The 281,161-nt window shown below is 55.0% G+C and overlaps 6 protein-coding genes across 8 annotated transcripts; 2 read left to right on the top strand and 4 right to left on the bottom strand.

Moving 5' to 3' along the window:
* The first annotated feature begins 12,572 nt into the window (after positions 1-12,572).
* Positions 12,573-58,119, top strand: ENTPD2 (ectonucleoside triphosphate diphosphohydrolase 2). The gene is made up of 9 exons (XM_073313981.1): positions 12,573-12,880; positions 39,138-39,255; positions 44,663-44,813; positions 46,215-46,374; positions 47,845-48,072; positions 49,221-49,490; positions 49,871-49,990; positions 52,128-52,262; positions 54,368-58,119. Exons 1-9 carry the CDS (start codon positions 12,764-12,766, stop codon positions 54,569-54,571), a joined length of 1,503 nt encoding a protein of 500 aa, XP_073170082.1. The 5' UTR covers positions 12,573-12,763; the 3' UTR covers positions 54,572-58,119.
* Positions 58,120-62,976: 4,857 nt separating this feature from the next.
* TMEM141 (transmembrane protein 141) lies at positions 62,977-67,878 on the bottom strand. The gene is made up of 5 exons (XM_073314534.1): positions 67,506-67,878; positions 66,660-66,726; positions 64,664-64,747; positions 64,088-64,195; positions 62,977-63,318 (listed from the first exon to the last, which is right to left on the bottom strand). Exons 1-5 carry the CDS (start codon positions 67,557-67,559, stop codon positions 63,239-63,241), a joined length of 393 nt encoding a protein of 130 aa, XP_073170635.1. The 5' UTR covers positions 67,560-67,878; the 3' UTR covers positions 62,977-63,238.
* Positions 67,575-92,967, bottom strand: LOC140899379 (uncharacterized). Its single transcript, XM_073314810.1, has 15 exons — positions 92,582-92,967; positions 85,648-85,831; positions 84,638-84,869; positions 83,135-83,229; positions 80,693-80,889; positions 80,066-80,144; positions 78,876-79,054; positions 76,118-76,825; positions 75,070-75,136; positions 74,267-74,410; positions 72,315-72,481; positions 71,170-71,233; positions 70,298-70,482; positions 68,339-68,634; positions 67,575-67,789 (listed from the first exon to the last, which is right to left on the bottom strand). The coding sequence occupies exons 2-15, from the start codon at positions 85,705-85,707 to the stop codon at positions 67,575-67,577; spliced, it is 2,688 nt and encodes an 895-aa protein (XP_073170911.1). The 5' UTR covers positions 85,708-85,831; positions 92,582-92,967.
* PAXX (PAXX non-homologous end joining factor) lies at positions 92,122-97,880 on the top strand. Its single transcript, XM_073314190.1, is given in 9 exon segments — positions 92,122-92,321; positions 93,991-94,051; positions 95,281-95,330; positions 95,432-95,622; positions 96,557-96,628; positions 97,319-97,412; positions 97,639-97,652; positions 97,655-97,777; positions 97,780-97,880. Coding segments are annotated over 9 exon segments (789 nt in total). The 5' UTR covers positions 92,122-92,223; the 3' UTR covers positions 97,866-97,880.
* Positions 97,881-99,899: 2,019 nt separating this feature from the next.
* On the bottom strand, positions 99,900-116,351 carry CLIC3 (chloride intracellular channel 3). The gene is made up of 6 exons (XM_073314809.1): positions 116,316-116,351; positions 103,667-103,776; positions 102,804-102,929; positions 102,305-102,411; positions 101,360-101,535; positions 99,900-100,092 (listed from the first exon to the last, which is right to left on the bottom strand). Exons 1-6 carry the CDS (start codon positions 116,349-116,351, stop codon positions 99,931-99,933), a joined length of 717 nt encoding a protein of 238 aa, XP_073170910.1. The 3' UTR covers positions 99,900-99,930.
* A 5,400-nt stretch (positions 116,352-121,751) lies between these two features.
* On the bottom strand, positions 121,752-261,751 carry ABCA2 (ATP binding cassette subfamily A member 2). Of its 3 annotated transcripts, none has more exons than XM_073313792.1 (49): positions 261,421-261,751; positions 203,770-203,863; positions 197,870-197,981; positions 196,324-196,490; positions 194,457-194,584; positions 193,188-193,292; positions 190,950-191,135; positions 190,346-190,564; positions 187,519-187,841; positions 185,486-185,645; positions 183,952-184,080; positions 183,125-183,292; positions 182,380-182,476; positions 181,096-181,269; positions 180,879-180,981; positions 180,363-180,477; positions 173,654-173,844; positions 171,832-171,982; positions 170,693-170,897; positions 170,193-170,357; positions 168,707-168,887; positions 167,828-168,040; positions 167,058-167,254; positions 165,040-165,222; positions 162,450-162,634; positions 161,244-161,364; positions 159,785-160,075; positions 155,573-155,791; positions 155,081-155,183; positions 154,036-154,364; positions 152,436-152,649; positions 150,970-151,075; positions 150,258-150,369; positions 149,580-149,640; positions 148,864-149,038; positions 146,269-146,384; positions 144,884-145,031; positions 144,411-144,534; positions 141,216-141,348; positions 140,358-140,475; positions 139,630-139,808; positions 139,001-139,142; positions 137,646-137,780; positions 134,039-134,142; positions 133,476-133,568; positions 132,350-132,452; positions 131,199-131,336; positions 130,514-130,720; positions 121,752-129,784 (listed from the first exon to the last, which is right to left on the bottom strand). In XM_073313792.1, exons 1-49 carry the CDS (start codon positions 261,484-261,486, stop codon positions 129,749-129,751), a joined length of 7,524 nt encoding a protein of 2,507 aa, XP_073169893.1. In that variant the 5' UTR covers positions 261,487-261,751; the 3' UTR covers positions 121,752-129,748. The 3 variants fall into 3 exon arrangements, with proteins under 3 accessions (XP_073169893.1, XP_073169894.1, XP_073169895.1); XM_073313793.1 differs by having other exon boundaries at positions 159,866-160,075; XM_073313794.1 differs by lacking the exon at positions 190,950-191,135.
* Positions 261,752-281,161: the final 19,410 nt, after the last annotated feature.

Here is a 281,161-nt window from a genome sequence, read left to right as displayed (position 1 = left end):
ACTTTGGCTCCAGAAAGACTGAGATGAACATTCGCAGGAGGGATGGCCATAGCCATGCAGAAGTGATGTGACAGCTGCTCAGTCTGCACCTACAGAAGGAAACCCGGGGCAGAAGACAGGGCCCCATTCCAGCAGATAGAGATCAGAGTGCTGTGGAGTTGGTATCACTGGGCCACGTGAAGGTGGAACCAAGCCAGAGTGATGCATCTTACGTCATGACCACGGTGGATCACTACACCAAATTCCTGGTCACCGTGCCCCTCAGGGTGATCACAGCCAGAACACACGCAGTAGCCATCTGGTGCTACTTTGTCCAGCCCTACAGCTACCCCACCAAGGTGCTTATGGACTGCCCTGCAAGTCACAGATGTTCAAGGAACTGGGCTCTCCATCTGGCAGGAACAAGCTAAGGACGACAGCCTACTGACCACAAGGCAATGGCCTCTGCCAGCGAGCCAGCCAGATGCTGCTGAGGACCCTGGCAGAGACACGGCAGAGAGACTGGCCTTCCTACCAACCAGAGCTGACCTACATGTATAACAAAACGGCATACACAAAGAACAACCCCTACTTCCTGATGTTTGGCGGGCATGGCCAGCTGCCAATAGACATGACCCTGAGCATCTGCCTGGGGACCCCCCCAAGATCCATGGGCCCCAGAATGGGTCCATGAGGCAGGCTGGATTGTAGCTACTAACATGAGCCAAACCTGAGACAGACAGAAGTGGAGCTATGACAGACATGCTGGTGCCAGGCCATTGGTGCTGGGGGACCAGGCTCTACTCAAGCAGCCGAGGTGTTCCAAACTGGACACGGCCTTGGGCCCCGAACTATACATTGTCTGTGGGAACCCGTACTTCAAATGGTCAGTGTACAAGATCCGAGCAGAGTCTGCGGCTAGGCCGGAGAGGGTGGGATCCACCGGAACATGGCCAGGCCTTGCCACATTGAGCCTGAGCCAATGGAATGAGGTGGGGGAGGAGATCCTAGTCCTAGGAGCCAGGAGGCAGAGTCATAAGGGGTCATTGGGCCCCCATTAGTAGGGTGGCTCACATTTGAGGGAGCCCCACCAGAAGCAACTGACCCTGGTCCTAGCCCCAAGGCAGGGAGAAGCAGAGCAGAGAGGTAGGAGCATCCAGAGAAGAGGCACCTGAGCCTGACCCTGGGGCAAGGGGGCACAGAGCGATGGAGCCAAATAGGAGAATCTCCTATCCAACTGATACAGCAGAACACCTGGTGTGCCCAATCCCTGGGGACAGGTGTGCTTATGTGGCGGGTGGTGTAGAGCCCCTCCCCCCTTTCCCTTCCTTTCTCCCACATCTTCCCCGACATGTGATTACATGAGAGTCTGAACAATCATTTAAAACAAAACAAGATTCTAGCCCTTGTGACTGCAGAAAAAAACTGGCAAGTGAGGTTCATGTTTATTTGCCGTCTGTTTTAACTCCGCAATGGTTTTTCAGTTTACAGTTCTGCGGTGGAGAGAGACTGAAATTACACTGATCTACGGGGAGAAAAACTTGCATGGATCCTAGCAGAATCAGGAGCAGCTCAATTTACCTCCAATGGATCCTCTGTCTGACTGCTTCTGATATTGAGCCTGGAGTCTCATTTCCTCTCAGAGGACAAATAAAATAAAAGGAGTGTCACCCCTCCCTCAAGGATCTGGGTTCAGTATATTCACTGGGGTTTCACTGTAATGCATAGACACTCCGCAGTGTTTATCAGCTGGGCTGACTCCATCAGGTAGTTTAGCCAGCCCAAAGTCAGTTCTTGTTTCTTAAAAAATGAGGCCATGTGTGTGTGTAATAGGGTCCTTGGTGGCCTAGAGGTTAGTGCCCACCCAGTAGTGGGGGCAGTGGTAGGGGAGCCTTGGCCTGACATCTCCACTGTGCTTTGACCCAGGTCCTAGGAGGGTCAGCAGTGCGTGGCCTCTGAGGGGGCCCTCTGAGTTACTGGCCCTAGGTCACTTCCTACCACTGCTTTCCTTTCTCAGCTTCTGGTCCAGATAAGACAAAAGAAAAAGAAACCAAACCGTCAGCCCCAAATGGGCTCAACATATAGTCCTATTCCCTCAAGGAGGCTTCTCCGGCCCCCTTGTCAGGAGCTTTCAGGATAGGTCTGTCTCCCTTCCCAGCCTCTCCCTTCTGAGCTGGGCTGGTCCCTGTTCAACCTTGTCTCCAACTGGCACATGCTCTGCAGGGCTAGTGGGGCCCAGTACTGTCATTTAACACTTTCCAGCCCAGTGTGGGGGTTGTATATATCGGCTGGAGGATGTTTTTGAAACCTCAGCGCACAATCTTGCAATCAGAGTCATGCCCATTTAAGAGTCTGACCAGGCTGATCTGGCTGTAGAACTCGAGCAGTAATATGAAAAGACATATTTTCTTTTCAAGCTGGGCAAAAGCTCTTTAAGAAAAAAGAATTGCCTTGCAGTGTGGGAAAGCCAACCACAAGAGTGTTGTGCTTGATGATTACCTGTTCTGTTCTTTCCCTCTGAAGCACCTGGCAGTCAGGCATGTCAGAAGACAGGATCCTGGGCTAGATGGACCATTGGTCTGACCCAGTCTGGCCGTTCTTATGCTAGTGCACAGGAGATAGGACTGGGATTTTCAAAAGAGCCTAAGGGGTTTGGGTGCCCATATCCCATTGAAGTGCACTGGGAGTTCAGTGCCTAAAACCCTTGGGCTGTTTTGGAAATCCCAGCCCAGGATGTGAAGTCGATGGGTCTAGTTTCACACTCCAAACCGAATGAAATAAACAAAGAACATCAACAGTCAACATGAAAACTCTGTCACAATGAGTTCCAGCTGTTTTACTAGTAACAGGGACAAGGGTGTTTTCTCAGCAAGGATAGGGTTTCTGCCTTAAGCCTTTTTCATCTGTTGGTTATCTGAGAGTTTTATGTTCTCCATTTCTCCCCTGTAATTATATTAGTTCCCTCCCCAACATACATGGAAGTTCCCTTTGTTCTTTTTCTTCTGTGCCCACTTCTCTCTTCTCAGAGATCTTCCTGGTTCATACTGTCCACATTTCTCTCTGTTTTTAATTTTTTTCCTGCACTCTAATTATATACAATTTCATTATTGAATCATGTAGTGTATAATGACATCTGATTTTCCTCCTGAGGTTCAGTGGATGTTCATGTTCTCGGACTGAATTTCAGGGCCATTGGGCCACAGAAAATAAATGAGTCCAGTTGTAGAATTCAAGACTGGTATCAGATTCCAGCAGTCTGGGGGCCTGAGCCAAAGCCCACTGATGTCACTGGGGCTTGAATCAGCTTCTGGGTGCATTGTTGTAAGTTGCAACCACTGATAAAAATAATCGGTACTTTAAAAGGGCCAGTTTCACAAAGCTGAAAGCAATTATGAGTGAAATCCGCTGGGAGGAAGAACTGAATCAGACAAAAGTGAATGATAATTGGGCATTGTTCAAGAACACTTTACTAGATACCCAAAGAGCCACAATCCCACAGCTAAGGAAAAAGACTATATTGGTTAAAAAAAACACGACATGATTTAGAGGGCAAGTGAAGGCAGCTATGGAAAATTAAAAAATGATATACTGTATAACAAATGGTAGAAAGGGGAAGTTGGTCCTGCTTTGAGCAGGGGGTTGGACTAGATGACCTCCTGAGGTCCCTTCCAACCCTGATATTCTATGATTCTATGATAATAAATATAAATCAGAAGCTAGGAATTGTAGAAACTTGATAAGAGAAGCAAAGGGACACAAGAAGAAATCTATGGCCCACAGAGTTAAGGACAATAAGAAGGAGATTTTTAAAATATATCAGGAACAAAAAGAATCCCGTCAATTGTATTGATCATTAATAGATGGAAGTGGTAGAATTATCAATAGTAATGCAGAAAAATGCAGAATGGCTTCATGTCTAGTTGGCAGCCAGTATCAAGTGGAGTGCCCCAAGGGTCGGTCCTGGGGCCGGTTTTGTTCAATATCTTCATTAATGATCTGGAGGATGGCATGGATTGCACTCTCAGCAAGTTTTCAGATGACACTAAACTGGGAGGAGTGGTAGATACGCTGGAGGGTAGGGATAGGATACAGAGGGCCCTAGACAAATTAGAGGATTGGGCCAAAAGAAATCTGATGAGGTTCAACAAGCACAAGTGTAGAATCCTGCACTTAGGATGGAAGAATCCCATGCACCGCTACGGACTAGGGACTGAGTGGCTAGGCAGCAGTTCTGCAGAAAAGGACCTAGGGGTTACAGTGGATGAGAAGGTGGATATGGGTCAATGGTGTGCCCTTGTTGCCAAGAAGGCTAACGGCATTTTGAGCTGTATAAGTAGGAGCATTGCCAGCAGATCAAGGGATGTGATCGTTCCCCTCTATTCAGCATTGGTGAGGCTTCATCTGGAGTACTGTGTCCAGTTTTGGGCCCCACACTACAAGAAGGATGTGGAAAAATTGGAAAGAGTCCAGTGAAGGGCAACAAAAATGATTAGGGGACTGGAGCACATGACTTATAAGGAGAGGCTGCGGGAACTGGGATTGTTTAGCCTGCGGAAGAAAAGAATGAGGGGGGTTTTGATAGCTGCTTTCAACTACCTGAAAGGGGGTTCCAAAGAGGATGGCTCTAGACTGTTCTCAGTGGTAGAAGAGGACAGGACAAGGAGTAATGGTCTCAAGTTTCAGCGGGGGAGGTTTAGGTTGGATTTTAGGAAAAACTTTTTCACTAGGAGGGTGGTGAAACACTGGAATGGGTTACCTAGGGAGGTGGTGGAATCTCCTTCCTTAGAGGTTTTTAAGGTCAGGCTTGAGAAAGCCCTGGCTGGGATGATTTAGTTGGGGATTGGTCCTGCTTTGAGCAGGGGGTTGGACTAGATGACCTCCTGAGGTCCCTTCTAACCCTGATATTCTATGATTCTATGAAAAAGCAGAAGTGTTCAATAAATATTTCTGTTCTGTATTTGGGGTAAAAAAACAGATGCTTGATGCTAATGCTGACACTCTTTCCGTTCCAGTGGTAACTCAGAAGGATGTTAAATAGCAGCTACTAAAGTCAAACATTTTAAGAGATATCTTGAATCCAAGAGTTTTAAATGTGAAGCAGTGACTCTGAAAAAGGTTTGGAGGTCATGGTGGATAGTCCACTGAACATGATCTCCCAATGCAATGCTGTGGCTAATGGGATCATGGGATGCAAAAACAAGGGAATCTCAAGTCGGAGTAGAGAGGTAATTTTACCTCTGTATTTGGCACGGGTGCATCTGCTGCTGGAATCCTATGTCCAGTTCTGATGTCCACTCTTCAAGAGGGATGTAGATAAATTGGAGAAGGTCCAGAGGAGAGCCATGAGAATGATTGAAGAACTAAAAACTTGCCTTATAGTGACAGACATACAAAGCTCAATCTATTTAGTTGAACAAAGTGAAGGCAAAGGGGTGACTTGAATACAGTCTATAAGTACCTAGCTGGGTAATAAATATTTAATAATGGGGCTCTTCAACCGAGAAGAGAAAGCTCTAACACGATCCAGTTGAAGTTGAAGCTGGACAAATTCGGACCTGAAATAAGGCATACATTTTAAACAGAGGGAGTAATTAACCATTGGAACAACTTATCAATTTTCCATCACTGACCATTTTAAAATCAAGATTAGAGGTTTTTCTAACAGATCTGATCTAGGAATTATTTGGGGGCAGTTCTACAGCCTGGCTATGCAGGAGGTCAGACTGATCACAGTGGTCCCTTCTGGCCTTGGAATCTATGAATCCACGCAAAACAGCATTTGCCCTTGCAAGGATACTCCCTGTCAATGCCCCAGCTGGGTGCAGAGTTCCCCAGTGCAGCAATCTCTCTCTGTGCAGTTCAGAAATGAAGGCAAACCTGTTATTGTTCCTGTTCTCTCGCTACACCGGTTCCAATCAGGGACTCCAATGCTGGTTTTCGGATGCAGAGGTACAGCACAAGCCTATGCACCAGTTAAGTGCACTTACGGGGTGACTAGGCCTTGGGAGTCTATATGGTGCCTAGGTCTTATGCTGGCTCCTCTGCAGAGGGGAGAATTTCCCCCATGGGGAGGACTGAGATAGAAAACAGTGGCATTATCCTTCATCCCACGTACAGTGCTGAAGATGGGCTCCTTCTCCCACCACATTCAGTCTCCTTCAACGTTGTCATGAAATGCACTCCCAACTACATGCATGCAACATCAGTCCATTGCTATGAGATTGAGACTCAAGTCCTTATGCTGCGCCCATCTCCCTGGTATCTGAACACCACTTTGTCAGCCCAGTGACTTTGCTGTGAGAGAAAATGGGACCGTGAAAGAGAAATGCCCTTGTTTACAATCAGTTTGCAGGCAGTGATGGAAGCCACGTGGAAGGAATTTATGGTTAAATAGGGTGCTGGGTACTTGGCATGGTGCTGCCATGTGCAAAATCTTTACTGAGTCAAGGAAAGAGCCGCTGTCTTGCAGGGTGAAGCTGGGTTTTGAATTGACCAGGATACACTTCTTTAGCAATCAAACTGCCAAGTAGGAAGTACTAGGGCTAGGATTTAGCAGGGTGCTCAGATGCTGTGATGATGGGCATGGTATAATAGCTAGAGTTGGGCAACAAATGTTTTGGTGGAAAACAGCCTTGGTGACACCGAACCTTTTGGCAAATTTGTGTCAGTTTCACTGAATTGTTTGTGTTGAAAAACAAACAGATTCTGACATTTTCAAAACCATTTCAATTTTTCAGTTTGAAAGGACTTTTTGTTGCAAAATTTTCCTTCAATTTTATTATTTAAAAAGCACTCAGAATATAAATTAAACATTTAATTTGGGATCAAACAAATTTTTCCATTCAGCCCAAAATGAATGTTTTCCTTTACGATTTGTTGAAAAGTTTTAAAATTCAGTTCAATGTGAAACCATTTTTTTTTCAATTTTTTGGAATTGTCAGAAAACCAAACTAAATAAATAATAATAATCATAAAAAAAATCTGTTATTTGAACCTGTATAAAAATAGAACAGGTTTCAGAGTAGCAGCCGTGTTAGTCTGTATTCGCAAAAAGAACAGAAGGACTTGTGGCACCTTAGAGACTAACCAATTTATTTGAGATGAAGTGAGCTGTAGCTCACGAAAGCTTATGCGCAAATAGGTTTGTTAGTCTCAAAAATAGAACAGATGCACTTAAGTATGTCAGTAGATATAAGTATATGCTGCTTTGCTGGACTGGAACCTAAGTGCATAGATGGCACAATGATGGACATGGCAGGAACCTTGGTAGAGTTACAAATGCATAGGGCAGATAGCCTAGCAAAATATGGGAAGTTTTAGCCATGGCCTAAAAAACAATCCATTCTGCAAGTTCTTGGAGTGAAGTGAGAACTGGGTTGGAAGCTCTCTTCTTTCTCATATTTTTCTCCCTGCTGACATTTTATATTTATTATTTTGCTCTAGTTCTTCTTTCTACACATGTAAGCTTTTAAAATGGTCTGATTTGGAGCCAGGTGATGTAACCTTTGCCTTTGCTTGTAATGTGCTTAGTGAAAACACACAAGATTATTCCCTTGTGGACTTAATAAAAATATTCAAAATATATACAGAAAGCCTCTATTGAAATCGACCTCCTACTCCCTTTGGCTATATTAAGGAATAGTAAAAGGACACTATCCAGAAATAAATAATATTTAGAAACACTTGTCTTCAGCTGTGTTACAACCTCCTCCAGGAATATTAAAAATGTAACTTTAAAAAAACATTTACTCCACTTTTCCTCATGTAGGTGGTTTATTGGTCGTTCATGACACACCTGCTTTGCTGTCCCTCCAAACCCATCTCTCTAGAGTCAGCGGTAGCTGAATGGGGCCCCAAGCCAATCCACCCCATGCAAATGCGCTCATGGCACGGATAGTTTCCCGCCATTTTTGTCCAAAAAGTCCCAGATTCCAAGGCCAGAAGGGACCACTGTGATCATCTAGTCTGACCTCCTGTAGAACACAGGCCAGAGACCTGCCCCAAAATAATTCCTAGAGAAGAGCTTTTAGAAAAACATCCAGTCTTGATTTAAAAGTTGCCAGTGATGGAGAATCCATCCCAACCCTTGGTAAACTGTCCCAGCAGTTAATTACCCTCAATGTTGAAAATTTACACCTTATTCCCCATCAGAATTTGTCCAGCTTCAACTTCCAACCATTGGATCGTGATCAAGTAACCCCTTCACCTTCTCTTCGTTAAGCTAATAAAAGCTATTGTTTAAATACTTACCCAAGACTCTGGAATTGGATATCTCGGACCAGGTGGGTAACAGGTCGAACCCGCAAAGGAGCACTTTTGCTTGAGAAGGGAAAGACTCAGTAGTGCTCAACCATATCAAGTCAAATGCTTCACAGGATTCTAAGTACATTACATCAGCACTATTACCTTTAGCAGCCAAACTTGTCATCTCATCAAAAAAAGATATCAAGTTGGTTTGACAGGATCTATTTTCCATAAACCCATGTTGATTAGTATAAATTACATTATGCTCCTTTAATTCTTTATTAATCAAGTTCCTTATCAGCCACTCCATTATCTTGCCTGGGATTGATGTCAGATTGACAGGCCTGTAATGACCCATGTTGTCCAGTTTACCCTTTTTAAATATTGGCACAATGTTAGCTTTCTTTCAATCGTTTGGAACTTCCCCAGTATTCTAAGACATCTTACAGATCAACATTAAGGCTCCAGTGACGCCCTGAGCCAGTTCTTTTAAAACTCTTGGGTGCAAGTTATCCAGACCTGCTGATTTACAAATATCTGACTTTAGCAGCTGCTGTTTAACATCCTCCTAAGTTATGATTGGAATGGAATGTCATCATCATCATGTAATATGACTATATCATCTTTTTTCCCCACGCTTCTGATTTATATCAGTTACTATCCACTTCTCCATTCTATTTGTTGTCTTTTTTTTTTTTTAAATTTTCCATAGCTGCCTTTCACTTCCCCACCTGACCAGGTTGGTTTTTAACCAGTACGTCCTCTGTCCTCGATTGTGGCTTGTATCTCCTGTTTCCTCCTTCCCTGTAGCAGATTCTGGCATTCTTTGACACGGGACCCCTTACCCATGTGTTATCCACACACTCAAGGGCACCCTACCTTTACCCTTCTGTGGGCTCATGGCGTAACCTGGTTAATTTAGGCATCCCTGCCCCTTTCCCAGTTCCTAGTGCTCTAGGCGAAATGCACCTACCCTTCCTAGGGCTCAGCACCACCCATACCCAATTTCTAGTGCTCAGTGCATAATGTTCTACACATCTGCAGGGCCTTTTACCAGTGAAAGAGCCTTACCCAATAATATCCTTAACATCTATTTATTAACAGTTACCAGAACAGAATACTCATGCTAAGCATACAACGCTGAGTACTCCCAATAAGGCAGACAAACTTTTCCTGGTGGTCAGTCAGGATCAGGTCATCTGGGGTTATCAAACAAAATTTTCTTTAAATATCTTAAGATCTATTTCTTTATCTGGTGATGGCGGGTACTATTAGGGCAGGAGTGCCTTCTTAACAGCTCAATATTTCATTATTTTGGTCTAATTTAGAGGGAACCTGAGTATATGACTTTCTGCTCATAGCTGCTACTGTCCTAATGTGGCTGCAGAGTACGGCCTCAGACCTTACACATGGATCAAAAACCTATGGGCCTGTGGACCCCCAATCCCATCCAGCCTGGACCTACAGAGGCATAGAGGTGCAGATGTTGTGAAGGCCAAGACTATAACAGGGTTCAAAAAAGAACTCGATGCATTCATGGAGGATAGGTCCATCAATGGCTATTAGCCAGGATGGGCAGCGATGGTGTCCCTTGCCTCTGTTTGCCAGAAGCTGGGAATCGGCAACAGGGGTGGATCACTTGATGATTCCCTGTTCTGTTCATTCCCTCTGGGGCACCTGGCACTGGTCACTATTGGAAGACAGGATCCTGGGCTAGATGGATTAGTCTGACCCAGGATGGCCGTTCTTATAGTCTTATAGACCCTTCCTTAACTCACCTCTTTCTAGGTGTCTCCCAGGCCGGGTACTTCTGTCTCCTCCCCTGACGCTCGCCAGGGCTCAGTAGCCTGCACCCTCACTCCTCCCTGCTGCCTCAAAATCAATGCCGTGCACCCACCTCTGACGCGGCACGGGGGTGAAGATGGGGCCCTGCGGGTGCAGCCACACTGGTGACCTGTTCCTAGGGATGGCTCTGCCTTTTGAGGCCCCAGCATTGCCACCCCATGAGGTTCACCTTGTGCTGCCTGGCAGTGGACCCCTCCCGGGAGGCTCACAGCAGATGCACAGGTGAATTGACTGACCCGCGCTGCTCTAAAAGCCCAAGTGCTAGGGCTGTTCAGCAGCCAGTGGAACCCAGGAAATGGACAGGGGGTAAGAATGGCCATATTGGGTCAGACCGATGGCCCACCTAGCCCAGTGTCCTGTCTCCGAAAGCCAATACCAGAGCTCAGGGGGAGTGTATAGAACAAGGCAGTTGGAAAGGTTCACCCCGTCTTCCTCTCCCAGCTTCAAGTTTGAAGCAAGGCTCCACCAATCCCTTCGGTCCTACCCCTCTGGAAACTGACCCCATGCTCAGAAAGGGGTGGCCCTGCTACCCCCTGGGCAGGCACCTTCGCCCACTCCAGTCCATTAGTGTAGGATAGTGTAGAATCCCTTCTCAAGCGGGTGCGGAAGGGGTAACTCCAACCCCACATTTGTCAGATGGTAAGTAGTCACTGGAGCTAGAAATGTCATTCCCAGCTTGGGTGACATACACTCTAACCCAGGGGTGGGCAAACTTTTTGGACCGAGGGGTCACATCTGGGTGGGGAAATTGCATGCAGGGCCATGAATGTAGGGCTTGGGAAGGGGGTTGGGGTGTGGGAGGGGGTGCGGTGTGCAGGAAGGGGCTCTGGGCAGGAGGTTGGGGTGCAGGAGGGGTGTGGCAGGAGGTTGGGGGCTCAGGGCAGGGGGTTGAGGTGCACGAGGAGTGCAGCAGGGTGCTCAGGGAAGGGGGTTGGGGTGCAGGAGGGGTTCGGGTTGCGGGCTCCGGCCCGCGTCACTTACCTTGAGCAGCTCTGGGGTGACAGCGGCGCTCTCCCTGCCTGCCTGCCCTGGCCCCACACTGCTCCCGGAAGCAGCACCACGTCCCTATAGCCCCTGGGGGAGAGGGGGCAGAGGGCTTGGCGCGCTGCCCCAGCCTGCGTGTACCTCCCCTGAAGCTCCCATTGGCTGCAGTTCCCCGTTCCCGGCCAATGGGAGCTGCGGGGGGCGGTGCCTGCAGGCAAGGGCAGAGCGCGGAGCCCTCTGTCCCAGCACCCCCAGGGGCCACAGGGACATGGTGCCAGCCGCTTCCGGGAGTGGCGCGGGCCCTGCGGTGCCAAGGGGGTGACAATCCTGCAGGCCGGATCCAAAGTCCTGATGGGCCGGATCCGGCCTGCGGGCCATAGTTTGCCCACCCCTGTCCTAACCCTAACCCTAGTGCACTGAAAACAGCAGTGTAGCAGCCCCAGCACCATCCGAGAACACACCCATCCAAGGCGCTAGGCACATACTCAGGGTGGCTACTAACCTCTCCAGTTGGCTGCGGTGGCTATGTGTCTATTTCTAGAGAACTAGCTGGGTCAGAACCAGCATGGGAACACATACCTGAGCTGGAAATGACACGTCCAGCTCCACGGTAGAGGTACCCTAGCAGAACGCAGTGCATGGCTTGCCAAGTCGGGCAGGAAGCACACAGGGTATGTCTCGGTAGGGAAGCCACTCATCCACTATTAAACTGGACAGTCTTTTTGAGAGGGTCGTACCCTGTCCAGTACTGGGACAAAACTGGGGGTGGTTTTGTCCGGTATCAGAGGGGGGTACACCATTGTGAAGAGCACGCTGCTCTCCCGCTGCTGCCCCGGTTACTTGGCATACATGTCACACTGGCAGGGGTGGGCCTGCGGTGTCCTTGCCAGCACTGGAATGGCTGGTACTCAGGCAACGTGTGACCGCCCTGTGTCTACACTGCGAACAAGGGGCTATCTACACAGCATTTTGGAGCAAGCGTGGGAGTAGCCTCCCAGTCCAGGCTGGGCGAGTGGGGCTTGCGCTAAGGAAAAGAGCTGCGTAGACAGTGCTTGAAATGAGGCTAGGACGGGGGAGGGGGGGACGATTGGGTTTCACAACCCACAGTCAAAGCGCTGTCCACACAAGCCCCCTGCCCCACATCTCGCCACCTAGGCTGGGGGCTCGCTCCTGCGCTGTGTGGACCTCCCCCCAAAGGGGTGCTCTTAAGGCAGGTTAAAGTTTGCAGCGAAGGCAGAGCCGGGGGGGGGCCTGGAACTGGGGCTGGCGGCTGCAGAGGCCAACCCCCGGCTGCCCCACGCAGGCTCAGCCTGGGACGAGAGAGCCAAGAAGGGCGGCTGGCTGCCCCAGCGCAGCGCCCCCACTGCCTGCAGAGCCCAGCGGGGCGCGGGGCCCTGCTCTGGGCAGCTGGGAGACCAAAGGGGAGCGAGCGAGCGCCCGGCGCCCACCTGGCCCGGCCCCAGCCCCGGGGCGCAGCGCGCAGGGCCCGGCGCAGCAGCAGCCCCGGCAGCCGCCGTGTCTCGGCCCCAGCGGGAGGAGGAGCCACGGGCCCATCACCTGCGCCCCCTCGCACGGCTCCTGGCCCGTCTCAGCGCCCGGGCAGCGCGCCAGGAAGCAGGAGGAAGCCCCGCCTGCTCATGCAGCCGCCCCGGCCCCGGCCCCGGCCCCGGCCCCAGCCCAGCCGGCTCCAGTCCTGCGGGGACCGCACACCATGGCCAGGAAGGCGATCGCGGTGCTGCTGCTGCTGCTGCTGTGCGGGATCGGCATCGTGGGCATCCTGCTGCTGTGCTTGCCCACCAAGGACCTGCGGGAGCCGCCGGGCTTCAAGGTGAGCGGGGGCCACCCAGAGCGTGGGGAGCACAGGGGCGCCCGGAGCCAGGCACAGCCGGAGCCCCGGGCCAGGCAGAGCCCGGGCGCCCGCAGCTCCCGAGATGCTGGCTCAGGGATCCCAGCGCCGAGGAGCCGTCCTGTCCCCCCCGCTGCAGCCGGGTGAACTCGGAGGCTCAGCTCCCTGGCAGGACAGCGAGCCCCCGCGTAACGCTGAGCTCAGGGCTGCTGGGCCGGTCCCTGCAAGCGCCCTTCCTTGCGAATAGTTTTATTTTCTCATTCAAAAAAATACACGGCTGGAAAACCGTAGCGGGTTGAGATGCAGTTCTCCGCTCTAGGAGCAGCTCTCAGGGCTCGCTTGTCCCCGAGCTGAGCGCCCACTGTTGTGGTGAAGCCAGTGGGACCTGTGGACTTCGCCAGCCCCTGGGCAGAGCCAGCCCCTGTCTGAAAGAAAAATGTCTGCAGAAAATTTTGATTTTTTTTCCCCCAGCAAAATTTTCAAAAGAAGCTGAAACCCCTCCCAAAATTTGACCCACACCCAGAGTCATGTTTTTTGGCCAAAATCTTTTGAGTTGGGGATTTTTGAGTTTTTCAATTAAAAATCTAAATTTTCCGCAGAAAGCAGATCCTGCCCGTGAAAAATGTGTATTAGTCGAAAACCCCAATGTTCCCTGAAAAAACAGGTTTCTTGGAAAACTTTTGATCCGCCCAAGACTGATTTTACTATGTTGCCTTTTGTGAAGATTTGATAACTAAGATCCATACAGCTCTTAAGAGAGGCAAGGGTAGCACACTGCCAGCCGTGGATTTTAGAACTAGTCATTTCCTAGTCATCATTATTACCCCTTTGACAACGTGGTGCTTGTGTTTACCAATCCAGCCTCCCATCAGACATGTGCAAACACATAATGGGCCAGAGTCTCAGCTGGTGTAAATCATGCTAATGCCACCGAAAGGAAGAGATGCTGATTTACACCTGGCCTATATTCACTGTACTTTATGTAGTTTTGAATGACTAATGTCTCCTGCAGTTGATTCCTCACTGGGGGCCTTTTCTCTTTAACAAACTGCATTAATAATGATCAATATTTTATTCTGTAGCTAGGGTTTTGGGGAACTTTTCCTGAGGTTTCCCCAGCGTTAGTGGCTTTTGAGTTTCTGAGCACTGCTGTTGTTTTGGTGTTGCTGGGGGATCATGAATTTGCTTTTCAGACCTGCTCCTACTTTCCTTGTGCACCTCCCAAAGCCAAGGGAATTAGAGTGCCCAGGGAATGCAGGATCCGGTCTATGCCGGGTCATGCTTGTTCTAGGAAGGGCTCCACTTTCCTTGAGGCATGATGACTAAAGCAGGGCTTTAGAAAAACAAAACTGAGAGTCAAGGCTTTGTGCTGTCCCTGGATAGAACAAGCACATCAGGATCCACTGGACAGTAAGAGGCACAGATGATAAACTCTCTTTGTTCCTCTCTTGCTTTATGATTCCTACAGGCCCCCTTTTCTTTTTTTCCCTCAAGTTGTGCACAGCAGGCAGGGCTGCTCTGCTCAAAGGATGAAGCATGTATGGGTGTTTGGTTACTGGGATACAGAGCATTTATAAATACACAGGGCTAGAGAGAAGGAAAAGAAATGAAGAAACTCCCTGAATCAGACTTACTGCTAGATAAAACCTCCCCCAAGTCTTCTGTGAGGGCTGATCAGCTGGGCAATAAAACCTGTGTATGGAATATTCTAGGAGCTTTAACAAAGTTAACGGGCCTGATTCTGATCTCACTTATCCCCATGTAAATTGGAAAGGACTGAAGTTAGATAGGTATGGGGGGGGGAGGATTGGGCCCAGCTGACCTGGCTTGCACCACCTCAGGGGAGCCTTAAAGGGTGACAGTTCCAGTCTCTAATCTCCCCTTCCTAGGAAAGAAGTGGGGGAAAGGGAGTGAACAAGCATGGTCCTGTTCTCCCTGCCCTAGAACAGAGAAGAAATGTTGGCAGCAGGGAGCATGAGCTTTGTCTTGCCCTCCCCCTGTGGAAGAAGTGGGATGATCCCCCAAAGTCAGGGTGGGGCTCTGTAGGACTCTGCTGCCGCTGGATATGGCGCTTGCCCCAGACGTTGGGAATGGAGGGAGAGTCTGAAGGAGCCCAACCCATTCATCTGCCTCCCTCTACCCCCAGCCCGCTCTCTCTGTCCTGCCCCCCAACCCTGCGGAACTGGAACCCGGCAGGGTCCTTACAGCAGGGCCTCCATACAATGTGTGGGGCGGTGGGGGCATGCAGAACACGCCTGCCCACTCCACCTGGCCCCAGCCGCAGGCTGTCTTCAGCAGGTGGACACAGGCTCATGGAACAAAATTATGTTTGTTTCTTAATGCTCCTTGCCAGCTTGCTGCAAAGAGGAAAGACAGTAAATATGGGAACTAGAGCCCTGCAATTATCCAGCTTGTTAAAGTGGGTGGTAGTTCCTGGGATATTCCTGCTGATGTTGCTCGCCCTGTTTTACAAGGCATGAGCCCTGCCTCCAGGAGGCCACAGTAGTAGGCTGCATTAACTAAGTAAGGCCCAGCTGCTTTACTCCGGTGCAGCTCCCATTGACTGTGAGGGGAGTTTCATGTGCATGAATGACACCAGATTGGAGTCCTTAAGGGTACGTTTACACTGCAATAGAAGACCCACTGCAGCCACAGCTGGCCCAGGTCAGCTGACTGGGGCTCGCAGCTGTAAAGTTGCAGGGTAGACATTCAGGCTTGGGCTGGCACCTGGGATCCTCCCCCTCAAGAGGTCCTGGAGCCCAGACTCCAGCCCAAGCCCAAACATCTACTCTGCCTGAGCCGGCTGACTGGGTGCTGAGACTGGGTTTTTTATCGCAGGGGAGACTACTGTGAGTTGAGGCTTTTCTCCACGAACCACATGTATGGGTCTGAACCTACCTTCTAAACTGGGGCTCTGCCCCCGTTGAAATCAGTCAGGAGTGCTGCATCAGGCCCGGGGTCTGTTGCCAGCTAGCATCAAGCAATTTCCCTGACTGGTGCAGAGAGCGATAATTTGCTATGAGAACCGTATTGCAAAACCTGGCAGTTGCCTCCCTGAGCAGGACGGGCGCAGTTAGTCCATTGCACCATCCTCTGGATAAAGAGCATCCTGAGCCTGCTTTCCAGGGCATCCTCCCTGGAATTGCACCAGCACCAACCCTGCTCCGTGGCTGCAGCCCCAGGGCTTTCCGCTGGAGGCTGCTGGACTCTCACTAGCCTGCTGTGATTTCCCAGCGATTCTCCTCTCTAGCCTGCCCCCTCAAGGCAGCTTTTGAAACCTTTAAAGGTGCTGGTCAGGAGCGGTTGGCACATGGTGAACCTGAGCCATCAGCCTGGCTCCAGTCTCCAGGCTGGACCTTCTGTGTCACTTGCTTTGCCTGTTACTGCTGGGCCCTTGTTAGTGTCGGCCCAGTTGAATTTACTGGCAGATTTGGAGAGTTCTCAGCAGCTATGGGATTAAAGTGCAGGTCACGTGGGAATTACATAAATGTCCAGCTCTGTTGCCTTCTCTTCCAGCCTGAAACTCTGCTTGGAATTCAGCTGCCACAAATAGTAACCCTAAAAATATCCCAAACTGTGTTTATTTCCCTACCCAAGGGCCTGATCCAATGAGGAGCACCCTAGATTCTCTTGGGTGGGTGGTGGCTGCTCGTTACCTAGAAGAACTGAGTTCTAATGCCCCATGCCGTCTCCTTTTTTATTTTTTTTTCTCTACTAGAATTCTGTAGGTCTTCTCCAAGTGGCCTTATAAAAAACCAGGCCAGCTAGTTCTCTCTTAGCAACTCCAGGGAGAGCTCTTGGAATGACCCCGTGATAAATGAGCAGGGAGGAGAGCATGCATGGATTTCCAGAAGGGACTGTAGCAGAGCCCTTCCAGCATCCTGCTACAGTCCCTTCTGGAAATCCATGCATGCTCTCCTCCCTGCTCATTTATCACGGGGTCATTCCAAGAGCTCTCCCTGGAGCTGCTAAGAGAGAACTAGCTGGCCTGGTTTTTTATAAGGCCACTTGGAGAAGACCTACAGAATTCTAGTAGAGAAAAAAAAATAAAAAAGGAGACGGCATGGGGCATTAGAACTCAGTTCTTCTAGGTAACGAGCAGCCACCACCCACCCAAGAGAATCTAGGGTGCTCCTCATTGGATCAGGCCCTTGGGTAGGGAAATAAACACAGTTCGGGATATTTTTAGGGTTACTATTTGTGGCAGCTGAATTCCAAGCAGAGTTTCAGGCTGGAAGAGAAGGCAACAGAGGTGAGGAGGCATGGGAGCCAAGCTCTGGGATAGCGGCAAAGAGTCCTGTGGCACCTTATAGACTAACAGACGTATTGGAGCATGAGCTTTCATGGGTGAATACGCACTTCGTCGGATGCATGTGGAAATTTCCAGAGGCAGGTATAAATATGCAAGCTCTGGGATGCGTGTGTCTCCCTGAGCTAGGGCTGGCCCCTAGCGGTATGCTGAGTTATGCTATGAAGTGGTGAGAACTGGAACAGCCCAAGAGAGAATTGGCCTGGGGAAATGGCTCTGACCTTGGTCTCTCTGGATCCTGTGCCCCTGGGAGGCGAAGGTGCAGGTTGGACCCAGCATTTGGCATGAGGGACCATGTGTCTCATCATCCCAACTCCACTTCGGACAAACTTAAGGCGGGAGGTCGGGGGAAGGAAGGAGAGAGCTGCATGTGGCAGGGAGCCCAGAGATGAACTTTGCAGCAATCTAGCCGGCAGTGCCAATGCTCAGCTTACCTTGCTCAGCCAATGCTCTGGGTGCTGGCCAGGGAAGCACTAAGAGATTGAGAGAATGCCAGGAAACTCAGCCGAACCTGTTGAAATCCTCCACATCTGCTCCTTTTTCAAGCGGCCAGGCCTGGCGGCTCTGTGGGACATGCTGTGCCCTGGGCTGTGAGTCTGCAGTGACGGTATCAAGCCATCAACAGGGATGCTAGCCTCAGTTTCCTGGCTTCTGGGTCAAGCGGCACTTTCCCTTTGCCTGGAGATTTCACCCTGCGTGTTACCAGCTGCTTCAGAGGCTGCAGTGCCTCCATGAGCCTCTTTGGCCGAGCCTCAGGGGCTCTGTGTCCCTCAGCCTCCCCCCGTCACCACACTGCAGCGGGAATCGACCGCGCGCCCCCAAACCTCAGCGCTCTGAGCCCTGCTGCCCTTTCCCAGGAGCAGTGCTTGGGTCCCGTCCGCAGAAATTGGGGTTCCTCTGCTAGCCGTGCAGGAGCTTCGCGCCCCTATTAGCGCAGCATTTGCCGCCTCTCCAGTGTGGTTCGTGAGGGAAGCTGCAACAACAGGCCCTGCGTCTCTCTGGGCTTTCCCCACTGCTGCTCAGTGACGGCCTGGCACGGTGCTAAGGAGAGCTGCGCCCAAATGCGGCACTGGGTCAGTGATGGGGAGAGTCCATCTTCCACAAGCAGCAAGGGTTGGGCCCCTTCCACCATGGAAATCTGTTCCTGTCTGCACCCTCCAGCTGCTGCCTGGTGCCTTTTACCTGCCCTTTGCAGAGGGGAAGGGAAGCTGGCAGCCAGCTGGCTAAGGCTGATGTTTCCACTGGGACAGCTGAGCTGGGCTGGTCCTGGAGGAGGCTGCTAAGTGACACAGGAAAAGAAGCTCTGAAACGTCCCGTGTGTCATGCAGAAACCTTGCTGTGGTTGAGTATTCCAGTGCTGTGCGTGCATAGCCCCAGGAATTCCTACACTGGCACATCTACATCACTCCGAGATGTGAATTTTTCACACCCCTGAGCAATGCAGTTAAGCTGACCGAACTCCCGATGTACACAGCGCTTGGTCAACAGGAGAATTCTCCCATCGAGCTAGCTACCACCCCTCCGGGAGGTGGATTCCTATGTTGATGGCAGAACCCCTCCTGTGCCATCGTGGTGAGCCATACCCTCAGTGTACAGCTTACATTTGTGGGTGGGAGTGTGGTCTAGTGGTTAGAATACAGCACTGGGAGGCAGGACACCCCTCTGCTGCCTGCATGTGACTTTGGATAAGGTCACTTCCCCACTCTGTGCCTCAATTTCCCACTGTGTAGTGGATGTACTTGTGCTCTGTGAGAGCGCTTTGAGATCATCCGGGGGCAAGTGCTACCTAAGGGCAGAGTGTTATCAATGGAGGGCATTGTAACGTTGTCATTCACAAATAGGCTGGCAGCAGGGCAGAGGCCTGAGTGCCGGGCTGCTTGTCAGCTGCTTAGGGTGAGGGTGGAGGAATGTTGGCTGCAGGTGGCAGGAAGGAGATAGGTGAGGTTGTGAAAGGGGAATTGATGATTGGAGCATAGATTAGATATGGAATGATGGAACTGCTTATCTCCTTGCCTTTTATGGCTTGCCTTACAGTCAGGCAACCTTGACTCAAAGTGAAAGGAGTATTGCAAATGGCAAGTTAAACTTTCTGTACTCTTTCGAAGGCGCGCTGTAATTAGACATTCCTAATTAATGGCAGTGTTAAGCAACCATCCTGGATCCAGTTGCTCAGACAAAATGAAAAAAACAGGAGGGACTTAAGGCGTGTCTACATTTGCCATTTAAAGCGGAAAAAGTCCCTTTTTTGCGCAAATACCGTGGGAGCGTCTGCACTTGCCAATAACTTTTTGTGGTGAAACTCAGAAGTTTCACTGCAGAAAGAAAATCACTTCCATGAGAGGCACACACTGTTACTGTTGTTTTTGCAGTGATGTGCAAGGGAAGACACATTCTTCCTGTTTACAGAGCCTTTAGCCTCCTGAGGGTATCCCACAGTGCCTAGGTGACCACTCTGGCCAGCAGCCAGGTAAACAAACGTCCCCCACTTCCCCTGTAAAGCCCTGGGAACTTTGAAACTCCCCTGCCTGTTGTCTTGGCAAGTGCTCACATATCATCTGGCCAGGTGACAATGGCTGCTCCGTGAGCAAACGATCCCCTGCTTGGAGCTATGCTGAGGTACTGGAGCTGATCAGTATTTGGGGGAGGAGGCTTTGCAGGGACCCAGGATGCCCCGTGATCACACGCCCCCTTCCCCCAAGGCCTATCGTCAAAATAGAGAGAGCTGCACTGTGGGATAGCTGCCCTTAGTGCGCTGCTCTCATCGGGGATGGAAGTGCTGCAAATGTGAACGCTCTCTGAGGCCTGTGGAAGTGGGTGAGTACACAAACCAGTGCTTTTCTTTCACCGGCTCACTGTCTCTGCAAATGTAGACATAGCCTTAGGGCTGGCTTTTCAGAAGAGCTCAGGGAGGGATTTTCCAGGGCTCAGCAGCACCCAACCTGCACCAAGCACTCTGAGCTCTTTTGGAAATCTGATCTCAGCTGTACATGGGGGCTTTGTGCTCTTCTGAACACCTGGCCACTACGGAACTTCCCTTGAACAATAGAACTGATCCTTCCCACAGCCAGAACCCATCAGTCACAATAGCCTATCCACATAGCTACCATATCCCCACCCCATCAATCTTCCTGCTCCTCACATCTCTATGAGAATGGATGGGCCTGTGAGGTTCACAGCCCCAGGTCCTGGCAGACCAAAGGGAGAGTGAGCCCCAAAGCAGAGTCCTTCACAGAAAACATCTGGTGAACTTAAATGAAAAAGAACCAGTGTCTGGCCCAAGTGAGCCCTTAATAAGGCTGGCAGGGCAGGGCAAAGCTGGAATCTGCACTGGAATGACTGTCAGCTCTCTGGAGCAGGGACTGTCTTTGCTCCCTCTTTGATCTTCAAAGACTCGATCCTAAGACCAAGACACTGGAGAGGCTTCTTGTTGAGGCACTTTTTGCAGATGACTGTGCCTTGATGGCCCATAGACAAGACGACCTTCTGGTCATCGCTGATAGATTTTCTGAAGCATCCCAGCTCTTTGGCCTCACCATCAGTCTCGGGAAGACCGAGGTCTTGTTCCAACCAGCACCTCATTCCAATGCCCCAGTGCCAGCCATCTTCATCCAAGGCACAGACCTGAAAAATGTGGATCAGTTCAAGTATTTGGGCAGCACCGTCTCAAGTGACAGTTCCCTTGATCAGGAAATCTCCAGAATTAGTAAAGCCAGCCAGGTCCTCGGCTGACTTCGAACAAAAGTTCTTAACCAACACAACATCTGTCTCTCCACCGAATTGAAGATCTAAAGTGCAGTGGTTCTAACATCTCTCCTGTATGGATCTGAGACGTGGACTCTTTATAGATGTCACAGTAAACAGCTTGAGCAATTTCACATATGCTCCCTCCGCTCAATAATGAGCATTCGCTGGTAGGACAGAGTGACCGATATTAAGGTCCTTGAGAGAACAAACACAACCAGCATTGAGGAAATGTTACTGAGAGCACAACTTAGGTAGATCTTGTTTGGGGAGCTGAATCAGGGCAAAAGAAAGAAGAGTCATCCATATGAGCGCTTCAAAGATAATCTGAAGAGGAGTCTCCAGTGGGTTGGCATCAATACCAAAGAACTTGAGCAAATGGCTCAAAACAGGACTCGCTGGCTGCCTCTGACAGGATCAGCATGTGACAAGTTTGAGTGGGAGCAACGAAATTATGTCCAGGCTGCACGTGAAAGGTGACATAAAGCTGCATCATCAAACATCGTAGATACAGATTTCCCATGCCCTCAGTGCAGCCGACTCTGTGCATCATATGCGTAGCCATATATGAGAATTGCGACAATATCATCAGCGATGGACTACCAATATATATGTACAGCGCCCGGCACCGTGGGGTCCTGGGCTGTGACGAGGGCTCCTAAGTGCTATGGTAAAGCACTGATAATTATTGCAGGGACTATTGATGCAAATGTGCAGTCTGCTGCGAGTTTGCTATAGGTACTTGCTGGGGGTGCAGCCGAGGCTGAGGGTGCCCTGGATTACTCTCTGAGGAGTGCAGTGTGTGTTTGTGAGTCTGGGGTGGGAGGAGGGGGAGAAGGTGGGCCTTGTTAACCTCAGACACAGACTACTCTTGCCTGGCTTCTTTACAGGTTAAATCTTATGCCCCTTCCCCGCCTTTAATCTTGGGGTGATCATGGTGCTCTGTGAGTGAGGGGGATCATTCTAGCTAGATCCAGGCACAATGAGTCAGCAGGATTAAGGGGCACCAGTAGAGCTGGGGGTAGGGGCATCCAGGGCTGGGATAGCGGGTTGGGATTGAGGGGCACCAGCAGGGCTGTGAGTGGGGGTGCTGAGGGCTCGGAGAGCAGGGAGCTGTGGGTTGGGATTGAGAGGCACCATCAGAGCTGGGGAGGCGGGGGAAGGGAGCCCAGGACTGGGTTTGCAGGGGCTGCAGGTCGGGATTCAGGGGCACCGGCAGAGCTGGAGTGGGGGAGTCCAGGACTGGGATAGCAGGGAGCTGTGCGTTGGGACTAGGGTAGCCAGCCCTCCTGGTTTCACCAGGAGTCTCCTGGAATCGGACTCTATCTCCTGGAGGCTACTGAAGCCAAACTGGGAGATTTTAGGCGCTGAAAGTCCAGTGGGGCTAAAGCAGGTTCCCTACCTGCCCTGGCCCCGCACTGCTCCCAGAAGCGGCTGGCGTGTCCCTGCGGTCCATGGGGGTGGGATCAGGGGGACTCCGTGTGCTGCCCCCACCCCCAGAGCAGAATCCGCAGCTTCCATTGGCCGGGAACTACAGCCAGTGGGAGCTGCGGGGACAGTATCTGCGGGTGTGGGCAGCGCTTCCCTGATCGCCCCCCAGGGGCCGTGCCTCAGCCTAGCCACTTCTGAGAGCGGCGCAGGGCCAGGACAGGTAGGGAGCCTGCCTTAGCCCTGCTGCCCCACTGCCCGGGAGCTGCCTGAGGTAAGTGCCTCCTGGCCAGAGCCCACACCCCCTCCTGCACCCAAACTCCCTACAAGAGCCCGCACCCCCTCCTGCACTCCAACCCCCAGCCCTAAGCCCCCTCCTGCACCCAAACTCCCTACAAGAGCCCGCACCCCCTCCTACACCCCAACCCCTGTCCCAACCCAGTGAAAGTGAGTGAGGGTGGGAGGAGAGCGAGAGACGGAGGGAGGAGGGATGGAGTGAGCAGGACAGGGCCTCAGGGAAGGGGCAGGGCAGGGAGTGGGGCCAGGGTGATTGGGCTTGTGTGGTTAGACAGTTGGAAACCCTAGTCAGGACTGAACCCACTACTCTCGGAGTACCCCTGGTGCAGGGGGCAGAAGAGGGCATGGCCAAGGCATTCCCCTGCCCCAGCTATTCCCCAGTGGTGTGAGGCCTACAGGGGCCATTGTCATCTGGGTGCAAGTTGGGCAGAGCTCAGGGATGCCCTAATGTGTGTCAGGGCTGACCCGACCCCATGCCCAGCATTTTCCCACCGCTGACATTTCACCCTGACTTCGCTCTTCATCATCCTTTTATCTTTGTGATTGACCTCGACTGCAGTCATTGAACAGTTCAAGCCTTAGTAGAACAGTACCCCGGCTGGCCTTTGTTGTTGCTGGCTCCTTGGCCCCCTGTAGACACCTCATGAGAGCGACTCTCCACCCATCCCCTCCTGTTGGCGTTACACTGCCATCTCCTGCTTGATGCCCTACTGGAGACTTGGCACAGCATCGCTGGAAGCAGAGCGTCGGCACGCTCAGGCCCTATGTACGCACAGCAGCCGCCCCAGGTGTTCTGCACCTCCTGCTGTGAGATCTTGGTGGGCTGGGCCCCCTACGATGGTCTCGCCCCAATGTGGTTGGGAAGTCAAGAGTGTCGCTATGCTATTGAAAAGTACCCAGCCCCCAACTCCGAGCAAGCATACCCTGGACAGCCACCCTGGAAAGACGTGTGGGTGCATCATGGTCCTGTTCCATGGGACCTCAGCATCAGGGTAGGCATGATTAAACCATGGAGTGAAAGAGGAAGGTGGGGGAGGGAAATCTCTGAGCTGATGTGTTTGTGAACTGGCCTCAGAGCTGGGCCCACTGACACACACAAGCAGGGAATCAAAGGACAATGTTGCAGGAGAAAGCGGCTTATTAAAGAAAAACTAGGTCAGAGCTTAACCTGATTTGAATTCTGTCTTCGTATTCCTACTGGAGACATAACACTTTCTCCCACCAGCTGACGGGCATTCAGGGCCAACTGGTAGAAGAGCTTGTGTAAAAATGGACTTAGCCCTGGGAAAGGTACAGCACCCCAGGAAGAGCAGAGAAGGTGCAGGGTGGACAGCAGCAACGCCTGTCTCCTCCCCTCCAGGTTGCCCCAACAGTGAGACGGCAGGAGAGTTCATTCTCCATGCCTATCCAACCTGTGCCCTTCTGCTGTGAGTTTGCTGTGTGGTATGGGGCTGTGTCCAACCTTGGGCCTGGACTGAGACATGGAGCTTGTCCAAAGTTAAATGATGCACTGGCTCTTAAGTGTCTGAAACACTAAACGTCAAACTGAAAGGCCTCCAATTGTCACCGTGCCCTGGAGTGACACACAGGCAACCTGGTGAGGGATGAGGATCTGACCAGAGCTTCCTCAGCAGTCAGGCTTAGGCTAGGGAACTCCCTTCTGTCACAGGTGCCAACTTTTGTCAGCACCGGTGGGTTCTTGCGCCCCCCCACCCCGCCCTGCCCCAGCTCCACCCCTCCCTGCCCCTATTGGAACCCTCCCCAAATCCCCGCCCCGGCTCCGCCTCCTCCCACAAGTGCATCGCATTCCCCTTCCTCCTCCCTCCCTCCCAGGCTTGCCGTGTGAAACAGGTGTTTCGCAGCGCAAGCGCTGGGAGGGATGGGGGAGAAGCAGGACCCAGCGGCGCGCTCAGGGGAGGAGGCGGAGCAGAGGCGGAGGTGAGCTGGGGTGGGGCGGGGAGCTGCTGGTGGGTGCAGAGCACCCACCAATTTTTCCCTGTGGGTGCTCCAGCCCCGGAGCACCCACGGAGTCGGCGCCGATGCCTTCTGTTAGAGCTGAGAATGATCAGGGGTTTTGCCCCTTCCAGAGGAAAGTGGAAATCTCCCTACTTCAGCTTGGCCGCAGCAAAGACCCTGGTGAGGGGGGGACGGTGAAGGTGGAGGGGACAGATTTCAGGGTGGAGAGAGGAAACTAGACTACGTGTGAGCCTCTCAGTGGTGATGGCATAGGTTTTGGAACTAGGGTGTTGCCACACCCCCTGGCTTGAATTAGTTTCCATCATACACAGGGTTTCCAGTTTGGTTCGATGGCTCTCAGCACCCCGACTATACGAATTGTTCCAGCTCCGCTGGCCGGTGGTGATGGTTTTATTAGGTGCTGAGGTGCTCTGGTGGTGATCACAGTGTAAGTGCTTAGACAGCTCCATTCTGAAGACCCTCAAGCGTCAACCTGCTGCCTACAGCAGCCCCCCAACAGCCTGGTGGGGCTGAGCGAGGGAGTGTGGATACGTGGGGTTAGGGCTGCAAGCCTGTCTCTCAAATGTCCCTCTTCTCTAGGGACGTCACTCACGTTTCATCCCCAAATTCCCAGTGTCTCCCCTTCTCATCGGTTATTGACAATTGTTCACATCAGAAATGAAGAATTCATCATTCATAAGGCCAGACAGGACCCGTACGAGACTTCCAGGGCCCAGACTGTCGCCCCGTGACACCCGCATTGACCCAAACAGCTTGTGTCTGCGCTGCAGTGTAACTCTGAGCTAGACAGCCAGGCTTCATTGAAAGGAGAATGTCCCATGTTGCAATGGTTAATTACCATTCCTGTTTAAAACTGTGGCTCTCAATGCCAGTTTGCTTAACTTCAGTCCTGCCAGGGAGGTCACAGAGCGCCGGTTACCCTGCAGGAAGGAATCCCACGGCATTTTTAAAATTCCTGCCCAAATAATGCTTGTGCATCCCTCATTTGGGGTCACACGCTGCACCCCGCATTTGGGCCTGCACTGGCTGAGGGACAGGTGCCTGATTTCTGTCTAAGTGACTCGCACCGGGTATCTAGGCCCTTAATCTGCTCTGATCTTCAGGCCAGGCGGAGATGGGGGCAGCCATCAGATGGTCTGTGTGCCCCCGACATGTACACAATTGGGGGAGCAGAACTCCAGCTTAAAGCATGTTTGTGCAATGAGAGGCTGGCGGGCTTGCCTGGGGGCAGCAGACGGTGTTGGGAACCTGTTCTGCCAGCGTCTGATGGGAAAGGCCATCACCAAGCACTAGCCAATGAGAGAGCAAATGGGTCTCCATAAAGCTCTTTGCCGGTGTGCCCAGCGGCTCAACAGCAAAGCCTCCATCCTACAGCATCAGCAGTTGGCCTCACTGGGGTGGAAGTAGAAGAATGTGGCTAGTGTACTCTTCTTGAGCTCCAAGGTGATGGGTTCAAATCCTGATTAGGTCACAAGTGAGTTTGGTGAGCTCAGAGCCCCCAGTGGGTATCTGGCCTTTTATTAACTGTCTCTGCCCACGCAAAGGTGTCCTTGGGGATGCTGGGTTCATGTAAACCCAGCCACTTCATGGGAGAGGAACGATTCAGCCTAGGACAGCGAAGAGTTAACAGAACACCAGCTAGCGGAAGCACCTTTGAACCCCCCAAATATGGAAGTTGCTGAGTGGAAAACCAAGACACTGGCCCTGGGTTTGACCAAGTTTAAATTTAGCTCTGCTGGATCTATCAGTTGATTTCATTTCCCCTCTCTCTGCAGGGGTGAGGTGAGGCTTGCAACAGTCTAGTAACCTCTGATTGTTTGCTCATCGGTGACATGCTTCAGCGTGTGCTGCACTGGGATCCCGACCCTCGCTCTCAGGACAAGCTCCCTTGTGGTCCTTCTGAGACTCAGGAACTGGTCTGAAGGATGCCTAGTCTAGGAGTCCTATAGAGTCCTCAGTATTAGGACCAGCCTTGTGGGTTTGTGTGTGAATCTGCCCTGCAGGCTCCGTTCCCTATGGCTGGGACGTGCTGCTGGCAGGTCATTAGGAAGCAGGAATCCCAGCCTGGACATCTTCCTCCTTCAGCCTTGTCATTATGCCTCTTGCCACCACCCCAGCTCCCCCAGAGAATTGATCCCGAGTGAATGAGATGGGAGGGAGCCCTATGCCCAGGACGGAGCATCAGGAAACCTGGGGACTAGACCTGGCTCTACCGCAAACTCGCAAGTCATTTCCCTTCTCCGTGCCTCAGTTTCCCCACCTGGAACTTGGGGAGAACTCATCCCTGGTCCAACGGGGCGCTGTGCAGGTTAATGTTTGTAGGGCCCCATAGCTCGATAAAAGACTCCAGCAATGCATGCAGGCAAGTCAGACCTCATTATTAAACCCCCTCCCCACCGCTCTGCCTTGGCCTCTTGCTGTGACGCCCCTGACATTCTGGTTCTAGGTTTCTGAGAGGAGACTCTTGGGCCATCTGTTAGTCTCTTAAAATGGGGCATCCTAACTAGGTTTCACTCATGACCTCACCAGGTTTCCAGAGGGGAAAGCCTAATGCACTAACCCACTGTACTTGTCTCGCTGCCCGGCAGGGGCCCTATTCATCAGTCCAGTTGGGTACAGTTTGCCAGCAGGGACGGAGATCTGTACATATTTGGTTCGTTTTCCTCTCCAGAGGGCTCTTTCTGTAGCTGGACCTCAAACCTGGCAGCTGCCCTCCAGATCTGTATGTTTATCTCTACTATGCCCATCCCCCACAGTACATGCCTGTCTCCCTTAGGGTTACTGTCTCCATCCCTGGGATGGATTATGGCTGGAAGGTTACAGCAAATCGGTGGTTTTAAGTCCCAGCTTAGCTGCTCCAGAAGCTCATTCTACAGCTGGCACTTTCCTCTGAAAGCATCCCACCTTTGATTCTCGTGAGTATCACCCGAAACTGCACCCCGAAGGATGCAGCTGTCTCAGAGGGTCATAGATAGGAGTTGCAATATCTGGTGTGGCTGGGTCCTGCGCTACCGCGGGACTTGACAATCAAGACCAAGGCCTTGCAGTGGAACCGGGTGCCAGGCATTGTGGCAGGTGAGCAATAAGGTATGCCAAGCTGGCAATTTGGGGAATACGGCTCACCTTGCACAGAAGGTAGTGTGGCTGTAACTGCCTGCCATTCAGTGGTTACTGGCCTGAATCCTAGTGGCACAGGAGTTAAGGGGAATGCTGCTGGTTACATCTGTCCTGTCCTACTGTCCCATCTCCATTGCAGATGTGCTGTGTCTGGGCGCCACATTGCTCTTGATGTCCTCTCCTGCTGTATTATAACCCCCGTTTGATCTTGCCTGTTTGCCTGGGTGCAAACTGTGTCCTGCACGGTGTATTTCACAAAGCAGACATGGGGACAGCACCTTGGCTAGCAGAACTTGGAATAATTCCGCCAATACAGCCGTTCCAGGATGGAGACCCTAGGCAGGTGGCTTTGATCTGTGTTTTAAGGCTGGGTGGCCGGCTGATGGGAGATAGGAGTGCTCCTTCCACATCGCCACACATGGCAGCCTGCTGGGAAATGCTAAACACCATTCTCCTTCCCTGCGGTGTGCGATGAGGGGAGAGGCTGGTTCTGGGCTGCTGGCTGATGTGAGCTCTACGGTGGGAATGGCTAGGAAATGGAGATCCTTGGGGCACTGTTTACAGTAGGACTGGGCTATGTGTCTGTGCTCTGTAACTCCAGGGAAGCAGTCTATAAACAGGCGGAGACAGGGGCTGGGATTTCATCTATTAATATCAGCTGTGCTGGCATTGTGGTTCGTTCTTGTGCATCACTTTCTCCAGTCAAGGCTCTGTCCTGGGGCAGGTTGGGAGAGGAGGCTGAGGCGGTGAAGCCCCTTTGAGTAGCTCACGCAGTGTGTACCCCAGCTCTGACTCGCCTCAGCTCGGCCCACGGGCCGTGCTCTTTGATCCCTGTGCTGGGGTTTTATCTTAGCCCTCAGAGTTCTGCAAGGTATCTTCTTGCACTGGCAGAGCAGGAGGGTGTATAGTACAGGCAGGAGCTGGCTGGCTTCCCTGCACACTTGTCAGTGCATCCCAGCACAGACCCGGGGCACCCCTGGCTACTGCACCCTGAGGACTCCCACACATCTTTTCCAACCTGCTATAGAGCTGTTTTCCCTGTCCTGTGGCTCTCGCTAACCGGTTCTCATTTCTTTCCCACCTCCACTCCCCGCTGCTCTCTGCATTCTCTGCTGCCCTCTCCTTTGTGTCTCACTTCTTTTTTCACCCCAGGTGCTGCTCCTCAGATTTTCCCGTCCCCATGGCCCATCTTCTGGCCGCTTCACCAACTTTTCACACAGCTTTACTTCTCTCTCCCCTCCAGTCCCCGCCACCCTCACACTGCTCTGCCTGATGGCTTGGCCAGGCAGGTTAAGTACTTACTATGACCTAGTGCAGGGGTCAGCAACCTGTGGCATGAGTGCCAAAGCCGGCATGCGAGCTGATTTTTCGTGGCACTCTGCTGCCAGCCAGGGTCCCGGCCGCTGGCCCTGCTCAGCCTGCTGCCGGCCTGGATGGACGGAACCCCAGACCGTCTGCGGGCTGGGCAGGGCCGGCGCCGGCCGCCAGGACCCCAGTTGGCAGGGGCCGGTGGACAGAACCCCAGACCGGCTATGGGCTGAGCGGCTCAGCGGGCTGCTGGTCTAGGGTTCTGTCTGCCAGCCCCGCTCAGCCCGCAGCCGGCCCAGGGTTCTGTCGGGGGGGGGCCCTGTAAATGTAAAATGTATTACTGGCAGGCGAAACCTTAAACTAATGAAGACTTGGCATGCCACTTCTCAAAGGTGGCTGACCCATGCCAGCCCCGTGAGTGCTCGGCTCCTCGTGCTGGTGCAGGTTCGTAGGTTGCCGGACCAAACCAAGCAAGAGAGCCAGGCCAACCCTGGAGTTTCCAGTTTGCTGACGATTCTGGAAAAATTGCAAGTTATATTTATTTATGGCTGAACAAAGCTCTTCATCCTCCCCCAGCGAACGTTTCACTGTGAGCATGAGCATTTTAAACATTTTTTTTTAATAAAACGGAAGGAAATATAAAAAAAAACCCAAAATGTTTTGAACATATAAAAATGAAACATTTTGATTTTTTTTCCCAGTGTCTTTTTTGGGTCATGGTTTTTTACCGAAGCAATTCGGCAAACTGCCACGAGTTCTTGGGAGTGTCAATATAGTCGAACCTGCATTTTTTTTTTTTTTTCCCCCTGAAAAAAAGATTTTCGCTGAAAAATTTCGCCCAGCTCTACCCATCCGGGCCTTCTCCAGCCTGCCCCACCCCCACCTCTACACGTGCCCTCTGACACATCCCTGTCTGTTTGCAGTTTTCTCTGTGGCTGTCCCAGAAGCACAGAGCATTGTTCTTGTAAAAGAACCCCCTTCCAGGTATGCTTGTAAGACATCAAAGCCCCAGATGGAGAGATCCTGGCCATGAATGCCTCGAGCAAAATCCTTACACACAGGGCACTTGTGGGAAAGGGCGTTGGGACCAAGGAAACCTATTCTGTGAAGTGCCTTGCATTTATCTGAATGGAAGCTCTCTTGGACAGACCTACAAAGACTGTCTAATCTCACAGTGGCTTTGATGAGGCATCAAGAGCTGATCTGTCATTTAAACCAGCAACTGCACACCCCGTAGCTGAGGTCTCGCCAATCAGATACTCTGACCAGGCAGTTCTACTCTGGGCTAAATCCTTTAGTCTTTAGTGCAGCAAATCTTCTGTAGATTTAAAGGAGAGATTTGCATGATTAAGGACCATGGAATTTGGCTCTAGGTAAAGATTGCTCCTATTCACTCAATGGACTTACTCCCCCTGTGTATTCAGACCTAGATCTGGGGACTTTGATGGCTAAAGTAAGTTTTTGCTGCATTTTGCTCCTGTTTTCCCAAGGAGGGGAGCATAGCTCAAGGCAGGGAGCTGGATTATGCTAGCTCACACATCATTAAACAATTATCTGTGTCACGAATGCAGAATCTTTGATTTAGGAGAAGGCAGTTGGGAGTCCGCTGACTAATCCTCTCATCCCCATCCTACCTAGTGAGTGTACCTGTGTACAACTTCCTGAATCACTACTTAAAGCCACAATAACATTGTATCCTTCTCTAACACCTTTTAGCCAAGGAGCTAACAAAAGCACCCAACCTACAGTGAATGTACCCCCACCCCCATGTATGTTACCAGCCCTTAAGGGAACAACAGGGGAGGTCTCTCAGGTTAGAGCACCCTACCCTTATGTCTCCCTCCATATGCCTTGTAAAAATGGTAGCCTAGCAACTGAGTGGCTGCTCTCAGGGAAGCGTTTGTAGTGATTCCAGATCCAAGGGGGTCCAGTGGCTGGAAGTTCCACTGGACCACCTTGTTTTAAATGGATTGAGTCACACATGGGGTTGATGCTCTTTGTGAGTCCATCTGGTTTCATAGAATCATAGAATATCAGGGTTGAGTTTGTCCCAGTGGCGCCTCCTAGTTCTTGTGAGATGCTTGCAGGTCCCAGGCCCACAATCGCTTTGGACCCTCAGAATATCCCAGGGTTGGGTAAGAGCACAAAAGCCCCATGTGCAGTCATAGTGTTGCACAGCAACGGGCCAATGCCGCGCTGTGACCAGGGGGCACTTTGTGGCCACACAAATAGGAGACACGGAAAAAAACTGACAACCCTGAGGTGGTTCTTGCATCAACAAAGCGGTGGAGCAGACCTTGCCAGCCCTGCTCCTTACACGAAAACGTCCTGTCCCAGAGGCATTGCCGGGGATGTGGGCCCCACGCATCACAGACTCGTAACAGGTCTCCTGTGAAGCCAATGGCCTGTGGGGGTGGGAGGAACCAGCTGGTTTTGACATATATATTTTGAAATCAGTTTCTCAATTGAGAGTAATTCTGGCAATGCAGAACACTGCGTTCATTGTCTGTAGTGGCACTCTCTGTGTTTACATCTGGGCCCATCAAGTGGTCACAGATGGCTTACTTCAGTCATTTGGCAACCTCGGAGTCCAAGTTCCCAGCACTTGTAACGCACGGTTCCCATTGTTCCAAGGGAGCAGGGCTCGTGGGGTTGATCCAAGACAGGGCATTCCCCATACTCTGCGTGGAGCACACACCCTTAAAGACCTGCCATGCTCTCCAACTCACCACCCAGCCTAGCTCTTAGTTAAATCAACCTTTAGCTGTGCAACTTGATGTCGTAAGGGGGAGACTTCCTGCTCAGCTTCCTGTGTCAGTGGAGATAAGGATGGCCTCATGGTGAAGCAATGGGTCTGGGTGTGGGGAGACCTGGGAGCTATTGTTGGCTCTGATGCTGAGTTACCCTGTGATCATGGGGAAGTCACTGCATCATTGTGCTTCAGTTTCCCCATCTGTAAAGTGGGGGTAATGTCACTTACCTCCCCACCGGGGAGCTGTGAAATACAGTGAATGTTTGTAATGCGGTTGAGGCTCCTCAGAGGGCAGGTGGTGGAGAAGGGCAGCTGCTGCTGATTGCCAAAGGAGTCTGGCAGCCAGGTTTATCCCCTGTTAATTACATGTCTAGCACGCGCCTTCCAGGCAGAGGATTTTCCATGGTGGGACCCACTGGTCAGATTCAGGCAGTAACTTGCATGGAAATAACCATAGCTTGGCAGCCTACCCAGCCCTCTCCATGACAGGAGTTCGTAGCCCTGTATCTCGCAGTGGTGATGCCCAGGAAAAGCACAGGCTGGGTGGGACGGGGTAACCCTGTTCTCTAAGGTGGCAGGACTGATTCAGGGCTGCAGAATTCCCTGCCCCGTTCCCATTGCAAGGGATCCAGGAAAGACAGTGGATGGGTATTTTTCTTGGGATGTGAGTGTCTGCTTCATAAAATGGGCAGTAACAGTGCTTCAAAGCTGCCCAGAGTCTGGATAACTGCAGATTGTGGGAGATCCCTGCAGTGCAGCATAGGGGGCCAGAATAACATGTCACACCTGGAGCCCAGCTTCCTTTCTAGTTACTGTGCAGGGAAGCAAACTGATTCAGGGCAGTTTGCTTTGGAAAGCGAGAGAGCTTTGTTCAAGACTGTGGTTCTCAACTAGGATACGTGTACCTCTGGGGGTACTCAGAGGTCTTCCAGGGGTACATCAACTCCTCTAGAGATTTGCCTAGTTTTACAATGGGCTACAGAAAAAGCACTAGTGAAGTCAGTACAAACTAAAATTTCACACAGACAATGACTTGTTTATACTGCACTATAGACTATACACTGAAAAGTAAGTACAATATTTATATTCCAGTTGATTTATTTTATAATTATAAGGTAAAAGTGAGACAGTCAGCCGTTATTCAGTAACAGTGGGCTGTGACACTTTTGTGTATTTTTATGTCTGATTTTGTAAGAAAGGAGTTTTTAAGTGAGGTGAAACTTGGGGATCCGCAAGCCAAATCAGACTCCTGAAAGGGGTACAGTTGTCTGGAAAGATTGAGAGCTGCTTGTCTAGCACATGTGTTTTCTATGTAACTTATTCAGGCTGTTTATCTCCAGGAGTGGGAAAGTTCTGCTGACAGGTTTGTGCTCTTGGGATGCTGTCCCCATATGTTTATTCTTTGTATTACTGTAGTGACCTATCAGGCCCAGCCATGGAGCAGGACCCCATTGTGCCGGACACTGTACAGACAGAACCAAAGGCAGAGGTGAAAGTAAGCCGGTACGCCCCGGTACAGTGTACTGGCAAGAGTCGGTGCGCCGTACCGGGGTGGATCAGCTTCTCCAGGAGCAATTTAAAGGGCCTGGGGCTCCCAGCAGTGGCTGGAGCCCCCAGCCCTTTAAATTGCTGCCAGAACCCCGCTGCCGGAGCCCTGGAGTAGCGGCGGCGGGGCTGGGGCGGCGATTTAAAGGGCCCGGGGCGGTAGCGGCAGCCGAGCCCTGGGCCCTTTAAACCGTCCCCGGAGGCCTGCCGCCACTTCCCCGGGGCTCCAGCAGGCTCCGGGGACGATTTAAAGGGCCCGGGACGGTAGTGGCAGCCGGAGCCCAGTCCCCGGAGCGCTGCTGCCGGAGCCCTGGGGAAGCAGCGGCTGGGCTCCGGGGACGATATAAAGGGCCCAGGGCTCTGGCCGCCACTATCACTCAGGGCCCTTTAAACTGTTGCCAGAGCCCCCGGCTGCCGCTGTTACCCTGGGGAGGGGGAAGGAGGCGCTTGCCGGTACAGGGTGGGCCGGGGCTGGCGCTGACCTCCCCCAGCCCCATCCCTTCCGCCCGAGGCCCCGCCCCTTCCGGGGGCCAGAGCCGGCCCCAGCCCAGCCCCGTACTGGTAAGTCTCTAGACTTACTTTCACCCCTAACCAAAGGACAGTCCCTGTCCCAAGGAGCTTACAATCTAAGTATAAGACAAGAGACAACAGATGGATACAGACGGAAGGGGGAGTACAAAGAAATAATGAGACAATACTGGTAGCAGGATGAGCTATAAACATTCCCTCTTGCACAGCTGGGGCTAGTTCCTTCTTTGTGTCATACCACTATTTTACAACACATTTAGAACATGTTAATTTAAGAAAATATTTCCAGGTAGTGCCACTGTGATGAAACAATCTGACACCGTATCTTCGATCCATGAGCGGCCAATTCTCTCTGAATTTCTCCGGCATTTGTTACTTTCTGGTGTACTTAATCTCGGAACAACAGTGCCCTCTTCCCTAGCACTCAGCAGACTGGCTCCCTGGGCATATTTGATTAACTTAAGAACGGCCATACTGGGTCAGATCAATGCTCCATCTAGCCTAGTACCCTGTCTTTCGACAGTGGCCAATGCCAAGTGCCCCAGCGGGAATGAACCAAACAGGTAACCATCAAGTGATCCATCCCCTATTGCCCGTTGCCAGCTTCTGGCAAACAGAGGCTAGGGACACCTTCTCTACCCATCCTGGCTAATAGCCACTGATGGACCTATCCTCTATGAACTTATCTAGTTCTTTTTTGAACCCTATTATAGTCTTGGCCTTCACAACATCCTCTGGCAAAGAGTTCCACAGGTTGACTGTGTGTTGAGTAAAGAAATACTTCCTTTTGTTTGTTTTAAACCTGCTGCCTATTAATTTCATTGGGAGACCCCTAGTTCTTGTGTTATGAGGAGCAAATAACACTCCCTTATTTACTTTCTCCGCACCTGTCATGATTTTATACACCTCTATCATATCCTCCCTGAGTCATCTCTTTTCCAAGCTGAAAAGTCCCAGTCTTATTAATCTCTCCTCATACGGAAGCCGTTCCATACCCCTGATCGTTTTTGTTGCCCTTTTCTGAACCTTTTCCAATTCCAATGTATCTTTTTTGAGGCAGGATGACCAGATCTGCACACAGGATTCAAGATGTGGGCGTACCAGATGTGGTCTCCCCATCTCAAAAAAGATATATTGGAATTGGAAACAGCTTGTTTTACAGAGCCCAGCACTGCGATACGCTCCAGTGAACAAGCCTGCACTGGCTGGGGTTAGGCCATCATCCATGTCTACCCATCAGCTCTGGGGTTACTTGCTCTGGCAATGGGTGTATTATACCAGGGAGGTTAGGAAAGTACTGGGAGCTAATGTTACCTCATAGTTGGAGCACCAGCTGGGGATTTCAAACATGGGTTCTGTTCCTGGCTCTGTCATTGGCCAGCTGGATAACATTGGGCAGGTCACTTCACCTATCCCGTGCCTCAGTTTCCCCTCTGTACCATGGGGATTATGACACTGCTCTCCTGAGTATAGGAGCTTTGAGATCTATTGGTGAAAAACACTGTTGAAGAGCTGGGTACTAGAGTGGGGCCCTTCCCTTGGAGAATGGGGGAAGGGCGGGTGTTGGCATAAATTCGGGCCCCATCCTGGCATAGGGGACGCCGCGTTAGCCAGAAGGTTGCTTGGCCATGGTTCCTCCCAGCTCGTGCTGTGCAGCCCAGCCCAGCCACTTATCTCTGTCTTAGCCAGCATTTTCTAGCCTAGGGCCTTACCCAGGAGCGGGGTTCCCTTTGGCCTGGGGGGATAAAGGCAGGGATTCCATTGGCAGAGCCTGTGCAAGGACCCATCTGTGTGTGTGGGGGGGGTAACGAGGGTTCCCAGGTGGGGGTGTGGGGCTTCCTTGTGGATTGGGGGGGTGAGGATAGTGGTGAAGGATAAGGCCACTAAGCTGCTTCCCTATCTCCCCTCTCCTCCAAAGGTCCCTGCAGCAAAGCTCTGCCTGCTTTCATTTACCGCATCTGTCTCCTCCAGGCCTCGGGCTCTCTCCTGGCCCCTCTCTTCCCCACCCTCACAGGCAGAGCCCAGCACCGCAGCTGTTTCTAAAACCCGAGCTCGGGCCCATCCAGAAAAACACGTCTGAGGCTACTACAAACTCGGCATAGGCAAGGCCGTCAGCATCCGAGTTGGAGACGCAATCCCGGCTCCGAGGGCCCAGGCCCTTTCGTGTTGCCCTGCTGGTCTTTTCTCCCCTCTTGCCCTGGCCCGAGGGAGAGGAACAGACAGGGCCCTGTCTCTCCCTCGCGGCCGCTTGCTTTGTCCATATGTGTCCGGCAGAGCAGGGGTAACCGCAGTGACGGAACAGCAGCTGGGGATTCACGTGTCTTGGTGCCTAGATGGCCCGGTGATGAAAGTACCAGGTGGGCAGCGTGCTCAGACTGCAGCAGGAGGAGGAGCGGGAGGTGGGAAGAATCAGCCAGGGAATGGGGGGAGAAAATAAAACTGGAGAAACTAACTATAGCTCTCCCGCTAGCTCTGGCTGGAGCCTGGGTGCTCAGTGCAGGGGACCGTGCCTGCGCTGGAGAGCACACATCAAAGGAGAAACAGAGCAAAGACTCTGGTCTCCCTATAGAGACTTAAGTGGGGCCCCAGTGTGAATTCCCCAGGACCCCAACGAGACGGTAAAATTTACCCCTGCACAGAGGGCTAGCCTGAGGCCACTTCCCTACAGTAAACCCTTTAATTACCTGCTAGAAAGGATGGCAAACACGCAGTTTAGGGCTCGTCTACATGGGGAACTCAGAAAAATTAATCCAACTTCACTAAAGGTGTGAATTTAAAATGGATTGGTTAAACTGCATTAAGTGCCTGTGTGGACCCTCTGATTCAGAATTAAAGTGGCCTTAATTCAGCTTAGTTTAATTCACTTTGGAAGTGAATTAAGCTAAACTGAATTAAATCAACTTTAATTCTGAATCAGAGCATCCACATGGGGGCTTGCTGCAGTTTAACCAATCCACTTTAAATTCACACTTTAGTTAATTTGGATTAATTTTTCTGGATGTCCCCATGTAGACAAACCCATGTTTAAACCAATGGCCTTAAACAATGCTTAGGCCTCTTATTGGCCTGATGCACAGGGTAAATTCCACCTGTGGTGTTTTAACAGTAAATATGCTCAGAATAAAGTTACTTGGTTGATCAGGGTCGGATACTTATACACGGTTCACCTCTTGAAAGCTAATTCCTAATCGACTGGGCCTAAACCACAATAAGCCTGGTTTAAACCAAAATCGGGGTGTCCACACAGCCTTCTTCAGTCATGAAAAATCACAATTCAATCAGTGCAACTTTCCAGTGTACACAAGCCCAGAGCAGTTTGGTTTTGCACAGGGTTTGGTGGTTTGGTGGCAGGATTTTCGAGCTCGAAGAAAAGCCCAAAGCATAAATTTGACAGAGATGAAATTCAGCCCCATTCTGCAGAGGTGGGTAAGCAGAGCAGTGCACTGGGGATGCCCCGGAACAACAGAAAGCTGAATCTGCTCTGGCTTTCTTTTTTGGGTGCTGTGGAAATCTTGTCTGAGAGGAAAGAGGTGGATCTATTTATAGAAGAATGGCAAATCCATTCATGGGCAAAGAATTAATTAGTGAACTCTCAGTCCTTCTTTGGAGCCAGAGCTGCAGTCCCCACACAGGTCTCTCTTGATCCTTGCAGATGGGAAGCAAGCAGCTCGCCTTGCCTAGAGGAGGGAGGGAGCCCTTTGTAATAAGTAATGAATGGCAAAAGCAAGGCGATTAACCAGGCAGTTTCACTTCTCTGTAATTCCCTGCTAGGAAGGACGTCAAACAGGGTGTGTCTGTCTCAGTGGTAGGGAGAGAAAAGTAAAGGGAAAGAACTCAAAAAGAAGGTTAATGCTGAGAACTGTACAGGAGTTAGGGAAGGATGGGGCTACCATCCAGCTGGGATTAGGAGGGGCCAAACCAATGATCAGAATCCAGATACTTAGAATCATAGAATATCAGGGTTGGAAGGGACCTCAGGAGGTCATCTAGTCCAACCCCCTGCTCAAAGCAGGACCAATCCCCAATTAAATCATCCCAGCCAGGGCTTTGTCAAGCCTGACCTTAAAAACTTCTAAGGAAGGAGATTCTACCACCTCCCTAGGTAACGCATTCCAGTGTTTCACCACCCTCCTAGTGAAAAAGTTTTTCCTAATATCCAACCTAAACCTCCCCCACTGCAACTTGAGACCATTACTCCTTGTCCTGTCCTCTTCTACCACTGAGAATAGTCTAGAACCATCCTCTTTGGAACCCCCTCTCAGGTAGTTGAAAGCAGCTATCAAATCCCCCCTCATTCTTCTCCTCTGCAGACTAAACAATCCCAGTTCCCTCAGCCTCTCCTCATAAGTCATGTGTTCCAGACCCCTAATCATTTTTGTTGCCCTTCGCTGGACTCTCTCCAATTTATCCACATCCTTCTTGTAGTGCGGGGCCCAAAACGGACACAGTACTCCAGATGAGGCCTCACCAATGTCAAATAGAGGGGAACGATCACGTCCCTCGATCTGCTGGCTATGCCCCTACTTATACATCCCAAAATGCCATTGGCCTTCTTGGCAACAAGGGCACACTGTTGACTCACTTGCCTGTGCCCTTATCCTGGGGTCTCACTGGGACTTCATTCTAGGGAATCTTACTTCCCATTCATGCTCCCTCTGCTTCATGTGCACCGGGGTTAGCACCACTGGGAGCCCTAATGTAGGCAAGGCTCTGGCAGCTTCCTGTGTTGTCATCACCCTGTCAGTGAACCTGCTCAGTCAAGGCACTGACTGGCCCCATATGCGCCCCCTCTGCCCCCCGGTTCAGTCAGTGGCAGAGTCCAGAACTCCCGGCCCATACGCTCCATTTGGACCATGATGCCTCAAGCCGAATCTCCAGCCAATCGGCTGCGGTTAGGCAGTGTGCAGGGTCCCCAGAAGAGCTTGTGTCAGTGCACGGTGGGTGCAGAGCTCGTCTGCCTCTGGCCCCACTGTGCTCAGCTTGTCTTTCTGCCGGAAGATGCTCATTGCGTTTCGTGCCCGGGGTGATTCTTGGAAGGGAAATGGCCTTGCAGTCTCTGGCCAATAGGAAACGCAAAGCAGGGCTTCTAGTCTTCCGAATTTCCCTCTAAATGGCTGCACATCAGGCCCTTTGGGAGCATCTTGTGGGACTCGACGGTAGCAGAATTCACGTGCTGCTGCTCCGCACCGGCCTCGGTTCCAGCCTGAGCCTTTCCCCCTCTCTCCCTGTGCACGCAGTATGGAATCGTTCTGGACGCCGGCTCCTCCCACACTGCCATGTTCGTCTACAAGTGGCCTGCGGACAAAGAGAATGACACGGGGATTGTCAGCCAGCACAGCATGTGCGACGTGGAAGGTAGGAGTCAATTAATTGCTTGTGCTACGTCACCTGGCTCTGTAGTGGGCGCTGTCTGGGTACTGTTGGCGACTTCAGACTGGCTGGGCTGGGCCTGCTTCTTGTCTGGCTTACATCAGTGTAACTCCATTGACTTCAGTGCCGTTGCTCCTAATTCTACCCCATGGTGAGAGAAGAATCAGGCTAGTGACTTTTACAAGCCTTGTAATTCACAGTGCCTTCCCTGCCAAACTATAGGTTATTAGGGTTGCCAGGTGCCTGGTTTTGAACCAGAACACCCGGTTGAAAAGAGACCCTGGCAGCTCTGGTCAGCACACCTGACCGGGCCACTAAAAGTCCGGTTGGCCACAGCGGAGTTAAGGCAGACTCCATACGCGGCTCCGTGCGGCTCCCAGGAAGCGGCCGGCATGTCGGCTCCAAGGTGGGGGGGTGGCCAGTAGAGCTCCATGCGCTACCCCCACCGGCAGGCGCCACCCCGAGCGCCGGCTCTGCAGCACCCATTGACCAGGAACGCCATGGCCAATGGGAGCTGCAGAGCCAGTGCTTGGAGCTGTGCCTGCAGGTGGGGCAGCACACACAGCCCCCCTGGCCACCCCTCCACCTAGGAGCCGGACATGCTACCACTTCCCAGGAGCCATGCAGACTTCCTCTGTCCCCAAGAAATGCGGGGGCAGCACTGGTGTAGCTGCTATTTAAGGGGCCACCTGAGGTCAGCACCTTAGTCCCGGAGCCCCCGCGCACCACAGCAGCCAGAACTGCCTGGAGCCCGTACCCCAAACCCCGTCCTGCACACATTCCATCTCCCACATTCAAACTGTTGCAGCTCCTGGCCTTCTCTTAATGCCTGCTTGTGCCTTGCAGAGAAATTGAACGAGGGTAGGGGAGAGCAAGCAATCAAGGGAGTGGGGATGGAGTGAGCAGAGGTCAGGGCCTTGGGGCAGGGGCGGGGAAAGGGTGTTGGGTTTTCCGCAATTAGAAAGTTGGCAACCCTAAAAGATTATTGTGATGAAGAATTAGAGCAGGTGGAATAACCCAACATCTCCAGGGAGTGGGACTGAGTCTGTTTTACTGAAGTGTCTGTGTTGTGCCATGGTTTTCATCTCTACCTTATAAGGTCAAATTCTGGATTTAGTAGATACGGGCTCCATTGATTTCAATGGGGTTACACCCCTTGGGCCACCAGCAAATTGGATGCAGAGCTTACTTGGCCACTGCCTTGTGTCATTGCTTATAGCAGTGCAGAGTGGTAACAGATCAAAAATGACAGCCACAAATGACCACACAAGGTGCAAGACAGGAGAGAATTGGGCCCAGAATTGTACTAGATACACTGGCTGTTATGGAACTATTTGATTTGTTACCCCACCTGGACATAAGGGAGGTGAGAGCAGCGTTCTGGAGAGTGGTTTTAGAGTAGCAGCCATGTTAGTCTGTATCAGCAAAAACCACGAGGAGTCCTTGTGGCACCTTAGAGACTAAAATTTATTTGGGCGTAAGCTTTCATGGGCTAAAACCCACTTCATCAGGTGCATGGAGTGGAAGATACAGTAGCAGGTATGTTTATACATAGTACATGAAAAGATGGGAGTTGCCTTATCAGGTGGGGGAGTCAGTCTAACAAGACAATTTATCAGTAGAATACCAAGGGAGGAAAAATCACTTTTGTAGTGGTAATGAAGGTGGTCCATTTCAAACAGTTGACAAGAAGGTGTGAGTAATAGTAGGGGGAAATTAGTATGGTAAAATTAGGTTTTGTAATGACTTATCCACTCCCAGTCTTTAGTCAGGCCTAATTTGATGGTGTCCAGTTTGCAAATTAATTCCAGTTCTGCAGTTTCATGTTGGAGTCTGTTTTTGAAGTTTTTTTGTTGAAGAATTGCCACTTTTAAGTCTGTTATTGAGTGACCAGGGAGGTTGAAGTGTTCTCCTACTGGTTTTTGAATGTTGTAATTCCTGATGTCAGATTTGTGTCCATTTATTCTTTTGCGTAGAGACTGTCCAGTTTGGCCAATGTACATGGCAGAGGGGCACTGCTGGCACATGATGGCATACATCACATTGGTGGATGTGCATGTGAATGAGCCCCTGATGGTGTGGCTGATGTGGTTAGGTCCTATGATGGTGTCTCTTGAATAGATATGTGGACAGAGTTGGCAATGGGGTTTGTTGCAGGGTTTGGTTCCTGGGTTAGTGTTTTTGTTGTTTGGTGTGTAGTTGCTGGTGAGTATTTGCTTCAGGTTGGGGGGCTGTCTGTAAGCGAGGACTGGACTGTCTCCCAAGGTCTGTGAGAGTAAGGGATCGTCCTTCAGGATAGGTTGTAGATCTTTGATGATGTGTTGGAGAGGTTTTAGTTGGGGACTGTAGGTGACGGCTAGTGGCGTTCTGTTACTTTATTTGTTGGGCTTGTCTTGTAGTAGATGACTTCTGGGTACCCTTCTGGATCTGTCAATCTGTTTCTTAACTTCACCAGGTGGGCTTTGTACTTTTAAGAACACTTGATAGAGATCCTGTAGGTGTTTTCTCTGTCTGAGGCATTAGAGCAAATGCAGTTGTCTTGAGCTTGGCTGCTTAGAGCTTGGCTGTGGACAATGGTAGATGTGGTCTGGATGAAAGCTGGAGGCATGTAGGTAAGTATAGCGGACAGTAGGTTTCTGGTATAGGGTGGTGTTTATGTGACCATTGCTTATTAGCACTGTAGTGTCTAGGAAGTGGATCTCTTGTGTGGACTGGTCCAGGCTGAGGTTGATGGTGGGGTTGAAATTGTTGAAATCCTGGTGGAATTCCTCAAGGGCCTCCTTCCCATGGGTCCAGATGATGAAGATGTCATCAATGTAACGCAAGTAGAGTAGCGGCGTTAGGAGACTAGAGCTGAGGAAGCGTTGTTCTAAGTCAGCCATAAAAATGTTGGCATACTGTTTTGGAGATTGAGGATTTAGGGTGTGGGCTGAGCAGTCCTAACGTCCGAATCTTTGATACAGCCAAAGCCTGGGCAGAAGATTTGAGCTGAGCTTTGTTATGTTGTTGCTAATTTCCTGGAGTTTGGCTTTCATTAACCAAGACGGGGTTTTAGAACACACTGTGGATGGTCTTGGTTTTAAAACAGAATGATAAAGGTACCTGCTCCCAGGGCTGTGTATATGAATGGGGTATACAGGGTTCACCAGCTCTCATTTGGGATGATCCACATAATTCACTCAAGTCTCTGCCATTTGTGAGTCATACAGCAATCCTGGACTCATCCCGTGTAAGTCTTTATGCCAGGCTGCCTTGTGTGCCCTAGCCAAACAGCACCACGCTCCTCGGGTGTTTGTGGCTCTCCCAGACGTGCACGCACCGGCAGAAGCACATGCCCCGTCACACGCTAATGCTGATGCCAGACATTTGGCCCCTCAAACCTTTTCCCCTCCCACTCTGCATTTGAGGAGTGGACTTCAGAACTGCAACGATCATCTCTGAGCCTCACCCATACCACAGCCAAAATCCAGCCTGCATCATTTCCATGCCCATCATCCCAGGATAAGGTTGAAAATATCCCCCACCCCCTCTCTGCGTGGCACTCTGTCCCCTCTAGTAGTGACTGGGCCACATACAGAGATTCATGAGCCTGCAACAGGGCGGTCTGCAGAGCTGGGTCTCTTAGCTCTGGCAGTAGGGTCATGGTTTTAGATCACGAGGTCCCAGGTTCGATTCCCCACACTGTCAACAACCCCCCCCTCCCTCCCGGGTCGTGTCATTACAAACATGCTGCAGTAGCTCTGTGTACTTCAGGCTTGTCAGCTGTGCTTGGCAAAGGATGGGTCCCTCCCCTCAGCTCCCCTTGTGAATGTCGGGACATGGGCCTGGAACATGGCAAACAATTCGGTCAAGTCCTCTCGTCCGTACACCTTCTCTTGGCACTGAGCTGCTGGCAGGGGCTGGGTTGCCCATGCTTTATTAAACCAGGCATTGAACTCAGCCACTCCATCCCCTGCAGCCTGTTCCTGGAGCTCAGCTGAGAGAGAGGCTAGCGTGTGTGTCTGGGGAGCGGGGAGGTAGGTGTGACACCTCTTGTCCAGCACATCTGGGAATCCCAGGGTCAGAATGGCCTGGAGTCCTGTCTGCACTGGACTGTCTAAGTGAGTCTGTAACCACGCGGTGATCCAGCTGCCTGTAGTCCCTGTGTACTCTGCATGGGCCATGTGGTCCAAACCTGCAGCCGGATGGAGCTTTGGTCTGGCCAGGATGGAGGCTGGCACCATTCCCGTCCTGTCCCCGATTAAACTCACAGCTTCCGTACTGCGTAGCTGGGCCTCCTAACCGGGCCTGTGTTACCCAGTCAGCTGGGCCTTCTTTCTCCCAGCCCTCTGTGCAGTAGGATGACCCAGGGTGCATCGCTCCAGGGGCTGCCACTGTGCTTATAACATAGGTGGAGCTGTAGGAGGGACGCTGCTGTATACGGTGCATTTTATCCTATGGCTCCGCTCATGCCAGCCAGAGATCCTCTCCCAGAATCCTCGGGGTGACAGCCACCTTTAAGCATGGCCATTGCTAGCATGGGGCTGAACCCTGCCATGCCATGTGGGACAAGCCCCTGAGCTCTGACTGCCTGGCATAGGGTTGAACTCCTGGGAACGAGAGGGAGGGTGGCTCCCCTTGCTATCTGCCCGAGCCGGGGCTCCCCTGGTTCAGCCTGGCTTTCAGCTGGCGGGGGATTTTGTGTTGGGTGGAGAGCAGAAGTGGCTGTATTGTTTGGACGTTGGAATGGCTAATCCCAGCCCTTGTTATATGTGCCTGGGCGTGACACGATGGGCACAAAATAACCCGACTGAAGTAGAGGATTGTGCCGACGCACCCACAAGCCTGGGTGTGTTTTCCCTTCCCACCTTCTCAGCTGTGTGTGTACAGCTGCAAAAACCCAGCCAAGGCTCCACCACGCCGGCCCTTTGACCAGTCTGGAGAGAACGGAGCTGCCTTACAGTGAGGAAAGCCCCGTGGTCCCCTCCCTAAAAGGAGCTGGCACAGGCTTGGGAAGAGGGCACAACCCCCCCACCCCACCCCGGCTGCTCCTACTGAAGAAAGAGAACAAATGGGATTGGCTGGAGTATGCAAGCCAAGACCACCCATGCTGCGTGCTGTGTTTGCATAAGGCCCATGGTGGGCTCCCCATCCTGGGGGACGTCTTTTGCTCCCCCGCACCATCCCTGCAGGAGGGTTTGGGTCACAGCTGTCGTGCGGGTGGAGGCTAGGGGCGCCTCTTGGGGTGCGCCTCTGCTGGGGCAGCTGGCCGGTTAGAGCCACAGTCGCTCTCCATCCCCGCACTCCCTTCCCGGCCCGGCAGTTGCTGACGCTCAGCACAGCTCCCCAGTTCCTCAGCATGTCCCTGGACCAAGCGGCCAGAGACCAGTGCCCGTTTTCATCTCGCCTGCAGGTGGTGGGATTTCCAGCTATGCCGAGGACCCCCCGGCCGCCGGCAAGAGCCTCAAACAATGTCTCGACCAGGCTGTGAGCGACATCCCCAGGGAAAGGCATCCACTCACCCCCCTCTACCTGGGGGCCACCGCGGGCATGAGGCTGCTGAAGTGAGCTTTTGCTGTCGTCTGCTGTCGAACCCCCTCCCTCTTGCCAGGGCCCGAGCCAGGCCAGGGCTCTGGTCTTTAAAGGGAATGTGCTTGGGTTAAACTCTTCCACCACCCATCTGTGCAGCAGCCCTGTTGCCTGTAGAGGCGCGGCTGAGCACGGGAACATGTGAATTGTCACCCTTGGTCCATCTGGCTCAGCGCCTTGTCTCCAACCGCCCGAGCCCATCAGCTTCCTGAGAGGGGGCAGGGAGCCCCCCAGTGGACATTAATGGCCCATAGGAGAAGTTTCTTCCTGACCCGGGAAGTTACAGGTTGGACCTGCCCTGGTGCAGGAGGGTTTATCATCCCTATAAAAATGTTTTGCTCCAAATATGTCCCTGGGTTTTCTCCTCCATAAAGGTGTGATCCTTTTTCAAATCCTGCAAAGTGCATGTTCTACGTTATTGCAAATGAACCCCAGAGGGGTTAGCTCTGTTGCTATATTGGCTGGAAAGGGTGGTGTGGAGAATAGGCTAGACCAGCACAGGGTCCTCCACCTCTCCTTTTCTGTAAGGGGAAGCTGGGTGGAGTTAGAAGTGCTCCCCTTCCTCATGAGTCCCGCAGCCCTACCTGGGCCCCTGGGTCACCTTGTCCAATGCAGGATAAATATCCTGCATTAGATCTGCACGGATTGGGGAGCCACATGTCCCCACCCAAGCAAGAAGCCCATCTAACCATGGCTCACAGGAAGGAAGGAATGAACCTTCTCTGGCCAATGCAGGCTTATGAATCAATGCTTCTCCCCACCCTGCCCTAACGCAGCAAGGGCGTTGCCCAGTCAGCAATAGTGGAGGTAAGCGTAGAATGCCTGCCAGACGAGCAATGGCAAGACCCTGGCTGGTGCCTGTCTGTAATGCCGGCAGGAGGGAATGACGGCCAAGGCAAGCACTAGTCCGGCTGAGGGGCTCACTCAGTCTTCCATGCTGTCCTGGGGAGAAGAAACTGAACTGAGATTTTGTGGCTCGGGTCCCGCGTGGAAACGTAGAGACCCTCCAGGTCTGTGACTAGTTCAGCCCTGTGCAGCGGGACAGCTCCAGGTCCGGGCACTATTTAAGTCCCACCTAAGCCCCGTGCAGTGGCCGGTTTCACTGTTGAAGGGGGCTCGGGCAGCCTTTCTCCTGGATTGCTGAAGCGATGCTTGCTTGGTCCCTCGTATGCCATAGCTGTGGCATGCCTTAGAATAACCACTGCCTTTCATTGCCCTCTGAGGGAGGGAGGTTGCAGAGCTGTCTCCCTTTGCCCCACGTTCCACGGCCCTGACTGTGCTGGGTGGTTCGGGGAGTGGCTCACGGTTTGACCCCCTTGGTGCAGACATTTGCTTCTCTTCTCTCGCAGTGAAGCATTGCTTTGTGTCTTCTGTAGCCTCACCAACTCGATGGCCTCAGACAGCATCCTCAGCGCAGTGACCTCAACGCTGAAGTCGTACCCCTTTGACTTTCGGGGGGCAAAAATTCTGTCGGGTGAAGACGAGGGGTTGTTTGGCTGGGTCACAGCTAACTATCTCCTGGAGAACTTCATCAAGGTATGCCCAGCAGGACTGGCTTCCTAGGACGGTCCCTTCCAGTGCCCATCGAGGCATGGACTCACCCCATCATTCGCCTGCAAGCCTGTCTGCTCCACATAGGTAGCTGGCATAGCGGGGAAGAGAAAAAGCCCATTTCTCCATGGCTGCCTCATTACCTAGGACCTAGGTTTTCCTCTTTAAAAACAGCTACCTTGTCCCTTGCATAGGCAGAGTGCTGCTGAGAGACTTCCGCTTTGTGGAGACCACTGGGCCAGAGATGTGAAATCACCCCCTCCTCCTGTATTCACTGCACTGAGGTGGGAATGCCAAAGCCCTGTTGAGACCACTTGAAAGGCTAGTGCTATTAAGCAGAGGGTCTGACACATGCTTGCGGTCTGGACCCTTTTTAATGCTGCCTCTTGGAGGTGGGGACACCAGTGCTGGCCCTTCTCCGTAGAGCATCAGGAGAGCTGCGTGTTAGAAGCCTCTGCAAGTGCCAGGTGTTATTAATGTTACCGGCCAATGGCAGCTGTTGTTCAGACGCGCAAACAAGTTGAATGGCTCTACGTGTCGGTCAGATACCACGGTGATGGGCAACCCTCTAAAAACCTAGCTAGGGACGCTGTGGCGCATGGCCTGGGTTTGCTGTATAGAAGTAGCAAATAGCCCAGGTCTCTAGCCAGCCTCGAGGAGAACAGTGGGACCTGATCCTTGCAGTGAACATGAAGGGGCTGGATTTTCCTTCCACCTTCCCGGCATTGGTCTCATTCAGTCCCCAGCAGCGACTGATTCTCTCCAGTGCCCAAGGGAATCTGGAGGCTGCTTTTAACATAGCCCCTGGTGGATCTGCTCACGGAACGTCCATCTTGAACTGGGTAGAAATGCAGAGGTCTCCCTCACCAGTTCAGCAAGGAAAACTGGGATCAGCTTCATGCCCGGAGACTGCTCCATCCATTCTGGAGCTGCAGTTAGGGAGCAGGGGAGTACCCAGCACGTGCTGTTGGCTCAGCCATGGAGGTGCAGTGGAGGCAGAGGGTAGGAACCTGCTGGGATCAAACTGTCCCCCTGCTGCATGCATGCAGCTCCTGCTGCCTTCAACAGGAGCCGACCATGCGCGATTGAGAGGCCTGCAGTGACACGTACGCAGCTACTGGGACTTGCAGAATGCCTTGCCTGGCCCCAGCCTTAGGCAGAATGACCTCTTGGCGTTCTTGTGTCCAAAGGAAGCTACTGACCATGAGCCAGCCCCTCTTCCTTCTCCAGCAGGGACCCTCCTCTGCAAGCTATTGCGCCCCATGGCAGCAGGGTGCTGAGCCCCCTCACCCCAAGAGAGGTCAGTGAGTGTGGACGGTGCTCACACCTCGCTCGACTGTGCCCTACCAGTTTGCGGCTGGCGGGAGCGCTGCCAGAGCGGACGGGCATTCTGCATGGTCTGAGCCACGCAATTAACCATCTCTGTGACTTTGCTTCCGTCCCCCCTCCCCACAGTACGGCTGGATCGGGCAGTGGTTCCGGCCAAAGAGACCCACATTGGGGGCCATGGACTTGGGGGGAGCCTCTACCCAGATCACCTTTGAAACCCAGAAGCGGATCGAGGACCCCCAGAGCGGGGTGACGCTGCGGCTCTACGGACAGATGTACAGGGTGTACACCCACAGCTTCCTGTGCTACGGCAGGGACCAGATCCTCAGGAGGATGTTCTCCAAGGTCATGAAGGTACGGAGGCCTGGCTCTGCCCCAGCGGGCTCTCCTCAATGGCCTGCAGGGCGAGCTCCCAGCATTCATCCCCGCTCCCTCCTCAACCACCAGCCCCCCACGCCATGTTCCCACCCAGGCTGCTACACACAGGGCTCCGGGTTCAGGTCACCAGGTGCTTTGCAAAGAGCAGGGAGGGTGCTTGCCCCGCTCTGGAGCATGTTCTGCTCCTCTCCCCCCGATCCCCCCGTCCCCACAACCTGGAGCAGCAGTAGTGAACGGCAGCTCGTTAGCGGGGAGCCAAGGCTCAGCCTGTTACAACCCATGCTGAGGGGCCTAGAATTCCCGACGGAGCAGGGAGGGCTCAGCCGGGTGCCCCCTATGGGCGCTACAGCGGCATAGCTAGGGTGCCCGAGTGCAGACGCACACGACAGCGACCAGAAGGGCTTTTCCCCTCGCCATGGGAGCGCCACCCCCCTGAGCGATAGGAAATGCTCACGGCTCTGTTATCGCCCTCCCAAGGATGGAGGCTGAGCTCCCTTCACGGGGTTTGAACCTGAGGGCTGAGCTCCCTTCACGGGGTTTGAACCTGGGGGCTGAGCTCCCTTCACGGGGTTTGAACCCGGGGGCTTCGAAAGTCTGGGAATTTCAAACATGCTCTGCAGCCTCCCCCATGCGACTGGTGCTGATGCAGAGCCGGGCACAGTGCACATCACGCACGTTAGTTCAACTCCTTTGGTGCTCTGGAAGGGACCCCTGAGGAAAGCCAGGTCTCCTCCCCGCTGCTCTTTGTTGCCAGCATAGGCTGTGCCAGTTAGGAGTTACTCATCTTCCGGGGCTGAGCTGCCACCTCCCTGCCTTCAGAGACAGCCATGGACACATAGGGTTGGACACTATCTTGTCAGAGCACCATCACTACTGAAACCTTGCAGCCCCTGTGAGGGCGGATCCCCCTGTTTTACGGCTGGGGAAACTGAGGCATGCAGCAGGGACATGATTGGCTCACCGTGATGCACGGTGGATCAGGGGCAGAACTGGGGGGCAGTGTTTCTGAATGCCAGTCCTTGACTCCACCCACTACACCGCACTGCCTGGCCCTAGACCGCCTCATGGCTGTGGTAGCTGCAGACAAAGACAGGCTTGGGTGGTACCTTTTCTTTGCCCAACAGGCTGGCGGCTACAAAACAAATGTGTCCAACCCCTGCTGGCCCAAAGGCTATCAAAGGAACTTCCTGCTCCAAGACGTCTACAACTCTCCCTGCACGGCAGCTGAGAAGCCTGACAGCTACGATCCCCAACGTACCATCGGCATGGATGGATCCGGGGACGCAGCCCAGTGCCGCCTGCACGTGGACAGTCTCTTCAATTTCACCAGCTGCGGCTTCTCCAGCTGCTCCTTCGATGGGGTTTTCCAGCCCGACCTCTCGGGAAACTTCATTGTAAGTGTCCCGAGGTTGCAGGTCTAGTGGGCAGCCGGCAGCCTCTGACTGTTGGTGCTGCCTCCAGGGTATTGTGCATGGGGGCAGCCCAGAGCCCTGGAGCCCGAGTCTCCTACTGAATGCTATGGGAGCCCCTTCTATCCTGCAGCTGGAGGATTAGGCTCCAGGTGCAAGAAGGTTGCTGGAATGGGAATGGGGCCCTGGGTATGCTCAGCGCAGTGGTTAGCAGCAAGAGCGCTGCCCCCTGCGGGTGAGGTGAACATACCCCAAACTCTGCTCCCACATTGAATCAACAAGCCCGGCCTTTGTGTCTGAGCAGGGAAATTGAGGGCTGTGCTAGTGAGCTTCTGCTTTCTCACCTCCTCTCTCCCTGGCATCAGGCCTTCTCTGCCTTCTTCTACACGGTGGATTTTATCCAGACAGTGATGAAGAGACGCGTGGCCTCGCCAGATGATCTTAACGCTGCTGCCGAAGCCATCTGCAGTGCCAGCTGGACCGAGGTGAGTGCCCTGGCAGCAGAGGGCTAGTCTAATGGGTGTCAGACGATCTAGGAGGCCAGCCTGGATTTCCGTGCCCTATAGGCCTGCAGCCAAAATAGCATGGGCTGCGGATCCTGTTATATCTCACAAGCTCCAGGACTCAGGACTGGGCTAGGATGTCTCCAACCCCTTGGTATTGCAGTAGGGCTGCCAACATTGTATTTCAAAAATACAGGACAGATCTCAGATGTCCTCAGTCTCGACTTGAACCTCTGGGGGCAATTCCCTTCCATCCCCACCATGCCCCACAGACTGGCTCCCCGGTGGCCAGGTCCATCCCCTGTCTGTTGGGGTTCACCTGAAGTGGTGGGCCAGGGACCAGCGGCAGCATGGCATGGCTGGACGTGGGCAGCTGGCTGGTGGCTGAGCAGAGAGGCAGCAGGTCCAGATTGCACTGCTCTGCCTCCTTCCCCTGCCACACTGTGGCCAGGCTGACTCGGTGCCTCGTCCTCAACTGGCAGGCCAAGGTCAGATGGGGGAGGAGACCGTGTGTCCCTTCACCCCCACTCAGATGCCTCCACTCCTCCCATCCCCGTGTGTCCATCCACCCCCACTCCTCCCATCCCCATGTGTCCTTGCACCCCCACTACCCGCTGTCCCCACTAGGGTTGCCAACCCTCCCAGTTTCACCGGGAGTCTCCTGGAATCAGGCCCTATCTCCCAGAGGCTACTGATGCCAAACTGGGAGATTTTAGATGCTAAAAGTCCGGCGGCGCAGCAGGGCTAAGGCAGACCAATGGGAGCTGCAGAAACAGAGCCTGCAGGCAGGGGCAGCACATGGGAACCCCCTGCCTCCTCCAGGGGCCACAGGGACATGCACCGACTCCACAGCTCTCATTGGCCAGGGAACTGTGGCCAATGGAGCTGCTGGGGTGGTGCCTGTGGGCTGGGGCAGCACGTGGAGACCCCTGGCCCTGCCACCTAGTAGCCACTGCTAGACAGATGTGCCGGTCACTTTCAGGAGCTGCCCAAGGTAAGTGCCACCCCCCTCACCTCAACCCCCTGCCCCAGCCTACGTCCCGCACCCAAAATCCCTCCCAGAGCCTGACCCCTCACCCCCTCCTACACCCAAACTCCCTCCCAGAGCCCACACCCCCTCCTGCACCTCAACTCCCTCCCTCAGGCTCAGCCCAGAGCCCCTTCCCACACTCCAAACCCCTCAGCTCCACACCTCAAGCCCAGATCCTGCACCCCGTCCCGCTCTCCAACCCCCTGCCCCAGCCTGGTGAAAATGAGTGAGGGTGGGGGAGAGCAAGGGAGTGGGAGGTGGGGCTTCAGAGAAGGGGTGGGGCAGGGGTATGGCCATGGGGAAGGGGCGGGGCAATGGTGTTTGGGTTTTTGCGATTAGACAGTTGGCAACCCTAGTCCCCATGTGGCCCTGCACCCCCACTCAACTCCAGGCTCAGTTTTGTCACCCACCAACTCCTGTGTCCCTGCCCGAGTCTGTCCCCACGACTAGCCCTTATGAACCCATGTGCATGACCCCCCCCCAGCACCCCTGTGTGCCCTGCTCTGTCCATCCGTCCGCCCCCCCAACACACACACACACACATATCCTGTGCCTCCTAACTGGCCTCATGGGCAGGGTGCTGTGAGGAAAGCAGCCTCTGCCCCCTCCATCTCCGCAGCTGTCTGCTCTGGCCCATGAGCCCGCTGCCCTGAGTAATGGTCTCAAGTTGCAGTGTGGGAGGCTTAGGTTGGATGTTAGGAAAACCTTTTTCACTAGGAGGGTGGTGAAGCACTGGAATGGATTACCTAGGGAGGTGGTGGAATCTCCTTCCTTAGAGGTTTTTAAGGTCAGGCTTGACAAAGCCCTGGCTGGGATGATTTAGTTGGGGATTGGTCCTGCTTTGAGCAGGGGGTTGGACTAGATGACCTCCTGAGGTCCCTTCCAACCCTGATATTCTACAATTCGATGATTCTAGGAGGCCACAGCCGCCCCTGGTGGAAGAAGGTTGTAATTGCAGCTTCCCTGCACCTCCCCATCCCAGATCCCCCTCCCTGTGAAGGGTCTATAACTGATTCTGATGGGCCAGAGCAGGGAGGACTCATCTCTTTTCTTTCTGTCCCCTCTTTCTTCCCCGTCCATGGTGGCCAGCTGTGGCTAAAAGCCCCAAAGCAGGAGAAGTGGTTGCCGGATTACTGCACGGTTGCCAACTTTGTTTATCTGCTGATCACCAAGGGCTACCACTTTGATGAGAGCTCTTTCCCCAACATCGCCTTCCAGAAAAAGGTTGGTATTTGGCCCAGATGGGGTCCCGCCATTAGCCAGGCTCTGCCATGCAGCAGCTGTCTGTCTCTCTCATTGTTTGCCAACATATGACATGGGGAAGCCCTAGTCTGATGGGTTTTGCCAGGATCCCTGGAAGGGAAGTGAAGTGAAGTGACCTGGAAGGGAAGTGAGTGAAGGCTTTTCGCAGGGACAGGGATCCTGACGGGTGCCCAGGTCGGACAGTTGCTTTTAGTTGAAATGGATGTTACTTCTGTGAGCTAGAGAAGATGCCTCAGAGGAGGAGAAATGGCCAATGGGACGTTGTGGATGGTTCTCGGAAAACTTCCGTTCAGTGCACAGCAGCAGAAAGGCTGATGGAACGTTCGGGACTGTTAGGAAAGGGATAGAAAATAAGGCAGTAAATATCACAACGCCACCTTATAAAACCATGAATACTGTGTGCAGTTCTGGTCGCCCCATCTCAAAAAGGACATAGTGGAACTGGAAAAGGTTCAAAGAAGGGCAAAAAAGATAATCGGAGGTATGGAACAGCTTCCGTCTGAAGAGAGATTAAAAGGATTAGTGCTGTTCATTTTTGAAAAGAGATGACTAAGGCGGGATAAGATAGAGGTCATGAATGGTGAGAAGAAAATGAATAGAGAAGTGTTATTTACCTTTTTCCACAATACAAAAACCGGGGTCGCCAGATGAAATTAACAGACAACAGGTTTAATACAAACAAGAGGAAGGACTTTATCACACAAGACACTGTTAACCTGTGGAACTCACTGCCAGGGGATGTTGTGATGGCCAAATGTATAACTGGGTTCCAAAAAGAACTAGATAAGTTCACGGAGGATAGGTCCATCAATGGCTAATAGCCAAGATGGTCAGGGATATAGCCCCATGCTTAGGGTGACCCTAACCTCTGACTGCCAGAAGCTGGGGCTAGGTAACAGGCGTGGATCTCTCCAGAATTGCTCTGTTCTGTACACTCCCCCTGAAGCTCTGTGACTGGCCACCGTTGGAGACAGGACACTGGGCTAGATGGACCATGGTCTGATCCAGTAGGGCTGTTCTTATGTTCTTAAACACCTCTTTAGCCTTGGGCGGGGAACAGGCCACATCGTGCTGAACTTCATGCGGCCTTTTCCCAGGGAGAAAATAACTCCTGACTACGGAGGATGTAAACTCAGCCCAGATTTCGATATCAGTTACTCTAGTGTAAAGCAGGAGTGGCTCTGCTGAGATCAGTGGAGTTACACTGGATTTACTCTGGTGTAAAAAAGATCAGGATCTGGCCTGCTGAGCCCAGTTCCTCTGTAAACAGACCACAGGGACGAAGAAAACAGGCAGCACTGCATAGGGAGCAGGGCAGAAGGAGGAGCCCTGCCCAGGAGCAGCACCAGCAGCTCTGTTCCACGTGCTCCCCTTATTCCTCCGGCACCGCCAGGATGGCAGTAGCTGAGCGCTGGGCTGTGCACTGGCCTCCAGACCTGCTTCGTTCGGTTGCCTAAAGGCAGCAGGGTCCTGGGAATGGAGCAAAGGACGGGGACGCCTGGGTTCTATTCACCTCACTGGCTTGCTGAGGGTCAAAGGTCTTCTGGGCCTCCCGTTGCCCCACCTTGGCAATGCAGCTGGGCTTTGCCCACCGTTGTGAAGCCTTCCCAGATCTCAGGATCAGCGAGGGCTAAGAATTGATGATGATGAGAGAGACCAGGAGAGGGTCACTCACAGTAGCAGTGGAGGGAACAGGCAGGGCAATGGGTGATTCCCTTTGCTACTGCAGCTACTCCTAGCCTCTGAGGGTACATCCACACTGCAGCTAGACACCCGCTGCTGGCCCATGCCAGCTGGCTCACGGGGCCTGAGCTAAGAAGCTAACTGTGGTGTAGATGTTTGGGCTCAGGCTGGAGGCCTGGATCTAGGACCTTGCAAGGTGGGAGGGTCCCAGAGCTCAGGCCGGAACGTCTACACTGCAGTGAAACAACCCCTTAGCCCGAGCCCCTTAGCCCAAGTCAGCTGGCAGGGGCCCACCACAGGTGTCTGACTGCAGTGTAGACATACCCTCATGAGGCAATGTTACTAGCAAGTTTCTGAGCTGCTTTGTCTTGCTGTTTTCACAGGCTGGGGACACTTCCATCGGCTGGGCCCTGGGCTACATGCTGAACCTCACCAACATGATCCCGGCTGACGAAGTGGGTTTCCGAAAGGGCACGAACTACAGCTCCTGGGTTGTCCTCATCCTCCTCTTCGTGGCTGTAATCCTGATGGCACTGGTGACAGCATTCTGCCTGCTCCGGTCCGGCAAGCAGCACCGCACCATGTAGGAGGTGGGCGGAAGAGGCCAAGAGACATGGCTCCCTGGAGCTGACATGAGCGCTACTGATCCTGGCAGGTGACCCAACATCCTACATGCTTCAGATGTGAGCGTTTCCTGGAGGCCCTGTCCCTCCCCGCTGCCTGTTTGTAGCCCTGAGGGAAACCAGTCCTGTTGCCTTTCTTTTGTCCCTGATTGGAAGCCGGAGAAGCGGACAGAAGAGGAGAACTGACACCCAGGGAGTTGCATGAGGAGCAAATGTAAATGGTTTCCTAGTGCATCCCCTTTGGTGCATCCTGGAGCAGCGTCAGAGCCTGGATAGCCAGATCCGGGGCATCCTCCTTTGCCTGCCAGCAGACGGAGACCAGACACAAAGTAAACGGACAGCAACAGCCAGCAGGCAACTGGCTCTGTGCAAAGGAAGGGAGGTTTTTATACTCACATCCAAGGGGGTGGGGTTCATGGTGGAGAGGGTTACTTACCTAAGCATCTCTGGAAGGCTTTTCCCTCCAGCCCCCCTACCTGGAGACCTGTCCTATCCCTTCCCGGGAATTTGTGACTTGTGGTCCTGGGTGTTATCCATGGACCTGCACTATCCTCCTTGAGCAAGGACCAAATCACAGCCCCCAGGAAGTCTCTGGGAGTTTGGCCATTGATCTCAGTGCTATTCAGCTCTCCCCAGGCCCGGGAAGCCCCTCCATCTCTGCAGAGCAGTGTTGCCCAGGACAGGCTCTGACAATCTGGGGGGGCTTCCACTCTTAGGACCACAACACAGTGTGTGGCCTCTTTTGTTTGTTTACAATTGGCGCTGCTCCTAGCCAATCCTGCCTGCCGAGGGGGAAGTTTTAAGATTTAGGGTGGGGGTGGAGCCTGAGCAGGTGTGTAATTCAACAGGGGGTGCCCTGGGTACCTTAGGGAGCATTGTAAACCACCCCCCTGGCATGATGGAGAAAATTCTCAGGGCTCCCTCGCACAGCCCTGAGACCTTCTCTGAGCTGCCAGCTAAGACACACCGGGGCAGGGCATGTTGAGACCCAAACCCTCCACCCCCACAGGGCCGGTGCAAGGAGGTTTCACACCCTAGGCGAAACTTCCAGCTTGCGCTGCCCCCCTTCCCCCACCCTGCGGCAGCTCCCCACCGCCGCCCCCTCCCCTCGGCCCGGGGAGCCCCCCCGCGGCAGCTCCCCACCGCCGCCCCCTCCCCTCGGCCCGGGGAGCTGCGTGCAGCAGCTCCCCATCCCAGCTCACCTCCGCTCCGCCTCCTCCCCGAGCACGCCACTGCTTCTCCCGCCTCCCAGGCTTGCGATGCCAAACCAGCTGTTTGGCGCACAAGACTGGGAAGGAGAGAAGCAGAGCGGGGCGGAGCTCAGGGGAGGAGGCGGAGCATAGGTGAGCTGGGGCGGGGAGCGGTTCCCCTGTGCACCCCCCACCCCCCCCGTTACTTGCTGCAGGAGGCCCTCCCCGCACCCCCGTGCCCCAGCTCGCCTCCGTGCCACCGCCCCCAACCACTTGGCGCCCTAGGAGACCGCCTAGTTTGCCTAGTGATTGCACCGGCCCTGCACCCCCAGCCTCATCAGCCTGGGGACAGGGAGGGTCTGTCTTTAGTTCTAGATAAGATCAGACAGGGATTTGTGTGTTTTAATGATCACAAAAACTAACAACGTAACAATGTAAACCCACAGGAGGATTTTAGATGAAACAGCAAATAACCTTTGTTAAAGGGAAGCTACCCCGAGACAGCGGTAGGGTGGTGGAGACTGTATAACACTGAGCTCTTCCAAACGTTTCCTGAGGCAGAGCTCCGAGCTTGCAGCAGAGCTGCTGTGACTGGATGGGATTGCACCCCTTGTAAGGACAACAGGCAGCCTATGCGATAGTTATGCCTTTGGGGAGCTCAGTTGACGGTGTCACCTCTGTCGGGGGTTCTCAAAATATTGTGCGGCTTAGCCAAAGCACAGAGCTGGCACTTCTGTTTCTGAGTGCTGAAATACACACATTTCCAAAGAAGTGGAAGAGAAATTGCTGCTGATAAAATCCAGGTCAATATTTGAAAATTTGAAATGTCAAGACTGTGTAACATTCTCTTATCAGGATGGAAAGATCAGCTCTCTGCAGAGTAAGAGCTTATACTAAATATAATTGCACAGTGGTGAAATTATCACAAACTATAATCCCACTAATAAATTTATATCCTCAGTCTGTTCACTAAGCAGGTTATTTCACTACTCAGATGGTAGGGATGCTGCAGTTTGCCAGTCCAGTTACATGCCAATCAATTTAAGCAACAATGGAAGATCTATTCCAATCAGAACCGCAGGGATGGTGTAGGGAGAGTACACCCAGCAATAACTCTGTGATTACTGTTTGGAAGTTTAGACACTTAGTTACAAAAAATCAGTTTAAACCAAAATGGCCTTCCCCGCTACTCATAACCCAGAGCTAATCATCTCCTCCCTAAGTCCACAAATATTGAACACTCGTACCACAGACTGACCCTCACTCTCTGCGTGACGCAGTTTAATGTTGTTTCGAGTTTCTCCCCAATACACTTAACAAACATGATAGGAACTGCAGCCCAGGGGCCGGATTCCTGCGAATCCCTCTGCTGCTTTACTTTACACACGTTAAACCAGTGACGCTCTGTTGCTCTAAAAAAATTCACTTTCCGCTTCTGTATCCTTTGCCTAAGAAGTCATCGCTTTTTTGTAACCACATCCCAGGACGGGTTTTGGCTTTGACTGCGCTAAAGGGGGGTGCTCGGTCTCTAATTGCTTTAGTCTGCTGGGCAGCACAGGGCCAGTTCAATCAACTTTACAGCAAAGTCTTGAAACAAGTTTTGTGCCTCAGACCTTTTCAGTCACTGGCTGATTTTGATTCCTTCTGTGGCTCACCCCGGCTCAGCCCCATTTCCAGTGAGGAGATGGTGCTGTCCGAGGGCCAGCTCTTTAGCTGCCACTTTTAGCAAGCCAATGAGACAAACGGAGGCAGTTCTCTTGTGATTTGACAACTGGACAGCCGTTGTTCTGGGCGTATCTTCAGGACAAGAGAGTTCTTTACTTGAAACCCCAGTGTGGATTTTTCCAATGTGCAGTTCAGACCCAATGAGATACCTACTAGGGACACCCTGTTTTTACTGACAGTGGGTGTTTTTTAACAAACCTCTTCATTTTCCTCAGGGGCTCTGGCCAGCCGCTGAGATGGCAAGTCCCCACCAATGACTGTCCCCTAACAAACAGGGCCAGCTTTGACTCTGCTCTTCAGACAATCTGGCCGCGTTCCTTGGACGGGTTGTAGACTTGGTCCAGCTCACTCCTCCAGATTACTTTTACAAAGGAGGGGATGACGCTGTGGGTGTCTTTACTCCTCCTTTGTAGACAACCCCATTCTGCAGCACAAACCCACATAGCGGGGCTGGCCATGCAAAGAGAAGTGGAGAACAGGAGGCTTCTCCCTGACCCATGGTAGCCAACGTTGGGTGATTACTTGCCCCTTACTGACTCCATCAGTTTGCCTCTCTTCTGCTCATGAAACTTTTATTAAAACAAGATGGAAATGTTATATTGTGTGTCTGGTTTGGGATTTTTAAAAACCCGGGCCTCCTGCAAACAAGTGTCGACCAGAAAGTTGTCAAGAGACCCTCTTTCTTCTGGAAAGCCCTACTGAGCCAACGAGGGGCAGGTAAATACTTCACTGTTAGTTAAGAGGACGGGGGCAAATTGTCTTCATGGGTTACAGATGGGCCGTCATAAAGGTACCAAACGCCTAGACAGCCCACAGCAGACGTGTGTGTCAGGGCCAGGGAAAGGAGCTCTGAGCCAGGGGGTACAGAGTGGGCAAATGGATGGAGGTGGCTGATGCCCCTGCCATGGGAGTACAAAGGGCATTGTAGCTCCAGGGGAGGGGGTTGTGAAGAGCTAAGTGGCTGCCCAGCTGGCAGAGCGGGACTTGGGCATTGGACCCTCCCTTCTAGGCCATGGAGAGAACAGGAAGTTCTGCATTGCCCTCGCCATGCTCGGAACACTTGCAGCTCGGCATTAAGACAATGAATTTAACCCAAGCTCATGCTTCAGGACTTCAACCAGCCACCTTCAGGGCTCAGGAAGGAATTTCTCCCCCACTGCTCCCCATGCACAAATGGTCAGATGCATGCTGGGGATTTTTCACATTCCTCTGAAGCATCTGGTATGGGCGACAAACAGCTGAGATAACCACCCCTCTGCGGTGGTATAGTGACTCCTCTACTCCAAGAGGCTTGGCTGGCTGCTTGCCCCCATGCGCAGGGTTACACTAATGGCCAGATTTGGGGTCGGGAAGGAATTTTCCACCGGATCAGATTGGCAGGAACCTGGGTAGTGTTTTTCCTTCCTCTGCAGTGTGGAGCAAGGAATCTGTGGGCATCATCACCTGAATCAGTTTCCTGCTATTGCAGGGGCCTCGGTCCTCTCCGCCTGGGGCACATAAGAGTTTAGTATCCTGAGGTTTGGAAAGGGGAGACGATATTTGGCTCTCATTTGGGTCAAACTGAATCTGGAGTGATTCAGCAGTGAGCTGTCTTTTCTCTCGAGTGGGTGATAAACTAGGGCCAAGACAGGGTGAGTGATTTAGCCCAGCTCGTGAGATGCATTAGTGGCAGGGCTAGGACCAGAACCCAGGAGTCCTGCCACTGAGGTGCACTAGACCTTAGGGCTAGAGTGTTGCTGAACAGAGGCTGTAAGAGGAGGGCAGAGCCTGGCTGGAGCAGGAGGCCGATATCGGCGCAGCAGTGAGCATGGCACCAAGGAGCGGAGAGAAGGCAAGAGCAGCCTTGTGAAAAATAACGGGCACAAAATGCAGTGGGGAGGCCTGGTGGGGCAATCACAGATACAGCCCTGCTGGGAAATGGCCCCCTCAGTGCCCTGACGAGGGAGGGTCAGACCCAGACTGCTGTGAATTGGGGAAACTATGACTACGCCCAGTGGGGGAGGAATTGTGAGCCCTGCATCTCTCCCCAGTCCTTCGAGGCTTCTTCCTGGGGGAGCCAGGAACATGGGGGCAAAGGGTCTGCGTGAGCTCCAGAGAGGAGGTCACAGCAGGAACCAAGCACCCATCACGAGGCGAAAGGGGGTGAAATTAACAGGCTGTGAATCCAGAGGCAGGAACTCCAGTCACTGGAATACAGCGCCTCGCATGACGAGGCCAACCTGGCCGCAAGCTGAATGCTGATACTTACAATCCAAACCAGTCAGTTAAACTTTTTGTTAAGCTTGTGAAGTCAAAAAATGCTGTACCCAGGGTGCCGGCGCAGCCTTTCTTTAGCCCTCGACCCTATGTGTTAATGAACCGATCACCTAGCCTGTGTTCTACGGGGCCGTGCCTCATTCAGGGCCCCAATCACCTAGCCTGTGTTCTACGGGGCCGTGCCTCATTCAGGGCCCAGGACAGGCGGCGCTGGCTGAATGGGTTGCTAGTCAGTACCGCTGTTTACCCGCATTGGTCACGGTGTAGCCCCGGGCCTTATTTACTGCACGCCATTCGAACCCGGCACGGCACGCAGGATTGTTAGTTTCCTCAGGGCTGTCTATGCTGCTCTCCTCATAGTTCTAGAGCTCTTCACACAGCATGATTAATTTTTCTTTACAACCCCCCTGTGGGGGGAGGGAAGCGTTAGCCTCCTTTTACACCTGGGGAACTAACACAGAGATTAAAGCACTTTACATGGGCAAAGCATCGCTTCCACTGACTTCACTGGCAGCTGGGAGGGCTCAGCCCTTCTGCAAATAAGACCCCTCTCCCCCTGGTCTCACACTGGGTACCACACAGTAGCCATCTCAGAAAATGTTGGTTTAAGTGACTTGCCCAACATCATACAGGAGCTCTGTGGCACAGGCTTGGCTAGAAGCCAGAGCTCCAGGACAGAGCCCGTCCTGCATCTTCCTGCAGATCCTGACCGTATTCACTAAACACCTTCCAGCCTCTGCAACAAATGCAGCAGGGGTCTCACAGACACTAGCCTCCTCCCTACACAACCCTGATTATTTTCCAGCAGATTCTGTGCACTGAATGAGGCTGGGGTCCTGTGGGGATAAAATAGCATGTGATCATGTGATTAACATCTTTAGCACAACGTGTGCACAAAAGGGAGAGATGTAAGGTTGCATGGCAAACCTTAATTCTGGCATTCCCCAACTTTTTTGAGTGCTTGACTTGCAACCTTCATGTTCTTTCAGCATGGCTGTCACAGGGTGGCTGGCCTCTTTAAGGGAAGTCAGGGCCCTGCTCAGCCCACCTGTAAGTAAGTAACTGCCTAGGTGGCTTGCTGGCTAATGAGCCCCTGTACCTGACAAACTACCACCAAAGGTCAGTTAGAGAGGAGCTCCCAGGGAAAGGAACGTGGAGAAGAGATCTCGCTGCCAGCTGCAGGAGACGCAGCCTGGGTGCTGCTGGGAGGAGAGGTGCAGTCAGCCGGCAGGCCCTGGCTCCAGGGAAGGAATCCACGTGAAGATTGCCTGGCAGGTAAAGGGCTTGGATGAGGAACTGATAGACTCTGCTGCCCTGCTATGAACTCTGGTCTCTTGGATTTCCGTTAACAAATCAGACCCCCAGAAGGGGGCGCTGCTCAATGAATAAAACTCCTGCTGAGCCTATTGACAGCCCGAAGTGGGAAATGAAGGCAGGGCACAGCCACGGCACCATGCCTGGACGGAAGGGGGCGTTGGGGGGATGGCAGGTGCTCTTACCATTGCTTTTGGGCCGTAAAACTGGGATTGCACCAACCACTGTGTGGAAACTAGTTTATCAGGATTGTTCTGAGCCACTTTGAGTTCCACAGTGCAGTTTTCCCTGCAAAGAAGCCCTTCGGTGAGGTTTGTCTATGCTCCACGTTCCCTCCAGGCATGAGACTCCTCCCAAGGGGTGGGGGGTAGAGTTTCTTAAGTGTCACTCTGCCTGCACTGGCGAATGCAGATCATGGAGCCCCTTTACTTGTCTAATCCAGGGGCTCAATTCTGGAGCCCCCGATTCTAACACCAGGTGCCGGGCTCTTGGTGTGGCATGTTGCTGCTATATCCCTCTACCCGCCCTTGTTCCTGGAGTCCACCTGAACATCTTATGCAGGCATCGAAGCGGTAGGTGCAGGCTGCAGGGGCACTGACAGAGCTGGGCACGGGGTGCGGGCACGGGACGGGGGTGGCAGGTCTAAGACGCACTGATGGGGTTCTGGTACGCATGGCAGAGCAATGCTACTGTGCCGTATTTCCACTGGTCCGGTTCTCTCATGGGCCTTCTTCTTTCCCCCTCCCTGGTCTGGGTTTCCAAGAAAGGGAGCCTGGAGGTTGGACCAAGAGCCAGAGGGAAAGGAGCAGCCAAGAGAGCCCAGCAGCCCAGGTTCCTTGCCATTCACCCCTTGTGTAAACTGGGTGGGTCTAGAAGGCAGGGGAGGAAGAGCAGACCCACACTTTTCACTTCAGGACAGGGGAGGAAGGAGCAGTGTGGGCTCAGAGCTGCAGGGGTCCTTCCTCCTCTCTTGTGAAAATGATATCGGCCAGACACCCTCCCCTCTGTGAACTCTCCTGTGGGGCGAAGGAGAGCTGGCCCGGTCGCAGGTGGTGTCCCTGACTGGCTGTCCTTCCCCTGGAGGCAAGAAGACCATGACAATCGGAAGGGTTAGCCCCAGCATAAAGCACCTAGCCTGGGATAATGAGAACAGTGGCTACGACGCAAGAACAGAGCCCAGGAGTTAACAGACCATTACTAAGGTTGCAAAGCACGCCAAAGTTACAGTCGCCTGTTCAACCCAAATCCCCCCCGCCCCCCGAGACCGTCTTTAATCACCTGCTCTCATGCTACAGTTTCCACAGGACCCCTGCCTCCTTCGGTGCCGGGGCTCACTTCAGGAACAGCCAGCCTTCTCCTCGCTGTGCAGTGGCCCTAGGCCTCTTCCTGCACGCTATTCAGACCCTGCTCTGAAGATGAAATGACTAATTCATTTACACAGACAACCTTAGTTCAGGCTTTTCCAAACTTCCAAGCACTTGACTTTGCAACCTGACTATTCTCTCCACGTAGTTCTTGGGTAATATCGATGCAGGGCTCAGGGCGGGGGTCAGATGGCCTGATATGGACCCAGAACTCCCGCTAGTGCAGCGGTAAAGATGGGGGTGTCCTCTCTCCTAGTCAGTGAGGGTACAGGCTATTGATGCTACTGGACGTTTCACGTGAGCACTGAGGGCAGAACAGACCCCCCAGGGCAGGGACAGGCCCAGCAGCGTGACTGGGATCCTCCAGCCCACTCTGGGGGATACCTGCCTCCCTGGGCATTTACATCAGCCTTTCCCCTGCAGTAGCTGCTGCCACCCCCCACACAGTGATTTCACATGCTACCCCCATACCTCCCCCTTCTCTGTACCCCCATACCTCCCCCTCTCCGACCACCCCTAAACTTCACTTTGTCCAAAATGTCCATTTTTAGCTATATATTTGTATTACTTTTCCAACCTTTGCTGCTCACACAAAGTCCGTCTGGGCTTTGCACACCCTACCTCCATCCCACCCTAAATCCTTCCCTGCACTTCCCCGAGCCTCATGAATCGGCAGTGGAGGGGACGTTCCTCGCTCCCCAGGTGTCGCAATGCAGCTCTAGCCCCGGTCACACACAGTACAAGTTGTAAAGGAGTCGGGACGGAGCTCCAGGCTCCCCCAGCTATTCCATGTCGTCTCCATATTTGTTTCTCCTCATCCTCGTTTCTGCATTCTCTGTGGGATCTGGACTGTGGAGATTTTCTGCAACAGATGAGAGAAAGCTATTTAGAACTCAGACCGGCCAGGAACGCTGATAAAAACACCCACCCCCCACGTGGTGTAACTCAGTGAGACAGCACACCAGGCTCTCGGGATCCCCAGCAGAGACACACCCGCACTCAGCAAGCAGTCTAGGGGAATCATTACGGCACCTGCTTTTGGGTGCGTTTCCCTGTGCTCCCTGCTGTCATAGTATCACCTTACAAGGTGATCAGAGACCAGCATGACCCCAGGACACTAATGTAGGGGGGTTCTCAGCCCATTCCATCCCATCCCATCCCCCAGGAGAGGCGCTAGGAATTAACCCGAAACCAGAACCAAACCATCTCTCCCTCCTCAATGAGACAGCCCCTAACTTGGATGAGGACCCGCTCAGACACCCATGGACGTGTCAAAAGCGTGGCAAACACAGGGGGCCTATGGGAGCCATTGCACTGCACTGGCTGCGTGCGCGGCTGCCTCGGGGATGGCGTCTCCAGCAGTTGATCCACAGAGAGGATAAACGACCTCGCGCTGCTGCCAATTAGGGGGATTCTCCTCGAGCGCAAGAGCTGAAGGCCTGGAATTCCAGCCTGGGCTTCGTAGGTGTGTGGGATTTATACAGCGATTTTTGGTTAAACGACAAAGCACAAGATGCTAGTGGAGCCAAGGCAGGACCCTTCAGAACTGGAGATGCAGCCCACGTGAAACCAGCCACACGGAGCCCCAAGTACAGCAGGTAACTGCTGCCTCAGCAGTGAATGCCTCTCACCTTTGGCCACTCCCTGCGGGGACTGCCCTGTCTCCAGGTAGATCCAGAGGTTGGAACACTTCCGGGTCTCTATCCTGGTCACGGCGTAGCTGGCAACTGAACCTGCAACTGAAAGCACCAACAGGCAGGGGTGTTTCCAAGTCCCATGGGAAGCAAAGGTGTCCCAGCAGGTGGGGTCCTGCTCTCTGTAAAGAACAACTGGGGCTGCGTGAAAAGGGCTGTTGGTTTCTGAGTCGCCTTTTGCTCACCCGCGTGAACCAGGAGTGATCCCCGGGAAGTCCACCGGTGTCACTGCAAACATGCTCACTGGTGTGTGTGGGGGGGGGGGGGGGGGAGTGCAGGTGGCCTGAGTCAGTCTGAGCACTTTAAAGGGAAGCAGGGATTTCACTACATCACAGGTGGGAGCGAGGATCCTTCTCTGGTAAGACAGAACTGTGAGTCCTGTTCCTGGCTCTCGTGAACTACAGGCAAACCCCAGGACCTTGGACTGTTAAGAGCGTAACATGCCTGCCCCGCTGATGGAACCCCTGGGGGATGGGGGCTGCCTGAGAGGCCCAGCGCGCATTGAGGACTGACCTACAGACAGCAGCACGTTCCACTGCAGGGGGTAGGGCAGCTTCTTGTTGATCAGCTTCTGAAGAACGAAAGCTGCTCCGATGCCTGTTAATACGAGACCCGCGTGAGTGTGGATGCAGTTACTGCAGCTGACCTCTCTGTTGCAGCTTGCATGCTCCTCCGGGCAGGGGCTGCATCTCCCTCTGGGTTTGGAAGGTGCCCGGCACACAGTGGGCACCACCGCAATCTAACAAATGGCAGTGATAGTGCCTTCCATCCAGAGACCCCAAAGCACAGAACAAGCATTCCTAACACTACAGTACAGGGATCCCTTCAGCCAACACTGAATGCAGCCCCTCCAGGGTAACAATTTAGGACAGGAAGTGAAGAATCATAGAACTGGAAGGGACCTCGAGAGGTCATCTAGTCCACTCCCCTGCACTCATGGCAGGGCTAAGTATTATCTACACCAGTGGTTCTCAACCAGGGGTCCATGGCCCACTGTGGGGCCATGAGCAGGTTTCAGGGGGTCTGCCAAAATAAGCCAGAGAGCAAGGCCAGCGTTAGACTCACTGGTGCCTGGGGCTGATGCCGAAGTCTGAGCCCCACCACCCTGGGTTGAAGCCAAAGCCTGAGCAACTTAGCTTTGCAGGGCCTCCCAGGCACTTGTCCTGCTTGCTACCCCACAATGCCAGCCCTGGCTTTTAATCTACTGGATATGCAGAAAAAGAGTCGTGGCACAGGGGGGCCGTGGAGGTTTTTATAACATGTTGGGGGAAAGGGGGCTCAGAAAGAAAAAGGTTGAGAACCCCTGATCTAGACCATCCCTGACAGGTGTTTGTCTAACCGCTCTTAAAAATCCCCAATGTTGGAGATTCCACAACCTCCCTCGGCAATTTATTCCAGTGCGTAACCACCCTGACAGTTAGGAAGTTTTTCCTAATGTCCAACCTAAACCGCCCTTGCTGCAATTTAAGCCCATTACTTCTTGTCCTGTCCTCAGAGGTTACAGAGAACCATTTTTCTCCTTCCTCCTTGTAACAACCTTTTATGTACTTGAAAACTGTTATCATGTCCCCTCTCTGTCGTCTCTTCTCCAGACTAAACAAACCCAATTTTTTCAATCTTCCCTCACAGATCATGTTTTCTAGACCTTTAATCATTTTTGTTGTTCTTCTCTGGACTTTCTCCAATTTGTCCACATCTTTCCTGACATGTGGCACCCGGAACTGGACACAATACTCCAGCTGAGGCCTAATCAGAGCGGAAGAATTACTTCTTGTCTCTTGCTTACAACACTCCCATTAATACAACACGCTTGCGAATATCAGAGCCAATTGCAGCTGCGGGAAAATGTAGGGGGGCAGGATGCAATAACCCAGCTGAAAGTGGCCAGGTTAATTCCCTGACTACTGCAAAAGTCCCATGGGATGGAAGATAGTTACACATGGATGAGACTTTGCTTTGATTTCTCCTCCACAAGATGGCAGCCCGTAGTGCTAGGCTGGGGCACTGGGGGAGGAGTGTCACTCGCTGAATCACTCCTGCGGTGCCCTGCCTTTCCCACGGACTCTCACCCAGGTACCAACAGCCCCAACCCAGTTTGGCCTATAGCTCTAATGGGAGCATGGCATGAAGTGCGACGCCTGCAGGCTCGGCCCCCGGGGAGGAGTCACACTGAGCATCTGGGCTTTGAACTGGTCCCTCTTGCAGTTCCAGCTAAACCCAGCAAAACTCTGCAGAGTCAGGGGGACAGGGAGGAGGGCAGCCCTTCAGAGAGGAAGATGCCCAGAGCTCTGGCTCAGACCCCAGTGCTCCGGCCGGTCCATTGCTGGGAGCTGGATGAGCTGGGGGGATGCAAATGGGCAGTCTGAGAGCCAACGAGCTGGGGGAGATGGCTGTTCGTGCCCTAGACCCTCAACCTGGCCTCTCCCTCCCCAGGCCCCGTGATGCCCAGTGGCCCCAACAGGTTGTGTCTGCCTGCAGAGCAGCAGGAGGGCCGCCCGCTGCACCCTACCTGTGATAAAGGTCCCGATGCCCTTCATGAACGCGTGGGACTGGCACAGAGCGTATTCCTGCAGCCCCTGGAACAGCAGCAAGGAAAGGGAGTTGGGGGCAGCAGACGAGACGGTGTGAAAAGGACAAACAAGGAAACCCTGGGCTCGAGTCTCCTCCCTCGCTGCGCCGGAACCTGCTTCTCCTTGGGCCCCGCATTGATCCGCCCACGGCGACCCCCAGGTCCCTCTCGCTGAGCGGCCCCGGCACCTGGCTTCCGCCCCAGCCACCTGCCCGGGGAGCTCACCTGTCCCTCCCGGGTGCATCACCCGCCTGCTCGCACCTGCCAGCGGGCGGCTCGGGGTCCGCTAACGTCCCTCAGTGCCTGCAGGGGCAAATCCTGCCCCCGCCCCGCTGCTCACTGCAGGACACCTGCACCCGGCCGTGCCCAGGGCAACGACAGCTGCTCCCGGCCCTACCTCTCGGAGCCGGTCCTGCCCCCGGCCCCTCACCCCACAGCTGCCCTGGCCCCGGGCTCTGCGGACGGCCCGCTCGAGCCCGGGGCTGCTGCCGAGCGGAAGGTCCTGGCCCGGGCTGGGGGCAGCGCACAGCCCCGGTCTGCTCCCCGCGAGCCCCCGGCCACCAGCCCCCTCCGCCGCGGGACCGTGCGCCCTGCCCCGGCCCCTGCCCCTGCCCCGCCGGGCCCCCCCCACCCGAACCCCCAGGGCCGGGGCTGAGCCCCCCCGCCCAGCCCTGCCCTGCCCAGCCCAGCCCGGGCCCCCCCATCCGAACCCCCAGGGCCGGGGCTGAGCCCCCCCGCCCTGCCCAGCCCAGCCCAGCCCAGCCCAGCCCGGGCCCTGCCACCGACCGGGTGTTTCGCAGCCACGGTGTCGTCCACCCGCGACAGCCCCAGGTTCACCATGGCCGCAGAGAGCCCCTAGACCGCGCCCCCGGCTCCCGCCGCGCCCTGCCCGGCCTCCGCCCCGGCTGCCAGCCCGGCTCTTCCTGCTTCCTCCGGCAGCGAGGGAGCGCCCGGCCCGGCCCGGCCCGGCCCGGCGAGCAGCACCATCTGCAGGGCTGGCTGCCCTGGCCACGGCTCTGCCCCGGGGCCGTCCTCCTCTCGCCCACCGGCCCGCCCCGGGGTGCCCCTGGCTGAACCCCAGCGCGGTCCGGTGTGTGTGTCTCTCCACGGGGGTGCATCGCGCGTGTGCACTTGCATGGGGGTTCTGCGTGCGTGCGTGTGCATACGGGGTCTGTGCAGGCTCGTGTGTGTGCCTGGGGGGGGGGGGGTGCATGCATGCCGCTGCGCGCGGGTGGGTGGCTGTGCACGTGCTCCGGAGATCCCCGAGACTACAAAGCGGGATGCACGTAACTGTGCACAGGGGAGGGGTCCCATTGGAGTCCATGGGGCTAGCGGGCTGCTCGTTGTTAAGCGTCTCCGTAAGCCCTTGCAACGACCTGTGTTAGGCTCGGCCTTTGTGGGAGACGTCGCCGTCTACTGGTGTGCGGGGGTGACCCTCTGTTGGCGGGGTACGTTGGGCACGCTCGGTGGGCGAATGTGGAGGTGTGAGGTGTGTGGGTGTGTTTTTGTGCAAGCGTGTTTTTGCGTGTGGTGCCCCCTGGCCCCCGCTCTGTGAATGTGCCCGGTGTCTGCGGCCCGTGAGCGAGCGCATGGGGGCGGGAGGCGAAGCCCCCCAGTACTTCGGGCTGTGGTCACGGGAGGATTATGCATGTGGACCCCGCAGTCCAGAATGGGTGTGAACGCGACGCTCTGCCGGTGAATGGGTGGGGGCGCCCCCTGCTGCGCCCAGTGTTGTTTGTGGTGCTCTCCGCAGGCCGAATCTGTCTCTGGCCTCCTGGGCTGCTCCATAGGTGGCATCTTGCAGCGCGCCTGGTTCCCAGGGATGCGGCTGGTTTTAGTCCTGTTACCCGCATTCCACACACACACCTGGCGCCTCCCCGGTTTCCCTTTTGTTGCTGAAAATGATTTACTGCAGCTAGAACAGGAAGAGCCAGGCACATGCCAGGGCGCAAATCCCACAGCGTTTCCCGTCTCCTGCATAAAAGGTATCTTTTGTGTCCCTCCCTTGGGGTCCCGCTTGGGGGCTTTGTCAGGTGTGGGAGGGCATGGTCAGGGCCTCTGATTCTGTGACGGGGGTGCCTGTGGTGGATGACATGGAGGGGGACCCTCGATGGGTGAGCGGCATGTTTGGTGAATCTTTGCGTGACGCCCTCTCGTGCGTGTGCACGTGTGTGCTGGGGAAGGTGCTGTGCCCTCTGATGGGGAATGAGTTTGCAGGGCACCCTCTCTCGGGTTGTTTGTGCCCAGGGAACATCCCAGTCTCGACGGCAGCAGAGACGGTTTATTCCAAAGCTGTTTAGCTCTAGGGACAATCCCCAGCGAATCGTTTCTGGGGTCTGGATGTGAGTTCTGAGCCTGGCAAACCTCGGGTGTTTGACAAGATGAGAGCTGTGGCTGGTGGCCCTGTGTCAGCACTTTCCCGTGCACCGCAGGCTGGACAGCAGAGACAAGGGGGCCTCTAGGGCCCCCCATTTCTCATCCCTTTTTGCCCCCACCTCCAGGCCCTGTCTGTAGTCTCCTGGCCCTCCTGTCATTGGCCAACGGGGGTCAGAGAGTAACACACCAAGTGTGTGTGTGTTAATCTCCAGCAAGCCACCCTCCGTGGCTGTACCCAGAGCCCCTCCCTGCCCAGGGGTGTGCCAAACATTCACTGTCTCCACTTTCCCTCCAATCTAAAGGTTGTGGGGTCCAGTCCTGCACCAGGGCTTGGGTTCCCTGCAGAGCAGCACCAGGGCAGGCAGCTGGCACAGGTGCCAGCCTTTAGATGAGATGTTGCTCTGCTCTGCCAGTGGGTGTCTGGGGAGACAGTCGAGATCCCAGACACTGTCACGGTGGGCATCAAAGGCCAGGGTGTGTAAAGCCCCTGGGGACCCCTTGGGTAGGCAGAGCCATGAGGTCAGGTCAGTTCTGTATGAGAAATCCAGACTCGAGTGATGATTTCCTGCTCCCCAGGCCTCCGTTAGTGCTGAGTCAGGCCATGGAGATGGCACAGGGCATTACCCAGGACCACAGCTTTTCAGGGCGTGGCCCTGTCAGCACCCACCAGTACAAGCAGCTCCGGCCTCAGTTTCCCATCCAAAGGGCCACGGTTTCTGGAAGGCAAAAACGACTGAATCCACTCGTCTCCACCAGCTCAGCGCTTGGAACAGGGCTATGTCCGGGGGAAGAAGCTGGTCGAGGCAAGCACCGAGAGGCTCCTTCAGTGCAAGGAGGGCTTGGCCTGGTGGCGGTGGCAGTGAGCAGGTCGCTGGTCCCCAAAACGCCTGCTCCTGGCCATAGAGGAGGGGGCTCTATAGCACCCCCTGGAGATGGGCCATGGAATTGCACTGGCACCCAGAGCAGGGTCAGGGCAGTGCTGCGGCAGGGAAGTCAGGGGAGTATGGACATGCCAGCTGGGCTGGAATCCAGCAACAGCCGCAATCCCAGGACATAGGAGCAGGAAAAGCCCACAGACAGTCCAGCCACCTAACACCTTCCACTGCACCCCCTCCCCAGCACAGGACTAATGGCTCCCGTTCCCCTCTCCCATCGGGGGGCCACCGGTTTGCTGTCCCACCTCTTCCCCCTGCCCCATTTACCTGCTTTTCATGGCTGCTTTCCGTTGCAAACTCTTGTCTCCCTGCTGAGGCTGTGGTGCCAGGAGGTGCAGCAGGCCCTGCCCGCATCCTCCTTCTGGGGCTGCTGGAGAGACACAGATGCTCAGTGCTTTTACTGCCATGGGGATTCTCCCTGAGATCTGGAACTCGCCCTTGGCCAAGCCAGCCTGCTCACGGAGTGCAGAGACCCTGGCAGCCATGGGCAGTGCCCAGCTTGAGGCAGGGCCGAGCTCTGATGCTCAGGGCCTCTGCCCTGGGACTGCAGGTGGCTACTGGGAGGCCCTGACCATTTCCTTCAGAACAGAGCCTCCCCCCACCCTGGGCCATAGCCCTGAGAACTGGGAGCTTTGGAGGGTCTGCAGTGAGGGAGGATGGGGGCGTCAAAGGAGCAGAAAAGGGAAGGCAGTGCAGCCTAGCGGTTAGCAGGCTGGACAGGGGCTCAAGGGACCCAGGGTCTATTGCCAGCTCTGCCACTGACCTTCTGGGTGACCTTGGGCAAGTCGCTTCCCCTTTCTGTGCATTAGTTCCTCTTGCCACCCTTTGTCTCTTGAGGCTGTAAGCTTTTGGGGCAGGGACTGTGTCAGTCCAGTGCCCTGAGCTCAGCTGAGACCTCCAGGAGCTCTGGTAGTAACAACACAAAGGGAGGTGGTAAAGCCAGCCGGGATCACTTTGGAAATGCACAACCCCCCAGCAAGGAGAGGAGACAGGAGAGATTCCTTCTTGGCCCACACTGGGGCCTGACAGGGCCCCGGGCTCGGAGACTGCTGGTGCCAGGTGAGGAGTACGACACAGAGTGTTCCCGGGGCCTGAGTCCTAGCTGCACAGGGGAGCACATCCCGAGAGTCACCACTTACCACAGCCTGGGCGAGCAGGTGGTCTCCGAGGAGCGTCCCCTGGGGTGTCTGGCCAGAGGGCCTCCTGCCCATCGCAGGGAGGAGGTTAGCCGGGAAGCTTCGGGGGCCTGCAGGGAATCTGGGCATCAGAGCCCTCCAGGTCCCCTCACGCTCCAACATGCTCAGCCCCCGGCACCTGCCATGCTGTGGGGCCCGCCGGCTGAGCCCTGCCAGCCAATCTGAAAGGCAGAGCAGTGGCAGGCAGGGGTGACCTCTCCCCGAGGGCATGTCTTCCCTTGTGCATTCAGCGTTAAACCCAGCTCCATGCCTGCAGCCATCCCGCTGCTGTGGGCAGAGAACTCTCGTGGGTGCCATTGCAGGGTAGAGGCTGACGTTTCCCTTGTGAGACACGCCCAGGGGCACAGCTGTCTTCTGAGGACTCCGGGGCTGCTCCTCGGCGGGCAGGAGCCGGCTACAGCCCCGGCCAGTCCTGCCCTGGGACGAGAGCGGACACAGCAAAGCCGCGGTCATTCTGTTAGCCGCTTTGGGGCAGAGCCACAACTGGTGTGAAGTGTCATAGCACCATTAGGGGGCGGGGTGCAGGCAGAACTTTGCATCTCAGGGCACTAGTTCAAGGCCTTTGTGTTGTTTGATTTGCAGGCAATGCCTGGGCATTAGCAGGCCAGCGAGTGCACTGAGCTTCTCTGGAGGCCTCGGCTGGCTTGGTTTGCCCAGCACCCAGCCCCACCCGCCACTCCAAAGAGAGCCCTTGGCATTGGAGCCAGCTCCAGAGCTGGGCCCACGCTGGGGGGCAGCCGAGAGGCCCGTGCTGCCGTGGGTGTCCTGGGGGGAGCTCCTGCTGACTGAGCCGGGGGCTGGGAACAGCATGCTGCAGTCACATGCCGAGGGCTGCGTCAGCTCCAGGGGTGTGCCGGGGGCACCAAGCTCCAGGGTGTACCGGGGGACTGGCTCCGGGGGCAGGAGTGCAAAAGTTTATTGCATGCCTAAGGCTGAGCACAACCTAGCCCCTCGGTTCCTAGCTGCCTCCCTGCCCCCCACCCCGTCCCCCCCGTGCTGTGTGGCTCTGGCTCCCGTGCAGGCCAGGGAGCTGCCCGGCGAAGGAGAGCAGGGGCAGGGGGAAGTCGCTCGGCGTGGAGGGCACTCACCTTGTTTGTGGCTTTGGCCTCTGCAGCCCCCGGAGCTGTTGGCTCCCCAATGGAGCCCTGAGCTGCGGATGCCCCAAGCTCTCCAGGACAGGGGGGAGCCGTAGCTCGGCCCTCTGCTGGCCTGAGGCTGCCGGTCTGGGTTTCCTCCGCTCTAGGGAGCGACTGAGCTGAAGGGACATGGGCCACAGCACGCAGACCGGGTGAGCCCTGCCTAGCCGGGGTGCCCGAGAGGGAGGACTGTTGCCAGCTGTTTGAGAGACAAGAAGGAGACACCAGGAAGGCCCTGTGCGGGGCGTATTTGAAAGGGGTTTTACCTCCTGCAATTTCTCTGCCCTGGTGTGGTGCCCGGGGGGCTGCTGGGACTAGCTGGGGCAGGGCCTGGTGGCCCCCTGTGGACTGCAGAGAATTTTTTGCCGCCTGTGATTCCATATGAGCCCTCCCCGCGCATGGCACAGATGTTGTCTGGCCGACCTCTCGCAGCAGGCTGGCCCGTGGTCCCTCGCGGGCTGGGCTCGCTCACTAACCAGTGTCAGTAGCTCCAGCAGCCTGGGAAGCGTGAGCCCATTTCCCAGGGGAGGGAGACACTGAACTCCAGCCCCTCCCTGCATGGCAAGGGGGCTGGGGGGAGGAGTTATTTCTGTGCCACTCGCTGTCAGCTAATGTCAGTAGTGCTGCTGGGGCTTTTCCCCTAGGTCACCTGCACAGACCACTCACATTCAAATATGCACAGGGATGAACCCACACGCATGCACACCACTTGCCTGTACACACACGCACCCACACACGCACCCACACACGCACAGGGATGCACCCACACGCATGCACACCACTCGCCTGTACACACGCATTGTACACACACGCACCCACACACGCACAGGGATGCACCCACACGCATGCACACCACTCGCCTGTACACACGCATTGTACACACACGCACCCACACACGCACAGGGATGCACCCACACACATGCACACCACTCGCCTGTACACACACATTGTACACACACACACGCACAGGGATGCACCCACACGCATGCACACCACTCGCCTGTATACACACATTGTACACACACGCACCCACACACGCACAGGGATGCACCCACACGCATGCACACCACTCGCCTGTACACACACATTGTACACACACACCCACACACATGCACACCACTCGCCTGTACACACATTGTACACACACACACGCACAGGGATGCACCCACACACATGCACACCACTCGCCTGTACACACACATTGTACACACACACAGGGATGCACATGTACTCGGTGTTACGCTGAGAGGTCCTGGTGACTACATTGATCTCAGAGACGGGGGGTGACGCACCGGTCAGGTAACTCAGGCTGAGCTGACCAGAAGCCCCCACCCAGGAGAAGAGGGGGATGCGCCCCTGCCCAGGAGTTGGGCTGAGTGAGGGGCGGGGGGGGCTGGCTGTCTTTGTGTGAAGGAAGGCTGAACACCCAGAAACTGTGAAGAGGCAGAACGGAGAGCAGGGCAGAGGCAAAGGGGAGGGAGGCCAAGCAGCAGCTGGTAAGCACAGGGTGACCTGGAGAGAGAGAGCGAGAGCTTTAGGGGTCTGGTGGCTAAAGAGGCTGCTAAGACACTGCTCCTTTTGTTCTGGGTTCCCCCTGTGTCTGGAGAAGCAGGGCCTTGTGCCTTCCTTGTCACCGTTCATCAGAGAAGTACCCGCCTGGCACCAATTTCTGCTCCCCGGGAAGAGGCCCAGGCCCCCACACGTTGACTAGCTGCTTGGGCTGAAAGAGGGGCAATGTTGCCCACCCCTGCATGCATGCCCGGAGAAGAGCACACATGCAAACACACACACACACGCACAGCAATGCGTGCAGATGCCCACTGGTGCACAGGGATACACACTGAGGGTTGCATGCACACACACATGGGGGGTGCCCCCTGCAGCTGGCCAGATATTGCTGGTACCTCTGGGAAGAGCCGTCTGCTCAGCGCCCCAGGTTCGGCTGAGCTGTTCTCCCCACTGGGCTGAAGTGCAGTTTGCCTGGGGAGGCTCTTTGCATCCGGCGCCCGCTGCTTTGGGTGCCCAGCGTCCCTGGGAAGTGGGGCAGCCTGGTGAGAAGGGAGGCACAAAGGAGGGGTTGGCCTGTCGAGTGGGGGGTTTTCTGTTCATCCTGTTTACACAAGGGAGCTAGGAAAGGTCTCACTCCGCTCCCTGGCCCTGGGGGATTCAGCAGTGATCCCACAGCAGTCACTGGAGGCATCGGGAGAGAGCGGCGTCTCGCCCCAGGGGCTGAGCATGCTCTGGTTTCCCTGGGACCCAAATCCTGCATGGCTGTGTGCTCGTGTCTCTCAGTGAGGCCGGGGTGAACTAGGCCTCTGGCAGCTGGCCAGCAGCCAGAACGGTCCCCCCCATGACAAGAAGCCAAGCTGCCCCAGGACTCTCGTCTCTCTGCCCTGGCACCAGCAAGTCTTAACGCTGTCTGTGCCGAGCGGGCCTTCCTGGCTGGGCATGTCCCTGAACTGGCCTTGGGTCTCGGGGCCAGGGCTTTGGAGGATGGAGCAGAACCCCAGGGATGGTTAATGGACAAGTGTCAGACACCAGCTGCTTATGCCCCAAAGTCCCCTTCCCCACCGGGCACCTGAGCCAAGCCCCCACCCCTGCTGCTTCCAGCGTTGCATCAGGCCTGTGGGGTCTCAGGTTCCTGGCCTGACCTGTTCCCACTGTGTGTGTGTGTGGAGGGGTGCGGGGGGGTGCTGCCCATACCCACCTTGGAGGGGCCGGCAGCTCGAGTCTCCTGGCTTCGCTGTCTGGAGCAGGACAGGGAAGGGTCTCTCCTGGGGGAGGAAGCATGGCAGCTCTCTTAGCGCCGGGCTGTAAAACCACCTCAGGTGGGATGGGGACAGAGATTCAACTAACCCCAGGGGCATGTAAGGGCAGAGCGAAGGGGGCACAGGTGCTGATGCTCTGCCCTCCAGCCATGGCATGGGGTGTGATCCTCCAGCCCATGCTCGGCTCTGACCCTGGAACTGGCAGCAGGCTCCCATGGTCTATGCCCTCTTGGTGGTGCTCAGAGGATCCCCTCATGTCTCTCGTCTGCCCCATCTCCTCCCCTGGTTCCCACCTGCTGATCCCCATGGAAGAGATCCCAGCCAGAGCACCTGCAGTAGCTGCCCAGCCCCAAGCCGTACCTGGGCGTGCCAGGGGGTTTTGCGCTGCTCTTAATCTCCCAGGGTTTACTGGCCCTTCTGCTCAGCAGGAGAGGGGCTCTCGGGGGCCTGGCAGGGGAAGGTTTGAAAGACTCCCCTGTGTTGCCTCTGCCCCTTCCTGGCTCCTGAGGGAATTCCGGAGTCTCGCTGGGAGTGGAGGCTGTGGCAGGCTGCCCACTCCCTGAGGAGGGATAATGGCACCAGAGGGAGCAGGCAACACACAAGAACTCCTTCAAATCCAGGCTCAGGGAACAGTGCTGGAGAACTTCGCTTCAGTCTAGACCAACCAGCTCTGGAAAGGTGTGGGCTCAGCTTGGCTGGCGGGCAAGCCAAGTTTGGGTGTAGGAAAGAGGGGCCGAGGGGGGTGGCACTGTGGAGGCTGCGGTGAACCGGGCCGGGTCTTGGCACAGGCAGGGGCAGAGTCATAGTGGTAGTGCTGAGTAGGGGGCCGAGGGGGGTGGAGATGGAGGTGGTGATGCCAAGAGAGCTAAAAGGGCACCAGGGTGGTGGTGGGTCTAGCCAAGGCAGGGGTGTTTTCAGGGTGACAGTGTTGGGGATAACAGGGGCCCGCCCAAGGGGCACCATGTGGCTGTGACAGTGAGATCTCACCTGCTGACATCGCTGTACTCGTCCCTGGGTGTGCGTTTGGTGACTGGCCGGCTGACACAGCGACCCGCGCTGGTGAGGGCACTGACGGTGCAGGTGTAGGCCGTGTTGGCCCTGAGCCTGCGGGCCATGTAGGAGCGTGCCGTGCCCAGGTACACCACTTCCCCATTCAGGCACAGCTCATAGTTAAAGAAGCGTCCCAGGGGTGCTTTGGGCACGTCCCACGTCACAAAGATCTCACTGCGCCCCAGCACTAGAAGGGTTAACCCCTCCGGGGCATGGCCCCTCAGGGACATGGTCTTGGTGAGCAGCGTGGCCTTCCCTCCCTGGACTTTGCTGGTGCATGCGCAGACGCTGACCCGGTAGCTCGTGGAAGGGGCCAAGCCTCCCACAACACAGCTGAGTTCTGGGGTGGAGCCCACCAGGGCCTCCCCTCTGTACACTGTGTAGTGTTTGATGGGGCCGTTAGGCTCGGCCGGAGGGGCCCAGCTCAATTTTAACTGGGTGGCCGTGCGACCTGTCACGTGGAAGTCCAAGGGGCAACTGGGCACTGGCTCTTCTCTGGTCAGCACCGTAGCATCGCTGTACGGCCCCCGGTCGCCCCTCGCCTCAAGGCAGAGCTGAAAGTGGTATTCCTGGCGTGGCACGCTGCCTGCGAAGGCATAGCTGAGCGCTGGCCCCCGGTACAGCAGGGCATCCCCATCATAGAGCCTGCAGACACAGCAGGAGATAACAGAACCACTTAGCAGAAGTGAACGTGGTGTCTTCTCAGGTCAGCCAAGGCTAGACCCAAAGACATGCTAGCCCAGCAGACAGAGGGCCAGATTCTGCTCTTAGCCACACCGGTCGGGGTAGCTCTATGGGCTTCAGAGAGTTACTGTGGATTTACACCAGTGTGACCAAGAGCCAGATCTGGCACAAAGGATCCATCCTTTATGGCAGTGGGCCACAATCAACCGTGATGGGAACGGGAGTGGACAGTGACGGCCGGGGCATGGTTCTGGTCTCAGTGGCATGGGTGTAAATCAGGAGTAACTCTGCTGAGGTCAGTGAGAGGAGAACCAGGCTTTCAGTGTAAATGGGTTGTAAATAGCACAGGAGGCAAAGCGGTACAACTTGCACCCCACTGGAGACCATGGAGTCAGGGGGTCACATTCAGTTGTATAACCCAAGTGTGACATTACACTCCATATTCTTTGCGAAAATATGCTTATGATATGGATGTGACATAACTGAGATATACTTCATGCAAGATGACTCATGTAAGATATCATTGGAAAGGTTATGATTTACTGAATTTGTATGCATGTATCATTTCTGCATCTAAAGTTAGGAATATGGACTATGTAACAATTACAACTGGGTGTGTATTAGGAAGACGCCCACCAGATGAGCCATGTGGAAGAAACAAGATTGAAGATACTAATCTCTCTCCCTCCTGGGAGGCGTCCTGGGACGTAACTGTGACACTACTAGGTCAGGTGGTCTTGTCACCTGATCCAAAACATTGTCTTGGTCTTCTTGTAACTTTCCACTAAAAGGGAAGGTGGGTCACGTTTGGGAAATAAAGGATTCCTGCCTTATGTAAATCTTATTTAAGGGTGAGGAGAAAGGCAAATGACACTCTCCTCCGTCGCTTACCCAAGAATCATAGAATATCAGGGTTGGAAGAGACCTCAGGAGGTCATCTAGTCCAACCCCCTGCTCAAAGCAGGACCAATCCCCAATTTTTGCCCCAGATCCCTAGATGGTTGTGAACTCATAACCCTGGGTTTAGCAGGCCAATGCTCAAACCACTGAGCTATTCCTCCCCCCATGAAGGAAGACTGCTGAAAGTATCTGGAGGAACAAAGGCCCTAACCTGAAGGGAAGGGCACGGGAGAGTCCAGACTGAGACGGAGGCCAGTCTGTAAGAAGAAATGACTGGAACTCTGAGCTACAGAAACTCTGCATCCTGCCTAATTCAACATTTAGGGGGAGAAATTACATTCTGTAACCTGTTTCTTTAGTGAATCAAGCTTAGTTTGCATGGTTTGATTTTATTTGCTCAGTAATCTCCTTTGCTCTGTTTGTTATCTCTTATACTTACTTAATAGCTACTCTTTCTAGTTAATAAACTTGTTTTCTGTTTATTCTGAAACCCAGTTTATGCAATTCATAATGGGGGGGGGCAGGTAAGAGGCTGTACATACCTTCCACCACATTGAGGAAGGAGGTGGATTTCGTAATATACCTTTGGTTCTGCACTCCAAGAGAGGTGGACACCTGAGTGTTGGGGCAAGTCCCATAAGCTGATTCTTCCCAGAGCTGATCTCAGTGTCTGCGTCATTCTGCAGTTGGGGGTAGCCCTTCCTGTGTGGGTGCTAGAGGAGGCTTAAGAGCCTGGCTCAACAAGACAGGTTAAAGGGGGCTCAGGCTGGCAGAACAGGTGGGCTCAGTGGATTTAAGCACATCAGGTGGCATCTTAAAGGGGGGGGGGGCAACAAGTCACACCAAGCATCACTCCATTGAAGTCTTACTAGTGTAAACCCAATGGAAGCGCCAAATCAGGCCCATAGACCCAGCAGAATAAGTTACCCTAGATCTACAGAGCCACACCTGACAACAGGTCTTGTCTCTAGGGGGTTGTGTAGAGGACAGCCCTAGGGTCATGGTGAGCTCCCCTCCTTCCCATTACACTTTTTATCCCTGCACCCAAGGTCAAAGTCACCCCGCTCTGCTCAGTGCATTCCTAGAGGATGCTGGACTCTCATGCTATCACCTGTAATTGATCTCAAGGCTGCTCTGAGGCCTGAAACTTTCCCAGGTCACCTGGATGGAACCAGAATCCAGAACTTTGGCTTCCGGGGGTGGGGGTTTCGGGAGGCGCCAGAGCTTGGCCAGGGTGCCAGTCACTTCCTCTAGCAGCTCTTGTCCTGCTGTCTCTGAGGCAGCCACTTCCTGTGGAGAGAAAATGCTGCCTTCACTGATACGGGCAGCACCTTGCACCAGTGTGGACAGGTTTCAGAGTAACAGCCGTGTTAGTCTGTATTCGAAAAAAGAAAAGGAGTACTTGTGGCACACACAAGTAGAGCTGGACACAAAATGGAAGGATTCCATAGAAATTTTTTTTTTAACAGAAATTTCAATACCAAAATATTTTGATTTGGAAATGATGCAGTATTGCCTCATGGGAGTTATACTTCAGGAACCTCATACTTTCATTCTCCTCTACAGGCTGAGCTCATTGATCAGACTACATCTCCCATGATGCAACAAGGTCCCCTACTTGGAAGGGGGGTGATGCATTATGGGAGTCCCTTGCTGAGGGGCATTATGGGAGATGCAGTGCAGACAGGGAGTCCAGCCTATTGAGGAGAATAGAAATGTGAGGCAACTGAACTGCAAGTCCCATCAGGCCTTGTGACAGTCTTTCCAAATAAAAATATTTTAGGTTTCTTAATAAAAAATCAGAATTCTCCAGGAAAAGGAGCCACTTCTTACAAGACAATTTTGTTTAGTAGAAAACCCAATTTTCTGTCAAAAAAGAGTTTTGATGGAAAATGTTTGACTGGCCCCGCCTCCCTCCCCCTCCCACAAACTTCCAGGACTTGACTGAAGGAATAGAGCTTGGAGGGGAGTTCAAGGGGGTTGTCAGCAGGCATGGGGGAGGGGCAGTATTGTTTGTGTTTGGACAGCACCTAGCACATTCAGGGTACTCTGGTAAACAAGGGATTCATATTAAGAATTGTTTGATGATACAGTGGGACAGATCTGACCTTGGTGTAAATCTGAAGTGACTCCAGGGACTTGATTCTTATCTCTGTTTCCCCGGTGTAATCTGGAGTAACTCCAGCCAAGTCAATATAGTGACAGTGCTGAGATCTGAAACTGGTGCTCTTGATTTTATCGCTAAGATCAGAATGTGGCCCAGCCTGAGCAGCTGCCCCCTATCGGATGGTAGCAGTGTACCTGCAGAAGGTGTTCCAGGTCTGGGTGCTCTCTGAGTTTCATCACCCCCCTGGGCTGGCTGGCGAGCACATGCAAGGTCCTAGAAAACACGAATGGCTGCTGTTATGGGTCGTGTCCAGCGGGGGGCAGGGGCCAGCCCCATAGATCTGGTGGACAAGCGAAGAGAGAGGGCTCAGCTATGGGCCGAGCCAAAGAATAAACCCCAGAACGGAGAAGGACCATTCACCCTGCGCCCACAGGTCACTCAGGGAGGCGCTGCAGGCTCCAGTGGACGAAATGGGGGAGGCTCACATAAGCGATGGGTGAGTGAGGGCTGAGCGATGCCCCCATCCACCAGCTGGATTCCAGCCTCCCAGTGCCTGGGCCATGGTGCGCTGAAATCAGCTCCCATGGCCTTGCTTGTGTGAGTCCTGTGTCATGGGCTCCCATTGGCTTTGTGTGTGAGCTCTGTGCCAGGCACTCCCAGTGCCCTCTTGTGAGCTCTGCCCCAGGCGCTCCCAGTGCCCTCTTGTGAGCTCTATGCCACAGCTTTGTCCTGCCCCTGCCATTTCTAAGTGATGAGTTCAGACGTCCCTCCGCCCTGCTCTCCTGGGCACCCCTTACAGTGTGCGGGGAAGCGTCACCCACATGGCAGCAAACCAGGAGGACTCCTGCTCCTCGGCGCAAAGCAGGTGGCCCAGCGTATCCAGAGCCCGGGGGAAGGCAGGGCTCTGCAGCACGTGGTCATGCCCCTCCTTGTTGGCAGCCAGGCAGCTGAGAGCAAAGCAGGCGTTCCGGCTCCCTCCTGCCTCCGCGCTGGCCATCATGGACACCAGGGCATGGATCTGGAAAGGAAACGCCTCACCTAGTGCCTGGTCCTCGGGCAGCGGCTGCTGGGGGCTGTGCCCGCCCCTTCCCATGGCTGCCCCTGCGTTGGGTTCCCAGTGGTTGTCCCCTGGACAGCGTGAGCATGGCTGCCTCGTCGTCTCCTAATGTCCAGGGGGGCTGGGCCGGGCCAGAGTGGAGCAGTGCCCAGAACAAACCCAGGCTGCCACTGAAAATGAGTGTTGGGGAAAGTGCTGTTTGCTTGTGCCCAGAGCAGGAAGCTGCAGGGCAACCTGCCCCCTTGATACTCTGCTGCTGTGCCCAGCCGGAGCCGGCCTGGAAGGGGGGCGCTAGCTAACCTCACGCAGTCCGGCCGGAGACTGCCAGCCAGCAAAGCCGGTTTCCTCAGCAGATTTGGGGGTGGAGGCGCATCTCCACTTCCCCCCACCCAATGCATGACCAAAGGGCAAGGGCACGAGGGGAACCACTACTGACCTGGGGCTTCCCAGCAGTTCAGAGGGGAGAGGCTCCCATTCCCAGTCCCCTGTGCTGTGCCCCGGGGGCAGGACCCTGTAACCGCTCTGCATGCTGCTCTCTCAGGTCAAGGGCCACGGACACGGACACTGGGCCTGGGCCCTTACTTTCAGGATAAGTGGCACCCGTGCTGTCCCTACTGAATGTGTGTGAGCTGGAAATGCCCCATGCAGAGCCTCTGGGGCCGCATGGGGAAACCCTCCCAAATCTTCTTGTTGGAAACAATCCCCCTTTCAGAGCATGTGTTGTATAGGCCGAGTTGTCCAGTGGTTAGAACAGGGGCTGGGCATCCTGAGCTCTGACACTGACTCTCTGGGTGACCTTGGATGCAGCACTCCCCTGCTCTGTGCCTCAGTTTCCCCAGCTGTAACACAGGGCTAATGATACTACCCCACCTCACCTGGAGTTGTGGGGCTAAGGAATGCCTGTGAAGTGCTCTGAAATCCTCCAGGGAAGGGCACTGGGGATAAGCAGGGGTTATTGTTATACTGGCTGCAGACCAGCCTGGTGCTGCTGGGGAAGCCAAGTCTGGTGCAGAGCTTGGGCTGTGGATTTGGGAGGGACACTGAATGCCCTGTTACTCTCTGGGGCCCCTTCTGGTTGATTTAAGGAGCAGCTCTGAAGGGCTGCAGAGGGGAGGATCCCTGGGACTCCAAGTCCATCCCCTGCTGCTGCTAGGGTTGCCAACTTTCTAATGGCACAAAACCAAACAACCCTGCCCCGCCCCTTCCCTGAGGCCCCGCCCCTTCACCTGCCCCTTCTCTGAGGCCCCACCCCCGCTCGCTCCATCCCCCCTTTCTCCGTTGCTCCCTCTCCCCCACCCTCACTCACTTTCACCAGGCTGGGGCAGGGGGTTGGGGTGGGGGTGGGGGTAAGGGCTCCGGCTGGGGGTGCAGGCTCTGGGGTGGGGCAAGAGATGAGGGATGTGGGGTGCAGGAGGGGGCTCAGGTCTGGGGCAGGAGGTTGGGGTCTTGGGACCTGCGGGGTGAGGGCTCCGCCAGGGGGTTGGGGTGCAGGAGGGGACTCTGGGCTGGGACGGAGTTGGATGTGGGAGGGGGTTTGGGGTGTGGGGTTCCGGAAGCGCTTATCGCGGCTCCCAGGAAGTGCCAGCCAGATCCCTGCAGCCCCATGGTGCATGGGCGGCCCGGGAGGCTGCGCGCGCTGCCCTCGAGCCTGCAGGTGCTGTCCCCGCAGCTCCCATTGGTCGCAGTTCCTGGCCAATGGGAGCTGCGGAGCTGGCACTAGGGGCAAGGGCAGCACGCGGAGTCTCCCTGGCCGCCCATGTGCCTAGGGGCTGCAAGGACTGGTGGCCACTTCTGGGAGCCGCACGGAGCTAGGGCAGGCAGGGAGCCTGCCTTCGCCCTGGGCCCCCGCTGCGCTGCCAGCTGGACTTTCAACGGCCGACCGGAGCCGCCAGGGTCCCTTTTCGACCGGGCGTTCCAGTCGAAAACCGGACGCCGGGCAACCCTAGCTGCTGCCCTTCCCTGCGAGATGCTGGGTCTGTCCTGCGAAGAGCAGAGGTGGCTGCTATCGGTGTGACGGACAGGTGTCAACCGTGCCCCTTGCTCCTGTGGTGGCATCTCTGTGTTGTTTCTACCATGGACAGGGCTTGTGATAGGGACTCTGGGCCTGCTCCTGGCCCCCCAGCATTCTTGACAATCCCCCCTCCCCTCCCCGGATGCTGGGGGAACAGGTCTCCCCTCCGCCAACCCCGCTTGCCTCTCCTCTTACCATGCTGGGGACTTCAGGGAGGGCAAAGAGCTGCCGCAGGCCGAGGTCCGTGTCACACAGGCGCCCCAGCGCGAAGGCAGCGTTCATGCTGCAGCCTGGAATCCCAGCAGGAAGAAACTCGTCAGGAGCCAGAGGCTCAGAAGTGCTGGGCTCTCATGCGGCCCCCAGGACCGTGGGGGGCGGGGGCGGGACAGTTCTGCTCTGCATGGTTGGGGGTCCCCGACAGGCTGCCTGGTGGAGAACTGGCTGCTTATGCCACTGGTGATGGGGGTGTGGCATGGAGTTCTGGGCCTGGGTTCCCCTACCTACTCCAGCCAGGGGCTTTTGGAGGAGACAGTCTTAAGCCTAGGAGACCATGGGCTGATTAGCCCTGCTAGAGTCAAGGAACTTCTGACTCCCGGCCACCCTGAAGGGGCCAGAGACTACTGAGGACCTGACCAAGTCATAACAAAGACTTGACAAACGCCAAATTAGTGAAAAGAACAGGAGGACTTGTGGCACCTTAGAGACTAACAAATTTATTTGAGCATAAGCTTTCGTGAGCTACAGCTCACTTCAAATTAGTGGTGGTGACAGGGACAAACCAGGTTGGTGTAGCGCCCCCTCTCACCACAAGGAGGTGCTAATAGACAAAGCCCCCCATATTACAGGGGGTGCTGTATTAGGGGGATTTTACCACTTCCTCTTCAGCCTGGAGCCAACACCGCGGTCAGGGGCAGGGCAACCGTCTAGGTCTGCTGCAGAAGATACTTCCTAGGCTCTGGCATTAACTTCCTGCCCAGGTCTCAGTCAAGTGCAGGGTGGACCTGCTGCTTCTCCAGCCCCGGCCACTTCTCACTCCTCCCCTTACAAATCCCTGGGCCCGAGGGACCTGAGATGGGGAAATGTTGCCACGGGGCAACTGCTTTCTGCTTCTGCATGGGCAGGGACCAACCCGTGCAGAGAGGCGCGCCTGAGCCTGGAGTGAGCAGCTCAGACTTCTGGTTTCCGGCTGTCTTGGGGGTTTTGAGGAGTTGGAGCCTTTAAAACATATTCTGAAAAACTGTATCTCAGCCAGGCAGATCCCAGAGACCCCAAGACAAACAGACAGACCCTCAGATAGTGCTACAGACAGATGGGACAGGTGGTGATAGAGAGAACGAGAGATCTTCTCCTTGTCTGTAGATTGTCCCCTTTCCTCCATGATGCTCCCCTGCTTTGGCCCATCCATAATATAGACTATCAAGGTTGGAAGGCACCTCAAGAGGTCATCTAGTCCAAACCCCTGCTCAAAAGCAGGGCCAATCCCCAATTTTTGCCCCAGATCCCTAAATTGCCCCCTCAAGGATTGAACTCACACCTGTGGGTTTAGCAGGCCAATGCTCAAACCACTGAGCTTTCCCTTCCTCATACAATCTGCTATGTTCTCATTGATCCTTTCTCCACCCCCTTTCTGGTCTCCCATGAGCCCTCCCAACCCCTACCTCCACCCCAGGCACCGAGCCCTGGCTCATCCCAACCCACCTGCTTCCTCTGCTCTCAGGGAGGCGATCAGCTGTCTCAGGAGGTGCTGGGAGCGAGGGTGTCCCAGCAGTTTCACGCGGCCCTCCTGGGAGCCAGCGATTCGGGCCAGCCCCAGGGCAGCGTTGCTTGCCGTGCCTTCGTCAGCTGAGGCCAGCAGCCCTCTGAGCTTGTCAACAATCTCGTCAGCTTTCTGGGCTTGGAGCAGCCATTGCCGGCTGGGACCTGTTTCCGCCTCGGGGAGAAAATGGGTGAAAAGATGGGAATCAGGGGAATACCTGATAGCCACAAATGGCAGGTCAGGGTGTGTGCACTCAGGAGGCGGGTGCGGGGGGAGGGGGGGAGGTTATCTGGGGCACAGCCTTCCCTTCCCTACTGCAGCTATCATGAGTCTAATGGAGACAGCACTAGGCTAGGGCTTGGGGGACCTAGGTTTACTCCTGACTCTGCCACAGACTGTGACCTTGGGCAAGTCACTTCCTTGATCTGTGTCTCAGTTTTCCCTCTTGTACAATGGGGAGAATGATCCTGACCTCTTGCGTAAAGCGCTTTGAGATCTACAGATGAGAAGCGCCGTGTAAGAGCTGGGTTTTATGAAAGCAGGAGGGAAGTGAATCCTGTGCACCAGGTTGTATGACTGCCCCTCACGGCTCTCCCTCTCTGAGTGCCAAGGTGCTGCCCCTGCCCTGTCTCCTGGAGCTCAGGCTGCTCTACAAGCCAGTGGTGAGATTGCAAAAGCCAGCCCTGTTCCCTGCAGGCTGGTGCAGCCCATGCCCCATGGGCATTAAAGTAGAGGTGGCTGGCACAGGTGAGGCCTTAGCCAGTCCAGCTGCTCTGGGAGGAGGGGCTGCCTGCACTAATCTCAGCCAGCTGAATCCCTGAATGGGCTGGGCATGGGACTGTTAATGGACGGGAGCCTCATGCAATGGGATGCTCCAAGGAGGGATTCCACCTACGCAAACCTTGGAGCCCCCTGGGATACACCTAGTGCCTAGGGAAAGAGCGTTTCTTACCAGGGAGCCCAGGGTGCCTGCCGCATTCATCACAGCCTCTGGGTCGTCCCAGGTCAGCATGGCGCTCAGGCTATCCAGGAGATCCTCGGAGCCCGAGCCACCCCCTGCCAGTGCCACCAGGCGTGCCGCCCCGCTCTCATTCTCGGCGATGGTGCCCAGGATGTAGGCGACGTTGCTGCACAGCCTGGTACAGGAGAGAGCCAGTCAGGTCTTGGGGCTGTTTCATGTCCCACCCACCTGGCAGAGAGCCAGGGGTGCTGCGAGCCTGGAGCAGAGTGCTGGCAATGAGACCCTGGCACCAACGGCTCCTTGTGCAGCTGTGCTAGGGCTGGGGGCAACCTGGCCTGTCGCGGCAGTTGCAAGCTGCAGCCTGCCCCAAGTGCAGCAATTTGGGTTTGCAGGTTAGGGTTTTATTTGATCTGGTTGGAGGCTTTTAAGCAAATTGGCATATTTTAGGAACGTGTGTGCGTGTTATACCGCGTTCAGCCAAACTCAGCCCCCCTGGAGCCCTGCGCTGCCAGCCGGCACTGGGGGTGTTAGGCCCCAGCAGCCCCCTCTAGCTACAGTTCCCAACGTCCCCGAAGTGGTAAATCCGGCGTATTTTGGGTGCATTCCTTAGCTGGGCCTTGTGGAGTTAGAACTAGAGGCAGAAGCGCCAGGTGGTGATGAAAGGCGACAGACAGCACCAGGTTCGTAGGGAGTGTGAGTGAGTGTGTGTCTCTGTGTGTGTGTGTCTGTGTGGGCTGCAGAAGAATTGGACTGAAACTGAGCAACGCAGCTCAAAATCAGGGTGGAGGAGAGAGAAGGGCAGTTAGGGCCTGATCCTGCAGGGTGCCCTGGGTGGTGCTGAGCACCTGCAATTCCCATTCACTTTCGCTGGAGTGGGGTGCTGGCAGGAAGCGCTGAGCGACCGGTTGATGCTGGTTGCTGTGGAGTAGGGCAGGGAAACCCAGCCTGGAGGGTACAGTCGTGGTGCAGTGCTGAATGCCGGGCTCCCCCGCGCTGAGTTACAGCCGTTACCATGGCTTGCTCCTGAACTTTGGACCTTCTGCAGCAGGCTTATGCGTTCCCAAAACTACAGGAAAGAGGTGCCAGGGCTCCAGCAAGAATGAGACCGTTCCTAGCCCAACATGGCACCCTCTGCACAGCCTACCCTCACATGCGCCATACAGATGAGCTCACGCCCAGCATGCAAACGTAGAATTGCCAGAGCGGCATGCCAGCACGAAAAGCTTGTTAACCTCACCCAGTGACTCCTAGCAGGGAAGGCAGGAGGGGGACAGGAAGCCCATCAGAACCATATACCCATCTCATCTGCCCACTTATCCTGAAGGATCCCAGCCGGCAGGAGTCTGCAGATTGTATAAACTATAGGGCAGCCCATCCAAACAGGGTGGAGGAAGGAGACAGGCAGTGACAGGAAGGGAAGGAGGAAGAGCAATGAAATTCTTCTACCTGTGAAGTTTCAGTACCTGACCATTTCTGGACCCTCCTTGGGAGGCAGGGACAGCTTCCTTAGACTGGCCAAACCGTGGGGCAGAGCTTGTCTGTCTTCTGGGTCTGTACAGCACCTAGCACTGGGGTGGGAGGGGTCTTGATCCATGAGTGGGGGTCCTAGTGCTACCGCAATACAAATACTGTACATAAATAATACTAAGCACTGGAGATCATGAGAAAGACCCATGTTTGGGAGAGCGGGGCACCTTCTTGGGGGGCAGGATCTGTGGAGGATTGGTGCAAATTCTTACCAGGTGCCTTCCGGGCACTCCTGCAGTACGGCAGTGCCCCAGTGCGGTGAGTGCAGCCCCTGCTCTGCAGACAGAGCCACCTCTGGCCACCGAACCAGGCAGGGTGCATAGGCTTGTCTACACTACGGGGGCTTCAGTCGACCTAGCCGTGTCGATGCTGGAGGTCAAGTAGGCATAGCGACAGCACTCAGGACTGAGTGACATTTTTACCGCACACCAGGCCTGTATCGTGCAGCGTGATGGGCTGGCCCGTTTGGGAAAACATCCCCCTTCCACTGTAAAGACAGGCAGGAGCTGGGCTCCTCGTTCGTTACACCCCAGCAGTGCGCTCAGAACAGGGGTGGAGAGGATGCTGCTCAGGGACGAATAATGCCCAGAATCGCACGGGGATTTTAGCCTCAAAACAGTTTGATTTTTGCATGAATAAAACCCATATGGGGCCAAGTTGAGCTCTGTTGTAAGCGGGTGTAACCCACACTGTCTTCAGGGGGAGCTGCCCCTGCTTACGCCAGGGCTGCATTGGAGCCGGCGATGGGTTAGAAAGTAGCTATTTTGTCACTGCCTAAGCCACCTGGTAAATGGGGCAGGCTGCCCCACGTGGTACCTGGGTGCACTGCAAGAGCCCAATGGGATATGGCCCCGCTGCGCTCCAGCTCCCACACAGGCTGCTGCGGGGTCAGGCACGGAGATCAGAGGTCATTAGCCTCGGTGCCAGCACGGTGCCCAGCATTCCCATGCCTCCAGCCTGGAGTCATTATTCTGCCTGTCCCATGGCTGGCCTGGCCTCTGCAGAAATGGCCGGCAGCAGCCTCCAGGAAGGTGAAGGCCGCTAGGTTTAATGCCGTTACCTGACTGGCAGTGATCAGCCGTGAGGAGGGGGAGCTGAGAGCGTTTCCAGCCCGGCTGGGAAGAACAGAGCAGAAAGCTCAGGGAGAATCCAGCTAGTGCAGAGCCAGGCGCTGAGGGTGCCATCCTGCAAGGGCAGCAGCTGCGCCAAACAACTGAGCAGCGGGGTGCAAGGGAGACTAGGGTTCGACAGCTGTTTGGGGCTTTGCCATCGCAACTGCCTGGAGACTGAAACTCAGGCCAGGCCGTGGCTCCGAGAGGCCCAGCCCTAACCAAGTGGCTGGGGGCTGATCCCCTCTCGGTTTGAATGGCAGCGCCACACCCGGGAACAGTGCCTGCCAAACTCAGAGCCTCTTTGCCTTCCTTTGTAGCTGTGCACCGGGTGTAACAGCCTAACCCTAATGGGAGCCATTTATCTTCCCAGGGCCTGTTAAGGGTGTTGGCAACAACCCTGCAAGAGCAAATACCAGACCGGGAGGCGCCCATTGTCCAGTCTCTGTAGGACACAGGGTCTGGAGATTAGAGCACAGGAGAGTGAGGCCCAGATCCTAGGCTTCATTTAGGGGCTGATCCAAAGCTCAGGGAGATCAGGGGAAACTTTCCTTTGATTCCTATGGGTTTTGGGTGAGGGGCTCAAGCGTAGGCTTGACTGTGCTCAGTGAACAGGGCAACGGTTCAATGTCCTCTGTTTAACCGCTCACCCCTGTGTCTTCCACTCCACATCCTCTGTCCCGCCCAGTGCAAGTACCAACATGCTCTCCACACACTGGCGGGTCTGTGGGTTTACTTTAAATTTACACTCCAGTAACTACACACATCTGTGGAGAGCCAGTCCCCCTGCCTTATTCACTATGGACCCCATGCTGCTGGTAACGATGGTTAGTGTTTTCTTCTTAAAGCCCCAACTCCTGGAGTAGGTGAGACTGGCAACTGTCATGTGGTGGGGGGGAAAAGTCTGTTAGCGGTCGCAGAGAGGAGCTTGAAAACATAGCAAACCCCAGCAGGTCAATAAACAGAGCCCAACTGTATTATGTTTAAAGTCCCCTGGATTTAAAGCAATCTCATGAGCTGAATGAGGCAGAGGGCCTGCCGAAAATAGTATGGGCCCATCTGGTTAAAGACTGAACTGAAATGTAGACACAGCAGGGGCAGAGTTAAAGTCACCAGGACAAACTGATCCTCGGCATTTCCTGATGTTTTAGTGCTTCACTCTGCCACCTTCATCCCTTTATGGACTTTTTGTGGGTGGAATTTTCCTGTTTTATTTTTTAAAGGAAAATGATAAAACAATGAATTCCCATCACATGCTGGAGAGAATCATAGAACCATAGGGTTAGAAGGGACCGCAAGGATCATCTAATCTAAACCCCACAGAGCCAAAGACCACTGTGTCCTGCACTGGATGGTCCCTCAGTCAGGGCATCTGAACTGCCCTGCCTCAGTCAATGCATCTATTCATAGACCGCATGGAATGAGGCAGGGTGGATCTGGCTGTGCCAGGCTAGGAGGGTCCAGTCTGGGTCCATCTCTAGTTAGAAGCAGCCGCCATAGAAGTGGATGGTGTGAGAGAGCAGGGGAGTCATAGATAAGCACACCACGTCACACGGGTATCCCCTCTAAGCCGTACAAGGGGAATAGTCCCACACTCACTCACCTCACTTCAGGAGCAGCCAGGAGTCTACAAAGAGCCCCCAGATACTCTTCACACTCAGCATCTCCCAAGAAAACCTCCAGCATGCCTTCTCTGTCCTTGTGAAGATCAGCCACTAGGCCTTGGACAGCCTGCAGCACCTGCTGGGGGTCTGGGGAAAGCAGCAGGGGGAAGGGGCTGCACATCTCAGCAGCGTCCTCAGTAGGAACCAGACCAGGAGCAAACTTCCCAAGAAGCCTCCTCCCTTCCGCCTGCCAGTATCTAGAGGAGCCACCAGAGATGTCTAGTCAGGCAGCTGCAAAGATTCATCCAGGCAGGTGGCTGAAAGGACAGAACTGCTACCAGGAGCTACAGTGATCTTCCTCCTTGGAAAAGACATGGGAGCAAACATGGCCAAGAGAGCGGTCACTCCCAACTCCTTTCTTCCAGATCTCGCTCCAGCTCACTGCAGTCTCCAAAGGAAAAGATAAACCTGCCCTGGCACCTCCGTTGGGTAGGAAACATCAAGCGGAGGTTCAGCAACCCCACAGCCACTTGCCCCCAGGTCTGTTCTTTCCCCTGCCCCTTCCCCCAGCTGTTTCTCTCTTTAGCACTAGGAGGGTCAGGAAGCAGCAGTCACAGAGTCACAAGCAGGAAAGGGAAAGTGCAAACCCAGGAGTTTGCTTCGTGTTAAGTTTTTCCTAGTGCCTTGCCTGCTCCTTGCTCCTTTCAGCCTGGCTCCCTGCAGCCAATGCCCACTGCCAGTGTGTGAACACATCTCATGGACTGTGGCATTCCGGGGGAGAGGGGCCTTTCAGATCGCAGAAGATTGATGCCCCATGCCGCCAATCAAAGGGAAGCCCTGCCTGGGGAGGGAAGGCCCTTAGCTACTCCAGTTAGTTACTGTAGTTGTCAGTTGCTTTGTTGTCATGCCACATTTAAAGGGGAATACCCCTGTAACAATGGGCACAAAACCACTGTAAACCAATTCTCGCCTGCAGATGGAAATATACATGAAGGAAATAATGTATAAAATGTTGCATCCAATGAAGTGAGCTGTAGCTCACGAAAGCTCATGCTCAAATAAATTGGTGAGTCTCTAAGGTGCCACAAGTCCTCCTTTTCTTTTTGCGAATACAGACTAACACGGCTGCTACTCTGAAACCTGTCAATGTATAAAGAGGAATCCAATATTTCCTGCTATAAAAGTCAACCTTCCCACTGAAAGCAGGAAAGAATTTTAGATCGCTGACAAAGAGAGCAAACAAAGGCCCCAATCCTGCAGTCGGAGCTGCACATCCACCAGATGCTTGTGCCCATGCAGAGTCAGGGATTAAATGATTTTCTCCCATGTGCCAGCTGTCAGATGTGTCTGTTGCCCTGTGCAGGTGAATTAGTGCTTGCTGGTGAGAAGGGAGAAGGCAGAGACCGGCAGGCCGCTTATCTTTTGAATGAGAAACTCCCATTTGGAACTAGTGATCCTGGTTTGTTTTGTTTCTGCACCTTGGTGGAGGGGCGGGGGGGGGGAGAAGGGGTGTGTGAATAGGATTGTGTGACCATTCCCCGCACCAGCAGGGAGAGATGAAATCTCCCCTGGGCACCCATGTATATCTGTTCATTCAGACAAAGATGAAATGGACGCCCTGCACCTTGGGTTGGCAGGTGCCCCCAGCATGTGCCAGGTGACTGGTGTTATGTTTCTCTTTGCACTGGTGGAAATAGCTTCACACGGCGCAGGCAGGAGAGAATCAGGACAGGAGCCTGTAACCTGAACAACAAGTGTCTTTCTTGTGTTACTAACAGTGTAACCCCCTGGGCAGAGTGTGGTGTGTCCCCGCTGGGCCCAGTCCCCGCAGCATGAGGCTGGGCCAGCTCCAGGCGCGGCTCTTTGGTTCAAGCTGGGACTCCGGAGGGATCAGACACGGGGGGAGGCAAAACATCGAAATCTCTCCCTGCGCCCTGCTGCCTGGCTCGCCTAGGCTCCCTGCGCCCTGGCTCTGCGCAGCCGGGCAGGTGCCCCACGCGGCATCTTGTCTCCTTGAAGCCAGCTGAGCTCCTGCTGGCTCAGATTAAGCACGTCCTGGCAAACCCTGGTTCAATCCAGAACGAAACCTGTTTCCATTCGGCACGAACAGCGGGAACCTGCCCGCGCCCCCTGGGGCCCGTAGCGCCCCCGGCCCGAGCCCCGGCCCGCCTGGCCGCGTCCCCTTTAAGCCGAGCGGGGAGGTGGAAAGAGACGCGCTCGCCCCTCCTCCCAGCCCGGCCCCTTCCTGCCCCAGCCTCTGGCCTGGGGAGCGGCCCCCAGCCCCGCTAGGGCCGAGCTGCCCGCGCCCTGGGTCCCCCACCCCAGGCATGGCCGAGCCGGCGGGGCCCTTTTACGCGCTGCGGCTCGGGGATCACCAGTATCTCTGCTACTGCGCCGCGCAGGAGAGCAGCGGCTTCAATATCTAGTAAGTGCGGGGCATTCACCCCCCCGCCCGCCCCAGGTACCCGGGGGGGCGCGAGGCTGCAGGGAGCCAGCACCCCCCCCCCCCGGCAGGCCAAGGGGGTTAACGGGGCTCAGGCCCCTGCGATCGCATCCCAGCTCTGCGGGGGGGGGCTGTTTCCCTGCCTGCTGCAGGACCTGCCCCCCCCCCCGCCCCAGCGCCTGGGGCAATTACCCCCCGCCCCGCCCCGCCGTGCGATCTCTGCCCGTGCGGTTTGCACGCACCGGGCCCCGTGAACCGCGGCTGCTCCGCCTCCCGGGGTGGGTAACCGGCTTCGAGGGGCCGAGGGGGGGCGGGGGTCCTGCTTCCTGCGGGGCTTGACCCGCAAACCCAGGGCCCGTGGCTGCGGCGTGGGCCCCTCTCCCGGCCGGGAGCCGGTGACTGCCCCCCGGCCGTAGCACGCCGGGTTCCCGGGGCTCCGCTTCCAAGCCGGGAAGGAGCCGCCTGGTTTCGGCGCGGGGCCGGGGGCTTCGGCTGCGGGCCTAGCTCGATCTCCGCCTGCAGCGTTTGCAGGTCCAGGGACGGCCCGGGCCGGGCTGATGCAAAGCCCCGTTTGCGGACGTGCCTCGGGCTTCCCCGCGTGAGTGGCGCCTCGGGTGGCCCCAGCCGATCAGGTTCTCCGCTATTTCCGCCGCCTTTTTTCCCTTTGGGGGGGCTCCCTTGGGACAGTGGAGATGTGGGTCCGTCCGTGTCCGTTTCTCCCGCAAGGTCTCCTTGCACCCGTGGCAAATCGCGCAGGAGAAGAGTTTCTTTCCCGCTAAGAAACTAACCCGAGGTGGGAATCTCAGAATTGTCAGGTCTGTGTAAACTGGGTATCTAAATCTGTGCTCCCCTTTTTAAAACACGAATCCCAGGGCCCGGATCTCAGTTTTCCCTCCACCTAGCAGCGCAAAGGGAATCATTAAAGGGGACCTCACTTGCCTTTGGGCTTGATTTAGGGCCCCTTTGCACGGCGGGTGCCAGGGGTTTTTAAAGGGACCAGTGAGGAATGAGAATACAGCTCTCTTGATGTGAACTGTTCTGCTTTTTGTATTAAAGGGATGCCACCTCAAAAGTGCATTTCTGTCCGAATCTTCGACATGCAAGGCTCTCGCCCACAGCTGTATCTGAAAGAGATTAGAGAAATAGCTTCTTTCTGTGTGTCCTACAGTTCTCAGAGTAGCAGCCGTGTTAGTCTGTATCCGCAAAAAGAACAGGAGGACTTGTGGCTGCGGGCCTAGCTCGATCTCCGCCTTAGAGACTAACAAATTTATTTGAGCATGAGCTTTCGTGAGCTACAGCTCACTTTGATGAATGGAGGGAAGCTTCAGTGAAGTGAGCTGGAGCTCACGGAAGCTTATGCTCAAATAAATTTGTTAGTCTCTAAGGTGCCACAAGTCCTCCTGTTCTTTCTACAGTTTTCTGGTTCCCTGGTATAGTCAGTTCCCAGCAGGTAAGTCACTTTCCCCTGTTTGGGCCGGTCTTCCCCAGGGTGAAAGGAGAGAGTAAAACCATTCTTAAACACAGGACACTGTGATTGTAAAAACCACAGCTGGCATGGGGCCCCAAACTACTTCAACCATTTTTTTTTTTAAATGGGCTAGATGTCACCTTTATAAGGTCCCTTTAACTTCATCCCATCTTGTTTCCCCAGTGTAACCAATGCATCTGAGGTGTGGAGTACTGATTTCACCCTGGAGAAGCTGGAAGGACATGTAGGTAACAATTGTGCAGGTTCCAACCTTGGGAGGCTGATGCCAGTCACAATGCGTACCACGCACATCAAGTCAACTTAAAGGGGACCTGCAAATGTGGGGTGGCCCAGGGGGGTGTTAAACTTTATATATACATTTTAGGAGAGCAACGTTTTAAAAACATGGATTAAAAAGCAACAGTTTGGCTCATTTAAAAACATAAGCAGAGAAAATCAGGAAAAAATGATTGTACGAGAACCAATGTCTCTAATTATAACTTTCAGAGTTATAACTTTCCAAGCTGTTAGGAACAATAATTGATATTTATTGTGGCTGTAAAAGTTCACTTGGCAGAATTCAATTTTTATTTTTTATAATTTTGAGGGCTAATATCAATGTTAACTTTTAAAAAAAAATTAATATTTTCATGTATTTAAATTTTTACAGTTGTGGGAAATTAGTGTGGGTCAGACAATAATTAAATGACAGTTGATGTTGAGATTTAAAAAGTTAAAGCTTTATAACAATTAGAACACACATTGTCAGCATCACATGTCAAAATGTACAAAGTAAATGTCCTTCAATCAACTTCTAATAAGTTCTCGGTGACATATTTCTTACTTTGCCTATCTCTAAGTTTTGATTATTATAAGTGGAAATTTTTCATCTGTTTGTGTGTGTATGTGCAGAAATCAGTGTTTTCTGATATCCATAAACATTAACTCTTTCCAAACCTATGTATAAGTACCTTAACAGGGGAGAAAAAACCAGGTACTGAAGTGCTCTGCAGTGTAATGGAGAAGGCACTACAAGAACCAGCAGCTGGAAATTAAACCAGACAAATTCAACTTAGAAACAAGGCCCCCATTTGTAGCAGTGCGGGTAGCTGTAACTACGTGCTCCATGTACCCCAGAGGGGTGCTTGCTCTCTGCGAGGTCATCCAGCAGTCGTTTGGTCACTAATGATCTCGTTCGGTGGGAGGAAGGAGTCCTCCCCTCTGCGATGAAGAGGCGGGTGTGATGGAGTCACTGTGAAATAGCTCAATGCCAGTCCATGACACTAGGGCCTGATTTGCCTTTGGCCTGCACCTCGTGTGGCTGCTTCCACCAGTAGAGAGTGGTTGTAAAATCAGAATGTGCTTTGCACCCGTGCTCGCTGGTGTAAGGGGCTGCACACGACGGAGCGGGATCAGGCCCCTCGTATCTGTCACTGGTGGCTAAGCCTTCCTCTGGGGCTCTCTCTCTTTCAGAAGGCCCAGAGTGGGATGTGTCCTTCTGAAGATTACAGCACAAAGTTCAGGTGAGCTCTAAGGTGAGATCTTCCGCCTGGGAACGAACAATCGGGGCTCGTTTTGGTGGGTCTGGAAACCCTTGTCTCACGCCAATCTCTTCCCTGCACAGAGAAGCCTTTGAGCACAGAGCTGCTGCCTTGACAGTACATGACAGCAAAGCCACCCTGCGGCTGAAGGAAGGTACCTGGAGCTTGACTTTTGACCTATTCAAGCTACCCTGCTCTGAAGCTAGGAACCAGTTGCAGGCATTGATGTTTGGCTTAGTGGGGTGTGTCAGCAGCCTGGAGAAACGTCTTGAAGGTACCGTGTGGACATTTTTTGGAGTCAGGGGAGGGGAACATTGATTTCAGCTGCCGTTATCTTGCCATCTGCTGCCCACCGCTGTAATTCAGGGCAGCCCCTCCTGGCTGGGCAAGGGCAGATTCCTCATTATGGCTCTCAGGGCATGTGGGAAGCTGGTGCTTGGAGGTGGCTGCACCTTGTCCACCTACAACGGAGGAAGATGTTTTACCTGCAACCTGCACTTGGAAAACCAAGCTGCGACTGGGCCAGCCTGTGTGTGGCGAGCACACTGGGGTACAGAGCCAACTTGGGGGGGGGTGCCGATGGGGTTGTGCTGCCCTCCTCTGAGTCTGGGGTAACTTGCATCCCCCCTTGCCTCTCCCACACACAGTCATGGAAGGGGGCCCAGCCCTCAGGGCTGTTGCTCTGCGGGGGTGCAGCAATTGGGAGTGAAAGGCTGGTGAGAAGCCATAGTTGGACTGGTTTCTAGCCGGAGCCTGCCAGGACCTCTGCTGGCTACAGAAGAGTAAAGGCCTGCGGCTGTTTGCGGGCTGTTGGGGCAGGTGGATGTGAGGAGACAGCCTAGAAAACCCAGTGGTGGCCGAGTGTGAATGTAACAGCCCAGCTGGAGATGACAGAGTGCAAACGGACCTTTTTGGCACAGCGGTCCCTGCCCTGGGAGTTTGATGGTGACCCACTGCAGGGTGCAGGGCAGGGTTATGGGGGAGGCACTAGGAGGAGAACGCTGCTCGGGGGGAGCATGGTATTTTCAAGTCCAGCTGTGCAAGCATCACTGTAAGCCCACATGCACTTGGCTCTTCTCCCATTTGCTCTGCGCCTCCCCCCAGGTGGTGCTGACCGCTGCACGCAGCAGCTGGTCTGGGAGCACAGGGCTGTGTACGCTGCACCGGGGGCAAACCTTGACCAGACGTCGTCTGTCTCCTTCTCTTAGCTGCAGAGGATGCTGCTGCTTCATGCAGTCCAGAGAAGAACCTGCTCCAGAGCCAAAGGCTGTTGATCCCAGGTAGGGACGGGATGGTTGCCAGGGTTTTGCTGCCTTGCTTGCAGTTTGTCCCACATAAGGTTTCTTGCTGCTGGATCCATTCACTCTCCAGAACTCCCCTGTGCGCCACGGATTAAATGCACCCCCCCCATGTTAATGCAACGTTGGGGTTCACGGATAGTCACTGAAAGTCAGGGAATCGAGAAGTTCGCTTCCGATGGCGACAGTAACTCAGCCCTGGGGCATGTGGTGTGTCTGAGACCCTCCACCAATACCACATGCTGGCCAGCGTTGCTCTAGCATCCCTCCAGCTGGATTCACAGTGGAAACGTTGCCAAGCACTGAAACATCCTGCCCTTTCGTTGGCCTTTGCTCTTAAGCCAGTGCCACTCCAGCAAAGCTCACTAGGAGCGGGTCCCTCTCTAAACACCACCTTAAACCTGGAGCCTCTGCCGCTCAGTGGGGCAACCTGGCACGCGGCAACAGCAGCAAGGATGGAACTGGGACCCTTCTGCCCAAAAGCACCCACTTGGCATGGCCCCGGTGGCTTGCCGGTAATGGCTTTATAGAGGCTGCTAGCCACAGACAGACCCAGTGGGTTCTCTGTGGCTCCCAGGCTGAGTAAACGCAGCCTAATGTCCCCACACAAGGTTTCACCCTGGCCTGGCCTCAGCAGCACTTTGACCAGAGGCTCTCATCCTTTCTGAGCAGACCTGAGTCCCAGGAAGAACAGGGGAGGCGGCTCAGCCATGACAGCCAAGAGACGAGTCCCAGGAGAGTCTCTCATTAACCCGGGATTCAAAAGGTAATTCCTCCAGCATCTGCTCCTCTCCCAGCCTTTGAGCCGCAGCCCCGGGTCACTGCCCGCAGCCCAGTGACCTGCGATGGCCACCTGGAGCCAGCCTGGGCAGACTCGACCAGGACGGGTTTGTACGACGGCTGGCAGCTGCAGAGCTGCCAGTGTGGCCCTCTGAGTTTGCGTGTCCAAGCGCCATAGCCAGCGACTCAACCCCTTCCTCTGTTCTCTTTAGTGGGGCCAGGTGTCCGTCAGATGTATTGACCGGACGCCCAGAGTCCGGTTACCATGGCGGGGCAGGAGGCCCTGGGTCATCAACCTGCACCAGCTCCTTCTCAGCTGTGGCCACCTCCTTCCTACCTGCATCACAGGCAGGCAGACAGCGGGCTGCAGCTCCCGTCCCAGCCCCAGAGCAGAGGGAGCCCAGCTGGTGGAGGAGGAAGATGGAGAAGATTGAGCTAAAAGGGGTGGGGGGAGAGAGGAGCGAGTGGGGGGCAGGGCCTCGGGGACAGAGGTGGGATTTCAGAGGAAGAGGCTGGGCAAGGGATGGGGCCTTGGGGAAGAGTCAGGATTGGGGGGTGGAGGGTCTGGTTTTCAGAAATTAGAAAGTTGGCAACCCCAGTTCTCTTCCAGTAAGAAGGCACCTACCGGGGTGGATTTTGAAGACTCCTGACGCAGCCTGGACCCCTCTGATGTGCATCCCCTTAATGAAGCTTTTTAATGACCTGTGCAAACTGTGGTGGTTTACCGCCCTACCTAGGAGCTTCCAGCCTCCTGCCACGCACCATGTGTGAATGCTGAGAGCCTTGCCCGGCCCTGTGTTCAACCACATCGTGGGGAGTGGACGTGGCACTTGCAATCTGAGAGCCAGGAACCCTCCACTACAACCATGAGCCATGCAGCCATGGCAGGGAGCAGAACCTCCAACAGAGGCCATTGGCCTGAGCTCTGGGCAGAGTGGCTACCCTTCTCGAAACGCAGCCCAGGGGGTCAAGCCCATACCCCCCAGCTGCTCCCTTCAGGCCCCCGCTGCTGGCAGGCAGTCTCCCTCGCTCCGCACAAGGGGCTTGGCATGAATTACTGTTTTAATGACTTTTCACCAATGTGTTAACTCCACGCTGTGTGTCTGTAACTTATTCTAAATAAACCCATGACTCCAGCCTGCTTTCATTGTCTCTCCTGCAAAGATCCCACTCCGCACGCAGGGGACGTTTGTAGGGAGGCGCTGTCAAGGGTCGGGGTCTGAAGACTCTCCGCAGGGCTGTTGTAGAGGCAGGAGATGTATCTAGCGCCTTGCGGGTATCCCGTCCCCCTGTGGAAGAGTGGAGCTGGGGTGGGCGGGGGTGAGAATCTGCCCTTGAGCCCTGCCCCATCTCTGTAGCAGGCTGTGCATTCATGACAATTCATGACATCACCACCTGCTTGCTTTCCTATTTATTGATTTTAAATGCTCTGACATAATACAGGTAACCCCCTCCCCCCTAGCAGGTGGGGGAGACAAACTCATTCCCGGTTGGGAAGGAGGGTCCAGCTACTGGGCTGAGCAACTGCCAAAGGCGATTGCATGCTGGTAGCCAGGAGTCGCCAGCCCCTAGTCCAGCACTGGCAGCCCTACTGAGCCACACAGGGCTTCCCGGGCACTGCACAGCAATCCTGGGCTGATCTGCAAAGGCTGGGTGATGCCACATGGGTTCCCCGCCACGGCTGCACCAGCCCAGTCCCACGCGATCGTCTCCTGGGGCGAGCGTCGGCTGCCTTTGCTGCTGTGGGTGCTCCGACCCCTGTCTCCCCGATAGCTTCTGGGGAGCTGCCTCAGCCTGGCCTGTTTCGCAGCTGGGCAGACCCGAGCCCGCGCTGGACACAAACTGCTGGGGCTGACATGGCCCCTCCAGCAGCATCGCTGCCGAGAGCATGGCTGAGCCTAGGGGCGGCTGCACCCCCTGGCGGGGGAGGATCATGCAACTTTCTCAGCCCCCACTGCTCTTCTCTGCCCCTCACCTCTGCCGGGCTCATCTGCCCTGCCCTGGGTGGCCCTCCACAGGCTGGGGCCACAGCCCGCGGCTGCCCTCTCTGCAGACGGTGGAGCAGGAGCTGAAAGGGGAATGTTAGCTGAGTTGCCAAGAGGAGGCTCTGGCAGCGAGGGTTGTGTGGGGGAAGGGGAGGAAAAGGTGCCAAATGAGGCCCCCCCGCCCCCCAATAAGTACAGGAAGGGGAGGGGGACTGGGTTTGAGGAGCCAGGGGTCCGGTCCTGTCCTGTGTTCTGCTGCAGAGTCCTGACTGGCGAAGGGGGTGCGGCTACCTCTGCCCCACAGGAGTCCAGGCTGGCCAAGCCCCCAGGCTGCTGAGCCCAGGGGCGGTGAGAAGGGCAGTGGCTCCAGTTCCCTCAACCCTTGTCTGATGTTCATGGGCGGCAAGGCAGAGAGATGGAGGAGGACCGGGCCAGGCAGGGCAGCGCCAGGCCTCTCTCCAGCACTGGCAGCGGGCGCAGGGCAGCGCCAGGCTGAGCAGAGGCAGCATCGGGCTCTGGCTACTTGAGCGGCCTCACCACAGTGCGATAGGCCTGCACGATCTCCTCGCTATTGGGGCAGCTGTATTTGAACTCCTTGGCCTCGCCGGCACTGTCCAGGTAGCGCCAGACCCCACGCAGCTCCTGGGGGATCCCCAGCTGCCGGTAGTGTTTGCACACGATCTGGGGACAGAGGTGGGGTGAATGGAGAGAGTGTCCCAATGGACAAATCCTCCTCCGGTCCCAGGCTGGCCCTGCACCCCCTCACCTGCCCCACAAGGCCCTGCACCTCCCCTCAGCTAACCTGCTCAGCTCTGGGCTGGCTCTGTGCCCCCCCTCGGCTAACCCCCCTTGCCTGCCCCACGGTTAACCTGCCCAGCTCTGGGCTGCCCCCCTCCCTTGACTAACCTGCCCAGCTCCAGGTTAGTCCTGCGCCCCCTTGGCTAACCCACCCTGCCTGGCCCCACTGCTAACCCACCCAAAGTTGGGCTGGCCCAATGCTCCCTAGACTAACCCACCCTGCCTTCCCCCACAGCTAACCTGCCTGGCCTGGGACAGACCCCCGCGCCCCCCTGGCTAATCCACCCAGCTCTGCTCTGACCCCATGCCCCCTTGGCTAACCTACTCTGCCTGCCCCCACAGCTAATCTGCCCAGCTCTGGACTGGCCCTATAGCTAACCCACCTTGCCTGCCCCTACAGCTAACCAGCTCAGCCTGGAACTACCCCTCATCCAACCCACCTGGCCCTGGAAGCCCCCATGACCCCACAGCTAACCCACCCTCCCCATAGCAACTCCTCGCAGGCTTGAATAACGCACGCTGTGCCAGAGGACAGAGCTGCCTGGCTCCTGGGCTCTGGTCTGCGATCCGCTCCCGTGTCCGAGAAACTCATTTAGGCAAGGTGGGGCCTGGTGCACAGGGCAGGGGGCCGAATGGTGGGTGGTGGGCCATCACAGATTGGGGGGGTGAAGGGGATGTTCTAGATCGCAGGGGGAAGAGTGGGGGAGTGTGGGTAGGCGGTGACTAGGGAGGCCGTAGAGGTAGAGGATGATGGGGGGGAGCTGGTGGTAGATGGGGGGGGGCATACGGGTGGAGGTTGGTGGGGAGGGCTGTCAGTGGCTGGGGAGCCATATGGGAGGGAGATGGTGGGGTGGCTGGGGGCCCATATGGGTGGGGGCTGGTGGGTGGACTGGCGGTGGGTGGGGGGCTGTATGGGTGGGGGCTGGTAGGCAGGCTGGTGGTGTCCGTACATGGTGGTGGCTGTGGGGTGCCCACAGGGGTAGGGGGTGGTTGGTGGGGTGGTGGGGGGCTGGCAGAATCTGTACCCCTGGCAGTGCCTGTGGGGGGCCCACAAGGGTAGGGGGTAGTGGCTGGGGGGGTCGTATGGATTGGAGATGGTGGGGGAGCTGGCGGTGGCTGTGGGGGTCCCACCCGGGGCACCCATACTCACATGGACAATGTTAAGTTTGGGCAGCAGGCTGCAGTCGGCCAGTGTCAGCTGATCGCCGTCCAGGAGCCTCCTCTGGGAGACGGTGAGGCTGGGGTCCCGGGCGAGCTCGTACTCCAGGGGGGTGCTCAGGTACCTGTCCAGCTTCAGGAGGGCCTTCAGCAGGTTCTTCTGTAGCACTGCGGGTGGAGGGCGGAGAGTCGCTGTACAGCGGGCACCTGCCCTGGGCCGGTGCTGGGGTCCTCAAGTGACGCGGCACTGTGGGCACCCCTCACCCCCGTGCGGAGAGGAACCTGGGGGCTCCCGAGGCATTTGCACGCTGGGGGTGGTGGCATTTCCTGCGGGGTGGCGCCGGACTGCCAGCCTCCCTAGTCACCCCCAGAATGGGGCAGCACCGGAGTAACCCCCCCTCCACACACACACACACCAGGGCAGTAAGGCCCCCGGCTCTCCCCACCCCTAGGTTTCTATCGGGGCTGGGCAGAGCAGCAGATGGTTGGATGCACCAGGGCATAAACCCCCTCCGGCCTCTTGGGGGAGCCCCTCCAGGGCAGAATCGACCGGTGTTGGTGGGGGAATGGAGAGCCCCTCCGGAGCCAGCCCTTCACCCCCACAGTCCGTGCCATGACAAGGGCCAGCAGCAGAGGGGGGGCTGGACTGGAGAGCCAGGCCGTGGCCTTGCTCAGCTGCAAGGGGGTCAGGGGAGGCTGCTGGGTGAGTGTGGCCCCTCGCCCCGTCCTGTCCCATCTGCTCACAGGATCCCACTGGATTCCAGGATCCCAGCAAGGGGTGCAGCAGCGAGTTCGTGCAGTGCCGTGGGGGAGCACTGGGGGGGGGGGGAGGGTGAGCAGGCCAAGAGCTTTGGTGGTGGCCGCAGTGTTACCCCCTTGTGGCTGCATGTGGACACACACACACCCTGCCCGTCCCTCGGTGAGCCAAGTCCCTCACCCTCGTCCTGGGCCGGCAGCGAGTTCTTGATGAACACGGAGAACTTGTGGAAGATGTCGTTCCCGGCCGTGGTGGACTCCTTGTACCGGGGAACCAGGCTGGGGAAGCTGCAGGAGGCAAAGGGAGGGAGTGAGAGGGGGCTGTGGTGGGGCTGGGGGCTCAGACCGTGCCCCTCTGCCCTGGGCACCAGAACTCAGTGCGATGCCCTGAGAACCGACCCTCCTCCCCTCCTCTCCATCCTGCTCCATCTCCTCTGTCACTCCATTCCCCTCCCGCATCCATGGTTTCCCCACATCCTCCCCCATTGGTCCCACCTGTGCCCCCTTGACCCTCACACCCTGCCTGGCCCCGAGTCCCCAGCCCACCTTGCCTCCCATCACCGCAGGGGCTCCTCTCCCCGCTCTGGATTGATGCCCCCAGCCCCTCTCCCATGGGGCCAATCTCTTGCTGTGCCCACATGGGACGCCCAACTCTCGGGGGAGGGGCTGACCCCACTCACTTTGGGGGGCCCAGGGTCTCCTCCAGGAACTCCTCGATCTTGTTGGTGTCAGTTTTGGGCTCCCCATTATACAGCAGCACGGGCAGCTGGGCTCCTGGGGCAAAATCCTTCAGCACATCCGGGGCCCTGCAGGGGGGAGGGCAGAGGCTCTCGGTGACCCCAGGGCATTGCCACAGGGCTGGCGCGGGCAGAGGGCAGCAGGTGCCGGTCACCCTCCTCCTGGCTGCAGAGGGCAGTGATACAATGGCTTCAGGCTGCCCCGATGCCGGCTATTGGCCAGCGCTGCCTGTCCCGGCCTCCCAAGGGCTGAGCGCCCGCGACTGCTGCACCCTGCGTGGTGATTGCCCTCCAACCGGCCGACTGCGCGGGGCTCTGCCGTGGGAAGGGGCTGCCTAGGAGGAGCCCTGGCCGTGGGAAGCGGCTGCCCTCAGGGCTCTGACAGACGGATTCTCCCCCCCTTGGCACTGGTAGTAGGGTGGGGGTTGCAGCGTTGTCCCACCAGACAGCGGCCAGGGCCACCTTCCCAGCCCCTCAGTGCTGCCACCAGGCTTTGCTCCGTGAGCGCGCTGGGGATGATTGCAGCAGGAGCCTCCTGCCCCCCCGCCCCCCCCCCCCGGCAATTCTTTGTGCTCTCCAGTCTTGTGGTCTGTGCGGCGCCTCCACCCGGATGCCGGGGCTGTTTGGAACAGTCAGGGAGCTGGCAGCCACAGCGCTGGGTGTGAGTCAGCCAGGCAGACGCACTGCCAGAGGAAAGGGGGAGTTGGGGGCCTGGCAGGGGGCTCGATGGGAAAACCATGCAGGTGGGTGGGGTAGCGTCCTGGGGCCATGCTGACCATAGTCCATGGTTCCCACTGTGTCCTTACCTCTTCATATCCACTGTGGTCAGAGTAAAGGGGATCCCCTTGAGCAGCAGAACCATGAAGAGGCGCTGGCAGAAGGGGCAGTGCCCGATGCTCTCCCCATCATCGCTTGCCTTGGGAGACAAGAACGACGCTTAGTGAGCTGAAAACCAGGAAGCGCTGCCATCCCAGTGACCCTGAACAGCATTGCCACTGCTCACCAGGAGGCGCCATGCTCATGCTTCAGGGCCAACCTCCATGGCTGGCTGAGATCAGGAAGGATTTTCCCTGATGGTACAGTACTGCACAAGTTGGATTTCATGCTGAGTCTCTCCTTGCCTTATTTTCTCCCATCTATATAATGGGGGTTATGATTAGAGAGGGGCCTGTGCCCCAAAACCAGGCTGTCTGGATCTGTGATTTTTTTCTTTGGATCCATCTCTTTGTGACACTCCTTGATCCGGATCCAGTGGGTGGGGGTTTGGGGAGAACCGAGAGGTGCATCAACCAGTCACAGCTTGTAAAGTGCTGGGGGATGTAAATGTCTATTCCTCTGGCGTGGCCATTGGGATGGTATCAGTCCCCCCATTATACAGATGGGGAAAATGAGTCACTATGTGGCAGTGACTCCGTCTAGAAGAGACAATGACTCAGTGGCCAGTCCCATAATAGAACCCTCCAGGTATCCCCCCTCCCCAAAGCAAAAATAGTTGACTACCAAGTTTCATCCTTTTCCCAACAGGTAGAAAATTCTCCTATTTCTAAAATAACCTCCCCCAAGCCGTGGAGGGAGGCAAGCTGGGCTTGGTTATGAACGGCCCCTTCTGGTACTTTTAGACCCAACAGTTGGTTACATTTGTGTATTAAACATGGGATTTTACTGTCTTCACATGTCTTCACGGCCCATATTTTAAAATATCAATGATAAGGGGCAATTTCTGGCACTGAACTGATGCTTTGCAGCCGAGGATGCCAAATGCCACTGGGTTCAGTTCTCTGGCTTTGCACCCTGTGCCTTGATTCACACCTGTGGGGGAGTGTGAACCACTAGTATATGACACAAGTGAGTAGACAAAGGGCAGAGCAGGCATTCCTCAGGCCCAACGAACTGCTCTCTATTAACGCAGGAGAGCCAGCAAGGCCACAGGCCGGCAGCGAGGGGGAAGGCGACTATCTCCCAGCACTGGCTGAGCGGAGGGAAATTGGAGACAGGAACAAACAGCAGGAAGGCTAGAAAATACTTTTGGGCCCAGATCTTTGGCTGGTGTAACATGGTGAGGCTGCAGGAAGCTGGTGTAAATCACCATCGCTCCAGTCTAGTCATTTACATCTGCCCATTTGCACCAGGGAAGGATCTGGCCCTTGATTCTTGAAGTCCGTTGTTCTCATGACGACCCCAAACCATGAGCAACTTTCCACTCCGCTCGCTGGCAATGTGACTACAACCATCATGCCCAAAGATCAAAATACTTCCCGAAACCAGCAGAGAGCACAAAAGGACTGCTCGACAAAACCACCAAGGGAGAGATCCATCGTTAGCTACACCGAGCAATGACCTCCATCCCTCCAGGAGACCCCCCACCGCCAGCAGCACAGATAAAAAATAAAGGAGAGTTTAGCTGCATTCAGCAAGGGAAGGAGGCCGGTGGAGATGGTATCCCACTCAAATTTCTTCATCAACTAGGCTCCAAGGGACTCCATTGGCTGGCGAAATGACACCAAAACGTTGGAATCCGGATGAATCCCAAAAGCCTGTCTGGAGGGGATAGTAATTGCCATACTCAAACCAGGCAAGCCAACCGATGACCCGGGAAGCTATAGGCCGATATCACTCCTGTGTATGACCTACAAACTCCCGGAACATATCATCCCCTGGAGAATCAGTCTTCTCGTCGAGTCAGTGATCCCCGAAGAACAAGAGGGATTGTGGCCTAAACGCAGTTGCTGCGCCCAAGTTTTGGCCCTTGTAACACACATCGAGGCCAGATTCCAGAAGAAAACCAAGACCGGTGCAGCCTTTGCAGACCTGTCATTGGCCTACGACAGGGTCTGGATGAAAGGCCTGATGCTGAAGCTTGCAAGGGTCATCCCTTGTCTCAAAACACTGTGCCTGCTATGGACGATGCTGAACGGGAGGCGGCTACGTGTCCATTTGGGTGACAAAGTCAGCTCGCCCCAGCTCCTCAACAACGGGCTGCCACAAGGCTCAGTACTTGCGCCGATGCCTTCCAATGTCTACACAAGCAACATGCTGCCAACCGAGTAATGTAAATTTTCATATGCGGTTGACCTTGCCCTGGCAATGCAAGCAGCCACCTTCAAGTCATCGAGTGCACCTTGAATGGGACCTAAAAACCAGGAAGGAATATCTCCGGAAATTGAGGCTCAAGCCAACTGCCCACAAACCAGCAGTCACTGCATCCCATCGTGACAACAGGAATGCTAAGCGCACCCTGAAATGACCTTCTTCAGCACCAATGGCCACATGACCCCACTCTGACTTGTCTTGGAGTGAAGCTGGATTGCACACTGACTTTCCAGGATCACCTGGAGAAGGCAGCTGCTAAGATGAAGACAAGGGTCAACCTGGTCCAGAAACTGGCAGGCACAAGCTGGGGAGCATCAGCATCAGTGCTATGGATCACAGTGTTGGCCCTTGTGTACTCCAAAGCCGAGTATTTTGCACCAGAAGTAGCCACACTCGACTTGTTGATGTCCAACTGACCCAGCAATGTGGTGCACCTCTGGAACCCTCAAGTCGATCCCAGCACCCTGGCTGCCCGTGCTGCCAGATGTCGCTCCCCCACCCATTTGCCACGATGCCGCAACCCTCCGGGAAGTCCAGCAAATCGAGAAAAGCGAACGTCTCTCCATCCACCAGGACCTCAGCAATCTCCCTCAGCACCTCTTGAAGTCATGCAGGCCCTTCTGGACTCACGTGCTTAATCTTAGACAATGTGACTTCAGCCCGATGAAGCTTGGAAAGCCAAATGAAGTTCACATGACATCACAAATACCCTGTGAAAGACCTGACACAGAAGATCCCTGGCTTTGATCTTCCATGAAGGTTACAAGCAACCCTAAACCACATCTGCACAAACCATGGCAAATGCGGCTACTTGCAGCACAAAGGGAAAATTCAAAACTCCGCAGCGTGCGACCGTGGTCATCCAGAAGAGACCCTGGAACATATAATGACTCAGTGCCCGATTCACGGAAATGAAGGAGGCATCAGGGTGATACACTCCTCTACTCCTGACACAATTATCTGGCTTAACCCTCCGAGTGTGGTTGTTGCTCTCATCAGCCATAGGAAGAAGATGACCAGGCGTATTGTTAATCCCCCAGGGTACAAGGGAGGCTTTGTTTAACCAATGCTATCCCTTTAGATTTGTGGGTGGGTTTTGTGCCCCTGACCTTGAGGGACCAGTTGCACCAGCTGGAACTGGACTTGAACTGGCAGCAGCAAGGCTAATGTCCCTCCACACAGTCCCAAGGCTCTCAAAAGGACAGACCACAAGCAACTGCTGCTTCCGTGGACAAAACGGCTGCGTCTTGGCTGGTGGGGCAGAGAAAGGAAAGCGAGGGACCGGCGGCAAAGTGTGTCTGCCCCCAGTGACATATCAAAGGAAAGGCCTGAGCAATCCTGATGAATATCACTTCACAGCGCTTCGGGCTCCCCTCAGGGTCTTGGCACAGCTCCCCTTTCGATTTTTACCTGAATTGTGGGCGTTGGTATGCAGCCTCTGATTTATAGCACTGAAACCACCTGCTGGGTGGGGCTGCTGGATTACTAAGGATCTGGGCTAGACTTTGACCTCAGTTACAGTAAATCTAGAGTAGCTTTTACAGTTTTTACAAGCTTTTACAGCTTTTACTCCAACGAGATGTTTTTCCGCTGGAAAATATCGAATTATTGCAAGCGAAACGTTTCGTGGCGACCGGCCCATTTCGAGGCAAGGTTTGTTTAGCAAGAAGATGCTTTTAAAAAGCCCTTTGCCCCTTTTTGGAATGGAACCGTTTGTATCATTTTCAGCTTTTCAGAAATGGCCATGCAAAGCCACTTCAGAACAGAAACGCCAAGTCAAAATCGGAAGGAAACATTTTGATTTTAGCAAAATGAAACTTTTCAATGGACCCCAGAATGAACATTGGGGGGAATTTCACGTCACAGTGAAACGATCTGGCTTCGTTCCATTTCCAACGGGGACAAAAAAAGCCGAAATCCCGAATTGTCCTGTGAAATGACAAACCCCGTCCCCACGCAGCGCCACGCAAATCTCCGTCGCCTTGTGCCAACGTTTACAGGGGTGCCTGGGGTGTGTGAAATGCTCCCACTGTGGGTGTGTTATACCCTTCTGCACTAGTGTAAGTGATGACAGGTGGGGAATGGGGCCCAGGGGACGTACCTCGGTGTAACAGATCAGAACCTGTCCCCTTGCCATAAAGCACAAGGCCCAGCTTGCTGTGTCATACACCCAGGCTCCTTGCCCTCTTCTATTGCTAGGGGTGGGCAGGGCACTGTGGGTTACTGGAATGAAGGGCGCAGCTGGTTGCAGCGAAGCGGATTTCTTAGAAGCTACTTCCCATGCACTGTCCCCTCAACAACGGGCTGAGCTGAGCCTTGCCCCAGTGGAATCAGCCTTGTGGAATCCAACCTCCAGCTAAGGTCAGACACAAGAAGAAAGACCGGTGCAGCCAAGGTCCCTGACTACAAGCCCCATCTTACGCCCACCCCCATGGCCCTGCCTGCTCTCACTAGTCTGTCCCCTCCCACCGCCCCTTCACAGGGCGTAGGGCCATGCAGAAAGGGTCAGGGTTTGGCTCAGGCCCAGCTCTGTGACACTGCTGTTCCTCTTCCCCCCCCCGGCCATGTCAGCCTTTCCTGAGAGCCCCCTTGTGACAGCTGCCCACGTTCGCCCAGATGGGGGCTGTCAGACTAGTGGCAAAGTCCTGTTCTGTGGGAGGCCCGAGTGCTCGCTTCACTCTGGGGCACAGAACTGTGCCCGGGTGCCCTCTGCAGGCCGGGGCCCGGGAGTCACGGCCCTGCCTGGATCCTGCCCCACCTCTGTGCAATTCCCCGCTGTGGCGGTGCACAGAACTGGGCCAAAGGGGAATGAATCAGACCCTGGTTGAATTGTCTCCTCTCCCCAAGCGGGGCAGAGCTGCCCCTGAGCCTACAGCCGCGCTCCCAGGAGACCTGGGCTGGCTCATGGAGGAGCACTGCTCTAAGCTGCCGGCCCTACGGCCCTGCGCAGTGCTGTTCCTTGGGGCAGCTTGGCCTTCCCCTGCCAGCCACTTACGGAAGCAGCAGTGAAAGGAGGTGGCCTGCTGCTCCCATGGCAGAGCAGGTGAGGTCTAGGGACTCGGAAGTTGGGCATGCATTTCCCCAGAGCACTGCGAATAAGAGCCTAGCCTCTGCCAGCCTGGTCCGTCTCCTGGTCCCAGGGCCGTACTCTGGTGACCAAGGGCCTCATGCTCTGTCCTCGTCTGGGAAGGCAGGGCTGGTTCTGTGAGTGCGGTGCAGGATCTCGGGGAAAGGCACTACAGTGACTCCAGCTTGCTCCCCACCACGAGTGGCTTGCAGAGTTGGGGGGGCTGAGCCCCTAACACCCCAGTCTGGTGCGCTGGAGCTTCCAATAACCCTTCTCTGGAGCAGAGACCCTGTGGATCCTTCCAGCCACCAAGACAAGCTAGCTGCCACGGCCGGGAAAGGCCCCAGGCCAGCAGATGCCGGCATTTCCTGGCACAGCCGTGGGTGATGCAGGCAGGTCAATAATCCCCAAGGCACAGACAGTTTCATGACAAAGTTTATTCTAAGCGGACGTGCCCTTCTCTCTAGTCACAGGGTGGATGCTGTGGGCTGGTTACATCTGGTCTGGTCCATCTGGTGAGTCGGACATTGGTCTGTACAGTTACACCCAAGTTAGCAGCAGTGAAAAACAAGCTCCATTGCACAGAATACATGTTCTTGCAGACACAGACTCTAGAGAGGGCAAAACTGATTGGGTCTTTGAGTACAAAGGCTAGACCCAGCTATATGATCCAGTGGCTGCTAGAGCCAGCAGTTTCCACTGTGTTGAATGGGGTTGAAATCAGGCCTGTGATCTACTCGAGAATGCGTCAGCTCTTGAATTGAGGGTCATAGTTTCCAAGGCCAGAAGGGATCACTGGGATTGTTTAGTCTGACCTCCCAGGTATAACACAGGCCAGAGACCTGCCCCAAAATAAGTCTTGGAGCAAATCTTTTAGAAAAACACCCAGTCTTGATTTTAAAATTGCCAGTGATGGAGAATTCACCATGACTCTTGGGAAATTGTCCCAACGGTTAATTACTCTCACTATTAAAATTGTATGCCTTATTTCTAGTCCGAATCTTGCTGGCTTCAATGTCCAGCCATTGGCTTGGGTTAGACCTTTCTCTGTTAGATTGAAAAGCCCAGTATTAAATATTTGTTCCCTGTGTAGGTACTTATAGACTGTGATCAAGTCACTTCTTCACCTTCTCTTTTGTTAACTAAATAGATTGAGCTCCTTCTATCTTTCACTATAAGGCAGGTTTTCTGATCCTTTAATTATTGTTGTGGCTCTTCTCTGACCCCTCTTCATCAAGCTCCTTCCTGAATTGTGGACACCAGAACTGGACACAGGATTCCAGCAATGGTTGCACCAGTGCTGAGCAGAGGTAAAATAACCTCTCTACTCCTGCTCGAGATTCACCTGTTTATGCATCTTTTTGAGAGACTCCACTGAGCTTAGCCAAAGGATCCCATAGCATATTTCATGGACCATTACACGAGATGTTTGCACTTGCATGTGATCCATGCTCATGGTCTATGCTGCATGAGTTGCTGGTGAGTTATGGCTCATATGAGGCATTAATACTGTACATGTCTGTAAGTGGCAAGAAGAAATATGCGCGTGAGCAAGGGCTTTTTGGAGCTGGCTGCTCCCCTAGTGGAGGGGCCTGTGTGAGGATAAAACGTAGAAATGAATGAATTCTGTACATTGATTTTATCCTTTTATATTGACACCTCTCTAGCAAATCTGCAAATCAATCAAACATTTGTCTGGAGAGTATTAATACCTCAAGTCAAATCTGAAACCTAATTGCCAACCTAAGAATGGCACATGGCCCAGATGTCAACTCCTACCAGTCTAGGAGGAGTCCAAGTGCAAACATCAGTCAAGAGTGCTCAAATTATAGATCTACATAATGGACATAAAGACGCACATTCATGTCCTATCTCACCCGTCTAGAGCGCCTGCCATGGGAGGCTCTCAAAGTGCTTTACCCATCTGTGGGGCTGGCCACAAACCACATAATACATTAAGGGGTGGGCGTGTTTGTTACAAAATGTTACTAGGAGTGGGTGGGTCTTAAAAAATCACCAAAAAAATGTTACCTAATTTATGGATAGCCCCTTATTAAATCAAAACTCATGACTACCCTGTGGGAAGTAGGTGTTTATTACTAGTCCCTATTTTATGGATGGGGAAACTGAGGCACACAGCTGCTGTGACTTGCCCAAGGTGACACAGCGCTCAGTAGCAGAACCAGTAGACCCAGATCCTGACTTCCAGTCTTGTTTGAGGATCACTGGATGATTCTACTGCCCCATCCAAACACCAACCCCTCTCCACTGCAATCCACACAGCAGCTCTTCACGCTCAAAGACACAAATACTGACGAACAAACATGTATTGCCCAAATTCCAGCAGAGCTTAGTGGAGTCTGCCAGCCACAAATCCCCACGGCAGTTACCACTGGGTGCAGAATTCTTCTTCATGTCCTGCCCTAAACTGCGGCGCAGCATTGCCACAAACTGTTCCACCCCAGCGGCGGCTGCATAGATGAAGTCTGTGAAACACGTCTGGAGCCTCCTGGATGAAAGGCGCTGTAGAGGACATCTGCTTGCTTGAGGGTTTGCCAGAGGTAAGGGGTTGGGCAGGGTGCACTTTGCTCTCCACGCCCGTCCAGGTAACCAGTTGGGGATGTTGTGCTCATTATCTTGGCAGGGTGTCAGCCAGAAACCAGGGGTTTGTCTTTTGCTGCAGCCAGCTTGGCAGCAGGAAATCAGTCGGTTGCTTTGCTCCTGCAAATGCCCCTGAGGCTTGGGCCGTGGTGCAGGGCATTCTGCCCCAGGCAGGCCACAGCAACACGCACCCAGCCGCTCCAGAGACTGGGGCTGGGCTCCTGGCAGGATGAGCCGTGGCTGTCATTGACTGACGCCCGGCAAGGGGCCAGTGATCTGCTCCTCAGCCTTTCGTCAGCCCCTTCCCATCAACCGGCAATAGGGCAGGGGCTGCAGGATTTCCAGGGTGTGCTGGAGACATGGGTGGGGACAGCGGGGGAGGGAAATGGGGGGGGAGGTTCTTCAGGATCCCTGTTCCCCTCCCCAGGGGTGCTGTGGCCACTCCAAGCACTGGCAGGACACGGGAGGGATGGCGCGTCAACCTGCTCTGTCCCCACCACGCTGCGTGTGCTGCCTCGGCCCTGCTTCCACCCTGGCTGGCCTGGGGCCTCAGCCCCACCCCCAAGCAGGCCTGGGTATAGGGATGGGCATGTGTGCTCTCTCGACATAGGGCTACTGGAACTCGACATAGGGCTACTCGACACACGGCTCCTTGGCAGCAGCCATCGGGCATAGGCAGCCCCTCAGTGGGACTCTGCGGCTGGGGCAAAGAGGTTGATCACTAGAACGCCCGCTGCCCATGCTGACTAGGGCCATCAACCTGACCCATGGGCAGCCAGCAGCAGTTCCAGGGCAGGGAGCCCTGAGTCAGCCTAGGTCAGAGCTCTGTACAGCTCCATCGCTGCAGGGATCGGTTTCTGAACAGGGCTCCAGCTCCTTCCCAGACTGGCGCCACATGGAGCCCTTCACTTACGGCCTTGTAGCCGGGGGGTGCCAGGAGCTCTGCACTCTCCAGTCCCCACAGGGTCAGATGGGAGCAGTGGCTGTGCCAGGAGCACGTGGGCACAAGCATCTCTGCCCCCTGACCTGTATGCCAGGTATGGGGCTGAAGGGCCTGGCACAGAAAAGTGTTTCCCATGGTGAACGTGCCCCTGCATGAGCCCACAGGAGGCTTCAGCGGAACCCCGCTGAGCGGATACAGGAGGGGCCCGGTCTCAGAGAGGTCAAGCCAGGGGAGCCCATGCCCTCTGTGTGCCCTGGGGCCACCAAAGCAGCTCTCTTGGAACCACGGGATAGAGGGGCTTGGGGATGGCGCAGGGGCTGGGGGGATGGCCAGGGGAGCCATGAGTAACCAGGGGGTGCCAGGCTGGTATCCCGGGACAGGAGCCTGGAGCCTGCTGCTACAGCCTGGCTGTCTTGAGCCAAGGGGGTGTATGAAGTCAGCTGGCTTCTTTGCACATGACGGGGCTGGGTGGGATCAACCCCCAGGGGATCTCGAGTTCCCTCCTCCGCAAAGGAGGCTGTTTTGCTGGCTCTGAGGAGCAGCCAGTGTCCCAGGGTGTGTGTGATCCATACAGGCACCAACAGGCCCTGGGCAGCTGAACGCCCTCCTCCCCTGCAATGTGCTGCGAAAATGCTTGCGCACAAGGCAGGCAGCTGCGGTAATTGGGTGCAATGGGCCAGGGAGCGAGTGGCTGGGCTGGGCGGATGGAACCTCAGCTGTGGAGACACCCAGTGGCGGCTGGCCTAGGCAGGGGGAGCAGAGCTTGGTAGGGGGCAGCGTATGAGAAGGCGGGGGCTGGGGGGAGAAGCAGGGCAGACGGGTTCTGTGCTCTGAGGCTGCACAGGAGGGACTGGCTGATGAGTTTGTCCGAGTGCGTCTCCCTTCCCAGCCCCTCGGCCCCCTTCGCTCACTGGCACTTCTCCCTCCCCCATGCCAGACTTCTCCACAGCTTGGCCTGGTGCCCCTCTACACAGCCCTGCCCCACACCCCAACCCCTGCTCCCCCAGGCTCCTGCACAGACCTGCTCCCAGTCCGAGAGTGCTGAAGGAATTGGTGGCTGTGATTGCAGAGCCATTGGCCATTATCTTTGAAAACTCCTGGCGAACCGGGGAAGTCCCGGACGACTGGAAAAAGGCTAATGTAGTGCCAATCTTTAAAAAAGGGAAGAAGGAGGATCCTGGGAACTACAGGCCAGTCAGCCTCACCTCAGTCCCTGGAAAAATCATGGAGCAGGTCCTCAAGGAATCAATCCTGAAGCACTTGCATGAGAGGAAAGTGATCAGGAACAGCCAGCATGGATTCACCAAGGGAAGGTCATGCCTGACTAATCTAATCGCCTTTTATGATGAGATTACTGGTTCTGTGGATGAAGGGAAAGCAGTGGATGTATTGTTTCTTGACTTTAGCAAAGCTTTTGACACGGTCTCCCACAGTATTCTTGTCAGCAAGTTAAGGAAGTATGGGCTGGATGAATGCACTATAAAGTGGGTAGAAAGCTGGCTAGATTGTCGGGCTCAACGGGTAGTGATCAATGGCTCCATGTCTAGTTGGCAGCCGGTATCAAGTGGAGTGCCCCAAGGGTCGGTCCTGGGGCCGGTTTTGTTCAATATCTTCATAAATGATCTGGAGGATGGTGTGGATTGCACTCTCAGCAAATTTGCGGATGATACTAAACTGGGAGGAGTGGTAGATACGCTGGAGGGGAGGGATAGGATACAGAAGGACCTAGACAAATTGGAGGATTGGGCCAAAAGAAATCTGATGAGGTTCAATAAGGATAAGTGCAGGGTCCTGCACTTAGGACGGAAGAACCCAATGCACTGCTACAGACTAGGGACCGAATGGCTAGGCAGCAGTTCTGTGGAAAAGGCCCTAAGGGTGACAGTGGACGAGAAGCTGGATATGAGTCAGCAGTGTGCCCTTGTTGCCAAGAAGGCCAATGGCATTTTGGGATGTATAAGTAGGGGCATAGCGAGCAGATCGAGGGACGTGATCGTTCCCCTCTATTCGACATTGGTGAGGCCTCATCTGGAGTACTGTGTCCAGTTTTGGGCCCCACACTACAAGAAGGATGTGGATAAATTGGAGAGAGTCCAGCGAAGGGCAACAAAAATGATTAGGGGTCTGGAACACATGACTTATGAGGAGAGGCTGAGGGAGCTGGGATTGTTTAGCCTGCAGAAGAGAAGAATGAGGGGGGATTTGATAGCTGCTTTCAACTACCTGAAAGGGGGTTCCAAAGAGGATGGCTCTAGACTGTTCTCAATGGTAGCAGATGACAGAACGAGGAGTAATGGTCTCAAGTTGCAGTGGGGAGGTTTAGGTTGGATATTAGGAAAAACTTTTTCACTGAGAGGATGGTGAAACACTGGAATGCGTTACCTAGGGAGGTGGTAGAATCTCCTTCCTTAGAGGTTTTTAAGGTCAGGCTTGACAAAGCCCTGGCTGGGATGATTTAACTGGGAATTGGTCCTGCTTTGAGCAGGGGGTTGGACTAGATGACCTCCTGGGGTCCCTTCCAACCCTGATATTCTATGATTCTGTGAAATGATCCCCAGCAACGGCTGCAAGCTGAATGTGCTTCTGGGGCATGATGGGGGGGACATACAGAGGAATGGGGGAGCAGTGGTACCTTGCAGGCTGTGTATGGGGTACCATGGGTGGGAGAGATGCAGGATCTGGGGGAGGCGAGGCACATCTGTGTTAGGCAGACAGTACATGACACTGAGTGTGACCCCTGGGACTAGCTGCCAACATTGCTCAATTCAAGAAGGCAGTCCTGCAATCCCGCCGACACAAGAAACCAGGGGTAACACCAGCTGAACGGAGCCTCATTCCCATTAACTTCCAATGCCCTTCCGGACTGCTTATATCCACCCGCACCCCCACTGCACTGGGGCATACGGCCAGCCACGATGCACCCCCCATCCCACCCCCATTGCTAGAGCTGGTCAAAATTTTTCAATCAAAACTTTTTTTAAGCAACAAATGCAGATTTGGTGACACCAGACTATTTCATGTCAATCCCATCAAATTGTTTTGTTTAAAAACAAACAAACTCCAAACCCACAAAAAATCCCCCCCAAAATATCAAAACGTTTCAATTTTTTGATTCAAAATAACTTTATTTTGAAATTTTGTTTTTGAAAAATTTAAAACCATTAAAATGCTCAAAATCGAAACCAACCATTTGGGTCTGACCTGACCCCCCCTCTTTTTTTTTGATTTGCCAAAACTTTAGTTTCCATTTTAGCCCCAAGTGACCTTTTTCTTTACATTGCCAACCCCGGCTCGGGACAGATCGATGGGGACCTGTTCAAAAGCATCTCTGGTCCACTTTCAGAATGGCTGTACGTGCCCAAGACCCAGGGATTTCAGCTCCCACGTGACCAAGTCCTGTCTGAAAATATTCTCCAGAGTCTTTCTAGGCACGCTGCTCTCTGGCGCGATGGCCAAGCCTATGGCAGGTGTTGTGCCCTCCGGAAGGAGAAGGCCCATGCTACGGCACAGAGCCCGAGGGTGATTTTCGTGCAGTTACAGCGGGACTGTCCTGCCAGCCTGCACCTTCCCACACTGGGTCTCGGCTCCAAGATCATTCCCAGCCCCCCCTTCACTGTATGAATCGATAGTAACAAGTGACTCTCTCTAGTTCAGTGATGTGCTGTGCACAAATCCAACCAGCATTTACTACAGCATCCCCCTCGCCAGCCCCTGCTCCTAGTTCCAATGGGAGCTGGGCAGCTGCACCCCTCACCTTGACGAAGAGCTGGAGTTTGGAGCTCTCGGCCATCCTTTGCCGGCTGCTCTGGACTGGCAGGAGTTGCTCTGAGTACACTCGCTCAGGCAGGCCGTCTTTATACAGCCCCGTCAGGCACTGCCCCGCCTTTTCCTGAGCTCCTCCAAGTGCATTCCTCTCTGGGGAGAGTGCAGCACCCTGGGCCGGGGGTTGGTTTCCTCCCCGTTCTGGTGCACAGAAACTAACCCACTGCACCTGGTAGCTATTTCCAGAGAGATCAATGGAGAGAATTCCTGGGACCCTCTTCCGAGTGTCCGATGGCCACACGGCAACACCATGCCCGCATCACGCAGCAGCCGTCGGACAACGCAGCTGCCGTATTCACTACCAACTTGTGCAACCGACCATGGGTCGTGTATTTCATAGACCCTCCAACCCCAAGTGCTTCCCAGCCAGGGAGGGCACACAACAGGGAGGGGACCGAAGAGGCCTAGGTGTGGGAGAAGGGAACTGTTTGGGCAGAGCCGAGTATTCTAATAGCATGAGTCAGGCCTCCCGAAATCATGAGTTTGACTTTAAAAAAATCACGAGATTTTAGAAGAGAATCGGCGCTGGGTGTGTTTGCGCTTCTCTCTGCAGCCATGAGGGCAAGAAACGGCCTTTCTTCGAGAACAGGCATTGCCATTTTCCCCTGATTTGTGATGTGTATTACTGCTCTGTGGGCAGATCCTCATGGCCACCTGAGACCCCAGGAGTCAGTGGGGCTCTGGCTAGGCTCAGCGGTTGCCGGAAGAGAGCAGCTTGCAGGATCAGGCCGTAGTGGGTTTCCCCTGCTGGCTGAGTGGGCAGTCAGGGTCTGGACCTGTTGTCAGCTCTTTTTCCTGGCTCAGTGACTAGAGCTCATGTTGCCCATGTCCCTTTATCAGTGAGACTGGGCAGAGGGGCGGGAGCAGGGCAGGGTAGAGACAGGGCAGATCTGGGAGGCTGGCTGCAGCAACAGGGCAGCGTGGAGCCGACATGATGGAGGCTGGGTGGTGGGTTAGCTGGAGGACGGTGGGGGCAGGCGATGCTGGGAGCTGAGCTGAGGGGCAATGTCCTGCAGCAGCTGGAGTCAGGGGGAGCTGAGACGTGAGGGGGCCTGGAGCAGGGCAAGCGGAGGCTGATGGGGCTGAGGGTGGCAGTGGAGATGGAATGAGGCAGCATGTGGCCAGGGGATTGGGTGGGGGCGCGGACCCCTGTGCTTCACATCTGCCCTGCCCAGCTAATCGTGGCCCTGGCCCTGCCAGCCCTGGCACCTGGGGCACTCCTGCGAGTGGCACTGCTCCCCTGCAGAGCTAAGCAGGGGCTGAGCAATGGGGCTAGGAGAGAACACTCACAGGTCCGTGATGCTGGCTAAATTGGGGGTCACAGCAGGGAGGCTGGCTAGGGGACGGGCATGCAGTGCTGTTCACTCTCCTTTGCACCCCTTGTAGTGTGCCATGTTCCCATCCCCCCTGAGCGCCCCAGCTGTATCTCATGGGGATTAACAAGCAGCCTCCTTCCCCAGGTTGCCCTGCAGGGGCTGGGACCCTGGTAACATACTCCACCATGAGCTCTTGGGTGCAGTGTAGGTTACAACAGCCGGGGGGTCTGTGGCTGGGTTGGGGAGTACAGAAAATTCCCCCACCCCTGGAGTAACTCTAACAGCATATGGGGCTTGCTCCTCTGGTCATGTGACACTCAGGGCTGGGATAGCAAGGGGCTGTGGGTCAGAACTGAGGGGCCTCAGAAGAGCGTGAAGGGAGCCCAGGGCTGGAATAGCAGAGTTGGGATTGAGGGTCATCGGCAGAACAGGGTGGGACAGCAGAGGATTGTGGATCAGGGCTGAAGGTCATGGGCAGGGCAGGAAGGGAGCCCAGGCCTGGGATAGAGGCGGCTGCAGGTCAAGACTGGGGAATGCTGGCCGGGGCCCCTCCCATTGCATGATTAACTTGTCAATCCTTTGGGACAGATAATTTATGAACTCATCTTTGAGCATTTTCCAACGTCAAGGCCCAATGGAACAGGGCTGGTGTGCAGTCTAGCCCTTTGCTACATGTTTCTGAAGCCCCGGCTATACACCTAGGGACAGATCCTTAGTTGGTGTAAACTAAGCTTCTGTGCAGCTCTCTGATTGACAACAGAGCTCCCAGCCCTTTGTCCCGAGCAGCTCATTACATAAAGGTCTTGTGCAACCACTGAAACTCTGCCCTCGCTCTTCCTTCCATTGGGAGACACACCACCTGTGTTATCACAACCAACATGTGACAAAGTGGGACCTATTTGTAATATTTTTATGATGCCTATGTGTGCCTCAGTTTCCCCTGTATGCTACATTGTTCCCCAGTGGGTGGATAAGGACTGTTTGCTCTCAGGGCAGGCTGAGGCACAGGTGTTAATGGCGCCCAGCTGTGTGAGCCGGGATGGGTCACTGAAAAGGCCTGGCAGAGGCTGACTCTGACACAACACTGGAAAACCCAATCATCAGGACACTGCCCGCCAGCAACTAAGGCCCCAGAGGGAGACAGATTTCCCCACCTCTCAGCAGGGAAGTTGAGCACAATCCCCCAGCTCGAGAACCAAGGCCTGGGAGGTTTGAGGTGTGGGATAAGAGCTGGAACTCAGACAGACACAGACAGAGCTTGAACACTGGGTTCACTCCAGCCTCTCTGGTCTCACCAGGATGGACGATGCTTTGACCTTCCTCGCTCTATGCTCACCTGAGGACTTCCTCTGCTGTGTTTCACTTAACTATAAACCCGCCTGTTTTGATAACACTGTTTGGTTAATCACTGCAAACGCCTGGGGAGGTGTGCTGATTCCGGCGGGCATTCAAGGCTCTGCCCAGGGTCTGTCTTGGCTGGATTCACTGAACAGAGCCCCCGCTGTGAAGCAGAGCTGCTGGAGCCCCAGAGGTTTGGCCTAAGGATGGGGTGAGGCCATGTGGGCTACGTTGGAGGGCGAGTGAGATCCTGTGGGGGGTCTGGCACAGTCATTCTGTGCGGGGTCTGGCACGCCTCCTAGAGCCTGTTCCAAAGCTGGCATGGGAGAACTGATCCTGTGGATCCGTGACACCAGGAAGCACCCCACAGAAAGGGGAGAAGAAGCTGGACATGACCTCAGGGTGCCCAGCCTGGGGCTCACTGACAGATTGGGGCAGTTCTGCTGCACTGCCCTTCCAGCCACTGCTTTTCCTCACGCCGGATCGTAACTCCCAGTGACCAATCCCACAGGGGACTTGCCTGGAGCTGCTTGCAGATTCTCAGCCCCCCCATGATTGAACAGGTGCGATGGCGAGCCTGTCTCAGTTTCCCCTTGCTCAGACAATCACCATTTGGTCCCAGATCTGCTGGCTCCTTGCTGTGATTCCAGCCAAAATAACAGTCTTTCCCTTCTCAGGGCAGTGAAGAGTCTACCAAGTCAGGAGGCTGGTAACCCTAGAGGAGGGCCAGCTGTCTCTTGGGATTCAGGCCCCTTTGCTCTCGGGGGTCTAACCACCCCTCTGTTGGGGCAGAGAGGGGAACTCAGCTATCAAGAAGAGTGCCCTGATGGATAAATATAACACCCTGCAGCGCCCCATAGGTCACACTGTGGGGCTGGGCCAGGCGCCCTGCTCTGGGTGTTGCACCACATAGCAATGCCACTCACTCGAATTGGGCCCTCCCCCACTCCGTCACACAGGCCCCCATGACTACCAGGGCTTGTCTTTTGGCTATTTCTGTTATTTGCTCTAGAAATGCCCCAGCCACCACCTCTTCCTGATCCGGCGGACTGTACTAGGCCCCCAGCATGACATCACCCCTAGTTTCCCCCCCAGAGACTTTCAGCTGATCTGCGGCTCACCTCTCTCAGAACAAACCTACCTTCTGGGTGTACCATGCAATGCCTCCTCCCATTTCCCCCTCTGCCTGTCCTTCCCTACTGAGCTATGCCCCTCTATACCAATACTCATAGGTGCTGACTCTGCACCCACCAGCAGCCAAGCTCCCCTCCCCCCACACCCTGCCCCACCCCCCCCTTGCCTCCACCTCCTCCCCCTCCCCTGAGAACATCCCCGCATCTCTTCCCAGTGCTTGCCGCCGCAAAACAGCTGTTTCGCAGTATAACAAGCTCTGGGAGGGAGGCGGGAGGAGTGGGAACGTGGCACACTCAGGGGAGGAGGCAGGGAAGAGGCGGGGTCGGGGATTTGGGGAAGGGGTTGGAATAGGGGCAGGGAGGGGGCAGAGTTGGGGTGGGGACTTTGGGGGAAGGGGTTGGAATGGGGGCAGGGCACGGGTGGAGTCAGGACGGGGCCGGGGGCAGAGGGGGGTCGAGCACCCACCGAAGCCAGCAAAAGTCGGCACCGATGCAGGCATGAGCTTTATCCCAACTCTTGGGGATGCCAGTTAACTGATAACTTAGCTCATGTAGTAAAATTCCCAGCTCTGCCTGTTTATTCCCCAGCCACTTTGCATTTGAGATCCCCCGGGCTCAGGGCAGCCCGCCAGAGCTGGTGGACAGCCCGGTCCCTCAGCCCATGGTGGAATCTCCTTCCTTATAAGTTTTTAAGGTCAGGCTTGACAGAGCTCTGGCTGGGATGATTTAGTTGGTGTTGGTCCTGCTTTGAGCAGGGGGTTGGACTCGAGGACCTCCTGAGGTCCCTTCCAACCCTGATATTCTATGATTCCTTCTGCCCCTTCCCCAGGCCTGGGAGGGGTGAAGATCCTGCCCCTGCTGAAAGGTGAGGGGAGGAGCCATGAAATGCTGGGGGCTCCCTGCCCCCTTCCCCCCCACACTCTCTCTGTGTAAATGCACATTGTTATGTAAATGTATGTAGAGTGTCATTCAAATCCACAATCTACTGCTTTTTCGCTGGGAGGCTACTGGATGGGTGTCATTTAAGCCAGGGGTTTAAGCACATGCTAATGTCACCTAGGTGCATGTCCCCTTGACCTGAACGAGACCATCTTGCATCTCTGGACAATGTAAACGAGTCTCTTAATGGACACAAAAGACAGGTGCATTTGTGATACTGGCACCTACGCCCTTGGGTGAGGCTCTGCGTGCAGCACCTAGCACAATGGGGCTGTGCGCATTGATCATAACCGGGGCTTCTGGATGCTACCATCATACACCTGACAACATCCAGTGCCTGGTACAGCAGTGCCCTGGGACATGACTGGGGTCTCCTAGGCACTACCATAATACCTATAATAGCCATTGCACCACAGTCCCCAGAGGGCCGGTAGGTGGCTACAGCTCTGTCTCCGCACCCTGAGCTAGAGTGGAACCAACAACCCAGCGACCAAAGGCTCTTTCTCCACCCACCTTCTGAAGTGATGCTAGTCCCAGAGCTGGTTTGAAAGTCCTTGTTCTGCCCTTCTGGAGGGATGCAGGCAAAGCGATGCCGTATGAAGAGCAACCCCACTGGTCATTAACTCGAGGCCCAAGCTGGGATGGTTATATAGTTTTTTTATTTAAAACAATCATTTTCACATCTTGTTGGATTTTTTGCTAGCAATATACAGGCTCTTCCAGGCCGTCCCCACTCGTCTGCGCCTCCCACGCCATCCATGCGGTGCAATCAAACAGCACCCCCCTGCCCCCGGCCATAACAGAGAAAGCTGGCAGCTGAGGAGAGAGGTGGGGGACCCAAACCATACAAGAAAATGGAGTTAAGGCAGCACGCCAGACAGCGGGGCTCAAATAATCAAAGGGAAGGCAACAGCTCAGAAAGCCCTGCATGGGCCAGGCCTTTGTGGGAGCAGCACCACTGAGCCTCCGAGGGACCCATCCCCTTGGAAGCTTGAGGGCAGTGGTTCTCAAGCTTATTTCATTACCCCCCTTTGTGTCTGTAGTTGTTTAAACCCATCCCCCCGAGTACTTTTACCTCCACCCAGGAGAGCGGCGGCTGCGGGCTGGGCGCCCGGCCCCGAGGGCGGAGCGGAGAGCGGCGGCTGCCGGCCGGGCGCCCGGCCCCGAGGGCGGAGCGGAGAGCGGCGGCTGCCGGCCGGGCGCCCGGCCCCGAGGGCGGAGCCGAGAGCGGCGGCTGCCGGCCGGGCGCCCGGCCCCGAGGGCGGAGCCGAGAGCGGCGGCTGCCGGCCGGGCGCCCGGCTCTGAAGGCTGCGCCATGCCAGCAGCAGCACCAAAGGCAGCAAGGGAGACAACGTGACAAGTGATATTCGTCAATCTCACTTTTCACAGCAGACCACGCCCCATTGCCACCCTTACTTCTGCGCTGCTGCTGCCCCCCCGGGGCTGACAGCTGGAGCTCTGCTGCCTCCAAGTGAGGGACGGGGATGGGGAGGAAGGAGAGCCCAAGCAGCGGGACTCCGGCTTTCAGCCCCAGGGCGGTGGGGTTCCGACTGTCCCTTTATCCCCACCTCCCAGGTGTGCACGGCCCTTCTGCGTGAGCCCCAGCCACTCGGGCTGACAGGCAGTGCTCTTTGAGAAAAGGCACAAAGCTCTCGCCTCCCTTGACACATGCCTGAGCCTCCCGTGGGAGGCCTGCCCCCCAGTTTGAGAACCGCGGCTTCAGCGCACAGTTACAAGGGACAGCAGTGGTTACGCACGGCCCCTTGGAACTGTGGTTGGGGCCATCAGAACCTGGGACCTCCGGAGCTAAAAACCAGAGGCCTCTTCTGCTTGAGTGAACAGGCCAGACCTCGTAGGTCGCAGCCAGCAACTGCATACCCCGCAATACATGACCTAGCCTCGAGAGGGGGCCAAAGAGCCAGATTGGGCTAGCAGGGCTTAAAATGGATTTCCACCTCTCCTTCCGTGCCTCTAATGCCACCACCAGCGTGTGTGTAAGCTACGGCAGCCCTGCCCGGAGTGCTGCCCTTTGAGATGAACCCCTAGCTGAGGGGAAGGGCCACGCGAATTGCTCCATCACAGACAGCTCTGCTTCTATCACTCACCCCCCCTTCGGATCAGTGAGGCTCAGCACCAGATGCTTTGTTCCTCCAGAAGGTCAAGGCCTCTGGCTGCTGAGGGAATGCCAGGAGAAGAGGAGCTTGAGTCAGAAGGTGGCAGCAAGAGCGAGGTGCACTCAGAAAAAGGGGCCCTGTTTCTGTGGGTGCCATTCGCCCCAGGCTATGGGGCAGCATGAAGCCCAGGTGTAACGCTGACAGACCCCGGTCATCGGCAGGCGGGATTGAACCGGGAGCTTAGTGCATGAGCTAAAAGCCAACTGGCGGTTAGCTAAGGCTGTAAAGCAGACTCATTAACTTCTCCCTCTCAAAATGGTCTTGGTGCCCTAGATGGGCTAGAGCAGCACACCCAGGAGGTGTGTGGGTTACACAGGCCCTGATGAAGCTCTGGCCTGAAGGGTTATGCAGCACCTGGCCTTGCACAGAGGCTCTGCACACGGGTGCTCCACCCAATCCAACTGGGCAGCTAGGGGGGAAACTGGTGGTCAGGCTGATCCCAATAAGAAATTGGGTGGAATTAACTGGGCCTCAGCCTGGTGAGGGAGCCCCGGTGGCTCTGAGGCCTGAACTCCCTGGCTGAGGGCCAGTTAATTGCACCTGTCTAACCCACTCAGTTTCTAAATTGGCACAACCTCCTTGTGTGGACACTCACAGCAATGACAGACCAACCCAACTAAACCAGGAGCTACCCCCACACCCATTCGAGAGGGTCTGCACAGGGAGGCTGCTCTGGTCTAACTAGACTGTTTTAGCTCAGTGGGTGTTACTTCTGTCCGGACCGGCCCAAAGCTTCTGAACCAGGACAGAGTACCCGTCCCTTCGCCCTGAACTGATCATGTAACTCACCTGCCTTGGGCTCTCACAGCAGATTATTAAAAGAGGGAAAGAAATCTAGAGAGTCTCTGGGACAGAAGCAGATTTCCTGCCACGTAGCCTGGATTTAGTCTCAATTTCCATGTTCCTTTTTAACACAGCAGAAACTCCAATTAAACCAAGTGCTAACGAGCAAGCTGAAAGTTGGACTCCCCTCAGGGCTGGTGCCCCAGGAAGCGGTAGCACTGCCTACAGGTGGCATGTGGTATTACGATGATTTAAAAAGCACCCCCAATGAAGAGTTATGGGCCTGTTCCTGCTCCCACTGGTGTAAATGTCAATGGAGTGAGAGCAGGATCAGGTCCAGAACTGGGGAAAGCAAAGACAAGATACTGGCTGAGAGAGGGAGCAGGGGATTGGGAACGAGGAGGGATTTCCTGCAGTGGCTTTTAAGGAGGAAGCTGAAGGAGGCCAGGCAGGGCGTGCTGCTGTTTGCAGGCAGGAAGCAGAGAAGGGGGACTGGAAGTGAAGGGAGTGGTGAGAAGAGTGGAGGGGGAGGAAGTGTCTATGGTGTGAGCCGTCACGCAGCCCGAAGTGCCCAGCCCTGCAAGAAGCACAGGCAGAATTCTGGTCTTTGCTGCACTGGGGTGAAGCTGGAGGTACGGCACTGCCGACCGTGGGGTGGTCCTAGTTATACGGGCAAGTCCTCTCCTCAAGAGGTAGGGCGGGGGGAATGACATCATGGCTTTGATGAATGGCTAATGTTGTGATGTCACTTCCGGGGGCAGGGCTTTGGGGATGACATCACTCATCCTCTCCTGAGGCCTGTATGTCTTTTGGCTGGGGCTGGAGCCGGAGCCAAGCAGGGCTTTGCTGGGGGCAGTCCCATGAGCCTGCAGGCTGCCCCATCAAACACATCGCCCCCGGACACAAACTGACCAATTTTCAAAATGCTTTAAAAATACATGGTCTGACAATGGTACTTTCAATAGGGGAAAAATACACGTCTATCGTATCACAATCTAGAACCTGCAGGACCTGAAGCCTGGCCAGCTTGGTGCTACCATAGATGCAGGCATGGTCTGTCTCAGGGCACACACGGCAAGCCCCAGCCTTGGAGAGTGAGCTCTGCTGCCCGTTCCCCCACCGACCCCTAACGCTGCTCTCCCCACTCAGCCCCCTGGGTAGCAGATGGCTGGTGGGGAGGTGGCTGGACTATAGCAAGTGGGTCGGGGGGTGGGCAGTACCTGCAGCCCTTACAGCCCAGAGTTGTGTGGGTGGGCACTGAAAGCAAAGCACAGGGGGGGTCTCGCTCAGGCACAGCAGCTTGGCCTTCCCAATGAAGCCGGCGGGGAACGTGCAGCCGGGTCACCATGGGGCCAAGGCAGCCGAACAGCCCCCTGCATGAGGCACTGGCAGCATTCCCAAAGCCCAGGGAGAAGCAGGCCAGGACCATGAATAAAACCTGGGGCCATTTGCTAAATGAGCTTCTGGGCCTGGGTTTCTAACACCCCTGCAGTGCGGCGGGACGATCCGGAGCCATCGTTTTGGCGGCCCAGCCCTGAAGGAACGGGGGGGTAGGCTGAACAGTAGGGCAGGGGGCAGCCCCTTTCCTAAGGAGATGGCAGGGTAGGACTGACTTGGGATACGGGACTGGGCGGGGGTGCCAGGAGCAGAACGCTGCTGCAGGCCCAGCCCTGAGCCACTAGCTCATAGGCCTGAAGGGGGTGGGCACGTACCTGTGCATTCATACAGGGCTTTAACCCAGCAGCCCCACCAGCTGCCTGGGGAGCCCCTGCTGGCTCCCCCCCCCCCAAAGCTTTGCAGAGCTCCCACAGGCACACACCTGGCTGACAAATGGCTACCTCCCCTGTGTAGGGAGGCTAGAGCCCCTGAATACAAACGGGTCTTTGGGGCTGGGGACGGAGGTGGGACGCTGAGCCCAGGGCTGACCCTTGCCGCTGGGCTCCCTCTTGACTTTGCAGGCAGCCCTGGCGGGACCCACGCGCTGGGACGATGTCACCACACTGAAGGGGCTTCGCAAACAGCAGCCACCCTCCGTGGAAAAGACAAACCATTACAAGGGTGGGGCGATGCTGAGTCTGAGAACCAACGCGGACCCTGAGCAAAAGCACCCCTGGCCCACACCTGGCTTCCACACCTGACGGAGCCTCCGCCCTCCTGGAGCACTGTCCTCCAAGGCCCTAGGAGAACAGAGCCCACGGGGGCCAGCAAACAGCTGCAAAGACACAAAGAGCTACAAGATGAGCAAAGGCCATGAAGTGGGAAGAGACACCCCATAGGTCCCCTTGGCAATGGGCACTCAGTAGCTGGTGTAGATTGGTGGGTCCAGAATAGCCAAGTGGTCCATACAGTACCAGCTGCTGCATATCCAGTCCTCCACCAGCCAGGCAGGATTGGAACAAATTGGCTGAGCCCCAGAGTTTGGAGAGGAGCAAAGGAAATCCCCCGGGCAGTGATGCCAGGGCCGAGCCATGCCGAGATCAGCCCTGGCTCCGGGGAGTCAGTTCAAGCCAAACCAGTCCACGGGCTCCTCCGCAGAAAGGAGGGACATCGGCTGAGTCTGTTACAAGGTGCTGGGCAGCGTTGACACTCCTGCAACGTCAGGCAAGCCCTCTACCCGCCGCTGAAGGGGAGAAGCCAGTATTAAGAGAGCAGACTGGCTCAAGGATGCTCCCAGCATGGAGACCTCGGCTTCCTCCATGGAAGGTATTTCGCAAGGGAAGCTCTAGGGGCTGGGAAAACAGGTGTGACTTCCATTCTCCCAGCCATGCCCTCGCCTCAACTCCCCCGCCGCCCCCGGCAACATGTTACATACATTGCTCCCCTGCCTACCCAGTCTCAGGCCAGGCTGCCAGCCCAAGTGAGTGACCCTGGATTTTATTGCAGATGTTAAAGTTAAAATAACGGTCCATTGCCCGCGGGAAGGGGCCTTGGCTGCCTCACACCCACAACCTTCCTGATGCCTTGCCGCTAAAGGAAAACCAATATGATTCACAGCTTCAAACCCAAAGACCTGAGTGCAGCCCTCCTGAGCAACCCTCCAAAAACATACCGGTGTGTCTGCTGGGGCAGCTCAGGACATGGGTTTTATAAATTATTATAAACACCACCAGGTCAGGAAATAAAAGGAAAGGTGCATCCTGACGGCGACCCTGTTAATGCAATGCCAGGATGCCACGCAGCCAGTGCCCAGTGACCCCGTTCTGTCAGCAGAACCTTGGGGCATGAGATGTCTCTGACACCAGACACTTCTGCGCAGGAACTAGCTGCTGTGTGGGCTCCCAGGGCGAGGCCAGCTGGCCACGGCAGCTCAAGCAAGGACAAACCGCAGGCAGGCCCAGCAGGGGTACGGGGTTAATGGTGGCAGAGTGAAGGCTGCAGGGATCCAGAGCCCAGGTGGGGCACGGGCCACTCCATGGCCAGGAAACCAAGCAGCACGTACCTGGCCTCAAACAGAATCACACCAGGATGGAGGGGGGGCTTTGCTTGTGCTCCAATGTTCGAGGGGGTCCTCCACAGCCCTTGGCTCACCTGGATCCCTGGCATCCCTCAGGGGCCATCTCCCCTTGGCGAGATCACATCCAGTCTCCCTTCAGCCTCCGCTCCCTCCTATGCTGCCAGACAGGGCCACAGCTCCGTGGAGAAGATGGACCTTTGGCCCAGGGATTCAGGAGGCCTCTAGCCACTCCAGGCCCAGATACACCCCCGGGGCCTGACCATGCTGCCCTGGTGCCTCTCGTGGCAAGACGCCTGGGGGCTGCCCAGTCTCCTGTCCCAGGCTCCCCTCCACGCCCCCATGCAGCTGGGGGCAGCCGAGTGTTCTGGCTGGGAACTCAAGGCCGCATCAGGCTGGCACTGGGATGCCCCAGTTGACCAGGAAGGCAGGTCAGCCGCCTCCATGCACTCCACTGGACCCTGTGCATGGGAGGGCTGGCCTGCTCCAGTGGGCGCGGGATGCTGGACAAGTAATATCACCCTCCACTCCCCACAATGGCCACACCCACTGGAATAGAAACCCTAATGCTGCTGCATGAAGGTGTTCCCAGGGTTACCCCTTCAACCTGAACTGGCTCCCTAGAGGTGACAGGTCCCATCCTGCTCCGGCAGCCCCCAGCCTCCATCTCCTTAACTACAAATTATTCCAGGATTTTTTTCTCCCTAGTTTAAAATAAAGGGGTGTGTGTGTCAGAGATCAGGCCAGAGTATGCAGTGCCCTGTGAGTCTACTCTGCCCTGGCTGCCCCCGCAGGGGCTCTCTGTACCCCTGTTCTGGGGACAGGTCTGATTAAAACTCATGTGAGTACCCACCCAAGCCAGAACGGGGTGGGATTAGCCTGGGGGAGGGTGCGCAGGGGCTGGCCGTTCATCTGAGAGTCGGCTGGCATGGTGGTTGCCTTCTATAGCAAAGGGGCGGCTGGAGAAAAACTCAAGCTGGCCTTGTCGCAGAATGGCTCCCTGCTGATGAAGAAAGCAGGTCTGGGGTCCTGCCGCCCCCTGGACGGGGAAGGGGTAGCAGATTGACCAGGTGGTGGGTGGGGGGCCAATGAAAGGGGGGCTGCAGCCTCTGCACAGTTTGCTTTAGAGACAGGCCTGAACCTCAAAGCGTGGATCTCCGCAGGCCGGAGCTCTTGAGGATGGGCTGGTGGTGAAAGCAGCTTGATGAGTGGCTCCTGCCGGCCCCCGCAGCCCCGGCCCTGCCGCCAGAACGCAGTCTCACCCTCAGGCAGCCAGGGCCTGGGAGCCGAGTGCGGGCTCGTACACAGACGCATTGCCAAGTGTGAGCAGCCTTCAAAGCCCTGGAATTGCTCAGCCGTGGCTGGGAGTCACTTGCGGTGTCCCTCGGCACCCCGGCAGCCTGGCGGGAGACAGCCTGTTTCTGACAGCAGTGCTTTGGGCAGCAGGGAAAGCCCTCCCCCTCGGCCCTCCTCCAAGCCCGCATTTCACGGCGGCTGCCCCATGTTTTAAAAACCCACATGAGCCAGACACGCAAGGGAAGCAAAGCCCAGCTCCCGGCGTCGCTGCGCCAAGCCATCTGTCACATCATTAAAAAAATAAATCTTCCATCTCTGCGGCTGAGCCACCCACTCCTGCCTCTGGGGGCAGCACCAGGTAACCGCATGGAATCCGCCCCGGAGGCGCAGCTGGACGGTGAGCCCTTTGCGGGCCAGGGGAAGCAAACTGCCAGCCCTGGCCGCGCTCCGCAGGGTGCGGCTCCTCTCACGTCCCTCCGGAAAGGATCAAAGGAAGCGGTGGCCGCACGCAGTCTGCTCTGTACATTTACTCCTTCCTTCTTTGCCACCTTCCTGCAACCCCCAGGCAACCCGCCCTTCTCCCCTCTGTCACTGCAAGCAGCCCCACAGCTGCCGCAGGGAAAACAGCTGCTCCAGGCAAGGCGAGGGTCCCCTAGCTGTGGGCCTGGCCAGTGGAGAGAAGCCTCCTGTGTCCATTCAGGCCAGTGCTCTGCCCTCAAGTCTCTCTGGGCCTTGCCGCGGCAGCCCCATGACAGCCTCTGGTTCGGGCTGGAGGATCCAGGCGTCTAACAGCCTTGCCGACAGAGGGTGGAGATGGCCACCCGTCTCACTAATGCTGGATGACTGCCACTCAATGGAGGGCGGGGAGGGGCAGGGCACTGGGGCAAAGGGGAGTCACTGGCTCCTAGGCTGGGGAGTTCGCTCCCCCCGGCTCCTCAGCAGAGAGTGTCCGTGTTGAAGGAGAGCTGAGCCTGCAGAGAGAAGAGCGGCAGGGGGTCACATGAGAGCAGCCGTCCTCAGGGGGCTTCAGTGGTTCTGATCTGTACAGGGTCTGCAACCCCCCCAGGCCCTGCTGGTGAAAGCGAGACATCCCCACCCAGCCAGCAGGGAATTAGGCTCTGGGAGTACTGCTCTGGTTCCACCAAGCCCAGCATCCCTCAGCCGGGCCAGCCCCAGGCACTGAGACCCAGCTCCTCTCCTGGAGAGCTTCTGGGACCATCCCCCCTGCAGGCCCAGAGGAGAAGCCAGACAGGAGAGCTCAGGGGCTGGGGAACGGGCGTCTCCCTGGGAGCCGCAAGCAGGGCACAAGGGGCATCACCCCTTGTCGGGGAGTGGGACTTAGACAGCAGAGGCAGCCTGAGCAGATTCCTGCAGCCCGAGGGCTGGGTTCTGACCCCGATCCTGCCAGGGCAGCCCCTCGGCTGCAGTGGAGTCTCGGCAGGTTCTGTGTGGTGCAACGGGCAGCAGAGTCTGGGCCAAACTTTGTTCTGGGATTGGCCGGCAAAATCCACTTTGGGGTCTTTTCTTCTTCCCTATTCCCCAGAGCAGGGCAATGGCCAGGGACTCCCCGTCATGCCCGAGAGCTCAGCGTTCACCCTGCCCGGCACCGGCACATGTAGGAGAGGGCAGTGCTCTGCCCTGAAAAAGCTCCGCGGGATGTCTGGGGACGGAAGCTGCAGATGTTCCAGGGTCCCGCTCACCCTCTCCTCCTCAAAGCTGATCAAGCCCTCGTCATCTGTCTCCAGGTCCTCGGGCTCCTCCACCACCAGGGCCCGCAGCTCGGTGGGGGCGGCGCGGGGCCGCAGCAGGCTCAGGATGTGCTCCAGCGGTGACTGGATCGAGCAGTTGGGGCTGGTCTCCTGCTGCTCCAGGTTGTCACTTTGTTTCTTGGCAAAATTCACAAACACCTGGGAGAGCAAAGGTGAAAGCGCCGGTCTCTAGATGGGGCTCAGGAGATCCCACGCCCCACCCACCAAAGGGGGGTGGTTTTCGGTCCCACCCTCCAGCCTGTGTGCACACCCTGTGGGAATGGAGTCAATCACCTGGGGGCTCTGCACTGCGACCCCCAGCTCCAGCGGAGATCAGCCCCAGCACCGGGACCTTGGGAGGCTTCCACACATGGGTGCGGCCACATGCACCCGACATGCTCGCAGACAGCAGTGCAGCTGTGGTCTGGGGCCACGGAAGGGCCCACCAGGGTGAAAGGCCCAATGGAGGCTGGTGCTGGACAATGAACTGGCTGTAGCTAGCGCATTCCCGCACTTACAATGGGTGGCCCCAGAGCAGGCTGCAACTGTGCTGCAGTAACAGCCCTTCCCAAGAACCCCTGTCCAGGCGGGGCATGTGCCGGCCCCGCCCGGGCTGCCCCTTGCCCCCGGGACTAACATTATCAAGTGTGGTCTGGCTGACGGAGTAATCCTCGATGCCCAGCACGTCCACCACCTGCTCCATCTTGCCGAAGACCTGGGCCAGCGAGATCTGCTCAGACTTGAGCTGGTACTGCACCTTGGTGTGGTGTCGCTCCTGTGGGAGTGGGACAGGCGTCAGGCTCGCCCCCAAGGGGGCAGGACGAGGCTCTGGCCAGCTTCTCCGCCTGCCCCTTGTCCCTGCCCCCGCTCCAGTCCCACTGTGAAGCGAGAGCCGGGGTCCCCCATGTGAGGCCCAGCACTGCCCCACGGCTCCTGCCAGTGGCAAGAGACACTCCCAGTGTTTAGAGGGCTGAGGGGGGAACCCAGTCAAATGCTTGGAAGCCCCAATGACCCCATCCTGCTGTATTTACCCCAGGACTTGGCAGGCAGGCACCAAGGGGCAGCTCCTGGGCCTCCCTGGCCAGTCCATCTCTTCCTCTTGGACTCGGCCACGCGTTTCGTGGTGACCCACTGGCCGTGGGTCTGATTGCGGGGCAGGAGTCCTTGGGGAGGGTAAAGGTGTGACTGCCTGCTCACTGGGGGAGCAGCTGGGGATGTTTGTTGTCAGCCCAGGGTGGTGTAAAGGAGTAACTCTACCCTGCCCCCCTTTGCGCTGGGACAGTTTGGGCTCAGGGACAGTGGGGGTGGGGGGCGGTCTGCTGCATCCCATCTCTGACCCCTCCATAAAGGTGCAACACTTGTGGTGAAAGCACGAGACCCCTGGCTAGTCTTGTCTGCCACCAGGCATACTGTGTGACCACTTCCGCCATGCCAGGCCTCAGCTTTCCACCCGGACAATGAGGATAATGCTGCCAGATGACCCCCTGGGGGCTGAATTCATTGAAGTGCTGTGGGATCCAGCCATGGAGGGAGGGGAAGGGTCATTATGGTGATACCCTGGCCCTAATGCTGCCCCTACTGCTGAGCACCGAGGCTCCCGGCTGGCTTCATTGCACACGCTGCGAGGCCAGAGATGACCCTGGTAGGTAACACCCAGCCCCCACCCTTCACGCCTGCAGAGGGAGGGAGAGGGGAATCCGTACAGGAAGCCAGAGGACTGCTGGGGCTCCAGGCAGGCTGTCTCCTGGGCCCTGATCCGGGGAGGGAGCACTGCGGGGGCGGCCTTACCTTGAGGATGGCCTCGGGGAAGTTCCTGTTGAAGAACCGCACCACCTCCTTGACGCTGAGGCTGGACTTGGTCCGCACTGTGATCATGTAGCCATCTCCAAACCTGGGCAGGGCCGAAGACGCCATGTGAATCCACATCCCCCGAGAGGCCCAGCTGCAGCCCAAACCCCCGCCCCACACACCAGGGCACAAATCAGTGCCAGGGAGGAGCATTTGCCCCGAGGAAGTTATCCCTGCAACTCCTTGACTGGCAAGCTCTAGCCAGTATGTCAACCAGCCTGGCCTTCCTCTCTGGGAGCCAACCATGCTGTCCCTACGTCAATGCAGGCTTGGGAGCAAGGACCAGGGAGCTGTGTGTGGCAGCAAGTTGGCAGATTGTCACCCCTGGGCCGTGTGGGACCAACAGGGCAGAATTCCAGCCTCTGGCTGCGCTGCTCAGCCCACATCCCCATGTCTTTGCTCCCCGCAGCTGCACTCACGTGCCTGTCACCCATAAGGAGAGGGGGAGCCTTCCTCACCCCGGGGACAGGCACAGAGCGTGCCAGCCAGGGAGCTGCTGGTATGGATGAGGCCAGAAATCCTGAGGCTACAGAAATGTTCTCCGTAACCTCTGAGGACAGGACAAGAAGCAAGGGGCTTAAATTGCAGCAAGGGCGGTTTAGGTTGGACATTAGGAAAAACTTCCTAACAGTCAGGGTGGTTAAGCACTGGAATAAATTGTCAAGGGAGGTTGTAAAATCTCTGTCATTGGAGGTGTTTAAGAGCAGGTTAGACAAATACCTGTCAGGGATGGACTAGTTATTGCATAGTCCTGCCATGAGTGCAGGGGACCGGACTAGATGACCTCTCGAGGTCCCTTCCAGTCCTACGATTCTATGATTTATAATTTACAGTGACACTGACGATGGACGCTGTGTCATGACTACCCCACCCTGATACCATGGCAGCATTTCCCAGCCTCCTCTCCGGGGTGGGGGGGAAGGGGCTCTGCCCAGGGCATGGGGGCCAGGCAGGTACTCTCCTCGCAGGCCTCTCTGCAGATGGATGGGGCTGTCCCCAGGGGCCTGGGTGCCGTTCGGGTGCTCTCCTCACAGGCCCCTCTCTCGCCGGGGCAGGAATCTCTTACCTGTTTTTCAGGTGCTGGATGCTGCCGAGACACTTGAGCCGCCCGTTCACCATGATGGCCAGCCGGGTGCAGAGCGCCTCGCACTCCTCCATGCTGTGGGAGATGAGGCTGGAGATGAGCAGGGGCAGCCCGGCCTGGTTGTGCAGGGCGCAGGTTCCTGCTTTTTGGGTTCACGTGTCCCAGGGGCTGAGCCACTTGTATGGCCTGCACAAGAGTCAGGCTGTGCTAGCCAGAGGGTGCCCATGGGGTGCTGCGTGGCAGGGCCCTGGGGTGCTATCGGTCCAGAAGGGGACACCTCAGATGTGAATGGGACCTGGGCTCTTTTGGGGCCCTGATGGCTTCCCTGCCATGGTAGCTGTGCTGCAGGGCTGTGGGTGTAGGGAACAGTGTCTTCTTCTTGGGCACTGTTGCCCCTTCTCTTCCCCTACTGCATGCATCCAGCTAGGCCGGGCTGCCCTGCTCCATGGAGAGCTCTCCCGTGCTGGTTCCCACGTGCCAGGGTGGGGTGGGTAGACAGGAGGGAGCTGTCACATCTCAGGCCGGCTGCCCGAGGCCTCACTGACCTGTGGGACGTCAGCACCACGGAGCGGCCCGTTTTGATGATGTCCAGGATGAGGTTCCACAGGAAGCGCCGGGCCTTGGGGTCCATGCCCGTCGTGGGCTCGTCCTTCCAGGGGGAAGAGAGGCTGAGGTCACCCGCCCTGGCCTCCTGCCCTGAGTGCAACCTTTCCTCCTCCCTCCCCCCTCGCACTGCCACCTCCCCTCGCCCTTTATGCATTATCCTGTTGGTCCTGCTTTGAGCAGGGGTTGGACTAGATACCTCCTGAGGCCCCTTCCAACCCTGAGAGTCTAGGATTCGATGGTCACAGGGGTCCTCAACCTTTTTCTTTCTGAGCCCCCACATGCTATAAAAACTCCACGGCCCCCCTGTGCCACCATCGCTGGTGTTCTCCATATAAAAGCCAAGGCCGGCGTTAGGGGGTAGCCAGCAGGGCAATTGCCTGGGGCCCCAGGGCTCCCCACCAAGTGACATTGCTCAGGCTTTGGCTTCAGCCCTCGGTGCCGGGGCTTCAACCCCATGTGGCAGGGCTTCGGCTTTCTCCTTGGGCCCCAGCTGGCCCTGCTTGGTGACCCCCCCGAAACCTGCTCGTGGCCCCCTAGGGAGCTCGGTCCCCTGGTTGAGAACCACTGATGCATCAGGTGTATTACGGTAGCACCCAGGAGCCCCAGTCCTGGAGCAGGATCACGCTGTCCCAGCCACTGTCTCCTTCTCCTGCTTCCATCTCAATGGCTGCCCCTCAGCCCTGCTGCACACGGCTTCTGTCTGCTCCCCATTCTGGCCTCATGATGGGTTAGGGTGTGTAGTGCAGACCCACCCTGCAGTCAGGGCACCCCCGTCCCAGCTCACACCCCAGCACTGGCCTAGCCCCAGGGGGAGCAAGGGTACAGGAGAGCTCAGAGTTCTGCTGTGAAACTGCAGAAAAACCTGAGTGTCTCTGGATTAAGTTTAGAAGTGTGAGCAACAAGAGTGATGTAGTGGTGGGAGTCTGCTATAGCCCATCGGACTAGGCGGATGAGGCTTTCTTCCAGCAACTTGCAGAAGCCACTAGATCGCATGCCCTGGTTCTCATGGGAGACTTCAATCATCCTGATATCTGCTGGGAGAGCACTACAGCCGTGCACAGACAATCCAGGAAGTTTTTGGAAAGTGAAGGGGACAATTTCCTGGTGCAACTACTGGAGGAACCAGCTGGGGCGGAGCTCTTCTTGACCTGCTGCTCACAAACCGGGTAGAATTAGTAGGGGAAGCAAAAGTGGATGGGAACCTGGGAGGCAGTGACCATGAGTTGGTTGAGTTCAGGATCCTGACACAGGGAAGAAAGGTAAGCAGCAGAATACGGACCCTGGACTTCAGGAAAGCAGACTTCGACTCCCTCAGGGAACTGATGGGTAGGATCCCCTGGGGGAATAACATGAGGGGGAAAGGAGTCCAGGAGAGCTGGCTGTATTTCAAAGAATCCCTATTGAGGTTACAGGGACAAACCATCCCGATGTGTCGAAAGAATAGTAAATATGGTAGGCGACCAGCTTGGCTTAACAGTGAAATCCTTGCTGATCTTAAACATAAAAAAGAAGCTTACAAGAAGTGGAAGGTTGGACAAATGACCAGGGAAGAGTATAAAAATATTGCTCGGGCATGTAGGAATGAAATCAGGAGGGCCAAATCGCACCTGGAGCTGCAGCTAGCAAGAGATGTTAAGAGTAACAAGAAGGGTTTCTTCAGGTATGTTGGCAACAAGAAGAAAGTCAAGGAAAGTGTGGGCCCCTTACTGAATGAGGGAGGCAACCTAGTGACAGAGGATGTGGAAAAAGGTAAACTCAATGCTTTTTTTGCCTCTGTCTTCACGAACAAGGTCAGCTCCCAGACTGCTGCGCTGGGCAACACAGCATGGGGAGTAGGTGGCCAGCCCTCTGTGGAGAAAGAAGTGGTTAGGGACTATTTAGAAAAGCTGGACGTGCACAAGTTCATGGGGCTGGATGCGTTGCATCCGAGAGTGCTAAAGGAGTTGGCGGCTGTGATTGCAGAGCCATTGGCCATTATCTTTGAAAACTCATGGCGATCGGGGGAAGTCCCGGACGACTGGAAAAAGGCTAATGTAGTGCCCATCTTTAAAAAGGGGAAGAAGGAGGATCCTGGGAACTACAGGCCAGTCAGCCTCACCTCAGTCCCTGGAAAAATCATGGAGAAGGTCCTCAAGGAATCAATTCTGAAGCACTTACACGAGAAGAAAGTGATCAGGAACAGTCAGCATGGATTCACCAAGGGAAGGTCATGCCTGACTAATCTAATCACCTTCTATGATGAGATTACTGGTTCTGTGGATGAAGGGAAAGCAGTGGATGTATTGTTTCTTGACTTTAGCAAAGCTTTTGACATGGTCTCCCACAGTATTCTTCTCAGCAAGTTAAAGAAGTATGGGCTGGATGAATGCACTATAAGGTGGGTAGAAAGTTGGCTAGATTGTCGGGCTCAACGGGTAGTGATCAATGGCTCCATGTCTAGTTGGCAGCCGGTATCAAGTGGAGTGCCCCAAGGGTCGGTCCTGGGGCCGGTTTTGTTCAATATCTTCATAAATGATCTGGAGGATGGTGTGGATTGCACTCTCAGCAAATTTGCGGATGATACTAAACTAGGAGGAGTGGTAGATACGGTGGCAGGTAGGGATAGGATACAGAGGGACCTAGACAAATTGGAGGATTGGGCCAAAAGGAATCTGATGAGGTTCAACAAGGATAAGTGCAGGGTCCTGCACTTAGGACGGAAGAATCCCATGCACCGCTACAGACTAGGGACCGAATGGCTAGGCAGCAGTTCTGCGGAAAAGGACCTAGGGGTGACAGTGGACGAGAAGCTGGATATGAGTCAGCAGTGTGCCCTTGTTGCCAAGAAGGCCAATGGCATTTTGGGGTGTATAAGTAGGGGCATAGCCAGCAGATCAAGGGACGTGATCGTTCCCCTCTATTCGACATTGGTGAGGCCTCATCTGGAGTACTGTGTCCAGTTTTGGGCCCCACACTACAAGAAGGATGTGGAAAAATTGGAGAGAGTCCAGCGAAGGGCAACAAAAATGATTAGGGATCTGGAACACATGACTTATGAGGAGAGGCTGAGGGAACTGGGATTGTTTAGTCTGTGGAAGAGAAGAATGAGGGGGGATTTGATAGCTGCTTTCAACTACCTGAGAGATGGTTCCAAAGAGGATGGTTCTAGACTATTCTCAGTGGTAGAAGATGACAGGACAAGGAGTAATGGTCTCAAGTTGCAGTGGGGGAGGTTTAGGTTGGATATTAGGAAAAACTTTTTCACTAGGAGGGTGGTGAAACACTGGAATGCGTTACCTAGGGAGGTGGTAGAATCTCCTTCCTTAGAAGTTTTTAAGGTCAGGCTTGACAAAGCCCTGGCTGGGATGATTTAATTGGGGATTGGTCCTGCTTTGAGCAGGGGGTTGGACTAGATGACCTCCTGAGGTCCCTTCCAACCCTGATATTCTATGATTCTATGACACGAATGGAAGAGCAGAGCCCACTCCTGGGCTCACCCAGACCCCCCGGGCACAGAGCTGAGCCGCATCTCTTCCCCCGGCCCTGGCCTGGCGCCACGCTGCTCACCAGGAAGATGAAGGCAGGGAAGCCAATCAGGGCGATGGCCGTGGACAGCTTCCTCTTGTTGCCCCCGCTGTAGGTGCTGGCCGGCTTGTCGGCGTATTTGGTGAGCTCCAGCTTCTTCATCGCCCACTTCACCACCTGGAGGGGGGCACAGCGTGAGGAGGCTGTGGTGACGGGCCCTGCTGGTGACAGCCTGCCTCCTGCAAGGGCCCAGCTACCACTGCAGTGGGCCCTGGCCATAGTGTAAACGGGGACCAAGGTGCTCTGGGCTACAGGGCAAGGAGATGCGCAGGCACAGAGCTCCCTGTCTTGTGCAGCCCAGGCCTATTGCGGGGAGATGGAACAGCTGCCCACGGGGGTTTGGGGAGTTCAAAGGGACATGCTGGATACACTATGCCCCAAATCTCAACAGTGTTAGAATCAGCTGATGTGGACCATCCTCCGCATTCCCACTGGCCCCTCCTTCCAAGCCCAAAAGCCACCCTGCAGAGAAAGTCAGAGCCATCAGTCCAGGGAGTCCCCAGCCCCTCGCACAAGGAGCAGGGGCTGGTGCTCTCCGGGCTGGCCCTGCAGCAGAGACCAGCCGAGTGGGCATTGCCCAGGCTGGACTCCCATAGAACCATACATCTGGGGTGCGCACAGGAGTCTGTGTGCACATGGGTCTGTGCGCGTCTGCCCGTAGGGGGGTGGGCGCGTTGCCAGGAAGGATGCAGGAAGCCTCCGGAGAGGTTTTTATCCCAGGACGGTGGGCAGGAGCTGATGGAGGCTTTGGTCTGCCCACAGCAGCTCGGTGGCAAGAGGGGGATAAATTGGCCTCTGGCCTGTCAAACACTCCTGTTGAATTAAGTCCTGGTACTTGGTAGCCATGACCCATGCCACTGGCAGACAGCCAGTGCTGGCATTGAGAGCCCTTCGGAAGTACCAGCAGTGCAGTGCCAGGGGCTGTGACTCCCCCGGTGTGACATGAAATGGCATTTCCAGAGCCAGTGGCACCAGAACCCCCAGCAACATCAAGACAGAGCCTCTCAGACCTGTGTCTAGGGGCTGTGGCAGCTGGGCCCTCTGTACCCAGCCCAGCATCGCCCTTCTTGGGCTGGGTGGGGGGGTGGGCAACAGGACCTGGCCCATGGCAGGGAGAGCTCCTGCTGGTTGAGTGGCAGCCCTGGCTAAGCATAGGGGTGTCACTCCAGCCCAGGGCATGATCACAGAACGAGGGGACAAGGAAATCTCTGACCTGCTCGTGCCCAGGACTGAGAAGCTGGCCCTGTGTGATGATCTCTGACTCCCCTTCCTGAGGGCAGAAGCCCGGCCCGAATGGTTTCATTCTGCAAAGCCCCAGGAGCTCCCCAAGGCCTTACCCTCTCCTCGTCCTTCCAGGGGATGCCACGTAGCCGGGTGTAGAGCTCCAGGTGCTCCTGTGCCGTGAGCTCGTCGAACAGCGCATCAAACTGCGGACAGTAGCCCAAGCTCTGCTGCACCTGGAGGAGCTCCTTCAGGATGCTACGGGGAGAGGGAGGATGGCACAATGGTTAGGGCACTAGCCCAGCGTTTGGGAGATCTGGGTTCAAGTCCCTGCTCCCACCACAGGCTTCCTGTGTGACTTTGGGCAAGTTCCTTCCTGGCTCTGTGCCTCAGTTTCCCCATCAGTAAAACACGGCTGGCTAGGGTGGTTGACATGTGAGCAGAGCAGGCTACATCTGTGATCACTTTCTAGAGCTTTGCTACTGGACTGCCTCCTGCTTTGGAAAAACCAAATCCATGGGCAGCTTGCATTCCCCCACAGCTACACCACGGGCCAAGGTCACTGAAAGTTCCAGGGGGGATGGATTTGCTCCAGTGTGAGTGGCTCCAAGGGCCCCTCCCAGGGCTGGCTGGACACTCCCCCTTGAGGCCCACCCACAGGCTGAGCTCCAGTCCCTCCCAGGAATGGGTGCACCGCCCATCACCCAGCGTAAACCTCACCTGACCGCGCCCCATCTGCGGCTACCTGTGCCCGTTGATGAAGGCTTCCCCTCCGGTGGTGCTCTCATCCCCAGTCAGCATCTTGAAGGTGGTGGTCTTCCCTGCCCCATTGACGCCCAGCAGCCCAAAGCACTCCCCGGGCCGCACGCCCACGCACAGACGGTCCACGGCCAGGATGCGCCCAATCTTGCGGGATTTGTACACCTGACCCAACAGGAACAAAGGGGCAGCTCACTGCCGTGCCTGTGGCGGGCTAGGATCTCTGGCCGTGGAGGGATCTGAACCCTGCAAGGCAAGGCGCTGGGCTCGCGACACACTGGCGCTGCCCAGGCCAAAGGCAGGCACAGGACAAATGCACCGGTCCCCCCAGCCAACAGCTGTACTCTGGACGAGCTGGAGACCTGCCCCAGGCTCCAAACCCGACCCCCACAATGGTCACATGCATGCGGGCACCATTCTCCTCTGGTTCTGGGATGTAGCGCCCCTCTCCCACCTGTGCTGGCTGGGGGATCTCCCGCCTGCCTGCCCCATGCTCACAGGGTAGGATCACACACAGAGGTTGATGTCTCTGAGCTAACACAGCCAAACCTCTTAGCTCAAGTGGCAAAGGCTCCTGGCTTCAGCCCGAGAGGGCCTGGGGTCAGTGACCCACAAAGGGGGGTGGTGCCAGGTCTATTCCCAGGGAGAGGGTGGAGAGGCCTTGTCCTGTCCCGGGCTAAAGGGGGCCATCAGCAAGGACGGAGTTGCCCCTACCTTGGTGAGATTCTCAATCTTGAGCATGTCGTTGTCGGCATCGCCGCGCAGGACCCGGTGCCGTTCGTTGGCCACGTCGATGTCATCCTCGATGGGCTTGTTGGAGACAGTCAGCCGCCTGCAGGAGCAGGAGATGGGTCAGGGGAGCTGCGCTGCGTGGCCAGATAGGCCACAAGGTCTGTCCTCCCAGCAGAGGGGACTTGGGGCCTCCACAAGGCAGCGTGGTCCAGTGAATGGAGCACAAGGCCAGGGCCCAGGAACCCCTGATTTCTAACCCAGTCTCTGTTCCAGCTTGCTAGATGACTGTATATGGTCACTGCCCTCCACCGTGCCTCGGTTTCCCCACTGTAAAATGGGGTTGGTACCCCCCACCTCACAAGGGGCTGTCTGGATTCAGAGGACTGGGGATTAATGGCCCCGCTGGCAGTTTGATCTGCAGAGGAGTGACCTGGGAACAAATCTGTCCCTCTGGACCCAGGCTGAGCCATAAACTGCTCCTAGCCTCTTCCTGGATAGGCAGGGGGTTACTAAGCAATGGTGGAATATGTGCTCTCTAGGGGCAGAGAGGCCACATGACAGGCTCCTCTCAGCCCTGCTTTGTAGACCCAGCAACTGGGGTAATATGTTCTGCTTCTGAACTGGGGGTGCTTATCTGAACCCCAGGCAGGTCCCAGAACCTGTCCCCTGCCACCGACTGGGATGAATTCGTAGCCCCGGCTCTCCGGGGGGGCGCCATCTTGTTCTGTGACTACGTCCCCTGATCCAGCCTGGCATCATGGCCGCCATGTCTGACACTCAGGGAGAACGCGAAGAACACTGCGCAGAGCCTCCCATTGCCCCCCTGACCCCACCACTCACTGTGGCTTCCGGAGGAAGTTATATTGGCACATGATGGTGATGAAGAAACCTACGAATCCTTCAATCGTCATGGCGACCAGGCCCCGGGTCACAATGTCCCACTCAAAGGGCGATTTCATTTTATCAAACTGCCCTGGGGGGGGGCAAACGAAGAATTAACAAGGGATAAGATCAGACCAAGATAAGAGCATAGGACTTACCACACTGCGCCCGGGTCAAGCACCCATCTGGTATGGCATCCTGTCCCTGACAGTGACCAGTTCTAGTGCTTCAGAGGAAGGCACGAACCCCCAGCAAATGCACTGTACTGGAGGGATGGGGATTCCTTCCTGATCAACATGTGCCCTGAAGCATGAGGATTGAGAGCACCAGTATTTTTTTCCCAAGATACCAATACAGGAGATTAACAGAGAGACAAGTCTTCTTAAACAAAGTAGCCCCGGCAAACAGAGGAGCCCTCCTAATAATGCATAAGGAAGGAAATATTCACAGACAAAATCACCAGTGACTACACTGCTGAAATTTCCTGGTAGAAGGCCATTACAAATGCCCTGTAAATGATCTCAAACAACACCTAGCTTGTCAGCTCTGAGGGCCCAATCCTGCGAAGAAGCATACACACGCTTACCTGTGCACACCGAGTGGCGCCCGTGATGTCAATGGACCCACTCGCAGGGAGTAAAGTTACACATATGGGTAAATACAGTAACTCCTCACTTAACGTCCTCCCGCTTAACATTGTTTCGAAGATACGTCGCTGCTCCATTAGGGAACATGCTCGTTTAAAGTTGTACAATGCTCCCTTATAACATCGTTTGGCTGCCTGCTCTGTCCACTGCTTGTAAGATTCTGTGGAAGAGCAGCGACTTTACAAGGGAACATTGCACAAGTTCCTCTTTTCTGCCTTCTCCCCCTCCCTCCCAGTGCTTCCCCCGCTGCCAAACAGCTGCTTGGTGGCACTTAGGACTTTCTGAGGAGGGGGAGGAGCGGGGATGCGCTGTGCTCCAGAGAAGTGGTGGAGTGGGGGTGGGAAGAGGTGGGCCTGGAGTGGAGTGGGGATAGGAAGAGGCAGGCCTGGAGCAAAGTCGGCGCCTGTTCTTCCGGGGGGAAGCCTGCGCCAGGTGCTTCCTAGCGTCCTTGCCTGCTGCGGGCTGTGCCTGTGTGGGGTAAGCCAGGGGCACCTCCCACCCACAGTACAGTACAGTACAGTACATAATGCCTTTTGTCTGCCCCCCAAAAATTTCCTTGGAACCTAACCCCCCGCAGTTACATTAAATCTTATGGGAAAATTGGATTCGTTTAACATAGTTTCACTTAAGGTTGTATTTTTCAGGAACGTAACTCCAATGTTAAGTGAGGAGTTACTGTACTTGTAGGGTCGGGGCTTTAGATCTTAAGTTCTTGGTCTGTGTATGAAGGATGCTGAGCAAAACCGGCCCCTGATACATTATAACTAAATGCTACAGTGAGAAGCCCAGATCTTAGTAGACTGTCCACAACTAAGTTCAAGGAAAACCAAGGAGCAATGAAAGCCAACATTTTCATAATGCTGCCTGATACAAATGCAGGGCTGCAGACTCTCTGTTAGGAACAGACATTTGTCCACTAGGTGGAAGATAACCAAAGGGAGAAGGAGGTTTTAATTAAACACATTACATTACTGGAGTGAACTCTGAAATGGAAACATATTTTCTTTCTAATGAAGGTGACAGTGGTTTCGCTTTCAATTTTGCTTCACTTCTGGGATGGATGGCACACAGCGTTTTGGGTGATTTGTGGTCACCAGCGCTAGATCTAGACAGAACAATGCCTTTCCATCCAGACATCCTTCACCAGTAAAGTCGTCTTGCAACTTTACAATATCAACTACATGGAAAATGCGAATTATAAGTCCTTGGTTTTTTAAAGGATTTCTCGGTACTTTCTGGAGCAGATTCTAAGATGCCAGCAGCTCTGGAATTAAATATGAAAGCAGTTTGGAAAGTGGAAAGAGGTTTCCAGGGCCAAGTTAAAGGGACCCCAGTCAGATAGTGAGCTCCTTGGGGCAGGGACTGATTTTAGTTCTATGTCTGTACAGCGCCTTGCACAACGTGGTCCTGGTCCTTGCACATGGCTCCTAGGTACCACAATAATACAAATAATAAATGACAGGAGGAAAAAAGTCTGTACAAATGGCTAGAGCTTCCCCCAGAGTGAATTGCAAAAAGTCCAGTGATCACTAATAATAGAAACCGCGTCTCTGATGCACTCAGTGGAACCTGGACGAAGCTTAAGTTGGGAAATTTAGGCTAGTTTATTCTGGGCTACACGATGCTAACAGTGAGCGAGATGGTCGGAACCGATGCAGCCCTTGCGATTACACTGTGGTCGTGGCTAGCAGCCCTAGCCACGCACCAGGATTGTGCTAGGTGCTGCACAAATACAGAACAATAAGATGTGTGGCAAGGTACCTCTTTTCTCTCACCAGCCTTAGCATTTCTCCCCTCTGGTGATGGTGGCCTGGGGTAATCAGTCCCACTCAGGCAGGGTTCGCCTTCCCCTTTGGTGCTCCCTTGGTTGGGTCTTCATGATAGGCCTAAGGGTAAGCCTAAGGGATGCTCCTTCCCCCACTCAAAAAAGGGAAACAGTCCCACAGACCCAAACAAATGGGTGATACCTTTCCCTGCCTCCTTGCTGGGACAGGATGTCATCCTCTTGTTTGTCCTGGGGTGTCAGTCCTTCCCCTACCTGGCACTCAGGCTTGTCTGCTTCCCCTGTGGGAAGGAACACCGCCTCTCCTCCTGGACAAGCTCCTTCCCTGCTGCAACTAGCCTGGTAACAGCTGGTGTCTCCCTCTCTCTCCTCCCTTTCTCTCACTGGAGAAGAGGTATTAAAAGATCTCAGGCAGCCCTTAATTGGATTCAGGTGTCTCTAATTAACCTGAGGTAACCCTTTCTCAGTTTGTAAGGAAAAGGGCCTTTAACAGTCTAGGGCTAACATATCTGCCTTCCACTGCCCTCTTGCAGCCGTCCGGCCTGATGTTGTCACAGATGGTACCTGCCTGTTCCCCCCCACCCCACCCCATAGACTGCATCAGCTCTCACTTCCTATCTCTACCATGCAAACCTGCCCGGCAGCCACGCTGGGTCCCAAGGACAGCCAGTGGGTAAGGTCAGTGACTTGCTGCCCCTTCCAGTGTCTGAGCAAGGGCCTTACCGATCTTGGCGTAGTATTCGTTGATGTATTCATTGTAGGCCATTTCCATCAGCCCGTGGCCCAGGTTGTAGTTGGGGAAGATGAGGAAGCAGCTCTTCAGGTAGCTGTTAACGACCTTCAGGTCCTGCCGAGATGGGAGGAGGGGGAGATGACACCCCCCCAAAACTGCCTTGTGCCCACCCTGATAGAAGTGCCCCAGAGACCAAAGGCTGCAGCATGTGGCGTGAGGATCTCCTGCATGGCCTCTCTGGCGCGGGGTCTCACCGCTGGCACGCAGTCTGCACTATGGTCCCCTTCCTCCCCCACCTGTCACAGGCTCCCTGCAATCCTGGCTGTTGGTTTGGCGGCCACGCTGGCCTGGAAAATCACAGGGGCAGGCCCACAGCAGTTCTAGCAGGGCTGAGGATGGCTGATCTAGGCAGGACAGGGAAGGCTGGCCCCACCCCTTTTTGGGGGCCCCTAGGAGCACGTACCTTGTCGTGCTCGAAGAGCTGCAGCAGAAAGGTAGCGACAGTGGCCGTGATGCCAATGAAGAGGTTGATAACGATCAGGAAGACGTATGCTGAACTGGGAACCTCAAACCAGAAGGAGGCTGGGTACATGATGGGGGTGATGGACCAGCTGGTGTCAACAGAACGCCAAGGTGAGTGCATCATACAGAGGACCGAGCCCTGGCCCTGCCCGTACCGCCTGGCCTGCCCACCCCATTCATACTAGGCCTAGTGAGCCACAGCCCCTAACTCTGGGATCCTTGGTTCATTGGCTAGAAACACAGAGGAGCTTTAGCCAATCCTCAGCCAGCTCCTTCCAGAGCAAATCCTGAGCCAGTGAAGGCTGCCCGAGACAGTCTCCAAATAAAACACGTAAGCAATCTCTCCGCCTTGCTCTAGTGACTTCCACCACGGATCTCGAAGCACTTCAGACACCAACGGAGCCTGCCTTGCATGATGGGTCGCAGACAAGGGGCACCCTTACCCAAATCATGGCCCACATTTTCAGAAGTAGCTTCCATGTGTGGGCTTCCAGCTTGAGGGGTTTGGGCTGGGGCTGAGCACTCAGAACTCAGAGCTGCAGGTGCTCACGTCCTGAGGCCTAGTCTGCACTGGGATCCCTGCCACTGGGGCAGATGGATTCTGGGGTGAGCTGCACCAGGGCAAGCCCCAATCTACACCAGTGCAGCATGCCTACACCTTGCACCAGTGGCTGAACCTCCAGTGTACACAAGGCCTCAGCACCTCCGGCTGGGCACCCTGAACATTTTGACCCAAGCAATTCGCTCAGGATCCCACACAAAGTTCTTGGCACAGCCAGTTCTCCTGACACCCAGCCCCATGCTCTAACCACACAACCATCCTTCATCCCCTCACGAAACCAGGGGGTTCTCGAGTTCGAGTCGATGGGGAACAGGAGAAGGTCCAGTCTGTGGTAGGATGGGTCAGGGAGTGGCCTCATGGGGTGGCAGCACAGAGCAGCCCAGAGGCTGACAGATGGGTCTGGCTTCAGAATTTATAATTCTACAGTGACGAAAACATCTGTCAAAACAGAAGCCCAAAAGGCAGGACCATACAGCTTCTGCATCATTAGGCATTTTGCTAGAAGGCTGCCCTGACACAGTGCTCCCAGCTCCGTTGCTGGCTATCAGAAACTCCCCATCTAGCCGTGTGTGTGAAGCTAGTGCTGGGCTGGCAGCCCCTGAGCCAGAGGCTGTCCATTTATCCACAGCACAGGGACAGCATGGGCAGCAGCAGTCCAACCTTCCCTTGTTGGGCCCTGCTGACCCCCCTCATCACTGCTCTCCTTTCCTTCCCCTCCCAGGGCACGTGTGTCCCCCGAGCAATGGCCAGCCAGGCGGACGTACCCATAGAGCAGGAAGAGTGAGAGGACGGCTGGGAAGTTGGTGGGGGACGTATACGCCGGGAGGTCGAACACAAAGAGGATGATGATGCAGCATGTGGCCGGCACCAGGTAATTCAGCTGGAAAACAGACACACCAGAAAAAAGAAAAGGAGGACTTGTGGTACCTTAGAGACTGTCACGGAGTTCCCGGGCAATGCTCTGGAACTGCTCCCTACGAAGCCAGGCAGGACTCTGGGGAAGTCTCCTTTCTGTGAGCAGCCTGTCTTCAGGACACACAGCTCACACAGCTTCCACCTTCCTGGGTCTGACCTCGGAGCATTCAGCATCCTCTGCCCCTCCGTGCACTTCCCCCAGCGAGTCTGCCCAGGTGGGGTCCTGTGGAAGCCAGAGGATCCAGCACCCCAACTCCGCAGTCAGACGTGACTCTCGGCCAGCCAGTAAAACCGAGGTTTATTAGATGACAGGAACATGGTCTAAAACAGAGCTTGTAGGTGCAGAGAACAGGACCCCTCAGCTGGGTCCATTTTGGGGGGCAGTGAGTCAGACAACCACGTCTGCACTTCACTCCATGTCCCCAGCCAGCCCCAAACTGACTCTCTCCAGCCCCTCCTCCTCTGGGCTTTGTCCCTTTCCCGGGCCAGGAGGGCACCTGATTCCTTTGTTCTCCAACCCTTTAGCTCTCACCTTGCAGGGGGGAAGGGCCCAGGCCATCAGTTGCCAGGAAACAGGGTGTTGGCCATTCCCTGTGTCCAGACCCCTGCACACACCTGCCCTCTAGGGCTCTGCAACGATCATACACCCTTATCCCACCACCTAGATACTTAAGAACTGCATAGGGGAAACTGAGGCACCCCTACAGTATTCAGAGGAAACATTAAGAACAGTCCCACTTTGTCACAGAGACTAACAAATTTATTTGAGCATAAGCTTTCGTGAGCTACAGCTCACTTCATCGGGTGCCACAAGTCCTCCTAAGGTGCCACGAGTCCTCCTGCTCTTTTTGCAGATACAGACTAACACGGCTGCTACTCTGAAACCAGACACACCAGAGAGGAGAGTGAACTGTGCTGGGGTGGAGCTAAGAGGAGACCCCCCATCCTTCTTTCAGGAGGCAGTGACTTCAGAGCCCAGGGAAGCAGGTCTGGGGTAGGAGACCCCCACTACAAAGTTTTGACGGCATAGCTATTTTGGTCAGGGGGTCAAAAAACACAACCCCCCAAACGGAGATAGCGACGCTGGCTAAACCTCCAGTGTGCACGCAGCAATGCTGATAGACAGGGCTTATGGCTGCTTAGTGCTGGGGGAGGTGGTGGTGATAGAAACATCTTCTCTCAGCATACCCTGCGTCCACACTACGGGGCTCTGCTGGTTCAGCCATATTGGCAAAGCATCTGTAGTGCAGACAAAGCCCCAGCCGATGGGCTTTGCTCCCAAACTGGTCTCACCGTGCTCAGAGCCAAACACAAAACCAACCTCTCAGGCTCTCGGCAAGTCACCCCACCCCCACCCCAATAACCTACCCGCCAAGGAAGCTATTTCTCCTGCAGGTTGGGCAGGCTGAAAGAGAGCGACGAAGAGATTGTTACGGTGACTTCTTTCCCAAAGGCCTGGAGGCTAGACGCTGCAGAACCGGGGCCAGATCAGCTCGCACCGAGATCACGTGCAGACTGCCCCGTCGCACCCTCAGGGCACCGTGGGAAAGGGCTGCAATGGAACTTGTCCCATAGCACGTTTAATTGAAGATGCCCAATGGTCCTGTTCTTCTTAAGGGGCCAAAATGGGCCTATTTCCCGGTGACGTTTTCACGGCGCGTTTCACGGCTTGTTCCAGCCGATCTCCACTTCCATCACACGTCTCAAAACTCCCCTTCAGAGTCGTGAAAAGGGGCCAAAGCAAGCACGGAGCACACCCAGAGCACTCCCCCACAGCCTTGCCAAGCTGCCCCCACCCCTAACTCCAGGCCTGGGTGGAAAGGCCGAAGGAGGAACTCGCTATGTTAAAGGACATGGCTCGGAATGGATCGTCCTGCCCACAGGATGTGAGAAGACACAAATGCCTCACGGACGGTGCCCATTGCCCCGCCTGTGCTCCCAGTGCGCCCCACAGGCCCACAGCCGAATCCCTTCCCCACCCCCAGCCCCCTCACTATAGGCGGCCTGGTTGTGCACTCCCCAGGGCCGATGCCCTAGATGGAGCAAGGGGCCCACAGCAGAGGCGAGGGAAGCAAGGTGCCACTTGACAAGCAATCCCCATGGATAGAACAAGGTCCTGGCCAGTGCCCCAGGCGTAAATGAGGCAGCGACCCTCAGCTGATGGGTGGGAAATGCTCTGCAGACCCTTCTCCTGGGCCGTCTGCTAACTGAGGGAAGGAAGGAGAAGCTCCGGCACTGGGAGAGCTTGCATGATAAGGACCTTCCTGTGGATGGATCACCCCTCCAGGGACCACACACGCAGGGCTGGACAGAGGTCTCCCTCGTGGACATCCTGTGTATAATCAGCCTCTGCTCAGACAGCCCCCAGGCAGCCGCCCTGCCCCCAGGCTCCTTTGCCATCCAGGTCTGAGTGAGGCAGCCCAGTGGCCCTTCTCGGCTCTTACCATGTCCCACACGTAGTTGGCCAACCAGTAGATCACCGGGTCGCAGCCGCTGACAAACTGCAGGTGCTTGGCTTTGGTGGCCTTCTCAGCCACCAGGAACACCACGAAGCTGGCCGGCACGAAGGACATGGCCACGATGATGAAGATGGCGATGACCACATCCGTGCCTTGCAGGCTGCGGCAGAGGAAGAGCGGCAGAAACGGGAGTGAGAAGGAGGGAAGCAGAGGGGGACGGGGGTTAGCCCTGGTGGGAGAACTGTTCCCCAGGTTACTCCACATACCACTGCTCACCTCACAGCTGGGTATCCCTGCAAGGAAACCAGCCCAAAGGCTGCTCCGTGTGTGCACATGCGGGGGACCGTGTGTTTCGTGGGGCATGAATAAGGCTAGTTGTTAGTCATGGAAACACAGATTTTGGCCCAGATCCTCAGAAGTATTTAGACTCCAAACTTCCATGGATTTCATTGGGGATTAGGAGCCTACATCCCTTCATGGAGTGGGGGCCTGTGTGACTTTGTTTTTCAGGCTGGCCAGGATCTCTCTCCTCTCAGCCTCTTGCAAGGGGTGGCAATGGGCTGGCACAGCTCCTCTCCTCCTGGGCCCGGCAACCTTTGCCATAGAAAACCTAGTGGGGGCTCCCTCCGTTTTCATCCAACACACTCTCCCCCACCCAGCCAGGCAGGTGCACACCACCCGTGAGCCCACTGGGTACACACAGGTAATCCAGGGAGAGGCTGGCACTCGTCTTGTTCATCGGATGGTTGGTCACTGTGATGCCTGCAGCAAAACGTGACAGGAAACATAGTGAGAGCTGGTGTGTAACAACAGCCCCTTGCGCCCCCACCCCCGTGGATCAGCCCTGGAACAACCCCTCGCTCTCTCAGCACCCTGCCCCTCGGCTCAGCCCTGACATAGGCCGAGCTCTAGCCACAGCTCCCTGCTGGGGGACAGAAGGGAATTATCCAAGGATCTCAGAGCACTTTGCAAACGTTAACTGACAGGTCTCATGTCAGCCGGCAAGGCCAGCGCCATCCCCATGTCACAGGTGCACACGCTGCAGCATGGAGAGCTTAAGGGACATGCCTAAGGTCATTTAGGGTCTAATCACGACAGAGAGACCTGACTCCAATCCCCTGCTCTAACCACTAGACCACAAAGCCTCTCAAGATAGACATGGGTTTTCAAACCCAACTCCCAGTGTCGCAAGAGCAGCGAGACCAGAGTCTGTCTAGTCACTAGCCTGCCCACTAGGACATTTCCTCCTCTCTCTCTGTTAGCCCTTGGGTCGATTCTACACCAGAGCCGGAGGGGTCTGTCTCAGGGGGGTTTTTAGCTCATCTATTCTCATTATCGCTCGTCAGGTCGAAGTCCCCAACCTGGCTAGGCCAGCTCACCGTAGGCGGCGGGGTTCCCTCTGCTCTTGGGCAGGTTGGCACGCAGGATGGCGTTGTTCAGCGCGTTCAGATAGGTGGGCATACTGTGGTAACCCTTGTTGTTGTAGAAGACCTGGAAGGGCAGAGCAGAGATGCACAGTCAGCTCTGGGAGCTCCAGCAGGGTGCCCTGCTCCAGGAGGGGCTGAGGGAGGCCGGGGGAAGCGGAGGGGCTGGGGTGGTTGCCAGCATGTGAAAGCTGGCACCAGGTCCATCCTGCAAGGCCTGGCATAGGGACACAGAGTCCCTTTGTGGGCCCTCTGGGGTCACCCGCCTTCCTCCCAAAAGCTGCTCTCTCTAGTCCATGGCCCACGTGGCTGGCAATGGAGCCCACCTCCAAATAACATCAAGCTAGCGAGTGCTGCTGAGGGGCACCAGAGAGAGCTCTGATCTCTGCTCACCCCATAGCAGGGGTTGCAACATGACAAGCTTCCGTAGGGTGATCGCTGGGGGGTACACCTGTCCTCCAGCAAACAAGCTCACTTGTGAGGGGCCCTGGAACAAGATCTGACCTTTTTCCCCTTCCCAAGAGCATGCAGGGAAGCCTGTACCTCCCTCTTGCTCTGGGACCCCTTCGGTGGGACTCTGGAAGGAGGGCGGGTCTTTGGGGGGGACGCAGCGGGATGGGGCTGACACAGGGACAGAACCTTCCCCAGCTCTCAGAGGGTCCCCCACCTGGGCTGTTCTCCTGACCGCGATCTTCCGCACCATAGGAGGGGCCTGGGCACCAAAGGACGCTGGGATGGATTTCTGGACATTGCCAACCGTGATCGCTCCATACCTAGGGTAGAAGGGGAAGCAAACAAAAGGCTGGGGCCACCTTCTTTCAGCCCAGACGACACAGAGGAAAGACGAGCCATTGGAAGAATGGGACCTGAGCCTCCCCTGAAATGCTGGGCTCCATGGGGGGAACCTGAGCGAGGGCAGGACAGTGAACCCTGGCCGGAGCCCCCAGACACCACTTCCGACCTGCGAGCTGCTCCCACCACCCGCTGTGACCCAACCCCTGAGAGCTGGCTGCTTCATCCACGAGGCCCGGCGTCACGGCCACTGCAGAGCCAGGCCAAGCTGCTCCTTGCTTGGCCAGAGGTTGCCACTGAGCGCCCAGGGGCCCTTCTCCATCCTCCATTCCAGGGACGAGCCGAGAGCAAAATGCAGACTAGGCAGGGGGCGACTGGGGCTGGAAACCGAGGCCTGCACTGTCAGCGGCAGGGCAGTGGGACCAGCGTTACCGAGCGGGTCTGCCCAGCCTTTGGAGCAGGAGCCAACTCCAGCCAAAAGTTTCCCCTCAGTAGGTCCCTGCACAGCACAGCTGTGGCCACTGCAGGGCTCCTCCTTTCTGCAGCTCCCCGAGGGAAATCTCAGAGGACTCGGACAGCCTGGGAGGGGGGGAATGGTCACATCCTACTGCCCTGGCCCCCTGCGGGCCAGCGCTTTCCCAGCCGGGGGCTATCTCTGTGCCCCTAGTTGGCTAGCCTTGAGACAGGCTCAGCTGCAGCACATCCCAGGGACAACCCTACCAAACAGGAAAGGCAGAGCCTCTGGAGAGGGACTTTCAGAGAGTGCTGGGCACCCCCCTCCGAAGATCAGGTCCCTATCACATGTCCCAAGCTGGGCCCCACAAAGGGAAGCGCCCAGAGTCACCAGCCAGCTTTGAAAATCCTGGCTGTGATGCAGGAAAAAAAAAAAATCAACCAGTGATCATCTGATTGGACCCCAATGGGGTGGGGTCAGCTCAGCCCCTGACCCGCCCCCTCTCCTCCACCATCTCTGCCCTGTCTGTAGGGTTGCCACTTTTGGCTGGAATACCCCAGAGGTTTCATCATATGACAAACTTTAATTAAAGATTCACCTTTAATTCCTGGAGAGTCCAGGACAATCCTGGAGAACTGACAACTCTACGTGTACGGTCTAGCTCTCCCCTCAGTGCTGCGTCTTCCCTGTTCTAGGACCCGAGCTGACTAGATTAAAGCTAGCTCAGGTATGGCTACTGAAGTGGTGATCTCAGCTTCCCCTCCGGCCTGCTGCTGGGAACCTGCCTCGCCTTGGTGCCACCGGTCCTGTTCCAGTCTTAGCCCTGCCTCCCTCGGACCCCGGCTGGGACACTCCCCCCGATGTGGAGGAGCAGAAATGCCCCTCACCTGTGCAGCCGGAAGCGGTCCGACGTGTACAGCATGTACTCAGAGATGTTGCGCCCTGTGATGTCCACCAGGATGTCCCCTGTCACCACCTTCATCTGGGGCGGGTGGCCTCCCACGCCGCTGGGGCAGGAGAAGCCCGTCCCCTGCATGGAGCAGGTGCATTTGATGGGCTCATGGATGAGGCGGGGCAGGGACGGGGCCAAAGTGATGGTCTCTGAGGAGACAAGAGGAGACAGGTGACCCTCAGGAGCGCTCGTTCTGCAGAGCACCCACTCTGTGTCCAGGTGAGGGCAGGGAACCCTGCAGCACTGCCCTGCTGTGACAGCCGTGGCTGTGACTGCTTTAGGGGGAGAGGGGAAAGCACCTGGGGCAGGAGCGAATAAGGGTTTTGGCTGTATGGCAATCATAGGATGTGACTACAGCTCAAGTAGACACACTGGAGTTTGCTTTAGTCTGGCTAGGTCAGGCATCAGAGCAGCGAAGGCGTGGCAGAGGCCTGAGGAATCAACCAGGGATCCGGGCGTGCTTGTCCGGCCTGTGCTGAGAACTTCACTGCTCCAGGACCGAGCTGGCCAGATTAAAGCTAGCTCAGGTATGACTACCGGAGTGGCAATCCGTACCCTGACACACAGACACGTAGGGGGAAAGCAGACGTGTTCCTGCAGCCCCCCAGCATCGGAATTCAGACAGAGATGAACTCCCAAGTGCTCACTGGGGCTGAATCTCTGTCCTTTAAGATGCCCCTATCGTTCATCCTCTTAAAATGACTTCTGGTTGCAAATGAACCAAAGGAGTGTTTAGAGCAGGTGAGGAGAATGAATAGGAGCATATGAGAGACTGAAACAACTGGGACTGTTACCTTAGAAAGGAGATGAACAAGAGGAGACATGATACAAGCAGATCAAATAATGAATGGTCTAGAGAAGGGAAATCTGGAGCTTCTGTTATCTCTGCCTCACAACATAAGGACAAGGGGACGTTCAATAGAACTGAAAGGTCACAAATTCAAAACCAATACAAGGAAATGCTTTTTCACACAATACACATGTAGCCTGTGGAACTCACTGCCACAGGAAGTCACCAAGGCCAAGAACGTAACAAGATTCAAAAAGGAATCAGGCACTTATACGGACAGCAAGAACATCTAGAGCTCTTAGTTATGCTAACAAATACTTCAGCTGGGGTATTGAACTTCATGCTTCAGGGTTTGAGCTGATCTCTATTAGAAATGAGGAGACCTACATGGGACACAAACTATCCCACATCTGCTATAGCGGGGTTCTTACACTCTGAACAGCTGGTTCCAGCCACCTTCAGAGCCAGGATGCTGGACTAGACAGACTTTGGGTCTGACCCAGTCTGGCAATTCCCATGTTCCTAAACCCTGTGCCCAGTAAAGCTCTGCCCCTCCCTGAAGGCATTATGGGAAAGTCTCAGACAAGCCTGCCAGTGGCTTGAGCAAAATGTGCTGCTCTGTGAGCCCCTCAGCAATGCCAGAGACCCACATTCTAATCCTCCTCCGCTGCCTTGGCTGGGCAGAGTATGTGTTGCTTTGCCGGAGGTCCCGTTTCCCCCGGACTCCTGCTAGGCCAGACATTACCTTTGACGGTGGAGGGGTACATGGTGGAGTTCCAGGCATGCACCATGTCGTCATCCATGGAGACGGGATAGTCAGAAGGGGCAGGGGATGGGGGCGGTGGCACGAAATTGGAGAGCGGCAGACCCTGGGTGAAGGAATCGACGCACATGGCGTCGAAGTACTTGGCCGCCAGCATCTTGGACTCGTTGCTGTTGAGGTTCAGGGTCTGCACCAGCTGGTCCAGGGTGCTATTGAAGGCCGTCTTCAGCACACACGTGGCCCCCACCCCGGAGGGCAGGTGGAAGGTGTTGACAAGCTGCTGCGGGCTGGCATCGGGCGACAGCTTCATGCTGTGGAGAGGGACCGCGGGTAAGAAGGGCTTAGTGAGCAGGGGACGCTTCTGTGGCTCCTCTGGGTCAGTCATGCTCCCTAGGACGGGCCTGAGAAACCCTCTTGCTTGCAGGCCAGTCTCCTAAAGTGATATTCCTGGAGGGGCCGGGCCCCCACTGGCTTCAGGGGCCCTGCTCCTCACAGGGCTTGGCCGGTGCCAAGTCCTACCACTGCAGGGCCTGCCGAGCAGGGGCCGTGGAGCCTGCATTCTGGCTTGGGGGCTGAAGGGGACTGGATGGCACAGGGGAGGGACTAGAGGGCCTTTCACTGGCAGGTCACTGACTCAAATCCAGCCCAGGCCGGTAGCCACGGACAGGCCTCAACGGCCCACAGCTCGGCACATCACAGAACTGCTCTCTCTAGCTGCCACACGGCCGGCAGTCTGTACGAGGGCCCTGTGGAGGACAGTGCCCTCCCTGCTAGGGGGGCACCCTCCCGGGCAGGCACTGTGCGGTGGGTAAAGAGATGGAGGGGGGATCGCTGCCAGATTCAGAGCAATGACCCTGCACGGCAAGAAGCACCCGGCCTCCCCTGACAGATCCCGTGCGGCAGCAGCAGTCACTGCGGGGCACCGTGCGGCAGCGTGGTTGAACCCCCCTGCCCCTCCTTCCTGAGGGCCTGGGGAACAGGACGGGGGCGTAGGATGCTGCTCCCCAGGCAGCGCCAGGCCTCTCACTGGTATTCGCGCCGCTCCTCGTTGGCATAGGGGATGAAGTTGCCCTTGGGCTGGGTGTAGTTGTGATACTGGGACGGCGAGAGGATCAGAGGAGGCAGGTCACCTGGGGAGAAAAGGGGCACCCTGAGCAACCTCCCTAGGGGTGGTGGGTCCCCCATCCCCTCCCTACTCTGGGCTGGAAGGCCAGCCCAGGACCCCAGTGAAAGGCCCCGGGCACAGGGCAGGCCCAGCGGCACTCCCCACGTTCCAGATTTGCCGGGTGACTTCTAGCTGGTCAGTCCCTCATCCCATTCCCCATCCACACCCAGGCAGCTGTCGGGCAGCCGGGAGCCAGAGATGCGGCACACATGCAGTGCGCATGCAGCTCTGCCAGGAGGCAGGCAGGGAGGCCAGCGTCCCAAGGGGAGCAAGAGGTGACACAGCAGCCTGGCATGGGGGGTGGGGAAAGGAGCTACCGCCCCTCCCCCAGCTGGGGCCAGTGCCTGCACTCACCGATTTCGGGCACAGAGAGCGCCACCGTCATGGCCACGCAGACGAAGAAGGCGGGCAGCAGGATCTGCGAGAAGAGGGCCTTGGTGTTGCGCTTGGCGCAGTGGAAGCGTTTGACGATCAGCCCGTGGAACTGGCGCAGCTTGAGCCAGGAGCCCTCCAGCTTAAAGCTCCCCTGTCCCACCAGGGGCGGGTCCGCAGCCTCAGCGTCAGCCTCTTGGTCTGGAGCAAGGGAGTGACGGGGAGTGGGAAGAGACACGCAGAGGGGGTCAGGCTCTCTCAGAGGCCATCAAGCTCCTTCCCCAGCCCCCACCACCTCCTCCTCAGGACTCAGCCAGGAATCAGCTTGTGCAGTCAGTGACGCAAGACATGGTTCTCCGCACAACCCCGTCACGCAGCATGGGGCTCCCCCCGGGGGACTGTGCCCAGGGAGAGGAGGTGGGATGCCAGCCCCAATACCTGCCAGGCTCCCCTCCCCAGGGCTGGGCCGAGCTCTGAAGAGCTGCAGCTACATAGTTAACGTCGGGTGCACGTGGAAATGCAGAATCCTAGATGCAGGTCTTGGCAGGTCGGTGATGGGGAGCTGGTGTCAGACACTGTTTTCTAAACTCACGTAACCCTTATGCCAGCTGCTGCCATGGCAGTTTCAGCGGGTTAATACAACTGACCCTTGTACGTAGCTGACCATATCCCCCAACCCAAAAGGGACACGCAGGGTAGGGGGGAAAGCAGCACCCCCGTAAACAGAGAGGAGCCCAGGTAGGCAGGTTATTTCTTATATGCGCGGGAGACAGGAGAGGGTATTTCACAACCCCGCTGACACACAATCGCACCTTCCTGTGCAGCACCCAAGCTACATAGCGCCAACCCCAGGTGGCACAGGCCGGCAGCGAGGGAGCCAGGGACAGAGCTCAGGGCCACAACCCCCAGGTCACCTGCTCAAACCATTAAACAACCAACTCTCACGAGGTTCCCCCACAACAAAGCCGTAGAGCAGGGGGAAGTGGCACCTTTGTTCCAGCACTGCAGCCCTGGGGACGTCAGCTCCGAGACCCCTCACAAGCTCACCTCTGAATCCAGAGGTAGGAGGGCTCAGGCCAGGGGAAAGAAACTTTGGTTTTAAGCCACGTTGGCTGCTCTGTTTTTGTTAGGGGCGAAGGGGTAACGCAACGGAGATTCTTTTCTCTTGGTTTAATCGCATTGTTTTTGTAACCAAGGAAGGTTCATTTTACTGGCTATACCGAGATCGAGCAACCTGAGACAGATGCTTCGAAGGGAGTCCTGACCCATCAGGGTCAAAATCCTGCCAACTCCATGTCACAGCTCCCGTGCCACACGTCTGTGCCCACCTGCCTCAGTGCTTCCCCCAGCAGGCCATGGGAGCCCCCAGTCTCCTGCTCCATTTCGGAGGTGAGGAGAAGTCAGGCTCCTCCCATGAAGGCCTCCCTCAGGGAGACACGCCTGACAGATGCCAGCAGGGGAAGCAAGAGGGACTGGGGAAGCGGTAGGGCCACAACTGTTTTTTGATGGAACAATTTTTGGGGGTGAAAAGCGTCTGCTTTCCTGAAATGTGTTGATTGTGAAATGCCACTATGGTGCCTCAGGGGCAGTTCAGGTGCCACAACACAAAAAGTGGGGGTCACCAGATGAAATTAACAGGCAGCAGGTTTAATACAAACAAGAGGAAGTGCTTTATCCCACAATGCACAATTAACCTGTGGAACTCATTGGCATGGGATATTGTGAAGGCCAAAAATATAAGTGGGTTCACAAAACAACTGGGTAAGTTCCTGGAGGATACTTCGAGCAGGGGGTTGGACTAGATGACCTTCTGGGGTCCCTTCCAACCCTGATATTCTATGATTCTATGATTCTATGATAGGTCCATCAACAGGTATTAGCCAAGATGGTCGGGATGCACCTTCATAGAATCATATCATAGAATCATAGAATATCAGGGTTGGAAGGGACCCCAGAAGGTCATCTAGTCCAACCCCCTGCTCAAAGCAGGACCAATTCCCAGTTAAATCATCCCAGCCAGGGCTTTGTCAAGCCTGACCTTAAAAACCTCTAAGGAAGGAGATTCTACCACCTCCCTAGGTAACGCATTCCAGTGTTTCACCACCCTCCTAGTGAAAAAGTTTTTCCTAATATCCAATCTAAACCTTCCCCACTGCAACTTGAGACCATTACTCCTCGTTCTGTCGTCTGCTACCATTGAGAACAGTCTAGAGCCATCCTCTTTGGAACCCCCTTTCAGGTAGTTGAAAGCAGCTATCAAATCCCCCCTCATTCTTCTCTTCTGCAGGCTAAACAATCCCAGCTCCCTCAGCCTCTCCTCATAAGTCATGTGTTCTAGACCCCTAATCATTTTTGTTGCCCTTTGCTGGACTCTCTCCAATTTATCCACATCCTTCTTGTAGTGTGGGGCCCAAAACTGGACACAGTACTCCAGATGAGGCCTCACCAATGTCGAATAGACTCAGGGCAACCCTGAACCTCTGACTGCCAGAAGCCAGGAAGGGAAGACAGGTGGAGTCCTCCAAAGTTGCCATGTTCTCTACCCTCCCCCTGAAGCTCTGGTATGTTGGAGACAGGATACTGGGCAAGCTGGCCCATGGTCTGACCCCGTGCGGCAGCTCTTATGTTCTTACGCCTCATGCTCCAGTTCTTTTTTTACAGGCCAGGCTCCTCAGCCAAACCTAATCTCCCATGATGCACTGCCGTGCAGGGAGACCATGGTGCATCATGGGAGATATAGTCCAGACAGGGAGTCTGGCTTATGGGACCATGAGGAACTTGAACTACAACTCCTAGGAGGCACCACAGCACCAGTCGAGAATCAAAATATTTTGGTTCTTGATTTGGTGCTGAAAATTCAAAATTTTTATGTGAAAAATTTTGACCAGAGCAATTTCCCCCTCACTTTTATTGAAATTTGCATAGCCCCCCCTTCCTCCCCCTTTCCTCATTAGCTCTTGCCAGGAGTTTGATTGCTGGGATATCGACCAAAGTGAGGAATTGGCTGCGTCTGAAATTTTGAATGGGGTTTGCAATTCCACTGGGGTCTTGGTGTCGGGAGTCTGGGATATCAGAGGAGATTCTGTACTACGCTCCCTGCTCGGCCTTCATACTTGACCCACGTGCCAATGCTCCCCAGGGCATTATGCAGCCCTGGAGTTCAATAACGGGATCCTTGGGATATCCGGAGAGGAGAGAAAAAACACGATGTCCCCAAATGCTCCATGATAAGAGCAGTGGAATAACCCCAAAAACGATCTGTGAATAAAAAGGTGGCCGCTGGGTCACTGTTGTTTGTGGATTGTATGTTTTATTATTCAAATACCGTGGGAGGACTCCTGGGGGTTCCTGGGAATATGTCACTCATTTTAACACAAACTTTTGTGCTGGGAAGTGCATCGCTTGCTATTTCAGATTTGCCATTCTCCTAGTTAAAGTCTCAGGCATCCAGTCAGGGAGCGGAGCAAACTAGCATGAGATCAGGTGACCAACCCCATGCCACCAATAGCCAACAGGAAGAAGGGAGACTAGAAGCATTTGCACGGGGTATATGGTGGCTGGTCTCGAAGAGCGAATGCGTTTGGGGGGCTCGGTTGCTTTGTGAATGAAAAGGGGCCGAGTTTGCAATGAATAATTGGCCAGTGCTACCCACTGATCCAAAGGTGCTTAGTCAAAGGAATGCGTCCACATGCAGCAAATGACACTGCTGGATTCTAGAGCCATAGTCTGTATACGCAATCAAACAGCCCTCCTCGCAGTACCCACTCCCCACGCAAAAGAACCCCAGGAGCTCTCAGCTGAAACGCTGCCAGAACTCCCTGAATTCATGGCTTCCTCACCCAGGGGCTCCCAACCAAGTTTCAGGGGGCTGCCCTCATCCCCTCCCTGTCTTTAGGCCTATTTTTCCATTGTAACGGGGGTCCCAGGATGGACAGGCTCGAGGCAGGAGCTCGTCTGACCAGACCCCACAGAGCATGGGGCGTGAGCATTCAAACAGGTCCCTGCCAGCCATCCCTCTTGGGGGAAGAGAAAGGTGCTCAGCCCCAGCCCCAACAGGACGGAAAGGTCTGTTCAGAGCCGGTAGCAGGCCCCACACATCCCCCGCCCCTGGGATTGCTGAGAGCGGAACCGGGACACAGCGGCCCCCCACCCCCGCTACCAAAGTCAAGGCCAGCCGTGCGGCACCTTACAAACCTTGCAGACTGACGTTATCAGGGTCCTGCAGATTATCAAACAACGGAGAGTAATCCCCATAGAACTCCGAATAAGCCCCACCTTCATCGCCCCGCACGGAGCCCACCGAGGAAGCCGAGAGCAGGGACCCCTGCGACTGGGTCAGGTTGGAGCAGACCACCAGGTTGCTGAGCTCCACCTCTGGCTTCTCGGGTGCCTCCACGTCAGGAAGGGGCTCCCCGTTGGCCTCGGGCTTCAGGTCCATGTGGGGAGCCGGGTGCTGCAGGGCATCTTTCTTGGACTCCTTCATGTCTGGAAGGAGAAGGGAGCTGGTGGGGTTTGTGCTGCACAGGTACAAGGGGAACGTCGCAGGGGAGCAGCCCTCCTAGGGCATCCCACTCACTCTCCAGCAAGAAACCACCGTCTGGGACTGGCTGTAACACCTTAGCTAGGCACCCAGATACCAAGGACCTGGGCATGCCCGGGTGGTGAACACAGCTCTTCCTTAATACCCTGCAACCCCAGGATAGCTGGAGCCACCTTAGCACTTCAGGGTGTGCCCTGGTACAGTGAGTACCCCAGCTCTCCTCTCAGTGCTGGCCAAGGCAGGTACTGGCCTTGTCTAATAGGAATACACCCCAATGATACTTCACACTGACATAGGGCCTTTCATCCCCCAGGATCCCAAAGTGCTTTACAAACCTTATGCTGAACTACAAACCACAGGACAAAATGCGGCCACTGCTGGGGTGGAGTGTGGCAAGCATTTAGCATGCATCATTCCATGCTACCTTTGGAGAGGGTGCCCCTGCCTTCAGGCCAAGGGCACTCCCCTGCTCTAAGGCAAACAGAATGGGTCCCTAAGGCCCAAGTGCAGCAGACAGGAGCAAGGGTTGCAGCCAAGATACAGCTATTAAAAAGCAACAATCAAAGCAGCTGTCGCAGCTGCATTAACATGACGCTGGGGTCTCGCGCTACGGCTGGCTTGGTGGTAGCACAGTGTAACAAATGCACCTCCTCTACCCCACCCCCACCCCCCAGCTCTGCCATCACACCTCTGTTCTGCCCTAAAACAGAGGGACAGCTCAGTGGTTTGAACATTGGCCTGCTAAACCCAGGGTTGTGAGTTCAATCCTTGAGGGGGCCATTTGGGATCTGGGGCAAAAATTGGGGATTGGTCCTGCTTTGAGCAGGGGGTTGGACTAGATGACCTCCTGAGGTCCCTTCCAACCCTGATATTCTATGATTCTATGATTCATCCACTCCTTAGTCCAGCCCTTCCCTGCCCAGCTCTATGGATTCACCACTGTAGGCTTCCCCTGAGCAGAGACTGCCAGCAATGGATCAATGCTCAATGGGGCGACACAGCAAACTCAGTTTGTTAATGTAAGGCCGCTAACCCAGGGCACCTCCAACTCTCCACGAGCCAGCATACTGAGGCACTTACACGCGCGTGTGTACACACACACACACCCCTTACCAACGTCGCTGTTCTCCAGGGACAGGTCCTCCTCCGACACCTTGAGGAAGACCTCCTCCAGGGTAGTGTCCATCAGCCCAAAGCTGGTCAGCTCCAGCTCCCCCAGGCTCTGCTCCAGGTGCTGTGAACAAGGAACAAAGGTGAGGAGCGGAGGGAGACCACAGCAAAGAGCCATCCCAGAAGCTCCCAGCTAAGCAGTAATCAGCCCACGTGCCTGCCAGCCCAGCACTCCCTGCAGCACAGGGACCTTCAGAATTCCCCCCGTCCCACAACGGCCAGCCAGGGCGAAAGTCAAAGGGCAAGAGGTCTGATGGCTGCCTGTGTGAGCGCTGAGACATGGCGATTGAACCAGGGACCTCCAGAGTGAAAACCATGAGCTGCTACAGTTTGAGCCTCAGCTGTCCCAGACTCCTGGCCTCTGTGGATCAGGCACAGACAGGCACTGGTAACATATTCCGCCGGAAACCAGACTCCTGGGTTGATCTGCAGACCCATCACGAGCATCCCCCGCGTCCTCCCTCTCACCACCCACCTCCGCCGGAACGCAGCGCTGGAGCTAATGCAGAGCCTGCGGGGTGGCTAGCGCTGTGAAAGCAGAGAGCCCATAGCCCCATCCTGAGCAACCGGAGTCTGAACAGAGCAGCACTCCCTTCTGGTGGGAAAAGGAGAGGGGCGTGCTTGTCCCAGCGACCCAGGCCCCTCCGTGCTGCTGTGCTGGGGGACGCCTGGAGCAGCAGTGCAGGCTCAGGGCAAGTTAGGGAGCCCCGCAGTAAGCACAGACACCGGGGAGCTAGGAGAATTACAGCATGCAGGACAGACTATCCCAGGAGAAAACGACGCTGGGCAGGGCGACTCACACCCAGGGCAATGCCCCTGTGCAAGGGCGAGGGACATGCTCTGGGCTGGATCTGCAAATGAGCCTAAGGGAATGAGACACCCAAATCCCTTGGACTCCTTGGCAAATCCCAGCATAACAAATAATTCAGTGCTACCCCCATGGGCGCCCCTCCACCCATCAACCAGCGAGCACCCAGCCCAGCTCCCACGGGCACCCCTACAACTGCAGTCAGCAAACACCACTACACTGTTCTTGTAAAACTACAGCCCAAGCCTCATAGTCCCATGTCTCTGACCCCGCGGCGCTCCCCTGCTCTGCGAGCAGCTTCCCCTCCCCACTCAGTAACTGGCGTCTTGAAGGGCCGGTACCTGGAAGAGCCTCTCGAAGCAGCCCTTCTTGACAGCCTCGCTGGGCAGGATGTAGGAGAGCTCCGTGTTGGTGTTGGAGATCAGCAGGCAGGAGGCCACGTACTTCTTAATGAACTGGGTGACACGGGGCTCAGAGCAGGGGCTGGCGGAGGAGTGGGAGAGAGGGCTGTGTGTCTGCCCTGAGTCTAGCACAGGGAGGAAGCAGAGAAGGTCGGGTCACTTCACACACCCAGCTCGGCCTGGGCCCAGAGTCCTTGGATTTTTCTTTCCAGGACCCAAAAGCTGATGCTGCTCTTTTGTTTTATTTTAAACTCTGCTTTTTTCAGCGACTCTCCCGCTGGATTCACAGCTGGGAGCCCAGCCGTGCATGCACTGAGAAAACTGCGCCCACACTGCCCAGCCCTGGAGGAACAGCCCCTGGCCTGAGAAGGGAATTTAGCCTCCACGGCCCATTGGCCTCTCTGCCGACACTCCCAACAATGGGGCCAGTTCCTATGGGTGCAGTTGTACATAGACCCCCAGCCACTGAGGGAGAAGTGAGATCACAGAACGTATTTCTCACAGGATACCCAGCAGTAACAACCTGCCATTGCTAACAGCCTGGGCTGGATTGAAACCACCCCCTGGAGGTGAAGGGCTCCATGCAGCATGTTACCCTGAGCCCTTGCGCCCAGGGAGCAGGTGCAAACTGTGCTGAACAAGGGCTCCTCAATCTGCAGTTTGGCATGGGAGTATAAGGGCCTGAAGAGGGGGGTGGATGAGCCCCAAGTCACACTGGCTCTCATGGGAACTACAGGTGCCCGAGTTCGGCAGCGTCTGATCTTCCTCTTTGGGTTGGTTGGTCATTTCATGGGCTTTTCGTTTTGTGCAGGTCTGGGGGGAAATTCACCACTGAAACTTTTTTCTCCTCCCGCATGGAAAATTAGGTTTGCAGCTGAAAATCAAAGCCACCCAGGAGAAGCAGCCCCCTCCATTATCACAGGAAAATGGAAAGCCCAAGACACTGGCAGGGGGTGGGGGGGAGTGGGGGAGTTCTGACAGTTTTTGGAATAACAGTTTCAGGCTTTGGCAATTTGGGATTTTCTGACCGGAAGTCAGACTTTTCTGCAGGAAAAAAAACCCAGTTCTGACCAGCCCTAATCTGAAGGGATTTCCATCGCTCACTGCGCCTGGCCAGTCTAGGGTACTTTGCACGCTCTCAAAGGTCTTTTCCTGCAAGAGAGCCTTTCTGCAAATATTCAGTAAGAGCCACAGACTGGATGCTGACAGGCAGGAAGAACTAGGACCTTCCTCCTCCTGGCTGCAAAGCAAAGACAGGCCAGGTCGGGAGGCATTCTGGGAGCAGAGAAGGCAGGAGCACTTCTACTGATCTCAACGCACCATGCACACATTAAATTGCTTTGCTCAGTAGTTGTCAGTTTCTCCTGTCCTGAGATGGAAACCCTGGCTGCTTCGAGAAATGGCCTAGGACCATCAATCAGTGTCATTGTAGCATCTCTAAGCACCTCGCAAACTCCCACTCCAATGGGATTGTAATAGCATCAGAAAAGCAATAGCCCTCAGAGATTCGCCTCACAGGGCCCCATGCTTCCTGTGCATGGGAATGAGGGGGACTACTTTTCCTTTCCCCAGCAGTGGAAGCAGAAGATTATGGGACACTGGGGGTAAGAGCCCTCTGCTTACACAGAGAACAAAGGGAAAATCCCTAAAGCCTACACTGGAAAACAGATCCACCAGCAATGGGCCTCCCGGAACCAGTGCTGAAAAAATCACAGCTCGTCAGGAATTCTTCAGCAAAACGGTTTTTCATTTGAAAATGCTGATTCATCAAAACCGAAACTTTTCAAGGACCTTTTGTCAGGTGCAGGCTGGAATTTATGGCCCAAAGCAGACTTGAACCTAAGTCTCTGACCCGCCAGGTGAGCACCCTAACCACTGGGCTACAGAACCACTCACACGCTAATTCCCTAGGCCAACAAATATTGAATTAATTATACAAAGCAGAACAGCTCCAATCGGCAAGGGCATGAGAGCGAGTGCAAGTGACTAATTCTATAGCTGGATGGGTGACAGGGGATCAATCACTAGATGATTCCCTGTTCTGTTCATTCTCCCTCAAGCACCTGGCACTGGGCACTGTCGGAAGACTGGATCCTGGGGCATATGGACCTTTGTTCTGACCCAGCATGGCCATTCTTATGTTCTGGGCACTCCCATGGGACGTGGGAGCCCCAAGTCCCAGTGCTTGCTCTGAATCAGGCACATCCCAGGCAAGTTTTCTAGGCACAGGGCTACTGGCTGTACTGGAGTGTCTCCCTCCTAGGTGTTTTCAAAAAGAAGTTGAAAGTTCTTGACTTCATTCCAACCCGGAGCAAACACAAATTGCAAAGCCTCGCCATTTTTCACAAAACAGGAATGTGGTTTTCTGGCCAGCCCTCCTGAGAGCGACTAGCGCAGCTGGGACAAAAGCAGCTCAACCCTGCTTGCTGTAACGGGTTGGATCCTGTCTGCATTAGCAGCTAAGCTGTTTCCCAACTTGGACTGGGGGAGCAGACTCCCTAGCGCGGGTGCCGCGTGCTTGCTGGCTGACCTGTGCCATTCCTGGAGTCTGACTGCTTCTTCACCACCGTCAGCTTGTAGCCATCCCCATAGGTGCTCTTGAGGAAGAGCGGGGAGCCGCAGCACTTGAGCTTGCCATGGGAGATGATGGCGATGCGGTCCCCGAGCAGGTCGGCCTCATCCATGTGATGTGTGGAGAGCAGGATGGTCCTTCCTGCCAGGCCAGGGACAAGCGCAGGGGAAGAGCATCAGAGAGGGGTGAGTGGGGAATGCACTGCAGGTCAGCCCCCAGGGACACCCAACGAGCACACGCAGCACCTGCTGCCAGGCGACAATGTACCCCCTACCAAGCAGTCGTGACTTTAAGGAACCTGCCACACAGACCATAGCATAATCTGCCTCACGGAGCCATTGGATCCACGGGACTCAGAGTGCTTTGCGAAGGGGGGTGGGGCAGTCTTACTATCCCTGTTGTACAGCTGGGGAAACTGAGGCACGGAGCGAGAAGAAAGGGATTTGCCTCATGTCTCCCTGGGAGAGCATGCAGAGGCAGGAATAGAACCCAGGAGTCCTGACTCCAAGTCCTGTTCTATAAGCACTCATTGTTAGGCCTATCTCAGCTGGTACAAACAAGGATTTTTATTTGGTGGGTTTCAGAGTAACAGCCACGTTAGTCTGTATTCGCAAAAAGAAAAGGAGGACTTGTGGTTAGTCTCTAAGGTGCCACAAGTACTCCTTTTCTTTTATTTGGTGGTCAGTCAAAGCCAGAGTCCATTCCCTAAAATCCAGCCCCGGCTTTCCTTCTCCCTCCCGGCACATGGTCAGGTTGAGGCAATGCTCCTGTTACTCACTAGAGTTACTCCTGGGGGAATTCTGCACTACTATGTGCAAGCATAATTAATGAGCACTGCATACTTTTAATTTTTTGCACAGAAAGAAAGCTTCTGTTTCAACGTTGCTGCAGTTCTGCCTTTTTCTCACCAGAGGGCACTGTGGTGATAGAACAAAGCAGCAGCTCCCTGCCAGCGAGGGAAGAGAGGGGTGAGTGGGGAATGCACTGCAGGTCAGCCCCCAGGGACACCCAAGAGCCTGCCTTCTTTGCAGCAGGCCAGGTCAGGAGAGAGGGGCTATGTGGAGACAGACAGCATGGGGTGCTGGGAGGGTCAGACAGGGGCTCATAAGGGCCAGTGGGTGAGGACAGACTGGGGCAGGGGTGAATGGGAGTGGAGGCACAGGGCCACATGATGATGGGGGAGGGGGTGCAGAGCTACATAGGGACAGGGGCGTGGCTGGGTGGGGGCACAGAGACACTTGGGGACCGGGGGAGGGGATGCAGGGACACGGGGAGTGGGTGTCTGAGTGGGGATGGAGGGACATGTGGACAGGGGGTGCAGGAACATATGGGGACGGGGGGCAGATGTGGGGTCAGCCAGGGTCTGCATGGGGGAAGCTTCCTAACAATCCCTCCCTGCCCCCCCCCAAACCGTTCCATACCTTTCCCCACCCACACCCAACAACCCTCCAAGTTCACACCCAGGCTCCTTTCCAGCAATTTACTTCCCTCTCCCTCAGCTCCTCCATTACCCCTGACTCCCCCCCCAGCCTTTGCACTGCTTCTAAGTGGTGCAGGAAATACGGTCCTGTGTTGTAGTTTAAATAAATTATTACTCACAGTTCTGTATAAATATGCCTAGTAAGGAATTTATTTGTCAAAAAACATTTCCTGAATCTTTTTTGTTGTCTGTGTTGTTACAGACATACTTGCTGACAAGTATTTTGAAATAAATGACCAAAAATAATTGAAACTTGTGTAATTATATTGTGTTATTTTGACAAATAAAATATGCAGAATTTTGCAGAATTTTTTGTTGCAGAATTTTTTATTTTTTAGCGCAGAATTCCCCCAGGAGTAACTCTTATACTGCAGCCTTTGTTAACCAAGATTCATCACCCAGGGCAGTGGCAGGGGAATCGTGGTGTGGAGTCTCACGCTGCATCGAATGGACTCTGACAGGGATCAGAGCCACCGCCATGCTTTGGGTTGCTCACCGGGTTTGTATTTGAGGATCAGATCCCAAATAGCCCTACGTGCGTATGGGTCAACACCAGCAGTGGGCTCATCCAAGATAACAGCCCGCGATCCACCCACAAAGGCGATGGCCACCGACAGCTTCCTCTTCATCCCTCCTGACAGAGTCTGCACCAGGGAGTGCCGCTTGTTGGACAGTTCCAGGTCTTCGATCATCCTGGGGACAGATCGGACACAGATGTTACAGCCCAGTCACACATAGGCTTGTGAGCAGGGCTGGGGAGATGCATGAGCACTGCTGAAGGAGATCTCAGAGTTAACAGCCCACAGAGATGAATGGGGCAGTTCACACCTCCCAGAGATACTGTTTCAGGCTCTTTGCAGACTCAGATACACTGGGTACGCTCAGCTGGAAGGTTTTCTCTGCAACCACAAGGGTTAAAAAATACAAGCTTTTAAAACAAAACTTAGCTTTCATCACCCAAGGCCAAGAGTTTCAACAGTGGCTGGGGATTTTGGGTGCCCAACCTGAGACTCCTTAAAGGGGCCTGGCTTTCAGAAAGTGCTAAGCACCCGCCATCTGAAAAATCAAGCCCTTTAAGGTGTCTCAAGTGGGGCCCCCACAATCACTAGCTACTTCTGAAAATCTTTGCCCAATTCTGCACTAAGAGGTGCACTCTGGGGCTCTGGTCAAAGTCCACTAGATCTGCTCGGGCAAAATGGTTCACATCAAGACAGTGATGGCTGTTTATTGCCTAGGGAGGAGTCACTGGCCAAGGCTGGTCCCTACTTGTCCATCTCCTTGCGGATCTCCTCCTCCGCCATGCTCTTAAGCTGCGAGTAGAACCAGAGGTGCTCCTCCACCGTCAGTTTATCAAAGAGCACGTTATGTTGGGGACACATGCCCAGGTTCTTCCGGATCTCGTCCATCTCTGTACGGATGTCATGGCCATAGATGGTAGCAGAGCCCGAGGTTGGGGGGAAGAGGCCAGTCAGGATAGACCTGGGAAAGAAACAGGGTAGCGTCAGCTCTTCCCCCTGCCTGGAAATGCGGTGATTGCCTAGCACAGCTTCACGGCGTGCTGCTCCCGGAAGGTCCCTTGGGCAGCTCTGCCCTGCGGAACAGCACTGCCCAAGCTGCCTGAGGCCAACGGATGCCAGAGGAGGGCCCAGCCCACCCAGTGTGTGCACCAGCTTGTTATAGCTCCACCTTGAGGGGCCTTCACAACCCCACCCCTCCCCGCCCCCCAGATTGGCACCCCTCCCCACACTCCCTTCCCACGTGAGCCTCCCACCCTGCACTAAGCCCATGCCCTCCTCCTTCAAACCCGCCCCGGTAAGGCCTCGGCACCTCCTCCCACCCGGATCAGGCCATGGACCCTGGGCACTGCCAAGTGCTGAGTGCCTGCTGAACGAACCCCAACATCGCTGACAACTGGCAGCATTACAGAACTGGTGGGCAGTGTGTGGCACAAAGATATGGGTGAGGACAGAGCCTGGGAGCCCAGGCTAACCCTGCGGTGACAGCGATCATGCAGCCCTTTCTGTGTCCGAGGTGGTGAGAAGCTGCCCAGGCGTGTGAGAGCTGCCCACCCTCATCCCATGGCTGCCCCTGCACCAATTTCTCCATGTCACCGCTCGCAGCAGGGCTCCCCAGCCCATCACTCACATGGTGGTGGTCTTGCCCGCCCCGTTGTGCCCCAGGAAGGACACCACTTGGTTCTCATAGAGGTTCAGGCTCAGCTTGTTCAGTGCCAGCTTCTTGTCAGTCTTGTAGACCTTGGTGAGCTTGTCCACGCACACGACGAGCGGCAGGTGGTTCGGCTCCTCCTCTATGCCACGTGTCTCCTCTGCGATGAGAGCAGGGAGGTGGTGGGCAGGGGCCTGGGGTGTCTCCCAGCCCCGCAGGGCAGGCTCCATCAGCATGTGCGGGGAGCCAGGGGATCATATGCCACCCAGCACTGACCCGGGGAGCGCACCCTAGGGAGACGGGCAGCGGGGCAAAGTGCCACTAAGCTGCAGAGCTGCTGCCACATGGGATATGCTGTGATGCTTTAATTACATGGGACAGCGTTGCTAAAGCCAAGCCATACACCAGGGCCCATGCTGCCCCACCCGGCTCCCAGTCACGTCAGTCAGCTCAGGGACAAAAGGGGCTGGAGGCTTCAGCTGGACCGAGCAGCCGCAGCAGGGACCTGCAGGCTCCAGCCAGAACCAGTGCGATCAGGGACCAACAGCGCTCTACACCCCTAAGCCTGACTGGCTGTGGGCTCCAGCCTCCTCCTCCCGCTTGTCCCTGCCTCTTCTCCTTTATCCCACCCCCTCTCTCCCCCACTCGCGAATCCCCTCCCAAAACGATAACAAACAAATGGGCAAAGAGAGCCCTGGGGGCAGGGTCCCGCCGTGGGCCAGCCTTGCCCCAGCCCTTGCCTAGCTAGCCCTGCCCTGCCCCAGCCCTTGCCTAGCTAGCCTGGGAGCTCTTCAGGGCAGGGGCTGCCCCCTGTTCTGGGTTTGTGCAGCGCCCAGCACGATGGGGCCCCCTAGGCCCTGCCCTAATAGAATAAGCCCCAGCTGACACACATCAGCGTTGCTCGGGTGAACCCACTGCACCATGCTGATTGCCACCAGCGGAGGATCTGGCCCTCGCTTTGTGTCTTGCCAAAAATCTGCCCTTCCCCCTCTCTCCCACTTCCACACTCGCTCTGCCATAATTCCACTTCCTCCTCTGGCACTTTCTACCAGAGTCTCTCAAAGAGCTGGGGACAGGGATGAATTTGGCCCCATACCACACCCGCGAGGCCAGCCCGTATTATGACCTTCGCTTGGGGGAAACGACAGCACAGGGTCCATCTCCTCTGTGAATCGGGGGCTTTTCTAAGCGGGTTAGCAGCATGAGCTCAGCGCCAGGCTGTAACTCACGGCTCAGCCGAGCGGAAAGGCCGGGGGCTGGGGAGTCACTGCTGGGCTAACCCGAGTTCAAAACACACCGGTTTGGGCAGGCCCGACCCCCACCCCCGCCCAAGAGAGGTGGCGCGACTGGCCCGGTGCCACAGTGACGGAGCCAGGAACAGAGGCCAGGCCCCCTGGATCCCAGCCCTTTCCCCACTGGCCCCTCTCGCCCGCCTCTGCACTGCCCAGCCTGCGGGCATGCTTACCCAGCCGCCTGTTCTCCATGGCGCAGGCCTGATCCTCCTCCATGATGCTGAGGCGGGTGGTTCTAGACCAGGGCCAGGTCCACTCCCAGGTTTCGACCCGCCCGTTCCCGAGCCAATAGGACTTCTGGAAGGGGAAGTACCAGGGCCGGGGGAGCCCATACATGCCTGCGAAGGAAAGGAGATCAGCCGTGGTGCTGGGGTTCATGCAGGAGGCCCACAGCATGCACTGGTGTGGCCGAAAGGTGTGGGCCTCCCCGCAGAAAGTGGGGGCCAGCGGGGACAACACACAGAGCCCCAGGGAAGATCACTGGGTGGCTGGGTACACCCCCCCAACTCCCAGGAGGGTTCATGAACATGGCCAGATGCTGACCTGCCCCCAACCCCTGCATTCACAGCCATGCACGGAGAGGCTGTTGACAGGCCCTCCTTCCATCCCACTCAGGTTGGTGCCACTCTGCACCTGCCCCCCTTGGGCTACAGGAGGAGCCCCTGGCCCGTACCTGGGTGCACGGCCTCAATGTACCACGTCAGCACACCGTAGACCACGGCATCCACGATCAGCATCATCATGGAGAGCAGCAGGTTGAAGTCGTCGCCTTCCACGGGTGACTGGCTGAAGGTGTGCCACTGGATGCCCACGCCGGCCACCTCGTACAGCGCAAAGTATTTGGAGCCCAGCCCGAAGGCCGTGGTCGACATGAGAGACTGAGCGGGGGAGAGGGAGGTTAGTGTGAGAGCTGCTCCCCTAAAGTTCTGGGCAGCAATCCCCTAGCCAGGTGCTGAGGGGGGGACAAGGGGGCCATCAGGGCTATGGGGGGACGAAAGTCATTGGAGGTGAGGGTGGGAATCCACGGAGGGTCTGGTTGCAGCAAAGGGAGAAAGGCCATTGGGGGTGTGGCTGGTGGGGTAAGGGAGCACCGCTGCCTCCTGCAGGCGCCCTGATCCAGTGGCTCTAAAATCAGGATTCACACTGGGGCATGAGCTCCTCACAAGGGGCCAGCTCCTGCCCTGCCCAGCACAGTGGCAGGGAGCAGACATGCAGCCCAGCTCCATCACAGGGTGCAGCTGGGCAGTGCCAGGCTCCCCCACCCTGCGAAGCGCTGGAGAGGACACAGTGTGCAGCATGTGTTAGTTGGCACACTCCTCTGCAGGGATCCCACTCTCCTGGAGGGGACGAGGCTCCCTATCCCCACCCTGCAGGGCAGCGGAGCCCCCAGCCCAAGCTTTGGGAGTCCTCAAGACCCCTGCCCTTCCAGCCCTCTGCTTAGCTAGCTCCTCTGGCTAAGCAGAAGGGTGTTAGGCTGGAAATGTGCCGCCACGAGCATGTCGGTTTCTCCAGCTCTGCCCTGCTGAAGGCCACTTGGTCCCTAGGGCTGCAGCAGGCAGTTCTCTTGCCAGAGGCGGCCTGACTCCTCCAGTGACTGGGGCTGGAGGCATGGCCGGGGGTGTGGTGTCTCCCTCCTGTCCGCATGCTGGGCAAGAAGCAGGGAGCATGCCCCGCCCATCCTGGCAGCAGGGAGGGCGATGGGACATGGGGAGCCAACTGGTGATGGAGGGAGCAGAGCTGGGGAACCCCGTTCCTAGGGAGGCCAGGCTCAGGGCCTGCAGGGAGCCACACCGGGCCATGCCCTGTACTCACAGCAATGCACTTCTCGAAGGCCGTGATCTTGTCGTGGGCCACTTCCTCCCGGATGGCGACGTACATGTAGGGGACGTAGCTCAGGAAGTAGATGATGCCCCCGCAGGCTGAGGCCAGCTTGGCCTTGGAATAGAGCACGGACACCAGGAAACTGTAGGGCAGACAGTGTGACATCCTCTGCCGCAAAGGGAAAGGGGTCATGCCAGCCCCAGCCCCAGCGAGTGGGGGGGCAGACCACCAGCCCCAGAGAGAGAGGGTGTTAGGCCTCCCCCAGCCCCACCTCTCCCCCCAGAGAAAAAGGCTCAGATGCCCCCCCACACTTCATCACCCACCTCCGAGAAAAAGAGGCATGACCACCTCCCACATCCTGTCAAACTCCATCAGAGGATGGGACCCCCGCCGCTGGAGTTCCGGGGGGCAGACCTGGCTATTTCCTTGGCAGCCTGGGGACAGAAACCCTCTGTTTGCTACCCAAGAGGCCCAGCATGGAGTGGCCCAGCAGGTTTCCTTCAGCCTGCCCTGCTGGTGGGCCTTACCCCACTGGGGGGGGCACCCAGGGAATTCGGTAGCCACCCACCTTTCAGTCCTTGGCCCCTCTGCTGAGCCTGCCAGTGAGCCACCCCGCTGTCAGCAGGAGCAGGGGCTCCGAGGAGGGGTGGGACTGGCCCACCAGCTGTCGGACAGCAGGACTGGGCCGGTGGCTCGGTGCTGAGAACTCAGTACCAACCCTGCTTCCTCGGGCCCCATGGCCGGCTCCCTTCCTGAAACCTCCGGGAGGCAAACACCCCTCAGAACAGAGCAGAGAGAGTACGGCAGAACCAGCTCTGACCAGACCACGCGCCCCCCGGCAAGGAGAGCCATGGCAGGGGTGTGTCACTGTGACCACCACATGGGTGCAGAGATTCCCCACTGCCCTTTAAAGCCACAGCGGCTGCACCACAACGACTTTGTGGTTCCTCCTAACTGAACGTGGAAGAGGACGACACCTGCTGCCAACTGACGGGAGAATCTTCTTCCCTGCGATCCTCAGCACCGTAAATAACTCCCACCGGCCCACAAGCCAGCCGATCCCTGCATCCTGCGACAGCCCAACGGTGCAGGCTCCTCACCGCCAGTCAGCCTGCCGCCCCCTTTACACCAACCACTGGGCAATGCTAGAAATCAGTCGGCGACTCAGAGGTTTGAGCTTGTGGCATTGTCCACAAGCTCGATTCTCCTCTAATTACACTGCTGTAAATCAGGAGGAGCTCCATGGAAGCCCTGGGAGTTACACCAGCATTAGAGGACTATCTGGCCTTTAGCTGCGAAACGATCCCAGACCGTACCGGGATCCCATCTGCTACCCATTGCTCAGAACCACCGTTAATCCTGCTGTTGGTGGCGCAGAAACAGGCAGTGCCCAGGGCTCAGGCTGGGGCTGTAGCCCAATGACCCATTGTTGCCTTCCTGGAATGAGGGGCCCAGCGCGAGCAGCACGGGGGTGACCCTGGTTACATCCATGGCTCCCCTTCTCTGGGAGTTCTCTGGATCATGGTCCCTCGCTAGTGGCCCCAGCATTATGGCTTTGCTATAAACTGTGAAATCACACATTGGATCAAAATGGAATCCAAACCCCAGAGTAACAAATTAACCACACTACCCCAGCCCACCCGGAGTCTCCCCAGGCTCAGAGACAGCAGCCATGCCCCAGGTAGCACATGCCTAGAGGCCTCGTTGCTCTGGTCCCTTGCCCCTCTGGCTGCTTGACTCGTCCCAGCTTCTGGGCCCCCTGCCATCACTGCTGTGTTACATCCTCTGCCCCGCCCCAGCCGCCAGCGCTCACCAGAACATGATGGTGGCCACGGCGTAGATGGCGAGGAAGAGCCAGATGATGAAGACGTCACTGTGCATCAGGACCTTGCCATACTTCAGGATGGCAGTGAGTGCGGTGACGGAGATGGAGAGCTGGACAAAGCCGGTGATGAACCAGGCCACCCAGTGGACTGCGTTATTCAGGCCCATCATCTTCATCACCTGCAAGAGATGGTGCCATGCGCCATCAGAGCCCATGGCCGCACTGGGGCTGGTTCCATGGGAAAAGTCCCCACCTTGCCAGCTTATTCCTCCCTCTCCCTATGCACCCAGAAATCCTTAAGGGGAAAGCGCCTAGCTCGAGAGTACGTCCCGCGGCCCTGGCTGGTCTGTGCAGCTGGTCACTCTCAGCTTCAAGCACTAGAGTCTGATCCTGCTTCTTCTTAAAACACAGGCAGGTAGAAGGGGAAAGCAGTAGCGCAGGAGAGAGAAACACGCAGCTCCCATCTGTGACCCCAACACTCAGAGGCTGGCAGGCCCTGGGCACAGCAAGGGGCCCAGTGGGTCATTCTGGGACTGTGGCACTAGAGATTTGGTTGGGGTGGCTCTTATTTTCCACTGGCCGGTCTCTGGAGGTCAAAGGGATTGCTGGTTTATTACTGTGGTTGGACTTTTAGCTGCCAAAGTATTGCCAGGTTGGATCTGGCCTGGCTGGCGAAGCCGGATTCTTCTGAGCGAGGGCAGGCAAATGGAGCAGTAGGGAAGCAGGAGAAGAAACAGGAAACCGAGAGGTCCACTAGCCCAGGGTCCATCTCCAATTCTGGCCATCTGCTTCAGAGGGAGGTGCAAGAGACCCTGCAGGGGGCAGTGATGAGACCCACTGCTCTGCAGCCCCACGGCTTGCAGCCGGAGCTCTCTCCCGCTCCATATAAGGGTCCAGACCTTTTCTGGACTTGCCTAGCTCTTGGCCCCACGATAAGGTGAGTGGGGGAGGAACTGATCCACGGCGGGGGCTGGGAGGCAGCGGGACTCTTCGGTCCCCATCACTGGGGCTGCTCAGCCCTCGGCTGTAGCAGGGCCTCCCGAAGCGGAGCTGGGAGGTGCCAAGAGAGCAGGAGTGGCGGTAAAAGTCTCCTGGCTGGAGAGAGTGAGCGAGGCAGAGCACAGGGCCCGGGGAAGCAGACTGAGCCGCGCAATGCTTGTTTGATGGCCTGAACTCAAACCGACCTCCCCTGGGGAGGGTGAGCTAACTGCCTCGAGCCCCCGCGGGGAACACGAGTGTGGGGCGGAGGGGGGGGAACGCCACAGCTAGCAGGGAGAGGGCAGACGGCAGTCATGGAGACAATGAGGTGACTGAAAGGTGGATTCTCCAGGGTAGGCAGCAGCCCTTCAGGAACTGCAATCCAGGCATCCGTTTCTGGCGGGGATGGAGCAGGATCCGTACGGCTCACGCTTTGCCGGCTTGTTGGTTTCTCCGACACAGGTTCCCTCTGATCCCACCCTCCAGCACTCGGCAACCCTGCTGATCACCACGCTGCTTCTCGTGAAATTGAGATGAGGCTTGGCTGTGCTAGACAAGGCCCAGACACCGTGTGGGGGAAGCCCAACGCTTCCACCCAGGCCCTCCTGGCGATGTGAGACACAGCTCATGGGAAAATGCTAGAGGAACAAAGCAGGCCCCTCAGACAGAGGGCACAGCTGGAGCATTCCCCAGTTCGGTTTGTTCTCACTGTCCGAAACATGCGTAGGAAAGATGGACAGTATGGCAAGAGACAGCCCTGGCTTAACCAGGATATCTTCAATGATCTGAAACTCAAAAAAGAGTCTTACAAAAAGTGGAAAGTAGGTCAAATTGCAAAGGATGGATATAAACAAATAACACAGGTATGTAGGGACAAAATTAGAAAGGCCAAGGCACAAAGAGAGATTATCCCTTTATGTCTCTAGCTAGTTTAGCAAGAAAACATTCTACAAGAACATTAGAAACAAGAGGAAGACCAAGGACAGGGTAGGCCTGTTACTAAACAAGGGAGGAAAAACAATAACAGAAGCATTAAATGACGTTTTTGTTTCAGTTTTCACCAAAAAGGTTAATAGCAATTGGACATCTAACATACTGAATGCCAGTGAAAATGAGGTAGGATCAGAGGCTAAAATAGGGAAAGATTAAAAATCACTAGGACAAGTTAGATGTCTTCAAGTCACCAGGGCCTGATGAAATCCATCCTAGATTAGAATACTCAAGGAGCTGAATGAGGAGATATCTGAGCCATTAGTGATTATCTTCAAAAAGTCATGGAAGATGGGAGAGATTCCAGAGGACTGGGAAAGGACAAATATAGTGCCCATCTATAAAAAGGGAAATAAGGACAACCCGGGGAATTACAGACCAGTCAGCTTAACTTCTGTACCCGGAAAGATAATGGAGCAAATAATTAAGCAAGCAAACACCTGGAAGATAATAATTTTGATAAGTAACAGTCAGCATGGATTTGTCAAGAACAAATCATGTGAAACCAACCTGATGGCTTTCAGGGTAACAAGCCTCGTGGATATGGGGAAAGTGGTAGATGTGGTATATCTTGACGTTAGCTTTTTGATACCTTCTCATAAACAAACTAGGGAAACATAGCCTAGATGGAGCTACTATAAAGTGGGTGCATAACTGGTTGGAAAATTGTTCCCAGAGAGTAGTTATCAGTGGTTCACAGTCAAGCTGGAAGGGCATATCGAGTGGGGTCCTGCAGTGATCAGTTCTGGGTCCAGTTCTGTTCAATGTCTTCATCAATGATTTAGATAATGGCATAAAGAGTACATTTAAAAAGTCTGTGAACGATACCAAGCTGGGAGGGGTTGCAAGTGCTTTGGAGGATAGGACTAAAATTCAAAATGATGTGGACAAACTGGAGAAATGGTCTGAAGTCAATAGGATGAAATTTCATAAGGACAAGTGCAAAATACTTTACTTCGGAAGGAATAATCAGTTGCACACATACAAAATGAGAAATGACTGCCTAGGAAGGAGTACTGCGGAAAGGGATCTTGGGTTCATAGTGACCACAAGCTAAATATGAGTCAACAATGTAACGCTGTTGCAAAAAAGCAAACATAATTCTGGGATGTATTAGCAGGAGTGTTGTAAGCAAAACACAAGAAGTAATTCTTCTGCTCTACTCTGCTCTCATTAGGCCTCAACTGGAGTCTTGTGTCCAGTTCTGGGCGCCGCGTTTCAGAAAAGATGTGAACAAATTGGAAAAAGTCCAGGGAAGGGCAACAAAAACGATTAAAGGTCTAGAAAACATGACCTATACGGGAAGACTGAAAAAAATGGGTCTGTCTAGTCTGGAGAAGAGAAGACTGAGAGTGGACATGATAACAGTTTTCAAGTACATAAAAGGTTGTTACAAGGAGGAGGGAGAAAAATTGTTCTTCTTAACCTCTGAGGACAGGACAAGAAGCAATGGGCTTAAATTGCAGCAAGGGCAGTTTAGATTGGACATTAGGAAAAACTTCCTAACTGCCAGGGTGGTTAAGCACTGAAATAAATTGCCGAGAGAGGATGTGGAGATTTTTAAGAGCAAGTTGGACAAACACCTGTCAGGGATGGTCTAGATAATACTTAGTCCTGCCATGAGTGCAGGGGACTGGACTAGATGACCTCTCGAGGTCCCTTCCAGTCCTACGATTCTTTGATGCTATGGCCCCTGTGATGAAGTGGGAATTGTTTGTAGTATGTTGTATGAAGCTTGTGTGTGCCTCAGTTTCCCCATGTGCTGCATTGTTACCTAAGGGGTGAGAAAGGGCTGTTTGCTCTCATAGCGGGGAAAGAGACATAGATATGGGTGTCACCTGGCTGTCTGGATCTGGGTTCCCTTATCAATGGAGCCTCTGACAAGACAATGGCAAATTTAATTGCCTGGACATTGATACCTAGCAACCAAGGCCCCAGAGAGATATAGACTTCCCCGCCTCTCAGCAGGGGCTGAGCAGCATCTCCCCAGCTCAGGAACAAGGGACTGGGTAGGTGGGAGGGGATAAGTGTTGGCTGCTAGAGGCAGTCGGGGCTCTCACCTGAAGTTTGACAAAGGAAATCAGATGGAGAGACAGAGCTTGAGCAATGGAGCTCACTACAGCTTGGCTGGGCTTTGGGCTGACCAGAATGGACTATTCTTAACCTTCATCTCTGTGCTACCTTCAGGACGCCCCACGCTGCGTTCCAGTTAACGAATAACCCGACTGTTCTGACAACGCTGTGTGAGGGTCACTGCAAATGCTGGGCAAGGTGCATCAATCCTCAAAGAGTGGATAAGTCTCCATTGGGGCCTGTCTCAGTTGGACTCCCTGAACGGGGCTCATGGTGGGAAGCAGGGGTGCTGCAGGCCCAGAGGTCCAGTCTAAGGAGGCGGTGAAGTCACGTGGCTTACCCTGTAGGAAAAGCGAGACCCCCTAGGGGGACTGGCACACTGAGGGGGTTCCTCCTAGAGACCCTTCTAAAGCTGGGGCCACTGCACTGATCCTGTGGATCAGGGACACCCCCAAAGGGGAACAAAGGATGACGCCAGGGCAAGGGAAGCACTGATGGCTCAGAGAATGCGTAGAACTCTCTGCTCCTTCAGCAGCCAAGGAACTGGAGGGAGTTGGGTCCTGTCCCGTGTTAACTCAGATCCTGCAGTAGGGCAGAGAAGGCCACAGCTTTTATGGGAGAGAAAAGCCACCCACTCTCCTTGCTCAGCCTGCCTAAGCCCAGCTGTCCCTGTAAGAGAGACAGCACTGTCCCTTGGGGCCCAGACAAGACAGGGCTTGTGGGTAATGGCTCAAAAGGGCTGGGGTTGCAGGACACCGACAGACCCTGTGGTTCTCTCTGGCTCCCAAACTACCCAGCCTGTGCTGCCTCTGTGCAGGGTCTCCCAGCTTCCTGCCAAGGTGGGCGGGCACAGATTCCCTCAGCCTGGGCCCTGGCAGCAGGCCAGCCTGGCAGGCAGAGGGGCAGGCTTCATGCTGGATGAGAGAGCCCATGCACTCAGAAAGACTGGTCTGGCCCAGTGATGGCCCCGAGTGCAGAGTGCAGGCCTGAGCGGCACTCCCCCAAAGTGATGTGGGGAGAGGCTCTGGGGTCCATTCCCGTCAGGCAGCTCTGAAGTGGCCCATCTGCATGGGTCCATGAGCCGGGTGCTGGCACTGTAGGTAAAAGCAGGCTAAACCAAACTGAAGGGATGGGATGGGTAGCTGATGGGGTGCTCAGGGAAGGACAATTCACAGCCCCGGCAGAGCCCTGTGGGATGCCAAAAATCTCAATGCCAGGGAAGCAGTGTGTCTGGCTAGCAAGGGCACCGCTGATTTCCTTGTGGGAATCCCAATCAGGAGACCTTGGGAACATGCACAAGCAGATCAGTGAGCAGGGCTGCAAGAGGCTCGGGCTGGGAGCCTTTATGGTCCGTTCTGCTGCATCTGCATTGCTCACTAGAGCATCCAACAGGGACGGGAAAAGCCCTCTACAGAAGCCTGCTACTCCTGAACTTGGCAAAGGCAGGCTGGTCTCACATTGCCCAGGATTGATAGCCTGCTGTGCCTGGCACTGCGCCCTAGCGCCTTCAGCCTGCTCTCGTTTGCCACCGGAACCCTCTCTGCTCCTGCAGCCAGGCTCTGCTCTGCGGGGACCCAGTGCCAGCCAAGGAACAAAGCGCTGCTGTTCGCCTGGAGCAGAAACCAGGCGATGGGGAGAACAGGGAGGGGGCATGGAAACAGGATCCTCAGTGTCTGAGGTAGAAGAGACCCCGTCGGCTCCTCTGTTCCTGTCACCAAGCAGGGCTGTCCCCCCACAAGCCAGCAGTGCGATCCCACTGCTCCCTGAGAGCCAGGCTGGCTCCGAGTGCAGGGGTCACGCTGGAACGTTGCTGCTTTAGGATGTTTGCGCGGGCACCTAGAGCTGGAAATATCCCTGTGGTACCATCCAGCTCTGGAGACCCGGAGAACGACACCTTGGTCCTAAGGCCCATGCTGTGTTACTGCTGCAGAGGGTCCTTGGCAGTTAATGACAAGGGCCTGCAGTGAGCCGGGGAACTACAGAGCACGCCTCGGCCTCAGAGTGATTAGTAGGGGACAAACCCATCCCTGGGAGTCTCACCCGTGGAACCGTGCCTCTTGTGCTCTGGTTTGGAGAACGGAAGCAACCATGGGTCTGTCTTTCCTCTCGCTTGCTCTCATTTTACACCAATTTCAATGGAGTTACCCCAATTTACACCGGGGAGAGAATCAGGCCCCAGGGCTTTCCCTGTAACGTTTCACTCAGGGGTCCACAAACGTCCCCATGGGTGGAAAATGTCCTACCAGGCACCTACCCATTGCTCACAATGGCACAGACATCACCCCATCAGGGTCCCGTAACATCTCTGTGCCGGGCCAGCACTTGCTGACGTGGGAAAGGTTACATCACAAAGGCACTTCCTGGTCCCTTAGCGTCTTGCATTGCAATTGCAACACAGCCGCTGGAAGCAAAGAGGTGGAGCCAGCCTCACTCCTCCACAGAGCACAGCTAGACAACCAGGGCCCAGCGGGTGGTCCCACCTATGCCACGACGGGCATGGGCAGTGCTCCTCTCCTGCTTTCCTCCACGCAACTGGATTGCGCGGTCAACCATCTCCCTTCCTCCCCGCCGCTTCCTGCCATCCCAGCAGGTCCCAAGAGGGACACTAAATCCCAGCACCCCATTGCTCTGCCTGCAGGTGCTTGGGGGTCTCCACCTCTTTCAGCCGATGCTCCTTCTCCGCCACAATGTGTTGGATCATCATCGCCACCGAATAGACCCAGGAGATCACCATGCACAAGGGCATCATATGCTCGATGACGAACAGGAAACTGGGAAAGAGAGCAGCAAAGCACCATGAGAGCGCCCTGCTGGCCAGCCTCCCCATGTGGGTCTGGGGCGACAGGGAGCCCTGCACCAACCCTCGCTGGTGGGAGGGGAAGGAAGTGGAATAGGGGCCCACCAATTCTGCTCCAGTCTCCCTCAGCCCCAAGCACCGTGCCGAAACGTCACGGCCAAGTTCTCGCCACACTGCCTGGGCTGGGGCCTTGTCTCCATTTCAGTTTGGCGCCCAGGCAATTCCTGCTGGAGGCCACTTGGGCCTAGTAAGGTATTTGCCCAGGGGAGAGGCAGGGACTGGGATTGGTGTGTCAGGTCCCTGCAGCGCCCCCGTGACATGGCACGACACTCCCGCTGTCGTTCTCCCCCCTCACCCACTCCTGGCGTAACTCACTCGTCCCTGGTGTAACACGGGTACGGGAACATCTGCACATAGTTGCCGGGCTCCACCACATCGTGGCCCACGAAGGTGTTGATTATGGCTCGCTCCATCATGTCTGAGGGAGACAGAAGAGCCCAGGTCAGCGAGGGGCAGGGACGGTGCCACTCATCAAGAGGGTGCCATGGGTGCTGCTATGAGGCTGCTGGCAGGAGGAACCCAGGCCACTCACCCTGGATCCACACGAACCCGTAAAGGAAGTAGAAGCGCCCGCCCGTGTTGGGGCCCGGGCGCCAGTATGCCCGCCTGATCTCGTTGGTCTTCTCGGTGAAACTGGAATTCTGCCGGATCTTGTACATCACGTGGGGGGGCAGGGAGCCATCCTTGTTGGTCTGGAAGATCACACCTGAGGGAAGAGCATGCTCAGAGCGCTGAAGTTGGGGCCTTCCTCTCCCTGCCAGCTCTGGGGCTAGCGTACTCCGGGGCAGGGAGGGCACACTCACTCCTCTGGGACCCAAGCGGGCAGCCCACGCACCGAGGGCATTACCCAAAGAATCAATGGGGTCCTATTGACCTCAGTGAGCTTCAGATCAGACCCCACGCGAGGGGGCAGCGAGAATCCAGAACAGGAGAAGAGGAGCATCTCACAGGCCTTTGCATTAAGACCCGGAGCCACCTTAAGAGAGCTTCCTTCATTTTATAGTTGAGGAAACTGAGGCACGGAGCAGTTCAGTGACTAGCCCAAAGTCACCCAGCAAGTTAGTGGTAGGGCCAAGACCAGTCTCCTGCTCTCTCCCATAGTGCCTTCTGTTCCTGCTATGGACAATACACATGGGGATTATTGGGGGGGATTCCTTGTATCTGAAATGAGTGACCTGCCCAAAGGGCAGCCCGCCGGCTAGCATTTGTACAGGCCACCGGCCAGCGTGCACTCCCTGCTCATGGCACACACATGATCCCCTTAGGTTGCCAGCCTCCTGCACATGCTGCAAGCGCAAACACAGCAGGGATCGACAGACAGACCTAGGGGAGGGATCGGCTGATCCTGCCAGCCTCCCTAGGGACTGCTACAATTGCTGCCTGAGCCCCATGGGGGATGGGTGCTCCCAGCAGTGCTGGGTCTGGCTGAGACACGGAGCAACATGAGCCCCAAACCCCACTCCCATGAGGGGCTCTAACAAAAGGGGGAGCTGCAGTGAAGCTGGTTCCCAGAAACCAGGGCCTAGTATTAGCTGAGGCCATGGGGTGGCTGAGCAAATGGGCCTTGCTGCACTCAGGCGCCCCAGTAAGCCCCAAAATCCAAACCCACGGATCTGGAAGTGCTGGGCTCAAAGCCCACGGCAGCTGGCTGGGCCCAGAGCAGACAGACAAAGCCGGGGGGTTGGTTTCCAAGCTTACAAGTCAGCAGGATGGTGAATGGACATGCCCTGAGATGACAAGGGAGAGGAACCAAGTGTGGCCCAGTGACCGGAGAGAGGAGAGGGAAGGAAAGCACAAGGCCGGGGCTGGGACGTACTTGCAAACACCGTGACGTTGTCCTGGTACGCCTGGTTCAGCGTGTAGTTCACAATGCGCTCCTCGTCAGGGAAGCCCTTGAAGATGTCCACGCTGACCTGGCGGGAGGGAAAGGCCCCGTGAGACCCCCCACTGCCCAGGAACAGCTCCCCGTGCTCCTGCTGCCCTGCGGGGGGCGTTCCTGGGCACACTCCCGTGGCCGCTGTCCCAAACTCCCTCTCAGTCAGCTGCATCCAAACACTGCCCCGGGATGGGGTGTAAACAGGGAGCACTGATGAGACAGCCTGAGCCCGAGCAGAGTGCATTGCCAGCCCTGGGGCCAGTGCACAGCCATAGCCACCTCTCTGCGCACCCAGGTCCTACTCCATCAGGACGGGGCTCCCCGTAGCTGCGGCTGGCCACCAAGGGGAGTCCTGCAAGCAGCCCTGCCAAAGGCACTTGGATCTACCCCGCATTCACCTCCATTACCAGCTACGCCCTAACTCTTCGGCAGAGTGCTCTGGGAGGCCCACACACAGCGGCCTCAGGTAAAGGTCCTGGCACAGCAAACTAGAGCAAGGAAGGGCTGAGTCAGACCTGCTAGGATTTGAACTTGTGGTTCCAGGGGATCCTAGGGGGGTACAGACCACCCAGCTACTACAAGGCCCCCTAGACGAGCCCCGGTACAGAGGCAGCAGGGCCTCCCAGCATTCCTGGGCAGCCTGGCAGGACCCAGGCTTGGCGCCAAGAGGCTGCGTGGCCCGCACCTTGGCCATGAACTGGATCCAGCCACAGGCGGCATTGTCGATGGTGTCCAGCTGCTGCAGCAGAGCGCTGGCATTGGGCAGCGAGAAGTTGCTGTCGATGAAGCTGCGGAGGAGGTTGTTGTCCGAGGCGTTCAGGATCTCGGGGTGCTTGTGGAGGTCATTGGTGAACTGGGGAGAAGGATAGGCCCAGGGAGAGAGACAGACCGAGGAAAGAAAGGATGAAATGGTGCAGAGGAGCTGAGGGGCTTCCATACCTCACCCCATCTCCTCTTGGTGCTACTTGCACAACTCACATGGGGTGGGGCCCACTCCCCCTGCCGTGCACCATCATTTGCAACCGTGCAAACACCTTCCTATCCGCCCCCCTTGCTCTCATCAGCAGGGGCGCTTTACACAGCCCTGCACGGCCATCAGGAACAAAGCAGGGCTGTGGGCAATCGGGCCCTGAATTGCTATGCCGATGCAATACAGAGACAAGTGCCCAGCATAGGGCATGTGCCCTGGCATCTGGTGCACTGGTCACGGGGCAGCTGGAGGCAGCCAGCCAGCCTCAGTAAGCCAGGAGCAGGGAAGGGGCCCAGAAGACATCTCTCCCTTCCCTGTTCTGTAATGTTACTATAACTAGGCATCTGAATGGTCAAACTGCGTCACTCAGCACTGACACCCCGGTCTGAGAATCTTGGCTCCCGCCCCCGAGACTGGATACAAAGTCTGGGAGCTGACAGGCTGAGGGGAGACAGCCCTCCCCAACAGTCCCGCACCCAGATGAGAGCCGTCTATTGGCTTCGCTCCAAACCCATTCCTCCCCTTTCCCGGCCCGCAAGCACCTCCTGAAGCCAGCGGATCCGTCGCTGCAGTTTGCCCTCCTCCAGGAAGCCCCGTATCTCGGAGGAGATGTTCAGCCAGACCTGGGCGTAGCGAGTCACGTTCCCGACAAAGGCAAAGGTCTCATTGGCCTGTGGGGAGAGAGGGGAGTGGAGATGGCAGGGGACATGGAGGCAATGGGAGACGATTGGCCCACTGCATGCCTGGGACTGGGACCAGTATGGTGCCCAGGTCATTAAGGCTCCCACAAGAGCAGGGTTAAGGACCCATACGCAGCAGGGAGAGCTGGACAAGTCAAACCAGTGCAGACACACACGGCATTACTCCAGAGTAGCTACTGCACTTGAAATTCACCCCCACTCTTAATCCAAATTCACTTTCAAGTGGAGACACGCCTTTAAATTGGCCTGACCCTCAGCCGGATCGGTTTAGCATCATTCACTCATTTGTGGACAATGGGAGGCAGCCAGTTGGCTGTGCTCCCGGCTTGTCCCGCTGGGCAGCATATCCCCTTTCCCTTGTGCTCCCCGGCTTTGCCGTCAGTAAGTTGTCTAGTCTGTTCTTACGCTGCCAGCTCCTGGGGGCGGGGACTGGAGCATGTGGTCCTGGCCTGTAGGCATTGTCAGAACACAGACAATACTAAGCCAGTCTAAGCAAGGGTTAAACCCACTTCAATGCATCTATGGTAGGGGCCCTCACCAGTTTAACTAGGTCACTTTAAAACCAATGTAATTAAATCAGCACAACTCTTGTAACCCAGACAAGGCCTGCCCGGTCGCCGATAGTGAATGGCACTGATGCAGCTGGCCTCCAGATGGGACCCTGGGACCTAATTCCTCTCTGCCTGGGCATTTACCTGTGTGCAAAGCAGGTACGCAATGCTGCTAAACCAGCATTCTTCTCGCTGGCCTCTGCCATTCACTGCCTGGGTGTAACAAGCCTCATGCAGGGAACTGGCCCTGGGCTGGCATCATGCACTTTCCTGTCGTGTGCCTGGCGCTGGGACCGGTGATGTCAGAGGAAACCACAAAGGAAATGAACACCCGGCTTCCGAGGTGTCACCTACAGGCCAAAGAGGGCCAGCAGCCTGCGGCACTGGGCTGGAAACCACCCTGGCTGGCTGCCACGCAGCCCAGAACAGCTGCGGATGTTACAACGAGCCCACAGTCACACTTTGCTCAGCCTCCAGCAGCAACTCAGCTGGAGGAAGGGAAAATACCTTCCCTCTCCCCTTCTGCATGCTGCCTTCAGTCACTGAGCCTTAATTACCGATTCCAAGGCAGAGCTCAATGGGCCCCCAGGGCTCCATGGCACAGCTCAAGGGCTGGAGCAATCCATTAAACCCGGCTCCTTAAGCGCTGCTGCCTGCCACAAGCTGCTCTCCAGAGAGCTGCTCAGAGCCACCCCGGCTAGCCATGGACTTTGAGACCTTAGGGGCTTCCAGGGGACCCCTCAATAGAAGCAGGGCTTAGAGTCTGATGGCCAGCAGGCCAGGCCGCCCTGTGCAGGCCCATCTGGGCCGGCCAGCACCCTCACCTTCAGGATGACCTTGTCCACTTCCGTCCCGACGGGCGAGTAAAGGATCTTGGGATTGCTGGTCATGAGGTGCACCAGCAGCCCCAGGTTACGCTGCTCCTTGCTGGTGAAGCCCAAGGAGCTCATGTTGCCCTGCTTCAGGGCCTCAGGCTCGATGGTGCTGGAAAGGGAACCACGCCGGGTCAGTCCTGGGGCCAGAGGGGCCGTCCCTGAGGCCCAACGGGGGAGCCGCGCAAGGCGCTGCCAATGCACCTTGGGGACCAGAACTTCAACCCCGCAGCAAAGGGGAACGTGCCAGCAGCAGGGTCATGGCAGGGAGCCCGCACCCTCAGCGAATACCTGGCATGAGGAGCCTTCCTCCACCCTCCGTGTCATGGAGGGCTCTGACAGCCAGCCAGGCTGCAGAAGGAGGCGGCGTTTCAGTCACCCCAGCGCCCCCACCCACCAAGGCAGAGGCCCCCGCTCTGTGGGGCAACTGGATCTGCAGCTCGAGGTCCCTCTGGAGAGTAGGTGCCGTTGCGTACAGGGCGCTCACGAAACCCACTGCCCCATGTGTACATCGTGGGGGGACCTGGCAAGGACCCTGCCAAGCATTCCAGTCCTGGCACATGCCTGGGGGTCCCACCCGCGGCGTATTCAGGCCTAGGCCAACAAGGCTTAGGCCTAGGGCAGCAAATTTGCAGGGGTGGCAAATCTGTAAGAGCAGCCAGAGGCACCAACTTCCCCCGGCACCGGCGGGTGCTCATGCCTCCCCGCCCCTGGCGCCGCCCCAGCTCCACCCCTTCCCCGCCCCCATGCCAACCCCTTCCCCAAAGTCCCCGCCCCAACTCCACCCCCTCCCTGCCTCTATTGGTCCCCTTCCCCAAATCCCCGCCCCGGCCCTGCCTCCTCCCTGAGCGTGCCGCGTTCCCCCCTTCCCCCCCAAGCCGCGAGAAGCTGTTTCGCGCACAAGCCCTGGCAGGGAGCGGGGAGAGGGGAGGAGGCGGAGGCGGAGCGGAGGTGAGCTGGGGCAGGGGGCTGCCGCCGGCGGGGGGGGCGGCAATTATTTCAGGGCCTGGGGCGGCAAAATCATTAATCCGCTGCTGGGTCCCACAGCAGCACAAGGCGAGGCCTGGTACCGAGCCCTGTCTGGACCGCTCCCCTACCCGACCAGTGATACTCCACGGTCATCTCCTGCGCCCCTCAGGGCAGCTACACCAACCTGCTCCGCCCCTGGGCAAACTGGTCCTGCCCCGCCCCGCCCCGCTCTCGGGGGCACTCCCTTTGCTGACCCCTGCACGTTCCATGCTGTGCAGGGGCCAGTGCACGAGGGGCCCAAGCACGGTTTCACACCGACTCACACGCTGGTGAGTCAGGGAGACGCCATGGGATTGGTGCAGTGCGAGCTGTGCCGTGGCAGCCTGGAAACCCTCCCACAGCCAAGGACACGTGGGCAGGATGTGCAGACCCACTCGGGCAACAGCCGGCATCACGCACACGGACTCGTGTGGGGGATGGGAGTGCTGCAGGGAAGGGCTGGATGGAGAGCTCTGGGGATGGATGCCCTTTCTCTACCCCTGGCATGGGCAGCAGCCGGCCTGGCTTTCCCCACGCGGCCTTGCTCACCAACTGCGCTCCGTGGTGGGAGGGCGCCCTGCCAGGGAGAGGGGGTGCCAGCTCTGAGGCCCGGGCTGACCTGGCCTCTCCGGCTGGCCAGCTCCCAAAGCAGCCCTGCTACCATGGCCTAGGCTACCTCCCTGTGTCTGGGCCCAAGCCAGCTGCAGGCACAGGGGGGTGGAAATGGACCATCTGGGCCTAGTGCACTGACCCCTGCTCTCTCTTCCCAAAGGAGGAGTTTCCCACCCCTCCCTGCCCTGATAACGGAGCTTGGTCTTAACCTGCAGCTTCCCCGTGATCCCACTCATGCCACCCCCACCCCTGGGCCGTCTCTGCCAAGGGACCTTGCTCCTACCCTGTGTCCTCAGTTACTGCAGCCCCGGGCTCCCTTGCTCCCCTCATCCCAGGGACAGGGGCACCCGCCTGGCAGCTCCTACCGGTTGTTCCCGCACAGGATGGGCTGCAGTCCTGCCCAGAGCTGCACGAAGGCTGAGCACTGGCCCTGGGGGTTCTCTCCCACGGGCTCCCTGTCGCCCTCCTCCGTGGTGGAGTTGGCGCCGGCGGTGAAGTTGCCACCCCAGCTGGTGCTGTTGGTGGCGGGTGGGGGTGCTTTGCTGGTACAGGCGCCCTGGGGCAGCAGCTTGGCCAGAGCCGAGAGGATGTCCACGTCCTTCAGAACCTTCTCCATCTCCACCAGGTCCTCCAGGAGGGCGTGAAGCCGGTGCTGGGCCGCTGTGCTGTTCACCTCATCCAGCTTGAGCTGCAAAGCCAAGGGCGGGAGAGGTTCAGCAGCAGCGCTGGGTGCCCATGGGTCCTGCTCTCCCAGCAGTTACCAGGGCCAAGGAGTCCAGTCAGGAGAGAGCCAAGGAAATGCCCTCCTGGCTTGAAATACACGTGGTCCATCACAGATACAGGCTGTGCTTCCCAGAGCCTGGGCTGCTGTCCCCACAGCCCTGGACCCCCATCCATCCAGCCTCCCACGCTGTCACTGGCTTCCTACATTCAACTCCGTCAGCACTCTGCCTGGCCTCACACCTCCTCCTCCCACAGCCTCCACCTACTGCCCCTCATCTGCTCCCTCCAGCACCCCCCAGAGTGGGCTACTTGTCACACGGAAGGGTCCCATTTATCTGCAACCATCTGCAAGCCAGTGGCCCATTCCCTTTGCCCTGAGACGCCCCATTCCCCTTGCGCTGTGCGTCAGGGGAGCTCTATGGAAACACATCACAGTGGCCTTGTGCATTCGCAACGGGCATAAGCAGCTGTAGGAAAACACCAGGAAGCCTCAGGCTCATGCCCAAGGTGACCGACACCTGCCAAGCCTCCATGGCCCGACTTCACATGGCAAGGTGCCTCACTCCAGGTGGCAGGCTCACTGTACGGGCCAGGCCATTTGCTGCATCCCCTAAAGCCAACGGGGGCCCGCTGCTGACAGGCAGAGACAGTAGCCAGTGTAATTAACACAGCAGGCACTGTGCAACGACCCTGTTCAGCAAGAGGATGTGGGTCTGTGGAGCAGCTGGGCTCCCTGCACCCAGGCACCCTGAGTAGGGCTCTGCCGTTTTTCTAGGAAAGGCTCGGTAAGCACCCGGTGGGATTCTATTCGCCTCTCTGGCACATTCACTGTGCCCAGGCCCTGCTGCAAGGGCATGTCAGCACTGGTTCCCTTGCTCCAGCAGCTCTCCCAAGTGAGCCGGAATTGGAAGAAGCCACACATAACAGAGGTGAATAAACTGAATAATGTTAAGTGCCCCAGCCATCCCCTCCCTAGGGACCCCATGGCACCTGGGACTGGAGACTCCTGGGTGCAATTCCTGCCCTCACTGATGCCAGAAAGCAAGTCAGCACTGAGCACGCCACATGGGGAGAGCTGCACCCCTCAGCTGCACTGGTGGCCAGGGCCTGGGACAGGTGCCTGGAATACTCATGGAGCGCATGCCCACAAGTGGGGCTGTTCCCAGGGATATCGAGTGATGGTGCTTGTGGGACGGAGCTCTGCTAAGTCCTCGCCATGCCCAAGAGTGGAAGTGACAATGCTCTCCAGTCACTATCTCCTCCCAGGATCCTGAAGCCCCCCGGGAGCGAGGGAATGGCTTGGAGAGATGGACCAGGGCTCTGGGACAGCTGAAAGAGAAGGAGAGTGGATTCCCTTGCAAATAAAGGGGGCTGGTCTATGGGACAGGGACAACATCCCCTAGGCATGGCCCCATTCCCTGAACTGGCTAAGATCCGGGAGCCAGGAGGGCAGTGGCTGCACTGCGTTCAGGAGAGATCCGAGACACCCCAGCAAACCAACCCCGACCAACAGAACAGCTCTGCGTCTGCACATGGTGAGCACTGGGGCAGGCAGAGGCCAAGCAGCTGGGGCAAAGGATGAATGGGCCCTTTGCAAACTCCGCCCCAGAGGCAGGAGGTACAAGTGAAGCGGTAAACCATGGTACAAGTGAAGCGGTAAACCATGATTTGAGGACTTAAACCACTCACCTATGTCTGAGCTATTGATCACAGGAATGGGTGGGTGAGATTCTGTGGCCTGCATTGTGCGGGAGGTCAGACTAGATGATCATAATGGTCCCTTCTGACCTTAATATCTATGAATCTATGAAATATCAGACTGGGGAGGGCAAAGCCAGGCAGGAGGGAGGTGGGCCAGGAACAGCAAGAGCTACCTTGGCTTGGGGGGGCAGAGGAGGGGAGCTGGGGGGAGGGAGGTCTGGGGTGTAGAGCACAGGGCCCCTAAGCCTCTGACTTTGCAATAGGAGTCTCAGCAGTGTTTGCCGACAGCTCAATGATCCCTCCTTATCCAGGGGGCTGGGGCTGGTGGTGGAGTGCCATCCACAGGGGACCCTGGCCTGCAGAATGCTCTGCCCCCGAGGTCTGAACCCACCCATATATGCTGGCTTAGCAGGCACACTCAAAGCCCACCCGGCTGAGCGGGCGCGGGCGGAGGGTGGATCCAGGAACTGGTGACTGAGTGCCAGCTGGCAAGAGGGAGATCAGCTGGAACAAGCACTACCTGTGACCTGGCCAGGACAGCTGATGCCTGGGGGCTGCAAGTTCATGGAGCTGATGACTTGAGCCCAGTAGATCACGTCCCTGGATGGAGGGCTCTGAATCCTTATGCCATCTTCTGGCAAGGTGGGAGCAGATTGGCAGAGGGCAAGGCACGTACCCAGCTTCCCCCGCCAGCAGGGCAGGCCCAGGTGTCAGAGCAGGGCAGCCGCAGACACTCTCCCCCCTCCACCAGGCAGAGGTGCCACTTACCCTGCTGACGACTTCGTGCACGTCCAGCTGCTCCTTGAGCTCCATGCCCAGCTGTGTGAAGTGCTCCCGGCGGATGCTGGTGCTCCCGTTGCAGACGGTGGCCCGGTAGGCCTGCAGCCAGGTCTGCCGGCTCTCAGGGACAGTCAGGATCTGCTTCAGTTCCTCCTGATCCTGGTCACAGGTCAGGTGCTCCAGCACCGATGGCGTGAAGAGGATGCTCTGTGGGAGAGAGGACATGCTGTCACTCGCTGCCTGGGATGGCTTGGGCTGGGACAGCCAGACTCTTCCAAAAAGCAGGGGGATCCTTGTATTCTGAGCAGCCCCTCGCTTTCCCCTCCTGCCCAGGCAGCAGGGCACAGTGCCAGGCAGGGATCTGTTCCCAGCTCTGCTCGGACTCTGGGCATGTCCTTCACATGGGAAGGATGGAGACTCCAGCCAGAGAGCCCCATAGGCCAGCAGGGAGCAGTGGGGAATCCCAGCCAGAGACACTCTGGGGGCAGGAGTCCCAGCCGGAGGGGGTGAGTCCCCTCCAGCGTGGGGTCTAGGGAATACACACAGCCATCACACCAGAGTCTGCCCCCAAAAACCGCTCGCAGCCCCTCACCTCCATCTCCTTCACAAAGGCCTGGGGGCTGTAGGAAGCAGAGGCCTCGGAGGGGGCACCGGCCAGACCCAGGGCCTGGGACAGGAGGTGCAGCAGGGCCTGCCTGTGGGTGGATCTCTTGGGGTCGCGCAGGGCCCTGTGGATCAGCCCGTCTTCCAAGTTTCTCCACCCGCCCAGGAGGCTCTCCTGGAACCGACAGGGGGAGAGGAGGTGAGGGGACTGGGGCAGGAGGTGAGATCCCTGGCAGGGTGTGGAATGAAGAAGGCCCCGTGGGGCACTAACAAGAGGCCCACATGTCCCCCAAACTTCTAGCTGGCCAGAGAAGAACAGCAGCATCTTCGCTCCCTCAGCCTCGAGGCCTGGCCAGCAGCAGGTGTGGGACAAAGGGACCTCAGGAGAGACAGGGGAAGGGGGACCACTGGGGCAGGTAAAACGAGAGCTTGGAGAAGGATGGAAAGGGGGACATGACCCAGGGGGCCTTGGGGGCACAGAGAAGGGGAGATTGCAGGGAACGGGCCCTGGAGACCTTCAGGGGTAGGGGATGCCAGAGGAGTCTGGGGACAGGGATAGGGTGGGGCATATGGCATCATTCGATGGAAGGAGAGGGCCTGGGTCCGAGGGGAAAGATGTAAAAGAGCGATGGGGTGCAGGGAGAGCTAGGGGCTAACGGAGGGGAGACGGGATGGGGATTTAGGGAGAGGGTGATGTGACGTGGTGGCATGGATAAGTCCGCAGGGGCTGATGGGGAAGGAGACATCCTCGTGGACTGGGAGCATCGGCTGAAGGCGGGGAGGGAACAGTCAGGAGTGCCTGGCGGGGGGGTGGGGGGATCTGTCCAGTGGGCCCAGGCACCTCCGTCTTCCCCAACTGTATCCAGGTAAGAGCCCCTGCCTGTGAGAGCCTCTGGGGCAGCCATTCTCTTGGGGGGGAGGGGAAGGAGAAGAGTCCTGGTCCCAGCAGCGTGGGTTCGGGCCTAATTGGGACGAGCGAGCCCTCCAACACAGGCTGCCTGGGGGTAGCAGTGACTGAAAGAGAGCCTGGACCGGACTGGAATGGGGCCAGTGGGAAAGGCTCCGTAGCCATCCCCCATCCCACTGCCCTGCTGCACACAACTGCACTGAGGGCAGGGCAATGGGGTACCCCAATCCCGGCCCCTGTACTGAAGGGTGCCCAGTGCCCTTTGCAAAGCAGAGGGGTGGGTGCTGCAGGGACCTGCTCTGGGCTGCAGCTACCTGGGGACTGTGATAATCAGGAAAGGAACAGTGCTGGTGTGGGGCGGGTAGGGAGACAGTACTGCCAAGCAAGCCCTAGCCACCACGTAGCCTTACCCCCAGCCGCTGCACCCCCCCGCAGCCAGCCCTCTTCCCCCTTCTCCCCCCTCCCCCCCACAGCCAGCCCTCTTCCCACCCCTGGCAGCCAGCCCTCATCCTCCCGCCACCACAGCCAGCCCTCTCCTCACCCCCAGCTGCCACACCGCCACACAGCCAACCCTCTTCCCGCCCCACCAAGTCAGCCCTCTTCTCCCCCGAGCTCCAGCACCACGCAGCCTGCCCTCTTCCCTCCCAACCGCAAGGCAGCCCGTCCCCCCCGTCACACCACCACACAGCCTTCCCCCACACCCAGCCACACTGTCACGCAGCCAGGCCACTTCCTGTCCCTCTCCAGCCCCACCACGCGTCCAGCCCTCTTCCTGCTTCCCCTGCCATCACGCAGCCTTCTCCCTGGCCCCTCAGACAAGAGCAGGGCAGGGGACTCTCCGCGCTCATGAGTGACACGAGTCAGACAGTCTCACCTGTTTCCTTTCCGAGACCCACAGCCAAGCAGGGCATGCGGGGGGCTAGCATTTGTTTTGGTGGATTTTGTTTTCCCCAGGTTTTAGTGCCTCTGGGAGTCCCTTCCAGAGCTGAAATAAGGGCTGGCCCAGCCTCCCTGCAGTGTCCTGGCTCCCAGCGTAGGGACAGAAGCAGGGGACTGGCAGGAGACCCAGGCAGGCAGCAGAGCCACGCAGCAAGAGGTGTCTTGGGCTGGAGAGCTGCCCATTTGGTGAGCACGGGGCGATAAATGGCCGATCCAGCACTCCTGGGCCCGCGAGGTCCCAGATGTTCTGCTGCCCCCATTAACCTTCCTCTGCTCCGGCCATCCCCCCGACTCCAGTGTCAGGATCTCCTCAGACAGCGTGCCCCAGCTCAAGCCCTCTCATGCATTCCCCCCACCCCCACCCCCCACCTCTCTCCTCACCTCCAGCTGGAGAATCTTTTCCCCAGCACTGAACCGGTCCCAGGGCTCTCTCTCGTGGGCATTGTCCACCGAGGCGGGCGCGGAGCCGAAAAACAGGCGATATACCTGCAAGGGGAGAGCGTGCAGAGAGACCATCACCGTCTGCAGGGACGGCCGCGGGAGGAGATTACTGAGACCCGGGGGGGGGGGAGGAGGGGGTCTAACCCACCAGGCCAAGGTAGAACGAGAGCCAGTGGCTGGAAGCTGAAGCGATGCAAACTCAGACTAGAAATTAGAAGGGCGTCTGTAACAGGGAGGGTAGGTAACCATCAGAACGACTGGCCTGAGCATGAGGAGGAGCCTGTTGTCGGACATCTGTAAACCAAGCCGAGGTGTCTCCTGGCCTAGCTCAGCCTGACATTGCTGGGCTGGATGCAGGAATCGCTGAGTGAAGCTCTGGCCGGTACTGGGCAGGGGGGCTGGCTACTGGGAGCCCTCTCCACTGCTGCTGCAGAACCAGCCCTTCGCCTACACCTCTTGGATTCCCAGCCCTGGGCTCATTCCTGGGGCATGCCCTTCCCCTGTCTGGCTAATCTGGTTGGCACGGACAGAGCTCCGCTGCCCCAGTGCCCCCAAGGCAGGAGGTCTCAGCCTGTGGCTATGAAGGAGAGGTGAGTCACAAGGCAGCAGAGGGGGAAGCCAGGGAGCAAGGCTCAGGAAGAAGCCAAGGAGTTTCTGTGACTCCGACTGCCTGAGAACAAGCCACTGCACCACAGCGAGACCAATTCAGCTCCCAAACCGGAGTGGCGTTGGGACCCTGTGCGCCAGCTCGCAGTGCCACCCGGTTTGGGAGCTACTCAAATGTGGCTTTCCAGCCACTTCCAAGCTCTCATGGACTTGATTCAAATTCACAAATTACGTGACCACCATGATCTGCCACAAGATCTTAGCCTTCGCTATGCTCCCTCACCCTTGCCTGGGGTCCGAAAGCAAGGGAAAGCACGATGTATCACTGTCCTAGCCCAGGGATCACACTGCGTAACCCCTGCCCGTCCCTGGTGCCCAAGCCCATCGATTGGCTAGATGGGTGCTGTGTGCCCACCACAGATATTGTATAGCATCTGACAGAGAGGAGGCCTGAGCCTGACTGATCCAGTGCAACTCCCGTCGGCAGGCAGGTGTGGGTACTCAGCACCTGGCAGGATCAAGCCTTCCGGCCTTTCATGCCCTCCAGCCCCATGACCGTGTGGCTGTGCTTCTCAGAGAGGGGTTCCCCGGGCAGGCACTTACCTCTTTGAGGTTGATGTTGGAGCTGAGCAGCAGCTGGGCCGTCTCGTTGGGCAGGGAGAGGTTCCGAGTGAGGAAGCGATGAAGTTCCCTCTGGTCCTTCACTGCGGAGCCCAGTGTGAAGCGAGACGCTGGTGGGAAGCAAGAGAAACACCGTGACGTTAGAGGCTTGTGCTGCCCTCCACCGAACATGTGGGCCGGGGCTGGGCACTGCTCAGATGTGCGGGGGAGATTTCATGCTTGGGCCCATCCGAGCTGAATCCTGAGAGCCGGTCGCACTGGGCACGCCAAGAGAGCTGGTAGGGCTCTAAGATGTGCTTGCTAGCAGGTTTTGAACCCCCACCTAGTCTTTACCCCTTTCAAAAGGTAATCACTGATCATGGCCAGTCCTAGGTGTCCCTTTAGGATTGACCATGCCAGCTGACAGGGCATGGCCGGTCTCTCTGCTCTGTGTCCGCACAGCGCCCAGCACAATGGGGTCCTGGTCCATGGCTGGGACTCCTCGGCTCTACCGTAATACACCTAATAAATAACAATCCCAATGTAAACGCCGTCATCTTTGCCTGCAGTTGGTGCTGTTTTACATCTTGTTAGCCAATGCATGGGCTAAGCTCACCTTGTTCTCCTGGCCTGGGCAGGCCCAGAGCAGGCAGCAAAGCCTCAGGGACCTGGGAACCAGGGCCAGAGCTGGGTACAGCGCAGCAGTGCTAGTCACTCCCACAGGGAGGCTCTCACACAGGGAAGTGCCTCCAAGATGCTTTGTTCAGACAAGGATCCTCAGTTCCCCTTTCCTTTGCTCTGTGCAAGTGAAACATTCCCTGGAACGGCCGCAAGGAGGGTAAGAGCCACGGGCACTGCAGTGAACCCTTGGCCCGTCTAACTCTGCATGAGCGAGGGACACAGACACAACTCCATGTGGCTTATGTGACCAGCCCCCGGGCACGAAGAACGAGTCGTGTCTCCTCGACAGCAGCTGTGACAGCCCCGCATGAGAAGCCAGCAGCCGGGACGCCACTGTTGGGACAGAGGCTGATCTGCGAGAGGATGTTTAGCTGCCCGTGGTTTGCCCAGCCCAAGGGGCCAGACTGTCCTGGGGAAGGCTCCTGAGGGGAGTGGCACTGGGTCAGTCAAACAGGTCTCAGGGAGAAGTGCCCCTGGTCCGGATGTGGGGCGGGAAGGAGTGGATGCCAGCACGTTAACTGCCAGTGTTCAAGGCCTGGCGAAACACCAGCCAGGCCCCAATTTGCCCCATAGTTTTAAAGGTCACCCTTCCAGACCCGCTGGGGGCACGTGACAATCAGCTAGGCGGACCCTGTCCCAGGGCTTTGCTGCCACCACTACAGCCCCTCAAGCTCTCGCTCAGGCTCCAGGATCCACAACCAGGCCCCAGGGAGCACAATGGGAGAAGCCCAAGTGTTGGAGCCACCTCTCAGGTCGGCAGCGGCCAAGGGACCCTGGCAGTGCGGCTGACAGAATGGGGCTCCCCCCCACACACACACACACCCAGCCCTCCCTGCTCACACCCAAGACCAGGAGACACAAAACGATCCAGAGATGGCTGCATCCCTGTCCCGCCCCAAAACTGTAGGCAGCTCCCCACACCAGGATGCAATGACAGCGCTGCAGAAATGGGCCCTGGCTCCGACACCCTGAGCTGCGGGGAGGCTCCGAGCCACCCGCACAGGGGCCTGGACCCCGTGCTGCGGGGCCACCCGCGTGACGGCTCTGCAAATGGCAATGCTGCTCTTTCCCGGGTTCACCCAGCTCCCGCTGCCAGATCCCTGCCTGGGCCTGACCCCCGGCCCTGCCACACCCCAGCCAGCTCCCACGGGGCCGTGGGCATGGGTTCGGCCCACAGCCTTGGCCCTACCTGCCCGGCTGTCGAAGTGGGTCTCCATGGAGCTGGGCTCGCTCTTGCTGAGGGACTCCAGCTGCCGCCGCAGGGACTCCAGTTCCTCCTCCAGCCCAGGGTGCTGCGGATCAAACAGGTTGCTCTCTTCCACCACCTCATTGAGCCGCTCCAGGAGCTGGGTCACGCTGGGGGAGAGCGGAGAGGAGGGGCCTTAGCACGACCAAGGATGGGCTGTGAGAGGGGGTACGTGGGGGGCAGGGCCTCTGCCAGGCACTGGCCAGGCTGACGACTAGTGGGGAGGAATGCAAATGGGCTGCCAGGGTGAGGGTCACTGGTGGAGCATGTGTGTCCTCAGGGGAGATCCCTCCTCCCCGCAAGGGGCCAGCCTCCCTGCACACCCCCAGGCACACAGCTACCCCCTCCACCCTGTCCCTGCCGGACACTGTGGGGCTGAGACTTGCTGGGCAGCAGAGCTCATCTCGAATTCAGCCAAGCCCCTGAGTCAGCAAGGGAAGCCAGCCAGCTGCCACGGGCCCACGTGGGCCTGCGAGCAACACTCAGCACTCCAGCACTACTCGCTGGAGGCCCGCCTGCTCCCCCAGACCACCCGCCAGCCCTCCCAGAGCAACAACACTCCTTCTTGCTCCCAGCGGAAGGCCAAGCCAGCCAAGCAGCACTGATGAGAGGTTCAAGCAGGGGGCATGGTCCTGTCTGATTTGGGGAAGGTGGGCACTGGGGAATTCTGGCCAAGGAAATGAATGGAGGCAGGCAAGAGCCATAGCAGCGTCCAGGGAGCTATCGCTCAGCTGCAGCAGATCCCAAAGGGAGGGAGCGATTTCATCCTGCTGGGAGCAGCTCAGAAAGGACACGTCTACCCAGAACTGGCTCTTCCCCTTGTCAATCGCCCAGCACGAATCGGGCACATGGCGAGAGGGTCCCCTCCCCACTGTATTCCCAGGCTCCTGGACAAACGAAAACCGGAGGATGGTGAACGGAGGGCAGTTCACAACTCAAAACTGATCCAACCCAAAAGCGAAGGCTCTCATGGGCCAGGAACGCGCCTGGATTCAAGCACTAACCCCAGTGCTGTGCTGGCGTATGCAGGCCAAAAACTGAAAGCGGTGGGTCTATTTTCATCTTCTCCGAGGAGAGGTGGGCACCCAGGGAACAAAGAGCAGCAGAGGGTAAAAAATAAATGGAACTTTATCAGTGCTTCAGTCCCAATGAACAACTCTGCCTTTCTGCAGGGCTGTCAGCCTAGGAATCTAGTCACTTAGAAAGAGGACCTCAATAATCCTGCCAGCGGGTATCAGCCTTGCTTTACAAATGGGGAAACAGGCACATGAGGGGAAGTGACTCGCCCAGGCCATGTTGCAGTCCTGTGATTTAACCCTTTCCTCTCCCAGCTAGACAGAAACCCACCTTCAGCCATTTCAAACAGCGTCCTTTTAAATCAGTAAGCAGCCAGCACGAGCGAGAGAGAGTGCGTGTGTTTGCACACGCGCTCCTCACAAAACGGACCTAAGGCAAACAGACAAGCCATCAAGGCAAGGGACAGACTCACGTGGAATTGGAATACTGCAGGAATCCAAACTCATCTCTCTGGCCATCGGGGCATAAGGACTGCATCACCGGCAGGATCCCAGCCGAGGTGAGAGGGGCTGCTGTGTAGAAAGCTGGAGAGGGAGAGAGACAGTACAAGAGAGAGAGGAAAGATACAGGGGGAGAGGGAAGTGGGGGACAGGTGCAGGGGAGACAGACACCCAGTTCAAAAAGAAGCATGAGTGTTGGATCAGTACGATTATTGGCTAGTATGTTATCTCCAAGTGGAAGGTCAGAGGGTAAAGATCAGAGGTTATGGAGCCCCACTCTGTCATGCTAGCCTCTGTGAGGTGTCCAGTGGGTCTCCCCGGCCTCGGCATCCAGGAGCCAGTCCTGCTTTCTCACCAGGCCCCTGCACGGGGCAGCTGGTCCCACCACAGGGCCCTTCTCATGCGGGGCCAGGCCCCACAGCTACGTGGGGCGCTAGGCTCATCTCCAGTTCCCCGGAGCAGTTTTAAAGCCCCCTGGGTCCCAGCTGCAGGGGCCTGCCACCCCTCGATGCCCTGAGCGCTCCCCAGGCCCCCAGCTCCCAAGAAGCAGGGGGGTGATGTCTGACCTTTGCCCCCGGGGAAGCTGAGAACCCAGCGGCTGCTCTGATTGGCCCAGTAGCGAATCTCAGCTGTAGGGTTGATTTTCAGAAAGGTGGAGGGTGAATGGGGCAGAGGTGAGAGCAGCCGGTGCTACAAGCCCCTGGGGCACCCCTGCCTGGCTCCCTCAAGCTGCAGCTGGCCGAGGCGAAGCACGGGCGTTTTATTAGGAAGCAGAAATGGCGAGGCAGGGAGGAGGAGACACCTGGGATGAGAGCGTGTGAAGGGGAGTGAGGATGTTAACAAGCGACCTTGCTCCACCATCAGCCCTGGCTAGCAAAGACACAGCCCTTCCCCACTTTGGGCCATCCCCCAGCCCCGACAGTGCATCTCCCCAGGTTCCTGTCTCATGCGATCGCTGTTCCCAGAACGAGCCAAATATTCCAAATTAAAATAGCAGAACCAGAGTGCGGTTGGGTGTCAGCTGATGTGTCCCAGGTAGGGGAGGGCGGTGAGCCAATGGAAGCCCTCCAGGGACACAGCTGGGCTTGGCTCTCATGCCCACGGCATGACCCCACTGCTGCTGGGGCAGGACCACAGGTGGAATGGAAGCACCCACATCCAAGGATGCTGGGGCAAGTGGCATGCAGGAGCAGAGTCACCGGAGGGGCGAGGACATCAGGCAGGGATCCAGAGGGGACTGGACTAGCGACCAAGAGCTGCTAATAATCCCAACTCTCTGCTCACAAGGAGCAGGGTGGGCCCTGGCAGTGAGCCCCCTCCCCTCTGTGCCAAGGTTTGGGGTGGGGGAAGACAGTGTTTGCTGGAGAGCCCTCTCCCATCTGAGCTGAGGTGTGTGGTGGGGGGAGATGGGGTCTGGTGGAGAGCCCCCTCCCAGCTGCAGTCACCCTGTGTGGTGGGCGGGGTGGGGAGACGGGGTCGGACAGCATCCCCTCCAGTCCCCTCCATCTCCAGTCACTCATCAGGACCGTCACATTGTCCTACTGCTCAGTTACTCAGCAGCGAACTCTCACTGGAGGGGCTGTGGGAAGTGGGGCTGGCACAACTATTCCAGTCCCCAACCCAGGCCTGGATCAGCAGAGACAGGGCTCCGTCGCAACCGGTTCACTCAGCTTAAATAAGAAACCTTAACTCCTGGCTTCTGTTCACTAATGTGGTTAGAGCCAAGAGTGGCTCTAAACACCCCCTCTCGTCCCACCTCCACAGTGGAGCTAGGGCTGAACAAAGGGCTGTGTTCATGAAGGCACTGCAGAGAGGCAGGGATTGGTGAAGAGACACACACGGATACAGATCCGGGAGCCTCGGGACAGACTGGGATGCAGAAAGGCTGTGGTGCCAAGCAGCGGAGCAGGTGGGATACCAGCCCGCAGCAGGCTGGGGTGATGGGGATCAGGGACAGAGTCATCTACCACGGACAGCAGCTCAGGAGAGCCCGAGGGGAGAATCAGAAAGGGGCTTTGCACTGCAGAGGAAATAATGGGCACACTGTGTGGGAGCGGGCCCTGGCTGCCCACCTGAAACAACCCAACTCAACCCTGGGGGTTAAACCCACATGAGCCTGCACTGGGTCAGAACAGCCTGGGCCAGGCCCAAAGTGCATTGGAACATGTTTAAAAAAAAAATCAAAGTATTTTACCTCTTGGAGAGAGAAAGAGAGAGACACCCACCCACCTATCCATGTACGTACACACCCGCACGCACACAGGGCCCAGCCACCCTGTAAAAGCAATGCTATCGAGGTCCCAGTTACAACACAATTGTCCCCAGGCTTGATTCCGCTGGGGTTCAGTCTTCCAGTGTTGGTGGCATCTCCCCGTGTCCCAGAGCCTTGCACAGAGCAGGCTGGCACACAGCCCCAGGACGCTGTCTCGCACAGGTCAGCTCTGCCGAGGCTACAAGTAGGAGCCAGGCTATCTGCACTTCGGGAACAAGCATGCGGTTACCAGGTCCCCCATGGCAGTCACTGTCACGGTGCAGATGAACCCAGCGAGGGGTCTCCAGTTCCCCACCCCAGACACACAAGGAAATGCGAGAGACAGGGATAGTGCGCTGCTTCTTACCCGGGTTAGAGCACAGTTTGCCCCAAGGGGGAATGCAATGGGGATGGAGGGGAGGGGGAGAGGAAACCAGTCTCCCCCACCCTCCCCCTCCTCCACAGCTGGGTCCCTGCTTTAACCCCTGCAGAGCCCATGATCCAATGGGCAGAACCTGTTCGACCCAGCCAAGCTCCGCAGCTGTTAAACTCAGGAAGGGGGCTGGCCATGTAATGGGGTCCGACAGAGAGGAACGTGTGGAGCCAGGGAATGAGAATTGTGGCCGAATCAGAAGCTTGGGCTGACCATGGCACTGGGGGACTCCAGGAAAGATGGTGGGTCTATGGCACAACCCAGAACAGAGCCTTTGGCTCTGGTACACTGGGCAGATTCCTCTTCACCAGTCCCCGCGGGGGTGGGAGGAGGAGGAGGAGGAGGAGGGGTGAAGGCTCAGGTTAAGTAAATGTGTGTTAGTCAAAGCAGCCGAGAAAGCTGGGCCACCATGGCTGCCATTTCCCAGAATGCTTTGCCAAAGGGGAGAGTGGGAGCGCCACCCCAACCCACAACTTACAGACTGGAGCATGCAGTGGCAGTGGAGGAGAGGCAGACAGGGGAGTGACGATGGGAAAAGAAAAAGAGAACGTGTGTGAGAGAAAAACAAAACAAAGAGCACAAGTCAAAGATGGGGGCCCCGGCTCACGGGCAGTCACAGCCTGGCTGGGTGCTCCTCCTCGCCAGCGCCCACACAGGCTCAAGACACCATTACCCTACAGCACGGCCTGCCCCACTCCCAGGGAGCCAGGGCATCACTTTGCTGTGTCCCAGGGCCCCTTCCACTCTGCCCCATCCCTCTCTTCCTCCCATGTCCGCCCAACCCCCATCAAGCCCTAGCGAAGCCTGCTTCATTTCCCCAGGCAGCAGCCGGGGCTGAGCTCTCTGCTGGGGATGTGGGGTGGGGGGTCTGGATGGGGTGGGGTTCTGGAATAGTGAGGAGCAGAGCCTGCTGGAACACACCTTCCATCCTGGGGTTCTTGGCTGGCCCCTCATTCTGCAGCCACTGTTTCTGCCAGCTTCCATCCCTCTCCCCCAGCTTCCTCCCCTGGCAGGGATGCCAACCCCTGCATCAAGGCACCTGCCAGCCTGACAATGGGGCAAGGAAGGACTTCCCCTGGGGGGCTGGTTATTCCATCGCCGCCCCCTGCGGGGTCTCCTGCCCCTTCCACTGAAGCCACTGGAGCTGGCCGCTCACGCCAACAGATGCTGGCCCAGCGGGAGCCCTGCTGTGAGCCAGGCAGGCAGCACAGCCTAGTGGATAGGGCACCGGACTAGGAATCGGGACCCAGGTTCAGTTCTTGGTTTTGCCACTGACTTGCTGTCTGACACTTTCACCTCAGTTTCCCCTTTGTCTATTCAGACGGGGCGCTCGGTCTGTGCAGCGCCTGGCACAATGGGGTCCCAATGGCATTCGGGGAGTCTAGACACTACCGTAACACAATGATAAAACCTGGGCTGGCAATTCCTGCCCCTGCATGCCAGTCTCCACCCTCGTCATGCTGGGGTGGCCCAGCCTGTGGGGAGCTGCCCTGGTGCCTTGCAGCGCGGCATCCCCTGCCAGCCCCGGGGAGAGCCCTGGATTCTCACGGGAAGGAGGAATCTGCTGGAGCTCTGTTTTTCCATAGGGGGTCCCGGAAGCTCTTATCCATAGGGGCCGCACCAGCCCTGGGGAACTGGAGCAGTGGACAATGCAGCCACTTTACAAAGCTCTCTGGAGTCAGGTGGGGGCAGGGAAGCCCCAGGCAACAGCTCGGCCCCTGGGAAGAGCTAGCCGGAATTGCATGGTCTGAGTGAGCAGCTGGCTTAGCCTAGGCAGGGTGCGAGCAGCCACACTGCCCTGGCCTGCCCGAGTTATTGGCTCCTCTCCAAGGCTGCACTCCCCTGTGCGTGGTTTGGACATCTGGGGGATCCAGGCCCCCTTGTGCTGCATGCAGCTGAGCCGGTCTCTGACTGTCCTTCTGGGCGAGGGGTGGGGGAGGCCCACAGGAGGTCTCAGCGCTCGAGTTTACTATGGAGGGGGGCTGTCCGTTATGCCCCCGCCCCCACTCAGCTGCTGCCCCGGCTGCCCAGGAACTGGCAGCAGGGGGGAGCTCCAGGCACAGCCAGCCAGGCTGCTCATTTCCAGCCCCACCCCCAGATTCAGTTAGGAGCTAGCACATGCCCAACTGCTGGAGACTGGTGACGGCGAGTGGGGATCCTGCCGGCAGGCCAGCTGGGAATTCAGTCACCCTCAGTCAGCGAGGGGGCTGGCCCCCTCCCAGCACCCGTATCTCTGCCCCTCCACGAGCCCCTGCTGTGGCCAAGGGCAAGCAGAGCCTCTGGGCCTCCCACTCTGATGAGGTCCCCCATGGTCCCTCTGGCACCCCCTGAGCGAACTTTTTGTTCGCTTACTTTTTGTAGTAAGGCTCAGCCCACGAGCAGCACGGGTGGTGCTGGAGGGGGGATCCGACACCCACCCTGATCGAGGGGAGCCAGCCAGCAGCCCTGGGGGAAAGGGGCTCACCCCCAGGAGCTACCCTCCCCATGCCAGGCTCTCTGCCTTGCTTTCCCAAGTGTACAACGATGCCGCTCAGCCCAAGGTTGTCTGCCCAAGGAGCAGCTGGGATGGGCTGGCAGAGGCCCCTCCAGCTTGCTAGCCCCTGTGGGGCACACTCTCAGTGCCCCCGGAGGAGGTCAGTGCAGGGAGGGGGCTGGGATATAGCCAATTGGCCGGGGGCTGCAAGGAAGTGGGTTACCAGAAGGGTGGGGCTGTGAGCTGCCCCAAGGAGCAGTGGGGACCCGCTTTCCCATGCCCCTGCTCTGCTCCATTGTCTCTGCGCTGCACCCCCACCCCCTGCTGCAGCTGCACTGACAGGGTGACCACAGGTTTCCAGGAGGAACATCCCGCCTTCCGGATCCCTGCAGCCTCTGGCCCCGGAGCCACTGCCCACCTCGACCACCAGACCCTTCCACTGGGCCGGCACACGCTGACCCCCGGCTCATCCCCACCCGGGTCTCCCAATGAGCCCCCTCCCTGCCCAGTGCCCAAGCCCTCCCCAGGAGGGCTCTCCAAAGGAAGGATCTGCTTGGCTGAGAGGGAGACGATGGCTGGGGGGTCTGTGCTGTCACTGGGGGGTATTTCCCGGTCTCACTCCCAGCCCCCCCACTTCTCTCCCACACGCCTCCCCTAGAAGGCAGGGCATTGCCCTCCAGAGCATCCTGGCATCATCACCACGGCCCACACTCACCTTCCTTCACGGGGATGGTGGGCTTCTTTTGTCGCAGCCCCAGGAGGATGAAGAAGAGGACCAAGGGGATGAAGATCTCAAAGGCCAGCACCCACTGAGGACAAAACACAAAGCACAGGAGACCATGAGGTTCAGGGTGGGGCTACAAGGCAGGTTTTCTGCCCCCCACTTTCTGTAGGATCCATCCAATCAGCACAGTTTTTGCTCAGTTTCTTGGGAGCCAACTCTGCTCCGTTACCCCCATTTACTGAGATCGCTCCCCAGTGCGCACACTCCCAGTGGGACCCACTGACTTCCCTGGACCAACAGCAGCTGGGGAGCAGGAGACGAGACACAAGCCAAGCGTCTCAACGCCAGGGCATCCTGGCGTACCCACATGCAGGCAAGCAGCTCAGCACGGCTCAGAAGTATTTAGGATGGGGGTGGGCAAACTACGGCCTGTGGGCCGCATCGGGCCCACCAGCCTTTTGAATCCGTCCCTCCAGCTCCAGCTTGGGAGTGGGGTCTGGCGCTCACCCTGCTCCGGCGCTGCAGCCGGGGAGCAGGGTCAGGGGCTGCTCCTAGCGGCTCCCAAAAGCAGCAGCATGTCCTACCTCTGGCTTCTATGCATAGGGGCAGCCAGGGGGCTCCGCTCCGCATGCTGCCGCTGCCCCTGCAGCTCCCATTTGCTGGGAACTGCGGCCAATGGGAGAAATAAGGGTAGTGCCTGTGGACGGGGCAGTGCGCAGCAGAGCCGCCTGGCCACGCCTCCACATAGGAGTTGGAAGAGGGCATGCCGCTGCTTCTGGGAGCTGCTTGAGGTAAGCGCCACCCAGAGCCTGTACCCCTGAACCACCCCTCCACACCCCAACCCCCTGCCCCAGCCCTGATCCCCCTCTTGCCCTCCGAACCCCTCGGTCCCAGCCCTGATTTAGGATAATGAATCTAATGGGAGTTAGGTACCTAAATACTTTTGAGGATCTGGACCTAGGTGCCTTTCACCTGCTGGATGGACACCAGACATCAAATCCATCTTGGATCACAAGTGACATGAATTTGGGGGATCTCAGCCTAGTGCCTGTGGATATTCATCAGCATCCTAACACCTGCCACCACCCACCGCGAGAACTGGAGTAGCAGAGAGGCTGTGGGCCAGGATTGAGGGACACCAGCAGAGATGGTGGGGGACAGGGCTGGGATAGCAGGGGGGCTGCAAGTGAGAATTGAGGGGCAGAGCTATGTATGGGAAGAGCAGTGGGAGGGGGAGAATAAAACTGAGGGAGAATCTGGCTGCTGGGTCACAGTGGAGTGACTGCAGGGAGATGATGGGGGAGGCTGCCGGAGAGTTTGGTGCATGGGATGAAGCGCAGGGGAGGGGGGCTGTAGGAGGGTGAGACTGGGGGCCAGCAGAGTCCAGTAGCACAGACAAAGCTGAGAAGTGGGTGAATCTGGGGTGTCTGCTGCTGACAAGAGTCTCTCTTGAAAGCCTAGTGCTATCAGCTCCACGCAAAGGCTCAAGTGTCAAATGCTGGGGCTATTGATCTCAGGGCCCGAGAGACCAGAGGCCTGCCCTGGCACGGGGCTTCCCCCAGAGGGGATGGAAGGAGCAGCCCCCCACAGGGTACTGTGGCTGGAGGAGCCGTGGCCCTGCCAGCCGTGGCTCAGCAAGGAGGGCTGACGCAGGGAGTCAGACAGCAGCGTGTCAGCATTTCTCCTGGCAACCGCGCCCCGGTGCCTACCCGGTGGAGCAATCAACGCCATGTGGCAGGCGCTAATCTCATCAGCGCACAGGCGTGGAAGTTAAACAGCAACAGAGACTGGGCAGCACCTCAGAACCCGTCCGCCAGATCCAACGCGGCGACAAATCCAGAGGCACTGGGCTGGGCATGGGGAAGGGAGCCCCAGCCCAGGGCAGCCTTGTTGGGCCCATGTTACCGGTGGCCTGTATGGAAGGAACTGAGAGCAGATCCTGGCGGTCAGGTGCGTGCATGGGAACATGTGTGAAAACATAGGTGCACCTGAATCCAAGCAATGATGCACACGTGTGTGTGTGTGGGGGGGTGTTTCAGGCAAGCACCCTTGGTGTCTGATTCACCACAGGTCCAAGTGTGCGTGCACCTCCACGTGGAAACAAAGCGGGATCTGCATGCATAGGCACGGCTCCACGGGGGACAATGAAAAGCCATGCCAGCCAGCCGGGGCCCGGCTTTCGCTGATTGGCCAGCTCGTGACCGGCTTCCTGCAGATGAGTCAGCCTCAGACAGGAACTGCTGGGGGAGACAGAACAGCACCTGCAGCTTGGGGAGCGTTTCCATCAGCTCCCTGCATGCACGTGGGCTGCACGGAGGTGAGCCAGCTCTGTCCATCCCCCAGCAGGCTTCTGGGGACACAGCGTTTCTCTCCACTCCCCCCACCCCGGCAAGCTTTGGAGCCGATTCTGCCAGAAGCTTTGCCAGGCAGTGCTGGATGGATGCAGCATTCACAGCACTGACATGGGATCCAGCCAGTCAGAAGCTCTCATTTCCTTCCTCCCCTTCCCACAAATGCTTCGTGCCCACGTGCATGCAGTGTGAACCATGGGCTAAGTAGTTAGCACCCAGACCCGGCTGGCTGGAGCCCTGGTTCCATCTGTGGTGCTCACACAAAGCCTGGCCTTCTCAGCTCCGTGCCTCAGTTTCCCCCTCTGCAATGGGGAGAAGGATGTTACCGATCAGGTAGGGAAGGCAGAGGGCTATGGAGTCCATGGATGGGAGGTGGCACAGAAAAGCAAAGGAGCCTCGTCCAGAGAGGGAACCGAGGCACAGAAAGGCAGAGCGAGGGGCTGCAGATCACGTGGTGAGCGAGGGGGCGTGGCTAGGAGTGTGCTTCCTAGGGCGGGTAGCCAGACATGCTAGCTCTGCTCGAGCAAGTGCACTAAAAGCAGCACCGTGGCCACGGTGGCTCAGGCCAGCCGGCTAAGCACGCGGGTAGCTAGCCTGAGCCAAAATGCGATCCTCAGCACACTCGCTCGAACACGGCCATCTTCCTGTGCTAGGGAGCACCTTCCCACCTGCAGCAGAGACACACCCAATGTCCGAGCTGGGCATGAAACGCGGGAGCCCTGACCCCAAGTTTCCTGGTCTCACCACTAGGCTGGAATCAGAGAATGGCAAGAGAATCATTTCAAATACACAGGTTCCCCGGTACGGTGCGTTCCCATAATAACGAATGGCTAAGATTTCCCATGGCTGGAGGCTCAGACCGGGGTGTCCGAACCCGATAGACAGCTGGCAAAATCTCAGCTGGCTCTTCAAACTCAACTTGTTCTCATCACTTGTGACCTGAACTGGTGGGTCTCAGCCTCTTCCCACAGACCATCCAGCCACGTCTCCATGCCCACCCCGGCTGCACTGTGATCTTGGCTGTCAGCACGGGTATCACGGCAGCATTCTGCTGCGCCAGGCCAGCACTGACCAAAGGGACTGAGACACGGCCAGCTCTCAGGGGCACAGAGAAGCTCAGGTTAGTGGTGGCGGGGGGGCATTTCCTGGGGTTCTCTCAGGGTGGGCAAATGAGCTCTATAAACCAGTATCTGCTCTCCCCATCTGCCCCTCAACCGCCTCGCTAGGCAATGGCGAATTTCTGACCAGCATTATGGTACAAGGGAGCCCTGGGAAGGGGGTCTGAAGGCTCACAGGGGCCAGGCCTTACAGAGCCATTTGGGGAGGTTCAGGCATGAGGGGTGGCCACAAAGGTGGCTGTGGGGGGAGCCGACCATGGGGAGGATGAGGCTGGCACGAGGAGAAAAGAGCAGAGAAGCAGGGAGAGCAGAGGGGGAAAACAGAGAACTAGACGAGTGAGCTTGCCGTGGTGGAAAAGGGGGACCAGCCCCCATGCCCGCTGGGGCCCGCTGGCTGTGAAACACAGAGAAGGGTCAGACCTGAATGGCTGGTATCGCCCCCCTCCCCGGCTGGGTGTCTAGCACAAGCCACTTTCCATCCTCCAGCCTTGGAAACTCCAGCGGCTCCAGCATGCCACCTGGCACCCTCCACCTCAACTCACCCCCAGCTGCGCCCCCTACTGGGACACCAGCACCCCAGCTTTTCCAGGGAAGTCTCCCATCATAGCACTGCCCAGCCTGGCCCGGCCCAGTGTGCAAGACGAGCCAGCATCACAGCGAGCCCAATCGGCAGCAGGCAGCTGCCGCCCCTGGGGCCAGACCCGAGCCGCGTGGCCGCTAATTGGGTTAAATACGCCGGGTGTGCTCGCTGCAAAGGGTGGCTGCAGTTACGTAATCCAGGCCCTCTCGGCCCTTTCGTTTCGTGTGCTGATAAGCACTGGAGATGTTCTGACAGGTCCCATGCTGCAGGCTGAGAAACCGAGCCCCCCCCTCCCAGCAGCTCTCCCTCGAGGCACGGCCCAGAAACCCAGCGGAAAGGCCCACACAGCATCTGGACTTGGAGATCAGGGTGGGTGAAGGCTGCATGTGATGCCCAGAGCTGGCGTGCTCTCATAGGACATTCATCTGCTTCCACCGCCTGGCACTGAGGACATATAGCCCCTCCCCAGGCCCAGTGTCCCGTTGCCATAGGGAGCGCAGGTAGGGTACACCTAGGGGGGCCTCCCACAGAGGGTATGGAGGGGTCGACAGGGACTATTATGAGACCACGTGACTTTGCATCAAAGTACCCAGCCTTCCCTTTTAAATCAAAGACTAGATGTTTTTCTAACACACGGATTCTCAGCCTCTCCCTTTCTGAGGCCGACCCCAACACGCTATAAAAAAACCCCACAACCCAGCTGTGCCACAACTGGTTTTCTGCATATAAAAGCCAGAGCAATTGCCTAGGGCCCCATGTCACAGGGGCCCCCACGAAGCTATGTTGCTCAGACTTCAGGTCTCTGCCCTGGGCCCCAGTGAGTCTAACACTGGCCCTACGTGGCGGACCCCTGAAACCTGCTCGTGGCCCCCTAGGGTGCCCCAGACCCCTGATTGAGAACCACTGTTCTAAAGGATCCGCTCCAGAAATTATCTGGCGGCCGTTCTCTGGCCTGCATTACGCAGGTCAGACTTGATCACAGTGGTCCCTTCTGGCCCTTGAATATATGAATCCTGGTGCTCAAACAATCACAGGCACCATAAGGAATCCACAGACCCCAGCAAGCTCCCCGCTGTCACCACCCTGCTCCCCGGCAGGCATGGGCCGTCCCAGAGGCGGCAGGGATGGAACTGGCACCCCTACTCCAAAACACAGGCCACAGGCGCACAGCTTTAAGAACTAGGGTGACTCTACCTGGCAGCAGAGGGAGACACTCCTCAGGTGGGGTGAAGCTGGGAGATGCCGGCACCAGGTTAAAGTGTCCACACAATCACTTATGTTCCTTCCTGTTTCTTACTCCCATGAAAGTCACTTTACTCACCTATTATCTGTATCATGGTAGAACCGAGGAGCCCTAACCATGGAGCAGGGCCCCCACCGTGCTAGGCACTGTACAGACACAGACCAAAGAGCTGACAACCTCAGTCCAATTGAAGGTGAGATTGGGTTATTGGATTGAGATTTAACCACCTCTTGGGCTAGAGGGAAACATTTCTATTAGTCCCAATACTGGGAGCTAAGGCACACCTGAGTACGTGCCTTTCTCCCTTCAGCCTGTTTTCTCCCATAACAGAAAATCGCACACAGCAACTGGCTCATTCCCATTCTCAGGCTGTGTTAAAGCTGCATTCACACCCTTCGCAGCTGCCTGGCAGGACGTGGTTGTAAAGATGACAGCAAAGAGCTTTGCCCTGCTTTTCCACCGCCCGGGGCAGAGGTCAGCACCAGCCGTGCTCAGGTCCCCAGGGTTTCCCACCTCAGACAAGCCTTGACTGGCCATCCTGGGGTGGGGGGTTGATTAGCCATAGCCCTGCCCCCATTTACACCAGTGGATTGCAATCTGGTAACATTCACAGCAAATCCAGCCCCAGAGACTGTGACCATTTGGGGGAATCTGACTGCACTTATGGATCTGGGTTGATCCTATGAATTTGTGACTAGGAAAACTGCAGTCTCATCGAATGCCTTCTTGTAAGTGTGGAATCCAGCAGAGACTGGCAGGGACAATGGAGAGCAGTTAACCTGAATGACCTTACAGCCACAGCAGGGGGAAGTTAAGGGGGTGGGATGAAGGCAGGAGAACCAGTTTTCTCCAGCTCTCCACAGGGGGCTGGTGTTTGGACAAAGGACAATTCTCAAAGCAGGCCAAAGAGGCAAAGACTATGTCTACACTATAGGGATTCTAGCTACAGCGCTTAGCTATGCCAACATAGCCCTGTAGACACGGCCTACGGCAACAGAAGGGGTTTTCTGTTGATTTAGGAACCCCAACTCCCTGAGCAGCAGTGGCCAGAGCGATGGAAGAGTGCTTCCATCAACCTAGCTGCGTGTGCACCAGGGGTGAGGTTCGTATAGCTCTGGCACTCAGGGGTGTGGATTTTCCTTAGCTATGGTGACCTACATGTTAAACGAAGGCAAGACCAGAGGTGGCTAAGCTGGGTTTAGACAGGACTCCCTGAGGAAGGCTTTGCAGAGAGACAGGGCAGCAGAGGGGAAGAGGTGGGCTAGCTTTCATAGCAGAATGGATGGGTCAGTTTAGGTGCTGGAAAGTCAGAGAAAGCAAGCAGATCGAGAGAGAGAGCATCTTACAGTTCAAGAGTCAGGCCACGAGCTGCAGCAGGACAATCTCTCAGGTCTCGGACTCCAGCCCAGAATGCTTCAGAGTGGTGAGGAAACTGAGGCAGGGTTCTTTCCCATTGTACTGATCTGTGCGTTTCTTGTGCCACACAGAGGAGTGGTGTTAGACTCCTGGGCAACATCTGCCTGCGTGTTATCTCTTGAGGAGCTCCCCTGGGGGCCCAGAGCAGGCACCTGCTGGGGTGCAGGGAGAGGTGTGTTTAAGCTACAGGAGAGTTGGAGGCGGGTGGGGGGCAGCCCTGGTCCCAGGGGCTGGGCAGTTGGGCCATGAAGTCTCAGCTGTCAGGAGGGGCTGCTGGACAGAGGGTCGGCTCCCAGCGTTCGTGCACATGAACCCCAAGCCAGGACAATGCCTGGACTCGGTTCACACTCCTAAGCTTAAAGCACACGAGGAGTCAGCATTTAGCTCCTCTCACACCTGCCTGGCACGTGGCCAATGGGGGAGCTCACCAGACCTGTGACAGAGCCCCAGGCAGGACGAGCGGGGGGCTGCAGGTTTGGATTTAAGGGCAGCAGCAGAGCTGCGTTGCGGGGGATCCAGAACAGGCAGAGCGGGGCATGCATGGTGGAAGCAGCCCCTTCCTGCAGGATTCTCACTGAGCCCCACTTTTATAAGCAACAAGGGAATTTGTCTTGCCTTTAAGAAGTGGGGGTTAGCGATCGGGTCAGTTACAGCAGGGACGGGGTGCCACACCCACAGGCCCCGCTAGAGGCCATGCACTGCAGGGGACAGGGAGAGGCAGGGAGAGCACGTGTGACCAGCTGGAGCTCTGAGAGTTCATACACAGGGATGCAGCAATTGCAGCTCAGCTTTACCTGCTCCCCGTGCTCCCCAGGCCTGGGCCGGGGTCCCCAGGAGCACAGAGCAGCACTAACAGGGTCCCCCGAGCGCTCAGCCTGGTACTATTACAGAGTGGGCATTGCCCCCCACCGGCCTGGGAAAGTGACACGAGGATGGGGATTTTGCTGCTCCTTGCTCAGAGTGAAGGGACATCCCCCTTCACACACACACACACCCCCTCAACAGCGCATGCTTTCCTCGCCACTCCTCAGTGCTCCTCTCGGCAGCGCTGCATCCTCCCAGGCAGCTGTCCGGAAACCCCAAATCCTCAAGGGTTTCTGCCAGCCAGGCTCCCTCATCCTGGCAGGGGCATAGCTCCCCTGCACATGGGCCTGTCCCGGCCTCTGCGGATTTGTGTCACACAATAAGCCCTCCCCACCCCAGCGTGCCAACTGGGAGCTAATCCTGCCTGCTCCTTCCAGCCTGCTGCACGCGAGGGGCCGAGCTATCTCTCCGCCCTGATGCCCCAGATTATTTTTGGTCCAAATTTGCAATTCAGATCCTCCCTTGAAACAAGTTCCGCTCCCATGCCCTGGTCACATTAACTCAGCCTCATGGAGGCCTCCTGGAGCTGTCATACCACAGCAAGGAGCTTCCCACGAGCATTCCTGTAGGAGGCATGGCAATGCCAGGCTGCCCTGGAACCCTTTATTCAACCCCTTGGTGCCAGCCCAAAGCCTTCTCATGCCTTCTAACTCTGCTGTTCTTCCCAGTGGGATTCATCCCGGCTCTGCCCAGCCCCCTCACAGCCTCCCCCATTCACACCTACTACCACCTTGCAGGTTTCACCACATTCTTTGTTTCCTCTTCTAGTTTCCTACTGATTCTTCCCTCTCCTGGCTCTTATCTACACACAAAAGCTGCCTTTGTTTAAAGCAGTTTAAAACCCAATGCAGATAAACCAGTACAAAGCCTCGTGAGGACATCCTTATATCAGTTTTTAACTGGTCACAGTGATTTGCAGGTGCAAGCTAAAACCACAAGAGCCAGGATTAAACCCATTAACTGCCCCAGGACTTAGTAACAAGGAGTTCAGGTTGCCTGACGCCTTTCCAAAAGGTCACGTTCAGCTACACTCACACACCAGAAAACCAGGCACTTCTGAGTTCCCACGCACTGTCAAGCCAGCCTGTGAGTACCAACCTCAGGGCAGTCAGCGAAGAAGCAGGGCACAAACCCCAAACTGCCTGAGTTTCACCAACCAAGTATCAAGTGTGAACTCCTCAGGATAACAACAGCCATAACAGGGAGTCACAGACAGTCCCGTTGGGCACTCTGTCTTGCCACCCAGGTAAGCCTGCCTTTGTGATAGGTGGTCCCTTACACCAGAGATCACAGCAATATTCAGATAGCTCCCAGTCCCAAGGACCAGTCACTTACCTCAGGGCAACTGCACCTTAGATCTTACACCAAAGAAAACACTTGCAGTCAAACCTATAATAAAATATCTAAAGATTTATTAACTAGGAAAAGGAAACGAGAGTTATTTACAAGGTCAAAGCTGGTAAACAGAAACACACAAGTGAGTTCCAAACTTAAGTTTCAAAAGGTAACAGAAGCTTCTCTAATCAGCAAGCTCTACATGTCCTTTAGGGCTACCCCAGGCTAAGCATTGGGGATCTTTTCCCTGTTGTGACATTATGAGTGTAATAGAATATCTCATTGAAAGGTGACAGGGCCAGAAAGAGTTAATTAACTCACAGACTGGCCTGACCCTTGGTGGAACTTTACAGACTGTTTAGGAAGAGATGTAAATGAATAGAGCTTTGAAATGCAAGCCTCCTTTGTTAGAGATAAAAGAAAGAAAAGGAGGACTTGTGGCATCTTAGAGACTAACAAATTTATTTGAGCATAAGCTTTTGTGAGCTACAGCTCACAAAGTCACTGGATGCAAGTAGATGTTTGCTCAGGTCTTGTGATGTCAGCAAACAAGTCTTGTCTATTGCTATAGCTTTGATACAAAGATCAAAAAACATTTAGGAAGAAACTTGAGTGAAATCGTATTATTGTCTATGTCTCTTTGAAGGCTGTGATAACCTGTATCTGAACTGTTTAATGGAAAAATTATCCCCTGTGCTAATTGCCAGGATGTTTGGAAGAAGGAAAGTTAAGCCTATTGTTTTCTCAGGCCAAAAGGCTGCAGGAAATGTATAAAAACCTTGGGACACGATCCTTCTTCATCTCAGATCTGCTTTGGGTTTCAAGAGGGGGAAACCTTAAGCCATAAGGATTGAGATCCCCGGTCACTGACTGAGTCACCCTGAACATGGACATTGGACTATAACCTCTGGACTATTTCTAAAAGGACTTTTGGCCACTACAAACTCATCTCTGCTATGTAGCTGAACCTCAAGAATTGAACTCAAGTCTATGTATATTGATCTTTTAACCAACACGCTTGCTTTTCTTTTTTAATAAATTTTAGTTTAGTTAATAAGAATTGACTGTAAGCATGTATTTGGGGTAAGATCTAAATTATTATTTGACCTGGGTCTGGAGCTTGGTCCTTTGGGGTCAGGAGAACCTTTTCTTTTATATGATGAAATAAGATTTTCAGAATTTATCATCATGTGTTTGACATATGTGTCTGGATGGAGGCCTGAGGCTGGGTACTATAGAAGCTGTTTTGGGCTGGCTGGGTAAATTTAAGTACTAGAATATTCACCAGCCCTTGGGGTTTGTTTGCCCCATTCTGTTTGCAGTTCACCCTAATTGAGTGACCTCAGCTGGCTCCCAGGGCAACATCGTCACACCTGTGCCTAGTAATCCTGGCCTCCCAGAATCCAAGTAGCACAAAGGTACTGTTTCTCCTTGTTAGGGGATTTTATGCCCCCCTCCCCCTCTTTGAGCTGTAAACTCAGCTGATGGAGGAATTCACTTGCAAGACTCATCTTGCAGTGAGCGGCCAACAGAGTCTTTTGTCCTCTTTGCTGTTCCATTCTACTCCATCTGGTGTGGACGGGTCTTCCTGGTCAGGCAGGACAGAACACCATGGGTTGGAGATCAGCACTTCACCCTCTCCTGTCCTGCGATTTACAGAGTCACAGAGGCTCACAATACACCTGCTCACATATTACCTTGCAGGACGGAGCAACGGGACACAGATGTTGGATGAATGCGGCAGAACTCCATAAAGTCTAAACATGTTTGTCCCATTCTAACACCTGGTTTAACAATCCTACCGCCCAGGTGAGCCAGACTGACTCCAGCTAGGTGTTTGTCAGTGTTCAGTGGAGGCCTCGGACGTTGGCCTGAGTTGGCACCTGGCCTGCCAGCGTCACATACGCCACCCCCCCAACGCAGCCGTTTAAACGGCAAGTGGCTCTCAACCAAGCCGCAGCAGTGCTGCTGTGCCACTAAAACGCCAGGGCAGCCACCCAGGGGATCGATTGCACCAGCTCAGCGAAGCAGGTTTGATCTCCGGCAAACCAGCGGAACCTTGGGTGTAGACCAGGCCTAAGATACAAACACACCCACAGCTTCCCTCCCTGTCCGTTCAGATCGGTCTGATTTCTGGCATTCCCCCAGAGACCCTCGAAAAGGAGGAACCGTGCAGGGGTCACTGGTATTAACTACACCCGGGCAGGCCAGGAGGCCAAGGACAGATTAGCACAGAGGGGCTGGGAAGGGGATGGGACATTTTGTTAAACAAGAGTGACTGAAACCGTCCCCCTCCAAACCAGCTGCTCCCAAACTCTCCACCACAAGGGCAGCATCAGCTATTTATCCAGAGCCCAAGGGCTGTCCCCATCTTTTTCAAGATGACCTGAAAAGGGGAAACCAGGGGAGCCTGCCCTTCTCTGCTTCTCTGACACACTAAGAGCGATGGTGTTGGTCTGCCCCGGCTGCCTGTCACTAAAGGACCTGTCACCCCCTTTCTGCTGGAGCACTGTTTGGAGACTGACTCTCAGCTCAGAATTGAAGGGGGGCAGGGGGCAGGGTCTGAGTCTTTATCCAGCAGAGCTTTGCTCCAGAACGTCTCACTCAATAGGTGCTTATCGAGGAATGAAGAGCTTTTAAAAGTCTGAGTAAGAGTCACCCTGGCCCCTTGCCATCTCTTGCTCAGTGCCTGCATATCTGTGCCCTCCAGTGACCTACAGACTCTCCGCTCCCCAGCCATCCCAAGGGCCAGCACAGGAGACGGTCCCATGGCAGATGCATGCCGGCGCTGGGTTGGTGCCTTCTCAGCTGACTCTAGCCCCACGGGCTTTGCCCTTTTGGAAAGGAATGACTCGCACCTTCTGCTTCGCCCCTCATTTCATCTCCCCCACCCATGGGTTCTGTTCCTTACTGCCCCCATCCCCCTGGGCTCTCCCTCTCCCGGGGCAGCTTCACTCCCACTAGTGGCTCTGACCCCCCTGGGTGGGTCCCCCTTCCTCTCTGCAGCAGCAGCTGCGCTGGCTCCACGTTTCCAGCTGCTCTCACGGGGCACCTGGGGACCTTTGCGGTGAAGATGCTGATGGCTGGCAGCGTGGAGGAGCCTGCACCGTGAAGCCGGCCAGCTCTCCGCACACCAGGCTTTGGGAACCACCTGCTCACAGGAAAAGGAGGCATGCAAAATTAAACCAACGGGCAGCCATCCAGCAGGGGGTGACTGATAATGAGGATGATGGGCACCTCCTGGGGCATGGGACAGACAGGCAAAGAGCAAGGAAAGCACAAGGACCAGAGAAGCTGCCCAGTGGGTAAGCACTAGACTAGGACTCAGGAGACCTGGGTTAAGAGTCCCAGCTCTGCCCAGGATCTCTTCCCCTCTCTGCACCTCTGTGACCATCCTGCCTTTGTCTAGCCCCGTTAGATTGTAAACTCCTGGAGACAGGGACTGCACCTGCGCAGTGCCCACCATGAGGGGGCCCTGATCTCGGCTGGCGTCTCCTGAAGCTACTGCAATCCCAGGGATGAGGACAGGGGGCTAAGGGAATCCAGCACCAGAGGACACCAGGCCCAGGCCCCCGCAGGCTGAGCTCCTTGGTGGGGAGGAGCCTGGACCTGTTCCCAGCAGAGAAGTGACTCACTGAAGCGACTGACAGTGCAAAGAAAAGGGTTGGGTGGGGGTGCGGAACGGTTTCGAAGCCAGTAATTCCCCAGCTGTTTGGTGCTGCAGCTAATAACCAGAAGTGCTGCAGAGGCCAAGAATATCACCAGGCTCTGCCCCTGCCCAGGGAATTCCCAGCAGCGTGGGAAATCGCACTAATCCCCAGGAGCCACTGACCCCAATAGCATATGGAGGGCAGACGCTGCAGAGAGGGCTGGAGTTGAGTGTGAACGCCCACCCAGCCCCCTCCCAAACCCACCCACTGCTTCCTGGGACCTTCAACCACCCAGCCAGCCAGAGCCCACAGGGCCGGCCCTCCGCCTAGAAAGAGTTACTGCTGCTAAGCAGGGCCCAGGAGCCCAGTCACGGACCCGGGTGGGCCTTGAACCAGACAGGCCCCCACTAGCAGTGCCGGGTATAAAAACACCCCGACTCTCTCAGGCTCAGTGGTCTCTGGTCACCTCCTCTGGCCCGGGGGGGGGGGTGGGGGTGTGTGTCAGGGAGGCTGCGTGACCCACTCCTGCCAGCCATCGCCGCCTCGCTGCGCGTGCCCTAGAGGGAGCGTGCTGCGGCTCATTGGCACACCGTGCCCCACACACAGTACCAGATGGCGGCACTGGCTGGAGCGGAGCATGCAGCAGCCATCGCCCCGACCCCACAGGCAGGAGGCGGCTGGAGAGGGATTGCGGGCACAGGGCATGGGGAGCAGGAAACCGCCACCAGGCCAAGCCCTAAGGACAAGGCAGCAGTGCTGACATGGGGTCAGGGGGAGGGGAGAACCAGCTGCCCTTCGGGTGCGCTGGGATGGGAAGCGACCGAGGGATTGGGCCACAGGAGAGGGCCCAGGGGACAGTTAGCTCAGAGGCTCCCTGGAGGAAACAAAATAAAAAGAAAATGGAGTCCGGGCAGTAGCTAGAGCCTGGCAGCCCAACCTGGACCCAATGGGATCGGACTCCAGGCGTCAGGCATGAAAACAACCCGAGGGGCTCAGGTCGGCTTCGGCTTGGCTGTGATCTAGTTGGGTTAGGCCTGAGCCACGCTCTAGTCTAGATCAGGGCCCCATTGTGCCATGGGCCACCCAGACGGCTAACCAGGAGCATGGCAGGACAGGGTTGGGTGGAATAAAGCAGAGGCCCCAGCAGGCAGCATGGCAGGTGGGAGGCATAAGGAGGGATTCAAGCAGAGCAGGGGATGGTGTTTTGAATTTTGATTTTGCCCTTGAGATTTTCCGCTCAGTCGCCAGCGCTCCAGGCCCAGGCGGCTCCATGGGCACAGCTACCCTGCCCAGGGCCTCACGCCCCTGGTGACTCCACGGGGGGAGCGAGGACACAGATGGGGGCGAAGGGGGTGGGGCAGAGGAGAGCAATGCAGAGACACTGGTCTGGTTGTTCACTGCAGCAACCTGATTAATACCAACCCCATCAGCACCCACTCACCATGCAGGGGAGAGTCCCTGGGCCACACCCCCCCACTGGGAGGTGACAGCAGGAGCGTGACACCTCGCCAGAGCTGGCTCCTGCGGGGGTCTTGCTTCCCCAAAGCCCCGATCCACAGGCTGGAGGCTGCACCTCCCTCCTTCTCAATGGGAGCACTGGGAAGGTGCAAAGGGCCCAGACGCGCAGCAAGCTATCCCAGGGGCTGGATTTAGATTTTCAGAGAGGCTCTCCCCGCCCCCTTGCGGGAGAACACAGTCCCAAGCCAGCCACCCACAGGGGAGAAAACTTGGAGGGGGGGGGGTGAGGGCAGAAAGCCCAGATACTGATGCCCACCTGAAAAAGCAGGTCCCTGGGCTACCCCCACCACCCCCTCTCCCTTACCGCTCTCTCACACACACTGCAGCTAGCCAGCCAGCCCGCCTTCTCCCTAGTTCCCTGCTAGCCCAGAAAGCCAAACCAGGGCCAATCTCTCTCCCAGGAGCCAGGGACAACACTGCCCCGGCTGGGACGGGGCTTTAGGAAGACTTCCCGGCTCCAGGGATCATAGCGCATTGCCCACCCCTCTTCACGCCTGGCAGCCTTTCCCCTCCAGATCATCTGCACCGGGAAGATCCCAGCCAGGTGGGGACCCCTCAGGGCCATGGCCCGAGAGCCACCTGCAGCAGAGGTGCAGAGGTGCACTCTGCCTCTGATCACAGGGCAGCCCAAGCCACCTGATGGGGTCCCAAGTCCTGCCAAGAGCCGACCGCTCCCCAGCCATTCTCACTGCAGAGACTCCAGCCCCAAGCCATGGAGGGAGCAAAGCAGGACGGCCTCTCCAGCAACTGTGCCTGGTACATCTCTGCCCCCGGGGGGTCCTGGCAGAGGACCCCCTGCGGCAAGAAGTAGATCGGAGCAGGCAGCTCACATGCTGGTGGACTTCTGGCAAGGCTCCGAGCTCTGCACTCGGGCTGTCACATCAGCTGCTTTCCACGCTGTTCCTGTTCGCAGCGTCCCCATGGTGCTACCCTGCTGGAGAGGAGCGTGGGAGACAGCCGCTGTGACAGGCGGCGGGCCGGGCAGGGGGGGCTCCCCTCCACTGTCTCTGCAGATATTTAATTAGCTTTACGCACCAAGCCCTTCCCCGGGGTCCCTTCTCAAATATGGACCATGAGGGCATCCGCTGCCACTGCTCCTCACCTCTCCGTGGGCCTTGGTGTCCCCATTTGTGAAAAGGAGGGTAATTTTATAAATACTTTGCCCATCTAATACCTTGTGAATGAAATAATCCTCAGCCCCTGAAGAGGGGGGGATCACCCCGGTTTTCCAGATGGGGAAACTGAGGCACAAAGCAGGGGAGGTACTTGGCCACGGTCACCAAGCACAACAGTGGCAGAGCCCTTAATAGAACCCAGGAGTCCTGGCATCCAGCCATCCTGAACTGCACTTCCTCTCAGAAAGTGATGCTGCCCTCGCTCCTGGCAGGGGGTGGGGATCAGGGTGGTTTCAGTTGTGGCTGCAGAGTGCTTTGGGACAGAAGGGGCAGCAGGCTGCCATGGGGCAGCAGCACAGATGAAGCCAAGACACCCCCGTTGTGGGAGAACGCCCCATGAAGGGTGGAAGAGGGAGGAGAAACGCAGGGTGAGGGGCGCCAGACAGCTCCCCACAAGGCATGAGCTCTGCTCTGGGGCCCAGGCTGCAGAATTCTTTCCCGTTTCAGCTTTATTGCTGCCCTACGGTCTCCCTAGTGGGCACCTGGCCTTGCTGACGCCTGGCACCACCCCCCTTCTGCCAGCACAAACCCCCGCAGGCAGGTCCTCTGCCCGCAGCAGGGGTGCACACGGCTGGTGGAGCCTGGCAGCCCTGGAGACGGACGCCTCAGAGAGGCGCAGCAGATGGCAGCAGGACAAGTGTCCTCCTGCCTCTGCTGCCCAGCCTGGAAAGGGCCCTTAGGGATGAGGGAGGAGTTTGGGGACAGATTGCTCTGGGCTGCACGTGGAGCAGCCTTAATCCCTCCAGGGCAGCCACCAACAGCCCTATGCTGCTCCCTCCCAGGTGCCAGGGTCAGGGGTGAGCCCTTGGTGCTTGGGGATGGTGAGCTGCACTGCAGCCTGTGATGGGCCGCGTTAGATTTAGCCCAGGGCCACATCAGCTCCTGGAGCAGCCCAGAATCCGGAGAGGGCACAAAGATGGCTTAGAGGTGCCCCCTCCCCTAGTCTGATCCTCCTGGGGACACAGCACAGAATCAGAGCCTCACTCTCTGCGGCCCATTCAACCCTTGGCATGTCGCTGAAAGCCAGCGTTAGGGGAGGCAAGTGCCTGTGTGCTAGGAATGCAGCAGAGACCCACTCACTCGGCTTTTGCCGAGGCACCACTGCACGTAGCCAGAGGAGTGAAGTATCCAACCCCTCCGGGACCGCATTGCTGACTCGGCCAAGATCCACCAAGCCCGGGATTAACGAGGCCCAGGGCGGTGCTGCCCTGGAGGCACCTGCAGGCAGAGAGATGCACGCACGGCAGCCCCACTAGTTCCCACATGCAGAGTGAGCTGCGTAAAGCCGCCTTCTGCCAAAGCCAGAGCACGGAGCTACTGGTCCTTCCGAGCCGTGCTGCTCAGGGCCCCAGGCGAGTCTAGCGGTGCTCAGGGCCCGAAGAGCGAGGGAAGAGGGCATAGGAGCCACCCTAAAGCAGTCCCTCCCCGAGACAAGTGCGCGTGCTGAGGCAGGAGCCAGTAACGCCCCAGACAGTGGCGCTATCCACCAGGCTAGCCCAGAGTGGGGCACGGACCCATTCACTGCTGACCACCTGCTTGGGACCTACGGAGTCTGCAAGCACCACGGCTGGGACCCTAAGGCACCCTGGAGTGCTCCCTGACTGGAACCAGGGTCTCAAGGCGGCAATCCCACACGCCACGTTTCCCTGCTGCCCCAAGAGGGGAGTGCAGAAGGCATTGTCTGAGCAGCCTTAACCCAGTACACCATGCCTTGGCTGCTGCCACGCCCTGCGGCGGCTGGCATGCTCTGCGCTGCATGGGCACCCAGGAGCTGGTCTCACTCTAGACGGACCCACAGCATCTGCACCAGCCCACTCCTGACGGACCCCGACCCGAGCTCCCCTTGCACTCCGACGGAAGCGGCCCGTCTCTGCGGAGCTGAGGGGCCCTGGGTTCACGTGTATGTGTCTGGCCATGACTCACTGTGGGGCTGAGACTCACCTAGGGGAGGGAAGCAGCCACGCAGCTCTGACTGCCTCTCTGCTTTAAACAGCCGCCCCCCCATTTTCAGCAGCACACTAGTACTGGAGCATCTGACACCCCCTGCGCAGCGTCCGTCCCCATGCCCCGCCTAGGGCGCTGCTTGCTGCTGCCTACAGTCCTCTCTGCAGCGGGAGCTGCCCAGGAGATGGAATCCCAGGCCAGTTAAAGCAGACAAGGTTTATTCATGAAAACAGCTATGACTATACACGCAAACAAACCGGCGGCCACACAGCTCAAGTCCCAGCTTTAACCGTGTTGTTGACCAGAGACGACACCCTGTTTGGAATGCCACACAGCACGCAGGGGCATCGAGTGACCGACTATGCCTTGCAGGGAACAGCTCATTACTGTCCCCCGTGCAGAGGGCTCACACAGGCAGACACACTGGTTGTCAGATGCACTGATCGCATGAGGCACCATGGATGGAACCCAGGACTGGGACCTCTAGCTCCTACCACATGGGCCTCTGCTACTTGAGCTAAGGGAGAGCTAGCTCCTTTAGGTGCACGTGGTAACAGACCCTTATCCTCTCTGCAGGCCACTCGCTAGAGGGCAACATTGCGCACACATGTCACAGCATGTGGACATTTGGATGGGACAATCAGCCACAGAACTATCAGATCTCAGGGGCCTACACAGGTTAGTTCAGCCCCACCCTCACTTCAGAGAGCAGAGCAGGATCATCATGCTGCAAGGTCCCTGACACCTGGGTTCAAAACCGAAACAGAATCTCACCTACCCCTGGCTCTGGGTCTCTCAGTACAAAGTCCAAACAGACACAACAGCTGGCCCGGAACACCTGGCACCATGTGGAATGAGGCTAGCAATGCTCCCCTCCCCCAAGCAATGGGGAAACCGCAAACCACCACGGTAATCAATAGCCAAACAAATAAATCACCGTCGAACGCCTAATGCGCTCAGGCTGAGAGAACTTTGAACCAGCGTGTTCTAAAGAGCACAGGAGAGGGCTGGAGGCTCCACAAATGACGGCACAATCACCCACAGCCTCTTCTTGGGTCTCCGATTAAAGGTCAGGGTGGCGGCATCCTGGTCAAGCTCCATCTTGGGCAACTCAGGGCTTGTCTACACTTACATTTTATAGCGCTCTACCTTGCTGGCTCAGGGGTGTGAAAAATCACCCCCTGAGCACAGCAAATCTGAGCACTTTAAAGCGCTCGCGTAGAGAGGCTCTGAGCCATGCTCCCAGCACTCTGAGCTAATCCCCTCGCACTGCGAACGCTGCGGCAGGAGCACTCCCACCGCAGCGCTTTGACGTTTCCAGTGTAGCCATGTCCTAAGAAAATAATGCTGCTTTTCCATTCTCTTCAGGGTGGATTGGATTTAAATCACATTGATCAGGATTTAAACCACCAGTCAGGAAGACTCAGTTTAATCATGGATTGCTACATAAAAGTGCATTCTTGTTGGTTGCTATAACCTTAATACATATTGTTCACAACTCCGAGACAGATGTAGGTTTCATTTTTATAAGGTTCACACTATACATTTTTAAAGTGATTTATTTTGAAAACTTTTCAGGTTAGTTTTACAGCTATATCAGAAAACAAATGATTGCTTGGTTATTTCATTTACCAAAGGTAATTGAAGCAGATACTTATGAAGTCACTGTGAGGTGAACTATCTCCAATTCAACAGGTTAATCATTAATATTTGGAGGATTTTCTTGCCATGCTGTATTAGGAGGAGAACATCACCAGACAGACATTTCAACTGTTTTATTTAACTAAAACAACAACATTATGTATTCTGGATTTTTTTCTTCAACAGCAAACATAAAATATTTTAACAAAACAAGCATATAAATTTTTGAATTTAGTTAAACATTCACGGTTTTTAAAATCAGGTTTGTTTTTGTTAAAATTGTTTTTAACTAAAATAGCTAAATGAAATATTTTTTTAAAAAAGACAAAATTAAAATCGACGATGTCAGCCAGGTCAACACGAGAAACTTAAAATATTGGCTTCTGCAGCTAACTCAGTTGTCTTCACCTTCATTTTCCTGTTTGTTCATAATCTGGAAAAGAAAAAACAGCTTTCCTGCTTTGTCAGGACCCAAACGATTTCTCAATTCAGAATGAAATTAGTCCAAAAGAAGAAAATATTCTTTCTACACAGGCAGAAGAAGCTACTGCTGTTAAAAGTGAGATGATAACTTCAACAGTCTCTGAATCCAAGTGCTGAAGTGACGTCCACCAGTTCACTGGTGTGACTTTAAGACATCATCAGTAAACATGTATTTCTTGAATGGTTCACCTTGAGCTCTGAAGTTTATTACAGTTGGCATTATGGAGGGCTGATTGCTGGATGTCCATGTCACAGCCAACTCCTCTTCTTCAGCAGTTAAGGTTCAACCCTGGTACCAAGTATTGAGAATATCTGCAAGAAAATGAGCTGGAGATAGTGCTTGTGCCATTCGTTTTTTTAATGCTTGCAATTTAACTTGGTCATTAACTCTTTTGAAGATCTCACTCAGTTCCTTCCAAATTTCAACAGCGTCAGCCATAAAACAGTGGTTTCTTTGCGGTTTGTGCAAGGCGACAGAAACAGGCTTCAGGGTCCTCAGCCTGGGTTCAGCGTGTCTCTTCAGCCCAATGGTGAGCACTTTGGCTGTGACGGTGCCATCTATTTTTTTCACGATTTTGTTCACAAACTGTCATCAGATTAGGCCAGCTCTTGATCTAGTGCTCAAAACAGTCCACTACGGAGTTCCAGCACACCTCTTGTGCGAGAGTTAGCTTGGTTCCTCCCACTTTTTTCAGAGCAGCTGCTGCAAAGTGGTTGTTATGGGAAGTATTTTGCAATTTCAACATCAGCCTTTATTTCTGGAACACTGAAGTCTTTGGCTAGGAGGTGCATCAAATGAGCACTGCAACCGCATGTTGTTAGCTTGGGACACTCTTCACTCTTCTAAGTTTCTTCTCATCTTGGATACAATTTCAGCATTGTCTGTGACCAAGCTGCGTACTAGACATTTCAATTTTTTTTCAGTTTGTTATAGTTTTTACTGCTACTTCTGTAAGTATTCTGCTGTGTGAGCATTTCCTGGTGTATCAATTGTTTCTGTGAGGAAGACATTCCCTTCTTCTGTTGTCACACAAGCACATACAACAGGATCATTGTGGACATTGCTCCACCCATCAAGACTCAGGTTAACAATTTTACCCTGTAGACATTTTGCACACTGCTCAATTTCTCTCTCAAACTTTATCCTGCAATTTGCCTGCGACATCTGCTCTGTTGGGTGGACTGTATCCTGGTCTTAATGACTGAACCATGTTAATGAAGTGTGGGTTCTCAATCATAGAATATCAGGGTTGGAAGGGACCCCAGAAGGTCATCTAGTCCAAAACGCTGCTCAAAGCAGGACCAATCCCCGACTAAATCATCCCAGCCAGGGCTTTGTCAAGCCTGACCTTAAAAACTTCTAAGGAGATTCTACCACCTCCCTAGGTAACGCATTCCAGTGTTTCACCACCCTCATAGTGAAAAAGTTTTTCCCCAAGATCCAACCTAAATCTCCCCCACTGCAACTTGAGACCATTACTCCTTGTTCTGTCATCTGCTACCACTGAGAACAATCTAGAGCCATCCTCTTTGGAACCCCCTTTCAGGTAGTTGAAAGCAGCTATCAAATCCCCCCTCATTCTTCTCTTCCGTAGACTAAACATCCCCAGTTCTCTCAGCCTCTCCTCATAAGTCATGTGTTCCAGTCCCTTAATCATTTTTGTTGCCCTCCGCTGGACTCTTTCCAAATTTTTCCACATCCTTCTCGTAGTGTGGGCCCCAAAACTGGACACAGTACTCCAGATGAGGCCTCACCAATGTCGAATAGAGGGGAACGATCACGTCCCTCAATCTGCTGGCAATGCCCCTACTTATACATCCCAAAATGCCTTTGACCTTCTTGGCAACAAGGGCACACTGTTGACTCATATCCAGCTTCTTGTCCACTGTCACCCCTAGGTCCTTTTCTGCAGAACTGCTGCCGAGCCATTCGGTCCCTAGTCTGTAGCGGTGCATTGGATTCTTCCGTCCTAAGTGCAGGACTCTGCACTTGTCCTTGTTGAGCCTCATCAGATTTCTTTTGGCCCAATCCTCCAATTTGTCTAGGTCCCTCTGTATCCTATCCCTACCCTCCAGTGTATCTACCTCTCCTCCCAGTTTAGTGTCATCTGCAAACTTGCTGAGGGTGCAATCCACACCATCCTCCAGATCATTTATGAAGATATTGAACAAAAATATGGAAAGGAGAGTTAGTTGCATAAACAAACCAGGCAATTTTTTCACAAATTACCTCTTTTTGTAATCTGCTGGTTCTTATCACAAACTTATCTATGGTTGTTTCTGGATGATGGAGTTCTCTTTTTGCTACAAGTGGTATACTGTGGCTATGTGACATACATGATGTGACTGAAACACTATCATTGGCAGATAACTCTGAAACTATAGAAAATGATGGTGATCTTGAAGGTGGATAGCCTTCAGAATCCTATATGTTGAGGATGGATTCCCCTAAAACAAAATAAGTCAATGCAGTTATTTAATTATTATTACCATACTGCTCATTTAGTATTACTCATTGCATTCACTGACACTCGGTACTACTTTAAAGGTGAAATTGTAACAGGAAGATCTGCCTATTTCAGCTGTTTATTCTTTATCACAACTGCATCTAAAGTGATAGTACCATAGAGTAACAACTGTATTTTTTGCTCAAACATGAGAATTCAAGAATAGTCCAGAAGGAAGACAGGCAGTCCTTAAGAAATATGAAATAAAAAAGTTTACCAACCTGAAGATCCTGCATGTTCATCCATGTTCCCTTCATCATTTTCAACGCCGCTTCCTCCTGAGAAGGAACACTTCTCATGATGTTGTTTCATTCGGGCAATCAGACCTTGCATTTCTTTGTTGCACTGTTTGCATTTTGCACGCATACCTGTCTTACCCACAGGTAGAGGAACTTCATTAAAATATTCCCAAACTGGGTCTCTTTTACGGCCTGCTGCCATTGTAGGTTTTCCCTTCTAGTGAGAGAATGGTATGGTAGATCTCAAATCAGTGAAGGCTACACTCTGAAAGACCTCAAGACTTCTGGAATATGCTGCTCAAACAGTTTCACTTTTGTTTCTACTGGCTGTCCCTCCTTTCTCACGTTTATCTCCAGACTTCTTCTCCTTGTCCAGCTCTATTCTGCCCCCAACAATCTTCTATTCATTGAACTTCTTGAAACTTTGCACTTTTAGAGAGAGGTAAGGGATGGACTCTGTGTACACAAATTTGCAGAGGGACAATAGGGTTGAGGTCTATTATTTCTCACCTCTATATATTATTTATCTTTTATTTCTTTATTTAAAACCATTTTTGCTGTTAAGCATATTATCTCTGGAGACACAAATCCACAGTTTGAGAACTGCAAAACTAAGCATCTCTGATGGTATCTTCTAGACTGAGCACTGAGTCCCAATAGGTAGATAGAAAGATTAACCTCAATAATTTATACAGAAGCCCCTGGAACCCCATAAAATTGGGTCCCTAATCCATGAACTATTGGAACACATTTACAAAACGTTTCTTAAAACATCACATGAATATATTGTCTCATACTATAGAATTAGAATTTATAATCCCTATTCCATGCTGAGATATCTTTGAGGCATAATGTATCTATCTTTAGATAGGTTTTTTCCTCAAAAATCTGATTTAAATTAAAAGAATCCAATTTTTTTTATTTTTTAAAACAAAGCATTGATTTTTATCCACCCTGATTCTCTCCACGGGGCTCTCCCAGTATTTTACAAGCTTCCGTGAGTTCAGCACCTCCCCTTCCTCTCCCGCACCCCGACCCCAGAAGTAAGTCTCATCTGCATCTTACAGATGGGAAACCTGAGGCACACACAGGCAAAGGGACTCTGCCATGGTCGCTCAATGAATCCATGGCAGAGCCAGGCACAGAATCCAGCTCTCCGGAGTCCCCCAGCTCGTTTTATGAATGCAAGCCCACCCCCACTCCTCTCCTGGGGTTCAGCTTGCCTTGCTGCCTGCATTGCTGAATGCACAGCTTCCCTTCCAGCTCACAGAGGCGCCTGCAGCCCAGGGATGGGTGAAGAATTAGGCCTGGTCTGCACTAGAAAGGAACAGCAGTGGTGGTTAGGGATGGGATTTTTTGCCAGTACAGTTACACTGGTATAAGCCATGTGTGGACACAGTTATACTGATGTAAGGCCTGGTTTACTCTACAGAGTCAGCACAAGGCAGCTTATGTCGCCCTTCTACACTTCATTTCGCTCCCGCTGACGTAACTGCCCTGCTACACTGACTTAATTACTCCACCTCCACGAGCAGCGCGGCATCAAGGTCAATGTAATTTGGTCGACGCAGCGTCAGTGTGGACACCGCGTGGCTTATGTCGACTGTGACTGGCCTCCAGGAGCCGTCCCACAATGCCCCACGCTGACAGTCCAATCGATACAAGCGCTCTCGGGGAGGGAACACACCGCCGACATGAGGAGCAAAGTGTAGACACGCACAAGTGATGTAATTACTGCGGGGGCTGGATGCTGACGTAAGTTAGGTTGACTTAATTTCATAGCGTAGACATGGCTTAACTGTACCTTATACCAATATAGCTGATGCAGGTTCTTGAGGTTTGTTTATGCAAGATATGAGTTGCACGTTGGCCTAGCCTGCACTTTAAACAGTTTTGCTGGAAGAGTTATGTTGGTTAGGCACATAGAGAAAACAAAAACTGAACAAAACACTCCTGCCCACCCGACTGACAGCTGGGCTAACAAAAGCCCCAGTGCTGACATACAGTTACCCTGGCAAAAAATGGTCCTGTATTTGCTGGAATTGCTTGTTTTGTGCAAGGAATCCTCCTTTGCGGGGGAAGGTATTTGCTAGTACAGCTATGCCAGCATAGCCTTTGGGGCGTAGGCCAGACCGCGCAATAGGTGGGCACCCCTCTGCCTGTACTGCTGGAGGCAAGGCCGAGAAAGGGGTCCCTCCTGTCCCCGGTGTACTTCTGAGCAAATTCCAAGTGCCTGGGACATTCCCTTTCCAGCCTGCCCCTCTCAGCCCAGCAGGGAACGGGTCTGGAAACTTTCATCTACTTCTCTTTGGCCATTTTTGAGTGATAGTTATTTTTTAAAGTCCCTTCCTGGGCCTAACTCACTCGGCAACAGCTATTCTTCACTGGGTTCTGATCAGCTTTCCAGGCTAAAGACCCATGAACACAGCAAGTCCCAAAGCAGTAACAGAGTACAAGTACAGACTGTGAAATGAAGATAATATTTTAAAACAGTGAGGGTGGTTTATTCCTCTCCTAATCAGAGAGACATTGTGGGGGGATGGGAAGCAATTAGCTTTATTGGTGACGCCTCTTGAGACTTTTATCCAAGGGTCTTAACCTACCTGGCAGATATTAATTAAACGTCACAACATCCCAGTGAGTTGAGAATTGTTCCATGCAGAAAAGAGATCCTGAGCTCGTGATTGGCTTCCTCAGAGTTGGGATAGTGCCGAATTGGTATGGCCATACTGAATGAATGGTGAGAACATGGCTTGATATGACTGAACTGCAAAAGAGGATTCTGGGAGCAAAATCCTTCTCTCAGTATCAGGCAGATGGCAGAGGTGAAACTGACTGGCTCCATGCTGTGTGTATGATCAATACTGATCTTTGAGTCAGCAAATAGGCCCACTTGAAAGCAAACAACATGTGCAGAACCTCCTGAGTGGAGCATGGGCTGACCAGGGCATCTGGACCCTGTTGAAGGACCCACGCAGGGGGCTGAAGTGAACGATTGATACGGGAGTGAACGAGGGATAATGTTCAGTTGGCACCACCCTGCAGTCTCCTCCTAAAGTATTAATTAGGTAAAAATTAGTAGCCACTCGCCCACTGGGCGCGCTTTTAAGACATGTGACTTAAAGAGTATAAAAATCAAGCAAATTAAACTACTGCTGGGGGAATTGCTTAAACAACGCTTAAAGAAGCAACGCTGCTAAAGAGTGTAACCAAAACTCTGCTCCGTGGGCTTGAGTTGGGCTGTGGCCGGAGGGGTTTCCAGGCAGCCAAGAACTTGCCTCCAGGGAATCCAAGACAGATCAGAGGGCTAAGTAGACCAGACTCGAAGAGAAGAAGTCGTCCATAGAATGGGTAACCACCTTCTCTATTTGCCAAGCAGGAATTGTGTGAGGCTAGCAAAAGCCTGTTTGTGTATGGTTGCGAAAGAGGCTCACTAAGAGGAATGTATCGCTCTTACTGTATAGTTCTTTAATGTTTAACATAAGAGTTATGCGCTTAATGAAACCCTTTGGCCCTGATTACACAAGCAGTAATCAGAGACGGGGGCCAGGAGGGCCATTTGGCTTGGGCCTCAAGCTCAAAGGGGGCCTCAAATTTAGACCCTTGTTAATATTTTGGCATTTGATAAGTTTTGCAACTTGTTTTTATGCGCATCCCTATCGGACCAAAACGTGACACACACTCTCGGCTTAGAGCTGTAAGTTTAAGCAAATAAGAGATGTGATTTGGTAAAAGACATAATTTTTTAGTTAACTGATATTGTCATATTAAAGAGTTTAAAATGTTCATAAATATTAATAAAAATATATCAGTTCTGATGGCACAAGAGTAGACCGGGATGAACTCAGATCAGCTGATTATATAAACAAACCACTACTAGTGGCTGGTGCTAGATCAAGTGCATGTTGAAAGGTAGAGAATTGTTACAGTTTAGTGTCTTTATAGTTTTACGTCTAGGTGTGAGAATTCCGTATTATTATTGTCATAGGGTAGCTAAAAGAGGTGACTGGATGGTTGGTTGAGCCCTAGCTTGGCCATCATCGTAGGCTTTCGTAGTCTATAGGCCCAGATTCAAGGTGAAAATTTGTGAGGACAATCTTGTACAGTGAGTTTCATGAGGACACATGTTTGAAATTTTTGGACATTATCCCTTTGTCTGTGTCTGTGTTTACTATATATGTCATCCCTTTGTCTTCAGCTCAGCCTGTTATAGCTTACGTGCTTGAGTTTTGCTTCAGTGATAACGATAAGAACCTGTCTGACTGTTTCATTGTGTTCTTAATTAGCATTCCTTAGTTTTAAGTCTTTTCAGCATTTGTGTACCATTCAGCATTTGTATACATGTTTATAGTAGAAGATTTCAAATGTAGATAAGCTACTTATTTACTGTAGAATATTTCAATTGTGGATAGGACGGAGCATCAACAGAGCTTGGAGGAAGTTGAAAGACCGAATACCACCACATGAGAGTTCAACGTCACACAAAGAAAACTATGTTGCACGGAAATCAGCCAGTAAGGCAGCATCAGCTGAAAGTTCAGTTGAGAATTTACTCTTGACTGAACTCTCTACAGAAACTAATAACTGGAAAAAACTTCTTGAGAGCATCCTGGATGTCATCCTTTTTCTTCTGAGCGGGGACTGGCTTTCTTTGGTTCCATTCAACATATTGGTGATCGTGCAAATGGAAACTTTCTAGGCATAGTTGAGCTCCTCAGCAAATATGACCCACTTTTATGAGAGCATGTTAAACGTGTTTGAGAAATCACAAGAGAGTCCAAAGTGCATGCAAGTACGTTATCTTTCCACACGCATACAAAACAAGTTTATTGAGCTACGTGAGTCATTGTACAAACAACCATTCTTGATGGCATTTGAAATGCCAAGTATTTTTCAATCATTGTTGAAGCCACTCCAGATTGTTCTTACAAGGAAGAGACTACTACGGTTATTCGATATGTTAAGATTGCAGACAACTCAAAATTTTCAATTGAAGAAAAGTTTATTTTGTTTGATAATTTCACGAGAAAAACTGGAAAAGAAATTGCTGCTTGAGTACTAGCAACTCTAGAAGGTTTTAAGTTAGATTTTCAAGTCTGCATTGGTCAAGCCTATGACAATGGATCTAATATGGCTGGGAAGTACGAAGGTCGACAAGCAGTTCTGCTTGAGCATAATTCAAACTGTATTTTCTCCAGCTGTGGAAACCACACACTAAACCTTGTAGGTGTTGACGGTGCTGAATCATGCAAGGAGGCAATCAATCACTTACTTTGGAACTGTTTAGCAAATGTACAATCTCTTCAGTAGCAGGCCACAAAGTGGGAAATTCTGAAGCAATATCTTCCCGTTTCACTGCATGAGATGCCCCAGACGAGATGGTCTGCATGGATTGATGGTGTTCAACCAGCTGTGCAGCATTTGAATTCAGTGAGAAAGGCTTTAAATGAGCTTGAATCTCTCAATCTCACTGCACAGTCTCAAACTGAACTTCAGTCTATTCAGAAGCATGTCCAAATTTGAATGCGTTCTGATGTCATCTGTGTGGATGAAGCTACTTACAATGATCTACCAAACTAATCTGGGAATTGAAGCATTGCATGCTTCACTTGATGTTGAGGGGGATAACACAGAAAGTCTTAACAACTGGATGTGATCCTGATTGAGTCCAAATTAGTAGCACAGAATATTGGAGGACTCAGATGATATGCCACCACTCGCAGCTTACCTACTGAATCGGATGCCGAGCAGCATTTAGGGTCAATGTCTTCCTTGTCATCATTGACTCTATTCAATCAGGTCTTACACGTCGATTGGAGTCACTGCGTCTAATTTGTACCTTTTGGGGATTCTTTGGCAGTTCAACAGACTGAGTAGGGAAGATCTACTTTCTGCAGCTGAACAATTTCAGCAACAGTACAACAAAGAAATCTCAAAAGATCTCAGTGATGAGGTCATCTTCCTCAAACAAATCTATTCCACGAACTTTAAATTGGATTGCAAGCCAAAGGAATTGCTTCAAGAAATACTCGAACTTGGACTCTCTGGGATGTTTCCTAATATCACAATTGCATTGCATATTTTTGTCAGTTTGCCTGCATCAGTGGCTTCAGTTGAACGAACCTTCAACCTGTTGAAGCATGTAAAGAACTATCACCGTTCAACTGTGGGACAAGAGCATTTGAATGGGCTCCCCAGGCTTAAGATCAACTGTGACATTGCACGAAAGCTAGATTTTTCCTCAATAATTAGTGCATTTGGAGAGAAAAAGGCTAGAAAGGCATTTGTTAAATAAAAAAATATATATATATTCAAATTACGTCTCACTCTTTTTTTGGTGCCTTATTTTGTTTTCAGGTGTCGTCATTCTTCATTTTTATTATGGCTGGGGCCTCAAAAACTGGAAGTGGCCCAGGCCTCTCTGGATCTCAGAGGGCCTGTGTGTAATTCCTTCTCTAATCATAGAATATCAGGGTTGGAAGGGACCTCAGGAGGTCATCTAGTCCAACCCCCTGCTCAAAGCAGGACCAATCCCCAATTAAATCATCATAATAAACTACAATGTATGCAAGTTAATTACTGTGGACTTTTTTTCCACTGGTATGACAGTCATTTGCTCTTCTGGGAGCCATTAAAGATCCATTCAGGGGTAGCCTCCTGGTGCCAACAAGTGTATTGTATTAACCAGCACAGCAGTTAACAGTACCCAGGTGGGGAACAGCGAGACTGAGCACCCAGCTCTTATTTTAATGGTGATCAGCCAAAGGGGAAAAGTTTTTTAGCATCTACTTCCCCTGCCCCACATTCTTCTTCTTTATGGTGCAAGGAGGCAGCAGGAAAGATTTTCCTCCCTGCTCTCCTTCCCCCACAAAAAGTGCACCTTTTCTTTTTAATATGGAATATTCCGTTTTTTTTCTACCCTGTTTTCCCTGGAAAACTCTACGGACAACTGGAGAGCTAGTAGGTTTCAGACCTCACATACCATGAAAGTGAAACATGGTTGATTGAGACTGGAAGTGTTTAAGTCACAGTGTTTAACAGCTCTGGGGTTGTTGTTTATCATAGAACATCAGGGTTGGAAGGGACCTCAGGAGGTCATCTAGTCCAACCCCCTGCTCAAAGCAGGACCAATCCCCAATTTTTGCCGCAGATCCCTAAATGGCCCCCTCAAAGGATTGAACTCACAATCCTGGGTTTAGCAGGCCAAAGTTCAAACCACTGAGCTATCCCTCCCCGCACACCCATTGAACTCTAATGTCTGAAAAATAGTTGAAAAAAAAGATTGCTTTGCCAAAGATTCTACAAGGCTCAAACGTCCAGCTCTCTGGTGTTCCAAGGAGGACAAGAATCTTCTATTTCATAGAAATATCATGAATGAAACTCAGATGAAAATCCCTTTTCCAATCTCCGTCATGCACCATAAAGAAGTTACAAAAATATAAGGCACAGGTCTGTTATTTTTCTTTGCATTTCACCTTCAGGAAATGCTTATTTGCTACCTGATGTCCTAAGACCTGTATCACACAAACACACGATGCACTTTGTTCTATATTTCAGCAACAACACCGCAGAGGAGCACACCCTGTGACACACAGATGGGAATGGGCACCAGATGTCATTGATCCAGGATTGCTTACGTGATTTCCCTTCATTTCCTTGACAGATCGGTAGCCACCTGTCACAGTTCGGGACGAGCTGTATCTCTGTCCCCTCCCAGAGTGCACTCCCGCAGGTGTCAGGCCACGGGCCTCTACCTATCCCTGGGGTGGCTTTGTGCAGTTCCTGTCCTTTAAGATGCAAAGTCTGACATGATGCTCAGCTCTCAGGTGAAGATTGGTTACGTCAGATCTAAACTGGCCCAACTCACCCGTCCCCTCTGTGTTTACATTCCAGGTACACTTTCCCCATGTGTTTCAATAGACCAGACCATAGGGATTTGTTTAAGCATTGCAGATGCCATTACTACCACTAGCTTTTTCCCCTCTCTATGCTGAGAGCGGTGATTGGTCGAAGACACCTGCTTTGGGCTCCTGGCTTCCCTAGACAGCAGCCACTCCACACACAGGGATCAGTCAGCAATGAACCGCTCTTCGATGCAACTGATTGTGTGTAATTAACCTGTGGCCTCTAATGGTCCCAGGCCAGGGACAGCCAGGGCATGTTAAATAGCAATCCCACTCTGCAGTGGGGTTGGTCACTCCGGGACGTTTCCCGCAAAGGGAGCAAGGCCAGAACAGAATGAAAAGCAATCAGCGATCCAGGGTCTGGCTGCTCTGATGTCACAAGGGGAGCTGCTCCCGATTTACGCTGGTGGGCCAGATCAAAATCTGCCCCGCTCTCCCACCCCACCATCTAACCCTCGGTTGCTTTTCCTTTTGGGTCCGGCCCTCCCACTGCTGCTCCAGCCTGCATGACCCCTAGCTAGGATAGGGGCAGCCACGCAGCCTGCATTAGAGATGGGGACCCAGGGCAGACAGCTCTCCCTCCCATTATCAATGCCCTGAACCAGCCAATTTCCCAGCAGTGGACAGGCCTGATTCTCCTTGCACTGACGCCAGCGGAATCACCCCCAATTTACACAAGAAGAGGGAGAGAAAGGTCAGGGCCAGCCATCTGCTCAACTTGAGGAAATGCTCGAAGTGCTGCTGCGTGGGGGAAGTGGCACCTCCCAACTCAGTAGGTCGCTCCCTGCGTGGGCACTCACTGGCTGGAGGGACAAAGATACCCAGGTGGGAATGCAGTCCCGTGCCCATTTGTGCAGCAGCAGCAGCTGTGCAGACACTGGGGGCCAGGCAGGTGTCACTGTGGGGCCAAGTTGCCCTGCAGAGCCATTATTCCTGGTGACTAAGCAGGAGGAAGAGACGCCCCTGCTTCACTGGATCGCACCAGGCTGGGCTCAGGGGGGCACGCAGTCTGTGAGGGTCTATAAAGGCAACAGGTGTGCTGTGGAGCCCTTGAGAGACACTGAGCCCTGGGGTGCCATGAGGACCATCGCACAGCGGGACAGAGGGGGGTACGTGCAAGGTGGAGCCACAAGACATGCATGGCTCAGAAGGAAGGAAACCAGGCCTTGGCCAAGGAGCAGAGCATGGGCCGCAACGTGCAGAGAGCTAGACCCAAACTTCCCCAGAGCTTGGGGCATTGGATCCCAGGTTCTGGCTCAGACCCAGCTCTTATTAGGGACATTTGAAATTCACTCTCCTCTCCCACCCAGGGACTGAAGCCATCACACCTCTCATCTCCCTGGGCAACCTGGCCTATTCTCGTCCTCTCTCAGCCCCTCCAACTCCCTTTAAAGTCAGTGAGAGCTCAGGGGCTCAGTGCTGGGCAGGATGAGCCAGGATCTCTGCTGCTGCTCCTCCCCTCTACCACAGCTGAGTAGAGCCCCAGCTTTGGGCACCCTAGGTGGAAACCCCACCTGTGCTACCGCTGAGCTGGGATTCCTCCACATGATCCAGAAACCCCTTCCCCCTCCCTTCAGAACCCTGCGCTAAGAACTCGGAGCCCCCTTAACTCTGACCCCAGCACGTATGAAGTTCGCTTTCCAGGCCCCGTAATCAGATCTAGCTCTAGGCTTCCCAGCAGGCTTCACCCATTTCTCCATCCCCAGCTGTTGTTTCCCTGGAACATCTCCAGGCAGGTCTATGCAGACATTTGGCTCACGGAAGCTGGTTTGTAAATCTACCTCGTTCTAGCCGGCCACACACCAAGTGTCTCGGTGGACCCTGCTGCTGCGCATTAAACCTTCCTGAGTGCGCTTTGATCTGCCCCACTTTGAAATGGGAGCAGATCAAAGCGCACGTGGGAACTCAGTGCCCAGCCACAGGGGCGGGTAGCGTGCGACAGGCTCGCGCAGGGTAGATTTACACCCTAGCTTGCTGCAAACTAAGTGTTTCAACAGACACGCCCTCCACTTCGATACACACACCTTCCCTAACATCCCGGCACGCCCACTGTAATGGATAGGACAGAAAACACTGTCACAACATATGGATTTCACCCCACAAAATACTGACTGGAACTGCAAGACAAATCGCAGCACCTTCCAGATACCATCCAGCGCGTCTGACACATGGGGTGATTAACTTCAGAAATCACTTTCTATTGCAGACATTACATTTCTTCCTATACGCCTACCGCGGAGCCCACACAAAACACTGACTTCATCCAGCCGGCACAGCGATTTAGTCACCTGCTCTGCTCCCGTGTCAGGAGAAACGGTGTTGCGCAACCCAGGCAGGGTTAGGGTTACTGTGCAAATAGACTTCAATACCCACACGCCAAAGCTCACGGGTTTGGGTAGAAAATGGACCCGATTCTCAGTTATGCGAAGGCCTTTTTACACCGCTCTGGTCCCCCCAGAGCGTCCCCTATGCAAAGGCCCTTCCCAGCTGCTGGAGAACTGGCAGAAGGATTACACAGACCCTGCCCCCTGCATAGGGGGCAGATGTGGGGCATGGCCAGCATGCAGTGCTCCACAACTGTTCTCTGCTTCCCAGGCTCCATGGGAAGCAAAGCATGAGTTACAGCAGCATCAGGGCTGCTCTACCTTACGGTAGGGTCCAGGCAGATCCTGCACTGTTCCAGGACACTGGGAGCACACCCTCCCCACCCGGTTCATGCCCCAAGTGCAGGACCACAGTCAAATGCTGTGAAAGCCCAGATGATGCTCCTCAAATGCGTCTTTTACAACCACTCCTCCCTCTTAACCCTTCCCTGAGCTTTCAGCCCAGGCAGGGAGGAGGGATGTACCGGGCTGGGCCATCCAACCCATGGTTGGAGCTCCACTCAGAGCAGTTCATAGCTGCGGCCGGGTCCAAGTCAGACCCAGCGCCTTGTGTCCAGCTGGTCCCAATGCCCTGGGCAGAGCGCCTCTAGAACAGAGCCCTCCAACTCAACAGAGAGGGGCCAAAAGAAACATGGGGATGAACTAAATACAGGGGCCAAAGAATGAACGAACAGCAACAAGGGTGCAGGTCATAGGCCCCAAGCGAGGGATCACCGTGCCGAGAACCCAGGTGACACCAGCTACGCGAGAAGCCAGTGGAAACCTGCACCTCTAGGGCAAGGTGTCTGCAGCAACCCCAGCCAGAGGATTCCTCCAGCTCCCTGGTTGCTCTCTCTGGGGCCTGCGTGGCTGGTGCTGCTCTCTGCCCCAATCCTCCCCTCTGGTCGCTCCAACTCACAATTGTTTCCCTGTGGATGGCCAATGCCTTTGTTCCCCCCCTCCCTTGTTTACTTGCTCTCATAATCGCCCCTTTGTTGCTACACAACATTCAGGGTCTGTCCCCTTTGCCAGCCCTGCCTGGCGCACAGTGGGGCCAGTGTGCTGGCTGGGCCGGGCCAGGAGGGCTGGGGGTGTTGTTGTGGGAGTTTTAGAACGTGTCCTTTACATGCTGATCAGTTGTTCTCTAAAGAGCCAAACAAAGACGCAACCCGGGGCTCAGGCTCTGGCACCTGCATTAGAGCAACACCCCCAAAGCACTCGCCCCGCTCCCATCCCCAGTCAGCTGATGGGGGCCCCAATTCTCAGTCGCCTGGCACTTCAGGGTGAGTGGAACGCTTTTGAAGCGGGCTGGCTGTGTTTAACACTAGTGCAGAATGGGGGTGAAACAAGGGCCCACGGTGCAGAGCCCACAGCCTCCCCAGAGGTCTTGACTGATGGATCACAGGTAGGGGAGGCCTTCCAAGGAACATACACAGGAGACAGGGCACCAAACACTGCTGTTTTCAGGGAAGGTGTGGGGTGACAGAAGCACAAATCTCTCTGAGGGGTGGTTAGATCCAGGTATAGTGTTTGCAGGAGCTGTGCAAGCTTCCCCACACAGCCCTGCCAGTGCCCCTCAATCCTGACCCCCCAGCCCCTGCTAGCCCTGCCCTGGGCTTCCCACACAGCCCTGCCAGTGCCCCTCATTCCTGACCCCCCAACCCCCTACTGTCACAATTAAAGAGACCCCTCCTAATCACTGTGAGCAGCCAGACGACTCCTCTGTCCCTTCCTCCATCCTCCTTGCACCATCCGGCCCTGGGGGAAGAGCCCCGGGAGCTGCAGGGGGAGCAGTGGTGAGGCGGGGGCGGGTCAGAATTGTTGCAGGGACAGGACTGATTTAGGGGTGGGGGCAGGATTAATTGCTGGGCAGGGGATGGACAGCTGTGGGGTGAGATCCCCTATAGCAAGAACCAAAAATCCCCTTATTCACTAGCCAAGAGACCCCTGGCAACATTGATTGTCACCCACGCACAGGATTGGGCAGGAGGCATCCACCAGCAAAAAAAAAAAACAACCCCAATGAATTTTAAAACGCTCATGAATTGTGGGATCTGCCTCAGGATTGTTTTAACCTTCTGCCCAACCGCCGTTTCTGGCCTCCCGTGGTGTAAAGGGGCCACAACCCAGCTGATCCAGCCTCCTGGGGAATCAACCTTTGTGCGGGGGGACTTGCTCAGGCTGCACACGGCTGCCAGACCAGCTTTACGCTGCTCCCCTCCATGCAGGGCCTGTCATAGCAGGAGCGCATCTGCTCTCTGGCGAGACTCAGCAGCAGGAACAGCCCTAGAGAGCTGCTGCAGCCCTCTGGCTTATCTAGCCCCTGCCAGGGAGTGCGGGAAAGGGACAAAGCCCAGAGGAGGAGGGGCTGGAGAGAGTTTCAGTTTGGGGCTGGCTGGTGACAAGGAGTGAAGTGCAGATGTGGTTGTCTGGCTCACTGCCCCCCAAAATGGACCCAGCTGAGGGGTCCTGTTCTCTGCACCTACAAGCTCTGTTTTAGACCATGTTCCTGTCATCTAATAAACCTCTGTTTTACTGGCTGAGAGTCACGTCTGACTGCAGAGTTGGGGAGCAGGACCCTCTGGCTTCCCCAGGAGCCCTGCCTGGGCGGACTCACTGTGGGAAGTGCACGGAGGGGCAGAGGATGCTGAATGCTCCGAGGTCAGACCCAGGAAGGTGGAAGCTGTGTGAGCTGTGTGTCCTGCAGACAGGCTGCTCTCAGAAAGGAGGAGACTTCCCCAGAGTCCTGACTGGCTTCATGGGGAGCAGTTCCAGAGCATCGCCCAGGGACTCTGTGACAGTGGGGAGGGGTGCGACCTCCACCCTGCTCACAAACCTGCAGCAGTGATGGCTGTTGGCAAGCCCAGCACTGCAATGGGGCCACAGACACACGTCAGGAGTTCTGAAAGAACAACCCAAACTGAGCCAGGCACCCGAGGGCGTGACAAATCGGGGAGATGCTGACTTCGAAAGCCGGGCCGGTCAGAGCCCCAGTAAGAGCTGGAGCCAGGCTCGCCCCGGCATTGGCCCCAGGGAGGTGGCCCAGATGCTCTCCTGGGGTTTTTCCTTCTGTTGTCCTAGGGAAGGAGCCGCTACGGAAAGTCACCACAGTTCCAGCCCAATGCCCTCACGGGGTTGGCAGCAGAAGGCTGCTTCTCTGGTCACTCAGCGAGCGCTGTGGGACAGGCGGAGCCACCCCAAGCAGGGAGCACGGCAGCCCATAGCTCCCCTGACCAGCCACTTCCCTCCATCAGAGTCTGGGGACCCCTGGGCCAGGGCTGGGCGCTCAGAACAATCCCTGCTCAGAACAGAGTCCAGGCCTCCCGCCTCCTCCCCTGGGATCCCCCCTGGAGCCAGCAGCGTCACTGGCCCGGTGGCGCCCTGAAACCCTGTGCCGGGAGCAGTGATCCAAGCCGGATGCTTCCCCCTCACTCAGCCCGTCCTTCGCTTTCCTACTGCACAAAAACCAGGCGAGTCCTCACCTTGCTGCGTTGCCATGGTAACCGCACCGCCGTTGCCAAGGCAAGCGGCGACTGGGAGTCAGGTGCCAGGCTGTGATGCGGGAGCTGCCAGCCTGCTAGGAGGGGCAGGGGCACCTGTCACCAGGCGGGGGGCCCTGCCCTTGAGGCAGCAGCCTTGGCCTTACTCTTTCACAATGGTTTCCAAGCAACAAACCCGCTTAGCAACACAGGCGAGAATACAGCCGAAGGCAGCAGGCTCTGCAAGAGCTGGGCTGGGCTTTCCTGCATGCGCGAGCTGTTTGGGGCAGGGGCTGTCTCTGATTCCCCATCAGCTCCACACTCAGCAGTAGGGGCCCCAAGCAGAGGCTAAATAAACATGTTGAATGAGAAGGATACAGACCCGCCCTCAGGGAGAACAGACGGCAGATAAAAGGACTCGGTCACAAACACGGGCACCCCTCTGCTGCACGGTGGTAGGTTTCAGGGCCTTGCAGGTCAGTTTCCTATTGGAGAAGACACCCGCGACATGGAGTCTGTGTATTTTGTTCATGCAACTGGTTAATTTCCATTATACCCACACCAGTCCTGGGGCAGTGATGGGCACAAAATGACACTTCTACTTCTTCACCTTCTGGATTTTGAGCCTTTAGGGGCCTGGTTTTCCAGATTTTCTTCACAACCACAAGGGCTAGAAATCAATTTAAAATTTTTGTCTGTATTCATATGACTCCAGCAGCTGGGGTTTTAAGGCAAAAAACCCCACCAAATAGCTGGAGATTTGCCATAACATCGCAGGGGTCGGCACCGCTGGGCACTCACCGTGGCTTACACATTTGGGAAAGGGCTGGCAGCGTCCACTTCCCGCTGCCCATCGCTGTTGCTCGCAGCACACATCGGCCTGGGGGGTGAGCTGCGGTACTTGCTGCACAGAGGGGAGGAGCTGGGACCTGGTGGGAAAGTTTGTGATCACTGCTCCTTACACTCCAGCCAGCCCTCAATGGTCCCGTGTGCTCCCAATCCACCCGCTGACTGTCACCCTACTGAGATCGCCAGCTCTCTGGGGTGGGGACTGTGTCTCTGCTAGGCGTGTGCAGCGCCTAGCACAACTGGGCCTTACCTCAATACATGATGATACAGTTGGGGGGAAGATGGAGAGGGTCCTTACAATTTTTTAAGGGGAGGTTACTTAGACGCTGAACAGCACAAAGATCAACCCATCTCTCCCCCCAGCCCTCTTCTCTTCCCACTCTGCCAGACACCCACCATCTTCCAGAGATTGTGAATCTGTCCCCCAGCCCCCATTCTCCATCATTTGTATTGTAGCCTGGCAGCCTCTGTCCTAGACCAGGACCCCATTATGCTAGGCACTGTACAGCCAGAGCAGAGACAATCCCTTCCCCCAACGCGCCGACAATCTAGTAAGCCAAGAGACAGTCGGACACGGGCGGATGGGGCAGCACACGGAAACAAGGAGGCAAAGCTTGCAGGCACAAAGGGCAGCGGTCTTCGCACCCCACTGACCTGTTAACGTGTTCTGTGGGCTGCCCAGGAAGACTCATCCCCACAGCAGACAGCAAGAGGAAGGGGGACCCATTGTCCAGACTATACAGCACCCTCCTCCCCACGCTGGTGATCTGAAAGGGTCACGTTCTGAAAACCACTGACGCACAGCTGCACGCACACGCAGGACTGCACCGACAGGCAGGTGCCTGCAGGCTGGGCGCCACGCGTGACCACTGCGCCTCTTGGACTCTTCTGGCTTACCATGCACTTAAAAGAAATGCACCGCACGAACCTTGCCACATACATCCTAGCAAATGCCACAGCCTTGCCCACGTGCAGCCGTTTGCATCCATCACTCCCATCACCCAGCAGCATGGCCACGACTGATTTGCTGCAGGCTGGAAGGGGGAGCAGGTGAGAGAGACAGTGCTCAGTTCTGATGCCCCCAGAAGGCAAGGCTCGGGAGCTCAGCAGCTCCTCCTTTAAACCCCGAGCCCTCGGCCAGCTTAGCGGCTTTGTGTAGGACTTTTAATCACCCACTGGGCCAAAGCAGCTGCAACCCACAGGGGAGATGTCCGGGGATGGCAGCCTGGAAAGGGATGCCGCATTAAGTACTCTTTGCTGTGGCCTGCTGAAATAAAGCCCTAGGTTCATGCCACCAGCACGGACTGGGGAGAGCCGACTCTGGTACATCCCATTATCCAAATCCCACGGCAGCTTTAACGCATGCTCACAGCCCCAGCGCAGCCTGTCCCTACACCCCCTTGAACTGTCCGACTGCCCCGGGGGTTAGCGTGAAATTAGCCTGCTCCTCTCCCACCCAGCTGCTCCTGCCCAACTTGTTCCAGCATATGCTGCATGGGTGCCCAGTCCCTGCTGCCTCCCCCCAGCTCCAGCCAGGCCACCACACCCGCTAAAATGGAAGTGCTGCCCCTGGCAAGACAGGGGTGTGCAGAGCAAAGGGATGCAGGCCATGGGCAGTTTGAGACAGCAAGTGTCAATCCCAGAAGCCAGGGGAATGGGAAAAACATATGCTCCCTGACGAGGGCAGGGGAGAAGAGAAACACTGGAAGAAGGGGAGAGGGGGGTGGAGGGGAGGCAGTGGCCTTCCAGTTCCGTGAAGCTGTGGTGGGAGTGGGACTCATTCCCTTACAGACCAGAGGCCTTGTGCTTAGAGCAGAACTCCTGGGTTCCGTCCCCAGCCTCTGCCACTGACTTGCTGGGTGGCCTTGAGCAAGTCACCTGCCCCCTCTGTGCCTCGGTTTCCATCTCAGGACTTAAGGATTTCAACTGAGTGAGTATCAATATTTACTGACCAAGATCAATGATCCCTGCTCCGCGGGGCAGGGACCGTCTGACTGGTCCATGTTGATGCAGCGCCTAGCACTGTGCGGGCCTAGGCCACGACGCCTCGGTGCTACTGTAATGCAATGTATTAATAATCCCCTACCCCACAACTCCCTTCTCTAGCCCAGCAGTGCTCTAAGGATGGGGCATAGAACTGCTCTGTGGGCCCAGCCAGCATGGCCAGGCCCAGCTCCAGCACTCAATCAGGAGCCAGTGTGCAGCTCCCCACCCCTCTGGGCAGGAAGGGGACAGCACCAGGAGAAGTCCCACCTCGTCTGTCTTTGCTGGGAGGCTGACGCAGGGCTTGGATCGAAGGGAAGCAGGCCCCTGCTAAGGGTCGGGAGGCCCCAGTGCCCCCCTGCTCCATCTCGAAAGGAGCATTTCCCCTGAAATCTAAACGTGCTGGCACTTCAGGGCAGCCCAGGAGCAGTCCTGCACCAAAGCAGGCTTGGAGATTCCAGACTGACAGGCACCTGAACTGCTGCCCGCAGCAATCCTAGGGCCATTCCAGGGGTGCTGGAACAATTTGTACCGTGGGGGTGCTGAGAGCCATTGAACCAAACTGGAAACCCTGTATGTGATGGAAACCACATCAAGCCAGGGGGTGCGGCATCTCCTCAGCACCCCTCGTTCCAGCACCTCTAGTCCATTTCCCCAACTGCTGGGGTGGGGGCAAACAATAGAGCGACACCACCGCCCACCCAGGTGGCCAACGGCAAGAGCGAGCACGTCTTAGGGAGGAGGAGGAGTTGCACCTCCCCCACCCCCAAGGAGAGCAACAGAGGCTCTTCAGGTGCTGTACAGACAGCGAGGGGGGTCTCTGCCCCTAGACAAGGTCTCTGCCCCTGTCCCCTTGGGAGGGGACACCAAGGCACAGAGAGGGGGCATGATTTTTTCCAAGGTCCCACAGGAGGTCAGTGGCAGAGCCGGAAATAGAACCCAGGTGTCCTGAGTCCCCGGCAGCAGAAGCCAAGCCTGGCTGTAGAGGAGCAGAATGAAAGACCCGATTTGCTGCACAGAGCAGACCAGAAAGTCCAGTGACACGCACAGGTGGCTCCCCCCCCCCCCCGCCATCTTCATTGCCTACTGCTGTTGCTAGCCTTTAAGTGACCACATAGGAGCTCTCCCCCACTTTGGCCAGGGGACAGAGCAGTTGGGAAACGGAGTTTCATTCCCTGGAAAATTCGGACATCTCGAAATTTGTTTTCGTTCCAATATGGAACCAAGATTGTCACATTTTCTGCAGCTCAAGAATTCCAAACCATTTTGACTCAGATTTTGTATTCTGTTCGGACGTTATCAAAATGAATCTTACTAAGTCCACATTTTATATACACAATATGAAAATAGCTTAATCTATTTTAAGAATCCAAGCAATCAAGCTGAATTTATCAAAGTGATACATTGTCAAGGTTCCTTCCCCTCTCTGAACTCTAGGGTACAGATGTGGGGACCTGCATGAAAACCCCCTAAGCTTATTTTTACCAGCTTAGGTTAAAACTTGCCCTAGGTACAAACTATTTTACCTTTTGCCCTTGGACTTTATTGCTGCCACCACCAAGCGTCTAACAAATATATAACAGGGAAAGAGCCCGCTTGGAAACGTCTTTCCCCCCAAAATCCTCCCCAAACCCTACACACCCTTTCCTGGGGTAGGCTTGATAAAAATCCTCACCAATTTGCATAGGTGAACACAGACCCAAACCCTTGGATCTTAAGGAGGATGAAAAAGCAATCAGGTTCTTAAAAGAAGAATTTTAATTGAAGAAAAAAGTAAAAGAATCACCTCTGTAAAATCAGGATGGTAAATACCTTACAGGGTAATCAGATTCAAAACACAGAGAATCCCTCTAGGCAAAACCTTGCGTTACAAAAAGACACAAAAACAGGAATCTACATTCCATTCAGCACAGCTTATTTTATCAGCCATTTAAACAAAACAGAATCTAAAACATATCTAGCTAGATTACTTACTAAATTCTAAGACTCCATTCCTTTTCTGTTCCTGGCAAAAACCACACACAGACAGAGAATCATAGAATATCAGGGTTGGAAGGGACCTCAGGAGGTCATCTAGTCCAACCCCCTGCTCAAAGCAGGACCAATCCCCGACTAAATCATCCCAGCCAGGGCTTTGTCAAGCCTGACCTTAAAAACTTCTAAGGAAGGAGATTCCACCACCTCCCTAGGTAACGCATTCAAGTGTTTCACCACCCTCATAGTGAAAAAGTTTCTCCTAAGATCCAACCTAAATCTCCCCCACTGCAACTTGAGACCATTACTCCTCCTTCTGTCATCTGCTACCACTGAGAACAGTCTAGAGCCATCCTCTTTGGAACCCCCTTTCAGGTAGTTGAAAGCAGCTATCAAATCCCCCCTCATTCTTCTCTTCTGAAGACTAAACATCCCCAGTTCCCTCAGCCTCTCCTCATAACTCATGTGTTCCAGTCTCCTAATCATTTTTGTTGCCCTCTGCTGGACTCTTTCCAAATTTTTCCACATCCTTCTCGTAGTGTGGGCCCCAAAACTGGACACAGTACTCCAGATGAGGCCTCACCAATGTCGAATAGAGGGGAACGATCACATCCCTCGATCTGCTGGCAATGCCCCTACTTATACATCCCAAAATGCCTTTGGCCTTCTTGGCAACAAGGGCACACTGTTGACTCATATCCATCCTCTGTAACCCCTAGGTCCTTTTCTGCAGAACTGCTGCCGAGCCATTCACTCTCTATTCTGTAGTGGTGCATGGGATTCTTCCGTCCTAAGTGCAGGACTCTGCACTTGTCCTTGTTGAGCCTCATCAGATTTCTTTTAGCCCAATCCTCCAATTTGTCTAGGTCCCTCTGTATCCTATCCCTACCCTCCAGTGTATCTACCACTCCTTCCTGTTTAGTGTCATCTGCAAACTTGCCGAGGGTGCAATCCACACCATCCTCCAGATCATTTATGAAGATATTGAACAAAACTGGCCCCAGGACCAACCCCTGGGGCACTCCACTTGATACCGGCTGCCAACTAGACACGGAGCCATTGATCACTACCCGTTGAGCCCGACAATCTAGCCAGCTTTCTACCCACCTTATAGTGCATTCATCCAGCCCAGACTTCTTTAACTTGCTGGCAAGAATACTGTGGGAGACCATGTCAAAAGCTTTGCTAAAGTCAAGGAACAACACGTCCACTGCTTTCCCTTCATCCACAGAGCCAGTTATCTCACTTGCTGGAGGATTCTCTGCACCTTGAAGTCTTTAAACCATGATTTGAGGACTTCAATAGCTCAGACATAGGTGAGAGGTTTATTGCAGGAGTGGGTGGGTGAGATTCGGTGGCCTGCTTGTGCAGGAGGTCAGACTAGATGATCATAATGGTCCCTTCTGACCTTAATATCTATGAAATCTATGAAATCTCGTCATAGAAGGCAATTAGATTAGTCAGGCATGACTTGCCCTTGGTGAATCCATGCTGACTGTTCCTGATCACTTTCCTCTCCTCTAAGTGCTTCAGAATTGATTCCTTGAGTACCTGCTCCATGATTTTTCCAGGTACTGAGCAAACCTTTGTTTCTCCCCCCCTCCAGCTTTTAAAGTATCTTGTCTCCTCATTGGTCAGGTGCCAGCGAGGTTATCCTAGCTACTTAACCCTTTACAGGTGAAAGGGTTTTTCCTCTGGCCAGGAGGGATTTTAAAGGTGTTTACCCTTCCCTTTATATTTATGACATGCCCTCCAAATCACAGATAGGGTGAAACGCTGGCTGTGATTTCTTCCTGGAGCTCTAGGAGAAAACAGAGTTAATAAGACACATGCACCTCTAAATATACTACCAAGTATATAAAGACTAACAATATTTTCCACATCTCAAGGACAATTTTAACCAGTTGATTCTGGGAAACTTTCACGGGAGAGTGCATCAGCCACTTTGTTAGAAGCTCCTGAGATGTGTTGGATGTCGAAATCAAAATCTTGGAGAGCTAAGCTCCACCGAATAAGTTTTTTGTTATTTCCCGTGGCAGCATGAAGTCACTGTAGCACAGCATGGTTGGTTTGCAGGTGGAAACGCCGTCCCCAAACATACGTGTGTAGCTTTTCCAGAGTGTAGACAATGGAGTAACATTCTTTTTCACTGACTGACCAGTTGCTTTCCCTCTCAGACAGTTTCTTGCTGAGAAACACTACAGGGTGGAATTCTTGATCCAGTCCTTCCTGCATTAAAACTGCTCCCACACCACGCTCGGATGCATCTGTGGTTACTAGGAACGGTTTGTCAAAGTCTGGGGCCCTTAGCACAGCGTCAGACATAAAAGTGTCGCTTTAAGCTGGTTAAAGGCCTTCCGACGCTCTTCGGTCCACTGAACGGCATTTGGCTGTTTCTTTTTGGTTAGGTCTGTCAGCGGGACGGCGATTTGGCTGTATTGTGGTACAAATCGCCTGTAATAACCAGCCAAGCCTAAGAAGGATTGGACCTGTTTCTTTGACTTTGGGACAGGCCACTTTTGGATAGCGTCCACTAGTTCATTGACCAATCTGGTGTCAAAGGTAAGTCACTCTGTTTAGGCCTTTTGACACTTCTTAGCCTTAACAGTTAGTCCTGCCTCCCTTATGTGCTCGAAGACTTTTTGTAGATGTTCCACATGTTCTGCCCAGGAATCTGAAAATATGGCCACATCGTCAAGGTAGGCGACTGCATATTCTCCTAATCCTGCTAGGAGACCATCTACACTTTTTTGGAAGGTGGCGGGTGCATTCCGCAGCCCGAAAGGGAGTACATTAAATTCATACAGCCCGACATGTGTGGTGAAGGCTGACCTTTCCTTGGCGGATTCATCTAGCAGTACCTGCCAGTACCCCTTGGTTAAGTCCAAGGTAGAGATGAACTGGGCCCATCCCAGTTTCTCCAATAGTTCATCTGTGCGTGGCATTGGATAGTTGTCTGGGCGAGTTACAGCATTTAGCTTATGGTAGTCCACGCAAAAACGTATCTCCCCATCTGGTTTGGGAACTAGAACCACTGGAGATGCCCATGCACTGCCAGAGGGGCGGATTACACCCATCTGTAGCATGTCCTGGATCTCTCAGTCTATAGCAGTTTTAGCCTGAGGAGACACCCGGTAAGGTTGGACTTTAATTTGGTGAGCATTACCTATGTCAGTGGCGTGGTACGCCCATTCAGTCAGTCCTGGGGTGGCTGAGAATGTCGGCGCGTAGCTAGTGCACAGCTCCTTGATCTGCTGTCGCTGCATACGCCCAAAGGTCATGGAGAGGTTCACCTCTTCCACGCCACTATCACTTTCCCCTTCGTAGTAGACACTTTCAGGCCACTCACTGTTATCTCCTCCCTGGGCTGTAAACTGACAAACCTTTAATTCTCTGGAATAAATGGGCTTTAGAGAATTAATATGGTACACCTTAGGCTTTCGGTTGGAGGTGGGGAATGCTATGAATAATTAACAGCTCCCAGGTGCTCCTGGACCGGGAATGGCCCTTCCCACGATGCTTCCATTTTATGGGCCTGGAGCGCCTTTAAGACCATGACCTGGTCTCCTACTTTGAAAGGACGCTCTCTGGCATGTTTATCATACTAGACTTTTTGCTCTTTTTGAACATCTTTTAGGTTTTCTTTAGCAAGGGCTAAAGAGGTTCGGAGGGTGTTTTGTAGGTTGGTTACAAAGTCCAGAATGTTAGTTCCTGGAAAAGGTGTAAATCCCTCCCATTGCTACTTCACCAACTGTAATGGCCTCTTAACCTCACGGCCACGTACAAGTTCAAATGGTGAAAACCCTAAACTGGGATGTGGTACAGCTCTGTAGGCAAAGAGCAACTGCTGCAACTCTAGGTCCCAATCATTGGAGTGCTCATTTACGAATTTACTTATCATGGCCCCCAAAGTCCCATTAAATTTCTCCACCAGGCCATTTGTTTGATGATGGTAAGGGGTGGCAACCAAGTGATTCACCCCATGAGCTTCCCAAAGACTTTCCATAGTTCCTGCCAGGAAATTAGTTCCTGCATCTGTGAGGATGTCGGAGGGCCAACCTACCCTGGCAAAAATGGCTGCTAGTGCCTGGCACACACTTTTAGCCATGGTGTTGCTTAGAGCTACTGCTTCCGGCCATCGGGTGGCAAAATCCATGACAGTCAGTATGTACTGCTTTCCTTTGGGTGTCTTTTTCAGAAAAAGACCCAGAATATCCACAACTGCTAGCTGAAATGGAACTTCAATGATGGGGAGTGGCTGGAGAGGGGCTTTGACCTGGTCTTGGGGTTTTCCCACTCTTTGGCATACCTCACAAGACCGGACATAGGTAGAAACATCCTTGCCCATTCCCTCCCAGTGGAATGATCTCCCCAAACGGTCTTTGGTCCTGTTCACCCCAGCACGGCCACTAGGATGATCGTGGGCCAAGCTCAAGAGCTTTACCCGGTACTTAGTTGGAACTACCAACTGTCTCCGAGGATGCCAGTCTTCCTGGTGTCCACCAGAAAGAGTTTCCTTGTATAAAAGTCCTCTTTCTACAACAAACCTGGATCAATTAGAAGAGCTGAGAGGCGGTGGGTTGCTCCGCCTCTGACAAGCTCTCTGGAGGCTTTCATCTGCTTCCTGTTCGGTCTGGAACTGTTCCCTTGATGCTGGAGACATCAGTTCCTGATTGAATTGTGAACCTAGGTTTGGTCCCTCTGGAAGCGATGTAGGGGATGGGGCTGTTTCCGTTGACTGTGAACCGCTCTCCGCTGGTGCACTATTTTGGGGTTCAGGCTCCGTCTGAGCCTCTGGTGTAGGGTTATCAGCTGCTGCCGGTTCAGGTTTGGTGGGGCCCACTGGCATTGGGGTTGCAAGTACTGGATTCAGTGCTGGCAATGGGTCTGATGCTGGTTGTTCCTCCGGTTCCAGTTCTGGGACTGGCTCTGTCTGGGTCTCTGGGACTGGATCCACTACTGCTGTTGCAGACGTTGGACCCGGACCCCAGGCCATCACCTCTGACCGGGTCCTGGTAGAAGTTTCCAGAACAGAGCTAGGTGTAACCGCTTGTTTAGCCTGCCTGCAGGTGACCATTCCCACCCTCTTGGCTCACTTCACATGATTGGCCAAGTCTTCCCCCAACAGCATGGGGATGGAATAATCATCATAGACTGCAAAAGTCCACGTTCCTGACCAGCACTTGTACTGGACAGGCAACTTGGCTGTAGGCAGACCCAAACCCTTGGATCTTAAGATGGATGAAAAAGCAATCAGGTTCTTAAAAGAAGAATTTTAATTGAAGAAAAAAGTAAAAGAATCACCTCTGTAAAATCAGGATGGTAAATACCTTATAGGGTAATCAGATTCAAAACACAGAGAATCCCTCTAGGCAAAACCTTGCGTTACAAAAAGACACAAAAACAGGAATCTACATTCCATTCAGCACAGCTTATTTCATCAGCCATTTAAACAAAACAGAATCTAAAACATATCTAGCTAGATTACTTACTAAATTCTAAGACTCCATTCCTTTTCTGTTCCTGGCAAAAGCCTCACACAGACAGAGAGAACCTTTGGTTCTCCCCCGTCCAGCTTTTAAAGTATCTTGTCTCCTCATTGGTCAGGTGCCAGTGAGGTTATCCTAGCTTCTTAACCCTTTACAGGTGAAAGGGTTTTTCCTCTGACCAGGAGGGATTTTAAAGGTGTTTACCCTTCTCTTTATATTTAGGACATACATTTTTACCCAGTGGAGACATTTTTCTGATGCAAGTTTTGACAGAAACTGATGTAGTCCCACAAAATCTTTAGGTTTTGAAAACTGCAATTTAGGACAGAAAACTGTTCTATAGAAAACATTTTGACCATCTCCAAACGACACGGCCACTTACCCTGCTATCCAAAGGAGCTTTCTGGGGACCAGTCCTGGTACGTTGGGTCAGGAATTCACCGACTGAGCCCATCCAGGAAGGATGCTCCGTTACCGGAAGCATTTTCTGAGTAACCCAGCAATGCGAGGCTGAGGTTTCCCCTAAACCTGCATGTGGGCCTGTCAGCCAGGAGGCAGGGCTCACACAAAGTTGATTAGTTTGACCCAACTTGAAGCACGTCAACTCTACTACCCCCACCGTCTGAGACGAGATACTGAACACCCTGTGCACTGCTCAGTAAGGGACTTATTGCAGATGGGAAGGGGCCTTGCAAAGTGAAGGAGTCCCACTTCCAGCTACCTTCAGGTATAAGTTTTCTGACTTGAACTGGTTGGAGGCTGTCACTGATCCCCAGAATTAGTGCAATGGCCGCAGCTTTGGAAGGGTCTCCAGGAGGAACCCCCTCAGTGTGCCAGATCCCCTAGGGCCCTCGCTCTTCAAGGGTCTTCTTAGCGGAGGCACAACGTGCCTCAGGTGGTGACACGCAGCTTCACCGCCATCTTAGACCGGACCTCTGGGCCTGCGGCACCCCTGCTTCCCACCGTGAGCCCAGTTCAGCGAGTCCAACTGAGACTGGCCCCGATGGAGACTTGTCCACTCTTTGGGGATTGCTGCACCTCACCCAGCATTTGCAGGGACCCTCACACAGCGTTGTCCGAACAGCCGGGTTTATTCGTTAACTGGAAAGCAGCGTGGGAAGTTTTAGGGGAGTCTAGAGAAATGAAGGTTAAAGCATTGTCCATGCTGGTCAGTCCAGAGCACAGCCAAGCTGTCGCAAACCCCTTGGTTCAAGCTCTGTCTCTCTCTCCATCTGACCGCCTTGGTCAGACTCCATGCGAGAGTCCGGCTTCTTCCATCCCCCTCCTCATAACCCTCCAGTGCTTTGATCTCAGGCTGGGGGATTGTTGTTCAGCTTTCCTAGGCAGAGGCAGGGAAGTCCACATCCCTCTCGGCCATTGGGTGCTAGGTGCCCATGTCCTGGCAACTGGATTTGCGGTTGTCTTCTCAGCTGCTCCCTGGACATGGAGACTAAGGCCCAGACTGCTAGGCGCACCCACACCTACGTGGGTAAGCCTGCCCGGAGAGCAAACAGTCCCTTTCCACTCACTGGGTAACAAGGCAGTACATTGGGGAAACCGAGGCCCAAAACAGGACTTCAACATATTTCAGAATTAATTTCCACTTCGTCATAGCGGCTGCAAAGTATTTCAATCTTGCAACACGATTCAGCATTTAAAAGGCTTGTTTAACTTGATTCATTCTGTGAAGTTGCCGTTGCCAGCAGAGCTGCCTTCAAACTGTTTCCTCCCGATTCTTTCACTCTTGCGTTCGTTGCAAAAACTATCCAGATAAAGGGTTTCTGCTCCCCTTTCTGTTCAGAAGGGACTTTTCAGAGACCAACCACTCCACAGAAACAGTGACAAATCGACATGCCTCAGGCCACAAGCATTTTCAGGATTGCTCAGGGCCAGATTTATAGGTGCTCAGTGCACACTCAGAGCCAGATTGGGGAACATAGCCCCTTCTTTTGGTGCCCAATGCCCGCAGTTCTTCAGGAAACCTGATTCTGTGCACTGAGCCCTTTGGAAAATGCTGGCCAGAGCACGGGGGGGCGGGAAATAAAGGTCAATGTTTGCATGCTGCTTTCAGGGACACGATCTCAGAAGCTACTTGTAACTATAGCAGGCACAAAATGGAAATACAATTTCCAAGATGTCCTCTTAACAGGATACATTTGCCACCAGGAAGAGTGTGTTTGAGAGTCTTGCATGCCAGCAATTGCCCCCCTGCAATTCCCCCACCTCCCCGTTTGGTTTAGATTGCAAAGTCAATGCCACAAAAATGTATGTGCCAAAGGGAGCCAAGTTTTTCTTAACCCTTTCGTTGCTGCTCCAGCCTGCTTTGCCCTCCCCTTGCCCCGCATTCTCAGCTCCCAGGCAGTCTATAGAGCACCAGGAAATACCAAGTACATCGGGCTGCTGTGAGGGCGTCCACCAGTCATGGCTTGGTCTGCCCTGCAGTCATGAAGTGGGCGATTAAGCCAAAGAGGGCAGATAACGCAGCAAGCGAGAGAGGGGATGAGTCAGAGGTGGCCAGAGACAACCTTGCAGATCTGTGGATGTTGGCCGCAGGTTATCCCAACCCACCCCACAAACTGAAAAAAGCCCGGGCTTCCCTGGGTAACTGACAGCAACACACTGCCCCTCTACCTATCGATCTTGAGGTTTAATATGACGCCCTTCAGTGAAGTATTTGGGGGCCTTCCACGGAAAAACCAAAGACTCGCCAGTGAAGGAAAGCCAAGCTCCCTGGGAAGCAGGTCACAGTCTTCAGCCCCATGTTACAGATGGGGAACCAGAGGCACAGAGTTACAGATCACGATAATCACACCTGGGCACCTGTATCTAGGCACCCAGAGAAATGGCCTGATTTGCAAGGATGCCAACCATCCATGTCTCCAAGGAAGCTCAGCATCACAGGCACCTAAATATGCTTCACTTTAGGCACCCAGGTTTGAGCGTCTTTGCCCGGAGTCCCACCTGACACAGCCAGGAAGGCCACTCCAGACGGCCGGCACTGCAGAGAAGCAGCGTTTCGTGCCATCGACGGTGACATTAAGATGAGAACTACATGGTAGGTGGGAGGCTGCTTCTCAGCGTTAGCCGTTTGAGCTGGTGCACTCCAAATACCAGCAAGGCCACAGCGGCAGGCGCTCGGGCTAGCCACCTGAGCTCAAACCCGCCCAACCCCCGGGCGCGCTCTTGGGTAGCTAACCCAAGCCACCACCCCTGCAGCAACAGCCACGCTGCTGTGTTTAGCCTGCTAGCTACAGCGCGGCCAGCCCAGGTCTGTCTCCCCACCCTGCCCACTGCTCTGCAGCCAGAGACACACAGGCGAGGCTGCTGCTGGCTGAACAGGGAGAGGGAACAGAGACGGGGAATAAAACCAGCCGCCCCCAGAAGCCTCGCTCCAGGGGAGTGGCATCACCGTCACCAAATGAAGACATTTAGCTCTGCATTACCTAACGGGCATTGTGGTGTTAATCTGCAACAGGTGTGGGCTGCCTTGCTCCCAGACTCTATACCGGGGTCGGCAACCTTTCAGCAGCGGTGGGCCGAGTCTTCATTCATTCACTCTAATTGAAGGGTTCGCATGCCGGTGATACATTTTGACGTTTTTTAGAAGGTCTCTCTCCAAGTCTATATAACTAAACTATTGTCGTATGTAAACCAGGTTTTCAAAATGTTTAAGAAGCTTCATTTAAAATGAAATTAAAATGCTGATCTTACGCCGCCGGCCCGCTCAGCCCGCGGCTGGCCTGGGGTTCCGTTCACCTAGGCTGGCAGGGGGCTGAGCGGGGCCTGCAACCGGGACCCCAGCTGGCATGGGGCCGGCAGCCAGAACCCCAGACCGGCAGCAGGCTGAGCGGGGCTGGCGGCCGGGACCCCAGACCAGCAGTGGGCTGAGCGGCTTCCGTCCGCCAGCTCCTGCCAGCCAGGGTCCCGGCTGCCAGCCCCGCTCAGCCCGCTGCCGGTCGGGGTCCCGGCCCTATCCACATAGGGTAGGTACCTACTTTCTCCCTGATTCTAGCCATTCTCTTCGTCTCTCTGCACTGAGATGAGGGTGGGAGTGCACTGAGAACAGGGCTGGGGGTTGGGGTGCAGGGTCTGGCCAGGAGCTAGAATGATGGAGGGGGCTCAGGGTTGGGGCAGGAGGTTTGGGTGTGGAGTGCTTACCTGGGCAGCTCCCATTTGGTGCAAGGGGTTCAGGTGGGAACGTGGGGGGGGGGGGGGGTGTGCGCAGGAGCTCCCGTTTGGTGCTCAGGGTGGGGGTACAGATGTGGGGGTGCAAGAGTCATGGCATGGGGGGCTGGGTATGTGTGGGGGGTGCAGGAGTCAGGGCTGGGGTTGTGGGGGGGTGCAGGGGTGAGGGCAGAGGGCTAGGTGTGTGTGAGGAGGGTTCATGGGTCAGGGCAGAGGGCTGGGGGTGTGGGCTGTGGTCGTGGGGGTGCTCCCAGCCCCCTGCCCTGAGCGGCTCATGGCAGGGGGCTGGAGGGGATATGCCGATTCCACCCCCTTCCCCAGTGTCGAGAGCCCACTGGGGCTCTGCTTTTCCCTCTCCCCATCCCTAGCAAGGGCCGTCAGCTGATCTGCCGCAGGGAGGGAGCAGAGGAGGGGCAGGAACCCTGCACACTCGGGGAGGGGGAAGCTTGCCTGCCCTGCAAGGAGAGAGCGGTGGGCGGAGAAGAGCGGGCAGGGCAGGGCAGGGCAGGATTTTTAATGGCACGCTGCTGTCCCCGGCAGACAGCAGCGTGCCATTAAAAATTGGCTCGCCTGCTGTCTTTGGCACGCGTGCCATAGGTTGCTGACCCCTGCTCTGTACAGTATGTAGAGAGCAGCCCAGGAGTCTGTGTGTTAGGTGACACCCTATTTGAATCTCACCCCCCCCCCCCCGAAGGATAAGTACATTGTACTGCACAGGGTCAAAGAACACCAGGGACTCTTAAAGCCCAGAGCTAGCATCCAAAGAGTTAAACCTGATCTTTCAGAACCCCCCCTTAGGAGCATGGGTCACAGCTCCAGCACCTCCATTCAGCAGCAAGGGCTGTCTCTCACTGGAGGCTCCCAACTGGGGCCCCGATCCTGCACAGAGCTCAGAGAGAGGATCTGGAAAGGACTTGGGACCATTTCTGCACCCTGACGGTAGAGAGAGCAGGTGTGGACAACCTGTTGGGGGTGGTTTTAACAAACGAAGCCCTCTCCTGCCTCCCCTTCCCCAGCTTTTCCCTCTTTTCTTTAAGCTTTAGAAACATGCTGCACATACAGTTTGGCCTTCCCAGTCGGAGGGTCAAGAGAAACGGGACTCTGGATGTGGCGTGGGGGCTCCGTCCTGTGCCAAGCAGCAGGAGGGAATAATCCTTCACAGAACAAGTGTCGTCCTCCCCGCCACCCCATACACATACACACAAGGGTTGAGTTAAAGAATTTCAAGTAGTCTGAACAAAAATCATCTCCCCACTCGGGTTGCACTTCCTTGGCAGCTCTCATGGCATTACCCTGGAGTTCAGCTTGAGTTCTGCTGTGCCCTTAATGCCATGATTCAATCTCTCTATTCTGTATGAAAAACCCAGCACCTCTTCCCCAAACATACAGCATTTACTTTCAAGGCCAGAATGGCTTGCCTGGGGCTTTATAAGGAACTCCGGCAAGCTTGTAATTCTCCCCAAACCAGGCATTACAAAAACCCAGGAAATTCAGGGTTCAGATTACACGTAAATCCAAACATGTTAAAGGTAAGAAATGCACAGCAAAGGCATGCAAATAACCTTAACTTTGCCCTGCAGTGATGCAATGAGGAGGAAGAAAATAGGACACAAATGTTTGTTTAAAGTAAATGCGATCTAGTGGTCTCAAGTTGCAGTGAGGGAGGTTGAGGTTGGATATTAGGAAAAACTTTTTCACTAGGAGGGTGGTGAAGCACTGGAATGCGTTACCTAGGGAGGTGGTGGAATCTCCTTCCTTAGATATTTTTAAGGTCAGGCTTGAGAAAGCCCTGGCTGGGATGATTTAGTTGGGGATTGGTCCTGCTTTGAGCAGGGGGTTGGACTAGATGTCCTGAGGTCCCTTCCAACCCTGATATTCTATGATGATCTGGGACTCCAAATACTTGAATCCCTTAGCCATACTGGCATGGCACCACAACGGGGTAGAGTGAAGATTGTTTGGGTGCCTTCACTGTGCATTTCTTACCTTCACCCATCTGGAACGAAGTGAAACCTTAACTCTGAATACCCTGGTTTAAATGCTTGGTTTTGAAGAGAACATTACTGGGATGTTGTAATCATAGACCTTGAACTTCCCGAGACATTCCCTCCATCTTAACTGCACCTCAGCGTAGTTCTGTTGATGGGGAATGCTTCGGCTGGATCTCCAGTCAGCTACAGACTCTTCCAGGGTAGACAAGACCTGAATTTCTAATGTCAAAAATACAGCCAGCCCCCACCCCTTCGACACGCACCCTAAAAGGCGCAAAAGTGGAAGTCCCACAATTGCCCTTTGCAAGGGAACCTTTAATGAAATGCCACAAGACTCTCACGCTTTCCCTGCCAAGTCACTGCTGCCTCCCACCTCTTCTTTTCCCAGGCAGCCCCCTTTCTCCTGCTGCCTGATCCTAATGCGGGCAGCGCCACATCCCAATGCCGCAGCGGACAGCAGCGACGCCGGCTTAGGCTTTTGCCGAGGGAATCGGGCAGGAGGATGGGGCTGGCGAAGGAGGAGCAAGGTCACAAACATCTTGGTAATAGAGAGGAAGGAAGGGAAGAGGGATGCAGAAAGTGACTAGTGAAGCGTTAGTGACATCCCATAGCGCCCATCTAACGTTTGCTCAGTGACAGCAGAGATGTCACCCTGCCCTTCCTTGCTGCATCACCGCAGTAACCCAGGGCCACCTGCCCCAGCCGACCTCTCCGGGGGAACCAAATGACAAGCAGCTTGATTTTCAGAAGTGCTGAGCACCCGCCAATGCCCTCAAAGTGGCTGGGGAATGCAGACGTTCCGCATCTTCAGAAAAACAGCCTTAGACTTCAACACAAGACGTTGTTCACAGCTGATAATTTGTATTACAGCAATGTTTAGTCCCCAGCTGAGCTCAGGGCTCCATTGCACCAGGTGATGTACCGACACACAAGAGGCAGTCCCTGCCAGAGAAGCTTACAATCTAGATACACAAGACAGAGGGGGAGGGGAAACTGAGGCACCGAGCAGGGAAGTGACTTGCCCAAGGTCACGGAGAAAGTCAATGGTAGAGACCAGAATACAACCCAGCTCTTCTGACTCCCAGGCCAATATTTTATCCGCTGCGTGAAAGACCATCCTATCCATGATTCTGGGAAGGTTGGGAGAAGGCAGAGATGTCGCCTTGTACCCAGTCCCACACAGCACGGGACAGGTGCATGCAGCGCTAATCGGTTATCCCAGCTGGAAACAGGAGAGATGGCCCTACTGCGGAGAGGAGGGAAGTTACACTTATTCAGCTGCCCCCTGGCCCACATCTGGGGCGCAGCTGGGAGACTGGAACCCAACTCAGACGGGTATTTTTGCCTGGCAGGGCACAGTTTCCGTTTTTGCCTGGTCAGGCAGACTTGCTAGCTATTTAGCAAACAGGAGGAGCAGGGAAGGGCTGCTGTGACCAGCCTGGTCCATGTACCTTGGCACCTGACCCACCCACTCAGCCCAGCCCTAGGGTGAGGTACCAGCTAAAACAGAGATTACACTGGTGCAGAGGGGAAGCGTGTCCAGTTACGCAAGGCAAGGAGCCTGGGCCACACTGAGCCGTGATGCCTCGGGCAGGGAGCACACAGGTCACAACCAGGTGCACGCTAGGGGAAAGCAGTGCCCAGCCCACAGCAGGAGTGAGAGGTGGCAGGAGAGGTGCTCACGAGGTGCCAGGCACCAACCAAACAGGCTGCACAGAGACAGAGCCTAGGGGGCGCCCCCACACACTGATGCTGCTGCAAAGTAGATCCCTGGCTCCCACAGCACCTGCTTGGGTGGCTGCTCTGATGCATGCTTTGCAAGTCCCCACGCAGCGCATGCGCTCCTAGGTGGCGTGTGCCATGCCCCCGTCTGGGCCACGGCTTGCCAGGTTCACACACACGTTCTTTGGGTGGGCGGGGAGGTGCCACTTCTCGGTCAGACCCTGCCAGCCTTGCGCTGAACACCCTGCTCCTCAGGACCCTCACCAGTATCAGAGGAGTAGGGCGCTGTCCAGCAGGAGGGGGGCAGACTCTAGCTCGGCACGCATCCCCCCGGCAGCACTTCACTGCTCCGAGGTGCATCATGCCAGCACAACCCACCTGGGCAGCTTATTGACCCTCCTTTAGCAACTGAGATGCACGCCTTGCGCATTCCCCCCCCGCTTCCCCTCCCTCCACACTGCCCCCGAGGCACATCTAGCTAGGTATGTAGCCCACACACACTGCTATGGGGGGCAGTGGCTTGGAACAATTTGCATAGTGGGGGTGCTGGGAGCCATTAAAACTGCAAACCCTGTATATGATGGAAACCACTTTGAGCCAGGGGGTGCTGCCACACTCCTGAACTGGGGGGGCTCTGCGTTCTCATAGCAGTTGGATCCACCACATTCCCTGCTCCAGAGAGCAGGGCAGCCCCAGTGCCAGGAGAATGGCAGCTTCTGCAGCAGCTTTGTGAAGACACCCCCTGCTGTCCGTCTGCCCCTTCTTCAGAGAAGCTGAGCCAGGTGGGAAGAGGGTTGAGAAAGCAAAAAGCCTCCTTTCTAGTGCACAGAGCATGCAGCCCACTCAGCCTGGTGACTGCCCAGCTGTTGAGGAACTAATCAGAGAGCTTTTGTGGCCAGTGTGGTTCGGGAGCCATTTGGGTTTGCCACGTGTCACTCTTGGGGAGGAGAACGCCCAGGGCACGTGTCAGACCTGATAAAGCCAACCTGCCCTGAGCATTTACCAGCTCCGGACTTCACCCTCCAAACCCCTCAGCGTGAGGTTCCTATGCACCTTTCCTTAGGGGCAGGAATTCACAGCACAAGGCTTGGCTCCTTAGCATGACTGGCCAGCACTGCTTAGTAATGCAACAGGATGACTCAGCGCTGGTACCTCCGAATAAAACTAGTGGGCCTGGAGAGAGCAGAGCTTTGAGCATAAAAAGAGAATTCTGCCCAGCCTTGCCTGATCTTTCCCTCCACAAGCAGGTCCCAGCTGGACAATCAGAGACATAGATGCTCCAGATACCAGGATGACATAAGGCCCAGCGCTGCAAGCGCTCACTCATGCAAGTTCCCCCATTACTTCAATGGAACGGAGGGCTGCTGATGTGAGCAACGGTTGCAAGATCTGTATTTACTTGAGGGGGGAAAACATATTAGCCCAACATTTCTGAAGCAGTTGCTTGCTAACCCTCAAATCAGAGGCTAATTAGACCATGTCACCTGCCCCCCTCCCAATCCCACCAGCGCCGCATTGCCTGTTCCCAATGCTTTGTCCACTGTGCTTTCAAATGCGTCCAAGGAGAGGGCTTCCGCCGCTGGCCTGGGAAGGGCTATTTCCCCCAACCCGGCTTCACTCGCCCGGTCACCCAGCGAAGCCCCAGGATTGTAGCCAAATAACCAAGGAAGAAACTTCCTCTGCTCAGGAACCCGCAAGCGCATTCTGCATTAATTACCCTGCGCCTAATTCTTCTTTAAATCAGTGGCCCTTGCAGCTCGCTCGGCAGACAGAGCTCTGCGCAGCCTACGAACCGCACTCGCCAGCCTAGGGATTTCTTAACAATGAATCAGACCAAAGGGGGTGGGGGAAGGGAATGAGTTAAATGTAAGTAAGAATCATTATAGCCTCACCGATTCCAAGGCCAGAAGGGACCATTGCAATCATCTAGCCTGATCTCCTGTACAACACAGGCCAGAGACCTGCCCCAAAATAATCCCTAGAGCAGATGGGATGTTTTTCTAACCAGTCTTGTCAGTGATGGAGAATCCAACAGGACCCTGGGTAAAGTGTTCCAGTGGGTAATTACTCTCACCATTAAAAATTTACATCTCATTTCCAGTCTGAATTTGTCTAGCTTCAACTTGCAGACACCAGAATGTATTCCACCTTTCTCTGGTAGGCTGCAGAACTCAGTATTAAATGTCTGTTCCCCATGTAAGTCCGTACAGACTGTAATCAAGTCACCCCTTAACCTTTGCTTTGTTAAGCTAAATAGATGGAGTTCCTGGAGTCTGTCACTATAAGGGCAGGTTTCTTAACCCTCTACTCGTTCTTGTGCTTCTTCTCTGACCCCTCATACTTAGATACCAAATTGATTCTCCTTTTAGAGATCGGATACAGTCCTTGGGATCAGAGAGGGGACAGGCTGGTGGAGGGGCATAGCCTCTATACACCTTAAACCTCTCTCAGCCTGCAGCGTTGCCTCCTGAGCACCCAAAAGCAGGAAAGCTCTCTCCAGATTAACAAATGGGGAAAGATGCAGCTGACCCACATATGATTTGGAAACCTATTTATAGCACATGGACACAAATGGCTTGTGATAGTGTTCCCGTAACAGCCACATCCAGGGGGATAATAAAATGGAGCTTGACAGAAGCACGGCAAACCTGGGATTTTAGTCGCTTTCGGGGAGCGGGGACGGGGGAGAGGATGACAAAGCTGTAGATCTTGGCGACAACATGAAACCAACATGAAACCATCCCAGATGTTCTGAACCGGCACCAGCATACGGTGCCCCTTCCGGAGAAGGCCCCTGGGTAACCCAGGTGACCCTAGCCCACAGCGAGGCTGCACAGGTACGGGGCCCAATTGTTGCTGCTGCACACAGGCGTGGAGGACACAGCACACAGTAACACACACACGCACACACACACCCCAGACTCGGAGCGGCCTCTCTTGGTTACTCCTTGGGTTTATATCGTCTAGCTATCTCTGCATGCACCCGGCACCGAGACAGCCCCCGATTTCTGCATCCAGAGCCCATCCATTATTCACCTCACATAGCCAGACCCACACCTGGGAGGGGGAGGGGGCAGCCTCATGCTCAAAGGCAAAAGAGAAATAAAAACACCAGCCGCCTGCAGACCCAGGGAAGGGGGGCTCTGAAGTGACCCCTCACCCTCCTGCAGCTCATTAAATAGACATGGGTGTTCACCAAAGCAAGTGCAGATCCTCAGCTGCCACCTCACTGCATGCAGGGAGCGAGGTCTCCCGGCCTCTGGGCTGGGAGGCTGATTGGGGGAAGGGGGCAGATTTTCCAGCCCAGGATCTCCAGGCCCGGAAGGGAAGGCATTCAGAGGCCTGAGTCCCGTTGCACCGCTGCTGCTAGCCAGGGACAAGCAAGCTGCAGCTTCCACCGGCGAGGAGTGGGGGTCTCGCAGGCACCAGACCGCCCCCCCCCCCGGTCTCTCCCTTCGCAGGCCAGCCAGCGCTTTCCACCCCCATCCCAGCGGCAGATTTCTGCGGATCTGCCCTTTCACCTCCCTCCCCCGACGAGCGGCTCGGCTCATTCCTCTCGCAAGCCCGGGGCCCCGGCAGGCCGCCCAGCCCAGGGGTCACCCTCCGCCCCAGCGCAACGGAATCGGCGCGCAGCCTCACCGGGCTCCTGCGCTTGAGAGTCGCGTTCTTCCAGAGCAGGAGGTGCAGCTGGTGCAGGACCCCCATGCTGGCTCGCCCCGGGGCTCCGGCGCCCTGCGGGAACGGGAGCAACGCCCTGGCCCCGCGCCCCGGGGCTTGGCGCGCTGGCGGCGGCGATCGGGGCTTTCCCGGGGCCGGCCGCGGGCAGGCGCTGGAGCCCGCGGGCGGCGGGGCGAGGGGGCGGGCGAGGGGGCGCCGCGCCGCGCGGGGGCAGGTTGCTCGCCCCGCAGAGGGTGGCGCTCGGCAGCCCCGCAGGTGGAGGTGCGCTGGCGGGGGCCAGCCCTGGGTCTGCGGCGACTTCGGTTCCGTCGCAGGGAGCCCCACCCCCTGCCGGCGCCGGGGCCCTGCCTCTTAAAGCCGCAGAGCCCCGGCCCTCCTGCCCGGCCCTCCCCGTGTGAGCCCCTCTGCCCCGGGCAGTGCCGGCACCGAGCCTGCGGCGGCTGCTGCTGCTGCTGCTGCCGCCCGGGGGGGGGGGTCCGTGCGGCCCCCTCCCCGGGACGGGGACCTCGGCGGGAGCAGGGCTCGATCCCGCAACCCCCACAGCGCTGCGCTAGGACCGCGCGGCAAGCGGCGCCCTGCGCCGCCGGGTGAGCGCGCCCCAGAGCCCGCTGCGGGAGCAACGGCCGGAGCAGGCCGGATGGCACGGGGATGGCCGCTGCAGCCCCCCGAGCTAGAGAGTGGTCAGTAATCGGAACAGGACCCACAGCCCGGCCTGTCCCTTCCCCCCCCCTCTGGGCCCGGGTGTCTCCGCCACCCTGTGTCTGAGTGGGGCAGGGCTGGGACTCGCTCTGGGGCCGGGCACCCCCCAGTGCAGCCCCCCGGTCTCTGCGGGCAGAGCCAGAAGTAGGCGTTTTAGCGCCTGGGAAGAGCCGGCGTGTTTGCGCCCCCTGCTGGTTTTTGTCATTTTTCCGCCCCATAGTCAGAGGTGATCCGTAATTGTTGATAGTGGGGAACACAATATGAGGGGGGTGACCACCCCATAGAAGGGTGCAGAGGAATGTTGGCGGGGGGGGGGGGTCGAGCGATGGCGCCAGCCCCGCACGGTGGGGCCCAACATGGGAGCGCCCCCTTCACCCCCTGACTCACCTCAGCGGGCCACCCAGTCACTCAGGGTTGGGGGATGGGTGCAACCAATACATGGGGGGGGGCACATGCCCCACACACATCACCTGCGGCACCATTTTTCCACCCCGGCGTCTTTTCCCCTTCACCCCACCCTGGTCACAGCCCTGGGCCCACCCTCACACACACTGCCGGGCAGTTCAGAGCCCCAGCACCTCTGGACTTGCTGCATCAGTTATGAATGTAAAAAAATTGCTTAAGCCCTGGTCCCTCTTTCACTTCAAATTAGGCACTGATCACACTGCCCTCAGGAACTGAGCGGGGAATTAAAGCTCATGGCCTCTTCCTGCGCCCTGAGATTTTTCCCCATCTTGCAAACTCATCCCCATTTTCTCTCAGATTTTTGCTCCATCTCCTTCATGCTTCCTTACCTGTGCCTCTCCCTCTGTCGCCTGAACACTGGGGAATATTTCCCTCCCTACTTTGAACCTTCAGTCATTTCGCTGTCCCAGAGTTGCCCCTCTGCTATGTATTTTTCTCCGCTTTGTATTAACCTTTTGCTAGTTTACATCACAGGTAGCCTTCAGAGCCTTCAGCCAGGACACACAGTTTGTATGTTTCAAAGCACTGGCTAATTAACTAATCAGTTCTCAGCACAGCCCTCTGAGGTGGGTAAGCAAATAGCATTATCATCTCAGGCAACAGTGTGTGCCCATGGTGTTTTAGATTGAGTACCTGAAAGCCTGGCCCTACAGTCCCCGTTGGACTTGGTGAGCACGTGGGCACTGTTTCTTTACATTTGTGGCAGGAAGCGGGGCCCTGGGGCAGCGTCTAGGCAGGAAAAGCTTTTGGGGTGATGCTGGGTTCCTTACTGTAATCAAGTTCCTTGTTCAGCATCAGAAAAAGCAATTCTGAATCTTTATTGTTGCCCCCTGACACACTCTCCTGCCCAGAACCCTTTTGGGGGACCGGCTGCCCTGTGTTTGGAGAATTCAGAAATAAAGCAGGTTACGTTATTAGCACTCGCAGTACACTTCTAGGTCACTATTCCCTCTAGCAGGTGTATACAATGCACCACCCTAGCTAGCTCTTATATAGCCTTCCCTTGGTAGATCTCAAAGCATTCCCCAATGCTTTTTGGTGTTAACCTCCCAGCACCACCGTGAGGCAGGGAAGTGCTATTATCCCTCGGTACAGGACCCACAGCCCGGCCTGTCCCTTCCCCCCTCTGGGCCCGGGTGTCTCCGCCACCCTGTGTCTGAGTGGGGCAGGGCTGGGAACTGGCAGAGAGAGGCTAAGTGGCTTGCCCAGATCCAACAGGAAATTTGTGATAGAGCAGGGACCGGGGCCTCCAACTCCTCAGCTAGTGTCCTTACCGGTAGACCAGCCTTCCACTCTGCACCCCTTTTGCAGCTGGGAAAACTGAGGCACGGAAAAGTCTTACCTTACCAAGAGACATAGAGGGAGTCATTGTCAGACCCAGGACTAGAACACAGAAAATCCTGCTTCTCAAATTGGAGTTCTTTGTTCAAACCTCCTCCTCTTTCCCTCTCCTTGGACTCTCTGTGGCTCAGACCTTCACAAATAAACTGCTGGCTCACCAAAGGTTGTTCAAGCTTCTCCTTTAGCTTCTGATCACTCACAGTACCTGTTGGTGACCACTCTAGCATGGGGGCCCTGATCATGGCTGGGGCCTCGAGCTGCTGTCATACCACAAACAGTTAATACTAGGGAGAATTAAGGTTCTGCTCTGAAAGCCCATTCACAGGGGAAGGGCTGACCTCTTCCATGAAGAAAGTCAGTCCAGCTGTATCAAAGGTGTACAGGCTTTTGGAACAATCCTGGATGTGGTATAACAAGCAAATGGGCACTGAATAGAAAATGTGCATTCTGGAAGAAATTAAGCGTTGATAATCTGAGCTGTCTCATCGCACCATGTCAGCCCCAAAGAGTTTTGTTTTAGTATAAAAATATCATTGCAATCTGATCTGTTGATCTTCAGTTAGCGCAGGAGAAAATAATCACACTGTCTTCTGCCAGGCACACCCAGAGAGATAGCCGAAAACAAACTCTCCTGTAAAGCAGCTGAGATATTTAAGCGGAGGGGAAACAGCCACCAATCACGGACAAGAGCTAATTTGCCTGCCACATTTTCTGAAACCCGCTTGCGGCAGAATAAGCCCCAAGATGTGGAGTTTTGATGCCTGGCTTTTGTGCTTTAATGTCTCCACCGTTTGCATTCACGTCCATCGAATGTGGCAAGCTTTATTATGCAGGGGTCTTACCTTTCCTCATGTTTCCAAAAGTAACAGAGCAGGGTGGGAGGAAGCAGAGACCAGTACTAGTTGTGTCAGGGCAGGTGAGCCAAGGAGCAGAGCTGGGAGCGCCAGTCAAGCTCCAGGACAGGGCTGAGATGGGGCACAGGGAAGAGCAGGATGGCAAGAAGGCTCCTTGACGTCTGCAGAGCATGGGAGCCCTGGTAATGCGGCAGGCCAGGCAAGGTTGACCCACGGAGTACAGGAGACCCGTTACATGTGTGGGTGTTGGTGTCCAAGTATCAAAACAGTTCAGCCCCTAGATCTTTAACTGCAGTATGAAAATATTCAAGCCCCAGAGGCTCGTGAGGGCGAGTGCAGAGAGCTGCTTCTCATCTCGGCCTGGTCTGCCCCTGGCAGTCACTGCTGTCCTATCCTGGGCAGGTCCCTGAGGGGCAGGGGGCAGAGCTGCAATCCTGTGGGAGAGGTAGATTCGCTGCTTGTGAACCAGGCGGCATCAACACAAGTGAGAGCAGAATCTGCCTTTGGGCCACCCCACTTTCCCCTCAGTAGCTCCTATCCTGTAAACCCTCCTATGCCCCGTGCTTTCTACTCAAACAGCCCCACGTGGGCCGCCCCTGCAGTAAGTGCTCGGCCCAAAGGTGAGCATGAAGGAGCAAGTCCTTCTATCAAATTTCTCTACTGAGGCCCCGATTCTGCAGACAGGCCCGTGAGTACATGTACTCACCAAGTAGCCCCACTGCTCAGTGGGGCAACTCACCGGAGCAATGTATTCGCCAGCGCTTTCAGCTTGAGGAGACTGGGATTTCCAAAGCCGCTGAAGGGAATTAAGCCACCAAAGCCTGCTGCAGCCAGGAGCCTGGTACGCTTTGGGGTGCTAGAGACATAATGAAGACCGCTCGGAATGGGGCAAACTGTACAGGCTGAGCTGTGGACAAGCCGTACTGGGCAGACATGATACTGATGAGGTGATGGGAACCCCCGTTCATGCCGAGAGTATCATTCTCCTCTATCAGAAGCAGCAGCCGATGCCCCAGGGAACAGACAGGCCCAGAGCTAGCTAACTAAGGGCAAAGACTGTTGGTGATTTATTCATTGCTACGGTATTTTGCCTCTCCAGAGCTGGATACGCTGTCCTACACCCTCTAGGGCTGTAATGCTGCCTGGGAAATCCATGCCACAACGCTATCATCAACCGGAGAGAGCAGCCCGTGTGGGCATGTCAAAACACACTCCCCCGCACGCTCCACTCAGCGCAGCACACACACACATGCCTCCCATTTAGACAGATGTGCGTGCGTCGCAAAAGGCTGCATTTCTGCACAAGGGGTGGAAATGATCATTAACGCCAGAGGAAAACCTTGGCCATGTCAATGTGTGTGTGAAGTTTACACAAACAACCTTAACTCTGCCCCTGCCTCCCCCGTCCCTGCTACACATCTGATGTATGAGAGCCCACGGGGGAGTAGAGTGGGCTGCTCGAGTGGGATGTTAGACTCAGTCAGCAGCCACAGTACAGGGTGCAGGAGGAAGACTGGGCCCTCTGGGTGGGGGCACAAGAGGGTTGCTGCAGGGCTGTATGTGGAAGGCAGGGGGAGCAATGGAGTTTCTCAGGACCATTGGCAACTAAGTGGAGGAGGTGGTGGTTTCCAGGCCGAGAGCCATAAGCAATGGCCACACGGTGCGTTACAGCTCTGGGTTTGCAGGGTGTTACAGCTCTGGGTTTGTGGCCCCTATTGGAAGCGTGGCGGAGGGCTGTTGGTTTGGTGGCCCGGTTGCTTGGTGGAACAGTGCCTTGCTCAGCAATGAGGTATTCCCAGGTGTAGTTTGGTCTGGTTGTGGAACCAGAGCACCCACATGGCATGTTGTTGAAGGTGACTGATGGCAGGGAGAGGTCAGAGTAAAGGGGGTTTCTAATAGCAGAATTGTGTTAAGGAGCCAAGATGGAAGGCAGTGTGGGCTAGTGGACAGAGCACTGGATTGGTACTCAGGAGACCTGGCTTCTATTCCCAGCTCTTCCACTGGTCTTCTGGGTGACTTTGGGCAAGTCACAGCCCCTCCCTGGGCCTCACTTGTCCCCTAAAATGATCCTGTGTAGTTTTGTCTGCATGACAAGGCAAAGATGCCATGGTTATTATGATAACAATTTGATCTATAACCACTAGCTAATACCTAATACTTATATACACACACAAATGTTCTGCAGCTCCTAGATAGTTACCAGTCCCAAATGTAGCTTGAGTTAGTGGTTTGGGTTTGTAGCTTGTGGCGGCTAACTGGCCAGGAAAGCCGGGCACAAGGGAGGGCTGGGTCTCTGTTGGGCGCGCACAGATGCCCTTCCATGCTAGCAGCAGAATGTTACCCTCCAAAGCCTTCCATCTCCCCCATCCTTTTCTAGGCTTTAGTTTGAATCCAGAGTCTACAGAACTTGCTGTGTCACGCTGCCTCTGGGTCTGGTGTATTGATCACCCGTCAATTGCAGACATGACTTTCAGCCTGGGACCTGGCTTTGATATTCCTTCAACTGTACCTTTGTTCTTTTCTTTTCAGGGTGGACTCTTCTTGCTTTGTCAGGGCTGTTGTCTGCATCTTCAGCCGTTGGTGTTTACACTTTATTTCATCAGGACGGGCTGGAGGTTGATTCCATCGTCCATACATACCTCAGTCACACATCTAAACTACACTAATAAGATTACAGCAGGGGTTTGCAAAACGAAGGTTGCAGCAGGCTTTTACAAAATGGAGTGAGCACTTTAAAATGGAGTTTGAGTTACACTATGGACAAGTGTAATGAATGGCACACAGTGAGCAGAAATTGGTTAGTCTCTAAGGTGCCACAAGTCCTCCTTTTCTTTTTGCGAATACAGACTAACACGGCCGCTACTCTGAAACCAGTGTTGAAATAGTGCAGGTTTCAGAGCTTTAAGACAGCAACTGGAGTGAAAGTGAAACTTACAAGGGCAGCTGGCCGAACAGCTATGGCTCTTAACAAGCATCTTAATGGTCAATTAGCTAATTATTGGGGTGACCGTATTATGAATGAATGTGGTTTCATTCATAAAAAACTGTACTTATGAACAATTTCATTTATCAGTTCTACACAGTTTCCCCTAATGTAAAATGGGGATAATGATCCTGACCTCCTGTGTAAAGGAACTTTGAGCTCTACTGCTGATAGGAGCTTGGTATGATTATTAACAGTGAACTGACTCCCCATTTGCTACCTGGGAGTTTTATTTCCTCCCCAGCGTGTAGCTCTTGACAGCTATTAGCACCCAGGCTCCTGTCACTGCTCTCCTCCAGGCATGAATTCACTCCCCTCCAGCTCAGCTGAGACCAGATCACGGGGCATTAGGGATAGCCCCGCACTGGCCTGGGAATAGGCCACATGCCCCAACAGGGCACTTCCATGTCTGTGTGAGACGGACCCCACTAGTACTCATCCATCCACGGATAGAGAGACCCCTCCAGCATCACACCCCAGCCTCTTGGTGCTCTTTACCTGTGTGGCTTTCCCAGCAGCAGCAGCTGCCACCTGGATTGGGGACTTCCATCCATCTCTGACTAATTTGTGTGGTGAGAGGGTGACAAACGACCTTCTCCAGATTATCTGAAAGATATTTCACTGGAGGCCTGGCAGGCTTCACCTCGCTGGGATAAATAACTTTACTCATCCCCTGCAATAATGGGCCAGGCCTGCCTCATTAGGGGAAGGTGACACCTGGAAGAATTCAAAAGCCCAGGCAGACAGCACTGAAAATGCAGGTCTCCCTCCTTCCCCACAAGCGTGCCTGGAGTGCTGAATGAGACAGCATTGCTTTGCGCATGGTTAGCGCCCTTCCGGCCAGGATCTCAAAGGGCTTTGCCATCAGGATTGAGCCTCTGTGAATTGCCTGTTTTTATCCCCATGTCACACCTGGGGAAACTGAGGAACAGAGAGGTTAATTGACTTGACCAAGGTCACCCGGGGAATCAGTTGCAGAGCTGGGACTGAAACCTGTGAGCCCTGGTGCCTTGTCCCTTGCACTAAGCACTCGACAGCGTTGTGTTTCACATCACACACACACATACACGTCAGATAAAAACATAGAAACTCTTGCTGGCAGTTGCAATGTTACACTACATTAGGGCTTAGAATTCAGAACAATAACCCCAAAACAGAGAGAGACAAAGCAGACTGCTTGTATGGCAGAGAGGCACAACTCATCCCACCTTATGCTAGGCAATTCTTTCCAGACTGACTGCTCCTAGATTCAAGCTTTGCTACAGAACCCACTAGTCTGCAAGACCCCTCTCCCCTTAAAATGATAGCTTGCAATTCCAACACAGTTGTACGCCGCAGACAACATCCCTGCCATGTCAGAGTCAAGGAGAGTGCGGCATAGGGCAGAGAGCAGGAGGAGGAAAGAAGCCAACAAAAATAATCTATGAGGAGTTTGCTCCCCCCAGTGCACCAAGCTCACCTCTCACAGGCACCCCTCCAGTAAAAACACCACGGAGCAGCCAGGCTTCATGAGCAGCCCTACAATAATAAAGCAATATTATGGGCATAGTGGAGAAAGACAGTTTCCAGGGGGGAACAGATTTTAATTCCAGACTTCCAAGGGGTGAACAGAGTGAAAAAACATGGTTAGATTTATGGACCATTGCTTAGGGAGGCAGTACAGTCTAGTGGATAGCGCCCTGGGCTGGGCGTCAAGAGACCTGTGTTCTAGTCCCACAGAGCTGTTGTGTTGTTTTGGCCAAGTCACTTCCCATTGTCTGTCCTTCCACATTTTGTCTATTTCAGCACTTTGGGGCAGGGACTGTCTTGCCATGTACTAGATCTCAGGTGCTGCTTCTAGGGGTTACTGGAATGCAGATAATTAATGCTAATATCTTGCCAGAACCCTTTAAATATCTTGTTGGTATTTCCATTAAAACTCTCTATTTTTAGATTATAAAAGCCATCTGAGACTGAAATCTGGCAAGCATCCAGTCCAGGAGCCACTGTTTATTTCAGCGGTTCACAGTGTGCCAAAACCACAAAGTTTTATCTGGTTTTAAGCTAGTCTTGTCAAGAGGGAGGAAGATACTTTCCCTTTGTTGATTTTCCAGCCCTACCATTTTCCGAGCACAGAATTTTATGCTCGCGAACAGATTGTATCTGTCCTTTGGTCGGTGTAAACAAAGGAAAAGAAAGATACAAAGGAGCTATTGGGAAACATTTCTAGAAGGCTAATTGGTACATAAGGCTGGATTTTCAAAGAGGCTAAGGCAGGAGCCCAACTTCCACTGAATTTCCCACAAGCCACATCTTGAATTAAAGAGCCAATTTCCCTAGCTGGCACAGCAACAGACTCCTACCCTCTGTGGCTTGGGCACTGGTGATACTCTCACCCGTTGGCTACAACATCAGCTCCTCGCTATGTATGAGTGCCTCTTTGGATGATGGTCTAAAATTTAAATTACCTGTATTTACAGCAGCAGAGTTTTCCATCTAGGGCACCGTTTGGCTGGTTCCCATGCTTCTAATTTGCATGGGGATCTTGAAAGCCAGCGCCGAAGGGTTACCACTAAAACATTTCAGTACCGCTTCCTTGTTCCACAGGAACAATCACAATCGGAGCTAGCACGAGTATGTCTACCTGAGCTGGGAATTACACCTCCAGCTCGAAGCATAGGTATCCCCATAGCGTGGGAGCTCTGTTCCATCTGTGAAGCATTACTGCTTGTGGTTAGTTTTGGGAGACAGTCACTTTTGGGAGGTGCTCTTGCAAGCAGCAGGGGAGTTGGCCCCAAGAATTGCCTCTAGTTACAGAGATGAATGCAGAGAGCAGACTTGCTCCCTAGGGAACAGGTATCGGTATTTTGGCTGAGATCTCTGAAAGATGGGGTTGGCCTGCCTGCCATTTGTGATCACCTCTGTTCCAGGACAGCTGTGTCTAGTGTACACCAGTTACACTAAGAGTATCCCCCGACTCTGCCCCACTGATCTCCCCTTCAATAGGAAAGTGACCTGCATGGCCCTGCAACCTGCTGTCACTCAGCGAAGGGGTGACATTAGTTTACATTCTGCACCACCTCGCACCCCAAAGGTCTTTACATTGCAGGATCTTCTAGTCCAGTGTTTCTTAACCCGTGAGTAGTGACCCAAAAGTGGGTTGCAGGAATGTATGAAAGGGTCACAAACAAACTTTAAAAATAGATCATAGTTTGCATATGTTTCACTGCATGTTAACACTGTGCATACCCAGGGTTTTGCCACCTTATTTCCGCGCTGCTGCTGGCGACAGGGCTGCCTTCAGAGCAGGGTGGCCAGAGACCAGCAGCTGCTGACGGGGTGCCCAGCTGTGAAGGCAATGCCATGGTGTGGTATTGCCACCCTTAATTCTGCGCTGCTGCTGGCTGCGGCTTTAACTTGTTATTAGTTACTATTCCTATGATTAGTACATGTACTGGGTAATAAGTATTTTGGGACCAAAATACTCCTGTTTTCTACTTAAGCTATTTCCTGGGTCGGGCCTGGCCACCAAGGTTTATAAATGGATCCTGGTCCAAAAATGATTGAGCGCCACCGTTCTAGTCTGTGTGTACAGCACCTGGCACAATGGGGCGTCAATCCAGATGAGGGCCCCTCCGCACGTCCTAGATATAAACACTAAATACCAGCAACAAGGATGAAGTTGGTATGGAGGCGCTCCATGCTAATGCCGATATTAAGACACTGAGCGTATCCAGCGTGAACTCAAGGAACGCTAGTCACTGCTTCCCCACCACGGCACTGAGGATGCCACGTCCACCTCCTCTATTAGAGGGGTCAGCACAGCCCTTGGTGCATCACCCTACTGTGTGCCTGTGCCTCAAAGGCCCCTCGAGGGCCCCACAGGGTGTAGGTTTCCGGGCATGCAAGAAAGCTCCAGCCACCCGCCTCCCTCCCTGTCCCCTCCAGCTGAGCTTGCTGGAGCTCCCCACACGGCGAAGAACTGAAGCACGCAAGCAGCAGCGTTGGATACGTTCTCCCAGGCAGGCATCTTGCCACATCAGAGCCATGTGCTCTGTGCACCAGTGCAATGGCGTCTTGCCTCACCACACGGGCCTGGCCTAGCCCCAGCTGGCACGAAACTGCATCCAAGGAGCAATTGCCCCCTGCCAGTGGGTATCTGCCGGCACTGCCCCCAGGGCTCGCCCGGTGCCACTTGCCTCCATGGGCTTTGCCTCCAGGCTGCTCCAGCAGCATGTGATGAGAGTGCTGGGTGCATAACGGCTCCGATTCCTTCACTCGGCTCCCTCCAACCTGACCGTGCTGGGTTTGCAACCCCCCTCCCTTTTTCTGATTTACGCAATTTCAGTAGCTGCTGTTACCTAATTTTATCAAAATCCTCCTTGCACTCAGGACCAGGCGTGGGGGGAGTCTGCTCTGCACACTGACTTGAACGTGGCCAGAAACACGTGGTGGCACGAAGGGTCAATTTCCATCCTGTCCTCAGGAGGTGCTCTGCCCTGCCCAGGCAAGGCCCCATCACAGCCGGGGGACAGCACAAGGCAGATGCTGGTGTGGGGTGCTTCGGGGTTCGTATTGCTACATGGCATTAAATTCATGGGTAGTATGGCAAGGCACCTTCTCAGTTTCACCAGCCTCAGCTGTTTTTAGCCTTGATGAGATGGGCTGGGGTAAAACAGCCCATCTAAGATGCACAGGGGCAGGCCGCGCCTTCTCCCAGCCAGGCTTTTGGACTTGTTTTTCTTCCCTTAGGGGAGGGAATACCTCCCCCCGGTGAGGTGAGGCTTGCTATCTTGTGGCTTCTCACCTGCTTGCTTGCTTGCTTGCTTGCTTGCTTGCTACTCTCACCCTCTCCTCTCCTCTTCTCTTCTCCCTCCCCCCGGGAGGGTTTAAAAAGGTCTCAGGCAGCCCCTAGTTGGAATCAGCTGATCCTAATTGACCTCAGGGAACTCCCTCTCAGCTGATCCTAACTGATTCGCTGGTAACCCCTTCTCAGCTGAACCTGATTGATCTGTAGTTATCCCTCCTCAGTTGATAGGGAGGAGGGCCTTTGACCCTTCTGGGACTGTTTTCTACCCCCCCCCCCCCTTGCAGTTGCCTGTCCTGAGTTCAGAGACATTTATGGGCTTTAGTCGATAAACAGAAACCCTCCATCATGGAACTCCTTTGCCAAACACCACTCCCAGTGCAAAGGAGCAGCCAGGATGCTGGTAAATGAAACCAAAGCACAAGAACATACTGGGAATCTGCCCTGAGCCAGCAATCAAGGACTAGCAACCAGTGCCCAAGACCAGCTAAAACACCATTTGTATTGGCAGAGTTGATCCTCTGCCTGAAATTAGGTGGACCACTAACACTCCTGGCGGGGTCGTCTGAGCCCAGGATGTAGCCGCGTGGACTCTATTGACTGAGCTAAAGGATAAAGTCTGGGCAGCGACACACTTTGAACCACCGTCCATAGAGGTGCCACTGGAAAGAGCCGTGTGGCTTTTCTTGCCTATGCCAGGGGCTTGCACCAGTCCAGCTACATTAATGGCTCGTTCCCACTTCAGACAAGGCCAAAAGGTGCTTAGTATCATGGCTGGGACCTAGGGCCGCGTGAGACCAGAGCTCATTAGCTGTGATGGTCACAGTGCCTTAGACACATGAGGGATTGGGCTAGCAGTGCCTGCTCTCTGACTGTGAAAGGAGAGAGGGAGGGAAAGATGCTCTGAACCTCCTGGGAACCGGGCACAGGCGTGTGGATGAGAGCTCAGAAAGCGGGTTGTCTATGTGCCCACCTCTGTTCCGGGACAGGAGAACAGAGAATCAGTCAACCAGCTCCATGAAGAAAATACCCAGATTCCACATCACTGATCTCTCCTCCAATGGCAAACCCACCTGCGAGGCCCTGACAGCTGCTAACACACGGCAGAGGGGCAAGAGTCAGCCCAGGGTATTTTAAATTTGTCCAGCACCTTCTGCTGCCACTCTCTCTCTCACTTGCCCAAACTCTGTTTATCCATCAGTGTCTCATATACCCTCTCTCCCCGTTCACAGTCATCCCTCCACAGCGCCTCATGCCCCGGGATCCTGGTTCTATTCAGGGCCAGCTATACCAGAGCCCAAGTTCACGATATCTGTTCCCACTGCCGAGTATCACATTGTGCCTCTGAATCCAACTGGGCTGGGTCAGAACAGATGTGTCCACTTCCCTGACCCAAACAGACAGCTGGACACATGGCCATAGTCATCCACATCTCTCCTTCTGTCTCCAACTCCTATCTGACTCTTGCTAACTCTGGACCTGACCCAAAGCCCACTGAAGTCAATGGAAAGATTCTCTTTGACTCCAGTACTGTGGTTTATTGAAAACTGTGTTAAACTTGTAAGCTGTCACTTTAAATTTCCAGGGGGTTTTGCAGGCAGGAGGCTCTGTAGGCAAGCGTGTGACCTGGGCATAGCATAGTCAGATCTGCAGAAAGCCTGTCTTGAGTAAAGTGGGGTGAATTGTGCCTCTGTTTTAGGGAGCAGCCTGCTTTGTCTCACTCTGGTTTGGGGCTCTTGGGTGTTTTCAGTCTGAATTCTAAGAAATAGAGCTGTGCTACATGGCAACCTTCCAGCAAGAGCATTAAATGTTTTTATCTAACTTCTCTGTGTGCATGCTGTGAACTTATATATGTTTGGATCAGGCATATAGTTATTTATCCACTGCTGTCTAATTACTATTTCTGTCCATCTGTTTCAGTCCATCCTTCTGTCTCTCTCACTCTGTCTCCATCTGCCTTGACCCATCTCTCCCTCTCCCCTGTTTCTACAGAAGCAAGACATGAGGAACTATTTGGCTGCAGAAGATATGAGCTTTGTTGCTAAGGGCAACCGAATTTCAATAGCTGCTCTGGAACAGCTGCCCTGTCACTCGACAAAGCTGCCTGTTGTCTTGGAACAAAGTTCCATTATTCAAAAACTTCTGGCGGAAACATTGTACGGCCCATCAGCCATGCTGATTTAACCTCCGAGTGCATGGGAGGGAAAGAAAAGAAAGGTATGTGGTTACAGACACAAAAGCCATTTAAAAACCAGAGTGATGGAGACAGGCCTTTGAGAGAAAGGATTGTGGGAGGGCTTTAAGTGTGATGGCCTCCAAAGCAAACCAAGAAATCCTAGGGCCTGTGAGGAGTGAAGGGACCTGTCCTGGGGCTGTCTCTTTGGGATGAGTTTGCAGATGTGCTGCTGCTGGGGAACCCAGTCCAGCTCTGCTCCTCACCATAAGGCCAGTGTGAGGAGCAGGGAGGTCGTTTGGGGAAGATACCACACAGCTGTCTCTCAGGACCTGGACGGCTCAGCACTTGGGCTCTCCCTAGGCCTGGCTCAGACAGGGATTGGGAGGGGAGTGAACTGGCTGAGGTTCAGTGCACACAAGGCAGAAGCAATGGTGATGTTTGGGAAAGTATGCAGAGATTGTGGTAGGTGGAGCCTGCCCCAGGAGGCGGGGGCTTTGCGGGGACACCTGAGTCTCTTGATTGCTCCCTCAGCTGGGCCAAGGGGGCTAGAAATGCCTTTGCCCAGCCGTGTTTGGCATGACGCTTGTTGCCATTCCTGCTGGCCAATGCACGGTCCCCAGCAGTCTGGATTGGAGCGGATCTAGCTGGTGCAGAACGTGAGCAGCGCTCCCCAGCTCCCTGGGCAGGGTGCAGTGTTTCTACAGAGCTGGCTCTCCCTTGGGGCCTGGCTCTCTCCCCACTCATACAGCTCAGCCGCTGCTCCTGGGCTCCTGGGTTTGGAACGCTGGGATCTGGGCCAGAGAGGCTCACTGGGCGGTCCCAGAGGGCTTCAGAGCTGGAGATAGTGGGGGGCTGAGCTGAGAGAAAGCCTTGTGCCTGATCTTGGCAGCCGTTCCCCCCAGCCTTGCAGCAGGTCTCCTCTGCCCCATCGGCATTTGGTCACCTCCCTCCCCAGGAACGCACAAACCGGTTCTCCGGGCTTTCAGCAGGCTCTGTGTTCCAGCAGCGCACTGGCTGGCCCCAGCTCTGCCTTCTCCACAGGACCCTCATTCCTGTCAATGCTCTCCTCCACTCCAGGCTCTGGGCCTCCAGCCAGGAGTCTCCCTGTCTCTCACGGCAGCTTCTGCTCTTCCCCAAAGCCTTGCCCTCTGTCCCTCCGGGAGCGGTGTGCAGGGGCCTGCAGAACAGGTTGTGGGATCTGAGCCAGAGGGGCACCAGGAGCCCTGCCCAAATGTGGCAATCAAACCAAAGAACAGGTCCTGAGCAATGGGAAAACTCCCCTGGAGCCTCGGATGGGTGTTGGATCCAGCCACAGAGAGTTATAGGTCATTGCAGGTCCCCCCCACCCCAAAGCTGTGAGCTGGAGCAGCCAAGTGGTTCCACCCCAGAGAGCAGCACCATTGAGCATGGACTGGGGAGTATGTGAGAGAGAGAGAGAGAGAGAGAGTGCAGCAGCAGACAGTCATCCCCCTCCCCCCACCCCCCAAGAGCTGCTTTGGTATAGCAACATTGAAAGCTAGGACCCTCAATACCTGTCACTGGATGCACACACACACACCCCCGATGCTGACAAGATGGTGCCATCTCGTGGGTCGGACAACAGATTGGGACTCAGGAGACCTGGGTTCGAATCGTGACTCTTCCACTGACTTGCTATGAGCCCTTGGGCAAATCACTTACCTCGATACCTGTTGCTTGAGACAGGCTTTGCTTTTCCAGTCAGCCTCTCTGCAGACAGGGCCCCCTTTATAGATGTTAAGGCCAAAAGGGGCCATTGTGGTCACCTAGTCTGAGCTCCTGTGTAACACGGGCCCAGAGAACCTCCCCCAATAATCCCCGCATCCTGCCCAGAGCTGCCGGTAGAGCTAGCTCAGATCTCTCTGATGTCAGGAGGGAGAACCCCTCACGCCCCTCGCTAGGCTGTGCCCACGGTTCATTGCCATTGCTGGGCCCTGAATTTCTACTCAGAATTTGTCTAGCATCATTTCCCGCCCCTGGAGTTTGTTCTGCCATGTCATAAATATAAAGGGAAGAGTAACCACCTGTCTGTATAAAGTGCTATAAAATCCCGCCTGGCCAGAGGCAAAACCCTTTCACCTGTAAAGGGTTAAGAAGCTAAGACAACCTCACTGGCACCTGACCAAAATGACTAATGAGGAGACAAGATACTTTCAAATCTGGATGAGGGGAACAAAGGGTCTTTCTGTCTCTGTGATGCTTTTGCCAGGAACAGATCAGGAAGGCAGCCTCAGAACTTCTGTTAAGTTAGTAAGTAATCTAGCTAGAAATGCATTAGATTTCCTTTTGTTTAATGGCTGGTAAGCTGTGCTGGATGGAAAGTAGATTCCTATTTTTGTGTCTTTTTGTAACTTAAGGTTTTGCCTAGAGGGATTCTCTATGTTTTGAATCTGATTATCCTGTAAGGTATTTACCATCCTGATTTTACAGAGGGGATTCTTTTACCTTTTCTTTAATTAAAATTCTTCTTTTAAGAACCTGATTGATTTTTTATTGTTCTTAAGATCCAAGGGTTTGGGTCTGTGTTCACCTGTACTAATTGGTGAGGATTCTTATCAAGCCGTCCCCAGGAAAGGGGGTGTAGGGCTTGGGGGGATATTTTGGGGGAAGATGTCTCCAAGTGGGCTCTTTCCCTGTTCTTTGTTTAAACGCTTGGTGGTGGCAGCATACGGTTCAAGGACAAGGCAAAGTTTGTACCTTGGGAAAGTTTTACCTAAGCTGGTAAGAATAAGCTTAGGGGGTCTTTCATGCGGGTCCCCACATCTGTACCCTAGAGTTCAGAGTGGGGAAGGAACCTTGACATGCCATTACAGACGCTTTGAAAGCTTATGCTCAAATAAATGGGTTAGTCTCTAAGGTGCCACAAGTCCTCCTTTTCTTTTTGCGAATACGGACTAACACGGCTGTTACTCTGAAATCTGTTCCCTGGATCAGTGGGAGAAAGGGCCAGGCTGCGCCCCTGCCTTCAGAGAGGCCCAAGAACACCCCCAGTGTGCTCAGGCCCACCTCTGGGCACAGTCCATTGCCTCTGCAACATCAGCTCCACCATCGTCTCTGCAGCTTGTGGGGGATGAGTACCCTGGAGCCGGGTGTCACTCCCAACTCGCGTGGGAGGACATCCCCGTACTAGTGTAACCCATACACCGCCTGGGGGTGACGTATGAGTCAATGAGTCTGCTCTACAGCCTTGGCTAAAAAGCCAGTCGGCTTTTAGCTCATGTGGTAGAGGCTCATGCAGGGATTTCTCTAGACCCTCCCAGGGGGTGTGTACCCCCCCCCCCGAATTTCCCCAGCGCCCCCCCCCCACCCCAGTTACACGCAGAGCTGCAATTTAGTCCTTGGTTGGAAATTTGAATTAAAACTGAAACATGAACACACACTTTAAAAGCATCTACAGTATATGAGAAAAGACTTGTACCTGAGAAAGCAGAATGGGTTTGAAAAGTCTGAACAAAGACTAGCTTCCTCATACAGCTGTTATTTATGACAATTTCAAATTATTATTTATAAGCAAGGTCTGACTGAGCTCTCCCCTGACAGCTAGTGATGAGCCGGGGTGGGTGGAAACGCTTCAGGACCAGACTGTATTTACATGAACTCACCTACTCTGCCTAGGTATCCAGCAGACACAGCTGTGCTGCCCAAGAGATCGATTTTGGCTGGTGTTGGGTTACATTAAGTATTAAATGTGGGGGTTATGAAATCCTTGTTATCCTTATTGTAGGAGTAAAGGGCAGCAGAACTGTACCTAGCCTGCCTGAATGAGGGGGTCTCCCTCCGGGCTTAATTTGTGCTCGGGCTTGCCAGGGCTGACCCCAGCACCTCCAGGCTCGGCAGTGCGGAGCCCTGGGACCTCTGGGCTTGTCACATCAGTTATGAAAATAACAAACTTGCTTGAGCCCCGGCACCTCTCTCGTTACAGATTAAGCGCTGGTCACCCGCAGCTGAATGGCGCTCCCCAAGCAGGCGGTTTGGAGGCCAGATCCCAGTGGCGGGAGAGAGGGCGGGACCCAGGTGTTTTGCTTGGTGGTGGGGGCTCTGCCTATGAGTCACAGGCACTATTTGATCTGCCCCCCTCCCCTGTTTAGAGAGAGTTGATTAGGCTTCATAAGTGACCACTAGAGCTGAAATCACCGATCATCAGGTGTAAGTGCTTAGACCTGCTGTGGGACAGTGTTTCTGTGGAAGCGACGGCCCAGCCTGCAATAGCAGCGCGGTTCCCCCCCGAGAGCTGAAATCACTGAGAGCCGGTGGAGCCTCAAGAGACCGACTCGCAGAGGTCACAGTGGCAGGAGGCAGCAGAAGGTGACAGTGCAGGGCCACTGGGGACAAAGGGGTAGCGTGAACGGTGGCACGACAACAGCGGACAGAGCACTGGACTATGTTCTAGTGAGTTCACGACAGAATGCTAGATTTGTGACTGGGAAACTTATATAATACCTTTCCTAGTAGGCCGAGATTTTTTAAATGCATTATTTGCCAAGGTCATTATCTCACATCATCGCTATCTCAGGAGGTCATTATCTTGGGGAGTTTCTGTACTAAACTTTTTTAGTATTATAATTATTTTAATGTAAGAACGGCCATATTGGGTCAGACCAATGGTCCAGCTACCCCAGTATCCTGTCTTCCAACACTGACTATTCCAGGTGCTTCAGACGGAATGAACAGAACAGGGAATCATCGAGGGATCCATCCTGTCGTCCACTCCCAGCTTCTGGTGAACAGAGGCTAGGGACACTCAGAGCAGGGTATTGCATCCCTAACCTCCATGAATTTATCTAGTTCTTTTTTGAACCCTGTTAAAATTTTGGCCCTCACAACATCCCTGGCAAAAAGTTCCACCGGTGACTGTGCGTTGTGTGAAGAAATACTTCCTTTTGTTTGTTTTAAACTTACTGCTTATTAATTTCATTGGGTGACCCCTGTTCTTGTGTTAAGTAATGGGGTAAAGGACACTTCCTTATTCGTTTTCTCCACACCAGTCAAGATTTTATAAGCCTCTATCATATCCCCCCTTAGTCGTCTCTTTTCCAAGCCAAAAAGTCCCAGTCTTTTTAATCTTTCCTCCTACGGAATCTGTTCCGTACCCCTAATCATGTTTGTTGCTCTTCTCTGAACCTTTTCCAATTCCAGTATATCTTTTTTGAGATGGGGTGACCAGAACTGCATGCAGTATTCAAGATGTGGGCATATCATGGATTTATATAGCAAAAGTGGAGGAGCTGGATTTGCCAGACTGATCAGCTAAGCCAATATTGACAACCTATGTGAAAAGGCTGCAAAACACCATGCGTCTGGACTGCATCAACATGCAGAAAGCCTTATAAGCCAGTCACTGTCAAAGCCAATTTTAGAACTTAATGAGGCTGTTAAGAATGCTGGAGACACAACTCAGTTTATGTGAACTACCATACTTTCTATTTAAGCAAGAGATACCACATACTACAAACTGGAGGCCAGTGTGAAGTACATTGTCACTAGTTAATCCTGAAGTTGGACACTGGTTTCAAACAAGACTGGCAAATGCTCCCTATCTTTCTGAAAAAATTCAGCTGACTCGCTAGAACCATGTGGTGCAACAGTGAAAGACTCAGCAGCTGAAAAAGTGAAGAACTCTCTCACCATAATCAAAATATGTGCATACATGGCTGATGAAGCTCCAGTGCAAATAGGCATCAAGTATTAAGTCATTGCGTATGCTATCTCAGTGTTCACGGTAGGCCAGTAGATGCATTCTAATTGTTCAGGTTATAGAAAACACATCGGCTGCGTCTAAGATGTCACATCGGCTGTGACATCTTAGAAGAATTAAATGATTGTAAATTGAACCCCAAAGAGATGGCTGCTTGTGCATTTGATGGAGCTGCAAACTTCTCTGGAAGACATGGTGGAGCACAAGCTTTGCTCAGAGAAAAGTGTAACCCTAATCTCTCTTATACACACTGCAGAGGCCATCTACTCCAACTAGCACCAGTACAAGCTGCAGAATCTTCAAAAGACATTAAAAAGCCATAAATGTAATGGCTTTTTTATACGCTTTTTTTTTCAGCAAGAGTCCAAAAGGACTGAACGTCTTGGAAACAAATAGAAGATACACTGGGATTGAAGTTCAAATTAGTCCAACCTGGGAAAACCTGCTGGCTTTCTCATGAGCGATTCTTGGCTGTTGACTTAAAATTACTGCAACCGTTATTACTGGCTTTGGAAAGTATCCACCAAGATAGGGCAGATCTAAGCATTGAGGCTGGTGGATTACTTTTGTTACTAAGTTCACAGAAGACTATCCCCATTCTCTCTCTTGTAAATCTACTGTTGAAACCACTTGGGTCATTAAACAATGTCATCTGGGCATCTGCTATAACAGTAGTAGATCTTTG

This window comes from Lepidochelys kempii, chromosome 16 (assembly GCF_965140265.1).
Source record: "Lepidochelys kempii isolate rLepKem1 chromosome 16, rLepKem1.hap2, whole genome shotgun sequence".
NCBI classification, from domain to species: Eukaryota; Metazoa; Chordata; order Testudines; family Cheloniidae; genus Lepidochelys; species Lepidochelys kempii.
This window is presented reverse-complemented; position numbering and strand designations above follow the sequence as displayed.

What these genes read in the sequence shown, in the direction of transcription:
- ENTPD2 (XM_073313981.1), top strand. Translation starts at nt 12,764, where the DNA reads ATGGCCAGGAAGGCGATCGCGGTGCTGCTGCTGCTGCTGCTGTGCGGG. An exon ending in GGGAGCCGCCGGGCTTCAAG is followed by an intron (nt 12,881 to 39,137) that starts GTGAGCGGGGGC and finishes CTGTGCACGCAG; the next exon opens with TATGGAATCGTTCTGGACGC. An exon ending in CAGCATGTGCGACGTGGAAG is followed by an intron (nt 39,256 to 44,662) that starts GTAGGAGTCAAT and finishes TCTCGCCTGCAG; the next exon opens with GTGGTGGGATTTCCAGCTAT.
- TMEM141 (XM_073314534.1), bottom strand. Translation starts at nt 67,559, where the DNA reads ATGGTGAACCTGGGGCTGTCGCGGGTGGACGACACCGTGGCTGCGAAA. An exon ending in CATCGGGACCTTTATCACAG is followed by an intron (nt 64,748 to 66,659) that starts GTAGGGTGCAGC and finishes TCGTATTAACAG; the next exon opens with GCATCGGAGCAGCTTTCGTT. An exon ending in CCCGCAGGGAGTGGCCAAAG is followed by an intron (nt 63,319 to 64,087) that starts GTGAGAGGCATT and finishes CATCTGTTGCAG; the next exon opens with AAAATCTCCACAGTCCAGAT.
- LOC140899379 (XM_073314810.1), bottom strand. Translation starts at nt 85,707, where the DNA reads ATGCTGACCTGGGACGACCCAGAGGCTGTGATGAATGCGGCAGGCACC. An exon ending in TCCCTGAAGTCCCCAGCATG is followed by an intron (nt 80,890 to 83,134) that starts GTAAGAGGAGAG and finishes TTTCCTTTCCAG; the next exon opens with ATCCATGCCCTGGTGTCCAT. An exon ending in AAAGCAGCCATGAAAAGCAG is followed by an intron (nt 68,635 to 70,297) that starts GTAAATGGGGCA and finishes TTCCTGTTCTAG; the next exon opens with CTGCAGTAAATCATTTTCAG.
- CLIC3 (XM_073314809.1), bottom strand. Translation starts at nt 116,351, where the DNA reads ATGGCCGAGAGCTCCAAACTCCAGCTCTTCGTCAAG. An exon ending in ACCACAGTGGATATGAAGAG is followed by an intron (nt 102,930 to 103,666) that starts GTAAGGACACAG and finishes TCCCCCCTGCAG; the next exon opens with GGCCCCGGATGTGCTGAAGG. An exon ending in GAGACCCTGGGCCCCCCAAA is followed by an intron (nt 102,412 to 102,803) that starts GTGAGTGGGGTC and finishes TGCCTCCTGCAG; the next exon opens with CTTCCCCAGCCTGGTTCCCC.
- ABCA2 (XM_073313792.1), bottom strand. Translation starts at nt 261,486, where the DNA reads ATGGGGGTCCTGCACCAGCTGCACCTCCTGCTCTGGAAGAACGCGACT. An exon ending in CTGCAGTATTCCAATTCCAC is followed by an intron (nt 196,491 to 197,869) that starts GTGAGTCTGTCC and finishes GCTCTCCCCCAG; the next exon opens with CGTGACCCAGCTCCTGGAGC. An exon ending in GCGGGCAAGACCACCACCAT is followed by an intron (nt 168,041 to 168,706) that starts GTGAGTGATGGG and finishes TTTCTTTCCCAG; the next exon opens with GTCTATCCTGACTGGCCTCT.